At 41.9% G+C, this 250886-nt stretch overlaps 2 protein-coding genes and 1 non-coding gene across 7 annotated transcripts; 1 reads left to right on the top strand and 2 right to left on the bottom strand.

The window, feature by feature from the left end:
• Positions 1-18161: 18161 nt before the first annotated feature.
• Ncoa7 (nuclear receptor coactivator 7) lies at positions 18162-145426 on the bottom strand. Of its 5 annotated transcripts, XM_051164606.1 has the most exons (16): positions 144614-144752; positions 123438-123557; positions 85365-85585; positions 67991-68070; positions 66148-66255; positions 63687-63800; positions 61778-61903; positions 60199-60383; positions 57080-58107; positions 55876-56044; positions 32899-33046; positions 26296-26430; positions 24849-25001; positions 19730-19825; positions 19294-19367; positions 18162-18981 (listed from the first exon to the last, which is right to left on the bottom strand). In XM_051164606.1, exons 2-16 carry the CDS (start codon positions 123494-123496, stop codon positions 18846-18848), a joined length of 2832 nt encoding a protein of 943 aa, XP_051020563.1. In that variant the 5' UTR covers positions 123497-123557; positions 144614-144752; the 3' UTR covers positions 18162-18845. The 5 variants fall into 5 exon arrangements, with proteins under 5 accessions (XP_051020563.1, XP_051020564.1, XP_051020561.1 ...); XM_051164604.1 differs by lacking the exons at positions 18162-18981; positions 19294-19367; positions 19730-19825; positions 24849-25001; positions 144614-144752 and adding an exon at positions 145247-145426 and having other exon boundaries at positions 26199-26430; XM_051164605.1 differs by lacking the exons at positions 18162-18981; positions 19294-19367; positions 19730-19825; positions 24849-25001; positions 144614-144752 and adding an exon at positions 144488-144610 and having other exon boundaries at positions 26199-26430.
• An 8366-nt stretch (positions 145427-153792) lies between these two features.
• Trnae-cuc (transfer RNA glutamic acid (anticodon CUC)) lies at positions 153793-153864 on the top strand. The gene has a single exon. It is a non-coding gene; the product is annotated as a tRNA-Glu (tRNA).
• A 9960-nt stretch (positions 153865-163824) lies between these two features.
• Hey2 (hes related family bHLH transcription factor with YRPW motif 2) lies at positions 163825-173945 on the bottom strand. The gene is made up of 5 exons (XM_051164344.1): positions 173699-173945; positions 171535-171613; positions 171318-171401; positions 168655-168736; positions 163825-166238 (listed from the first exon to the last, which is right to left on the bottom strand). Exons 1-5 carry the CDS (start codon positions 173779-173781, stop codon positions 165547-165549), a joined length of 1020 nt encoding a protein of 339 aa, XP_051020301.1. The 5' UTR covers positions 173782-173945; the 3' UTR covers positions 163825-165546.
• Positions 173946-250886: the final 76941 nt, after the last annotated feature.

Raw genomic sequence — 250886 nt, 5'->3', positions numbered from 1 at the left:
TACATTCAGTAATGATTTTCAGTGAATATGCTGTATTCCAAAACAGTCACATAAGGTATATAAAAGTACATACACTTTCAAGGCAGCTTCACAGATCCTCAGAAGTCTGAGGCAGGATTCAGAATCAGAAAAATAGACCTTGCCCATTTTAAATATTATTGACTTAAAAGTCTGTTCTTACACGTTCATATCATTCTGGGTATTTTTTGTGTGTGGTGTGTGTTTGTGTTTGTGTGTGTGTGTGTGTGTGTGTGTGTGTGTGTGTGTGTGTCCTTATTCATGTATGTGCTCTGGTACTTGGGCTGCGTCTTGGGAAGGTCGGTGATCTGCAGACCCTTTTCTGACTGTAGATGCCTTGCTGTCAGCACTGTGCTCTTTGCATTTGAAGCCTTTGAGTTGAGTTGGCTTTGGGAAAGTCAGCAGCTTCATTCTTTATTCTTGTTGCTGTCACAGTGGAAATGTAGACATTTTTGTTTTGTTTTTTTCGAGGCAAGGTTTCTCTGTGTTAGCCTTGGCTGTCCTGGACTTACTTTGTAGACCAGGCTAGCCTCAAACTCACATTAGTCTCTCTGCCAAGTGCTGGAAATAAAGGCATGAGCCACCACGGCTGGTTCTCATTTTTATAAACATCTGATGAGCCAAGGAATGACTTTCAGATCCTGGGGGGGGGGAGGGGAAACACTTTTGAGATAGAAGAGGTGCACATTCACTTTTTAGTAAGTTGTGTAAGGAGTACATATCATTACCTCCTACCAGGGGCTGGCTACAGCAAACACCAAAGCCTGATGTTTGAATGAGGCATTTAGGGACATGACTGTATGCTGCTATATAGAGGTTGTCTTGGGTAGAGGTTTGCACATGGTGGTTATAGGGCAAATGCTCTTTGGTTCTCAGTTCTTGCCAAAATGTTTCTTCAGTTCCGGCTAACCTTTCACCCTCTGACTAACCCTTCCTTCTTCTTTATCTAGCTCTATTTTTTTCTATTACATGTCACTTTCCACATATTTAAAATTAAATGTGATATGCTACACATATTAAAAATCTAGGTCTTTAATTTAGGATGTATTCTTTCTATCTTCTCTACCATTGATTGCAATCTCTAGAGCAATTATCTTTTGTGCCTGTTTTGTAAGAGCAGTAACTCCAGCATAGTCAAGGACTTCAAAAAGGAGTTTTGATCTAGTAACTGGGAGGCTGAGGGTGCCATTCACCAACATGGGAAACTCAGTGGGACTAACAGATTTGTAGTCGACAAGGAAAAACAGGCATTCCACTCTGGGCATGTTATTCTATCAACTGAACTGTGGTGTATAAGCTGCTTATTATAGTAAGCAATTCTGAAATGCTTAATATCTTAGACCAAAACATTTGTCACCAGGCTTAGTGGTACACGCCTTTAATTCCAGCACTTGGGAGGCAGGGGCAAGTAGATCTATGTGACTTTGAGGCTAGCTTGTTCTACAGAGTGAGTTCCAAGAGGGCCAGAGATACATATTGAGACTCAGTCTTGAAACAAACATGCAAGCAAACAAATGTCTTGTTCACATTTGTGGTCATAGCAGGCCAGCTGTTTCTGATATATATGGTATTTGTACTGAATAGTTTTATGCCATCTTGACACAAGCTAGAGTCTTTGGAGAAAAAGTTGTTGTAAATTAGGTGCTTTGCCAACTTGCTTTTTGGCAACTCAGCGGCAGCATTGTACATCATCACCCACTGCTTGTAGGTATGGTGCGTAAAAGGCCTCTGCGAACTCTCGCCCTAAATCTGTTCCATGGTATGACTTGGTGGCATTACTTAGCTCCAGCCAGCCAAAGTACCTAAAAGAGGGAGCCTCAGTTGAGAAAATGCCTCCATAAGATCTGGCTGTGGGCATGCCTGTGAGACATTTTTTAAATTAGTGGTTGATGCAGAAGGACCCAGGCCGCTGTAGGGAGGTGGTCCTGGGTTCTATAAGAAAGCAGGCATAGCAAGCCATGGGAAGCAAGCCAGTAAGCAACACTTCTCCATGGCCTCTGCATCAGCTCCTTCCTGCAGGTTCCTGTTTGAGTTCTTGTCCTGATTTCCTTCACTGATGACTAGTAATGATGAAACACAAGCCAAATAAACCATCCCCCCTCCTCCAAGCTACTTCGATCATGGTGTTTCATCACAACTATGGTAACATGACTAGGACAGTATTTATATAAAGGGAAGAATGATCACAGTGGGCCAGGTAATGGCGGCTACTAAGCATTGATATGGCTTGTATGCAGTCTGAATGTCCCACAATCATGGGACAGAAGCTTGATCTTCAGTAATGGAACTTTTAAGAGGTGTGGCTAATCATAGATAAGTGGGTCACTGGAGAGGTATCACCCTTAGAAGATGCTGATGTAGTTCTCCATACATATGGTTTATACCAAAGAGAATGATTTGACATACGTACGTACGTACGTACATACATACATACATACATACATACATACATACATACATACAAACATACTAAAATGTGCCTAGCCTCTAAATCCCTCTTCATGCTTCTCCATATATTCTCCCATTGTGATGCTATCTGCTCTGAGGGCATCCCCAGAGCTAAGAGGCTGCTAGTGCCTTTTGCATTATTTCTCTTCCTTCCTTTTGGGGCACCAAAGGTCCTTGCACCCACAGACCACTAGAAAACCCAGGAATGTTAAAAACACAGGATCCTCTTCTCAATGGAGAAAATAAAATACCTGTTTTCCCACCCAGAAGGTGGGAGTGGATTTTGTTAATGACCTAGTGACCTTTATGCAGTCTGTGGAGGCAGATGTCAGCCAAATCTCCTGGAATGATTATCCCAGCCTCTTCCCTCCCTGGACCATTACCCATCCTTCAAGGGAGATGTCACATTTTCTTTATGACTGGCTGACCTCTACGCTGCCTTATTCAGAGACCACACTAGATGCTAAGCCTTTTAGCTATAGAATCCACCCACATGGTCACATGCACTTTGTAAAGAAGTTTCTATGTAGTCCTTAAGCTTAAGCTTCATCGTGCACCTGGAACTGCACTGATTGTTGCCTGGAAACCTTTCCAAAGTCCTACTGTTTTAAATCTGCTGACAGCTGCCTAGCACTACACTCCTAATGTCTGGTCCAGGTAGACAAATCTGAACTGGGTTTTCATTCTCATTTCTTTTTGGGTTCACTTCCCTACCTGGGCACTGAGAGGATTCTCCTCTCCTTCGCTCCTTCCCTCCTTCCCTCCCTCCTTTCCTTCCTTCCCTCCTTCCCTCCCTCCTTTCCTTCCTTCTTTCCTTCCCTTCCTCCATTTTTGCTTTTCCAGATCTAGCTATGTAGCTCTTACTGGCCTGGAACTTGCTGTGCCATCAAGCTAGTCTCAAATGCATGTCAGTAGTGACAATCTTCCTCCCTCAGCCTCCTGGGTATTGGGAATATAGGCGTGTACTACCACACAGCCAGGTCTTGACTCCAGGCTCTTCTTGTACTTCCAGGCTTTTAAACTAACTAATATCTTGTTGCTTATGAGAAACTCAGCCTTGATCATTGTTTTCACAACCGAAAATGAACTAAGAGACTTCTCAGAAATGTATCATGCCAGTTGTGCTCACATGTAAATTGCACAACTGACCCTGACCTCATCAGAATAAACATAATCACAGCACTGCAAAGGCAACCTTGAAAGAACAATAATACGGTCTGCCATGTCAGTGTGACATTTAAGTGACATATCACTAATAGCTGGGCATCTGGGAAACAGGAGGAGAATCAATGGTGTCCTAGAGGCAAAACAGAGTCTTTGAGGCAGGAGGGTTGAGTCAGCTATATAAAGGCTGGCAGTAAGATAAGAGGCCCGGCAATGGAGCAAAGGTCACTGGGAAAGATGATCGAAAGCATGGGTAGGGTTGAGCTTTCTCAAAGGCAGACTCCAGTTGCTTTAAGAGAGGTAGTAAATAGAAAGCAGCAAGTATGAACAGACCAAAGAGAAATTAATTTTAGGAAATAAGAGACAGTACACAGAGGATATCGAACACTGAGCTACAATAATAAAGCCAAAGTGAGATGCGCATGCCGGGGTGCTGAAGAGAGTGACTACTGCCAAGAGCGCTTGTTATCTGGGCTTGTCTGCCAGGGCCTCCATTCCGCTCTCCCCAGTTTTCTTACTCCATCTTTGCCACATCTTCAGTTCTGGCATACCCTCTCTCGTTTCCAGTCCTGGTGGAGATGCCCTCATCTCCCTGCTTATAGGCTGCTAAGTTAGTCCCACGATTATAGGCTGCTTCTATCCCTTGTGTGACAGATGCTTTCTAGATGTTCCCTGGGCCTCCTGCCATTAGAATGCATGGGGTATGGGGCCTTCTTTTCTGTAACATCCACCATAGCAGTTGGTAAGCAGTAGGTAAAAGCCAAACACTAATTGCTTGGATGAATAGATGGGTACCATTTAAAGTTAGAAAATAGACATTTTTTTGGTGACATCACACCTGGTTTTCATTTTAAACTAACCTTTTCTTCTTGTAGATTCACCTTTATCACTGGACTTCAAATGATGAATTTTTTTCTAATTATAGCTTCAGATATCAATTAATAGCAGTCTTCTCAGTAGAGCTGCTCCGTGGCAAACTGCCAAGAACCTAAGCGGCTGCCAAGCATGAGGGGCCCAGCCTGGTGACAGCTAACGCTTTCTCAAGAGCTTCCTAGGATATCTTATCTGAGAAAGAAGCTCAGTGTTTTCTAAGTGCTCAGAATAGATTCCATCAAATAAATTACCAGCCGATTTAAAATAACTTTTAAAAGTATCTATAAAAGAAAAGGGCATTGGAAGACGAGTGGCAATTTGAGTAAATATATTTTGCAACGTGCATGAGAAATAAAAATTAATAATTGTAGCATAGGAAGGTGTTTAAGAAAGCAAATAGAACAAAGTGAAAATCTACAGTAAAGCTTTTGCCAAGGGAGCTGGGTGTGGAGTGAATGTGGGTTTTCCTAGTTTCTAAGCAAGGAGGGCTTTGAATTGGAGATTACCCTGAGCTAGAGATGAAAGGAAGGGGAGGGAGAGGGGAGTGGGAAGAAAGGCAGTCTAAGGCAAGACTGCCATTGTGAATTTAAGGCCAGCCTGAGCTACATAATGACTACGAGGGTAGCCTGTGTTGAATTACATGACTATCTCAAAATACCAAAAATAAATTAAATTTAAAACATACACAAACAAAAACCGTAAGAAAGCAACATGAATGTAATTAGTAAAAAAAAAAAAAAAAAAAAAAAAAATGTATGGGAACTATATTCAACCTGATTAGAAATCAAATAATTCTGAAGTGGCGTTTTTCACGATGAAACTGGGAAAGCTTTCATTTTATAGACATTCAGAGTTGTGAGGGTAGAGGTAAGTAAGTAAGTGTCACATGCAGAGACGCACTGGGCACTGCATGCCAAGTAACATCATGGAAGAACTTCGGAGTGAGGGTGGGAGGTGGAAGGTTATGGGGGGGTATAGGGAACTTTAGCAGGGGGAAGCCTAGGCCTCTGGACCTTCCTGTGTAACCGATGAGAGCAAAACTGCAGAGAAATGAAGCAATCAAAAGAGTGCCCACTCCCTCCGAAACGATGACGCAATGACGCGTGCACTGGATTTCCTGACTATTTTCAAACACATCAAAGCTAACTTCCCACGTACACGTTAGCTCCTGTCCTTTCCTGCCCAGTCAAGAATCTCGCTTCAGAAATTCCGTCATTGTGTTCTGCATCTGCGGCTCTGAATCATTATCACTTCCAACCATACTGTACCTTCTCTCACACTTTAAAAAAAATTTTTTTTCCTGCGCTTACTCTCCATACCATTATTCCCGTTGCAAGCACTTTATGGGTTTTCAGGAAGTTTTTCTTTGCTTTTTAAGTTGGTATGTGGTGAGGTTCAATAGCCTGCCATTGGATGCAGATATGAAGGCCCAAGTTCTAGGTCTTCCTCCACCCACTACCTGCCTGCCTTCCTTCTTTACTTCCTTCTTTCTTTCTTTCTTTCCTTCCTTCTTTCTTTCTTTCCTCTTTTTAGACAAGGACTCTCACTTACTTTGAAGCTCACTGTTTTAGCTAGGCTGACCGGCCAGTGAACGCACAGTACGTTTCTGTCAGTGCCCACCACCACTGGGGTCATAGGCACCTACCACTGTGTGCAGATTTCACATAGGTAGTGGGATTGCAAATCCCAAACCCGAGCCCTTGCCCTTGGACAGCAAGTGCTTTACTGCTGAGTCTGTTGCCATGGCCCCCAACAGGAAGTCCTCTTGAAAACAGCTGCCATTCTCTAGTTTCTCACTCCCCCCTCCCGCTCTCAACCCACTCCTCTCCCAAACCCACACTCCTGCAGCCAAATTCAATTATTACTTTTTGATTCTTAAAGAAATATTTATTTTTAATTCAGGTTTCCATATAAGCTTCATTTCATTTAATAATTCCCTGTTTTCAAAAATAAACTCATTCCATAAGTGCTGGAGATGGTCTACAAGGATGTCAGAAGGCTCGAGGCATTTTCAGACTCTTGGCACTTCTGGTAGAGATGACTGTTGAGCTGCGATGTCTGTGTAGGATGCAGCTTTGTGTTTCCAATTTACAGTAGGATGTACAAGGAGTTGGTGGCTTTGTCTTAATCCTGAAACCTTCACTTGCAGTAAACATGACTAGGTAGCTAGTTAGAAATTAGCCAGCTTGAGAATCACCGAGGATAGACTTTCTTCATAATCAGGACCCCTTCTCTGCCTTCAAAACAAAAGGCTGAGGAAGACGGAAGTATCAGAATTTATACCTCTGTTACCTGGATGTTGGAGAATGGTGAATGCTATCCACAGTTGGGAAGTTTCAGATTCCCTAGGAGGGGGGCGGGGAGAGACATGGAGGAACCATTTGTTAAGAAGGAACCCACTTCCAAGAGAGGAAGCAGGCCAAAGCTAGGAGGAAGGTTAGAAGATCAGTGGCTTCCTGTCCAAAAGGCTGCAACCTATTTTGGCCTCTTCACAGTGCCAGCTTTTCCTTGCAGCTTCTATCTGTGACAGGCCAGGCCAGGGTTGGGTGGGGGAAGGTCTTAGTCTGGCTCTCTGTGATTGGCCCCTTTCACATGCTACTCTGCAGCCTCTGTGTAAGATTTTTCTGCCTCAGCTTCTCACTTTTGTTTGTTTGTTTGTCTGTCTGTCTTGTTTTCAGACAGAGTTTCCATTTGTAGTCTTGGCTGTCCTGGAACCCAGCATGGCTTCAAACTCCTAGAGACCCATCTGGCTCAGGATGCTGGGATTAACCATGTGTGTCACCACCACTCAGCTGAAATTTAAGACACTGTATGAAAGAATAGCTGCTCACAAAGAGGAAGAAGGCAGAGGCTTATACTTTTGCTCCTCGGTTTCTTGAGGCTTATCATGTGGGAAGGAGATATTTTCTCCTGATGAAACATGGTTGTCTTTTCCATTTTCACTTTTTATTTTGTTTTGTTTTTGTTTTGGTTGGTTGGTTTGGTTTGGTTTTTCTGAGACAGGGTTTCTCTGTGTAGCTTTGGCTGTCCTGGACTTGCTTTTCATAACAAGCTGGCCTCAAACTCATAGAGATCCGCCTCCCGAGTGCTGGGATTAAAGGTGTGCACCATCACACTCTGCCCTGCACTGACTTTTTCTTTTCTTCATTTTTTACATGTATCCAGTTGCATCAGGTAAGGTTAAAATAGTGGCATCTGAACTGCATGTCTGGCCTGTGATGGAGACAAGACTTCCTCTACTACCAGGAAGACGCTATGCATTAAGAGGCTCTCTGGCTATGAGCAAAGTCAGATTGTCTTTCTCAAGAGTTAATCTAAATGGGCCTGGGCTGGAGAGATGGCTCAGAGGCTAAGAGCACTGCCTGCTCCTCCAAAAGGTCCTGACTTCAATTCCCAGCAACCACATGGTGGCTCACAACCGTCTATAATGAGATCTGGTGCCCTCTTCTGGCTCACATGCAGGCGGAATACTGGATAAATAATAAGTAAATAAGTCTTAATCTAAATGGGCCTAACAATGACTCAGACAGGACGCCCCTCAGGAGACCTGTCTATTCCAGAAACTTGAGAAGAGTATAAGGTCCGCTTAAACACATAGATTGGAATAATGGTCTCTCTGGACATAGTCCACTCACCTCTCAGGCATGTCTCATGTTCTTCTGCAATAACGTTTATCTTCTCGACATCATTCCGCGTGCCTCATCTAAATGTTTTCACAGGAAATCACCAGAACCAGAGAGCTGAGATCCCACTGGCTAGAGTGAGACCTTGATAATAATATATATATATATATATATTTTTTTTTTTAGCAAGTTCTGGAAAGAAATTACCTGACCATACACACAAATTCCTACTCTAGATTATAAAAGTAAGGACCCAGGTAAAAGAAAAATAAACATGAGCACATTTCTCTCTGCATTAGAAATACAGTAGAAAGGGAAATATTTAGCCTTGCTTGTCTTTGTATACGTACATACATTCACACATGCATATGTATGCAACAGCTCCTGTCTGTTGGTATGAGTGAGAAAGCTCAGAGTGTTTGTATGTAGGAAAAGAGAAATTTCCAGCTTCTGATAATTAGGCCAATTATAATGCTCTTGAAGAAATATTGGCAGGTGGCTCAAACTCACAAGTTGTAACGCTTTGAGCTTTGCTAAAAAATTCAAGGAAAGCCTTGATCTGTTGTTAAGTAGACACTTGGTAAATCATTTATGACAAAACAAGGAAAAGCCGTGTCTTTTTCCAAACAGTTTCCCCATTCCTGCTACTTCCCTGAGAAGTAGATTTTTTTTTTTTTTACTTCTCTCTGGAATACAACATAGATACTTCTGATTTTCCCCCTTAATACAAGAAAAGAAAGAAAAAAGAAAAAGAGAAGACAAAAAAGAGGAAGTCCTCAAATAACAACAAGAACAAAAAACAAAAACATTGAAACAATTCCTTTTATGAAAATCAGGCACACGGTTATTCTTGTGCTTTGCTTTCCTAATAAAGAACTCAGTGTAATCCAAGTGAATTACTAACAGTTTTAACATGACTTTATATGGCACTTTATAATTTTGTAGGCACATATCAGTAGCTGTTTCGATTTTTAAAATCATTTACAGAAACAAAGAGGAAGAGGAGGAAGAGGAGGAGAAGCAGGAGGAAGAAAGTGTTAGCCTTATTTAGAAACAGAGAAAATGGAACCCAGGAAGATGAACCAGTCTGGCCAGGATAGTTTACTTGATGGATGGAAGACAGAGAGAATCTGTCTACAAGTCATTCCATTGCCCCAAGGTGCTACCTTCTCCCCCACTTCCAACAGGCTAAAGGTAACATCAGCCTTCTTGTCACCGTCATACTTGCAGCCATTTCCTCTTAACCTCAAGGTCATGACATTTCCTCTGAATCAGTCTTCATAGTTCTGGTTACTGTCAAAGTAAACACGTAGCTGGATGCAGTAGATTTGCATCTTAATTTTTTAAGAGACATAGTCTCTCTGTATTCCTTGGCGTCCTGGAACTCACTATGTAGACCAGGCTGGCGTTGGACTCATAGAAATCCAGCTGCCTCTACCTTCCAAGTGCCCCTCAAGTTTATATCTTGTTGTTGTTTTGAGGCAGGGTTTCTCTGTGTAGTCTTGGCTGTCCTAGAGTAGCTTTGTAGACCAGGCTGGCCTCGAACTCACAGCGATCCTCCTGCCTCTGTCTCCCAAGTGCTGGGACTATAAGCGTGTACCACCCCACCTGGCTCAAGTTTATATCATAGTGAATACAGATTGAAAGCCAAGTACGGGCAAGGGATGGATACAAGTTTATGACCTGAAAGGGGCAAGGAAAGCATGGGAGGCATTACAGCATTGTAAACTGAGTGGGAAATGAGCCTGAGTCTTCTGCAAGAACAACTGCTCTCACCTGGTGAGCCATCTCTCCACCTCTGAGAGGCAGTTTCAAAACACTGCCATTCTGGAATAAACGAAGCTATGTTCAGGGGGCATAAAAGAGAACCCTTTATGCATGCGCGTATCTCTGAGCGTGCTCAGTTTACGACTGTCATTTAAGACAAAGTGATGGGGGGCACATGGAACACACATTCAAGAGCTTAAAATGGTGGACCGAAATATCTCTGGGCTTGCTTGGCTTTCATCAAAATCTTAGCTAAGAACAACAACAAAAAAGAACAGGTTGAGGCCGATTGGTAGAGAGCTTAATGTGCCTGCCTTGCTCAGTGACTGACCAGGTCTTCTCAGTGGAGCTCACACTTGCCTTTACTTCTCACCCGCAAACCTCTCTTACTTAGGTTTCAATGCAAGTGTTCTCACCAGCATCCTCAACCATCTTCTTGCCTTAATTGAAATCCACCTTTCCTCTGTGGCCACAGTAACCCTCGAGGCTTGATAAGGAAAACCTGCCTGCTCTGGATCCCTCCCAGCACGCAGGGAGAGTTTTAGGGGCAGGGCTGGCATTCCCTTAGCTCCTTTGGAGTCCTCCTATCTACCCACATAACCACCAAACAATCTGCCTGGTTTTGAATCTCATGATACACTCTTAGTGCCACCCTCACTTCTATTGGCTTCTAGGCCATTCTCCTATGTTTATGGAACTTCAGCTCCTGAGGCAGAAATGCTACCAACTAACTTCAGGCCGTTCTCTCAGAAACCTTCCAGAGCCATGACTCACCCTTGTCTAACACCTGGGTCCCTGCACCCTTCGCCTACATTCCCTCCGGAGGCAAACTCCTAACTTTTTGTCCACTCAGATTCCATGAAATGTGAACTTTGTACCATGGTAAGGGCCTTCCCCCATTCTTTTCACTTCCTAGTAAATTCCGATCTTAAATTTTCTCTGAGGTCTTTCAGCTGCCCTCCAGTTTTCTTCCTGCATAGTACACCCTAAGGGTGGGTCCATCACTTCCCTGAGTTGCTCCTGGCAAACCACCTGCTCTCTCTATCTTCCTCCTTTGTTCCTGAGTGAGGTGTCACTTCCTGTGATTATGGTGTGGGGTTGACTGTGGTGAGAGAGTTAGGTCCTCTCAACTTAACACCCATTTCTTGCCATTTTGTGTGATTCCAACTTGAGCAAGTCATTCCACTTTCTAGGGCCTCTCATTTCTTCATTTAGAACATATAATGGTGTTGTATCTATTTCTCCCATTTATATCAGTTTGAAGACTGTGATAATATTTGCAAAGTGCTTGGAATCATGCCCAGCTCATCAGGACTCAAAGTGAACTACTTGATGTTTCTACAGTGTCAAACAACAAACAAAAACTCCAAAGCCACAGTCCAACCCTGTACAAATATGTGCAAAGCAAAGCCAGAACCTGATAGAGATAACTCCTTTTAAATTTCTCTTCGTGGTTACTGCCAGTTCAAGAAAGACTTAAGGAAATAGCTTTGTAGGGCTCACGACATTCCGATACCAAGTAAACCATTGTTCTCTTCATCAGGACTAAGTATGAGTCACAGAAGGACCAACGCCTTTTATTCTTGTGAAAGGAACAGCAAGAATGTCACATGAATTTACCAAGATTTTTTTTTTTTTTAATGTGAGGAAGACCTGAAGAAGTGTCACAGAACATAAGAATGGCTAAGAAAGACTTTTAAAAGAAGCTTCCTTTAATTGTAGTTGGAGAAACACAAATTACATAATGAGATGCTATTGCACACCCTGACAGTGACATCTAGCAGTGTCTGAGGAAGACTCTGATGGGTTTGTAAATAATGCAGCCGCTTTGCAAAACACTGTGCTCCTATGTGATGGAGCCAAAGATTCATACATTCCAAAACACACAAAACTGAAAGCAGCTTGGTCCCCAGACAGGAAAATGGACATATCGTGGTCCAAGAGTATCTTCACCCAGAGGAATGTTTAATCTACATGGTGACATAAAGATGGAATATAGCTACAGTAACATGAATAAAACTAAGACACAGAGTTGGAGGGAAAAATATACCTCCAGCAAGTAAAACATGTTGTGCAGTTATGGGTCCTTTAATGAAAGCATGTGTTGTAAAAAATGTCATTGTGAGAACACAACCACCATGGCATATACTTCTCCAAACTAAGATGTCCACAACGGTACATGGCAGTGTAGTCTTCTGGAACCATGTAGTCTATCAATATTCAAAATATTGCTATGAGGTACCTAATGGAATAGTGACATATTTATACTAAGATATTTCACTTTCGTTTTAATTTTTGTGGCAGCATTTAGCTATGTCGTGTTGGCTGATTTGATTTCCTGAGCTTGAGGGATCTTGCTGCTTCACTCTGCAGAGCAGCTGGGATTCCAGATGCACAGACCTTCTTCCACACTAGGCTCTAGCCCACCTACTTTGACAACACTTAATTGTGGTTGGTAACTATTACTCTCATTTTAGAGACGATAGAAATGAGGCAGAATGAGTTTAAGGAGCTTTTACTGGTATTTGGAAATCTGAAGATACAGCTAACATTTATCACAACGTCTACCTAGTACCAGACACTACTGTGCCCATGTTCTGTGTCATAATAAAATCCCTTATAAAATGCTTTTTATGAAATGTCTTCTTCCAGAGTCACAGTTAGAATAGGATAATCTTGTTACCCATGCTCTTGTCCTTTTCTCCCAATCACAGCACAAAAGTGCAAAACCAGACAGTCTGATCTTCATTGAAATGGCCTCTGAACCATTTCCAGGTAGCAACTTTGGAAATCTGCAAATTATCTCACCAGCAACATCCTAAAGGCCTGAGGCCTTGGAACTGCCTTTTATGCGTTTTGCTTAACAAATATGCAAAACCATGTTGTACATGTACACATGTGCATCAGATTCTAATTTTATAAATGAAGCTTTTAATTTTTCTTTATTTTTGATTTGTACAATGTCTTTTGATCATATTCACTCTCTCTTACTCTTCCCAAGTCCACTCTCCATCCACAGCCACCCGACTTTGTGTCTACACTCTTTTTTAATTCCTAAGAGGAATAAGTGGTGCCAAAATAGTTTCAGCTGTGTGATCTTCCATTGGAGAGTAGACAACTTAGCACAATCTACACACTTGGAGGAAACAGACTCTCCTTTTCCCAGCAGCTAACAACTGCCAACAGCATCACAGCTAGGAGGGGGGCCTGTGCCCAGCTCCCCCCTCCATGCTAGGATTTGGCTTTGTGTGTACTGTCGCAACCACTCTCAGTTCATGCGTAACGTTACCTTGCTGTGCCCAAAAGATAGTGTCACCTTGTAGTTAGTCATCCACCACCTCTGGCTCTTAGACTTTTTCTGCCCTCAGTCCCACAATGATCCCGAACCTTGGGAGGGTGTGTGCATATATATGTTCATTTAGAGTTCAACATTCTACAGTCTTTTATTTACCTGGGCCAGCTGCGGGTCTCTGAGTTAAACACCCCCTACTTCAAAGAGAAGCCTCTCTGATGAGGGCTGAGAGGAATGTTAGTCTATGGGTGTAAAGAGTAAGTTATTAGGAATTGGTTTAATACGATGTCCATTTCGAAGAGTAATAGTGCCTCATGGGATCCCTTAGAGTGCCTTATCATCCTTCATTTCAATTCACGTAACAGGTGATACTAAAAACTATACATGTGGCTGGGCTATGAAAGTGTGGAAAATTTTAAGGATGATTTGCCACTGAATAGCACTATGTAAGGTATTCTTGGTGCTTCATTGTTTTTAGCAGTTCTGAAACTGGACATTTAATTCTGTGTGAGTCCTAAATTTTTGGTTTTTTGTTTGTTTCTGTGTTTCCCCCCATGCTTCATTAGGCATTTGGACACATGCCTTGTCAAGAATATGGAATCCCTAGAGAGCTGCTATGAGCAGTGGTATGTCCAGTATAGGGACATGTGTGATAGTTACACAGGAAAACCACCTGAGACAAGGTCAGGGCTTTACTTAGCTTTGCTTTGAGATAGAGGTCAACAGTTCTATAAAAGACCCACCCCCTTTCACTATGTTAAGACTCCCTAGGAACTTGACTGCCTAATTTTTTAAATGAACTATCTAGGTGGTGGGAGACACACTAAAACCTTGGATGGCACCAAACTACAAAAATCTATAATGACAGAAACACATCGGAGTGTAAAGAACTAGTTTCTTCTCCTGAGAGACAGAAACTCCAGTACATCTTAACGTTAAGATCCTGGTCTAGATAGACCTGAGCACTTCACTAAGGTAGCACCTGGTCATGTGCAGCTAATCAATTTAAAGAAATTAACATGGTACAGATTATGAAAGTTCGTCCTTCCAACCACTCATGGCACATTTTCAGTGTTTCATCAAAGTATGTGTTCAGTATAGAGAAGAGACATCTGGCAGAATGTAGAACTTGTCCTGTCATGCCTTTATCTGTGGGAGACTCAGTTCTGCTTCGGTGGCACGCCCATTGCAGGTTTGCTTGTTTCTCTTGTCTTGATTCATTTTTGGTAAGCCTTATGCTTCAGAAAACGTGCCCACTTTTTTCCAGATCTCAGATTTCTTGAATTATTCTCTACCAATGTTCTGGATTTCTTTAGTAAGTAGTGTGACATCTCTCTCTTTTTATCTTTATTAACTTGGTTCTTCTCTCTCCTTTGGCTGAGTTTGGCTAGGGATTTGATCAATCTTGTTTATCTTTTCAAAGAATCAACTCTTTGGTTATGTTGATTTGTCATACTTTCTTTCAGTCTTCATTTTATTATCCTTTTCTACTCTGATGAATAGATAAAGCATGGTCCACACACACTATTCAGTTATAAAGAGAAACTGTTTTCTTGCAGGAAAATATGAGTGGAGATAGCATAATGCTATGCAAAATAAGAAAAATATTTCATGTTTTTTCTCATGTGCAAACACACACACATACACACACACACACACACACATACACACACACAGACACGACATGAGAGTAGGAACATTAAGACATATTGGAGAGCTGATATAAAAGATGGAAGTCCATCAACAAGCATTTTATGGACTTGTCTGGTTTATTCTCAGTCACCAGACATCTTAGCATGAAAGGTAAAAGAATGTGGCCTTAGAGTTCTGTATGGGTCATGAAGGTTAATTTCCTCAGTAAAAAACCTATCTGTTAGTGTGGTGTGGTGGCGCAATCCTTTAATCCCAGCACTCAGGAGGCAGAGGCAGGCAGATCTCTGAGAGTTCAAGGACAGATTGATCCACAAAGTGCGTTTCAGGACAGCCGAGGCTACACCGAGAAACCCTGTCTTGAAAAACCAAAAAAAAAAAAAAAAAAAAAAAAAAAAAAAAAAAAAAAAAAAGAAAGAAAGAAAGAAAGAAAGAAAAAGAAAAAGAAACTGTTAGGAGGTCGTTATAGATCAAGTCCACAGGCAGTTGGGTAAAATGATGCGGCACTCTGAAGATAAGAGAGTAATAAAAGGGTTTTGATTGGCAGGAGATGGTCATGGGCACTTTTGGCAGTTACACAAAAGGTGTGTGTGGTTGCCTTATTTTGAACTTTCTGTAAGTACCCTTGGCTTTCTCCCAGTTCCGTTGACTTTGCTTATGTGGTGGTTTGAATAAAATGGCTCCTATAGACTCATAAGGACTGGCACTTCTTGGAGGTGTGGCCCTGCTGTAGTAAGTAAGTATAACGTTATTGGACAAATAACAGGGGGTACACGTAGAGGTTTCACAAGCTCAAGCCAGGTGTGCTGGCTCACTCTTCCTTCCTACTGCCTGAGGTTCCAGCTGCAGAACTCTCAGCCTCTCTCCCAGCACATGTCTGCCGCCATGCTTCCAACCGTGATGGAACATGGACTAAACCTCTGAACTGTAAGCTAGCCCCAATTGAATGGTCTCCTTCCTAAGAGTTGTCATGGTCAAGGTGTCTCAGCAGCACTAGAAGCCCTAAGACAGTTGAAGAGAGGGTCCCACCTGGCAGGAGTGAAGCTCACTATGTAGACCAGGCTGGCCTGCTTCTGCCTCCTGTGTACTGAGACTAAAGGCGTGCACCACCACACCCAGCCCTCACCTAAGAGTTTGCATATGCACTTATGAACTAAGGAATTCTGAGGAAATAAAGATTGCTTGGAGTCTTCATCTGTGGGGGCTACATGGTAGACAGTTATTAGACGGTAAAGTATCCCTAACGGAAATTAGTAAGCAGGTGGACAGTATGAAAATAAGGAGTTGACTACATATAGGATAATAGATTATTAAAATTATTGAATGTATCACTATAAAGCCAAGAGCTGTCTCCAGTAACTACAGAAGGAGCGGTTTCCAAACTGATGAAATGGGGGGAAGCTACAGGAACCGAAGAGGTAGTTTCCAATGAAAATGAGCATTGACAGTGGTTTACTGTTGGTTATTTCCTCTTCCCCTCCTCATTAGAACAAACCCACACACAGGCATGCCTCATCACTCTCCAATGCATTGTACCTTGGAGACATTGCAAATCCCGACAAATGGAAGGTTGTCACAGACCTGTGGCCAACAGGTCTATAGACACCATTTGTTCAATAGTCCACATAACCATTGAAAATTTTAACAATGAAATAGTTTTGAAAATTATTTTCATTATCATTTTTTAAGTACATGTGTGTGAGGGTGGGATTGTGAGGGCACATGGGTGCGTGAACACACGAGTGCAGTTGCCTGTGGAGGAATACAATCTTCCTGGGACTGGAGGTACAGGCAGTTGTGAACTGTCCAATATAGATGCTGGGAAATGGCTCAGGTCCTCAGCAAGCTCAGGATTTCTGTTAGTCCCAGAGTCATCTCTTCAGCTGCAAAATGAAGTATTTTTAATTAAACTGTGTATACTGTTTCAATCATAATGCCATTACATGGTCGATAGCAACTCTTATAGGACTGGGAAAAATAATGTGACTTGTTCATGTGTGTGTGTGTGTGTGTCTTGTTCTATTGTACTGTCCTGGAATGGATCTTGTCACATCTCTGAGGTAGGGTTGCACCCAATAATGGCTGATGAATGAGGAAAGACATTCACACTGAATGCATAAATTCCTTTATTGAAAATATTGGAGTAGCACTGCATTACATGTAGTTGATATCCACAATGAAGGGTCATACATTCCTGTTCAGACAATACTGTTTTAAGTAGAGAATACAGCATCTGGATATGCTCTCACAAGTATAGCATCATGGACTAAACTAGGTAAGAGGAATCTATAGGCAAAATGACCATCTTGTTCACTAACAGCGTATGGTTACAAAGGGCATAAATGGTGAACGTAATCACCACAGGACATTCCAGGGATCTTGCCAACCCATTTGTGTATGAACAGACCAAGGTAAATTATGTTTTTAACCAAGACTTCTCAATGGGAGAACCTGGGTGTAAAGTGTCCGGTGTAGAGATTTAAAATTGTATAGCATTCATTTAAACTAGCATGGAATGGCAGTGTGTATCACCATTAAGGGCCCGACAGAGGCCGCTGAACAGTGCTTTCATAGAAGGAATCTAAAATGGAAGAAAGATTTAAAGAAAATATTCTGAACGGAAACATTATGTAAACATGGTTTGTTAATTTTCCTTTCAAAGATCACTGGGGCAATGATGTGTGGTAGAGCACTTGTCGGCTTTGGCTGCTGTTTATTGATTTTTCCCGTTAGTCATCTTTGGCTTGCAAAAGGGGGTGGTCATCAATAATAATAATGATTTTATTTCTTACCACTTGAAATAGAAAGATGCCTTATGATGTGAAAGTGAATGTACGTTTGAAAAATTAGATTCTCTTTTTTTCTGTCAACTGTGATATGAACGCATTGCTTTTTCTCCAGTAAGATTCCAGAAACCAAGAAAACTGGTCCAACTGGACACTTTCATCTGACATTAAAAATGCAGAAATTAAACACTCCCTTTTAAAACAGAGGGTTATTCATTAACGTAAACACCTGGAAGAAAACTGTGCTAAAACAAGAAAAAAAAAAAAAGAAAAAAGAAAGAAAAAACTAAGAAACTAAGCTATAATTTCATAAGAAGCAAAACATTCTCTTTTCAGAAGTAGGATTTGTTGTACGTCCATGTTTTCATTTTGATAAATACCAACTTACAACTGCATGAAATGCCATATTCTGCTTCACGCAACTGCTTAGGGTATCAAATTGTACCTTAAAAACTTAAATGAAAAGCTGTTGTTCTATAATAGATCAAAAAACATTGGTAATGAACTTTTGAAAGTTCACACACACACATGTGCACACATACACATGTACAGATAGATCATATTAAGAAATAAAGATTACACCACCCTAAATGATCAGGGCAAGAAATGAATATAAAACTATACAAATCAAAAGAGACTTGTTCCCCAAACATAGCACAAAACGTATACATTTTTTTATTTCAGGACTTGACACATTAAAAGAAAAAAAAAACATAATTCAGACAATATACTAGAAATAATAAATAAAACGGTTTTTAAAAATCAGATATTCCCTTCAAGTGCTATGTCCTTTCAATTTCTCTAAATCAGATTAAGTTTTCCATGGCAAACAATTAACTATACATTTGGTGAAACTATGCTGATAAATACACAAGGCAGGTATATATTTCCACAGTATATTTTTTTTTCACAGTTACCAAAAATAAAAAATTGCATTCAACTCATACATCCATAAACACTCTGATTTCTTTCTCGTGGTGTGGATTTAAAAGCAGTGGAAGGGCAGTCTTCGTTTTAACAATCTGGACTGCAGAGTTCTGTCTTCAGCGCCTGCCCTCTGCAGATCCCTTTCCGAATCTTTCTGCTCTGGTATAGAGCGCCGAGATGATGGCAGAAAGAAAGCATTGCTGTAGGAGAAGGGCAGCCAGGGCTGGGCTCGGCGTCCAGTTTCAGGGTTAAGCTAACCCAGTCTTCTTAATGTTTTATTTTAAGGCAGCCTGAGTTTCACTCAAATGTCCATACCTCTAGGTCCTGAACTATGAAGTCTTCTTTTTTGGAAAGGATGTCATTGTTAAAAGTGCTGCAAGAGTTGCTACGTCCATGATATAAGTCAGCATCTAGCCAGAGACCAAATCGTCCCCTGGAACAAGGTTAAAGGAGAAAGGTCACTACACTGTCACCCCTTACAGGCATGCCTTCTGTCTTCCTTCTCCAGGCTTTCTCTCCTTTAGAGCAAGACAGACAGAACTTTAAACTGCTCACAAAATAAAAGTAAGCTGTGTAGACAGGTCTCTCCTCAAAGGCAAATGGTAGAAGTCTCTCAGGTATATTGATAAATCATTTATCTTTGACTCTCAGTGTCATATGCTAGTGCATTGCCCCAACTAATCTACTTAAGTAAACTATCTGGGTCCAAACAGATCCCCAAGTAACAAAATAACAAGACTCTTACCCTCCGCCACCAAGTTCTAAAGAACTTATGTCTCCATTGATAAAATACGAGTTTTCTCCACTCCACTTAAAGACCTAGGGGCAGAAACACAACACAGAACACAGACATTTCAATTTGGAGAATTAACAGAGAAGACATCTTGAATAGTCATGTTGTATATAAGGCAAACACGCCTTTGACTAAGGAAGCACTTGACAGAATGGTCACCACGAAATCACCAACAGTTATGAAATAGGAAAGACCATTCCATTATGTGCTGGCTCTGACCTTCAGTTTCTTTCTGTATCCCAGACCAAGAAACTCCTAAGGTTGGGTCTCAAGCAGTCTGCGTGCTACAGTCTTGGAGAATTAAGACGACAACACAGTTGCTATCCCAGGGTGTGAGCACCTCATGCACCCCTGACTGCCAACAACGCAAAACTGAACATTCAGGTACCTTAAAATTAGGACTAAAGGTGTACAGAAAAGTCTCCCCTGTGCCGTAATAGTGGTCACTGAACTTGAATGGATGAGTCGCATATGCCCCAAATATCTGTGAAAAGAAAACAGATGATTCAGATATATTCAAAACTGAACTCCCCATTGAGAGAGACCCTCTGAAATAGTTCTGACACACTACTGTTGGACAGCTTACAACTCCTTCTGCAAAGGTTATTACTAAAATAGAACTGTGAAGTGGGGGAAACACACACACACACACACACACACACACACACACACACACACACACACACACACCCAAAACAAAGCAATTTACAATACCCCCAGCTCTAACTGGAACCCATGTGGCCAGGCTTCCTGGTACCTGGGAAATCCATCAGAGAGAAGTTCAGAGAAGTGATTTGTTGAAGAGGCCAACAATTCAGTGGCTAAGAGGCTGCTGCAGCCGATTATGGAGAACAACAAAAAGATGTGTGTCATACACGGAAATGAGTGCTTGACAGGACACAATCACATCTCTAGAATGACTGAGTTTTGTATTTACTTTTGCTTCTTGGGACAGGGTTGTATGATACAGGATAGGCTACCTTGGAACTCACAGTGTAGCCTAAATTGGCAGCTGGCATTCCACAAAATTTTCTTGCTTTAGCCTCGTGGGGTTATAGGCGTGAGCCATCATGTCTGGCCTTCCTGTGTGTTTTTTAACTGACATCAAGGCTGTTCATTCCTCTCCCCGCTTCAGCTTTTAATAATCAATGAGTAAAATGCTTAAATATGATGGATCAATATACTTAGTTTGAAGTGACTTTTAATAAAAAGGTAACTAACTCTTGATTTTAAATGTCATTTGGGGTGGGGGTTGGGGTGGGAAGTCAGCCAAGACAGGGTTTCTCTGTGTAGTCTTGGCTGTCCTGGACTCACTCTGTAAGACCAGGCTGGCCTTGAACTCACAGAGATCCACCTGCCTCTGCCTCCTGAGGGATGGGATTAAAGGCGTGCGCCACCACTGCCCTACTAAATGTGATGTATTTACACCAGTGGTTCTTCTACTTCTGAAGAGGAGGTAGGAGAGTCAGCCATAGAGTATGGTGAGGCGCTGCCTCAGCTTTCTGTCCCTCTGTCCACATCCTAGTCAGTGTACCCAAGTGAGACAGGAGACGAGGGCATACATCCCATGAAAATGTCACTCAGTGAGTGATTCATGTGTCCTCCACTCCACAGGCTATATGAAAAACATTGCCTTAGTGCAGGTTCTTTGAAAACATCTCACAATTTTTCAAACAGTACTTTAATTGGGTCAAAACCATTGTGTGCTCTCTTATTCATTAGTCATATTTAAAAAAATAACTAAACATTAGAGACTTTTGATTCTAAACAAAGGTTTTTATACTTCCTGCCCCCAAATTTTCTCTACGACTGCTAAGAACAAAGAAAAGTAAAACATTTAAAAAATAAAATACAATCACTTTCTCTTCTCCTAATAAAGGAACTGGAATACAACAGAAAAGCATCTTTCATTTTTTAAAGCATGATCTTAAACTACGTCAGGTAGGTAACAGAATCTTTTAACAGGGGGAAATGATGACACAATAGGAAAAGCCCTCCACACTTTGTAGCCCTCTACAACATTCTAAATAATATTTCTCAGCTAAATTATTTTTTCAGTGATCATGGAAACCTATTTAAGGGCTAAAGATTGAATAATGCCAGGGATATTTATTGGATTTGTTGCTCAGGAACTATATAAACAAAGATGTATGCTCCTTTTCTATTTATTCAATGGGAAAAGTACAGAAAGCGTTTTAGATAATGGTATTTGTATATAATCAAAGTGCAATACATTTAGTAATATCAGAAAAAAATAAAAAGGAACCCATACAACTAAAGAAAACTGGAAATAGTGTAATGAAGGTTGATATAAAATCTGAGAGTGTCTAGTTGCTCTTTCCTCTCAGCTTTTTTATGGGGGGTGCTAAGGACTGAATTGGGGGCTTCACACATGGTAGGAAAGCACGTTTCCAAGGTGAACCCAACTCCTGGCAAGCGTTTATAAGCTAACAGGTAGTCACTGCTGGAAATATCCTTGTCCTTGAACTCCCATAGACTTATCTAAGGCTACCGGCTCTGTGGGGAGGGCATCAGGGCTCCATGCCCTATGGCTGGCCTCTCCTCCTGGAACAAGTCCCTGAGTCCCTGAGTCATGGAACTGGAGCTTCAGCTATACAGCTGCCTGCTTTTCTCAGAAAAACAACCTTGCTTTAGAAACAGAGCTTGCTCTGGCCTTGGCTTGCCTCAGACAATGCTCATCCACAGCAGAAACAAGAACAATGGAATGTCTGGTGTTTGTGACCTGCCATTTCTGAAGTAGAGATTGGGCTGGGTGGAGGAAGAGGGCCGCCTCCCTCTAGGCTTGCTTGACTTTTCATCTGGGAAACACTGAGCTTGAGAGAGCTATAAGAAGTGCTGGGCACCTGCACCTGGGCGGGACAGACGGCTGGCAGCTGAGGGAGGAGGGAACCCCCATCTCCTGGGCCACACAGGCCCAGAGTGAAACTACATGCTTGAGCTGGGGTTTTTGGTGGAGTGAGAAGTGGGTTGTGTCTCAAGTGCCAGAGAATTTCACTGTTATTACTGAGATCTATTAGATTTTCTTGAGTAAATATTTCTTCATTTGCTGCATGCCTTCAGGACAATTTCCAAAGACTGGAAAGGATTGTTGTTTTTATGATTCCCATAATTCATAGTTTTTGTTTTTTTGTTTTTTGTTTCACCCAGGACTGGTTCTACGCAGCTCCTTACTCTCATTCCGCATGTGTGATGCTAGCTTCTGATATGTCTGCCATGTTCCCATAAACAGCAAGGCCCCCTTCTTTCCTTGGGGTGAAGGGGCTAGAATGTGCAAAGCACACGTCCTAGTATCTTCAACAACACACACACCTGCAGGGCCTGTGGCATGTACCGCAGAGGTTCTCAACCTGTGGGTCGTGACTTCTGTGGGGGCGGGGAGGGGAGGGGGTTATCTCATATAAGACATCTTGTATATCTGATATTCCTAACAGTAGTTACATTACAGCTATAAAGTAGTAATGGGGTAATTTTATGGTTAGGGTCATCACAGGGTCATAGCATCAGAAAGGCTGAGAATCACTGCTCAATTGCCTGACAATGGTGATGCGTCAGTGTCAGGCCTGTGTGACATTACTACTGGCAGAAAGCCTGGTTAAACTGTGACTCACTGATACCTTCTCAACGTGGACCTCTTATTCTTCAAGTTTGATATCACTGCTAAACAGAGAGAAAACTAATGTATATTTTGTAACCTACTTATGTGGCTAGTCACAATCTTATCCAAGACAGAAGACCAATTTTTCAAACATCTCATAACTTTCTATGTGACTTTACTTTGTGGTTTTATTTCAGTTTTCATCTTAATTGTACCCATTATTCAGCTTGTATTGTTATTAAGCAAAATGTTATCAATCCTGATACAAGAGTAGTAAAAATAGTAACAGTTTTCCTCCACTTTCTAGAAAAAGAAGAAGAAGAGGAGGAGGAGGGAAGAGGACTGTTTCTTCCACAACCTCACCAGACCACAGCCTTTTTTCTTTACTTTTTTTTTTTTGGACAGGGTCTCACTATATTGCCCTGGTCGTCCTAGAACTCACTTTGTAGACCACGCTGTCCTGGAGCTCATAGAGATTCACCTGTTCTGCCTCCCAAGTACGGGGATTAAATGTAAGCCACATGGTTATATATATTTCTCCTAAAAGTATCTCACTTACCTACTTCATTCAGGGAGTTAAGTTGGCAGAATAGAGAGCTGGGCTTTGCAGTAAGACCCTTCATGAGCAACATAGGGTGAGCCACCCCAATAAGAAAACCTCCCAAGCCCCAAGCCTTCTGAGTGCCAGGATGATGCCATAAGTAGAAAAATCTGCACTGAGAACCTGTTTCATGAGCAAAGTTATGAAACTCTGCAAGTGTGTGTGTGTGTGTGTGCGCGCGCGCACGCGCACGCGCATGCGTGCATGTGTGTGCGCGCGCACTCGCATGCACGCATGTGCATACTATTGTGAAATAATTGTGATCCCATCCAAAACATATCTCCATATATGTGTGTGAGTATGTGTGTATGTATGTATGTATGTATCTAGATTTGACTCACTCAAATCTAGATTTCAAAACACTGTTATTTCGAGAAGCTTGGATGAGAACTATCCAGCCTGAGATGTCCTGTACATAACAGGTGTTGATTCGACATCATATGACTGAACTAATAATTAATGACTTTGAAATGTAACAGCCTGACTGAACAGTAAATGAGAGCAGTCTACACATATTCCATGCACAAAGTGAGCTTTTTGGGGGGAGGAGGTAACAGTGTAGAGCAGATGGGGCCCTACAAAACTCCAGCACCTGATAGAAAGGGCAGCCACCATGCAGAGAGTACTATCAAGAAAGGATTTCCTGTAACTGCTGAACCACTGCACCCCAGGCCCAGCACACAGACACTGGCTAGCCTGCACCCAGCAGGCATCATCAACCGGCACTCCTTAAGACCCTTAGGGAAATCACTGGTATGTCACTGGGATTGGATTGTCTTGGCAACCGTACACTTGACTGTCCCTACTTCCACCTTTAAATTGCTGTGGGGTATTGCTTCCTACTCCGTCCGTGGTCAGACCGGGGAGTAGACTCCTTAGGATGTAATCGATCGAATTTCTTTGCAATGAGATTTCAAAATAAGAAAAAACAAACAAACAAATAACAAAACCAAGAAGAGATGCACCTAAAGCAAGAATGGCAAAACTCATTTAGCCTGAGCATGGGAGTGCTCTTACTAGTCTCAGTAACGATGGGTCTTCTTAACCTTCACCACTGAAACACATTTTCAGTTAGCAGAGTTTGTTTGGCACGCATGTGGCCCAGGGCTTGGTCCGTAGCTCCATATAACCAGTTGTGGTGGCATAGACTAACAATCCTAGCACTCAGGAGGTGGAGATGTAGAAGGATGAGGAGCTCAAAGGCACCTTAGGGCATACAGCCTGAGTTCTGTGAGACCTTGTAGCTCCAAAAGCAGAGTGCGCATGCTCTGTAAGAAGGGCCGGCCTTACCTGGTTATCCATGTCTTTGATGACCAGCAGAACAGGACTATCTAGGGATGCTGACTTCCTATAGAGCGTTTTCAAGCTGGTGCCGTGCTCTATTGTGCTGTAGGCCAGTCTCCACGGGTAGCCTTGCACCCTGGCTGGAAGGCGTCGGGCCAGCTGCCAATCCAAGGAAGGAAATACAAAGAGCCATCTCAACCTCTCATTAGTCATGAGCCAGTGTGATCACTAAGTGCATGTGCCTCAAACTAAAGAATCACGTACTTACATCTTGATCTGTTTTCCCTGGGCAATTATTTGCTACCACTGGCCACGGAGGAGAAGGGAAATCTGAACAGTGTTGGCCAGGCTACTGCCCAGGAGACAATTCACTCACTTAGAGCCTGATGTCATCCTGCAGTCCTGTGCTTCTCACTGATAAGACACACATGCTGGGAAATGTGTCCTAAGGCACATTTTTGGTAATGTGAATGCCCCAGAAATTTACTTAAATAAACCAACACAGCAACAATGTCACTGGAGGGCGATGTGGTGCATCACAGAGCAAAGTATGTGAATGTATGTACATCTGAAGACTGACTCCCACAGACCAAGCAAAACAAACGAGTAGTAACATATTCTTTCCTTTATAATCCAATCTGGCTTTTATCATTTAATATTTTTCCAGTTGTTCTAAATTTTCATAGGTTTAAGGCTGCTACCGACTACAGTGTCCTGTAGATCAAGGAAACACCCTTGTTTTCCATGAGAGCTCAGAGGGACTTTGTCCACCTTGTTCCCCGCCTCTTTCATCTATATTTAGCCTAAGCCTAGCTGCCATAAGTACTAATAAAAACCGTCTCGCCAAGAACCATTATTGAGGCAGTTATGAAATGCCGTGTATTCAGTGTTGCGGGTCAGCATCAAGGGCAGCAGGAAGACTACTCTACAGCTGCCTGTCCAAAACTCTAGACTTTCCCAGTGTGATTCTTTAAGGTTTTAGGAATTCTGGTTCCTAATATAACTGGTGGGAAAAATATAAGAGATTCCACATTGAGCTTACTAGCACATAAATACTTCACAAAATTCAAGTAGCGGACTTTTCTGAAAACACAAAGTAGACACAGATTAATTACATATTTTATAATGTATATTATTGATAATATATACGTAATATAGTGATCCTTTTTAGGTGCATTAGGACTATGGGAGATTGGTTCCATCTTTTTATGTTAAGAAATGGCCTTGTCTTAGGCACGGGAAGAAGGGCAGTAAGATCTTGTCCGCTTGTCCACATTCCCAGGAAGAACACAGAGAAGGCCGCTATAGCCTTTTAGAATCGGGAAGGACGCTGGCCAGCCGTGGATATGGTCTGCACCTCTGCTTCCTCCCCTTGAGATGCTTCAACTCAGACCACGGGCAAGCAACACTTAAGTCCCAGAAGACGCCACTGCTCAGCCTGTGGCGAACCCACCTGCTCGATGTGCATGTTCTCCAGGAGTGCACTGTGGGGGTGCAAGACGGGCAGTCCTTCCTCCTCTTCCTCCTCCTCCTCCTCGTAGTAGCTGCAAGTGCTCTTCCTGCGCTTTGCCTCCTCAACAGTGATGATCTGAAGTGAGGACAAGAACAGCCCAACATGAACGAGATGAGACGCACTTCTCCCCAAACTGTCCCGGGGCACGCTGCTGACGGAAAAGGTGGATAAACAGAACAGGAACATGGGGGGAAAGACTAATTTTCAAACCCAGAACAAATGCAGAATGTAAGCCGCGACAGCTGAGCATTTAGTATGCATGATTTAACGTCACAAGCTTTCCAGTCTTGCTCTTGCTGTTAATGGCTCCGAACCCTGCATCTCCATACACACAGTTCAAATCCTGTCAAAAGCTTCAGCCAGGTGCCTTTAGCCTGCACTGAAATTTAAATCTTAAAGGAAATAAGGGATCCTCCAGAAAGTCTGTAAATAGTGAGTTTGGGGAGATAAGGACAGATTTTAACCAAGCTTCCTCATTGTATCCATAGCAACCAAGCCTAGTAGAAATAACGGATGATAAAAGCTATGGCAGCTTTACTCTAAGTCACAACCAGGTTACAACTCCTTCTAAACATTTTACAATAATCAAAACATTCCCTTCTAAACCGAAAGGCATGTTATTACATACATCTCTTATTTAAATACAGTTGGGTTTATAAACAACAAAAGGTCCTTGCCTTAAAAACAACATTTTGTCCCTCTCAACTTCCCAGTAAATCACCAAGGGAAACAAGTAAGAGGTGGCTTGTTCTCTAAAATGCCCAGATACAGTAGTAGTGACAGCTGTGTCACAGAGCAAAAGCATCTAATTTACATCTAGGGAGAGTGGTCAGGCAGCGCATTGTTTGGCTTCGAAAATGCACAGTGATATGTACAAATTACTCATCTTTTGAGATGGATTTTGGGTAAGGAAATACATTTATGAATTTTCCTACCTTCTGCCGGAGAAGTTACAGAAACACTTTAAAAAGAATCATGGATCTAACATTTTAAAACGTATTAAACAAAGCTCATCATTTTGTTCCTACTTTCAAATGCTCAAATGTATGAAGAGTACAAAATGAGGCTGCAGAATGCAGAAAGTCAAGTGCAGACTTCAGATTTCAGAAAGAGAAGCCTCCACAGCGAAGAAAAGGATGTGCTCTGGGGGAACTGGCAGCGCAATACTTTCCAACTGCAAGTATTTCAAAACACATGGCAGTGACAGGACCCCCAGCTGCCCGGCACAGGACACACTCCCACCTACCTTCACGAAAGGTTCTTGGTCAGGCCTGGCATAATAGAAAATCTGAATGTCCAGGGGCAGCCTTCTGCCTCGCATGGTGCTGGGAGAGAAGACTGTGGCCCCAGAGAGGAACAGCTCTCTCGCTCTCGCTTGCGCTCTCTCCTCTCTCTCTCTCTCTCTCTCTCTCTCTCTCTCTGGCTGCCTGCACACCAGCCACTGGCTGCCAGGCTGAACTACACTACTTTTTCAGTATCTAGCTTCCTGAATGATTTGAGTTTCTGTTTCCCTCAGGAGGGGGTTCAACGGTTCTACAGGAACACACCCAAATTAGGATTTAGAGCAGGCACACTTCCTGTCAGGCAGAGCGGGAGTCTGTAAACCGACACTTTCACCTTTGAAACCCGCAGGACAATAAAACCCCATTGTCTCAGCGTTGGATTTTTCTTTCCGTCTTTCCTCTCAAACTCTTCATCCTTATGCCCTCCGGGTAGGTAACTAAGCTATGCTCACCTTGTCTCTTCAGGGTCGTCCCCCCCCCCGAACCCCCCACCCCCTTCCTTAAGGCTAAATTTAAAACGTGGTATCAGTTCCCAGCATCAGTTTGAATCTTAGAAACAAAAGGAGCCTTTAACAGGGGTAGTAGGCAGGCTCACTACAGGGACAACAGTTTCCACTTTACTTTTGAGTGTGTTACATGGGTGACCTGGGAGTGTGGGAGCATGTCCGATTTACAGGAGACTGTGACAGATACCCTGTTACACGCAGTTTGACAAAGCAGGTATCAATGTACAGTTTATCTTTTCACATTGTAGAATGCCTCTTCGTGACAAATAAACTTACCAGGTCCCCCTCTGCTCCTCAGATTGGGTGACAGAGGTTTGGAAAGAAATACAGATCTGAAACAGATCGCTTTTCACCTGTCTTTCTGTTACTCTTCCACACTGCTGGGACTTTCAGTCCCTGGAGCTACTGAGGGTTCAGGGTCCTGGGGTAGGTTTATAAATTGCATTCTGGCAGACAAGAGGACACTACATGTCAGGCAGGACTGACCCTCCATGCAGACACCTAACAACCCGGGACAAAATCAGTTGGATTCTGTTCCCAGGAGAAGCACCTTTCTCAGTGCTGGGTATTCCGTGATAGAGCACATTAATTAAGTGGTTCTTGGATTCTGGAGAGTGCCAACACTTATCGAGCATTTCTTGGATTCTGGATTCTGGGGAGTGCCAGATGTGTTGCCAGGCACAGGGACACAAAGCAGCCCACAGTTTCCTATGGGTGAGTGACAGAAGACAAAAATTATAAACAAATGCCATCACATGTGACAAAGAAGCTGAAAGCTCTCAAGGCTCAAAGGAGGTTGGGGACACCCTAGTGTGCCCTCAGAAGGCTTATTCACAAGGGAGAGGGTGGTTCTATTTGTGAGCAGGGTGGGGTGTGAGGAACTAGGCCAGGTGCGGGGTACAGTAAGAGAGCAGAGAGGAGCTGAAGGTTGGTGATGGGTGAAGAGCAAGGAAAAACAGAAGAAGAGATGAACGAGGTGGGTAAGATGTGGAAAAGTGGAGAACCTTAAGGTCTTGAAGGAGCCTTGTCTCATAGGAGAGAGTAGTTCTAAAACCTGGCTGCTTTTTTCAGATTCATCTGGGAGCTTTGGAAAAAAATATATAGATTTTTCTATAGTCTATATTTTTCCTATAGACTTACTAAAGCAAAATATCCAGAGGTGAGGGTCTGGGATTCAACTTTTTAAATTATAGAGTGAGCCTAAACCTATTCAAACAAACAAACAAACAAACAAACAAACAATAGCAATCATTCAAAACTGAGGTTCTCAAACGCTTGAACTAATCCTAACATTATGTCAGGTGGGAAAAGCCATCATAGAACATAATCTTTGTGTAGAGTGAAAAGGAAGCTCCACCCCCCTCAACAGACACCATGGCCCCAAACAAAATAGAAAATAAAGCCCAAGGAAATGTATGAAAGTGACAAGCATCATATATGTATATGTGTGTGTATATATATATATGTATACACACATATATACAAATATGCATAATATGTATATGCATATGTATAATAACTTTCTTTTTTTATATTAAATTTCTGCACTCCACTTTCTAAGCTTTTTATAACTGGCATGCGTGGCTTTTATAAAATGGAGATAAGGTGCATTTGAATCTTGAATCCAGGAGGATAGATTGGTAGGTGGGTTGTGGCTGGAGTCCACTGAGGTGAGAAATCCTGGCTGCCTAAGGAAGGTCTGGTGAGAGAGAGGCCCTGCAGCATTTAAGACCAGAGTTCACGGGATACTGATGGGAAGAGATAAGCTGCCTAGTCAAGAAGTTGAAAGGGAAAAAAATCTAGTATTAAACCTAGGTTTGTGGCTCGGACATCGCTGATAGAAATACGTGAGCAGAAACAAAAATGTTGGAGAATAAGGAGCTATTCTAGGTACCCTGAAGATTACAACCCGTTAACTCCTGTGCGAGCCAACAATTCTCATTTGCACCCTAAAGCTGAGGGGCAGGGCTGGTCTCACAATGCTTCTAAGCACTACTTGTTTGGAATGAGGGACATGGAGCATTCTTCACCTCAGTGCTTTGGGACTCTGTCTCCCATATGGACAGAATGACACAACGGAGCCCACCCACTCTATTGCCTCACTCCAGCTGCCCTTTCTTTCCCCAGCACATAAGCTCTGGTATGTGCACGGAGGGCTTGGAGAAGGTTAAATTGTTGTTTCTACCTCCGTCTTTCATCGCTTCCTTCAACAAAGGTCCCCAAACAACTTTCCAGAAGAGTTTTCACTCCCTTTCACCTTCCTCGGTGGCTTTGGAGCTAACTGCCCAACTGTCCTGTCCTCTGATCTTTCAGTCGACTGAGCTCACTCTGCATGCCCTCTTGTCCCCTTGTCATTTGGTCTGCGTGTGGGTGGCCTCTTCTCTGCTACCCACCAAGAGTAGATAAGATCCAAGTCCAAGATGAATGGGAAGAAGGAGGAGAGGCCTTTGTCAAGATGGTGCCTTTGGCTCAGGATACTCAGGTCTAGTTAGGAAAGGGTTAAGTGCCCATCGTGGTTCTAAACTTTCTTTCTGGAGGTCTGTGTTGGGTGAAAGACCACAGCCTCAGTGAGAAATTATCTGTTCCTGTTAATATTTAGCAGAAGAGAGGCCAGGATGGGATATTCTTATATGTCTTAGCCAAAACGCTAGTGTTAGGCCATCACATCTGCTGGGCCATGCAGGCATGTGAGCTCTACCATAGTATCTTGTCATCAAGAGCCACAAGGATAGTTAGGTAAGAATAGGTGGTAACTAAAGGGTCTATGAAGGCTTTAGTGCCAGTTATACTGCAGGGAACAGGGTTCAAAAGGCAACTGAGCAGCTGGAGACAATGACTGTGATACAGTTTTTATTCAAGAGTTAGGTGGCAGCAGAAAGCAGGGTGGTGGGAAAAGTGAAGATGAAGCTAAGGGGCTGGGGCCAGCACAGTGAGAAAAGTGCTTGCCTTGCAGGCTTAGGATCTGGGACCCGTGCCCAAAAGCCACGGGAATACAAAAGGCTAGGGATGGTGATGCCTGAGAGGTGCTGACAGGAGGAACTGCAGGATAAGCCAACCAGATAAGCCAGCCAACCTAGCTTATTTGGCTACTTTCAGACCAATTAGAGATTCCAAAAAGGTTAAAAAAAAAAAAAAAAAAAAAAAAAGATGGGTGGTGCCTCTACACTAAAGCCCAAAGTTCTCTCCTCACCTCTCCCTCCCTCCCTCTCTTCCTCTCTCTCTCCTCTCCTCCTCCTCTCTCTCTCTCTCTCCCTCCCTCTCTTCCTCTCTCTCTCTCTCTCTCTCTCTCTCTCTCTCTCTCTTTCTTTCTCTCTCTGTTCCCGCCCCCCTTACACACACACAGGAGAAGAATAAAGGAGATGAAGTGTTTCTTCCTTTTTTCCCATAAAGAAAAAAACAAACCAAAATGTCATCTTGTGGTGAAAGATAAGGAACTGAGCAGGAAGGAGAATGCCTTTAAAGATACACAAGATAGCTACAGCTGATAAAACAGAAGTCAGCCTTAGAGAGGAAAAGAGCCTCTTCTCCCTGAGCCAGAAACTAAGAATGCCAAAATGGGTCATTTAAAACGCAGGAAAGGGAGGGTTAGAACATAAATTTGTTCAATTCCTCCTCTGTCAAGTGAAAGGGAGGTGCATCCAGGATGCACGGAAGCTGTAGTGGGCTAGGGAGCTTAAGAAGAACGGTGAGAGGTTAGACAAGGGACCGGTGTCTAGTTAGGAGCGAGGACCCAATGGACTCAGAAACCATCCATCTATCTCTGTACCATTCTGCTTGCTTTGTGGCTTTTGCTTTATTTCTGTTCTTTGAGATGAGGCCTAGTCTATGCTACGTAGGTTGATCTCAACCTCCTGGACTCACGTGATCCTTCAGTCTTGCCTATGGAGTAGCAGGGCAACAGGTATGTGCCACCATGCCTGGCTTGGCCTGTAAGGTTTTCTGTGGCAAGGCTTGACTACACAGGATCAGAGCAAGTGGGAGGGTATACCAGGCAGGAATACAGCAGCCTAGATGGGGACGATGGATGGAAGAACACCTGAGCAACACCTGAGCCACTCCTGCGCCACTGGTAGTGCAGTTATCCTTGAATTCATTCACCACCTAAGACAGGAGGACACAAATACTTCGAGGGCTCCAAGATGGGTACCGAGTAGGATGGACTCACAGGGCCAGACTCAAGAGAGATTCATGAAGATTATAAAAAAGGCGTACGGGTAGGAAGGCGTGACAGACATATAGTCCTGTTTGTGCCCCTGTCTACCATCTTGGCTGTGTAAGCTTATTACACACAGAATGCGTCTTACCCATCTTTATACTACCAGAGTCCCACCCCAAAGAGGTCCTTGATACATGACAGTCTAAATGGATAAAGAGAACTGCAGTTGGCAAGCTGTAACTAACTCCCAGTCAAACCAAGCTCTCCATCCATTTTTGTATGGCCCAGGAGACAAAGTTTCAAAATGTATTTTAAGTGGTTAGGAAGAAGAAAAGAAGAAGAAGAAGAAGAAGAAGAAGAAGAAGAAGAAGAAGAAGAAGAAGAAGAAGAAGAAGAAGAAGAAGAGAAGAAGACGAAGAAGAAAAGAAGAAGAAAGAAGAAGAAGAAGAAGAAGAAGAAGAAGAAGAAGAAGAAGAAGAAGAAGAAGAAGAAGAAGAAGAAGAAGAAGGAGAAGAAGGAGTATCAGTTACTAACAGTTTTTCCTCTGCTGTGGCATTTTGGGGTCCCCCAAAGCCTGTGCTCTTATCGGGGTATTTACCTCCCAGCTCTTGGTGGTCGGCTCACTGAAGAAGTTGTCGATCATGTTCAGTTCTTCCCTTTCCACCACCACAAAGCCTTGGTCCTTGGCGTCTTTCCCATAGACATCAGGAGACCATTGAACAAAGAAGGTGTACAAGTGACCCACCCTGGAAAACATGTTCGTGATTCATGTTAACACGGAGGAGTCCACGTTCCTGGCAGGCATCAGCAGTGCCCTAAGTACCTGTGGCAACCTTTTTTCCTGCCTGGCACATTGTTGTCCTGAGTCGGAAATCCCCCACTGTCAAAGTTACCTTTGTGACCCACTTCCAAACTTAGAAAATAGGAACCCACAAACAACACGAAAGCCCACAGGCACCAGCCCATCATTGAAACTGCCTCAATCTGAAAGGAAGATCAAGAGATGGGACAGAAAATGGAAAACCCCAGTGAAATGTTACACCAAAATGTTTCTTCTTCACTGACTTTCACTTATTGGATACACAGGAACTGACAGAAAAAAAAAATTGTTGACTTGAAGCTTTAGCTGGGAGCAAAGACAAGCTGTAGTCCAAAGAACCTTTCTATAGAGCAAGATACGTAACAGTTTTACTAAAACCCCTGTCAACTGGAACAATAAATAGTTATCGGGAACAACATTATTTTCTCATTGGGAAGAGACTTATTGTTTACCTCTCAGGTATGGTCTTTGCTTCCACTTACTCTGATTTCTTATACACATTTAGGACACAAATTTCTGAAGCATCTCTCTGGCTATGATCACGAAAGAAATGGCTAGTGCTCAGGAGAGGATAGGGGCTCTCAGTTTCACAGCCTGTGGCATCCACCCTGCATGGACCAGTCCTAAACACTAAGGTTTTGTTTGTTTGTTTGACTGTATCAAATACTTTCACAAAACTGATCGGAGTAAAACAAATACAGTCTCCAGCCCAGTTCTAATCAAACCTGCCTATCAGCTCTTGCACACATGTTCATGCAGATAAAACAAACTCTTCTTTGTAATGGTGGCCAAGACATAACTGCATTGTATGTAACATTACATAACAACACATTTACCGCATTACTAATCTTTGTACCCATCTTTAATGACTACACTGAACTAAAAAAATGAATGAGCCATACCCAGCTTGCATTTTGACATTGCCAGGATGTGCGCATAGATTTCTTTCATTATATAACTAATGTTGTGAGGAAAACTGCACCGTGTGTACCTTGTGCCATATTCTAAATTATTTTCTCAAGATTAGTTCCCAGAAAGGGATTACTAAGTCCAAGGGTGTGCTTTTACAGCCCAGGATGGTCCTGCTAAACTGATTTGGAAAAGTTGATGCTGGTATATTTTGGTTTCTAAGTTTCCCAACAACTTGGTTTATCCTTTTTAAAAACGAGTTTATACGGGCTAGATAGATGGCTCAAGGGGTAAAGGAGCCTACCACCAAAACTGAGTCCAGTGCCCAGGACCCACATGAGAAAAGGAGGGACCTGCCACCTGTCCACAGCCAGACCCAGCCTCTGACCTCTACCTGTCCCCAAAGCCCCCTCCCAATATACCACACTGATAAATAACTTTTACAATTGTAAATGAGTTTGCAATATTTAAACTTTATCCTCAGTGTGCTTTTCTTTGAGGTTGAACAGGTTTCAGTATGTTCTTTCTTGTTGGAGCCATTGTTTTATGAGTTGGTTACATATGATGTGATTTTTTTTCTTTTCAACTTGTAAGAGGCTTTATGTAATGTAAATACCAGCCACCATCAACACATACATATACAAATATATTTAAATTTATTTATTTTTATATTATGTGTATGGGTACTGTGTGTGTGTGTGTGTGTGTGTGTGTGTGTGTGTGTGTGTGTGTGTCTATGTGTGTAGTGCCCATGGAAGCCAGAAAAGAGTGTCATATCCTCTGATATTGATATCATTATTATAGACAGTTGTTAGTAATCATGTGGTGGGAACTGAGTGCTGGGAACTGAGCTTGGGTCCTCTTCAAGAGCAACCAAGTACTCTCTCTCTCTCTCTCTTTTTAAAAAAGATTTATTTATTATGTATACAGTGTTCTCTCTGCATGTACACCTGCACATCAGAAAAGGGCACCAGATCTCATTACAGATGGTTGTGAACCATCATGTGGTTGCTGGGAATTGAACTCAGGATCTTTGGAAGAGCAGCCAGTGCTCTTAACCTCAGCCTGTAACCAAATACTCTTACTGATGCTGAGCCATCTCTCTAGCCCCAGGTTTTATATATTTTAAAAACCCATTCCTTTTAGATTTCTCCTTCAAAGCATAGAAAGTTGTCATTTAAGACAAAGTTATAACGTACATCTGTGCATAAGTACTTACTGGTCAATGCAAATATTACCATTAAAATAAATATGGATATTGATATATACTCTTGTTCAAGGATATAATGGTTATACTATCATTTGGCTTGGTCATAACATCCAGGTTTGGGTCAAACACAATCCTCCATTTGCTACGGAAGGTAATTTTTCAAAGATATGGTTAGTGTTTAAATCACTAGATTTTAGCAAAGACAATTACTTTCCTGAATGTGGATGGAATTCTAGCATTCAACTGCCTTAGACATGTTTGTACATCAACTCCTCCCTGGGTATCAAGTTTCCTGGTCTGAAAACTTCCTAAAAGTTTGTCTTGCCAGTCCAAGTAAAACCTTAGCCAATTCATTAAAAAAAAAAAAAAAAAAAATGCATACTTGACATCTGTTTTGTTTCTTTTTGAGAAATTGAATCGATGGGACAAAGATATTGCCTATCATGCATCGTTTTTTGTAATTTTGGATGAATTTATTAGTATTCAAATATAAAAAAATATATATGTAAAGCTTGATATGGTGACAACTGCCTTTAAACCCAGCACTTGTGAGGAGGAGGCAGGTGGATCTCTGTGAGTTTTAGGCCAGCCTGCTCTACAAAGCAAGTTCCAGGCCAGCTAGAATTACATGGTAAGGCCTGGTTTAAAAACAAAAACAGAAACCAACTAACAAACAAAAAAGAACCATTTAAAATAATAGATAATAAGAAAGTTTCCTATCCAAAAAAAAAAAAAAAAAAAAAAAAAAAAAAAAAAAAAGAAAGAAAGAAAAGAAGAAAGAAAGAAAGAAAAGAAGTTTCCTATAATTTGTTTTATTAATCTTAGCCATTCTGACAGGTGTAAGAAGAAATCTCAAAGTACTTTTGATGTGCATTTCCCTGAAGACTAAAGATGTTAAAGGTTTTTGTTTGTTTGTTTGTTTGTTTTCTTTTGTTTTAAGTGTTTCTCAGTCAGTTGGATTTCCTCTTTTCAGAATTGTTTAGCTCTCTACCCCATTTTGTGATACCTTGCATTTCGTGTTCTTTATATATTTTGGATATTAGCCCTCTATCTAGTGTGGAATTACCTTTACCTATTCTGTATGCTCCCACATTGTCTGAATGAGGGTGTCCTTTGCTGTACAGAAGCTTTTCGGTTGATCTTAGTGCCTGTGCTATCAATGTTTTGTTCAGAAAGTGTTCTGGGCTGATGAGTTCAAGGCTATTCCACACTTTCTCTTTTACCAGGATCAGTGTGTCTGTTTTATGTTGAAGTCTTTGATCTACTTGGAGTTGAGTTTTGTGTACAGCTATATGTATGGCTTGTTTAGCATTCCTCTATATCCAGCCAACCAATTTGAGCAGCACCATTGGTTGAAGATGCTGCACTTTTTCTAGCTGGTATTTCTGCTTCCTTATCAAAAATCAGATGCTCATATGTATTTGTGTCTGGGCCTTCAATTCAACTCCACCCATCAGTGTATCTGTTTTGTGCCAATACCACACTGTTTTTATTACTATAGCTCTGCAGTACAATTTGAGATCAGGAATGTAATATCTCCAGCAGTTGTTTTTATCACTTAGGGTATTATCATTAGAGTATGTATCACTTAGAGTGTTTTAGTTATTTGTGTGTGTGTGTGTGTGTGTGTGTGTGTGTGTGTGTGTGTGTGTGTTTCCATGTGAAACTGGAAAGTGTTGACTCGTTCAAGTTCTGTGAAGAATTGTGTACATTCTGTACGTTGCTTTTGCTACTGACCATTTTTACTATATCAATCTTACCAATCCATGAGCATAGGAGATATTTCCATCATCTGATATCTCCTTTATTTTCTTTCTCAGGACTGTAAAGTTTTTTTTATAATACAAGTCATTCCCTTGTTTGGTTAAAGTTACTCCAAGATATTTTACTTTATTTGAGGCTACTGTGAAGGAGGCGTTGTTTTCCTGATTTCTTTCTTGGTCCCTTTTATCATCTGTATATGGGAAGGCTACTGATCTTTAAGTTTTTTTTTTTTCTCTTTTGGTTTTTCAAGACAGGTCTCTCTGTGTTAGCCTTGGCTGTCCTGGAGTCCCTTTGTAGACCAGCCTGGCCTCGAACTTACAGTGATCCACCTGCCTCTACCTCCTGAGTGCTGGGATTAAACTACCACAATCTGGCTGTGAGTTAAGTTTTTTGAAAGTGTCAGCTGAAGGAGTTTCCTGATAAGAGTTTTTAGGGCCATTATGTCTGTTGCCACATCATTTTCAAATAAAAATACTTTCTGTTTGTATCCTCATAACTTTTGTCAGTTGTCTTATTGCTCTAGCTAAGGCTGCCAGTTCTATATTGAACAGATAGAGAGAGACAGATACTGGAAAGCCTTGTCATGTTCCTGATTTTAGTGGGAATGCTTCAGGTTTCTCTATTTAAGTTGATGTTGGCTATGAGCTTGCTGTAAACTGCATGTATTATGCCTAGGTATATCTCTGTATCCCTATTTCTTTCAGGATGTTTTTTTCATAAGAAGGTGTTAGATTTTGTCAATGGCCTTTTGTATCTAACGAGATGACCATGTGTTGTTGTTGTTTTTCTTTCAGTTTGTTTATATGGTGGGTTACATTTATCCACTTATGTATGCTGAAGCACCCTTGCATCTCTGGGATGACACCTACTTGATCATGGTAGATGATCTTTTCGACGTGTTTTTGGATTAGATTTGGAAAGTATTTTACTGAGAATTTTTTTGTCTATGTTCATAACAGACATTCCTCTCTAATTCTTTGCTGTGTCTTTATGTGGTTTGGGTATCACAGTAACTGTGGCTGCATAAAAAGAACTGGGCAATGTTCTTTCTGTTTCTACTGTGTGAAAAAATCTGACAAGAATTGGGGTTATCTCAAACTCTTTGAAAGTCTTGTAGAATTCTACACTCAAACCATCTGGCCAACAGCTTCCTCACTAAGCAGTACTTTACCAGATGGATCTACACAGTTTATAGAGCTGTGCTATACAGTTGGACATGTCAGCTGTTTTTCATTTCTGCTGTGACAAACACCGCTATGAGCCACCCGTTTTGTATGAGTGTCATTTACCTCAATGGATGAGGAAGAGCTCAGTCCTGATGTGACTTGACGAGCTGGGGTTAGCTGGGGACAAGAGGAGGGAAGATAGGGGGAAGAGGGAGGGACCAGGAGGAGAGGAGAGAGGGCGCTACGATCGAGATGTAAAGTGAATATATTAACTAAAAATAATTTTTAAATTAGTGTCATTTCACACATGCACAGATAAAGCCCCTGCCTATATTCCCAGAACTAGGGTTGTACTGTCTGCCACGTAAGCACTAGGTGGGCCCAACCCTGATTTGACTCCAGGACTAGACAAACTTGGATGTGTTGAGGGTAGTGTGGCTACAGACTAGGGTTGCATGGTCAAAGAAACAATCTGATACACTTATAATCATACAAACATTCATTTTTAGAAAACTCCATTGCTCTGTGTCAGGATTCTATTACCTTTGTCCCCTGCATCTCCCTACTAGCTGTTTACTGAGAAAACACGAAATTAGCCACTGTGCCAGAGAGGTCTGATAAACACAAAATTCTCCAGGCTTTCTTTAAAAATGTAGTTCATCATTTTTTTTTTTTTCCCTGAAGCAGAGGCACAGTGCAGAACCAAATACACTTACCTGTACCTTTTAAAAATAATTTATTTATTTTTAGTTTTATAAACCTTGGTATTCTTCCTGCTTGTATGTGTCCGTGTGAGGGTGTCAGATCCCCTGCAACTAGAATTACAGACAACTGTGAGCTGTCATGTAGGTGCCAGGCCCTTTAAAAGGGCAGCCTGTGCTCTTAACTGCTGAGCCGTCTCTCCAGCTCCTCAATCTAACTTTTATAAAAGATACATTTGTTAAACAGTGCGTGCTCATACTAGGGAAAAAAAAAAAATCAAGTGTGGGCAACACAAACGGCCTTCTGATTGCTTGTGGTTGGTTTCTGCGTAAAAAGAGAAAACCAGCTTCAAAACTTCCAGGCCTCAGCGTCGCTGGCAGCTGGCCTGTAACTCACAGCTGGTCTGCTGCTCACAGATGGCCTGTCACTCACAGATGGCCTGTCACTCACAGATGGCTTGTCACATACAGCTAGGTCCTAATGTTTCCCCTTGGCCATAAAAAAATTACAGAGAATATCAGTCCGATGAGGGCACTCTGGGCAAAACCAAAAATCATTCTATTGTTGTGTGAACTCAGATTAAAAACCACGAGTGATCTAGGCACAAAGTGGTCACCCCTGTGCTGCTCTGTCAGCAGCCTCTCCTGTCTAGTTCGCCCTTGCTTCTAGGTGAGACTGCTGGAGGTGCCTAATCATGGCAGTGGTTGTTTCCCCAGGACCTCTCGCCTAAAGCAAAGTTTAAGCCACCACCAGTTACCTCACGCATGCCTAAACCCTCTAACTCCACACTGCAACGAGAGATGTACCCACGGAACTTCTACACCAAGATACATTCAAAAGGCCAAATCATGAGACATCTCCCTGTGTCCCTCACAAGTAAAGGTGACTTTATTCATCTGTGTCTCTTTAGTATTTTGTAAGTAGGTATGACTACAAATGCTCTTTCGGCAAGTGCTCTGCCACTGAGCCACCTCCACAGCCCCTAACACTCTCTTATTTAGATGCCAGCTTCCCCCAGCGTGTACTCTGCCATTACAGAGCCCACCCAAGTTCTTAACCTTTAGCATGCTTTTGTGGCTCCCAGGGTACTGCACCTGTAACTGGGCTTCCTGTGTACCCACAGTCTGTGTCAGTGACCCTGATTTTCTGGAATATCAGGTGTGGTTGGGATTGAGTATCGAATTCAACTGATCATCCGTATACTTGGGGATGTAGTTTGGCCTGGACTAGTCCCCTCAGGTGGTCACTGGGGTTCTTTCTATTACATTAAAAAATCCCTGGGCTGGAGTGATGGCTCAGCGGTTAAGAGTACTGCCTGCTCTTCCAAAGGTCCTGAGTTCAATTCCCAGCAACCACATGGTGGCTCACAACCATCTACCGTGAGATCTGCTACCCTCTTCTGGCATGCGGGCATATATGAAGGTGAAACACTGTATACTTAAATAAATAAATATTAAAAAAGAAGAAATTTTTTAAAAAAAGAAAAAGAAAAAATCCTTTGCTTATTCCTTATGTTTCTGAACTCCTTCCTAGTCCTTTGCCTAGCTGAGAACAGACATTTTGATTACTTTTTTGGAAGAACAAAGCACTTCTCTCTCAGAGGGAAAGTCTTCATACAGGAAGGACAACAGCTATCGAAGAAGCATCCATTGCGACAAGTGCTGAGAGCATGGTGGACGATGTTGCTTTGTAAAACTGCAAGGAAACTGAGATGAGTGACGGTGTGGGCTCAGTTCTGCATGCCTTCTGAGACATAATAAGAAATGCGAGCTGTGAAAGTGTAAGTCAATATAGACTTTAGGGAAGAACCAACCTTGGCAACTTCTAGTCACTTCCCTTTCTGGTAACAAAGACCAACATAGCCATGGTGACCATCTCAACGGTTCAGGTTAATTCTAGAGGTAAGTAAGATAAGGCTGACGTAGTACTTCACAGCGAGAACATATGTGGAAGATTATCTCCTTGATGGAGACAATGGATTGCCACAACCCGCTGGGAAGGTGAACTTGGGTAAGAAGGCTAAAGAAAGGCAAGACTATAGAAGGCTCAGAGTGTGTTTTAAGGGGAGCCCAATGCTTCTTAGCTCCCTTTGAAGCCCATTGTTACTGGAGCGACTCTGAAGTGTTCTGATGGCCGTAACTGACGTAAGTTCTACCTCATCATTCCTGGGGGGAGATATCCCCAGGGGCGGGGACGGTGCTCCACTTTTGTCCTGGTTATTTAAGGAGATAAAATTGAGTGTACTGGGATGCTATTGCTTAAATTTAGACCAAGCTTCAAGCCACTGGCCACGGGAAGGAAGGAAATAGGTGCACACGTGTATGTGTGCCTCTTTGGAGCTGTAACAAATGGAGGCAGGTGAATGAAAAAGGATATGACTGATCCAAGGTGTGGATAAGAAGAATTTTACTGTAGAGATGGAGGAAGAGACCAGCCAGAAGCATTTGGAAGAGTCTAGACTGAACTAGGCCATGAGAGGAAAGAGATGGGGGAGGGGGCAGAGCTATAAAGAGTGCCAAGAGGGCAAAGAGGCCATGAGTGAGCCAAGAGAGGGGCTCAATATTATATAGAAATGAGAAGCTGGGGGAGGGGATTGAGGCCCTAGTTCAAGCAGGGGTTCAAGTAGGGGGTAGGGTGAGGTTTGTAGGGATGAGACAGAGACGCTGTGTGAGCCCAGAGGCCAGTCAGCTTTGGTATGCTAATACACACCATGGTTAGCAGGTCCCAGATGTCTTTGGAACCTGCCTGTTGGGTACTCACTTTGGAAGTAAAGCATTCTTATCTACCAGTGCCATTCTTTCTAGAAGTCTTTTCACCCAGGGCAGCAATCTGGGATGCTCAAGCAAAGAGGCTTTTTTCTTTTTTCTTTTTTTTTTTTAAACCTATCTCTGTCTTTTTCTAGGACTGCCAAATTTTCAGTGAATGAATGATCAGTGGAAGGTTCCAGACTTGCCTAAGTTCAGAGTGGCATATTCTGAAGTAGCCAGTTGTGGGTCTAGAGCAGTGAGGACCAGCTTCATGCTTTGAGAGAGCTCTGGGCTTGTACCTTCAGTAGTGGGGTAGTCTCTCGTGAACAGGAAAAGCTTAGCGTCACAAGAGTGTTAGTAATAAAAAGAGAAGCAGCTTCATATTTTAATGAAGGCTTAGGAAAGGCAAAGCTTCCTATAGGGAAAAAAAAAATGAGTTATCCCTCCTACAAGGAAGGTTATGTCTGCCTGCCTCAAGGACCTTACATGGTACAGTGACGTTACAAGTCAGGGATTGCTCAATATAATAAGGAAACTGAAGTTACCAGAAATGCAATAATGTGCCCAAACACTCCACCCTAGGCACGTTCCAGCCAGCTAAGGCTGAATGCCTTTAAAAGAATTCTGTAGGTAGGTCTATTTTTTTGTTTTGTTTTGTTTTTTGTTTTTTTGTTTTTGTTTCCATAGAAAGACGCCGTACATCATAATTACTTCCCTAGTTTGGGACTGTGAACAAAGCTTACGCAAATACTAGCAGTGTCTTGTTGGCCCTCAGGGCCCCTGATTCCCAATTCCTATTTCCTATTCCCTGGGTAGGCACACTGCATGGTAAGTCCGGACTTGGACTGAGCAGCTGACACGTGTATTGAACTCAGGGAAGTGGCGTGACAGTGGGCCCTGCCTCGATAGCCACAGAAGTTCTCCCTTGCCTAGGAAGCCACATGGGAAAATGAGATGGCAAACTGTACAGCTACCGTCCGATGGGAAATGCTCACATCTTTTCTTTCAGACATCCAGGGTACAATCACACCCTTACTTCTCTTAACATTAGCTTCCCACATAATATTAACACACCCCCATTTTCTTACAGTCAGGGACATCGTTCGAGGAATCAGAGGAAAAATTAAGAAAGGAATGAAGAATTTAAATAACCTGCTCCACAGGAGAAAATTTTAAAATAGATTTGGAATCAATTTACTTAAGTTCAAAGGTCCTTGGAGACAAAATGAAAGGAGTATGTGTCCTATCCCATTGCTCTTTTCAACCCGTTATGCTTAATTCTCTTCCCTTTGTTTATATTATATGAAGTGTTTACTGGCTAGGGAGAGGATATGACTGAACGACAGTTGCCTTCAGTTTATTCAGCTGAATTCTTGCACTAGTTCTTTATACCCAATGGGGTTTTCCCAGCTGTTGGTTTCCAGGACTTAACAGACCTCAGGAAATACAGCTCAGGGGCCCAGATCCCCCACCTTGATCCTCCTGGATCTCACCATGTCTATTGCTTCCTTCAGACTAGACTCATTCATCTTCAACCATCGAGTCCCCTCTGCCTCAAACTTTCCCAGCTATTTGGTTGGCAGGATTCTAAACCAGCCAGGTCACCTTCACCTGTGTTTCGCTGCTGTGTGCCTCTCCCAGGCTCGCACACAGGCCACCTCTTCTAACTTCTCGCCTAGGGAAGCTGTTGTTGGGCTTGCTTATGCGTGCATAATGGACCCTTCCTCCGTGCATCTCATAGCCACGGATGGCATGTCGCTCCCTTTCTACTCCTCACAGTGCTTGTTAGAGCTCCGGCCACCATCTCAAGCTCTCAGCCTCTCTTACCTGTGCCCTCTTTAAATGGAAAATTCTCTACTGCGTGAAGAACAGCTCCCTTGCAACTTCCCATAGAGACTTAGTTCTCCACGGTTCCTCTTTTACCTATTGTCATCCTCCTTTCTGCACTGTCATGGGTCCCACTCCTTGTCAACTTTCCCCAATTCTGTCCTCTTACTCTCCCACTCTGTCCTTTAAAAAAAAAAAAAGAAAGTTCTAGATTTTTTCCCCCTGACTGTTCCTTTCCATTCTTCACTTTCAGAGTATACTATTTGGGCTAGCATATTCCTTTTCAACCCTGAATTCATCTGTTCTGATCTATCTACTTTTTTAGTATATGCCACTGATAAATCAAGTTGGCCTCACATACTTTCTGAAAAGGGGCAGAAGGTTAAAAAAAAAATGCTGTTCCTTTCTTCACTGTTTTAGTGATGAGGCTGGTTTTCTCAAGTCACCAGCTATGCAAAAACAACAGTATCTTAATCCTTATAGCCTTGACCTTAGAAAGCCTGTTGAGGCCTGAGAGGCTCAGTGATTCACCTTGTGGTCTGTTCCCCGATGAATCAGCAGCCTTGGGACGTTATCCAGGGGTTTTCTCAGAGCTAGCACCATTACCAGTAATTACAGCCTCTGCAGCTGCCAACTGGTCCTGAAGCAATGTATTGTAATACACGTAACAAGGGAGCAGAAAACTTGGTCAAGTATTAGGTCCTGGGAAAAGCTAACCTTTTAGGAGGAAGTAGACCTGGTGCTGAAATGAGGCCAAGATGAAAGGGCAGAGACACAGGGCGACTAAAATTCAAAGCCAATCATTTCATCTAGTTCTATAAAACTCTTTTAAGCATCTTCCTGGAGGTTTTAGGGGCAATTCAAGCTCTGTGTAGGTGCTTAAGGTCTCTGTTTGGTGCCACACTCTCAAGTGTGCTACTGGTTCAGACACAGGGTCCATGTTCATTCCTCATATAAGTTGATTCTATCATCTGTCTGCCTTTCTGCCTGTCTGTCTATTTCTATCCATCATCATCATCATCATCATCATCTCTCTCTCTCTCTCTCTCTCTCTCTCTCCTCACTCTCTCCCTCTCATCTGTTTATCCATCCATCTTTAGGAAGAGCATTAAAAGAGGTAAGCCTGAAGGAGAAATGTCTATGACTGGGGTCTGGAAAGGCTTCTGAGTTGCCACAGCTGAGCTAGGTATTGAGGAAGGCAGAAGAGTTCATTATAGGAGGAATGTGGGAAGGTCTTATATTGCCCAGAACATGTACATTGCTGCTGTAATAAGGTCAAACTGGATACGGCAGGAAGAAAGAGAGACGCTGTAGTCAGGCCTTGCATGACTTCTCACAGAGGTCTCTCTAATGGAGATAGGACAGTGACAACATAAGAGGCCAGGTCTTTATTTAGAGTGTTCAGATGTTGGGTCACCAAAAAAAGAAAAAATGGGACAGAGAATATAAATTGTCCATCAACTACGAAAGACATAATATGGTTTCCTAAACAAACAACAACAACAAAACCAGCTACCAACAGTTCTTTCACATGACCCAGCTTTCCCACTGCTGGATATTACCTTGGACTACAAGTCAACAGGTAACAGAGACACTTGCACATCAATGTTAATTGTAGCACCATTCACAACAGCGACCTTATGGAGTCAACCTAGGTGCCCAAAAAGTGAGAACTGAGTAATGAAAGGGTGGTATAGATGCAAAATAGTAATTTTCTTTAGCCATAAAGAAGGTCAAAGTTATGTCGATTGTAGGAAAACAGAGGCAACTGAAGATAATATTAAGTGAATAAAGCCAATCATAGAAAGACATATATACCTTATTTTTCTCTCATGTATGGGTCCTAGATTTTATGTAGATAAAATCTATGTGTATGGATGTATGTATGTGTGTGTATGTCACAGATAGAAGCAAAACTGTTGGGGGGAGGGGGAAGGTGGGACCCACAGAATTTAGAGGGGAAAAAACAGGAAGTGGTGGGGGTGAGGGTGATGTACTCAACATACAACATACACATATACAGAATCTTAGAAAACATGCTTACGGCATCTTCCTCGCCCATCAAGATAGAGTGAGGGACTATTGCGGAAGCAAGGATCTCCCCAGGAAGGGAAAATAGAATAGTTAGTTCTAGGTGGATTGGTGGATACTGGAATAGGAGTGGGGAAGGAAGAAGGGGGTAAAGAGGGAAATACAGGGAGGGACAGCTAAAACTAAGGGTCATAAAGAAACCAAATACAGTAGAAGTGTCTTAAAATACATAAGTATATGAAAAAGAAATCTAATTTGGAATAATTATAAAGACCCAATTAGACATCTCTTGCCATGAAATGAAACTTCTGGCACTGGGAATAGGTTGCATCTAACAGAATTCTTAGCCAAAGAGGTGCCATGTGAACCACCAAACAACCCAGGCTATTTCCAAAGCTATTGGCTGCTTTCCACAATGGATGGTGAGGCCCCATCACTGAGGAAAACACTGAGCATGAAAAAGTCAATCTGGTGCTGACAGAGCTTTCACCTCTACTGACTAGTGTCCATGGTCCTGGAAGTTACTCTGCATGCTACCAGAGGTAAAGGTAACTACCGACCTAGTTCGAAACCCTCTGATCTACAATGGCGGTCTGCCTGCAAGATGTGCTAGTGCAATGGTGGCACAAAATTTGTAACCAACCAATATCTGATTGCATTTAGGGCCCATTACATGAGAGGATGGAACCTATATCTAACATTGCCTAGGTGGCCATGAATCTGTCACTAGACAAACCAAGAACCCAGGGGGAAACAAAACTACTGCTCTGCTGAAGATGTGTAGTGATAAAGTGACTCCTAATGGCATTTCCTACACGTATATCAGTGTCTTGCTCAGCCATGAGCAGAGAAGCTTCTTCCTCTAGTAGATGATAACAAATACGGAGTCCCACAGAGGGACAGTGCACAGAGAGGCCTTGGAACACTCAATCCTACATGGGGTGTCTCCATCAAATACTTCCCCTCAGAGTTCAGGGAACTATGCAGAACAGGAGGCAGCGAGGATAGAAGACACCAAGGAAACAAGCTCTTAGAAACAGCAGGACTGATGTGCCTATGAGCTGACAGAGACTGTGGCACCATGCACAGGGCCTGCACAGGCCTAAGCCAGATCGGTCCGAGTGCTGAGAGGGGAAGTGAACACAGCCCCCACCCCTAAGCCAGATAGGGATGCTGCCAAAGGAAAAATTAGTTTCTCTAATGGAATCTCACTGGCTACCTAAAGCACAGTTAAGGAAAGGCACCATGCCTACCAATAGATGGCCAACACAAAATGAACACAATGATATTTTTGGAGGGTTGTGTGTTTGGTTTAGTTTTTTGTTTTTGTCTCACAATGCTTTGTCTGGGAATTTTTAATTTTTACCATAAGGCCTTTTGCTTATATATTATGGTTTCTGATACTGTTTTTATGTGTTTCTTGTGCTTTTTCTTTGGTTCTTTTTGTTTTCTTGTTTTATCCTATTCCAGCTTGGCTTTTTAAAAATCTCTTCTTCTTCTTCTTCTTCTTCTTCTTCTTCTTCTTCTTCTTCTTCTTCTTCTTCTTCTTCTTCTTCTTCTTCTTCTTCTTCTTTCTTCTTCTTCTTCTTCTTCCTCTCTTCCTCCTCCTTCTCCTCCTCCTCCTCCTCCTCCTCATAATCATCATCATCACCATTTTTATTATTTTAGATGCCTGTATCCTAATGAGTGAAAAGGAAATGATGTGGATGTGGGTAGATGGGGAGGTGGGGAGGATCTGGGAGGAGTTGGGGAAGGAGAAACCATAAAGTGTAGTGAGATTTTGTTGGTTGCTGTTGGTTATGGATTGCTAAGTAGTCATGGCACAAAGAAGAAACAACAACAAGAAATCAGATATCCTGATGGCTAAGATCAAACTTGTCCCAAGGAGCTTGACGCCCCTAATCAGCAGGAAGTAGTATGGTAACCTTGCCCCTTTTTCTCTCTGTCCTTTTTTCTCTCATATCTAGTGTTAGGGGGTTAAAAGAGTGGGAAAAGGGTAGAGAAGGGTAAAAGAAAGAAGAATCTACAATGGAGCAAGTAAAAAAAAAAGTTTAAAAGGTCAGCTTTAATAATCAGAATGTATTGTATGAAAAAAAATCTGTTTTCAATTTAAAAACAGAAAAGATCTACCTTCCTCTGTGAAATGCCAACTTGTTCAACTTTTACCTGGAAATCAGCCCTTAAGATATGCATCACAGCTTTGGAAGAGAATCACTCCTAACACAGCACCGAGACACGCCCAAACCACAGGCTTCAGATGGCACCTTTGGGTTGAAGAGGAACTCAACTGACAAGGAAGGAATCATTACGTACGGGAGCAGTGGCAGGCAGGGCAGGCAGGACTCGCCTTCTGCTTACTGAGTGGATGAGTGACTGAGTCAGAGTTCTAGGTGTAGGCTACAAGGATTAGATCTTACCTTTAGGCTACTATTTTCTAATGTGTGGCAAGGTGGCCTCAGTCACTCCAGTGTACACAGAACACATTTCAATAGCTACATGCTTCAGAAGGTATTAGTTATGAATTCAAGTAGCATATTATACTTCTCATTTCACAGATATTATCACAGGCTAAATAATAGTGATGATGATGATGATTACAATAATGATAAATAATAATAATAATAATAATAATAATGATAATAATAATAATAATAATGTTATTTGAGTCTAGGTGGCTAGGTTAGTGGGCAGATTCAGAGGCCTATGTCGAGGGAAGGATGTGTGTGAACAGTGAAAACTTGAGATTTGCCATCCCAGGCATGCCTATAATATTTGTGAGGAAGAGGCAGGGACAGATCTGGAATTTAGAAAGACTGTTTTGTCAAGCAGCAAAGACCAGTGGAGATGGGACCAAGTAGAAATAAACTTTCCTGCCATAACTACACCCAAGGTCCAGGTGAGAGAATGCCACAGCCAGACCCTAAGCCCGGGAATGTGCATATGAAAATGCCCACTTCACACTCCTGGTCAGCCCATCTTGCAGTGGCCCCCACTCTGGCACTTAGTTCCTAGTTAGTAGAGCCTCGTCACTGTGTCCATTTTCTACAGGTTTTCTGAATGTTTATCAGAAGAAAACTCTATTTACAATATTTTAACTAAACATTTCTTTGTACTTGCAAATAAGAATGTGGCTACAGTTAACAATATAAGGAGTCTTTTCTTATCTCAGATGAATAAGAAGACACCCTGTATGTAACAGAAATTGGAAAGCAGAAAATCCCATAAGCGCTCCATTTTTATTATAATATGCCTATGATTAATCTTAATTAATACACTTTGTTCAATAAGAGATTAAAAATAGAATTATAATAATGTTCCTTAATACAAATTCTGAGTGTGGTATCCTCATCTCAAATGTTCATATTGCATATCCTTGCCTTTCTTCTTGTGATGATGGGGGGTGATTGAACGCTCATGTCATTGAGCTGAGATGAACTGAGGTGAATGGCATGCAATGTGTTGTAGCACTGCACAACAGTGAACACAGGCATTGGGATAACCTTACAGTCCATTTTCGAAACCAGGTCAGTAATAAAGCTTGGAGGTGGTGGTAGTAGACTCCATATGGAATGGACTGTGATGGCACCAGATTTCACCACTGCTCTAAGTTCCATGCAACCTAAAACTTAAGAATACTTACTTCTAGAGATTTCCATTTGATGTTTCAGGATTCTATTTGAACACAGGTAGGCAATAGAATTAGAAAATGCGGCCGCAGACAGAGCAAACTACTGCACTTGAAGTCTGCTAATAACTGTTCTTGTCATATATAAAATGAAGACAGAAATGAAGGGAGAGAGGGACCGAGGCAGGGCGGGGCGGGGGTACTTCTATGAAAGATGAGGGGATGCTCACTGTCTTGGCTGTCATGTACATTTCTTAGTGCATACAACTAGGATATGTTTTATACCCTGAAGGCATATATTTCTTAATTTTTAATTCTGCTTAAATCTAGTTGAAAAGAAAATACACTTCATTGTTGTGGCTCACCATAAATATTCAAAAAGCTCTCTCGAGAACCACTACACAAAGCAACAGTCATGGTTATCAAAGAGATAACTTAAAACTAAATGAAAACCATAGTTTATATCCACATCAGTCCTGGAGGACCTGGGCTGGCATCCCATAGATTAGATTCAGTAGCTGATGTCTTTTTTTTTTTTTTTTTTTTTTTTTTTTTGAGAGGACTCAGTCCTTGGCCTGTGCCCTGGTCCAGTCTCAGTCCCTCAGGCATTTAGGCTGCAATAGAAAACGCCTTCATCTGGGGGCCAAGGACCCCACAAGAAAACCTACAGAATCAACTAGCTTGGGGCCATAGATGCTCATAGACACTGAACTACCAAAGAGATAGCATGCATGGGATGGACCTAGGCCCTCTGCACTGTAACAGTGCACCTGGGTCTTCATGTGGGACTCCTATGGCAGGAGCAGGGGCTGCCTCTGACTCTGTTGCCTGCCTTTAGATCCCTTTCCCCTAGCCTGCCTTGTCTAGCCTCAACAGAAGACGTGCCTAGTCTTACTGCAACTCGATATGTCAAGGCTGGTTGAGATCCATGGGAGGCCTCCCTTCTTCTGAGAAGGAAGAGGCAAGGGTGGATGGGGGAGAGGTGACAGGGAGGAACTGGGAAGAGAGGGAGGAGAAGCTGAGATCTGTATGTAAAGCAAATAATAAAGAAAAGAAAGAAAACATCCTTATCTCTAAGACCCCACAGGTTGTCTGAATCCTAAAATATTACTAAAACATATATGTGCCTTCTTTTTACTAATACACAAAAATAAAGCTTAATTTCAATTTCTAAAGTAGGTACAGCAACACATAAACAGTAATAAAAGATGAAAGCTGTATGAATGCTGTCTCTCTGTCTCAGTCGGCCATCGGTCTGCCTGTGTGTGAGAGTATGTGCGCTCTGTGCATACATGTATATTAATACCATAATGTACTGTAGAGGGTTTTCAGACCATGGTGGACCACAAGTAACTAAAATCCCAGGAGGTGAGGCTGTGAATACGATCTGGGGACCACTGGGATTCCTTCATACTTCTAAACACTGTGTGCAGCGGCATTCATTGGTGGAGATTCATTCGTGTATTTGGAATCAGAGCTCAGGCTTGTCTCTGAAAGTCCTGGTACCCACTCCTCCTCAGGAAAGCACAGCCACACTCTGCAGAGCTGGCTTAGGAAGACGGCCATGTCTCATAAGCACTGGGTGCTTGTATAGTCAATGATTAGCTCAAGACATTTGCCAAATTTGTTAACTGAAGTTACTGAAAGACAGTTCTGGAAGGTGACAAATTTCTGGACTTTCAAGTGAATGAAAGAAAAGCTCCAAAGAGCAGGAAAAGAATGAAAAAACAAGCAATATGCCCCAAGGTTCTGTACAGTAACCTTTTAAGAACAGTGAAAATATTTACATGACTGGCTAAAAGCCATCCAGTGCGTTTTCCTAAATTGTTAAGAAAAAAAAAAAAAAAAAAAAAAAAAAAAAAGGAAGTGTTTGGAACTCTTTTGACCTCTTTCCTTCCCTTCTTAGCAACACTCTCACTATAAAACATCACAGTAAGATCACAGCACAGGCTTGGGATGTGTTAGTGGTAGAGGTCTGGGTGCTGGGTCAATCCTCAGCACTAAAATAAATGAATGACAAGATAACGAAAAAGAATAAAAGGCAAAGAAAAGACTACATAATGATATTCAGTACTTTAAAACTCAGAGGAATTTTATAATAAAATAGACCTGGTTAGGCTGAGCAGAAGCAACGCTGTTCCAGAAAGTATACTTTAATGAATGCCCAACACTCACTAAGTGGTACCGACAGTCATTAATGACTCCAATTTAGCCCTGATCCCATTACAAGCAATGTGGCTTCTGATTAGAAAATCTTACATTAACTGTGGTTAAAGAGTGCATACTAGAAAACTAGGCCGGCTTGCAATTGCTTTAACTCATCCTTTGCTCTCCTGAGCAATGTGCTGCTGGATGCAATGTGCTTAGTGACCCTAAGGGCCTTGAGAACCTGAGCATCTTCCTATTGTAAAATGAGTTGAAAAGGAGAATTGATTTTCCATGTGATTTTGCTTCTTATTATAAAACCAATGCAAAGCTCATTAAATTTATGCAGACCAAATTTTAGTGTAAGAGAGAGAGAGAGAGAGAGACAATCTAGTAAAAAGGTAGTTTATATAGCAATATATAAGTGTGGCCCATTTAATGTTAAGACAGTATATGGAGAAAAGTCACATGGGTACATATACATTTGAGTTAGCTCTGTGAAATAGCTATGAAAAACAGCTTTCATTTCTGTGACTTTATAAATGTCATGAGTCCAAGTGTTTTTACTTTTAAGGACAACTAAATATGACCGAGGATTATCTATTAGATCATAGTCTCAGCTTTCACGCCAACATGTAACTTACAATGTGGAATACGAATCACATACTAGGCACTCTGCTGTCTGCGGGATGCAAAGTCTTAAGCAAGCAAAGAAATCAAAGAGAACATGGGTGGCAGGTAGTGGAGGTGAATGTTATGGACACCTACAGTGGTTTGAATGAGAACGGCCCTCAGGCTCATATATTCTAATGTTTGCTTCCCAGTTGGTGGACTGTTTAGGAAGAATTAGGAGCTACAGCCTTGTTGGGGGAGGTGTGGCCTTGGAGGAGGTGTGACACTGGGGTGGGGGTTCGGAGGTCTCAAAAGCCTACAGCATTCTCAGCATGCTCTCTCTCTCCTCTGTCTCTTTCTCTCTGTCTCTCTCTCCTCCTCCTCTTCCTCCTCTTCTCTCTCTCTCTCTCTCTCTCTCTCTCTCTCTCTCTCTCTCTCTCTCTCTCTCTCTCTCTCTCTCTCTCTCTCTCTCGTCGTCGGATGTAAGCTCTCAGCTACTGCTCCAACATCATGTCTGCTGGCATACTGCCTACCATGAGGATCACTGACTCAACCTCTGAAACTATAAGCAAGCCCCCAATGAAATGCATTCTTCTGTATGTCGCCTTGATTAAGGGGTCCCTTTACAGCAACAGAACAGCAACTAAAACCACGCCCAGTGCATCCTGGGATCAAGTAAAAAATCCATATCCACAGAAACAGAATATTTTCAGAATTCAGTGGCATCTTATAACCGCCTGGAACTCCAGTTCCAAGAGACATAATGCCTTCTTCTGGCTTCTGTGGGCCAGCAGAGGAAAGCAGCAAACAGGCCACTGATGGTGGGTGGATACATTTAGGGAGGAGGGACAGTAGAATACAAGTTAAGTTAGAGAAAGGAAATACTGAGGGCAGAAGAATTTATACAGATGGTGAAATCATGTGGACAGGGAATCAGGGCCAGGGGAAGGCTGGACCCAAAGGAAGTACGCATGAAAAATCTACTTGGGAGCCTGTGAACTCACAAGCCAAACCGTTTCAGAGAGGATAGTTAAACACATGGGATACGAAAGACACTGGAGGGGTGGACATGAGGAGCTAAGTGAGAAGGCACTTTAAGGCTTTCCTTAGCTCCTCATTAAGATCTTGGGATGAGCTTAAGTTTAATAACTCCATAAATTATCATTAAAATAAACTTACTTTTCATGCTACACACTTGGAAGCCTTGGTGAGACCAACTATAGGACCACTCCATCTGTCCTCCCTTAACCTAAAATGTGAATTTACTTAGGGTCACTGGTACATGGATATACAAAATGAAATAATTATGAGAAAACTCCCTAATATTTATCACCAAAAGCTATCATAATTAACAAATGCAACATGTTCTCCCAAGAAAATATTTGGTTAATTAAAAAATGAGTTCAAGAAAGAAAACCATTTGCTACCCAAAGACAAGTAAACCATGGTGTTATACAATACAGGATGATAGAATTCAACAAATGACCTACAGTAAGAAGCTTGTAAAACCACTTGCGTAAGAGGTCCAAGGAAAGTACTGTTTCAGCATTAAAACTGTCTTCTCTGCTAAAGAATGACAGGAAAAATAAGTGCATGAGGGATTGATAAAAGTATTCTACAAGAGTTCTTGGTATATACAATTCCATTCTGAAAGAAATTCAATTTCCAAATACTATAAACAATATATTCTCTCAGAGAAAACAATATATATATATATATATATATATATATATATATATACATTTAATCAACCAATATCTCAATATCTCTCCCTCTCCACTCTTCTCATCTCTCCAAACAAAGTCTATACAACGCACAATGTGGCTGAACATTTCAGTGCTCTTTCTTTCCTACCTATAAAACTAGGAAATGATTTTACAGAGATGGATCTTTACAGAGATGGGTCTGTTTATAATATTCTACTTCTAGGAGTCCGGTTTATTATAGAGCTTCAAAACTGTACATTTCTTCTCTTGGACCATTTAAAAATAACAGCAGGAGATGCATATGCTCCTTCCCCATAGTCCTACTTCAAGACTTCCATGATCCCCTGGGGCTTGCATACACAGTGAAAGGTTACATTATATAAATGCAAAACAAACTATGTCCATTGTGCATGTTAGTATGGGTTTGCACCTAAGAGAAACGGGGAGATATTAGCAAATCCACTCGTTAAAGTCCTATTATTTTCACATTAAACTATAATTTATTAAAATGAGGCAATCCTCTTGATGAGAATTACCACCATGGGCAATGATCATCTGGAAAGTGAGAATCGGGATGCAGAAGTCCGATGAGGGAGTTTCTCTATCAATCAAGTACCTGTCCAGGTAATGATGCCTGGTGCCCGGTCAGGAAAAGAAGGATGTGTATATTTCATAGTCAAAATTAAGTCCTTTGTAAGTCTTTATTCCTTCTAACCCTTTTTATTCTATCACACATACAAAAATCACTAAATTTTTAAAAAAGAATATTTCCTAATTTTCTTCTTCTTTTTTTCCTTCTCTAACTCTTTTTTTTATTATTAATTTATTCTTGTTACATCTCAATGTTTATCCCATCCCTTGTATCCTCCCATTCCTCCCCCCCCCCCATTTTCCCATTATTCCCCTCCCCTATGACTGTGACTGAGGGGGACTTCCTCCCCCTGTATATGCTCATAGGGTATCAAGTCTCTTCTTGGCTACTTGCTGTCCTTCCTCTGAGTGCCACCAGGTCTCCCCCTCCAGGGGACATGGTCAAATGTGAGGCACCAGAGTACGTGAGAAAGTCATATCCCACTCTCCACTCAACTGTGGAGAATATTCTGACCATTGGCTAGATCTGGGAAGGGGTTTAAAGTTTGCCTCCTGTATTGTCCTTGGCTGGTGCCTTAGTTTGCCTAATTTTCTTCTAAAACTCCTATTTTATGCTCTATAAGTATACCCTTAGTCGTACATGGCTGAAGATTTTCTATGCCACGATTGACTGTCCCTAGACCAATAACATCTCAACTTTGGTGATATTTGAGTACAGTGCTCTGCCTATACTCTCTTGTTCACTGTAGAACTGATTCCCTAACAGTCAAGCTGTGGCATCAGCCTACGAGCCCAACAACAGATGAATGGCAAATGGACGGTGGCAAAAGTACAGAAGGAAGCACAACCGTCAAGTCAATGCTGGCCCATGATCTGCGGCACCATGAGCAAGCCTCAGAGGTTACGTGACATAAGTCACTCAAGGAAACACAGCCTGTATTCTCACCTGTGGGCTCCAGGGAGACCTTAGTTAATGGCAAGATCAGTTAGCTAAAAGGAGTACGTGAGTTCTAGAGTTACCAAGCACGGCAGGGTGGTGAGAGATTATAATAATACATTCTGCACCTAGAGGCTGACACAAGAGGGAATTTGTGAATGCTCCCTCCAAAAAGGATGATATGATATGTTAATTACTCTGGCTTGATCATCATAGACTGAAGGCATGTGTATAAAAACTACCAGTTTAAAAATATGCTGCACGCACACACACCCCAACAAACAAACACATAAATCTCCTTAAAGCCGTGTCACCTCAGTGTCTACCCTGGGATCATGTGCCATATTTCTCTCGCTACTAAGTCACAGACGCTCCCTTCAGAGGCGTCTCGAATCTTCAGTTCTCTCACACGTAAACATTTTACAAATGGCCATCAGTCCTGTCTCTTTACTGCGTGCCAAGAGCTTGGATCAGCTCCTCCCTGTCCCTTTATTCCCACCTGAACAGCATCTCCAATCTCAGACATTTGAGAGTATCTACGTCTTCCTCCATTTGAAAAATCAACATTGCGGTTATTTCAAAATGACCACTTAGAAAGAAACTAGTATATACCCTTCTAGAAATTATATATATATATATGTGTGTGTGTGTGTGTGTGTGTGTGTGTGTGTGTGTGTGTGATTAAGAAAAAAAGCTTTATTCAAGAATAAAATTAATAAGTAGAGATAAAGGATCCATGGGCAGCTGGACCCTGGGAAGTGAAACTGTCTCAGCGGTGCTCACCTCTCCCGGGGAACAGCAAACCAGTACTCAGGCTGCTTCCTTCTCTTGCCATACTGCTGGACCATGGCAGCGGTGTGACTGGCAAAGGACTTTCTCATTGGTTTTCCCACTTTGATGCACAGAAACATGGGAGGGGTCTTGCTCTTTTCTTCTTTGGAGGGAAGGATATCTGAATCACATACGAGAAAGCATTCCTCAATCTTAACAACACTGGTGACAGTAAAACTTCTCAACTTACAAAGAGCTGTTGGCCACAGCTGGAAACATGACTCAGCTATGTCATGTTAGACCTGATCAACCATCAGGCTTTCCTTGGCATGGAAGGGTAACATGTTTGCATGTTTCATGCTGGTCTGTGTCACATGGCATGCTACACACTAAAAGGGAGTGTAGAAACCAAACACAGGGACACATAATGTAGAACCGTAACATCTCTCAAGCATGCGTGTTAATGAACAGCGGTAAGACCTCAGCCCACCACAGTGCAATCTGGTTTAGAACTGAAATCCCTCAAAAGCATTTTTGGCAGGGCACGGTGGCACATGCCTTTAATCCCAGCACTCAGGAGAGGTAGAGGCGGATGGAGCTTTGGGACTTGCCACCAGTTAACCCTGGTCTACACAGTAAGTTCTCTCAATGGTTTACAGCAAAATCCCTCTCTTCTCTCTCTTTTCTCTCCCCCCACTCCAGTTTCAATTTCTTTAGATTTAGGCATCCACGATAAGAAAAAGAGAAAATTGTTTGAAAGAGTCAAGTACTTCTGAGACAGAAATCTATATTTACTTTGCATTCTAACTAGATACTATATTTTACAAATTTTTATCCCAGGCATTAATGTCCAGTGAAAGATTCAGCAATAGTAAATAAAGTGGACCATGGTAAAAAACATAGGGCTTCTATGTACATATATGCATCCACACATGGGAACACATGCATGTACACATTCATAGATACTATACACACATGCACACATTCATACATTCTACACACACACACACACACATTCATAATACCACACACACATGCACATGCACATACATTAATACATACTACACACACATACATACACCCATGCACATCCATTCATACATTCTATGCACACACACGCACAAACACATTCATACATACTACACACACATGCACATACATACATGCCTCACCCACACAATCCATCTACCCAAAACCCAGCCAACTGAGAGCTTACCTTCAATGGGTACCTGAATTCTCTTTAGCAGCCATAACTGAATCTCAGATTTGTTATCCATCTGTGCACCTTGACAGCTCTTGTCTAGAGATGATTCCAAAGAGTCCACAGCTTCTTTGTTGTTAATCACAGTTTCCTCCGCACCAGGGTCTTGTTTTGGGGACAGAGTCTCTCTCCCTTTTACCCATACTGCATCTGGCTCTCTGTTGCCCTCAGGTGGGGAATCACCTGCTTGGGGAAGAGCCCTACTAAGCATGATGTCTATTCCTCCTGGTTTAAGACTTTTGCCGTCACTTAGTTCTGACTTCTGTACATTTTCAGACAGCTGTGACCCTTCTTGGTTTTTATTTAGGTAAAACTCAATGAGCTTAACTTTATCGAGATCTTCGTGGATCTTCAGCGTGCTCTCTTCCTGGTTTTCTGGGGACCCAGACTGCTTGTCCACTTCCGGCACTTTATCCTGCTTCTCACAGGTTTCTAAATCCAGGGCCCCTTTCAGTTCAGCATCGCTCTCTGTTCCCACGAAGTTCGGGGCTGACGGCACCTGCGTTTCCTTTGCAGACGTGACTGGTTGGGGCTCAGCCTCCGTTTGGCCATAGGAAAGGCATTTCTTTGTGGTATTTCCTTTGTCCGCTCCACTCCCAGATTGAGAAGAAAGGTCTTCCAAGTCAACAAAGTCCTCGTCCTCTCCTAAAAGACAGTTTTCTTTGGCTGTAGCACGGGTGTCAGGAGGCCCCTTGCTGAGCTGAGTGACTGAAGAAGACTCACTAGCTGTTCCCTTGGAAGGTACCAGTTTCTTTAATTTCCATGACTCTGAGCCGTCTGGGGGCTTCACCTGTGCACACTCTGTTGAGTCCTCGGGAGAGCCCACTGATTTGGGGTCTAAAGCGAGGCCTCTCTCCCCATTCTGCTGTCGTTTTTCCTTGTTGATGGACTTGAACTTACTGAAAGGATTGATATCCTTTTCTGAAGCCAGGTCTTCCCATTCTCCAGGCCTGTACAGAGGACAAAGATCCTGAGGTAGGTCGCTGTTGGGGCAAAAATGGTGGATGCACATGGAATGTTAAAAAATAAAAGCAAAAACAAAGTGGAGGAAAGGCAAAACACAAAACAAAACTCAACTAAAACTCAAACCAAAAAATAGATTCAACTTAAATTTATGCTAAAAATGATTTCAAGATAAGAAAATGAAACAGACTGATTACAAAATAAAATATAAGTCAACCAAAGGAATGGCAAATGGATGAACCATGTAAGTTGTGCCTCCTGCTAGGTCACACGGATACACTCAGAACATGGATGGATGTAGAACCCGAGAGACTTCTTAATATGAAACTTTTTGACATTTATGAAATTTTGGTATTCACGAAAGAAAGGACAAAGGGAAGATCTTAGTATCAATGACTAAAATTCTTTGAGAAGTTGAATGTCTCCTTTTCAATAAATTAGTAGAAATTACAAATCAACTGCAGAATTCTGAAAGGCCCCTTGATATCTCAGCCCATTTAACTCTTCTCTGTAAACTGACTTTGAACTATAATGTTTTTTGTTACTTGCCTTCAAATTAGATGTTTATAATTAAAAGACCCTACTACTTGCAAAGGAGACCCAAAAGTTAACTTCCATTATTACTGGAAGTAACAGTACCTTACAATTTAAAGACGTAGAGAAAAATAAATTTTACAGAGAAGCTCTTAAAATATTGCATACATTTCTAAAGCATTTAAAAAGTGTAACAATAACAATGCAATGACTTATTCATCATCTGAAACATATTATCCTGAGATATAATCACTTACAGACCCCTAATAAAAGATTCTTAGAACTCAGATTTGAATTATAGAAAACATTTGCTAAGTATGTTCTTCCAAGTTCAAGATAAATGGCCAAGACACTAGACCTTTTAGTTAGGTTGGTGCTTTGTTATAATTTTTTATTGTTGTTGTTTTGTGTGTTCGTTTTGTAACCCAGACTGGCTTTGAACTTACAGCGTTCTCCCCTGGACCTCCCAAAGACTAGGAGTACAGCATGGACCACTACACTTGGCTAAGAAAAATGTACATTTAAATACAACTGGAACTATCTCGGAGAGGGCGGGGGCTGCATCTTCACCTACAACATTAGTAGCACCTCTGCTAGGTTTGCAGAGATACAAAACTCCTGTCTAAATGAATACTTCCAATTTCAGGATTAAGTATGCTTTCTAAATAGGTCAGACGGTTTTCAGGTAGTACTTTATCCGTTCTCGCTTCAAAAGAAATGATCATGCCACCAAAGAAACGAAGTTCCAAGCAGTTTTGAGTTTAAACAAAGACTCTCCCTGGAGATATCTTATAAGCCATTTGCATGAAAAGCCTGGGTTTCTCTGAATAGGAAATAAAAGCCCATATAAGTGTTAGGCTCTACTAAATGGCATAAAAGCTTTAATTCATCCTCAGATTCAAGAAGCATTCACTGAGCCTCTAGGAGCCTATGCTAAAATATGGTAGTGCCTGAGTGTTTGTTCTGTAGGAGCGGGAAGACACTAAACGGACCACCTTAGTGTATATCTGGGCGTGTATTAGTGTGTATTCTGGGGTATCCAGTATCCCAGAAAATACTGAAGATGCTTTGATGTAATAACTTAGTGTGATAGAGAATCCTCTCGTGCTGGAACTCAGAATCTCAGTCTTCGATCTGCCAAACGAGATTCTGAGTTTCCTACTTTCTGTGGCGCCTATTAAATATCCCACTCCCCCCACCCAAACCCTGAATGTGAGGATGGCTTTAGTTTTTTAGTCACCTCCCATTCCAGTCTCTCCCTTTATCCCTCTTTTCTCTTTTTTTCCTCTCACTTTGGGCAGATCACGTGCGTGCGCGTGCGTGTGGCTATCTCTCTCCAGGTAGATTTTTAAGTCGATATTTTTCCTTTACTATTTGGATGTTCACGTTTTCTTTATCCTTTCCACTTCCTCTTTGTCTATTTTTCCAACTTCACAACCCCAAATCTCCGCATTTTGTCTTCCTTCTTCACGGCCTCTTGCTTCTACAGCGCCCTGGCCTCTGCAAACACCCTCACTTTTAAGTTCCATTTAAACCTCTCTATAGCTCCCAGGCTAAAAAGGAGAACTGGCTCTTACGATGGCAGAGCGTCTTTGATCTTCATGTGGGAAATGTCGTTGTACAGGGCAATGGAGACCACCTCTTCCATGGGGCAGATGAGACCGTATTCCTCACACCCGTTTTCGATCACCAAGGGATCGGACTTGTGAGGGTCAAACATGATGTTGTTGGGAGTGACAATCATGACACCGCCGACCACACCCTGCAGAGGGAAGGGACAGAAGATAGTACGTGGGACAGAAAAGGTTTCCCCAGCTAGCACAGAGCCTTTGATTACTTTGTCCTCCCACAGTCTCCTGTGTGACAATCACATCTGTGTTAGGAGAGCTAGAAAGCATGCTGGAGACTCTCAATGCTGGTGGCTGGGGAGGCATGGGAGCAGCGGCAGCTCCCTGTTGCTCATAAGGCTGCAACTGGATGCCTGCGTTGTGATCCTGCCTCACAACCTCTTATCTCACAGCACACGCCCCCCCATTTCTCCGTCAGAAGGAGAACAGACTGTGCCAAGACCATTCCTGATCAAGAGCGTAGTGCTTTGCAGTCTGTTCATGACCAAGAACTTGGTGCGTTACGATCCACTCAACAAGTCGTCTCCGTGTCTCCAGCACGTGGCTCACACGTACAGTGCTGAAGCGGAATCAGAATTGTGGTGTCAAAGAACAGTCCCAGTATCTTTGCTAACACAATCACAAGTCTCATCTCCAGCAAAATTCAATACAAACAGCAATAGGGAGAGCCTGCAGCCCCAGCTTGTACAGCTGCATTGTGGGAATTAGGCATCTCAAGCCATCCTGGAGATCCTGTTGATGGGCAAAGTAGGTCTACCAGGGACCAGACATGAGACTCCCAGCTGCTAGGTCAATGATACCTTTGATGAGTCTTGTAATCTTTGTAAATTGCTGTTCAGTTCGGGAATTAATATTTTTCTTTTCAAAAGTTTCTTTACTATTTGTAACCTGATATAAATTCTAAATTCCAAGCCCAGAATATTAATATAGACTTTTCTTCAGAAGTTCACACAAAGTTGGATCTCTTTTGTAAACACCAACAGTCAGAAGACTAAAACCATGATGTAGCTGAAGTAATTTTTAATGCTAATATCATCAAGTATCAACACAAAGCTGAAAACTTCTACTTCCTAGACTAGAGGTAAGATCATTGCATGAATCATCTCTTTTAAGTAACGTACCCCACTAGTTAAATATTAGTATCATTATTATTATATAGATGGGAAAATTACACTATAAGGATATTCAAATTCCTTCCCTTGAATCTCATATTAGCAATTGGTAACATTAGAATTTAAACCCAGCAAATATTTGCTGTTAAACTCAGACCATTTCTCCCTAGCAATTCAAGAGCTAAAATAGAAATTGCAAATCTAAAATCACAAGGCATTGTATGTCTATTTCATCAATATATTTACTTCAATGGGTAAAAGGTCAAGTAACCAGCAAGAAAATCAATGAACATTTGTCAAGTCTTGCACTGCAGCTGTGGGTAAAACGTTCAATGGAGCGTTTCTTCCAGCAATGAGCACTCTTGTGTGCTTGCTGCAGATTTCCCTGACTGGCAAGCCATCAGAGTGGCAGGTACCTTTCCATCAGTGAAGTAACGGCAATTCATCTTGAGAAACTTCACAACACCAGGCTCATCCTCTTCAGAAGTCGATGATAACACCCTCTCAACGGGTTTTAAGGCCTTTCTTGCTAAATCAGCATCCTTATGAAGGCAAAAATGTCCAAAATTAAAGAAAAATAAATCACCCTTTCAAAACATTATATCATAAGTATGCTATATCTGCTTTTCCTTGAACATTAAAAGGGGAAATGACACGCCCTTCAAAAATCCCACTAATTATTTTTTTTTGTTTTCAAAAGTTTCTCTTCTACATTATATAAATGTATATGTAAAAAAGAAAAAAATGTTTTAAAAGTTTCTATTTATAACCTGATCTGAATTCTTGATTCAAAAAACAGAATATTAATACCTTTCTTTAGAAGATCACTAAAATTTGGATTATTTTTTTAAACATCAACAATCAGAAAACTAAAATCTCAATACAGCTAAGTAACTTTTTTATTTAGTTAATTTATTCAGATTACACCTCAATTGTTTTCCCCTCACTTGTATCCACCTGTTCCTTTCTCCCTCCCGTTTTCACCCTATTCCCCTTCCCTAGGTCTGTGACCGAGGGGGACCTCCTCCCCCACTATATAGTCATAGGCTATCTATCAAGTCCCATTTTGGTAGCTTGCTTATCCTTTCTCTGAGTGCCACCAGGCCTCCCTACCACGGGGAAGTGGTCAAATATGGGGCACCAGAGTTCATGTCAGACTCAGTCCCCACTCTCCACATAATTGTGGATAATGTCCTGTCCATTGGCTAGATCTGAGAAGGATTCAATGTTTACTGCATGTATTGTCCTTGGTTGGTGCAGTTGTTTGAGCAGAACCCCTGGGTCCAGAACCGCCCATCATGATGTTCTTCTTGTAGGTTTCTAGGACCCTCTGGATCCTTCTATTTTCCCATTCTCCCATGCTTCTCTCACCTAGGGTCCTAGTAGGATGTCCTCACATCTACCCCAGTCTCCTGGTAAGTGAAGACTTTCATGGGATATCCCTTTTGGGCTAGTGTCCAATTACAAGTGAGTATATATATATCATGTATAAGTAACTTTTAATACTAACACTAACCAGCTTCAACACAAGTTAAAAAATGTCTATTTCCTAAATTAGAGGTAAGACTGATAAATACCCAAATCAAACTAAGACTGAAAACTATATGTGAGCCTATAAAACTGTTTCATTAAATGTTGTAGAAAATAACTCATTCTAGATTGTTGATTCTAATTCCTAGACACTTAATGAGGAATTTAGCATGGTGCTTTTGCACAGTGGTTCTCAATCTGTGGGTTGAATGACGCTTTCACAGGGGTCACCTAAGACCATCAGGAAACACAGGGATTTACATTACAACTCATAACAGTAGCACAATTACACTTATGAAGCAGCAATGGAAATCTTTTTTTTTTTAAAGATTTATTACATATACAGTGTTTTACTTGCATGTACACCTGCAGGCCAGAAGAGGACACCAGATCTCATTATAGATGGTTGTGAGCCACTGTGTGGTTGCTGGGAATTGAACTCAGGTCCTCTGGAAGAGCAGGCAGTGCTCTTAACCTCTGAGCCATCTCTCCAGGCCCAGCAATGGAAATCTTATGGTTGTGGGGTCACCCTGACATGAAGAGTTGTACTAAATGGCCACAGGATTAGGAAGGTTGAGAACCACTGCTTCTGCACAAGGCACGCACTTTTCCCTTTCAGACCTTTGGTAAACAGGTGTGCTGGGGGAGGCTGCATTCTCTCACCTGATGGCAACTCCCCTAACCTCACCACTTTGCGGAAAATTTTTCATATAATTATCTTTTTAAAACACAGCATACTGATTTCCACAGCTAGTCACAGAAGTGAACTACAGAGAAATGAACTAACACACGTACAGGCAGTTTATCATATTCTGCATCTGACGATGACGGAGAGACAGTAGCACCAGGGGTGGACGACGAAAGCCGTAAGGTACTAGAAGGGACGTTGGCATCTGGCACAAACAGGACCTGGGAATAAGAAGGAATGGCTGAGTGAGAGCCAGAATCAGGCAGCTCCTGAGCTCATGCTTAGAGAACTCACACCTCTGTACATCGTACCCAGTGCCTCTGTAAGACCCACAGAGCTTTCCTTTCCCTAACAAGCAACACGGGGTCCTCTAAACTACCCCTGAACTATACTCAGCAGTACATAAGACACAATGTAATGGCTGTAGCGCACTGACACTGCAGGAGAACGGGTGAGCAAATGCCCAGTCCAGGTGAAGCCTGCGCAATGGGAACTTAGACGGAGGGAGGGACGAGCCTTCCTAGGAGTGACACTAACCCAGCTTGAGCATCCGATACCTGAAACCCTTGGGGTCAGTACTTCAGCTTAACTACATCAGAATGACCCCCTACGCTAATGTGTTTGAATGCTTGGTCCATGGGGAATGGCACTGTTAAGAGTGGGGGCCTTGTTGGAGGAAGTGTGTCACTGTGGGGGCGGGCTCTGAGGCCTCCTGTGCTCAAGCTCTGCCCGCTATGGAGCACAGTCCCCTTCTGCTGCCTGCAGATCCAGATGTACAACTCTCAGCTCCTTCTCCAGCATCACATCTGCCCGGATGCTGCCAGCACTTATTAAATGTTTTCCTTGGTTATGTAGCCTTGGTCATGGTGTCTCTTCACAGCAATGAAACCCTAAGATATGTATATGTATATGTATGTATGTATACACAAAAGACTCTGGTGCCTCATATTTGACCACGTCCCCTGGATGGGGAGACCTGGTGGCTCTCAGAGGAAGGATAGCAGGCTACCAAGAAGAGACTTGATACCCTATGAGCATATACAAGGAGAGGAAGTTCCCCTTAGTCACAGTCATAGGGGAGGGGAATAAGGGGAAAATGGAAGGGAGGGAGGAATGGGAGGATACAAGGGAGGGGATAACCATTGAGATGTAATATAAATAAATTAATAAAATAAAATTACTTATATGTAATCTCTAGTATTTATTATATCTATTCATTGATAGATTAAATATATTTATTTATTATATAAATGCATAATTTATAAAAAAAATATATCTATATAGCTGCATAGACTTTACCTGCTTTGATAGTCTGAAAACTCCAAATCTAAAAGCCTCAAATGGGCTGTTTCAGAATTTGGAGTATTTTTAATTTTAGATTTCTGCATTATAAATGGAGAAACCTATATGAGGAGAGGGGAAAAAAAAGATGCAATACTAAAGTGTAATACTCCTGCTAAGTGGAAATGGGCTGCCCAGGCTGGTGACTTTCAATCAGGTCTTGAGTGTGAAAGTAACCGACTGTGTATAGTGAAGCAGGATGCTTCCCGTATAAGCAGGAAAGCATCTTTAAGTGCACATTCGCAGGACACTGGAAAGAGTGTAAAAGCACACTCTTTGTACATGTCACTAAACAAAACAGTCTAACTCAGAGCCTCCTGAAAAGTACTGTATTTCTCAGTTTTTTTTTGTTTCCTGCTTGTTTCTTTGGAGGCAGGGTTTCTCTGTGTAGCCCTGGCTGTCCTGGAACTCACTGTGTAGACAAGGCTGGCCTTGAACTCACAGAGATCCACCTGCCTGCACCTCCCAAGTGCTGGGATTGAGGGTGTATGCCACTACTACCCAGCAAGCTATCTATCTATTTTTTTTTTTAAGCTAATCTTGTCCTGCTTTTTTACTTCTGAAGCAACAAGTCTAGTGTAAGAGTTTAGTTGACTCCACATTAAACTCCTCTTCCCCGCTGTCATCAAAGCCAGCCTCCTTCCTCCCTACATCACATGATCATTGAACCCACATCAGAAGGACAACTCTCAAATGTTCTGTAAACAGAGCAAATCAACCTCGTTATGACTTGATAAGCAATACTCAACCTCCACGCACTAAGACAGATCCTTGAGAACACAAGGTCATGTACAGCTTTTAAGTTTTTAAGTTCCACAATCTATTTCAAGGATGAGGACGCTGAGATCCAAAATGAAGTGGCTTGCCCAGGTCAAATAGCTAGAGAGAAGCTAAATACAAACAGCTTGCTTCCTTTTTTTTTTTTTTTTTTTTTTTAAGGAAAATAGTGAGCATATAAAATAGCTGCTAGAGTACAGTTGCACACTACCTTAATTTATTTAACAGGAAAAAATGTTTTATTATTTTAAAGCTCCTCTCGACGCCCCAGGAAATACTTCATATCTAAGTTAATGATAGTGGGGATAAATGTGCCAATCAATACCCAAGTATAAATCTCTGAACTATTAATTAAGAGAATTCCATGGCAGCGCTACTAAAGTCATTTACTAAGGCAACACAAAACGAAGACAGAATTTCCAAAGCCACGCTCAGCATGAAGGTAATCACCTGGCCTGGAACAATGGTGTGTGTGAAGAGTTTATTCAACTCCACTAATTTATTGGGAGTGACATTAAACTTCAGTGCGACGGAGTTGAGGGTGTCCTGGCTTCCGGCCTACAAGAGTCAAGTGAATTAAATGTCAGTATGTTAGCAGAAACAAAACAAACAACAACAAAACAAATACAGAAGAGCAAAGGTGCTTTCCATAAAGAACACCATCATATTCATGATAGCAATGAGTGAAATGAGTCCCATCCATGTAAAAGAGGGGCGATTAAAAAAATTTTTTTTCTTTTTTTCTGTCCTTTGCTTTAGGATGGTTGCTTTATGCTGTTGCTATTGTCTGCTTTTGCATTGAGACAAAGTTGCACTCCAGGTTGAAAATCACTAGGTAGCCTAACTTTGCCAGCCAAGTGCTGAGGTTTTAAGTGTGACTGCCAAGCTTGGCTCACTTACAATACCTAATCAAACCATACACAAACGCATCTTAACTGCAGTTCGTCTCTGGGCTCTCTCATCTTCAACTGCTACTGTGCACGAATAGAGTTCTAAGTTTCCTTTTGGCAAAACTTAGGTGTATTGTTTTACTATTATAAAATGCATCTGACCCCAGGGATGCCCCAGCTTTAGAGTCGACACAAGACATAGATTGGGAACCGAGACACCAGGCCCATAATGTTATCTCTGAGTTCCACTACTGCTGCTCACTGGCTGTATGGCTTTACACAGCAAACCGAAAACAAGAATTTCTCAGGAAAAAAAAAAAAAAAAAGCAGTCAGACAAGGGCAACAACATTTATCGTCTTCTAAGAAGTCAACGACTCTCAGCAGGGCTATTTCACAGTGAATCTCAAAGCAACTAAAACTGTGTGTTCATACAATATTGATGTCTACGATGAGTGGAACACAGCTTCTGGGTTCCAGGTGCTCAGCATGCCATGACAGGGGTGAGGACAAGGCAAAGGGAGTGAAGTCACGGTAAAGGACCCTTGGGCAGCATTATTCATCCATAGACTCAAGGGCACAGAAGCATATACCCTGGCATGTGCCAAGAGCACAGCACAGAAGAGATCTAGCTTCTCCTCATGAATAAGAGAGTTAAGGCCTGAGGCAGACATTAATGCAAACATAGCAGCGGGCAGTGAGAAAAGGACTTATTGGTAAAGGAGAGGATGAAAAGTGACCTAGAAGTTCTGGATGGTGAGAAAGCTGGGAATGGACAAAGAGGACGAGATGGGAGAAGGGGAGGCTGAGAAGGAGGGCCTGGCTCATATAAATACCTGGATCATGAAGCTATCGCTTCTAAGAGAAGGGCCAAGCATGGAGATCTAAGTGGATATGTTAATCAGCAATAGATTGATGTCTTTGGATCTTAGAGAGAAAAAAAAAAAAAAAAAAAAAAAAAAGCCAAGGATAGAGACTACAATTGGTACTCATGGCCAGTCTGGAGACAATTCAAGTCATCTGTGAGTTTGGAGGAACAAAGCTACTAGTGCATCCTTCGCTGAAAACAGTCCTTCTCTTCCGAGGAAGGTCATCTCATTAAAACAGGTTCTAGTAGGGTGCACACAGTGTGGATCCCTTCATGGCCTTCCAGATGGTCCTAAGCAAGGTTGATAAGCAATGCAGTGACGGACGTTGTAGCCAGGGAGAAAACATGGAAGGAAAAGAAATGACCTAAAAACAGGTCTTGAGAAAGCGCATTATTTGATTGGGTACTCAAGATGAATCTGGTTAAGGGGGAAGCTGAGGAGAAGCTTACAAGCCGAGGAGAAGCTTACAAGCCGAGGAGAAGCTTACATCACATAGTGCTAACAATCCATCATGCAAGCTACCCCATCATACTCACAGTGTACTCCACGGTGCCATGGGGCTTCTGAACCACCATCTTCTTCTCCTTCTTATCATGAGCTTTGCTTTGATTGTTATCTGAGGAATAAACCACATGTCAATGGATAATTCCATTTTCGGCAATTGAAGACAGACTACATCTACATTATATGAAAATCCGTTATTGACTGGGTGGTGGTGGGGCACGCCTTTTAATCCCAGCACTCGGAGCCCAAAGCAGATGGATCGCTGTGAGTTCGAGGCCAGCCTGGTCTACAAAGCGAGTCCAGGGCAGCCAAGATAACATAGAGAAACCCTGTCTCCAAACAAACAAACAAACAAACAAACAAACAAACCAAAAAACTCCAAAAAAGCAAAAAAGAAAAAGAAAATCCACTATCAAATTAATGTAAGAAATGATACCAGTAGTAAAACAGGCTATGGGTGGAAATGGACCATACGCCTAACGCACACCACATCTGTGACTACCAGAATTAAGGACTGATGCTCATTGTAAGCAAATAACACAAGCAAAAACAAAGTAAGGTTTCCAGTTGTAAAAAGATTAGCTGAAATGGGCTATCTAATGCTATGGAGATTGCATCCAAACCAGCATAATGTACAAATGGCTGCAGCCTTTGGGGAAGTGGTTTGATTTATGTAGCAATAGCTGAAAGATTTAGTTGCCTTTCTTTCAAGAACTTACAAAGATAAACTCAACAAGGAAAACAGTAAAATACATATTTATTAAAATATTAGTTACAATAGAAAAATAGACGGAGCCATAATTCTAACAACAGATTAAGGTGGGATACAGAGGTTTTTTTTTTTGTTTTTTTTTTTAATTTTTGGTTTGTTTATTGCTCTGAGACAGGTTCTCACGTATTGTAAGTTAGAACTGAACTCTATGTAGGCAAGGATGACTTGGAGACCTGGTCTTCCTGCCTTCATCTCCCATGCCCTGGAGTTACAGGTGTGCACCACCATACTCCACACTTAGTTTATGCAGTGCTGAGGAGAAACCAGGGCTTTATGCATGCTAGGCAGGCACACAAACAAGTAACATACCTTTCCAGGTTATTTTTTTCTGTTATTACAAGTAACAATGATCCACTTCTGCCAGCTTCATATGATTCAACTTGGTTGTTATATAGTTAACTACATTATCATATATTCATCTAAATATCAAAAGCCATGGAGACATATTCCAATGGAATACAAAGAAAATAGGAGTAACAAGTGAATGTAAAATTGAATTAACCAAGAAGAAAGACTCCAAGTTTTATCTGGGAAAAAAATGCACGTCAAAATTAGATACCACTTCACGCACACCAGAGGAGCTAGTTAGTTGATCCTGGAAGAAACATGAACTGCTACCAGAAATATAAGCTGATGTGGACACGGCAGCTCTTTGCACCTTCAGGTTGTGTATCTGTGAGTACTTTCCTTCCCAGATGCCCAGGCTCTCCCAGGAGGAGGGAAGCGCTTTACACAGACCACAATAAGCCGCTCCAGGATGCTCATCCCTGTGTCCTCTGAGGCAGGGAGTGGAGGGAGGGAAGGGACGGCAGATGTGACAGCTGCGCTCTGGGATTCTGAGGTGGTCATCAGAAATAACAAGCCAGAGGTGCACTGCCACAGAGTCACATCAGGAGGAGGAGAAGGAGATCGATAGGCCGCCGTCATCTACAGCCGTCTAAAATGCTCGCGCAAGAATTTAAAGAACATATAAAAAAAATAAATAAACCCTATCACATTGAATATATTAGAACGATGCAGCATGGGGAGAGAGGTGGAAGAGGAGAAGCAGGTTATGAATAATTAATTAATTAAAAAAATAAATCCGAGCCTGTCTCTCACCATCCATCATTTCCTATGATCTAAGAAATGAGAATAATTCAGCCATCTACATCTGAGGTTCTACAAGCCATACCTCCTCCTACTCCCAGAAATGATTGACATATGGATCACCTAGGCAAAGGCATAAGGGTACTGGGTGTGAACAGGAAGGGAGCAGAACATGGAAAACGTTACATCATACAGGAGTTTCCTGGCTTTTCAGTATTTCCTGTAAGAAACAAAGTCAAAAAAAAAAAAAAAAAAAAAAAGGAGAGGATGAAAAGGGTGCCGGGAAAGTCCGGTCCGGCCGCCTCTGGGTGGTCATAGCTGGGTGACTTCAGAGAACCAAACCGAAGACCTCAGACAAGAACATCTATACAGCCGATGCACAAGCAATTTAACCACAGGATTTTTTTTCCTCCCAGACTTGTAACACACATGAGAATGGGGTCACCTAGATGTTGGGAAGGTAAACAATGAAATATTAACAACAAGCTTCCTTCTTCTTAACTCCATCTAAAGAGTCAGAGAAACTGAAATTTGCGGCCTCTGTTTGTTTAGGTGGGAGATGGTCCCAGGACACCATTCCCAGAAACATCCTTCCAAAGGTTCTTTTTGGCACAAGGTTACATGTTGTTCCATCCCTCTTTAAATACAAAACAAAACAAGATGTGTGGTGTGTGTGTGTGTGTATGTGTGTGTGTGTGTGTGTGTGTGTGTGTGTGTGTGTGTGTGTGTGTGTGTGCATGCCGCGATCACCCCTGTGGTCAGAAGACAAACTCTGGTTCTCTTCTCTTATCATTGGAAAAAAACTATTAATTTATTTGTTTGTCCTTTTGAGACAGGAGCTCTTCTAGCCCAGGCTGGCCTCAAAGTCACTATGCACCTGAGGATGACCCTGACCTCCTGACTGTTTTGCCTCTGCCTCCAGAGTGCTGGCATCATGACCACACCCGGTGTCATGCAGTGACAGGGATCAAACACTGACCTCCTGCACGCTAGGCAAGCGTCCTCCTAGCTGAGCCACATCTGCAGCGCTGGGCAGCCCCTCAGATGCCTCTCATCTACTCTCCTTACAGCACTGCTCTTCTCATTGGCTTCATAAATCACTGCCACTTATCTCTGTCCTCGGCTACATCCCAAGCAACAAGGATCACTACTGTAGGCCCACAAACCCGTGGGTAGTTAATAAACAAACACCAAACTGCAAAAGAAAATGTGTTCTGGTTAAACCTTTCAGGATAAATTTAATATGTATTCTTGAGTTAATTACCAAAAAAGAAAAAAAAGAATTTCACTGGCACAGAATAAAGAAACGTCAAACATATAGTACTACTAAAACAATGACTGGGTGCCAGAACATGGTCCAAGGATGGAGCTGCATGAAGGAGAATCCTGAGTGTTTGTGATAAAATGACAAGAAAATAAGACAAGGATCTTTTGACCTCGGTTTCTTCAAAAACACAGAATTGTTCTTGAGATGTGCTTGTGTGCCCCTCCCAAGTGCAGTGGACAGGAGTGAGTTTACTTCCGACTATTCGTTACAGCTGTCTATCGTTATTTGTTCACGTGCCTCTATGGGAAAACATGCGCTTGCCATGTGCAGCTTGTCCTTGTGGCTGTACACTTTACTGACATGATTCTTCTTAACCCTTGCAGTATAAATCATCTGATGCTCTGAATAAAATCGTCTATTGCAAGAGACCTTAGTCCGCCCTCTTTTTAGGCTCTGCTCTCCCAGCTCCACTCTCAGGAGCGCGGTCAATAACACTGAGATGATTCAACCAGTGAAGTTCTTCTGTGCAAACATGAAGACTAGAGTCACATCTTGAATGCAGAAAGCCCAAATGTGGCATGTGTAATCCTGAAACTAGGTGGCCACAAGAAACAGGCAGATCTCTGGAGCTTGCTGGCCAACTGGTCTAGTTAAGTTTAGTGAGATCCCGCCTCAAAAAATAAGGTAGAGCCCATGAGGTGTATGCACCCCATTAAGCTATGCTGAAGAGGTGGAGGCAGGGGAACTATGATCCAAGACACACACACACACACACCACAAATGAGTGCATACCCCTTCTTTCCAGAGTCTACATTTGTGAAGGCTATGAGGTCGGGCACAAAGTGACCTAGTCTTTGATGTCTTGCATCATCACAATGGCATCTTGTACATAAGGTAGAATGAACTTCCTGATACACATCACCTTCCTGCACATGTCTGATTGTGAGTAAAACTTTTGTTGCAATAACATCACACAGGGAACATCACATGGCCCTGTCAAGCCACACACCAAACAAAGTGCTCTGTTGTTGGCCACATAAAGCAGAAAGTAGCTGGCCCATTTCAAGAATCATAATCATCTATGTGCCACCGTTAGACAGATAAAGATCCACATTACTTCCTAAATTGTTCTTACAGTCACAGACAGGGATGGCCAGCTCTGCCGCCCAGTGAACGAAATCAACACAGGCTCTGCAACACACAGCCCACAGGCAAGATGGGTCTGGTCCTGGAGAGAGCTAGGAAGGGGCAGGTACTGTCACAGGAAAGGACAGGGATCCAATTCCAGCACTAAAGGTGAGGACCTGTGATCATCCCCAAGGACGCATCTGTCTCCCTTTGCAGCTCCACTCCCAGCCTTAGGCCTTGTCATTGCTCCATTATGCCTACCAGATTCTAACTCTCCCCTTATGTCAAGGATTTGAAGCAAATAAGAAAATGTACCTATTGGCAGAAGAGAAAGCTAGCCCTAATATAACTCAAAAACTATACTGAACATTTTACTAACTCCATCTACAAGATAACGTGAAAAATGGGCTATATGAGACCCTGTTTCATTTGGGACGGGGATGTAGTTCAGTTGGTAGGGCACTTGCCTAGTTTGCAAGGAGCCTGGGTTTAATTGCTAACAACGTACAAACTGAGTGTGGTGGTGGCGTGGATCTGTAGGAGAAGAAGTAGGAGGATCAAACAGTCAAGGCCGTCATTGGCTACACCGAGAGGCTCAGGGCTGCCCTTAGGTAAGGGAGGCCTTCAATGTTCTCTAAAGTTTAAATAAAGATAAGATGATCTGGATGTCCAGATGATGAAATAATGCCCTCGGCGCCCACTCTACAGAGGAGAGATGGTCTCCAAGGCATCCAATGAAGGAGTCAGAAAGACAAAGGAAGAATTATCTGTGTCTCCAGATGGTTTGAAGAAAGGGAACCCTGCTCTATGACCAGCATGTCCCACTACTGGAAACTGAAGCATTCAACTTTAACAATGTGATGTCATTAACCAGAAAATCAGACCATGTGCCATCTCATTCACATCACCAAACATCTGATTACCATTTGATTTTGAGATCAGAATGAGTGGATTCCATAATAAAAAGCAAGTTGCTTGTAAGTGTTCTGTATCAAGTTCATCAGGTATACCTTAAAGACCTGTCTGTATCAAGTTCAACAGCTATGCCATAAGGACTGTCCGTGTCAAGTCCAACAGCTATAACATAAGGACTGTCTGTGTCAAGTCCAAACAGCTATGCCATAAAGACTGTCTGTGTCAAGTCCTACAGCTATAACATAAGGACTGTCTGTGTCAAGCCTGACAGCTATGCCATTAGGAACTGTCTGATAATGTCATTGAGGAAACAGTAAGACGTGTAGAAGCAGGATGAATCTTGGCACAGAGTAAGTGAAGCTACCATTATCATCAGTGATATGCAGTTACTATATGTAAACAGCCATTTACATATATTTACATAAATCATCTGCTAAGTGTTGAACATTCTAAGGCATCATCAAAAAGGCTTCATTCCATGTGGCATTGAGATGACAGATTATTAAAAATCACTGCAAAGGAAAACACCTAGCTCCCTTGGATACATGCCCCTCTCATCGCCGAAGCCATCTGATAAGCTCCATTGCATTAAAACACACACACACACACACACACACACACACACACACACACACTAATAGCAACATTACAAATGTTAGAAAACTAAAGACAGAAGCAACTGCCTTAACCTCCCATGAGGTTATGTAAGCAGCAATGGCCCCTGAGGAGGAGCCTCTCTGACCTGTTGAGCGGAAAGCTCTAGGATTCCAGCTTCCTTGAGTGGTCAGGCATGCTGGGGAGTGCTCTAGATGACGCAGGTGCCTTTGACTCATCCCTGATGGCTTATGTAATCTCTCACACATATTCCTGTAAGTAGTTCCAGTCAACGCATTGGTTCACCAAGTTGGACTTTGGTGGCATGGTGGACTGTCACTGGTTCCCTATCTATGATTAGTAGCTAGGGAACAAGTTTCTTCATGTCTCCCAGGAATATGTTATTACACAAAGTCACCCTGAACCTTAGTTTACAGGTGTGGCTTGGCTCCTAGCTTTTTGACATCCATGGGAGTATTAGGAGATCCCACAGGCACTGTTCAGGTTGCATTTTTTTTTTCCCATCTCCCAGTGTGCTATGAGGACAAGTCACTAAGAGCAACCCCAGCAAAGCCTAGAAGGATTCTAGACATGGCCTCTCCCGTACATTAAATAACAACCAAGTGTCATCTGAAGCCAAAGTTAGTTATTCATAAAGAAGAAAAAAAAGAAGACTAAAACCTAACTTTGGAATGGAGACAAACTCAGAAATGAGCAAGGGCCATGGAGACAGTTTGGAGACCCCACAGATAAGGTCCTTGCTTCACACCAGACATCACCTTCATAGCAGTGTGATGCAGAAGCACTGTGATGTGCTCCTGGCACCTGGGTGGTTATCCAGGCTACCCTGGAGGATCACACTCTCCTAAAGTGGACCTCTGTGAACTGACACAAGACTCCATATAAAAAAAAAACAACTATGAAAATCAAGTCAGTGGACTAGTAATGTAATTCAGGGGTAACCCACTTGCCCAGTATGTACAAGGCCATGGGTTTGATGCCCAACACCACAGCAAAACGAAAACACTAGCCAAAAGCAATTAAGAATCTCTACACAAGGGTTTATATGCCACTTCCTTGGAGTCACTAGTCTAAATGAAGGATGAGGGTATTAAGTATGAAATGAAAAATTGCCTATCAGCTAGTTCACTTTCTCCCCAAAGAACCAACATTATCACAGAGATGTCAAAATTTATAATACTGCTTAGAAAAATGTACAGACATAATATTCTTCTTTGGTTGGTTGGTTGGTTTTATTTTGTTGAGCCAGAGTTTCTCTGTGTAGCTCTGGCTGTCCCCTTGCTCTGTAGACCAGGCTGACCTCAACCTTAATAGTTGTAATAGAAATTGAATTGGGGAAGTCCCAGGCATGGTATTGCCTACCAATAAGATACCTAGAACTAAATATAGCATGATAACAGCAAGAAATAGAAATAATCACATATCCAAAGATCTTGCTGCCTTGTGAGCTATAGCAATTAAAACACTGCAGAATATAATTAAAAGATGGGCGTTTAATGTGGGGTAAAATCACCATTATAAAACAGTGAGAAAAGCTAGAGTTCCTTAAAATTACCTTTTGAGCAGGTTTAGTTTGGGCACTAAAGAGACAACAAATGAGTCCAGTTCTATCTTTTAATCCCCATGCAAATTTGAATAAATATGTAGAATAGGGATGTCAGGAAAGGCAATTCTGGAAGAGCAATCAACAGTGAGAAAAACAAGACCTTAGAGATAACCAAATGAGACTGGGTAGTCAGGAAAAATTAGATCACTGAAATCCATACAGACAGATTCAAGATTTTAAAATAGAGGCAGATGTGGTGACGCATGCCTGCAGTCTCAATTACTCAGTAAGCTGAGACAGGAGGACCAACTGAGGTCAGGAGCTGAGGTCAGCCTGGGAAACACAAAAAGGTTCTCTTTTCAAGGAAAACATAATAATTAAACTCATATGTGACTTTGAATAGAGGACTTGGGCTTCTGCAAAAGGGAATAACATAATCTCCCCCAGTGATGCTCACATCTTCTATTCTGTCTCTCTTCACACCTAATATGCTAATGTTGCTAATTAGAGTTATTGAGAGATGAGTAACTTCTGGGAAAAAAAAACCAAATTATGAACTGTCACAACTTTCAAACAAAATGAAAAAAATATGTGTCAAGAAGGACTACACTCTATTTTACCCTCTGTCACAAAGGGTATCCTGGAATACATACCACTTCCTCTCTCTCTCTCAAGTACAGCACACCCAGTATATTATTATTACGGTTGGTTAGTAGTGCTGCTATTTAATGCTGTTAGTGTTTAACTAAAGTGAGTCAATCTGAATGGGAACTGTCTGTTTTGAAAACTGTTCTAGCATGCACAGTCCTCCACGACACCCTCCTCCCAGCTGAGTAATGAATGTAATAACCCCTGTGACAGCCCGGAAACTTTGTAAATATGTAAGGACAGATGATCCCAGTTGGTTTGGTCAGCACCTGATTTATATGAGCCATAAAGCCAATAGGTGTTTCGAGCATTGCCTACACATATGACTGAGTCTAGGAGTAATGAATTGAGGTAAGTGTCAACTCCACCATCATAAAGATTACAGCCTAGGGGAAGAAAGTTCGCCCTCAGCCTGCTCTTTCTTCTGGACTAAGAAACAGGAATGCTCTAGAGGAAGTATCAAAGGCGACAGAAGTCTGTTTTATGTTGGCCTGGGTTTTGTTCCAGAGTTGACTTTCCCTGAGGCCTCACTCCTGCTTTGGTGGTCAGAGGGCAGGGCACTGGTTTCAGTCACATGCAGGCCGACATTTGCTTTAGTATAGTCCCCATCATCTCATTTTTTAACATTGTAAAACAGGCTACTGCTCCCTGTTGTATGTCACGAGGAGTTGTGAAGTCAAAGAGGAAAGAAAGCAGCTAGCCCACAGTAGACATTCATCCAAAAGACACTCTTTCCAGCCTTCCTTCCTCACACCTGTTGTCTCTTCTCCCCTTCCGATCCTTTGACACATTTCAGAAGTTCTTTTTTTTTTTTTTATCTATATTTTCCTCATTTTATATAAGTGGATCACAGGTATAATTGGACAAATTAAATTTTAAAAGAAAATATAGGACATATAAAAAGCCAACCACATATGAATCAAAATTATACAGGACTTTCATTGTAGTTCCTTTGTAAATTACTACAAATTGGTAGCTAATAAGCAACAGATATTTAGTTTCCATTATTCAAGATCAAAGGCCTAGAAAATCGAGTCTGGCAGTTGCCCTCACCCATTGCACAGGACATGACCGCTCAGGGGTCTTAATTTCAACCACAAGAATGGTACCATCAAGCTCTATACTCTTCTAAAAGACCCCTCCCTACCCTTCTCTTTTTCCCATTCTCTCACTCACTCTCTTCAGTTTTCTGTCTGTTTCTGTCTCCTTTCTCTCTGTGTCTCTTCTGTATCCACCCTCCCCCCCCAACCCCCATGTGGGTATGTGCATATGTAGACACTTGTGGGCCTTGGTGCACACCCAGAGGTCAGAGGTCAAGCTGGGAGAGTTGGTACCTTCCACCATGTGGGTCCAAGGGATTGAACTCAGGTCATCAAGCTTGGCAGCAGGCCACTTTACCTGCTCAGCCATCTTCCTGGCCCAAGGGAATGCACACTTTAACATATGGATTTGGAGGGATACAAATTCAGACCATAGCACTCATTTGAACAAAATTACAGAAATACAGTTAACCTGTCTCGTCTCCATTTAGAGACACCCAATATTTACCCTCCGGTGCATCCACTTCCAGCTCTTCTTCATCCGAATTTTACATATTTGTAAGCAAACTGTCTTTTTCATGAAAATGGAACCACTACTTAACAACTATTTCCCATTATATGGTTTCGGGAAGTTTCCATTTAATTAACAGTGTGCTTGCATCATGTAAAAATGATACCTAGTAATACATTTTATATCAATTATGTTAATTAAGTTTCATGCTATTTTAAGTAGTACAGTGATAGTCACTATGATGAAAACTGCTAATAATTTTGACTGTTTCCTTGCAGTGAGCTTTAGCAGAAAAAATTGTTGAATCAAATGGTATTGAAAACAAACAAACAAACAAAAGAAAAGGCTCTTTGTAAATATAGCCACTGTCCTCCACAAAGATCTTACCAGATTACTCTTCACTATTGACATCTTTGTTGTGGTTCTGACCTTTATGTCCCTTAAAATTCCTATGTTGATATTGTTACTCTCATGCAGGTGGCCAGGCACCAAGACAGAATATTATGAATGAGTCCAAAAGAGACTCCTGCGCCAGCTTCCCCAATATATTTAGTGGAGGAAACAGTGCCCAGCTAGGCTCTGTTTACCAGTGTCTTGATCACCAAGGACTTCCCAGCCTGGAGACCATAACAGTTCCATTGTTCATAAGCCACCCAGTCACAGAGATAGAATTTTCCCCCCCCCGTGGCTTCTCTGCCTCGCTTGATGATGATTTGACTTTTCAAACTGAAACTACCAGTGATCATAGCACTACCGTCCAACACACGCGGGCATGTCTCATGTTGTGAGATTTCCCACTATGCAGAACAGTACGTGGTTAGGGAATGTGACTGTCACACGGATGGGCTACGGTTATGACAAGTGTAATCTCTGAACTCAGGGTGACCTGTAGGAGAACTTGGTTGTTAACACATAGCTTCTTGGATGGTAGCAGCATTTGTTTGGTGTTTGTTTATTTCAACAACGATAAAGACAGGTTACAAGAGGCTGTGTTAGGTGGAGGGATGGAGGTTTCTAGAACACAGAAAAGTTCTCCTTGAGGCAAAGCCAGTTTCACTCCGAGCCCTTTGCTTCACCGTTACTAATGTACAGACAGACACTCACAATCCCAAACCACTACAATTTCTAACTCTGTTCTGAACTTTAGAACAATTTTGCTTTAGACCAAGGTTTACCGGTGCTGATAATATGATTTCTTTTTTTTAAAGTAAGGTAGGTTTTACAAACAGGCTGGATAGAAATTTCCATAGCAGTATTGACGTTGAAAGTAGAACATGGGACAGAAACTCACTGAAGCCCAAGCTGGAGGCTGGAGCAGCATGGAAGTCTGATCTGATCAACACAGCCTTCTCGCTACAGGCCTATGCTAACTTCTGGGAGCAAGGGCACCCTGCAGCCTGTCGGGTACTTATGAATGCCAAGGGGAGAAAGATGGAGAGACCCACTCTCTGGTTTCTTTCTGTTCTTGTTGCTCAATGTTCGTATGTCTGAGAATTATACAGTGGCTATATTACTGTATCAATATGAGGGGCTGGATGAGGGTTTAGGAGGAAACAGAATGCGCTTCGCGTTCATGCTTATAACCATACATTTTTAGGCTTAATTTTTGTCGTGCTCACCACCAGTTAACAGGACTTCTTTTATTAAAGGCAAACTTCTGATGTGCTTCAGATTGAACCATCTCTCTCTCCGTAGTGTGCTTCAGGAAGCACAAGAAGCATGTTTCTGGGCACTTGGTGTGTCTGGGAGTGTCTTGTCTTCAAGCTTGAAAGATAACTTTCTCCTTCCAACTGAAGGTTTCCATGATTCTAGCACAGACTACTAGGTCTGGCTGCCCTGGAATTCACTACATAGCTCAAACTGGCCTTAAATTCAAAGATTTGCCTGCCTCTCTCTTCCAAGTGCTTGGATTAAAAGCATGTACCTCTATTCCTGGCCATGTAACAACATTTCATACTTTTATTTACAAATATTTTTCAAGCCCTCTATCCATGACCCATAAACCCTCCTACAGCTAACCTGTGTCTTCTCCTTCATCCTGGCCTACATACAGTGAGCTCTTTTGGTTTCTCTGTTAATAAGAGTTTTCACTCCTGAATGTGCGCTTTCTGTATCACAGTGGTTGGTTATTGCTTCTGTTAACAAGATTCTTGTCTTTTCACCAAGAACGTGTGTGTGTGTGTGTGTGTGTGTGTGTGTGTGTGTGTGTGTGTGTATTCCTCAGACCCTTCTTCCAAGCCTTTCCCCCTGCCCCCCAGATCTGACATCTTCCTTCTTATCATTTATTTTTCTTCTTAGCTATATTCTTGCTTATTCTAGAAAAAATGTTAATTAGGTCATTTAAATTTTTTTTTAATTATTTTATTTCTGTTTTTTTTTGTTTGTTTGTTTGTTTGTTTGTTTTTTTGAGACAGGGTTTCTCTGTGTAGCCTCAGCAGTCCTGGACTCACTTTATAGATCAGACTGGCCTCAAAGTCATATCGATCTGCCTGCCTCTGGCTCCCAAGTGCTGGGATTAAAAGCATGTGCCACCATGCCTGGCAGGTCATTTTTTTTTTTAACTAGAAATTGAACTAAGTCTTGGACATGCAAGCATGTTGTCTACCACTGAGAGACATTCCTAGGCCCTAGGCTTTCAACATATTCTTTCCACATAAAAGTCTATTTTAATCCTATATCCTTTCCAAGTTTAAAACAAAAGTACAAGAAGGCTGTGTACTCCTGAGCAGAAGATGATATTCTATGGCCTGGCTTATTTATGTTTGGAAAGGAACTTACAAAAATAATATTATAACCTTGGCCCTCTAAACCTGTGAGTTGAAACAAAAATGACAGATATGAAACTCAGCCATGTGGTTTTAAGAAGAAAAGCAAAACCCTTAGAAAAAGTGAGCCGAGTATGGAAAGTTGTTGAGGTTGCCACTGTGGGAAAGAACCCAGTTGTTGGTTACTTTCATGTTTTCATGAGAAACAAAAAGAAATTACAGCCAAGAGAAAGCAGAAAATCTCAGCTTTTGAACCATTTCTCGTTAATCGGTGGTGAACGTAGGCGCCATAGATGTGTTATTGTAAAACTAAATGAAGCGGTGGGAAAGATGCGCACGTTCAACCATGCACCAGGAGGCTCAGCTCAGCTCAGCAGAGTTACTGTGAATCCCAGGCCAGCCTGGGAAAGATGCGCACGTTCAACCATGGACCAGGAGGCTCAGCTCAGCTCAGCAGAGTTACTGTGAATCCGAGGCCAGCCTGGGAAAGATGCGCACGTTCAACCATGGACCAGGAGGCTCAGTTCAGCTCAGCCGAGTTACTATGAATCAGAGGCCAGCCTGGTGCTACACAGGAAGACAGATCTGCCCTCTCAGGGAAAAAAAAGACAGAAGAAAACAATACAAGAAAGGAAGTGTAGCGGGAAGGAGAGCAGGAAGAGGAAAGGGAGAAGAAGGAAGGGGAGGGGCCTGGAGGAAGGGGAGGGGCCTGGGAAAAAGGAGAGCTATAGGTGGCAAACAATTTCCAAAAGCAAGTCTTTGGCCTTGGTGATCACAAAATGCCGCACTCGTACTGAGTCCTTCATGTCCAATATAACGGCTTTCCAGATAAAATTCCTTTGAAGTAGCCAGGAGATGGTAGCACACGCCTTTAACCCCAGCACTCACGAGGCAGGGGCAGGAGGATCTCTGTGAGTTCAAGGACAGCCTGGACAGGAGTTCTAGGACACCCAGGGCTAGACAGACAGATCCTGTCTTGGAAAAAAAATATTTAAAAAGTTTCTGCATTGCTATTCAGAATCCTTAGCATTAACACTTCACAACAAAATGCTATGTTATTTTAATAACACACTTTATTCCAAACTGCCTTATTTCTCGACTTACAAAATTTTTCTGTCTCTTCTCATCCTTGCACATGCGTGGGTATATTTCAATTTTAGAACGTTCCTACACTGAAATCTCTGCATTTCTAATATTTCTAATATCCCCATTCTACCCATGTGACTTAGAAGGCAACATGTGCACCATCCTAACATGAAAGAAGTTGCATTATTTGAATGCAAAAATACTTTATCGCCAACCTAATAGAGTTTGATGCCTTCGTAAATTAATCATCTTTAGGGAGATTTAAAAGTGATCCAGTGAACTTTATAAAACTTGGCTTGATGTGGTTGCACCCATTACATGTCTTTAATCTCAGCATGGCAAAGGCAGGAGCAGAGGGGCCAAGCAGAGGCCCGAGGATCTCGGTGAATTCACGGTCATGCCTGATCTACACAGTGAGTTTCAGGCCAGTCAGTGCTACAAGGTAAGGCTCTGTCTTTAAACATTTTTCTAAAAACTCAGTAACAGCTAATTTAAAAAGCTATTAAATTAAAAACAGAACTACGAAACAATTTTTTTAAGAATTTTATTTTAGGTATAAATGTGTGTGTGTGTGCATGTGTGTGTGTGTGTGTGCATGTGTGTGTGTGTGTGTGCATGTGTGTGTGTGTGTGTGTGCATGTGTGTGTGGGGGGGGTGGCCTGCATGCATGTCTGTGCACCACACGCATGCCAAATCAGGGTACTGGATCCTCTGGCACTGGAGTTATAGACAGCCGTGAACGGAACCTGGGTCCCCTGTAAGGGCAGTAAGTGTTCTTAACCTCTGAGGCCTCTCTCCATCCTTTACACAAATTAAGAGTCTGTGCAATATAAATGGAGTAAGTGAATTAGCAACTATAGATACAAGCACAGAACACTGACTCCACTTGTTCTAGAAGCATTCTGATACTTACTGACTCTGCGTGCTGTGCTAGATACCGGGTCTCGGATTCTCTGACACAATCTGTCTTATTGTGACTCCTTCTGTCCCTACTCTCTTCTCAAAAACAAAACAACATTTACAGCATCAGGACCATGTTGTTATAGTGAGGCAATCCAAGTGACTCAGTTTCTCCACAACACTCATTACTATCTCCTGACACAGAGAGAGTGGTGACTTATTGCCCAAGGCTTCAGTGAGCCACAGACAAAGAAATCTAATTGAAAAAGAAAAAAAATTTTTTTTGTCAAAATATCTTTCTTTAGTTCAGGCAGATCATACTGTATATGCAGAATATGGGCAGCCATCTAAAGTTAACTGCTTTCGATAGACTTTGTAGTTGCATAATTAATGCTCTTTTTGCAAGGCCTTAGCTTTGGCGTTACCATGGTATTAAGTTCTGTTATTTTCTGAATGTTAGTATTTGAAATAGTTTTGCAATGCATAATACCCAACAAGTAAAGTAAACAAGCTCTGTCAGAACATGGTGGCACAAGGAGGCAGAGGGAGGCGGGGCTGAGTCTGAGGCCAGCCTGGTCTACAAAGTGTGTCCCAGGACAGCCAGGGCTACACGGTGAGGTTCTGTCTTGGGGGAAGGGGGCAAGAGAGAGAGAGAGAGAGAGAGAGAGAGAGAGAGAGAGAGAGAGAGAGAGAGAGAGAGAGAGCGCGAGCGCTCCCTTATAATTTCCATACCCAAACAAGACAACTCTCACCTCTACCTTTCCCAGCCTGCATTTCTGAGTCCATGGTGTCACTTACCACCACTAGCTTGTTTTGCCTCTCTGCCCCTTGGATCATTTCTTTTACATAGAGACTCGAGTCACATTTGTAAATGAGCAATTAACAGGCATCTTTGACTCAGCCCTTCAAAAACACCTCTTGAAACCCAAGCCCCATCTCTTTCCTTCCTCATTCTTGAGCTTCCAAATTTGTCACTTGCTGACCGCCCCTTTTCTTCCTCACACACTGCGCTAATCAGCATATGCTGTTTTTCTGTGAGCAAAAAGTCTCTCTTCAGAACTTCATTTCCCTAAGGGCTTGTCTCAGACCAGGACAGCCTGCCCTCCTCAATTCAGAATCGTCCCCAAAATAATGGTGCTTCCCAGTCTTCTCTTTGAGTTTTATGGGGCAAATCTAAATCTTTAGCAGACAAGGTCATCTCATTGTACAGTCTCCTCACTGTCCTGCCCCATCCGGAGTAGAAGCAGGGAAAGAAGCAGTGCCCTGGCACGGGAATGATGCTCCCCCTGGTGGTTCAGAACTGCATGTTGGTATGCCACTCTAGAAGACAACAGACAGATTGAGGCCAATCAAATCCGAGTGACAATACAGGAGGTAAACTTTAAACCCCTTCCCAGATCTAGCCAATGGTCAGAATATTCTCCACAGTTGAGTGGAGAGTGGGATATGACTTTCTCACGTACTCTGGTGCCTCACATTTGACCATGTCCCCTGGAGGGGGAGACCTGGTGGCACTCAGAGGAAGGACAGCAAGTAGCCAAGAAGAGACTCGATACCCTATGAGAATATTCAGGGGGAGGTAATCCCCCTCAGGAACAGTCATAGGGGAGGGGAATAAAGGGAAAATGGGGGGGGGGGGAGGAATGGGAGGATACAAGGGATGGGATAAACATTGAGATGTAACAAGAATAAATTAATAAAAAAAAAAAAATCTGAGTGAGTGTTGGTCAACTATGGCCAAGGAGTTAAGAGCCAAGGAGGCCTGAGATTTAGTCCTCCCCACAGAGGTTTGATTGATGCCAGCACTGGGTCTCCTGATGAAATGCCCCCAAATCTCCAAGCCAGTGGCCCCCACTATTATTATGGAGAGATGACATAATGATAATTTCTTTAGTTCATGCTACCAAGTAAAACCACATGCCAATTTCACCTCAATGGCTATACTGTTACCAATATCCTGCAGAATTGTCTGGAAACGGAAAAGAAAGTAAAACCAGAGTATTCAGTTCATCTATATATTCAGTCTTCTACCAAATGCATATTTAAAGAGATTCTGTCAGGACAGGGAGGTATCTGAGTCAGAAAAGTGCTTGCCTCATACATCTGAAGACCTGAGTTCCATCTCCAGTACACACACACATACACACACACACACACACACACACACACACACACACACACACACACACATGCACGCACACACATGCCAACACCAACAGAAAACAAGAAAAAAAAGCAAGCCTATTTTTCCTACAGGGAAAAGGTTTATCAGCACGCAGCATGTGACTGACAACCCTGCTAGAGGATAAAGATGTAAGGCTGAGCAGAGCACATTGTTTCACAGCTATCCTTTTACACCAAATAACATATACAATAAGAACCAGGGACATGAATAATTGATCTATAAGCCGGTACTGTTCTTACGATGTTGACTCCTAAGTCATAGTTTTTAACAATTATGGATTTTGATTTTTGAGGGTAGAAGGTTTTGTTTATTTTGAGATAGGGTTGCACTTATCTACCCATGGGCCAGACTGGCCTGAGCTTCCTCTTGCAGACCAGGTTGGCCTCAAATTTGTAATGACAAGATCTAGGTTAAAAATTGTTACAATTTGTTGTTGAGAGACGATCTTGTGTATTTTATGGATGCATCAATTTAAAAAACCCTATAGCCTGTAGGTTAGGTAGAATAGAAGGTGGGACATCTGGCAGGCAGAAACGTCTGGGATAGAGCCAGGAATGGAAATGTGAGGACAGATGCATGGTACCTGAGCACAGGTAACCAACCACATGGCAGAATGCAGATTAGTACAAACGGGTTATTTTAAGTTATGAGCTAGCCAGAGAAGAGCCAGCTATATGGCCTAGGTATTTGTAATTATATTTTGAGTTTCATTAATCATTATTGCGGGAGCATGGGGCCATGGGGAGAAAATCATCACAACAATTTGTTGTTGCTATTGTTGTTACTGTTTTGAGACAGGGTCTTGTGTAACCCAAGCTGGCTTTGAATTCCCATTTCTCTGGTCTCCGTCTCCTGAGTGCTGGGATTGTAGTTGTACACCACCATGCTCAGCCTATGACAGAATTTTAAAGATACTTCAACAGTGTCACCAGTACTCACCAACACTATAGTATCTCTTCAGTTCCGTGCGCCTGATCTCCTTCAACTGGTTGTTTTTTCTCTTCTTCTTTTCATCAGTGGTAGATTCCCCCTCCACTGCGATGTTGGACTTGTCTTGTTCCAAAATGGCTGAATTAGCATCTTCTTTCCCAAAATGACTCCTCGTGGCTGCAGTTGAGACTATCTCTGCATTTTGTTTGGCTTGTTTTTTCTTTTTCAGCCTATGAATGAAAAAACAAAAAAGGAAAACATTGAAGAATTTGTTACACGACATCCAAATTTTATACTGTGGGACTATGAAATGGAATTATCTGAAAGATAAAACACTTCATGACATTCTGTCTCTCCTCTCTGTCTCTCTCCTCTCCTCTCTTCTCTTCTCTTCTCTCTCTCTCTCTCCTCTCCTCTCCTCTCTTCTCTTCTTTCTCTCTCTCTCTCTCTCTCTCTCTCTCTCTCTCTCTCTCTCTCTCTCTCCCCCTCTCCCTTTCTTCACTCCCTTTCCCTCTCCCCCCTGCTTTCTCTCAACTTTCAGCACACAGCACACAGACTAGCTTCAAGCTTACAATCATCTAGTCCCAGACTTCCAAGGTCTGGGCTTTATAGGCATGTGTCACTGAGCCTCGGTCTTCCTCCACCTTTCTTTTGCTAGAACTAGGGATTAAACCCGGGGTTTATACATGATAAACAATCAATCACTGGGTTTTAGCCTCAGTCATGTTTTCACTTAAAAGAAGGAGAAAGGGGAGGAGAGAGGAAGAATAGTTAATAGTCTGAAGACAGTTTCATAAAATTATTCAGGTTATTTTTCTTTTCTAGCCACTTAAATATTCTAACATGAAGACCAAGGGTGTTTGCTCAATTTTGCATCTACAATACTAAATCTCAGATAAGTATGGGATACATTCTAGGTCTAAGAAAAATAATAGTTTTCTATAGGCTATGAAATGCCGAGTAATTTTATTTGTTTTTTGTTTTTCGAGACAGGTTTCTCTATGTAGCCCTGGCTGTCCTCAGACTCACTCTGTAGACCTGGCTGGCTGGGAAATCATGGAGATCCACCTGCCTCTGCCTCCCAAGTGCTGGGATTAAAGGCATGGGCCATCATTACCTGGCCCATACTGTTTTTAAATCAAGATACAATTACCCATCTATAAGGCCCCATTTGGGGCAATGTATGTTTTTTCAAGTGTTTATGGTTTTCAGTTATACATATGAACTGAGTATGAAACATGTTTTATACTGACTTATAGGCAACATCAAGAATTGTAAGGCCTAACTCTGGTCTGTGAAACTCTGGTCTTTATACACACTATAAGAGTTCTATAGTGCAACCTCTCTTAAGATCCAAAATCCCCTAGCAACAGTACAGAACAGTCAATAATCACTGCGATTGCTAATATATGCATTTGCTGATAACTTAGTGAACATATTTGATGCTTCTTGTTCTTTACTCCCAAGGCCAAGGTGTCTGACCTGAAGTTTATCATCCTGAAAATATTTTCCAAGGATGAAGTTCTGCAGTGAACTGATGGACACCTCTAGTCAATGAGTCCTTGAGAAAGTCTGTGCTCTACGGAGCATATGCTCTTTCAAAAGAAGAGCCCCTAGGGGCCTCGTGTACCTGGGCACTCTGTTTACCTGTAAATATTTTGGAGATAGGATTCTCTTGCCTGGGTAGCGAGAGATGTCAGATTTACAGTTTGCATTCTGTTACACGGTTCTCTTGCCATTGCTGAAGACACTACCCACACAGCTTATTGAACAAAGAGAAGTCACACTGGTACCCACATAGTGCCTTTACCGCCCCCCCCTTTGATTTAGCATCTCTGGTCTAGACAGGATGGCACTCTGCATGCCACCAAAGGAGAAGGGTAAAACACCAACCCAGCTACAAACCCTTCGATCTACAATGGCGTCCCGCCTGCCGGATACAATAAGGACACAAAGCTCTGGGACCAATGTCTGATTTGACTTAAGAACCACTCCACAAGATGGAACCCACATCAACACTTCTTGGGTCACCAAGAACCTGAGGTTAGATAGCCCAGGGGCCCGAGATAGGAAGACAAAAAGAGAAGGAAAAAAATGTAGCAAGAAAATGACTCCTGATGACATTCTGGTGCCCTGCTCAGCCACCATCCATTGGAGAAGCTTCCTTCTGCCACAGACAAATGTAGAGAACCATAGCCACACAATTTGCAGAGACCTAAAGGAGATGCTGCCATCAAGCCCCTCCACTCAGGACTTAGGGAACCCCATCGGAAGAGGAGGCAGAAAACATATAGGAGCTAGAAGGGGTGGAGGACACCAAGAAAACTAGGCCTTCTAAATCAACAGGATTGATGCACACATGGACTCACAGAGACTGAGGCAGCATGCACTGGGCATGCACGGGTCTGCACAGGATGGGATCCTAGCGCTGAAACGGGAAGGGGACAAGTATGCTATATGCTGTTGTTTTTTCAGTGAGCACCAGGGAGTCCATTTCAAAGATTTTCATTTACTCTTGTAAACTGTCTAAAAGACAAGTGGGAAAAGTTGCAAGGGAGTATACATCACACACACACACACACACACACCCCAAACCATGCACACACATGACTAGAAATCAACTACAAAAAGGGAATATTTTCAGTGAGTACCTTCTTTTTTTCTATCAGGCTTTAAGCCATTTTACTGGTAAAAGAATAGGTGGTTCTTTGTGAAGCTAGGTCTGATAATGCCTCTGATTAAAAAAAAAAAAAAAAAAAAAAAACTTCCCGATCAAATCATTATATGAAGCTCACTGTGTGGTGACCTGGCTCTCTGGAGAGATCAGCGTCTTTTTATAGGGAGTGGTCTCTGCAGGCCTGACCTCCTTCTCAAAAATGCTGGCCGCGGGTGTGCTGGCTGGTCCTGTTCTATGCATTAGCTCATCAAAACTTGCTTGAAACGAACCTTTCACATCATTCAAGAATGATTTGTTTTTCTAGAAGATAGCAGGTGCATAAAATTAGCTCTGTAGCTATCTCCTGAGATATGCTGGTTTTTCATGTTCTGGATTTTTCCACTTGACGTCCCCATTTTACCCTCTCCCGGTGATAACTGAAGGCACTCTGGTCTGGGGAGGGTGTTTTGATAAGCAGCAGCCGTGTTTAGGGACATCTCATTAGACACTAATTTTCACTCATGGAAATTACAAAATGGAATATATTGTTTTTACTGTTTTCTCTCCTGCGTTACAGAATATTATTGAAAATGGTATAGCCAAACAGTTGTTACTTCAGAAGGGAAAAAATGCTAGGAAATAGTAATATTGGTTTAGGATAAAATAGAGTGAAATTTTGTGCTTTAGAATTTCTAAAATCAGTTTTTGTTTTGACTAGAGCAATCTTTCTTTTTCTTTTTTTGGATGTTATCTTTATAACTCACTGGAACATTCTGGTCTTGCAGTGGAAAACCAGAGCAACTCCTGGAGCCTGCACAGGAAAGCCCTTCCTTCCAAACACGGAAATGGATGCTTACCACCTTTTCCCAGGTTGGCAGTCTGATGAATGGGGCAGAGTTAATGCCCTCAGACTCTGCTTTCCACAATTTCTGCTTTGTTTTTAGAGTCAGCATCTATCACAGTACCTTTATTCTCACAATAGGCATTCACAATAGCTGCACAGAGATAAACTGGGGCAAATGTCTTTTTTTTTTTTAATTAATTTATTCTTGTTACATCTCAATGGTTATCTCATCCCTTGTATCCTCCCATTCTTCCCTCCCTCCCATTTTCCCCTTATTACCCTCCTGTTCCTGAGGGGGATTACCTCCCCTGTATATGCTCATAGGGTATCAAGTCTCTTCTTGGTAACCTGCTGTTCTTCCTCTGAGTGCCACTAGGTCTCCCCCTCCAGGGGACATGGTCAAATGTGAGGCACCAGAGTAAGTGAGAAAGTCATATCCTACTCTCCACTCAACTGTGGAGAATGTTCTGACCATTGGCTAGATCTGGGTAGGGGTTTAAAGTTTACCTCCTGTATTGTCCTTGGCTGGTGCCTTAGTTTGAGTGGGACCCCTGGGCCCAGCAAATGTCTTGTAGAAAAATGAACCTTGGAAGATCTTTCTCCTAACAGACACTAAGGGGCTGAGTTACAAAGCTGGCTTCCTTATTGTGTGTTTTACAGACGCAAGAGGCAGGCAATTTTATCTTTGTCTCATAGATAAGGAAGGATGAGAAAAGATGGGACCGTTTCCCAAGGTCATAGGGTAGAGTTTAGTTGTGGAGCACGAATTCACGAGTCAAGGCTACCTCCCACTGCCACCGAGCTGGCAGGCTGCTCCTGCTAAGAATGTTGACACAGCACTGTGTCTCTTTGGGTTACAGTATAGCGGTCTGGGCCGGGGAATTCTATGTACTCTTTGGAGACGGGTGGCTTCATAGTCTTGGCAAGCTTGATGAAGAGCTGGCTCAAAATTTGCCTTGAATCCAGATTTGCATTCCGGTCTTGGTTCTTTGAGTAATCAGCTCTGTGACTTCCTTTGGAATTGTGGGTAAAGTAAACAGAGAAAATGGACTGTTTTTTGTTTGTTTGTTTGTTTGTTTTTTAAGGTTTTGCCTGGCTTTAACAGTTATACTTGTTTGAGAAAATTAGAGACTAGCTAAAGCTATTCTGATTTATAGAAAATTATTTTTAAATCTATACTGAATCTTCTTAAAAGTCTTATACTTCTCTATTGTTTTCTTAAGATTCACATCTGTTTGTATTTTCTTTCTACTACAGACTTCCCAGAAAGCGCAGAATGCAATAAGCTATATCATCTATTCATAAAGTCTCTCAAAAATCAGAAACAATAACAACAAGACAACAAAAAGCAACCACTGCTTTATAATTTGAGGCTAATAGCTCTAGAAAGAAAAACATAAAATGCCAAAATTGACCAACCATGTGTGGTCAGCTGTATAGTCAGACTTTTTTTTTTTTTTTTTTTAATTAAAAAAAAAATTTTTTTTTAAGACTAGTCAAGTGCAGTAGTGAGAAGGGGGGAAAGTGTAGAACAGGAGTTCAATCTGTAACTGACTGTGAACAATCAATTGTGATAACTCACTACCTTCGGACCAGCCTAGTCAGACCTTTTAATGCAAAACTTCTCCCTAAAACTGACTTCTAGGGAAATAAATTCTAACATAAGAGACACAGTGCTGTCATTTTTAACACTAGTTCAGGAAACATGTTACATAATCGTATCCTAGTATTATGTCATCTTGTGGGAATAGATGAAAAATACAATGAAATCTTCCCAGACCAGCTACACAGGTAAACACACACGGGTAGGTTTGGTGGACCCAGGATTGCAGTTGACCACTGAGGGCAGCAGAACTTCCATTAATATGTAATTTGGGGCTGAACTCTTTCAAAATGGGGAGAGAAGGAGCATCTTTTGTAATCACAAAAGAAAAAAAAATCCATAGAAACATAATAAATATCAGAAGATACAGAAATATTTAGCCATGGCTTGCTCTAGTGATATATTCTTTCTTCTGACCTTAACTTTTGCAGTGAATCCAGAGTGGTCTCTGTCCCACTCCTCTCTGCGTATCAGAGGCAGCAGATCTGCTTGGATCCTTGGCCACACCCTGTCACCAGACCGTCTGACCTCCACAACGTAGGTTGTTTTTTTCTGTTGTCTAAGCCTGACGCTTGCCAAATCTACACTTGAGAAATTAATGGGATGAGCCCAGCAATTACATAAATATTTTGTGCTCCAATATTCCTCTCTTCCTTAGGCACACATTTTTGGCCTTGGGTTCATTGTCTTTGACATAAAAATTAACTTTGGATGGTTTTTGTGATGGCTAAATGGTAGAGGAAAGGCTTGTTATTGATTGAACACAGCTGTACTTGGTTCACAGGAAAACATGAAGCTATGCTGCTGCTATTATTCTTACTGGGAGATTTCTAAGGAACCCACCAAATGAGAAAACATAGAAAATACAGCCCAGATAACATGAAGAAGGCAGTCACGTGTCACAGGCACTAAAACATGTTCATGTACATGAAGAAGGGCACTTAGCATGTCACAGGCTCTAATACATGCTCATGTACATAAAGAAGGCAGTCACGTGTCACAGGCACTAAAACATGTTCAAGTACATGAAGAAAGCAGTCACTGTCACAGGCACTAATACATGCTCATGTACATGAAAAAAGCAGTGAGGTGTCACAGGCTCTAATATTTGCTCCTGTTCTTTCTCTTACTATGTATAAGTTTTTAACTCTGTTGAGAATGTTACAGCCCCTAACACAGACTACTTGCTACTTCTAAAAGAGCACGACTTTTTACACTCTAGTTCATTTTATGGTTTCATAAATAGAGGTACAATTTCCCACAAATCCACAATTGTGATATTTGCCAACTAAAATCAAACTTAAGGGGGGGGTCCTTTCTTAAAAATCACTTTCGTCCTAGAGAGAGCTCAGTAGTTGATGGCAGGCATTTCAGTGCAAAAGATCCAAGTCTGACACTTATTTTGGGCAGCACATGACTACCTGTAACTCCAACTCTAGGGGACCCTATGTCTTCTGGCCTCTGATGACACTGTACTCAGGTACGTGTACACACACACACACACACACACACACACACACACACACACACACACACAATTAAAAGTAAACTAAATCTTTATTTATGAAAATTCTGTCTTGGAATTATGACTAAATAAAAACAAATATTATGAATAATCACTGAGAAAAATCTATAGATGCATCCAACTCCAGTATCACAAGTTTCAGATATGCATTCTTTTTTTTCACTATGTCTAATCATAAAAATGAGATTCCTGTACCTAAAGAAGGAATTCACTGGTACAAATTAAAAATAAGTCTGGATTCAAAAGACCATGAGAGTTAGAAAGTGATCCTTAATTACAATATCTCTGCATATAAGTACACGTACCCAAAAACTTCCCTTGGCCTCAATGAAAACTGCAATTTAATGAAGACCAATAAGTTTGATGCTAAGGCAAGCCACAAGAATGCAGTGTCTGTTTTCCAGGAGTTTCTTCTGGCACTAAGACAGTGGTGGGCCAGCAGACCTTAGGTGCCTCCGAATACAAAGTACATGTATAAGAAATGGCTCCAGCTGGGAGAGGGCGCACACCTGCAATCCCTGCACTCGGGAGGCAGAAGCAGGAGGATCTCGTGAGTTCAAGGCCAGCCTGGTTTACAAAGCAAGTCCAGGACAGCCAAGGCTACACAGAGGAACCCTGTCTCGAAAAACAAACAAGAAAGAAAGACAGACAGACAGAAAGAAAGAAAGAAAGAAAGTCAGAGTAGTCTTGGAGTGGGCTGACATGGGGCATTTATAAGACTTCTTCAGCTACCAGCATTACAATGAAAAGGCTGCAGTGTGAACGTGTACTGGGCAAAAAGTTTGCCTCCTATTCAAAAACAAGACAGGCATTTGCTGCGTGTATTAAATGGCCCTCTGAGCAACACGGCTCCATTTGCTGAAAGTCTAGATGCTTGGTCACAGACTGGAAAAGTTCTAGGGGAGCCTGGAGTGAGGAGAGTGGTAATACAGGTGTCCCCCAGAATACAATAGGAATAGACACGTAAACCCGCTGCAAGGTAAAAGTACACTTAAGGCCAATAAACACATCACAAAAACTGAAGCAAATAATTAAGTCACATCATTTCAAGTGCCATATCCTCAGCTATAACCTGAAGTTGGGAACCACACACAAGGGGGCTTCCTCTGGGAAAGAGAGATGGAGAGAGGGGGACAGAGAGAATGATTATGAATTGAGTCTTTAGATTAAGGGTAATCAATATATAAATATACTGATTACATATTTACCTTATTGGTTATCAACCACGAATAAACTGATAAACACAGCAAAACAGAAATGCTAAGAGTTATACATTGCTTACCCTTGCTTTACAGCTTTACAATAATATTATCCATGGCCTTGCTAATTTTAGTATGGCTCACTGGCCAGCGGTATTAATCCCATATTGCCACTGTAACAAACCTGGTAGTTTAAAACAACACAGTAGAGCTGGCAAGATGGCTCTGCAGGTAAAGGTACTTGTCACCAAACCCTATGGCCAGAGTTCAATCCCTGGGACCCACATAGAGGGAGAGAACTGACTCCTGCAAGTTGTCATCTGACCTACACACACACACACACACACACACACACACACACACACCACACACACACACACGCAGGCCAAATAAATGTAATAACAAAACAGAGGAAAAAACAAAAAGAAGGACACGTATTCTCTGTCAGTTCTGGAAATCACAAATCTGAAATCAGTGGGACCAGACTGAAATCAAGAAGTAGGCAGGACCACACCCTTCCCACCCCCAGTCTCTGGGCTCGCCTGTTTCTTCGGGGAGCCTGGCATTTCTTAGAACCTCTCCTCCACCTTCAGAGATGGCAACGTAAGACTCTCACTTCTGTGCTGTGCTTCCTTCCTCCTGTAGTCTAGTTTCCTTCTGCCTCCTCGTCTGCGCACTTGTGACTGCGCACAGGACCCACCTAGAAATCCTCCCCATCGGTAGATCCTCAATTCAGCCCTAACTTCAGGGTTTCCTTTGCCATAAAAGGGAAAATTCCTGGTCTGAGAGATTAGGATCTGAATATTGTTGAGGGTCATACTAAGGGTGCCATACTCCTTAGATTTGTTTTTTGTTTGTTTGTTTGTTTGTTTGTTTGTCCAGGCTGGTTTTGAACTGCCGGTTATATTCTTGCCTCCATCCTCCCAGAGTGAGGACTGCAGGTGTAAACCACCACTCCTGACTTTCTTAGGACATGTGATTTTGTGACAGCCTGGGGCATTGTTTGTGTCAGGTTGTCTTCCCAGCGCTATGGTTAGGAACCCAGGGCCTCCTGCTCTCTGTAAACGCACCACAAACAGGTTCCACCTGCAGCCCTACCTCGGCTTTCGTCCTGAAGGTAAGGAGCATCCTATGACTGCTTTAGCTTCTACGCTGTCATCATGTACTGTTGAGGCCACAAGAAAAAGTTCACGGTGGCAATGACTGGCCAGAAGCAGATTTCATAAGAAAAGGCACAGTGTTTGTGACTGGTGACTGCTCTGATGTCCCAAGGCTGCGGCAGGAACGTTACAAGTGTGACCTTCTGTTTGCAGTACCTCTAACACTACCTTTTGGGGGACTGGAGAGATGGCTCAGTGGTTAAGAGCACTGACTGCTCTTCCAAAGGACTGGAGTTCAAATCCCAGCACTCACATAGCAGTTCACAGCTGTCTGAAATTCTAGTTACTAGGGATCTGACACTCTCCCACATCTGTATGTGGTGGCAGAACACCAATATAAATACAAATAAATTAAAAAACAAAGAAAGAAATGCCTTTTGGAAGTGGGGCTATGGGAAGAAAAATTTAACATATACAGTTTCTAGGGGTTACACCTCACCTTCATACTGAAACATCTCCATCTGATCAATGCTGGTTACTTGACGTTTCAATTATAGCAAAGCCCCCTCCTAACTTTATTAAATCTGTTCTTTGACAATTTTGTGCATGAACATAATGCACTCTGATACCCGTCACCCTTCCACCCTTGCCAACAGCTCCCCACCCCAACAAGCCCCTTTCCCACATCCATAGCTCTGTTCTGTTTTGTGTCATAGATCCTAACCAAGGCCACTGTGCCCACAGGCTTGGAACTACCCCTTGGCACCTGCTGAGTTCATTAGTGGGTAGCTACCAAGACAATGACTGCCCCTCCCCACTGAACCTGTCAGTAGACAATGGCTCATCAGGGTTCTAGAAGTTATCCCCCACCCCATGAGCCCTTCCTAGATCCATCAATGACTGTTGATAGGGCCAGTCTTGTACAGTCCCAGTTCAGGTATCTGTAGCTACTGTTAGATCATGACTGTGATCTAACACAATGGCTGGAGACAGCATTTTACAACTCTTGTCTCCAACTGTCTTCTAGCTCTTACATTCTTTCTGTTCCCTAATAGAGTTCCTTAGTGCACACAGAAATCTTATTGTGGTTGGGGCATCATCTTCCAGATTTTTTTTAAATTTAAAATTGTTATGCTCTGATTATATTTAATGAGTTTATATAGAAAACAACACTGGAATATAGTTTAACGACACATTTTACTTGTGACAAAATTCTTTTGAGAAAACTGTTTCCTTGCGTACATTTCTTTCTGTAAAAGCCAAACAATTAACACACAAACTACCTTGAAAACATAATGATGCAAGGCATTGTATTCCCAGCTTTTAACTCAGTGGTTCTCCTAACCTGTGGGTCATGACCCTTTTGCGGGTTGAACAACCCTTTCACAGCAGTCACTTAAGAGTAGGGGGAAAAACCCAGATATTTACATTACAAATCCTAGCAGTAGCAGAATTACAGTTATGAAGTAGCAACAAAAATAATCTTATCCTTGGGGGGTAGGGGGAATCCCCACAACATGAGGAATTGTGTTGAAGGTCTCAGTGGTAGGAAGGTTGAGGACCACCCTTCAACTTCTCTTCCTGCTAACTGCTTAGATTGCAAAAGCATGGGTGAAAATGGAAGCTAAAACCTTACAGTTCTGAAAACAACCAGGTTAGTACAAAGTCTCCTCTGCAAGCTTGGTAGCTGAAGCATGGCGCTTACCATCAGCAGAGAGGACACGCTCATAGCGAACAAGCACGAATGGAATAAAGTTAAAATTTTCTGTAGCTGTAAGTTTCACTCTCCCCTTCCTTTAAAAAGTAAGCCCTATCAATTTTATACTACTTTTAAATGATTTTTTTTAGGCTCACATATACTTTTTTTTTCATGGTAAGGTGCGTTTTAAAATGTGCGTGCGTGCGTGTGTGTGTGTGTGTGTGTGTGTGTGTGTGTGTTAGCAGGGATGTGGGTGTGATGTGAGGACAAGTGCACATGTGTCTGCCACAGTACCACTATGGAGCCTCAAACACTCGAATGTTCCTATGATTTGGGTTTTGTTGTGTTTTGAGGGGCACGCAGTGATGCCCTGAGACTGGACAGTTCCCTAATGCCTGGACACCCACTCATTTCTACAAGATGAGCAGAGCAAGAGTTTCCTATCATGAACCCCTTGTTTGTAATTTAATTGCTGCACTGCATACAAAGATGACACTAGCCTTATCACGGGAGTGGTTAAACTGAGTAATCAAACACTGTCCCTAAGAATGCCTCTACGAAGAAACCTTTAGTTTTATTATCTGGTTTTGGAAATTAAACCCAGGCCTTACATGTGTCAGGCAATCGCTCTACCACACACTATTCCTACCAGCTCTTCAGCTATCTCCCCCCCCCAACTTTTTTTGATAGCTGTTGATAAATAACAAGGCAATTTTTCATAAACAGACTCATGTAAATCTCTGTTAACTCCAACATTTACAAGATCTGGGTCACCGTCTCCCAAATTTTCTATAGATTTTACGCTTCTGAATAAAGCATGGTGAGATTCTGCTGGTGTTACTTGGGTTGAAACTTTAAAGTCTTCTGGGTGAAAAGCTGAGGTGGTTCACAATTCTTCATCAGTTGGGAGAAAATAAATACATCTTCGATTATTTCTGAGACTCTACCAGGAATATATCAACTATAATTCAAATAAAAGTGAAATGGGAGGCAAATGTCATTGCTATTGACCAAAGACTGTCCTGTCATCCTCACAGACTCTTCACTTATTCTTCTACAGAGTCCCTTGAAAAGAATATCTCATACTAGCATGACCCATGATTTTGCCATTATTACTATGCAAACAAAAGGCATTCTCTACGAATACATTAATGCATCAATATGCTAATCTACCTATATCAATATCAATTCTGCATTCAGATATTCTTTTAGGGGCATCATTAAACAATGAGTTGAGTTATTCAAATTCTATGTAAAACTGTCATAATATTTAAAACTGTAATTGAGGCAAATAATTTACAATGATATAATAATTACTAAATTATCTCTTCCATTTCCTTTCCTAAGAAGTATTTTTAAATCATAGAATCTCAATTAGGAAAGTCAATAAAATTATTTCAGGAAATTATGTATTTAATAACTGAATTCATAATTGTATTTTTAGCCTCCAAAGCCCCCCAGTGGGATTTCGGATAGGGCCAAGTGGGACGTGCGTGCTTAGAATGTGTCATGTTCTGGGATCAACTTGTAGCACTGGTGAAAATGTTCTTAAAATATCTGTAAGTCCATCAAAACTCGGTCTATGTTATTCTGCCTTTTAAAGGTTTTAAATACAGCTCCTAGTTCAGTGCCTCACACACTACAGAAAGTTGTACTAGACTGTTCCTGTCCCCGTGTACCCGTCCCCCTATCTCCCGTGAACCCCCTCCCCATCCCAACCCCAGTCCAGTGTCTCCCACCAATACTCTATTTCTCTTTGTGTTTTTGTTTTGTTTTGCTTTTGTGTCACAGCTCAAATACCAATAAATACACCTTTCACTTAGTGGTAGTTTGGGGTGGGGTTCTTTCCCAGGTCCAGAAATGAAACAAACGCTTGGCATAACTGAGCCCAGTCAATGCGCAGAACCTGGTTTCCCTGGCGTCAGGGTTGCAAGGTTCGCTCCAAGAAGGCACTTGGAGCTCATCCAATCATGGGACACTTGGATCTAAGTGACCTGCAGGTAAACACACTAGCAGTGCGCCTGCTGTTGCACAATGGGGCATTCTGAGTCAGCAGCATTTACCAAGAGTAGAAAAAGCCCAAAGAATGATAGGGCTTCCACACAAACACACCAAGTCACATGACACTGCACTTCTGACGCAAAAACATCTACAGATAAGTTTAGTCCTGAACTTTTAACTTTTTTGTTTTGTTTTGTCTTGTTTTTGTTTTTCTAGCCAGGGTTTCTCTGTGTAGCCCTGGCTATCCTGAATTCACTTTGTAGACCAGGCTGGCCTAAAACTCACAGAGATCCCTCCTGCCTCTGCCTCCCGACTGAGTGCTGGGATTAAAGGCATGCGCCACCACGCCCAGCTGGACTTTAGCTTTCTATGAACCAGCAAATCCCTAAAGGCACTTTGATCTGTTTTCTGTTACTTTTTAGTGAAATTTGCATAAGAGGTAAGAGCTTTTTTCCCATTAGAATGACTTTAGAATGTAGGCTGGTGAGCTGTGCTTCGTTCTAGAGGGGAGCTGGTGGTTTTTATAATATGACAATAAAAGAGATGCCTGGTGGCACTCAGAGGAAGGACAGCAGGTAGCCAAGAAGAGACTTGATACCCTATGAGAATATATAGGGGGACGTAATCCCCCTCAGGAACAGTCATAGGGGAGGGGAATAATGGGAAAATGGGGGGGGGGGGGAATGGGAGGATACAAGGGATGGGATAAACATTGAGATGTAACAAGAATAAATTAAAAAAAAAAAAAAAAAAAGAGATGCCTGGGCATCTTGGTGCAAGACCATGATGCAGTGAGCGCCAGTGACTGAGTAAGAGACTGGCTCCTTGAGCGAGTTTCATATAAGCCTTTGGTTAGGTCTTGCAGGAAGAGAAACGCTTGGGCTGACATCACTCTGCTGAAGTGAAAGCAGAGCTCTCATGACTGCTGAGAGTCTGGTGACCCTGGTTAAATAGCAACTCTATGACTCAGTAACTCGCCTGCACTAAGAAGTTGGCTTAGGGAAACGGTAATGTTTTACAGCCCTGAACGCCTACAAGGATGAACATTGAAGTAAATTAAGTCATATACCACGGATCCATTATTTAGAGAATGAAAATCTCTAGCTCTTCTTTATGAAACCCCTTAGACTTTCACTGCGGAGTGTCAAACCCAGAGAACCTCACGCATGTTGGTAAAATGCCCTGCCACTAAGCTACACTTTTAACTATTCCTATTTCCTTACAAGCACAAAAAGAAGAAACTGTATTATGACCATACATATTTAATAAGTATTGTCTATATTTTCAGTCATTTTCTTTTCTCCGCCAGTGACGTCAGACACACGGACAGGTGATTCTTAAGAGTGCTCTGGTAAAAACCCAGGACCTATGCTGATCTTCCTAAGAAAGCCACCCACATGTTTCTCTTAATGTTCTTCCACTGTGAATTAAAGTGAAGTGCAACTTCATTTTAAAGGTCCTGTCATTTCTCAGTATTGTTTTTATGCACGGTGATTTTTCTGCAATAGGTTAAAGCAGTGGGTCTCAAAATTATTTTACGACTTCATAACTGTACTTTTGTTACTGTGGTGAATGTAATGTGAATATCTGTTTTCCGATGGTCTTAGGTGACCTAAAATGTGTCACAACCCAGTAGGTTGAGAATCACTAGTTTAAAGCTTGACATGTCAGCATGGCAGGGTTTTTTTTTTTTAAATCTTTTATTTCTCCCAGAGTTAAAGATGTTACAGGGCCTACAACCAAAGAGGGAGGACATGCAGGGAGTGGCTTAACCTAGAAGTCACAGACATTCATCCACAGATAGGGGCTCAGGCAGGCAGCTGAGTTCAGAGGGGAGCACCACCAGAAGGCTCCTTTTAGGGATTTGTGTTTACTTGGAAAATGCTGATAGCCAGTGTTGGGGTAGGCCAAGGTCCTAAGTCCCCAGAGAACCTTTTGTTTTGACCCCTACTGAAATACTGAAATAAATGGCCAGCCCCAATACCTTGCCCTTTTAAACCATTAGCTGTCTGCTCACTTAACGACATTGTGTATTCACTATAGTTTTTCTTAACTTTTCATTTTGTCTTTAATGGAGTTAAATAAACTACGAAGACTCCTTAAGTTTATGACTTCAAATTAACAAAACCATGGAATTTCTTGAACCAAAAACTTCATCAGATTAAAGCCAAAACTATACACTGAAGAATATAACCTCTTTTCTAATCATTAATGTCTCATTGGGAAGTAATGTATATAACATAAAAAAAAAACCCCGAAAGCCAAAAAGCCCCCAAAGTTCTAGAGAAAAATCTGAAACCAGAAGGAGAATTTTAGTAAGTAGAACACACAGCAGAAGACAAAGGTCTCACGCTGTGCAGTGAGAATACAATGTAATGTTGACCCAAAGACCTGACACTTGGAGCATGAGGCGATTTAAAACCGAGCACTGGATTCCTGCTACCTTTTAGGAGTTCAGATAAAGACCTCCCCCACAGAGGGAGCAGCAACTTTCCAAAGGGTAAACTTGGCACTCTACTTCTCTTCAATCAGTTGTGAATGTATGTGGTCCACCAGTCAAAGCTCCCAGGAAACTGATCTTTCAGAATTCGTAGGTGTAGCATAAGCTCATAAACTCTAATTGAAGGATCCTCACCAACCAATAGCAAACAGACTAGTTAAAACAAATAGGTGGCCTTGTAAACTCACTCCCCAACCTAGTGGGAAATTTTCAAATGTAGGAGAATAAGCAAGGAACTGTTACATGTGCATTGTTTACCTGAAAAGTTACAAACAGATCCTGGGATTGTTTCATGAATCTCTGATATGGTTTCTGTTTTTGTTTTTAATGAGTATTATATTTAGGGAGATTGAAAGCAAACGATTTATCAAGAAAGTGGATTCCTTTTGAAGAATTACGCAATAATTACTTCTAGAAGAACTTGTCTAGCACACGGTGAGGACACTGGAAGAGAGTTCCCCAGGGCCTTCAATATTCTCAGGATGAATCCTGAAGATTTGGGTCTTTAATGATGTTTTCATCATACCTTCCTAGTATATTTTGGGTATAAATTAAATGGAATAAAAAAGAATTATTTAGTGGACAGTAGGAAAGGGCTGACCCAAAAGATACACTTGTCTCAGAGACAACAAAGCATCCCTCAGTGTCAGTGTTACATACAAAAACCTGCGTACATCCATATGTGTGCACCTCCACGTACCCTGCTCTTTGCCTGCCAGCCTTCTCTTTCACTCCTGGAAAACATGCCACTTCCCACACGATGCCACTTCTTTAGACAGTGCCTTGCTGGCTTGGAACCCCCTATGTATACCATGCTGGCCTAAAATTCACAGAGCTCTGCTTGCCTCTGCCCCTCACTAGTGGGATGAAAGGCATGGGCTATGGAACTATTACCAATTATCTCTGAGGGTCCCAAAAATTTTTTTAGAGAAAAAAAAATGCAGAATTCATGTGGTTGTCAAAAAACACCATACTGTAGGAATAGCATACTGAGTGCGCTTGACAACAATTCCCACAAAAATAAACCAAGCACACTTTGCTATTCTTGAAGTCCTTTCTCCTGCCCTACACCTTTGACACTTGGCAATCACCTTGTTTCCAATACTTATCCCATCGCATCCACTTTATAAGCAACATAGCATTTGCTTACAGAGCATTTGCACTAGGTCATGTATTCTTTTGTGGGGAGTCCTTTGTACATTTTCTACATTAAAGGATAGACTAATACAATTTCTTGGCTAGAGAATGCAGGGGAAATGACTCAAGGGAGATGAATCATTCTTCAAAAACAAGCTATGTCAACTCCGTCACAAAGGAAGGCACATCAAGAAACAGATGTGGCCGGACGAAGTCAGGTTTCAATGGGCAAAAAGAGAGATGCACAACTGAGCACTAAGGAAAGCAAAAAACAGGAATGGTTCAGAAAACTACATCACCGAACAAGTAGAAGCTTCTGAACAAAGCAAAAGACAGTAACCCAAAAGCGTCAGGGATGCCGAGAGGATGACAAGACGTGGAACAGTAGACTCAGCCTGTGGCACAGTGGGTACGTTAGCTCGCAAGAGAGGTTACTTAGGTGTAATTTTGTAGCTCCAGTCCATTTTGTGGCCGCATTAGATGTATATGCTAACAACTGAAAAGGACAATGCTTCCGTGGCTCAGAGAAAGACGAAATACCTAATCTCACAGGAGGTGATCCTCTGAGATGCAGAAGAGCGTCGATCAGTCATCTCCGGAAGAGTCCCAAAGCATTTTTAGAGAGGGAAAAAATTACAAAGTTCATCTGGTTGTCAAAACACACATAAAACCACCACATTTTAGAAACAGCTTAGTGTGTTGCCTGTTAACAATTCGCACAAAAACAAACCAACAAGGATTAGACAACTGGGTTGTTATCTTCTGAGGATGAGTTACTGGCTGCTAAAAGCCAACCACTGAGGGTACTAAATTAATGGCACAGGGCCATAGTTAAGGTTTGACAGTGCTGCTTGGATGGGTGTATTGAGACGGAGCTCACAGATAGCATGCCAAAGTCTCAATAGGACATTGAAATGTCTGTCTCTGACTTTCAAGAAAAAGATGGCAACAGTTGGATCACAGAGTTTGGTGGAAGGAACTTACAGAAGATGACTTTTAGGAAATTGAAACTGGGCAGTTATTTATGGTGTTAGTGACTCTAAATATGCCACAAGGTATAAAATTTTCCAACTCCATCTTAAGGATCCAGAAGCAGTATGTTCAGAGACTGTTACCTCAGTCAAGCCAGGGAGAACAAAATATATTTTCAGTATAAAAGCTTTACAATCTTTGGAAAAAGAGAATAACAGATAAGGGGAAAATGAAAAGTTAAAACGGGTTTTCTCTCCCGTGTGAGCACTGCTGCTGCCATTGAACAGGATATACCTTAACAAATACACTATTCCTGTGAGTGCATCAGTCAGGCCACACCTAGGTGGTAAAAACTCTGCCTTGGGTAGTAAGGCTTCAAAATTTAGGATATTGAGCCTTGAAAGGTATCGTGACACTCACTGTCTTTAAACATATATGGCAGTGATAGCATATGAGGTAGAGATTTAATTAATGAAGTATGGCACTAGGTAAAAAAGAAATAATAGGAATATGCAGAAAGCGAGAACATTTTAACTAAACTCTGAAAAATCATCTTTCTACTAATGGGAATTTTTCAAGTGAGGAACTATGGACCTGGGGAGTTCCCTGGGACAGTCTCAAGTCCAGAAAACATCCAGTCCAGGCTGGAAAAGGCCTGTTGGGATGGAAACTGCAGTCCTCACAAGGTAGGCTAGGCCAAGTTTTTCAACGAAAGACTTTGCGATTCTGAAGTTAGGCATAGTTCTTGTATTGGAAAAGTGGTGGTGGTGGGGGGAACACCAATAAAGTAGGAAGTTGACACAAGCCTGACATTTAGAAAATAGCATCTCTTCTTACCTCTCTGGGCCCATGAGGCATAATCCAATAACCGTATCATCTGGTACTCTTACTCTTCCCACAGCATTAACCCACTGGGAAACACCCTAGAGATAGTCTGAACTCAAGGGATGATGGACAAGATGCTGCTATCAGAGCTATACAGATACACAACCATTTCACTGTGTGTTGTGCACGCGAACAGGTCTGCTACTGGTACTCTGCTTTCAGTTCAAAGAAGAGAACACTGCGATGGACCTTCAATTATGCTCTCAAGAAATATCGTATCACTACGCCAGTACCGCCGCAGGTACCATTAAGATCAGCCATCCTCCCAGAAGTAGGCAAGAATCACTGGTACTCACTCCACTAAAACACTGGCATATTAATATCTGCTTATAAAATTGTCAATTTATGCTTAAGAATTTCTATCAGTAAGGAAAAATGTTAATACCACCAGAGGTCTCTGATTCCTAGCATTAGCTATGCATCCATTTCTTTAAATGTCATATAAAACTTCCATTTAGTAAACTAAAATACACAGAAATTCTTCAATCATCTTTAGCTGGATATACAAGGCGCATTATAATATCTTCCTGATAGTTATGAAAATTTCTGGAAACTAACAACTTAATTTTTTTGAATTGAAGTTCTCAGTTTAGAATTTTAAACTCATCTAAACTTTTAAAATTAATTTCACACAAGATATTACAGCTGCAGCCTTCTACCATTACTGTTTTGACACTGTATTTGGAGGACACTATGAAGGTAATTAGGGGCAAAAGCTTTGGTGTTTGACAAAGATGGAAAATACATATTGCTTGCTGGCCAGCTGTGTGACTGTGGTAGTAACTGCATATTCAAACATAGTTCGTTGCCTGTAGCAATGAGACGTGTGATACTATCTTGCTCACGAGGTTGTCCTGAGAATGGATGCATTTGTAAAGTGCCTGACGTCATGAGCGAGTTGCTAAAGAGAACCCACAATACCATCAACCCACAGAAGTAAAACTATCTAACATGGCCTAGGCCCAAGCTAGCCAGGCTATAAATGACATATGTAGTGTGCCACATGCCTTGTGTGACAGACCTTGCTAGACTTCTGACATCACACGGAGGTCAATCTTCTGCTCTCCCTGAGGGATGCCTCTGATGGACTGTCCCGACTGGCCAGCAGGCCTATTCTCATACTTCGTCCTCAATCTTAAGAAAACATTCTTCTTTGAGTTCCAACATCTCTCTCATGGCACGGCAGGAAGTGCTGGCTTCCCTCGCAGCCAGGGTGCTGATGGACTTGCTTAGACTCTTGCACTCCATTAACATAAAACAGGTTTCTGCCGCCTTTCCGCAGGAACTGTTTTTATTCAGTCATTCATCGGTAACTTCCAAGTGGTCAATGTGTACCTGGTGTGTTCGTGTGGTCATGTGTGCGCATGTGTCTGTGTATATATTTTGTGTGTGTGTGTGTGTGTGTGTGTGTGTGTGTGTGTGTATCTATGTGTCCCCTCTCCTCCCTCTTCCCCCTCTTCCCCCTCTTCCCTACACACACACAGACACACACAGACACACACACACACACACACACACACACACACACACACACACACACAGAGTGATTACAAGTGCTTGCTACCATGCTCGGCTTTTCTTACCTGAGTTCTGGGCATTGAACTCAGGTCCTTACACTTGCAGGTAAACGCTCTGTTAGTGGAGTGTTGTTTTAAATGAGAATCCCAGACGTTCTATTTTTCCAGGGATACAGGGGTGAAAACCTATTAGCTCCAAGGAGATGAAGAAGTTCAAGAGCGCAAGAGTTAAGGAAAGGCCGGGCGGTGGTGGCGCACGCCTTTAATACCAGCACTCGGGAGGCAGAGGCAGGTGGATCACTGTGAGTTTGAGGCCAGCCTAGTCTACAAAGCGAGTCCAGGATGGCCAAGGCTAACACAGAGAGACCCTGTCTCCAAAAACCAAAAAAAAAAAAAAAAAAAAGAGTTAAGGAAAAAAAAGCCCAAGAGCTCCTTCTACACCCTGTCTTAAATACCCCTCCAGTCAAAGTCCTTCCTACTCTTTAATCCCTGTCAGCTGGTTTCTTGCTCATCTTGTGACCTAGGGTTAACTTTATTAAATCCTGTGTATAGAAAGCTCTTGGATTAAAGGTGCAATTAGGACTCAACTGCAAACAGAGGACAGGATTTTGCAGTTCACAAACTCGGGGATCACAATGGGATCAAAGACAGGTTTTTACAATTCACAATTTTAGGTATCACTGCAGCAATGGAGCCATCTCCACAGTCCGCAAGACATCAACCTTAATGGATGCTTTTCTGTCTCCACTGTGTGCACCTGGTCAGGCTGCAGGACATCAACCTGGGTTCAGTCTTCAGCCTTCATCTTCCCTTCTCTCTGCTGGTCTCTAAACTGCTGGCCATTCCCTCCTCTTTGAAACGTTCTGCTTACTTGCGTGCTATGACTCCTCCTCAGCTGGCCTCCTCCTACTTCCCTTTCGGTGCTAGTCCATTAAGTGCTGAAATTTCAACTTGCTCCCTTGCTCCTGAGCTTCTCCGCTGTTGTCTTTACGCTCTCTGCCTATATGGTCAAATCCTGTCCCATGGCTGCGGCAAAGAACTCCTAAGTTTCCATGTCAGCCCAACCCCACTCTGCTTTTCTCTCCAGACTCGCACATTCCAGAGGATCCATTAAATTGTGTCACAAGGATCCCAGACCTAGCATGGGCCTACATAAACCGTCAGATTCTTTCTCAAAACTGCTATATATATAGTTCCCCCTTTCAGTTAATGGTTGCTCCACACATTGTTGTTCAGTCTAAACTCCTCAGTATGGTCATAAAGGCTTGTATGACCATCTAATTCATCTCCTTGCTCTTGAATGTTTCTCTTTTAAACACTATGTTCAAGATGCCCTAACAGTCTTACAAATACAGGAAGGTGTGTGTCACTTTATGGCCTTTTCAGCTAAGCATTTCCCCTAGCCAGTGTAGCCCTGGCTGTCCTGGACTCGCTTTGTAGACTGGACTGGCCTCGAACTCACAGAGATCTACCTGCTTCTGCCTCCCCAACTGCTGGGATTAAAGGTGTGCGCCACCACATCTGGCTCAGTCTGCTTTCGAAATGCAAAGATCACCTGATGAGCTCCAACTCATACCCACTCTATTAAACAATACTAGTGATATATATTGTCCCTGGTAGAATATCACATGGCATTTAGGTACCATTTCTGTGCAGAGTTCTTTCTTGTACACCCCTCCTATGGGAAGTATCTGTTGCCCTTCTAAGTCCCTTTTGTAATGCCCTATTATTTTCCCCATAGCAAACGCAATTTGCATGGTTAATGCATTCATGTTTTGCTTATTCCAATATGTCTATGAAAAGTGTACTTCAGCAAGAACCACATTTGCTTTGCTTACTACTGTACCCTCCAGGCATAACAGGTACAGGCACATAAGGCCTCACATACAAGTAGTGCAGATCTTTCGTCCCATAACACAGATGATGTCACATTTCCAATTCAAACACAATCGCTATATGATGCTAACCCATTCTCACATTGTTCAAGTGGAAGAACCATAAGGAGTCTTACATAACTAAGTCACATCAGATAACATAAACACCAATGACTTCTCCCACGCATTAAACAGGAAAAGGAGGTAAGGGTTACATATGTAAGGTCCATAACTCAATTAATTGAAACCTTACAATTTCAATGGTCCATTAAAGATAATATAAACAGGGGCTCAAAAGGCGGCTCAGTGGTCAACAGCACTGCTGTTCCCCAGCACTCACATGGCACTCACACCCATCTCAAACGCTAGTGCCAGAGAATCTGATGTCTTATTTTGATCTCTATAGGAACCATGCACAGACATACATGCAGGCAAAATACTCTTTTAAAACGATAATATGAATATGTATACTTCATATGATTTAAAATGTTCTTAATGTATTCTTGTAAAGATAATATATTTGCATATATATTTGTGTGTGTGTGTGTATTCTCTTTTTCTTCTTTTTGTTTTTCAAGACAGGGTTTCTCTCTGTACCTTTGGCTGTCTTGCAACTAGCTCTGTAGACCAGGCTGGCCTCAAACTCACAGAGATCGCCTGTCTCTACCTCCCCAAGTGCTGGGATTAAAGGTATGCACCACCACCTCCTGAATCTTTTTTTTTTGCGGGGGGCTTTCGAGACAGGGTTTCTCTGTATAGCCTTGACTGTCCTGGTCTCACTTTGTAGACCAGGCTGGCCTCGAACTCACATCGACCCGCCTGCCTCTGCCTCCCAAGTGCTGGGATTAAAGGCATGTGCCACCACCGCCCGGCCTTACCTCCTGAATATTTATTTCATTTTTATACCTCAAATGTACTTACTTTTAACTTTTTTCAGGTTTATTTATTTCATATGTATTGCTTGTCTTACTTGCATGTATGAATATGCACCATACACTAGTCTCATGATAGAAGGGGGCACTGGACACCCCAAAACTGGAGCTGTATATGATTATGAACTATCGAGTGGGTACTGGGAGCTGAGCCTGGTCTTCTGCAAGTACAGCAAGTGCTCTTAACTTCTGATCTATCATCTCTCTAGCCCCCCTCTGCCCCGTACCTATTTCTCCAAAGGAAAAATATTCACATCCTATAAACCTGGTATTGTGGTTTTTAAAAATTAAATTATCAGCCAGGTGTGGTGGCACACACCTTTAACCCCAGTGTTTGGGAAACATAGTTGAATATCCGTGAGTTCCAGGACAGCTTGGTCTATACAGGGAGTTCCAGGACAGCCAGTGTTACACAGAGAAACCCTGTCTCAAAACAAACAAACATTAAATCCTTGGGTTGTCTATTTAAAATTGTTGGGTTAACAAAGTTAAAAGAAATATTATGCTCTTTAAAAGAAAAAAAAGATAAAAAAGAAATGGAGCCATTAAAATGCAGATTGTTTCCACCAGGGACCTCAGTAGCATCTGTTCAATTACTTTCTGGAAACACAATAACTCTGTCCACAGTCTGCTTTCTTTGGCTGATGAAATTACCCTGAAACATCACAGGGCATCTGCTTCACCTCACGTGGTATGTAACATCTAACCCCCACCCCAGCTGTAAACTGTCACAGTCAACCCAGATAGCCTCACACACGCAGAGAAACCAAATGGCGTGACAACTGACTTACGTCATCCATGGCTGCTAATGGACTCGAATGACTTCATCTATTCAAAAGGGGGTCTATTGTGATTCTTTTCTGCTTTGTACTACAGATGCATTCTGTGTGATTAAACCTATTTAAATATGTGGACAAATTATATTTGCAAAAGCCAGAGCAGTGACTCAGCAACATACTTCTCTTTAGTTTAGAAAATATTTAAAATGCAAATAAATGGCCTTTAGGTGCTTCATAAATTCAAACAGCTACAATTTGGCCATCTACCCTACCAAGTATTCTAATATATATAACTAATGAAAACATTTGAAAACTTTATTTATATTATCCATATGCATCTGCACGTTTTCCATATCTAAATGACCTAGGGTTACCATTCTCCATACACAAACACAACCTACAGTCATTAAAGCACATATCTCATCTCCCTAACATCAAGTCATTATGACTCTTCTTCCATTAAAAGCAGTTGCATGTGCAAGTATCAGAATTACTGAGCAAGGACGCTTTCCTTCCCATCTTCCCCCTCCGGCCTCAGCAGCGACGAGATGCTGTCCTGCTTCAGAGCAAACTTAGGAGATTCCTCCACCCATCGCATTCACCTCCCCTATCCCCCAGAACACTGAGATGAGTGCTCTCTGTTGCTGGCATCCTCCCTGTTTGGCTTGATGCCGAATCAAGTTTGCAAAGCATGGACCAACCTGCACCTTGTCAGGTCCACTTAAACCTGGCTAGCTACCCATCCCGGCTCTATTTTGACTTACGTGTGAGGAGGAAAAAGTGAAAACGAGTAGGCACTGCTGTCTATGCCTGACAGGGATATACCACCAAGGAAAGAGCAAAGACCAGAGAACATCGTATTAAATGAACTCCATCGGTCTCAGGAGGAGAAGCATCAGGCTTTTCTCTCATTTGTGGCTCCTAGTCTTTTATGTTTCCATAAAATCACACATGAACACATGACATAATGGAGGAGTGGAACTGTCTAGTGGGGAAAAGCAACTAATGGGAGGGGGAGGGCACAGGGAGGGCAGTGGGGTGCGTGGGAGAAACATAAAGTATCCTGTATACTAGCACGAAAAAGTCCGACATATCATTAAATAACAAAAAAAGTAAAATAAAGAGGAGTGCAAAAGAGAACCCTAACCATCTTGTTCGTGCAATCTCTATACTGAGCTATGAACAAAGGAAAAGAGAAGTGCATGAAAGGGCCTAGAGCTTTAGCACTGTCATCAGGTTCATGACAGATAGAACTAAGCTGGTAGATCCAAACTCAATACAAAGACAAAATTAAAAAACAAAAACAACAAAACCACAAAAAGACAAGGCAAGTAGTCGCTTTCAAAGTCACTATGATGAACCATAGGTTTTCTAGTGTGTTTCAAAGTTCTGAAGTTCTTTATGTGAAAAATCAGAATATACAAAATCTAGTACTTAAATAAATTTAATCATTTTATTGTTTATTCAGTGATTCGCACTTATCTTTATACTGAGAACCCAAAAAAGGTTCTATAAGATGTAAATCAACATGGCTTCATGGAAAATTCAGCATGGCAATCAAGTGTGGCAGAGAGGTCATATAACAGGACTGAGACTTGCATCCACTACCAGTTTGTCATGTGACACTGTGCTAGTGACACATTCTTGTTCTGTCCTCTCATTGGAAACAGCAGCCCTGTCTTATAACCTGATTCCATCCGAGGGGACCCTCCTATTGATATTACTGTGTCAAGCACTTAGAGTTTTAATATATAAATCCTAGGATCATAACAATGAGACATTCTAATCTCAGAGCCACAGACAAAAAAAAAAAAACATACACACATAAAATGAAGATAAATCTTTTTTAAAAATAGCAACGAAACACAAAAGCATACACAAAGTATGCACATGTGAGTACACACACAGACACACAAACACACATACGCGTGCACGCGCGCACGCACACACACATACACACGCACAAAAGCAAACCAAATAACCCAAGTATCACGGTTCGGGCATAGCTTACCACTTACCTTCCCAGACAATCTGTGTCATTTCATCTTGGTCTTCACTGAAAACTATGGCTAACACACAGCTCTGAACAAATTTCAAGAATTTACAAACTCCCTGAATTTACATGGGTTTTTTATTATAAGAGGCATGCCTTGCTATGTGCCCAGGCTGGCCTTGAACTCACAATCCTCCTACCTCTCCGGCTTGTGTGGGATTACAGGCACATGCCACCACACAAAGTCCATTAACACTTATTTTATAGTTTGTTTCTATAGGTCATGTGTACGAGTGTTTTTCCTACATGTTGGGTACGTTCACCACGTGTATGCCTAGTACCTGCTGAGTTCAGAAGATGTTGGATGCCCTGGAACTGGAGCTACCCACCATGTGGGTGCTGCACACTGAACCCAGTCCTCTGCAAGACCAACAAGTACTCTTAACTGCTGAGCCATCTCACCAGACCCAAACCATAGTTTCTAGCTCACTCAATCCCCCTAACAAACTCACCAAGGACATAGGACTATTACATGCATCTTAGAGACAAGACCGCTATACCTAAGGCTCGTGGCTAGCTAAGTAGCTATGCAGAGCAGAGACCTGTAGGAAGCCACAAAGCAGAAGTAGCCTGAGCTTCGTGGCAGCAGTTTGGTATAGGGCATTAAGGTTAATTTACTGATCTTCTAGGAGGTAGAGTATCCAGATGCACCTGGGATTTTCAGGCTCAATATACCTATTGTTAACCCTTAGCTAACCTTAACATGGACCCGTGATGCCGCAGTGTGGGAAAACACTCTGAGATGACACTTTTTCTGCATGGAGACCTCTGAACAAATGTTAAATGCCTGCTAGGTAAATAATTTCAAAAGTTCTCAATGGTGAAAAGCAACCCCATTCCCGGGATACTAACCAAAGGGCGTTATAAAACAATGAAAACATTTAAAGCATGGAACACAATAAAAATGATTTAATGTATATATGTGTGTATACTTAAAATATGCAGGAGAAACTTGTCACAGGTTATTTATTTTGACACTATATAACAAACTCCACTATTTTCTACTTCATCCAGGGTGCCCACGCTAAGCCACTCTGTTCTAGTCTATGAACCCGGTTAAAAAGTGGAGAAATAATCTGAACAGGGATTTCCTAAAGCATATATAAATGTCCTACAAATGTATAAAAATGGGGCTGTTCAGCTGACTCGATGTGTAAAGGCATTTATCATGAAGCCTGATGGCAGGAGTTGAATCCCGGGACCGACGTGGTAAAAGCTGAGAACCAACTCCCTCCCGTTGTCCTGTGACCTCCACATGCAGCCACTTTACTCACGAATCCAGATGCATACACACAGATCCAGGTAAATAAAAATAAAACAAATAACACATAAATACAAAGGGTCAACAACATTAGGCATCAGGAAAATAAAGACTTAAAAGAATGAGGTGTCATAAAATCACTTTGAATGAGTAGTGAGGGTGTGGAAAGTGGAAAACTCGCACACACCAATGGTAGGAATGAAGATTTGTACCACCACTGTGGGGACCAAAAGCCTCCCAAAAGCCTAGGTACAGTCAGTCAAGGGGGCACACTCCTGCAATCCTAGCATTGGGATGCTGAGGCAAAATGATTGGTAGTTCAAGGCCATCTTCAGTTATCCAGGAGTTTCAGGATAGCCGGGGCTACAAGACAATCTGTCAAGTAGCTAATAGAGAACATTTTGAAGACAAAGAAATAAGCACAATAAGTGTTTTGTGGTTATACATTTGTGATCTGTGTTTATACATATACTCTGATCTGATCATGACATATTATATACATGTATTGAAATGTCACCATGTACCTTATAAATATATGTGATTATGTATCAATTAAGGATTTTAAATGTCGCCTCCATCTCCTGAATTGATTTCATGACCTGCCTCCCCAGTGGCTTACAACCTGCAGCTTAAAAAGCAAATCGGTCTTGGAATTCAATCAAATCGCCCAGCCTGCTCCCTAAAGGGAAGCAGAACTCATGATTCCAACTGCTGATGCCTGCGCATTCACACGCTCGTTTTTTAATCACTAGGAAAAAGTTAACGATTTCCTGGAAACATTAGCAGGTTGAACTCAACCGTAGATGTTTTTCCCAGTAATGAACAGCAGTAATATGTAAATAGTCCCTTGGTCTGAACTCCATCAAAAAAATAAGAAACAAAGATTTAAACAACAGCGTGATGCATGCAAAAGTTTAATTACTAAGATGGCCAAAGAAAGCAATTCTTTTTAAATATTCCTAATATTTTTATGATTAACAAAAATCATTGAGTACTAAAAACCTTATGGTGATTAAAATTAAGACTCACTAACCATTTATAATCTACAGTAAATGCCAACCCCTGTGTTGGTGCATGGAAGAAGGCCTGTCAGGTGGCATTTGGAGAGGAGGAAGACTGTAAACCATAAGCAAATCAGAACAATGCAGAATATTTCCCGACGCCTTTGGCAGAGCCCTGGGTCACTCCAGGCATGCTACCCAACAGACAACATGGACGGGTCTTTCAACTGATCAGATAAGATTCCAGTAAGGACAGCTGAAATATTGTACCTTCAAAACCAGGTACAGCTTTTACTTAGTGTATTATAACACTAACATGGTGTTCTAACACAGTCAGGTCAGGGAAGGCAAAAAGTAAATACTTCCTGCAAGGTAAGCCGAGGTGGCACATTAGGGAATAAAACAGCTGGAGACAGATAGAAGGGGGTTCAGGACACAGAGTCTCCATTTGAAAGCTAACTGACCAGAGTGGGGGGGATGTGCTTAATTCCCTGAACAATAAATCCGTCACATGCATTTAAGCTACACATAAGATCGGTGTGTACATAAAGCAGATGTTTGCTAAGGCCTTTTGTAAAGTGCCAGTGAGTTTTCACAGTCACCATCAGCTTGTGTGAGCCCTAAGCACAGCAAACCCAACAGGGTATACAATGAACAATTATTGAGAAGGTACAGAGCTAACACCAATCAAACTCTTAAAATCATTTCGTTTGCTTTTCAAGTTTCAATACAGGGAAAACCTGTGATCCTGATAGGATATCTGAGTCCAACTAGTAATTGGTCTCTCCTCGAAATTTCAGGCATGCTGTGGCCAGCAGGAGAAAACAGTCTACAGACTTAAGTTTAAGAGGACAACAGTTCACATGGCACCACTCTGCCCACTTGGTGGGCTCTTCCTAGGATCAAATACTGTTCCTGGTCTGGGGAAGGAGGAGAGCGCGTCCCACTGTCCTTACCCAAAGGGGCTGTATGGCCAGTCAGAACTATCCAGGTGACGTCTTCCACTCCAGCTAAGGGTCGTATTCAACCTCGAGGGTAAATGAAGCCCGTTATCAGATATATTTCTATGTTCCTGTCTATCATGAGAAACCACTCACTTTGGAGAAGATGCAATCTTAGAAAATGAAATCACTTAAGTACAAAACCCTGTCACAGAGGTGAAACGTGCAGGCTCTGTTTCCTATCATTGTGGTTGGTTAATATTCCAATATCATCAATATTATAGATGGACAAAATTGATTAAACATGGTCAGAGTACAAACCAAATATTTTGAAAGGGTCTGATAAACAACTTGAAATTCTAGATGCTAGGAAACTGTTTTCTAATTTAATTTACAATGGGTTAAATTAGCTTTCAGCTGCCAGGATCGCCCACACTGTGAGGAACAGCCAGTCACACAGCCCGAGTTAACCTACAGTACAATCCTTCACTTTTTCCCACGCATAACCATTATCCTCTTTACCTGGGAAACTTGCACATGACCCTGGATATATAGTTATTATGAAACATGAATATAGATTAGACATTGCCTGATAATAAATCATAAACCACTTTAAAATAATTTTGGTGTATGTATAACTATCGTCTATTTAAAATGAAGGCAAATTTGTACATTAATGAGAGATGAGTTTGGGCCTTTTTTTTTTTTTTTTACATGAAGAATTAGCTATTGGCTGATTACTGGACATTCAGCATTTTTACTATTAGAAAAGATCCACATTTTTATTTTATAATTGTCAAGGCTGAGAATGTCACTCCACAAGTACATAGCAAAAAGGAAACAGGTATGTGTAAGGCCATTTCAGAAACTGTTGTATTTCTTTTTCTTCTTCTTTTTTTTTAAGAAACTGTTATATTTCACATCCTGTCTTAACCCCAGCTTAAATTGATTTTTTTTGGGGGGGGGTGGGTTTAAATTAAACACAGGTCAGCAATTCAAACAGCATTTTTTTTTTTTTTAATTCAAGAGTTATGGGGTTGGGTGATGGCTCAGTGGTTAAAAGCACATACCATTCTTGTAAAGGATCTGAGTTCAATTCCCAGCACCCACATCTGACAGCTCACAACTTCCTGTAACTCTACCTACAGAGGCCCTGACATCCCTCTGTCCTCCTCACTCATACGGACGCATATACACATACACATAAATAAATAATAATTTTTTAAAAATCAAGCATTCTGACTCAATGTAGCCCACCAAAGACCTACTATCTTGCTACTTACACAGTAAGGAATAAGAGTAGGGAAACATTGTAAGTCTTTGTTTTCTATAAATCAAACTGTGTTTCTACAAAAAGCAGAGCCACTGTATACACAGCAAATACGCCGCAGTTCACAGCGTACAGAGGTCTCAAATAGGAGCTGAGCTGTTTTAGGCAACACTCCCCAGCACTGAGTACCCCAATGGCGTGCACCCACGGACCCTGCATTCAGATCCAAGGTGATAAGGGGGCTGTGTGATGGAGCAGGGTTAAGCTACCCGAAAATGCCCTGGAATTCAGTATATGCTTTGATTCTGAGTTATACTTTGGTCACTCTTAAGTGTTGAGAAACCTTTTATTGGTGTCAACTTTTTCAAGACCCTCACCATAAGTCATGCATACTCCATCAGGGGTGTGGCCACAGTTTAAGAAGCTGTATTTACAAGATACATTTAGCCACAGAGCTGCCACGTGGCTTTGCGGGTGCAGGGTTGCAGAGCACAAGTGCAGCGTGGGAACAGACAACAGTCAGTTCAGATGTTGTTTTCTGCCTGATATCAACATCTGTTGGTGTTTATCTCAGTTATTTTATTGGGGTTCTTATACCTCCATCTCCCTTCCAACCCTTACCCCTTTCTAACACCCCAACACTAGGTAGGAGAGACAGGTTATTGTGGAGAGAGGGTATTGAGATCTTTTTAGACCATTTCCTGCTGATTAGGGCTGTTGAGTTCCTTGGGGCATGTTCAGTCTTTATCTCATTAAGATATCTCCAGTGTCTTGATTTTTTTTCTCTTTCGATCACTTGACAAACCAGCAGCAGCAGTGAGCAGGAAACAGCAGGAGGAACAGCACGCATCCTCTCGTTGGGCTCTGGTCTTTTTATTCCCTTTCTAGACTTGCCAGAATTAAACTATCTTCAACTGGCAGAATCATGCCCAGCCAGAGCACACATGAGGAAAACAGTCTGTGGCAGTGGACAATCTGAAGCAGCCCTATATTATCCCACACTAAGATTAAAACAAAAATACGTTCACATAACACAACTGGGTTTTTGTTTTGTTTTGGTCTGGTTTTGATTTTTCGAGACAGGGTTTCTCTGTGTAGCCTTGGCTGTTCTGGACTCACTTTGTAGACCAGGCTGGTCTCGAACTCACAGTGACCTGCTGCCTCTGCCTCCAGAGTGCTAGGATTAAAGCATGCACCACCCGGCTCGGCACACCTGGGTTTTTAAAGACACCAAATTTCTTACTACAAATATCTTTAGGTCTCAACTTCTATAAGAGTCAAATCCTCTTTGGAGACGAAGATTTGTTCTTATCAGATGTGTGGCATAAAAATTATATGGATTCATTTTCATCAGCTTTTTTCACATCAAGACATGGAAGATGAAGGTAATAGTTACACTGAACCCTGGAAAAAGAAGATTACAGACAAAGGGGACCAGCCCAGGCCTCTGTCTACCTCAACATCTTCCCAGTATCACAGGGAGTCTGCAGCTCAGACATGCCTCCCTAAGATATGACAGTAACTCGGATGACCAGTCACTGACTACAAAGTACCCTGGGACTAAGGCAGTACATCATTGATAACTCATAGGCTTTGGAGACAACTGTTAACTACATGGGAAACTCAGATTTCTCAAGGCCCTTTGGACTATATAATTCTAGTTCATAATTTTCTAATACCTAACTGTACTAAGAGTCTCTAGGAAGCACATGATTCCACTTTGGTTTAATATGTAAGAGTTCTCTCTCCCTGATCTTGACAATGGGAGCAGCTCACCAGATGAGACCAGCCTGTGGGGATGAGAACTGGATAAGGGTCAAAGTGCAGGTAGCCATGAGACAAAGACCTGGGATGACCTATCCCAGAGTTCACTGCACCAGACAATTTTCCTGTCTACACAGCCGTTTTGGTTTCTCTATGTTGGAATGAGAACGTCTACATGCATCTGTAAGAAGTGAGCATATTTTTTATGGATTTTTGTTTGTTTTCAAGACAAGGTCTCACTATGTAGCTCTGGCTGTCCTGGAACTCACTATAATTGACCAGGCTGGCCTTGAACTCACAGGGGTCCATTTGCCTCTGCCTCCCCAGTGCTGGGATCGAAGGTGTGTGCCACTGTTCTTGGCTGGAGAGGTGTCTCAGCAGTTAAGAGCACAGGCTGCTCTTCTACAGGGCGCAGGTTCAATCCTCAGCATCCACCTTTGACAGCTCACAACTGTCTATAATTCCAGTCCCAGGGGATCTGACACCCTCATACAGACATACATGTAGACAGAAGACCAATAAAAATAAATTAACATAGGAAAGGAAGAAAGGAAGAAGGAAGGAAGGAAGGAAGGAAGGAAAAAGAGGGGGGAGGGAGGGAGAGTGAGAAAGGGAGAGGGAGAGAGAGAAGTGAGTCACAGTATCAGCTCTCAGCTCCTCCTCCCTGAAGAAAGAATTTAAAAGCACCTGTCTAGCTCTCAGCCTCCTCGCTGGTCCCTCTCCCAGCCTAGGATGCTTGCTTTTTCAAGTCATCTCACTATTAGTCTATCTGGGCCAGGAAGAAGGCTCAGTATGTAAGAGCACCAGTCACTGAGCCAAACAACTTGAACTCAATCCCAGGACCAATATGGTGGCCAGAGAGAAATGACCTGATTCCTGCAAGTTACCGTCTCCTCCCCCACATGTGCACTGTGACACACATGGGCTCACATACATACATACACACCGTAAATAAACGATACAGTACAAACTGTAACGTGTTATTATTTGTGTTTAGCAACTGAAGAGATGTAAAGGGCATTTCACGGACCTGTCCACAGGTATTTATTTACCAAAGTGACTCTCACATGTCAGTGCTGTGCTGGTAACCTGGAGGCTTAGGATTGCAACAGCGGGGACAGAGGCTGTCCATGGGAGCACAGTTAGTTATAGGAGGCGTGGCGATGGGTGCTCAAGTGTGCGCTATACACTGCATCCTTTATCAGTGTAGCTGGGACGACACTGCTGTCCAGACAGGGGTGGGTAAGAGAAGAGAGTGGGTGGGAGGGGCAGTTCTGCTTCTGGTGATAAGCAAGGAGGAAGTGGGAGGCAGCAAGTCCAGGGGAAGGCAGACCTCTGTGTACAGCATAGTCACTCAGGGGCTGTTTGCCAGCCCTCTCAGCCCTTGCAGGGGTGATAAGTAACTGCTTGTAAACCTCTTACAGTCCTCCCGCAACCCTCCCACAGTCCTCCCAGAACCTGCGGGAACACTCCACTTGGTTTACTGTCACCAAGGGACCCTCAATCCTGAAACATTATATTTTCAAAGAACATAAAAAAATGTTTACACCTTTTATTTTTCTGAGTGTGCGTGTGGGCAGGTGCATGCTTCAGCAGTGGTCATCCAGGTAAGAGAACCAATTGTGGGAGGTGCACATTCTCTCCTCCCGTCATGTGGCTCTCAGGGATGGAATTCAGGTCATCAGTTCCAGCAGCAAGCACCATTACGCCAGCGCTCCAAAGATTTAAAGATGGGCTTGAGGTATATAGTAGTGTGTATGTTTAGAATACTGGAGTCCCTGGGAGCAATCCTTAATAACACACACACACACACACACACACACACACACACACACACACACACACACACACAGGAACACACAGGAAAATCACAAAATGCAAATAAATGTCAAATGAGTGCAGAGGAGGGGGAGCCCTATTCGACACTAATTAAGAAATACCTGCACTTTAACACCAATGGAAAAGGCAACAAACAATACCATGAAGAATAAACTTATTTAATAATTCAGTTCATTTGATGAGTTTGGTTTATTTCTGTTGTTGATGTTTTGAGGTTATTTTTTCGTTTGTTTGTTTGTTTTGAGACTGTGTCTCATTATATTAGCCTTGTCTGCCCTGGAGATTGCTACGCAGACAGACTGTTTGAAATTTGTGGGGACCCGGCTGCCTCTGGCTCCTGAGTGCTGGGAGGAGGAAATGCCTAGCCTCTCATTTGATTTTTCAAAACTTGTTATCAACGGGCTAATAAATGTATAGATAATATACTTTGAGACTACAAATCTTTTGCAAAGACATGAGAAAAGGTTCCAAGAGCCATCCAAACTCACCAAACAACTGCTTCAAAACTACAACTCCATGGATGCTCCTGATAAGCAGGTGGCAAAGGTCAGGACATCCCAAAAGTTCGCCAGGACTTAAGCAGAGTATCCACCCAGTCCAAGCTCATGTTACACTGGAGACCATCCTGCCTCAATCTGCTTCAGTCTCCCTCAGACTTGGGTGATAGGAACCTAACCATGTGGCACCCTACCTGTTTAAGTATTTTCTTAAATATAACCTTGCTATAATTGAGAGGCACATTAACAAAGAGGGTTTGGTAAAAGAGTATTTACCACAGTCCTACAATGCTTATGAGACCACATGATAAAAAGAGCACACATGAAAACTGGCGACCATGTGCTAACTAGAAAAAAGGGGAAGGGGAGGAGAGGGAAACAGTTAGAAAGGAGTTTGGGGCCATCAGACACATACAGTGGTGCCAAGCACACAAGGAAAAATCTTGCCTTTGCTTGTCTCTGAACACAAGGTAAAGTATGTAATTTAGTTTAGAGAACAACTGTGATTGCATCAATTTGGCCTTGCCCTTGGCCTGACTTTGTGTTTCTCCAGAGATTGCTTAGACTTGTGTGGCCTGCCCTTAAGCACACTGCCCCAGAAAAATCCGCCTCTGTTGTCAGACACTGGTTCTTAAGTAAGGTCCATTGGGCAATTCCTCCTTATAATGATTCTAGTTTTATCAGGGAGCATTGGGAAAGATTTATGCTCTGGGAAGGGGGGGACTCCTTTTCCTTTTCTTTTTGCTTTCTTTAAAAAAAAATAGGGGGGATTGTTTTAGATTTTGCAAGGGGTTTTTGTTGTTTTTGCTTTTTAAAATGTTCACCATTTCTGGCTGAATGAGCTCTTCCCCTCCCCCCCAACATCCCCACTTAATTCCCCCTCTCATTTCTCTCTCCCTGTCTCCTCCCTTTCTTCCCCCTTCTCCCCTCCTTTCTCCCCATATCTTCTCCCTCCCTCCCTCCCTCCCTCCCTCCCTCCCTCTCTTTTCTGCCCCCATCTGTCTCTCCGCCTCTCTCCAACCTTCTCTTCCTCTCTTTTCCCTCCATCCCTTTCCCTCTCCTCATACCTCTCTCCCCCTCCCTTTCCCTCTACCCCACCTCTCTCCCTCTCCCCCTCTCTTTCCCTCCCCCACCTCTCTCCCCCTCCCCCATCTCTCTCCCTTTCCCTCCCCCACCTCTCTCCCCCTGCCCCATCTCTCTCCCTCTTCCCTCCCTTTCCCTCTCCCTCCCCCCCCCCCATTTCTAGGAACAAATCTATTTTTAAGATGTTTTACCTTCGTCTACCCCCAAAACTGCCACAATCACACAAAAACGTTCTTTGCCATGCTTTTCCTCTGACTGTTTTCCTGAAGAGGACAAAGCACACATCACAAATAAGTGTGTGTCTACAGGCTAAAAAGCTATGGCTTTGTCCAGTGTGGGTCTGCATGCTGGTTTAAGGGGCTCCCTTACATTTAAGGATAAGAAGTTGCCATGGAGCAAGTTGTTTGTCATGAACCAGGTTAGTGCTGAGATTTGGCAATCTCTTGATAGCCAGACTAGGAAAGCACTTTTAGAACTCTCTCCATAGGGCACCTGTCGAAAGAAGGAAAAATGAAGGGGGGGGGGGGGGCAGAAATCCAAGAGTGTTGACTTGAATTCTACATTACATACAAAATTCTGCTTAAAATGGAACAAAGCCTTATATATAAAACAAAATATTATTTAAAAAAAAACTTGAGGAAATAAAGCAAGAAAAAATATCGTTAGAATCTAGGACAGGGACAGAAACATCACACTTGACACCTGAAGCACAATTCACAAAAGCAGAAACTGATAAAATGAACCTAAACAAAATGTAAAACTTTGCTATACTAAAAGGAAAAACATTGAAAGAAAGAGAGAAAGAAAGAAACACAAGCCACTGGCTGCACCCAACTATTTATAAACCACACATCTCGCAAACAACTGTGCATAACATTTGCAACAAGACTCCAAAATTCAACAGTAAAAGGCAGGAGAGTCGATTTAAAAATGGGTAAAAACCATGAGAATAAATTTCACTGAAGATCTAGAAGATGTAGAAGTGGATACTCATTTGAGTGGCGAAAGCAACGCTGACACGATCAAATGCTAGTGACAATGCAAACAGGGTCACGCGTCCTTGGCTGACAGGAATGCCATGTGGTACAACTATTCATTCTGCAAAGACTGGCAGTTTCTTATAAAGTAATATGTTAACTGATTACTTAACACACAAATGAGTATTTAACCTAGAGAAATGAAAACCTGTGTTCACACAAAAATTTGCAACGCTGTTTATAGCAGCCAAAACCGGGCGGGGGGAGGGAGGTTGGAGTTCTTCAATGGAAGAATGACTAAAATGCTAACATCTGGGGATGGAGAGATGGCTCAGAGGTTAAGGGCACTGACTGCTCCTCCAGAGGTCCTGAGTTCAATTCCCAGCAACCACATGGTGGCTCACAACCATCTATAATGTGATCTGCAGATCCTTTTTCTGGCCTGCAGGTGTACATGTGGGCAGAGCACTGTATACATAATAATAAATAAAATCTTAAAAAAAAAAAAAAAAAGCAGTAGAGTCATTTAACAGAAAGGAACAAATGATTGAAAACCAATACATACAACTAGTTGCATAGATTATAAGTAAATTACAGAGAGGGGGCAAAAAACCCTAATTGCCAAAGATTCTAGTTTATGAATTCATCAGTCTTGAAAACCTGGAGTCTAAGAATCCATTAGTAGTTTTAAAAGTGTCAGGTAGAGCGAAGGGCATGCGAACGGTAACAATAGGGCAGCACACAGTGTCCTTTTATAATGACCAGTTCAAATTAACTAGGTTACTTGACAAACAAATCTATGGAACCGAATATAACTAAAGACACACACACGTGAGCACGTGCGCGCGTGCGCACACACACACACACTGTGTGTGTGTGCTTGTAATTCTGTAAACTGTGAACAGAGGTGGCGTCCCATATCCATGCCAGGTTCCTAGATGTGCAACATGTTAAGTGAGTGAAGAATACGGGGTTGCTCTAACATTACATGAATCTAAAAGGAAACAGACAAAGAGTTATATAGTTCGTACCCTAAATAGATTATTTTTCTAATGGCTTATCCCTTACATTCTTGACTTCTTTCTTCCTCTATGTTGTTAGTCTCTTTAGTCCTAGGAAGAGGAAATACTCTGCTACAATACTTCCATCTCTGCTTTCCCAAGCGCCTGATTTGTGGTTTAGTACTCTGACTGCTGCAGGTCCTTTGAAGCCAGACCATGTTTGAAACTGACTGGTGCTGAACGAAATGGGCAAAACATTTTCTGGGCGTGGTGGCGCACGCCTTTAATCCCAGCACTCAGGAGGCAGAGGCAGGTGGATTGCGGTGAGTTCGAGGCCAGCCTGGTCTACAAAAATGAAGTTATCTAGCTAAAACCACTCACACACACAAAGTCATCAGTCTATTGTCCATTTCCCATTAGGAGTCTAAAACACAGCTCAATTCCTGGATTAAATACACTGACAAAAAAATCTTTGGTTTCAGTTCCAAAGCTTCTATTTAGGAAACTGGAAATGTAGCTTTACAAGCACAGATTGAGGGTTGGGGATAGAGTGAGGCTAAATTCAGTTCTTGAGCACACCAATTTAGGAGCCCATAATGATTACTTGAAGCCTAGGCTCTCTCTGAGGCCACCAGCACTATCGATCATTCAATTATGACTAGTGACAGCAAACAGCTGCTTGAGCCTATGACAAGCCAATATCAGATAGTCTGTCATAAAGCACACGCCCATCAAAGACACTGAAGCCTTAAGGTACAGACTCTAAAAGACATCATCTTACCCGGTCTCACCTACAAAATTCATGCTTCTTAGCCACGGTTCCCCATACAGCCTTAAACGTGTCAGATTCTAAATCAGTGCCCAGTCAACTGGGCCAGCAGGTGCTAAGTAAGCTCTGAGGGTTAAAACTCCAGGGCAGCTGCACAGAATTCCAAGTAACCTGCAGGTCACCACAGGCCTGCTATACTCTCAGAGTGTCTGGAACCCCAGAGAAACAGTAAAGGTAGAAAAGCAGGTCATTCCTCAGACACTAACTTTACAAAGGACAAAGTGGAGGATATTTATAATCACACAGAACACAAAGTGCCAAGGACCTCTCCAGGTCAAAGACTCCATTTTGTGTGTTATTGTTTTAATGCACTGATACATTTTTTTGCAAAATAAATGCTTACCGTGCGAAATAACTCTGTTTCCGTTCCTTCTGTTCCTTCCTCTCCTCCTTAGTCTCCATAATACACAGCCAAAAGTGCAAAGGATTTGGAAACGTCCTTTTAAATCAGTGAGTCATAGTCCTGCCGTTAAAAAAAAAAAAAAAAAGAGAGAGAGAGAGAGAAGCAACTGTGAGTTGAGAAGTGTACCATGACTGATAATATGCAGAATAAAGCAGAGTTGAGTTACAGGGTCCAAAACAAATGAAGGATAAACTTTAACCAGGAAACAGTCACATGAGAACCAAAAGCACATGGGCTGGGAGTAGGCAAACCACAGCACTACCATTACAACGCTAATCCCCAGAGCACAGCAGGCATGGCAAACCAAACCAAAATCCTAACGGACAGTGATTTCCAAATAAAAACTTTCACTGACTAAAGACTGAAGGGTAGGGCCTCGGATGCTACACTTAAGAATTCATTTAAAAAAAAAAAAATTACACAACTTCCCTCTTTCCCAGTAATTCACTATAAATAGTTTCCACGGGTAAATATGAAGATGGCTCACTCAGGTGTTTTACAGAAATGTGCTTTGTTCAAAAGTAGAAAATAACCTTAGCATTTCCCTTTACTTTCAGTACCACGCCAGCAAGGACACCCCACTTGCACAAAGGGGGAAACGAAAGCGGAGAGAAAAGGCTTCTGAAAGCTAGCTGTGCCTTTCTGCGAGCTTGCTCAGCCTCCCTCAGCGCCACATGCTCAGCTATGCCTGCTGCAGTGGTTTAAACCAATAACAAGAGCTTGTTTCTAGAGCAATCTTCCCTAAACACCACTCCTCTGCTCAGAATTCTCCACGTTCAGTTTGCGCTGGTGCTTTCGCACTCGCCCAGGCTCACGTACAACCACCGATGAAAATTAACTTTAAAGAAAGACGAAGCGCATTTATAAAACAAAATGGCTTTATGTACTATTTCAATCCAATACAGCCTCATATACAATATACATTATAGGAAAGGCACTGTTTTACATAGCAGAGTTCAAGTTAAATGAGGCTTTAGGGTTTGCTCTAATGGGATCTTCCTGTCTTTTGTGAGGCAGGCACAGAATTGCAACGTTACGAGACATCTACTGCTTCAGAGTGACAAAGGTGCCTTCAAGAATAATAAATGCTCTTTAAAGACTAAAGCCAGCAACGTTAAAAAAAACAAACAAACCACTCATCCTAATGTAGCCCACCTGACACCCTCCTCTCACATAGGAAGGATGTGGGTACAAGTGTGGGCTTCCCAAGACAAGTATGGGGAAGTGGCTCAGCTTTATCCCAAGGAAAACAACAGAAGAGTTCCCTGTCACTGCAGCGCCAAGTGTACAGCACAGTAGTGTGGGACTGAAGTCAAGGGCCAGAAAGATCTCGTTTGTCGTGCTAAAGACCCATGCACCATCCCAGCTAGGCATCCCCCTCCGCCCCATGCTCCTCCCTCTTGGAGGCCACTGGGAGCCATCTCTCAGTGACCACACTAAAACCATGGACTGTATTTGCAGCGGCTACGCCATGAGCAATACTTCAATGGCTATTCATGAGAACACCAATCTTCTCATCCCTAGAGGAAGTCATGTGTATGTTTCTTCTGTGAGCCAGTGTGGGCAGAATCATGATCAGACGGTGACTGTAAAGATTCAAAAACAGTGGGGTTGTCAAGAAGAACTTAGGGTTAACGTTGGTTAAGAGACGAGGAGGGCTGGAAACTAGGTCACAGTACTTGGTATAGAATGGGGAGTGAATTCGAGGAACACTTAGGAGGGAGGCTAATTGAGAACTGGCAGTCTATTCCATATAGATAGCCCAGGAGAAGGAATGGAGGCCTTCCATGTTCCTGCTTTAGGGACCAGGTGGATGGTGATAGCATAGCTACTAACGTACAGGCAGAGGCCACATTGTGTGTGTGTAGAGGGGGGGATGGTATATAAACCGATTGAGATTAATTTTGGGTATGCATAGCTTCTCAGAGCCTGTCAGTGGTCAACTGGAGACATTCTTTAGTCTTTTGGTTAGCTTGGTTATAATGAAAGCACAGGAGGATAGGAAAAGCTAGATGAAAAAAATGCAGCATATGGTTGTCATTAGGGGAAAAAGAAAGAAAAAGGAAAGAAGAAAAAAAAAAACCCATTATGAGATCACCCTGGAAGCTCGGCATACGCTGTGCCACAAAATAAAATAACGAAAATACAAAATTAAGCCAGTGGAGAAAACAAACATGAGCAAATAGCCAATGTGTGGTAGCAACCTTGAGCTGTCAAGAAGTAACCTCCCAGGACCTAGCACATAAAAGGCTTATTTTGATGAAGGTAACTTAATAACGCACACAGGGTAGTTAGGACTGCAATAAGTACAGAGAGAGAGATGAGGGACTCCAAAACAGTGGAATACCTAATCAGAGGAATAGGAGTGGGAAAGAGAAATCAATCTTGTGGTTGTCTGCCATGTCCTTTACGTTGGCCTATTATTTTCTGCATTAATCTTTAGAACCACTTGACTCAGAAATCCTCACTGTCTTTGGGGTGGGGCAGCTGAGGTGTCAATCAATTTCCCTTATTCAACGACACTGAGCAGGGATTCAGATCCAATGTCGCACATTCTGCTGTCTTTTAATAAGCTGTGGAGTCAAAAGTGACCGTAGATAAAGCAGAAAGTGCCGCACAGGATCTACAACGGCCAGTGTTTTAGGCAAAGGCTACGCAAGCAAGACCAATGCAGCTGGCCTCACCAACTGAGTCCAAAGAGCAGCGGGCATGGACGCCAAACGGTAGTGAGCTGAGGCGATTCGTGTTCATGCAAAAATCTGTGTGGTAAATAAGAAAAAGGAAAGATGGGAACTGCACTTCCGGCTCTGGATAGCTCTATCCCACGCTATGGTGTGAACTCAGGGCTCTTTCTCAGTTCTACCCTTTTCTTCATCCCTTTCCCAGCACTGAGGTTACCTTGTTTCTTCCGTCTCCTGAGCAGGTCTAGCACAAGCCTTTCTTGTGTGCCCTTTTCTCTCCACCTCAGGAATGTGCTTCACATGCTATCTGTTACCTGAGAACTCTGCGCCACATGCTGTGTGACAAGTCTCCTCACCTAGTTTCCAAGGGTCCAAACCATAAGCTGCCTTCAGGCCAAACACAACCTTGGTTGATACTTTCTTTGACTTCCCCTAAGTATATGGTATTATAATTGGTAGAAAATTCAGATAAAACTTATTTAAGTGATGGGGTGGGGGTGGGGGGGAGTGGGCATGGGGGGGGTGTTGGGGGTTGGTGCACGCCTTTAATCCCAGAATTTAGGAGGTAGAGGCAGGTGGATTACTGTGAGTTTGAGGCCAGCCTGGTCTACAAAGCAAGTCCAGGACAGCCAGGGCTATACAGAGAAAGCCTGTCTCCGAAACAAAAACAAAAACAAAAACAAAAAACAAAAGAAAAGAAACAAAAAACCTATTTAAGCAAGAGGTCAAATTAATCCAGATTGGTGATAAGAGTTCAACACAGGTTAAACTTTAAATGTGATATATATATATATATATATATATATATATATATATATATATATATGTGTGTGTGTGTGTGTGTGTGTGTGTGTGTGTGTGTGTGTGTGTGTATGTGTGTGTGTGTATTCTTTATCAATTTATACAATACTATATATAATTAATATATAATATATTCATAATAAAATGTTATATACTATATAATATATTCTTTATTTTATATATATATATTAAAGTTTTTGAGTTTTTTGGTTTTTCGAGATAGGGTTTCTCTGTGTAGCCTTGGCTGTCCTAGACTCACTTAGTAGACCAGACTGGCCTCGAACTCACAGCAATCTGCCTGCCTCTGCCTCGTGAGTGCTGGGATTAAAGGCCTACGCCTGGCTATATTAAATAATTTTGATGGATGATGTACTCTCCTTCCAGCTTCCTTCATTGTCTTGCACTGACTCAAGTCCTAGGTTCTCCGTCCTGCCTTGGGCCATGTGGCTTATTTAAGTTCTCTGCCATATGGCACGAATATGTAATGATCTCTGTTGATTATATTTCTTCTCATGAATAAAAATGAAGCCATGACAACCTAATTGGAAAATTTTTTTATAATGAAAGCTGAGCCAGAAGCTAGTATTTGATTCCAGAAGAAAAAATATTGATAAAAATAAGCAAAAGAGGGAATGAATGAAGGACCCTGAAATTGACATCCGCTGCCATTGTTCCGTTTAGACCTAATCAAGCCCAAGCCCCACCCATGTTCTATTAGATATGTTAAAATATGCTAATTTTGTTTGTTTTCTGTCTGTGGATTTCAAGTCCATTCTTTAAACAAGGCAGATAGACTCACTTCATCTGGAAACACAGCAGCAGATAAAACAGGAAGAGGTCTGCAGCGGACTCTGGCAGCGGACGCCACTCAGGCAGCCTTCTCGCTTCGGTGAGGAACCGAGGCTCTTAACTCGGTCTCTAATGGGAACTGCATTTTCCAGGGTAAGTGGTCATAATGGGCTTCTTAAAAGCCCTCCGTTCCTTTAATGCTGACCTGTCCTCACATCAATGCACTCTCGACAAGAGTCCCCCGCGTTTGTGCTCTACTGAAGACCTGAAAGTGTTTTCCGAGGGAGCAGAATATAAATCTTTCATCTAAATGTTTCTTTTTTTTTTTTTTTTTTTGCAAATTTTAAACCAGAATGGCCAACAGCAACCTAAATTCAGTTCACATTTCAAAAACACAGAAAACCTTCCTTTTATTAAAGACATGTTTGTTGATGTTGTTGTTTTGTTTTGTTTTGTTTTTATTAGTAAAGAGTCCTCTATGCGGGAATGTAGTACCACTAACAGAATTCAAGAACAGAACTAGGAGAGACCCCCTTACGTCAAGCCAGTGTGGACTACACAGTACTGCAAGGCATCTGGACCCACATCTGGCACACTGTAGGTCCTTGAGCAGGCATGCCTAACTAGCCAGAGCCAATCTACAAAGCCCATCCACTGTTTCCCCAACAACATGTTTCCTAATACACAAATGATATAATGGCAGGAACATGTGCTGAGGGCTTTGTTACCCTGAATCTGGACACTTCAGAACAGACAAAAATGTACCTTTTATGCACATGCTTCCTTCCAGAAAATTACACAAAGCAAAGCATGACAGGTGTTCTAGTCTCTCTCATAGCCGTATTTAAACAATGGAAGGATATTCAAAATTCACTTTTAACCCAGGTGAGAAATTTGAATGTTTTTCTTAACAATAACAACAATAACAAAAAAAAAAATATAGAAAGAAAGACAAAGAAACAAATACAATGTGTGCCACAAACCTGCAAGAAAGCCAAGAGGCAATGCCCCAAAAAACAAATGTGTAATCCCATAAAACAAAAAACAAAAAACCCCAGAATCCACAAAGCAGAGATGTAAGGGCCAGAAAGAGGCAAAGGTTATGCTTGAAGCAAATTAATAAACAAGGGAAGGTTAAGCATCACCCAGGGTTCTTGTCCCTGGGGAAATGCTCGAATGGCAAAGTAAGCGGCGGACTCAATTCTAGCTCAGTTTCTCTTCCCTGGAACCTGAACTAAACAAGTGAGTTTCGGTGTGCTCTTCCTGAATAGTGAGGAAACGCCACCCAAACCACCATACAGTATAAATGAAGATCCATCTCTAATCTGGACTACCTACTTTACACGTAACTAAGACGGGGATGCTCATATGAGAGCTCACCCAGACACAAGCCAGCGATCAGGAGTGATCAACTATACAAGGAATGCTGTAAACCTCTAAATGGAAAAGGGTTTAATTCCAAGGTATGTTAAAGAGGATTCAGTACAGTGTGCACTAGAGGACACTGGGAAGATCTCAAGGATATTGTAAGAGATGCTTCCGAGCAGGAACCAGGGACCCCCCTGAGACTCAGCACATCCCCACCTCCTCAGCAGAACCAGAGTGGATTCCTGATGAAACAGCTACTGCCCACTGCAGGGACCAAATGCCCTGTGGCAGATGTGCAGATGGATGGCAGCCTTCAGCAGCCTGGAAGCTCAGGAGGGCTAGAGGTAGTGGCTCATCAACCATTAAAGATGAAAACAAAAACAAAACAAAACAAAAAAGTCCGCATGCTCTGGTGTTGGCAGATGCAAAGCTGTGCAGGGCACACAGGGAGCCAATGGCTGCCTGGAAGAGGAAGCGCATCGGGGACAGTCATAGGTGGTCATCGGAGGAGTCTGCGGGTGAATGCGGAAGAGGTTGGGTGGAATGAGGAAGCAGAAGTGGATGTGGGGAAGCAAGTGGCACTTGGAGAATCCTGAGCGGGTCTGGTACGGCCTGGAATACAATGAAAGGAGGAGATGATATTTAAGGGATACTGACCTAATTTTCCTCTTTGATTTATGAAAACCCTATCCGGGGGATTTGGAGAGGTGATGTAAGCACCGAAAAGACATTTGATCAGTTTCTCTCCTGATGGACAAGATGGAGACATGCAACCCAGACGTGTGGATGGATGTTCCATGATTAGGTGCCTAAGAAAAATGCTAATGGTATCACTATCCCTGACCTCACAGAACAAACAAACAAGCAAAACAACAAAAACAAAAACAAAAAACAGACACATAAATCAATGGAATAGAACTGAATATTCAGATGAAAATCCAAAAACCTATGGATATCTGATTTTTTATAAAGCCGCCAGAAATACACACTGGAAAAAAGACAGCATCTTCAACAAATGGTGCTGGTCAAAACGGGATGGCTGCACACTGAAGAACGTTAATAGATCCATACTTATTTACCCTGCACAAAACAACTCCAAACTCAACTAAAGGCCAGAGACACTGGATCTGGTGGAACAGAAAGTGGGGAATTGTCTTGTGAGCCAGTTGTCACAGGAAAAGACATATTGAAGGGAACACCAACAGCATAGGCACTGAGGAAGAATTAATAAATGGAACCTCATGATATACACATATATAAACAGAGATCCTTTTCACATAGATAGATATATGAAAGCATAATACAACTGCATCTCCATAAATTATATACATATATGAAAAGTATCTAATTGAAATGTCTCAATAACAGGGTAGAGAGAGCCCAAACTGGACATCTCTCATCATGAAATGAAGCTTCCAGTACTGGGAAAAGGTTACATCTAAAAGAGTTCTTGTCCAAAGGGGCCCCTTGAGAACCTCAAAACAACCCAGGTGGCTCTCTACAGACTGACAGCAAGACCCTACTGCTGAACGCAACAACCAGACAACTCGCTGAACATGAAGAAGTCAACACTGGTGTTTACATGGACCCCTCCCTCTTACTAGTATTCATGGCACTAGACAGTACTCAGCACACTACCAAAGGAGAAAGGCAAACACCAACCCAGCAACAAATCCTTTGATCTAAAAAAAGGTCACAAGATATGTGAGATAGGCTAGTGCAATAGTGGCACAGAGATTGTGGAAGTAGCCAAACAGAATTTAATTTGAGTTAAGACTCGCTCTACGAGATGGAACCCATACCCAACACTGCTTGGGTGGCCAACAACCCGAGACTGCATAAACCATGGTCCTAGGTAAAAACGAAATACTATTGTTCTGCTAAAGCAGCATATAAATAACCCCTAAGGACATTCTGCTGTACTCACAGATCTGTGCCATGATCAACCATCATCAGAGAAGCTTCCTGTAGCAGCGGATGGGAACAAACACAGAGACCCATGGCCAGACAAGAAGCAGAGTGAGAGACCTTGGGACACTCAGCCTTAAAGGGGATGTCCTCATCAAACCCTTCCCCTTAGGGCTCAGGGAACCCTATGCAAGAGGAGGCAGAAGCAGAGAAAGAGCCAGAAGTGATAGAGGACAGCAAAAGGAATCAGGCTCTTCTAAATACAGCAGGGCTGGACCACATACAGACTCACAGAGACTGCAGCAGTATGCAAAGGACCTCCATGGATCTGCACCATATGGGGTCCTAGAGCCAAAAGGAGAAGTGGACACTTGCCCCATCCCTAACCCAGAAGCTGTGTCCAGTTGATAACCACTTTCACATGAAAAAGTGTTTGTTCTCCAAGGGAGCCTCATGGGAAAACAAACTACTCTTAAGGGTAGGTCCCCTGCCCCGCAGTAGGTGGCTAACGAATGGAATGCACTCAACAGTGTCTCTGTTATTTGTTTCATAACATTAAATCATAGTCGGTTTTGGTTGGTTGGTTTTGGATTTTTTTTTATAGGATCCCTGAGTATGCAAATGCATGTGTCTTTGCATCAGTTGGCATTTCTGGCGCTTTTTCCTTCGGTTCTTTTTCTTGTTCAATTATTTTGCCATATTACAATGTGTTCAGTTTTGACTTATTTTATTATTCCTTATATGCACAAGCAAGTAAGCGCAGAACCTCCCAACAAGCAGGTATCTGTAGAAGACATAATCACAGTGTGAAATTGAACCTCCACTGTGAAGTACTCTGACATTTTTTTCAGGGGAGGGGGGGAAGGAGATGCAAATTTAACTATTAATTTCTAAGAATCTGGGTCAAGAAACAAGCCTTTGGTGAATGCCTTTCCTTTTAAAGGATTACTCCATACAAAGTTGCTCCATACGAAGGGCTCTGCAGAATCCTGTGTAAAGTTCTCTGTGGCAGACTGGATTGCTCTGTTATGTACTTCTTCCTGTCCCCTGACACCCCCGTAACATGTTATGCAGTGCTTACTGTTTACACTAGTATGGGGGTATTCTTTTCTGTTGCTGTTGATAAGATATTCTGACACAAGACACTTAAGGGAGAAGGGGCCTGGCTCACAGTTCTAGGTTATACAGTCCACTTCCTGGAAGTCACAGTGGCAGGAGGCAGATGGCCACATTGTGTCCACAGTGATGGAGCAAAGCGCACAGGATGGAGGTGCTCCCCCCGTTTCACTCAATCCAGGGCCCCAACCCTTACAATGGTCCTGCCCACACCATGGGTGTGTCTTCCCAATTCAGGCCAACTGTGGTGGTTTGAATAGGTTTGTTCCCCCCATGGACTGTGTTTGAATGTTTGGTCCACTGGGAATGCATTACTAGGAGGAGGTGTGGCCTTATTGAAGGGGCTGTGTCACTGTGGCGGTGGGCTTTGAGGCCATCTCGGCTTAAGCTCCATCTGTGAGCACTAACAATGATGTTACTTATTCTGACACAGAGCACTAAGTCTGGCAGGTCGCTGCTTTCGACCTGATGAACCAGCTTTTGGGTGGCCGCTGCCCTTTCTTCAGCTTGAGGGCAAAGATAAAGGACATGTGGAAGAGACCTGGCCCTCAGCCCTGCCAAGCTCAGCAGAGAGCAGCCAAACCGCAGTCAACCTGCAGGCTGGTCAGCGTGACATAAATACTTGTGAGTCCAAAGCCACTGAGGTTTTGGAGGCTGTTGCAAAGGGTTTTCAGAACCCAAAGCCCAATGTGCCTTCAGGAACATCCTGACCCACATATGGAGTTTCATAAGACCCAAAATCACAACAAATATAGCTGTGTTTATATGGATTTCTAGCCAGTCCTGGGATAAAAGAGTCCACAAAGAGAAGTAGCCAAATGATACAAATGACAAAAGCAGCCAAGGCCATTCTTTCAGCAACGCCCAATTTGCATAGATCTAGAAAATTCCGGGCGTGGTGGCTCACGCCTGTAAACCCAGCACTTGGGAAGCAGAGGCAGGTGGATCACTGTGAGTTCAAGGCCAGTCTGGTCTACAAAGTGAGTCAAGGACAGCTAAGGCTACACAGAGAAACCCTGTCTCAAAAAACAAAAAAAGAAAAAAGAAAATTCACTGCAAGGACATCAGCTGACAACTTGTGCAGTCTTCGGATATCCATCCCAAGACTTTATATTCCTTGATGTTATGGGTTGAAGAGGATCATCCCCAAAACCACAGACAGAATTCCCAATCTTCAGTCCCTCGTACTGGGCCTTTATTTGGAAAGTGGGTCACAAAGGTGCAGTTAGTTAAGATTAGGTCACAGACACAATGCTTTCCTTATAAGTGACCATACATTAGTAACACACATAGAGGGAATGCTAGGTAAAGGCAGAGGCAGAGCTTAGAGTGGTGTGGCTATAAACCAAGGAATGGCAAGGGCCTCCAGCAAGTGACCAGAAGAAGAAGAGGCGAGGAGCAATTCCTTTAAGGCTGTTGGGTATTGAGGGGAATGTATCCCTGCTGATAAGTAGACTGGGGGGAACGCCTGCCTTCAGAAATATCAGAAAATACATTTCTATGAGTTTTAGATATTTTATGTACTGAGTGTTTTGCCTGCACGTGTGCATGTGCACCACATATGTGCCCTGTGTCCTCAGAGGCCAAAAGAGGGTGTCGGATCTCCTAGAATTGGAGTTACAGTTTTGTGCCTCCATATGAATGGTGAGACTTGAACCTGGGTCCTCTGTAAGAGCGACAAGTGTTCTTAACCACTGAGTCATCTCTCTAGGCCCCGTTTCTGTTGTTTCAAACCACCCTGTCTATGTATGATACATGGTCATGACAAACGTAACATGAAAATGTACTTATTTTAAACTACTTGTCTATGTTACCAGTGTTTCAAAGGCGTGCTGTTGCAAAAACTTTACTGTCTCTTATCATTTAAAGGAAATATGAGACCGTCATGTTGAATAACATACTATGTTAAATAACTGTAGGCATTCATCTATCCAACACCAGTAACTCAGATATAACTGCATAAGAACTGACCTGATTACCCAGAAAATACTGATATAAAAGAGTTTAATGTAGTCTTAGAATATAGGACTGAGAATTATGCTACACACATCATACTTTCGCAAACTACAATGGACAAAAATTGTCCTGCTGGATTTCTCAGTGCACTCATGCATGACCTGTGTCATTTTCTACTTCACTCTCCTACACTCTTTTCAATCAGTCCGCGGAGCCTGAAAAGACATGGAATGTGTCGATGCTGTGCAGTACGAGACAGGTTTTCAAACTGGGGTGGTATGAATGATAATGGCCCCCCAAAAGTTCATACGTTTGAATGCTTGGCCCCCACTTGATGGAAGGATATGTTTGGGAAGGACTGGGGGGTGGGGCCTCCTCACGGGAGGACATGTGTCACTAGAGGAGGGCTTTAAGGTTTCAGAAAACAAATGCAATTCCCAGTTAGCTCTCTCTGCCTCAGCCTGTGGATTGGGGTGTAAGAGCTCAGCTACTGCTCTCTCACCACACCCTGCCTGCGGCCATGCTCCCCACCATGATGACAATGAACTCTAACCCTCTGGAACAATAAGCCCCAATAAACTCTTTCTTTTTTAAGTTGTCTTAGTCACGGTGTCTCTTCACAGCAGTGGAAAACTAAGACACACAGGAATTGCATCACAATCTCTGAGACTGGGCACAATTTTAAAAATTTACCTATATGTGAGTGGGGGCAGGTATGACCACAAGAGGCGGGCACCTGAGGAGGCCTCAGGAGAGTGCTGGATCACCCGGAACTGGAGTTACAAGTGGTTGTGAGCAGCCTGACATGGCTGTGAGGGACCCAGCCCAGGTCCTCTGCAAGAGCAGCAAGCACTCTTAACCGCTGAGCCATCTCTCCAGCCCAAATCGATTCTGACTTATTGTTAAATAACAGAAACCGAGCTGAGGTAATAGGACAGTAACTCCCGTCACTATTCAGATCTCTACTTTAAAAAAATCATATCCCACATCCATGGAAGCAGCTGAGCTTAAAATCCTATTTTCAACAAACAACAGCCCAAGTGTGGATACTAGCATACACCTTATACGATATATAAAATAGAAGTCATAAAAATGATACAGACATTTCTACATTTCTCTTCTCACAGCGGATAGGGTGTGTGAGTCCCGTGACAGAACCACTGGCCTAGACTTTAAGAGTAATTATATAAAATATTTCCTGAGGTTTTTGTCTTTTCTAGAAAATATAAGATCTATAAACTTATAAACTATAAACTTATAAAGAATTTAAAAGCCTTAAATACATACTATGACAGGTTCATGAAACTATCTACACTGAACAGGCGATGTTCTATAGATGACAACATGGATTCATTAGTACCTTTCTGATCCCTACCGTAAGCGCACTGCCAACAGTGGCATTCTCTGCAACCAAACAGTTCCGCCTTTAGCTCTACGGAAGGGAAATCTGGAGTTAGATTTTTCAAGGTAATAACCTAAGACTAAGAACCTAACAATGTGATGATCTAATCCTGAAACTAAGAAAATGAGGAGCAGATACAAAGGGATGATGAACCCCCGAAACACCATCCCTAAGAATGTCAGTCACACAGTATCCAGCCCGTGTCCTTGCGTTCCACGCATACGTGGGTAATGCTGTGCTAAGAAACCTGAAAGCCATAGAGCAACGCAGGATGCAGCCCCTGCGAGCATACTGTGCAGACAACTGGGCAATAAAGCTGGCTGGCATGTAGTTCCCTTAGAATGGATGGCTTAGACGGGGTTTGTGAAATACCAGCCAGCTGCAGACCACTGGAAAAGTGCAGAAGAAAAGTTTCTGCTAGGAAAAGGAACAGAATGCTCGAAGGCAGGAGTCCTCTCCTGTGTGGTGGGTACGAGTGGGCAACAAGACTGCATCTGTGAACCCCACGCATCACCTTACATCATCTAGGTAGTGTTCTCTGGGCTAAGTTCAAAAGAAGTCACCACTACTACAATCACAGAAGTCTTTCGCTTGTTTTATTTTTCAGGAAAGGTCAGGGATTGAGCTCATGAGTGGAATACTTGAGGCTTTGGGTTCTATCTGCAGAACAGCATCACAGACAGGCAGAAAGGCAGACAGGCAGACAGGCAGACAGGCAGACAGGCAGACAGGCAGACAGGCAGGCAGGCAGACAGGCAGACAGGCAGGCAGGCAGACAGGCAGACAGGCAGGCAGGCAGACAGGCAGAAAGGCAGACAGGCAGACAGGCAGAAAGGCAGACAGGCAGACAGGCAGACAGGCAGACAGGCAGACAGGCAGACAGGCAGGCAGGCAGACAGGCAGACAGGCAGGCAGGCAGACAGGCAGACAGGCAGACAGGCAGACAGGCAGACAGGCAGACAGGCAGACAGGCAGGCAGGCAGACAGGCAGACAGGCAGACAGGCAGACGCATGCATGCTTGCACTACACCTCACCACACACACCACTAACTTGGGATATGTCTATACACAAACGAAGCAAGGAAAATGCAAGAAATGCCAGCAGATGGTATGTGGGGGAAGATTCTGAGGAAGTGGCTTTACAGTAACCTCGGAAAGAAAGGAAAGTAAAATATGTCGAACTGAATATACAATCTGTAAAAGCAAGGCAAGAATACAGAAATTCTATGGTATGAGACTTGCAGTATTTGATAATTATCATTGCAAAACATGAACAAGTAAAATGCAGAAAAAAATAAATTACTCACGCTCTCATAAAACTGAAAAAAGCTTTAATATTTTTTCATGATTTTGTCCTTTCTTCTATGCAGACATACTGTAAAATCAAGTTAGGATTCCTTCTCTTGACACTTCTCCCATCACTCATGCCTCCCAGAGAAACTTGGCTCACACAATCTGATTCTCTTTTTGTTTGGTTGGGTGTTTCTTTCTTTTTTTTTTTTTTTTTTTTTTTTTTTATCAAAACAGCGTCTCTCTGTATAGCCTTGGCTGTCCTGGACTTGCTGGCCTCAAACTCACAGCAATCCACCTACCTCTGCTTCCCAAGTGCTAGGATCAGAAGTGTGCACCACCATGCCCAGCCATCACAATCACACTCTTAATTCAATCATTATGATCATCCCCCACGTGGTTAAATATTATTTAAAACCATTATGTCAATGACGACATATATATGCACTGTCATTCTTAAAGTGGTTTCGCTGTTGGATTTTTCTCAAATTTTTTTAATAATGCGACAACAGCTAACAGAATTGCTTACTTTGCACCAGGCAGGTTTCCAAGCACTTTATATAAATTGTCTAATGTTCTGAGTGATGTAGGAAGTTAGATACTATTATTATCTTCATTTGACAGATGACAATTGAGAAATTAACCTGCCTCAGTTCACATGGGCAATAACAGTAGGATGATCCTATATCTTGCTCTTACCATGCCACCTGCCTCATTCTCACCTTAGTGTATTCCCTGAAGACAATCACCGGGCCTGAGGAATTATAGGACAAAACTGCCTTCCCTCTAACAGGGTAGCAACATACCCGTGCTCTAACTGTGTGATACGAAACAGTTTCTCCTTTGTCAGCATTGCTAATAGACTCTATCTCTTCAGTGCAATGAAGTCGATGACTGTCCACATCTTAGCTATTTTAAATTCCTACTTTATGAATTTTCCATTTCTCTTCCGTGTGTGTGTGTGTGTGTGTGTGTGTGTTTATATGTCAAGGCATATTAAATTGAAATTACTTTGGAACATGACCTAAAACATCAAAGAATACTGCTGGTTATCTGTTGCAGTGAGACTTAATCTTTGGGGAAACCACCATAGCTCAGCTGTAAATATCTAAGCACATGGAACTGAGCAGGCCCTCCCAACAGTGCATAGCCTGAGCTGTGGTTCCCACCATGCAGTAGAGGCAACATGCATTTAGGCTCTAGAATATTTGTCTCTGGTGCTTGGAGTACTTACTCTCAGTTACTTCTATCAACATGTTTGGAAAAAACAAATCTTTAAATGTGATCTTTGCAAGGTGAGGTCAGAATTGCAGAGGGAGACAGATATCTGGAGAAAGCACAGCCTGCAGAACTCTCCTGCATTCTTCCTGTACAAGGCATAGGAATTTGCGTGAGATAATAATCTACCAGCCTGAAATTTCACACAAACAAGGCTAAACACAGTCAAAGACTGTTAATAGGTCACGAATGCCATCACCCCATACTAGGCACTCTGTAATAAACTGAGAGCCTGGCATACCCTCAGGGTTAGAATTTAAAGTGCCTCACATAATAAGTTAGTTTTTAGGATGGGCTGTTTCTGGATAGGCCACGTCAGTGTTGAATACTTTCAACTTCTAAATGGCGCCCTTCTTCTTGTCAGAGCCCTAAATTTCACGAAACCCTCATTGGAGGGGCTAAGTCCCAATCACAAAGAAAAGCCTAGCTTCTAAAGGCACTCTCCCAGACAAGGACCACAGTGAATACAAAAGTTATCTTTCAAGAGCATTGCCACAATATTTGATGAAGAGTTATTAAATCCAGCCAGGAGTACTAAAAATGACGAGGATATGTATTAGATGGAGATTGAGTGGGTGGGAAGACCAAGGCATGGATGGCCAATACCTCTTCATTTTGTGTCGCTAACCAGGCCTTACCCGTTAATTAAAATCAGTTCACTCTGAACAGAAGGACAATTTACTACTTATGAGAAATGGCCAGACTGCTAGTTCTCAGGACAGGAGCCCTGTGTGGGCCATTACAGCTGCTTCAAGTTACAGAATCACAGCTAAGGAAAAACTTCTGGAGAGTGCCTTGCTAAGAAAAATGGAAACTGGTGTTTTGTTTGTTTTGTTTGCTGGTTTTGTTTTGGCACGATTTCACTGGGTAGCTCTGGTTGTTCTGGAACTCACTATATAGACCAGGCTGTCCTCCAATTCACAGGAAGCCATCCATCTGCCTCTACCTCCTAAGTGCTGGCATTAAAGGCATGCACCACCACAACCAGCTAAGAGACAGGAGCATTGCAAGGAAATGGAACAACAAGGAGAAGCGTACATGGACATAAAGTAACAACCAGTTTTATATCACTAAAATAAAATTCTTAATGTGAAGCCAATAGCCAAATCAAATAGGGTGCGTGGTAGATGATGACACTGAATTTTCATGAGACGTTTTAAAAGGCTCTAGTCAGCAGAGGAAGGGGGCCCTGACTAAGAAAGGCTGTGGGTCAAATAGTGCCATGGAGCAGGAGACAGAAGATGAAATCCTCATAACCAAGGAGAGCAAGATACAAGGTATGAAAAGCATCTGGCCAGTCAACGTGGCCATTTACATATTGTGGTAATGAAAGAGCCCCTGATGTGGAAGAATGCTGAGTGAATGTATCAACCGTCAACAAAGCGCTGAAGAACAGGAAAAGGGAGGCGGGACTTCCTGGAGGGGGAGGAGAAAGTTGGATGGTTGGAAAGAGAGAGGGTTTTTTGGCTGTTGGAGGAGGATGGTGGGGACTTGACAAGGCCCGGCCCAGGAGTCATAGTGGCAAGTGCTTGGAATATATATATGTTATAAGGTTTAGAGTAGTTTGTTTAGTTTACGAGTAGATTAGAATCGGTTCAGACTCTGCCTGGCGAAGTGCTGGCAGCTTTAAAGTAATGTTTCAGTCTCCCTGTGTCAGTTATTTGCCTTGTAGGCCGAACAATACAAAATACTGTAACACCAGAGAAGAATGAGTATAGTGATACATTAGAACAAGGTTAAGGTCATAGGGTCTGTAGACACAGAGGTCAGACTGGCCAGCACAGTAATTGTTGAGCTAATCGGATCCACCCTTTAGCTAAAAATGGCCTTTGAAAAACAGCATAGAATCCAGACAGATACTCCAGATATACGTGAAGTAAGTCATAAGGGTTTCGCCAACTCCAAATAGCCATGGATGTGTACTTGCTCAACGGTTCAAAAATAAGCATAATTTAACTTTACAAAAGTAGAATTTAAGTTTCATAAAACTGCGTGATAACTGTTTCCCATTTGTCTATTAGTTAGGGTTTCTGTTGCTGCAGCCTAACACTATGGCCAAAAATCAAGAACGGGAGGAAATGGTTTATTTGGCTTACACTTTCATGTTGCTGTTCATTATTGAAGGAAGTCAGGACAGGAACTCAAACAGGGTAGGATGCTGGAGGCAGGAGCTGATGCAGAGGCCATGGAGGGGTGCTGCTTACTGACTTGTGCTCCATGGCTTGCTCAGCCTGCTTTCTTATAGAACCCAGGGCTACCAGCCCAAGGTTGGCACCACCCACAGTGGGATGGGCCCTCCTCACTGATCACTAATTGAGAAGATGCCTTACAGCTGAATCTCATGGAGGCATTTCCTCAACTGAGGCTCCTTCCTTTCTGATGACTCTAGCTTGCGTCAAGTTGACACACAAAACCAGCCAGTACATCTATACACACAAGCTCCAATATATGGAAATTTTAATTCTTGTTCAAAACTTATTTAATGCAACCCATTTAAAATGTGTTTATCAGAAACACCATGTGTTCAGAGGTCAACTATGCAATTCTTTCAATTATTTGGCTTCATATTCTGCATTTTTACTTGTTCCATTAAGAATGAGTCATCCAGAATAACATAATTCAATAAAATATGAGAAATATAATTAGATAGGAATCAGAATCAAGAGAAACAAGGCAAAATAGAAGCTAACAGGCAAAGGGGGAAGTTAGAACACTATAATACTAGCCATGTTTTTTTCACATGCTTATTAGAATTTGAGTTGTAAATCAGCCTCGAATTCCTAGTCACCATGACAGAAAGGGGAACACCTATCTGATTCCCTTTTTGCATAATGGAAATAAAGTCATATATACTCAGGTGATAGAAGGCTTTGCTTTGGCATCCAGAGCCCAATGGAGTTTCCTACGTAGACTTTAGACAGGAGCTGTAATCGGGATCCTACCCTTCGCCCCCTCTACTAAGTGATCTAACAGTGACTGTCCACCATCCGCTAAGTGAGTTCTTCACAGTGTGCCCAGTGGAGGGGCTATCAAGCAAGCTCAACAAGAAAATCAAAACACAGTTTGCAAAGCTCTAACTGGACTCCTGGTCTAAAGAGGAAGACAGGTAGGTGGCAAGGCCTCTGTTTAGTTAAACCCCTAGAAACTTTTTTATCAATTAGTCATATCAAATTTATAGACAATCTATAGTCTCTTGTGTGTGCAGAAATAAATTCATTTCATGTACCTAGTAAGGAGGACAAATCAAGTTTTTTTTTCCTTCAACCATACATTCCTTGTATTTGAAATGGAAGATTATAAAATTTTAATTTTGCATATTTTTCCCATAATACTAATAATCTTGATCCAAATATATTTGTGAATTGAGGAGACTCTGTTTAATTTTAAAAGAATAATAGGAAGTGAGACTTTAAAAAACACACATTTAACAAAAATTAGACAGGTTTCTAAAATGACAACAGGAGGAAGAGAAAGATTAGATGCAGAAATCTAGGCTGTAAACTAAATTGCTGTGGTGCACCTGGAGGCATGGCTGCAGCTGGCTCCTGAGGCAAGACCCGGGTCATGAGACATCACATGCGCGCGCACGTGCGCGCGCGCGCGCACACACACACACACACACACACACACACACACACACACACACAAAAGCCCCCTTCCTCTACATCGAGGAGAAAGCTCTGATTTGGTTGACTAATTTCAGAGCACAGGGGCATAGCCCAAGTTCTACTTGTTAAGTAAACAAATAACTGTCCAGAAGTTAAAAAGTAAGATTTTGGGGGAGTTGGGGAGATAAGTTAAGAGAACCGACAGAGAACTTGGGTTCAATTCCAAACACCTACACAGTAGCTCCCCACAGTTTATAACTCCAGCCCCGGGAGTTCTGAACCATTCTTCTGCCCTTTGCAGGCACTGCATACACATGATGTGCAAGCTCATCTGCAGACAAGATGCCCGCAGATATATAAATAAATAACTTCTTAAAGGGAGTAAAAGGTGTTTCATCACCACAGGCTCTTTTAAAATGTGAGCAAGGACGAACAGTGCAAAGGAGTAACTCAGCACCCATGACTGTAAGACTCTACAGATGCCCTTACCTTTATTGGACATGGGAACCTACTTTGTTTTCATAAATTATAGCAATTTGGTTTATTCACATGTTCTCGCCCCACAATTTCCCCAGTCTTCCTACCTTTTAATTAAAAGTTTTTCTTCACCCATCTGAAACAATCCAACTAGGCTAAAGAAAAAACATTATTATGCTATACTTTACCAGACCGTGTGAAGATAAGAATTCTGGGCAACATTCTGCACAGGGAAGAAGATGCATGAAAATTAGAAGGAAATTAGAAGAAAAGAAATGAGCAGCATTTGGAAGGCAGAGGCACGCAGATCTCTATGAGTTCGAGGCCAGCCTGGTCTACAAAGTGAGTCCAGGGCAGCCAAGGCTACCCGGAGAAACCCTTTCTTGAGGAGAAAAGGGGAAGAAAAAGAAAAAAGAAAGAAAGAGAAAGAAATTGTGCTAAGGAGCTAAGGACAGAATGAAAAGAAGTTAGCGATGAATTTGTGACTGGAAGACAAAGCAATATTAAAATGTGAACTTTCACAGTGTAAAAGCAAACAAAAACTGATGGAGTTGTCCTTGGGTCTCCCTCCCTCCCTCTCTCTGTCTGTCTCTTGTTCTGTCTGTCTTTCTCTTGCTCTCTTTCTCCTAAAACAACATTATGAAGCAGAAGAGGCACTGGATCATCCAAATACCTCATTTTATAGAGGAGGATAGCTGAAATGGTCTTTCTATGGCTGAGGATGTTGCTCAAACAGGTCCAGCCCAAAATACCGGAAGCCTTGGACCTAATCTTGGATCTGGTCCCTAGCATCAAAGATAAAACCACAAGTTTCCGCTTACTTATTAACCAGATGACTGCTCCTTCTTAACTTAAAATTTTTCTTTAAACATTAAGTCTGCTTTCTGAGTTGTTTTTAAATGTATAGTTGAGACGGGATCGATCCGTTTAAGACTGGAAAATGGGCATGAAGTAAACCTAAACGGAGAACTGCCTTCCTTGCTGTTGAGGCCAGAAATGTCAATGAAAAATAACCAAGTTCGCCTGTTTACAGAAAGAAGCGATTTTCAAAAATAAGCTACTTGCACTAGAAACAAAACATAATTTTAAATGGTTGGGCTATATATGTATGCATAAATTTTATTTCAAGGGCGGGGCGTGGTGGCACACGCCTTTAATCCCAGCACTTGGGAGGCAGAGGCAGGAGGATCAATGTGAGTTCAAGGCCAGCCTGGTCTACAAAGTGAGTCCAGGACAGCCAAGGCTAACACTGAGAGACCCTGTCTCGAAAAACAAAACAAAAAACAAAAAAAATTTATCTCAAGCTATATTATTATATATACATACATATATAGCTTGAAATAAAATTTCATTCATTCAACAGATAGCCGACAAAAGCCATAAGACATCCGGCGCAGAGGAATTACTGAATGAGAGGGGGAGGAGGAGGGGGAAGAGGAGGGGGAGGATGAGAAGATGAGGAGGAGGGGGAAGGAGGAGGAAATGAGGATCATGATTCTGTTCTCTTGGTGTTTACATTGATTCAGTTCCCCAAAATCTCTAATCCGAAACAGTGCCTACAAAACTGGAGCTTACAGTGATGATTTCGTCCAAAATCCTAAACCTTATTGCTTAGTGTAATATGCAAAAAGGCAGCCTAAGAGTAAAGAATCTTGCTAAAAGCCCTAATATATGAATTTTACTTCTAGAACATTGGAAGACTGAACCAGTTTCTCAGAAAGGCAAAGGTCAGCTGAGTTGCTGGCTAGGCTAGAGACAAGGCTGCCTCTGCTGGCTAAACAGGCGCATCTTTCAGACTCTCAACTCCCGACACCTGTATCAAACTTGCAGACCTCAAACCTATCGGCTCCCATCAGCTTTATCCTATGAGAGCATGCCAGCCTCGTGCATCATCTGGGCAATTTGACTTCCAGAAGGACTTTCCTTAAACTAGCACCCATAGTTTTTCCACCACTGACTTTTATAGCTCACTCCGCCAGCTGTGAAATATACAACAATCCACAACCACTCCTAAATACCTCCAAAACAACCGTGGCCGTCTACATTTAAGCTAAATTGTAAGAAGAGAGCATTTGCTGACCCTGCTTTTAAAAATGCAATGACATAGTCTACTTGAGCTCGTAAAAAAGGCAACGGTCTCCTCCCCCAAAAAAGGTCCTAGCCAAGCTGTCCTTCCAAGCTCCCCCAACCCCCAACCGAGGGTCCCCAGATTGTTGGCGAGGAGGATCCAGCGCCCCTGCGCCCCAGCTCGACCTCGAACCTTCCAAGCGGAGCGGTCCAGGTCCCCCGGGGGCTGTGCCAGCGCCATTAGCACACCTCGGAACTCAGGCAGCCTAGGAGGGAGGCAAGTTTGGCGGCTACTGGCCGCGGCCCCGGGCTCTTCCTGGCTGCAGCATCAGCAGCGGGTGGCCTCCAAGGCCGGGCCCCGCCTCAGCCACCTACCTACTGGGCGGGGGCGCGGGCTCCACGGGTTGGGGCGAAGTGGCTCGGGCGCACGCATTTCTGGGAGCGGTAGCCTCTGCCGCTTGGCGCGGGGGAGCGCATCCTCCGGTGTGGGAGGAGGGAAGGGACGGGGGGCGGGGAGGATCCAGAGCCGAGGAGGAGCAAAGGGAAGCGGCAGAAGCGGCGAGGGTGCGCCCCGGCGGGGTCCTGGAGCCCCGATCTGCCCCGAGCAGCTGCAGCCGGGATGCTCGAGCCTCGCCCAGGTGCCTGCAGCGGCGCCCACGGTCAGGGCACCCGCCGCGCTCGGGGCGGAAGGCGGGGAGCTGCAGTGGCGCGACGCCCGCCTCTAGCTCCGCCCGACCCCGGGCGCGCGCTGCGCTCGTCCGCTGCGGCGGGGGCCGAAGAGCTCGGCGGCCCGGCTTAGAGGTTCGGGCTGCAGCGGCAGCATATTGCCTGCCCTGCGCCACCTCTAAGCCGCAGACCGAACAGCCTAGGTGGCACGGGGCGCTCCCAACACCCGACCCAGCGGCTCCGCCCCGAAGAGTTGCGCGCGCGGCCTCCCCGGCCTTGGCCTTTTGTGACGCTGCCCCCGGCGACTGTCAGGCCACTGTGAACCGGGAACGGTCTGCTTACCTGGCCCCTTATCTCATCCCCTCTAGCTGGCTACGCCCTGGATTTTGGAAGGAAGTTCAAGTTTCTGTGCACAGCTGGAGATAGAGCTCTTGCTGGAGCCTAAAGTCCCTTTACTTGCCCTTGCACGGGCCACCATAAATTCATCCTTTGGTCTTTTCCGGCATTGCCTTTGGCAAAGGGACCCACCATCTCCTCCCTCTCCTGTCCCTGGTACAACATCCTGTAAACTGCCAAATTGCAATCATTACAGCCCAAGCAATGTAGCAATTGGGCGGTGCAGCAGGCTCTTGGCTGAGACGCTCAAATGGGAAGCCGCTCAAAAGCGAAGGTTTTTTGCATCAGCCCCAAGGCCTGTTAGGGGTGAGCTTTGCCTGGGTATTGGATGCCATTCCCTTTACAGTCCCGTGACTAGCACTGCAAGATGACTTGGAGAATCTAGCCCTGAAGATCACTTTAAAATACAGAGGGGGGACGGGGAAAGGGTGTGTGGGTGTGTGTGTGTGTGTGTGTGTGTGTGTGTGTGTGTGTGTGTGTGTGTGTGTCTATACCCTGCAGCTGGACTGATAAGATTGGTGTGTTCCAAGCACACACAGTACATACAGTACACACACAGAACACAGTGGCCTCCCAGGTTGCTGCCGCCACTTGGTACTGCCAGTCTCTCTAGAGGATGGAGCAAAGCACAGAATGGTCATGACGTTGAAATTTCAGCTGCAGGTGATGCTATGTGGTCATGCAAATATGGAATCACCTCCTGGTTTAGCACTGGCCACCTGTAAATTCTGATGTCGGGTTTACAGCTTAGTGGCTTGAATAGGAAGGCGTCTCTCCCTTTTCTTTAGGCACCCTTTTGGAAAATGATGTAGTCATTAGAAAAAAAAATATGGGCTCCTAAAATATAAAGGCATGATTATATTTGTATGAAAAAGTAATATATGGTGTGAGGCCTCCAGAGAAACAGTGACGATCTCAAAATTCTTTGATAAATGCTTTTATGATTTTGAAGTCTAAGCTTAATAAAAAAATAAATCTGAGAACAGACATACAAACAACACACACACACATACCTATTGGGAGATAAGAAGACAAGGAACACAACACCAACCGATGAACCAAGGCTACATGACTCCCTGTTTCAAAAAGTTTTAAAAAAAAGAAGTAAAAATCATGTTAAGTCCATGTAGTAATGAGATAGCTAAGATATTCTCCGGAGAGAGGTAGCCTCTTAGAGCTCCAGGTAGCATAGTGTCTGCGCTGCGCTGTATTGCCCTGGGTAGGAAGAAAGGCTCAAGACTCCACCGTGTTCTGAAAATGGATGATGAATCTAAAGCCCCATTTTTTTTTAAAGTTATAGACATTATAGTCCTGCTATTTTGCCCCAATTCCAAATGACTTGATTACGGGAATGAAAACGTACATTGTGATTTTATGAGAAACAGCGTGAGATCACTTGGGACAAGAACTTTGCTACTTGCTTACCTGTATAAAGCTGGAGTGCAGCTTCAGCAGGAAATGTTCACTGAGCTACAGTGACCGTTGCCCATCCTTTAGCCCCAGCAGCACCCTTTGTGTCCATGAACCCTCAGTTCTGTTGAGAAATAAAATAAGTCTTGATGGCTCTCTTCTTAGGCAAACGTGTAACTGAGCATGTGTTTTAAAGTGGTGGTGTGTTGCTAATGAAGTGTTCCTCAGTCACTGTCTTCATTAGCTCCCCTCAGGATCACATGACGTATCACGTGCTAATTATAGCTTGTCACTACAGTGAAAGGCTGAGTAGAATAGGGAGCTGTAGTCCTGTGGTTAGGGGTGTGCTTCTAAGTTAAAGGCTCATCACTCATTCTTTTTCATTACTGAGGATTGACTGATTCATCTAAGTCTAGTCTTCACAGAGAAATGAGAATTAGCATCTTCCCCATCCATTATGGCGCCCAACAGCTTCATGTGGTCATATGATTTTCAGCCTATTAGTCATGCTGCAAGTTCTAAGGAGCCAAATAAAGCTTGTGATTCCCTTTTGGACAACACAGGACATAACATTTCCTTATTACAAGAAATTCTTCTGGAATTCTTCTCAAAGTTCAGTGGGTTAGATAAATATGCAGAAGAGAATTGGGGTGATTGGGGCACACCTAGGTCAAATACTGTTGGGATAAATACTTAAGACCATGATAATCCTTAAAAGAATTCACACTTTGCCTTTGGACGACAGCTCCAACATTTGCTGGCCTTGGATAAATTACCAACTCTCTTATGCTTTTATCTTCAAAGGTGGGATGAGTGCACCACCGACTGCATAGAGTGGTCGTGAAGGGCATAAAGACTGTAGTATGTGTGTATACTCATTAGAAGCCAGCTATTACTATAATAGTATGTCCTAGTGTAATAAAGCGTTTCTTTTCCAAAACTGTATCCCCGAATGGAACATTATGGCCCATTTCTGTAACCCCAACCCTTAGAGAGGGAGAGACAGGAGGATTGTCAGTTCCAGGCCAGCCTGTGATACATAGTGAAACCCTATCTCTAATTAGTAAAGCAATTAATTAAAATAGAACAGTCTCCATAGCACCTCTCATTGCCCCCAGTTGGTGGGAAGTGCTTGGTCAGTGATGAGCTGTTTTGGAGGGTGAAGCCTGTGTTAAATATGAAGACTAGGCCTTCTTCCTCTGACAACAGGGGAAAGCTATGCTGCAGCCATTTAAGCACATTAGCCATGTTTTTTTTTTTTTTTCTTTCAATTCTGTGGCACATAACCCTTATCTATTGAGACTTTTATGTAGACAGAGAGGCAGGGAGCTCTTTGAGCCAAAACAGGGACAAGGGAATAAGTGAGTCATTTAACTTGCTCTGACCGTCATGTGTGTCTATGAAGTGGGAACTAAGCCAGTGGGAGGCACCTGGATCTCCGTGTTCCCAGAGTAATTTTCTAGAAGGGTTGAGTGTGCGTAGAGAGCATCACCCAGTGATGCTGCAGGGACAGTGTCCTCCTTACCTGCCTGCCTAGAGAGAATTCTGTACAAAGAATATGGCTGGCGTTTGGAATTTCAAGAACATTGATAAATATGGCTCTTAACCTTTTACTAAACAGTTCCCTGATTAAGTGATGAGCTTAGGAGTCTGGGAAGATTGGCTCAGTTGGTAAAGTGCTTCCTACACAACCTGAGTCAAGTCTCCAGAGCTCACAGAAAAGCCAGGGGTCTCAAAAAAAGAGAGAGAGAGAGAGAGAGAGAGAGAGAGAGAGAGAGAGAGAAAGAAAGAAAGAAAGAAAGAAAGAAATAAGGTGGATCACAGTAGAGAGAGATACCTGAAGTCTACCTTCATGCTACACACACACACACGCACACGCACACGCACACACACACACACACACACACACGTAAGGAATTAGTTAGGCTCACTGAAATATTGACACTGATGTATATTTTTGTGCAAAGGTGCTTGAGTTGAAATTTGTGCACTGGGTGAAAAGTTGAGGTTACCACCGAGAAAGCTCACTCTTGGGGTGATAGTATTTAGAGCCACCCTTCTATGTCCTGCTCAGAGAGAAATACATGCTCTCCCACTCTAGACATGGGTGAGTTGACACAGGCAGTAAGTAACTCTGATGACAACTGTTAACATCTGTAGGTGACCTTCTACATCAAAAGGGGTTAAAGAGATCACAACTAACAAGGATGAAGGCAGCAGCTCATTTCACAAGCAGTGTTTCTCAACCTGTGTGTTGTGATCCCTGTCCCACAGGGTCACCTAAGACCATTGGAAAAGGCAGACATTTATATTATGATTCATAACGGTAGCAAAATTAGTAGCAATGAAAACAACTTTATGGTTGGGGGGCTCACCACAACATGCGGAACTGTATTAATGGGTTGCAGCATTTGAAGGTTGAGAGCCACTGGTCTTTTGAGTTACTAAGATGCCATAATCTTTATTTTGAGTAAACATGAAATATAGATTTGATTCTATAAAATAAATATTTAAAATATGTGATACATTCCTTTTGCTATCCCATAATTTCTTGGTTACGTCAACTGCCACCTCGAATTAAGCTACGGTGTTGGCAATGAAGGGCTGGTGAGAGGGTTCATCAGTTAAGGACACTTCCTGCTCTTCTGAGAGACCTGAGCTTGGTTCTCAGCATCCAGATCTGCCTTTTCACAGCTGCTTGAAACTCCATCTTAAGGGAACCCAAAGTCTTCTACATAGACTCACATACATACATAACACACATACGTACACACACACATATATGCATAAATCCTTAAAATTGGCAGTCCTGTTATATTCACGTTGGTGTCTTTGGTGCCTTGACACAGTGCTTGAATAAATGAAAAAAAAAAAAAAAAGCACAGCTTGGTCAGACTGAAATCAAATTGCTAAATTGCCAATAAATTATACCCATTTGACTTAATGTCTTGATTTTTCTTCTTGTACAATAGTTTATTTATCTGATCAGAAATTAGCTCATATGTGAGAAAATTAATTTAAAAAGCTAAGCTCTTGGTTCAAGGTTATTTGTTGTTCTACTTTGGAAAGAGCAAGATATTAGAAAAAATACACATCTAATACTATACAGTTATCCAAATGATGATAGAATGACACTTCTATGATGAATTGATTAAAATAAATTGCTAAAAACAAAAAGTTACAACGTGCTACTACTTGGTAAAAGTATAAAAGAGAACATTTAAAGAATAGAAGATATTTTAACCTTCCCTAAGTTACTTTGTAACATACAAAATATACCAGAGTTGTGTTTGGCTGGAAAGTAGCAAAGCATACTTTCTGTATAGCAACATGTCAGAAGCCATAGGAACCAGTCATAAAGTAAAATACCATGAATAAACTCACAAAACAGAATAAGGAGATATGAGCCCAAATGAAATAAAGAATAATGAAAGGAAGTGAAGTTCTTCTTTAAAAAGGATAGTAAAACTAAATGGCCGCCATTTTACAAATGCTACAACAAGCAATTGATTCAGATGACATCACCAACAGAAGCAGAAAACATAAAAGCATCACGCAGTTGCAAAAGATCAATTCCTCAACTGTAGTTGCTTTTCCCAATATTTATTAATTATGTGTAATTACAATAGAGAAATATGCCAGGCACCTTCACCCAATAGTCAAATTTACCAGTTACTCTCCTATTATTGCTCTTAAAAGCACCTCACTCACCTGTGAAGTCCTTTTGCTATATAAGATTCCTAACTCACATAGTAAGACGCATGTATGTGTGCTCCATAACAGGGGTACTATTGCTGTGAAGAAACACCACGAGTAAATGTAAGCTGGGGGGAAAGGGTTTATCTGGCGTACACTTCCACATCATAGTCTGTCACTGAAGGAAGTCAGGCCAGGAACCTGGAAGCAGGAGCTGATGCAGAGTCTGTGCCTGGAGTGGGGCAGGGTGCTGCTTACTGGCTTGTTCCTCGGCCTGTTTTCTTATAGGATCCGGGGCCACCAGCCCAGGAGTGGAGGACCCACAATGTGTGCTTCTCACATCAATCACTAATTAAGAAGATGCCCCACAGGCCTGCCTACAGCCCACTGTAATGGAGGCATTTTCTCAACTGGGATTCCGTCCTCTGAGATGACTATAGCTTGCGCCAACTTGACATAAAACAAGTGGCACAGGTGGCATGCTCTTGGGACATGTATGGAAGAGGCATTATTGTGCTGGAATAAACAATATTACAAGTGATGAGAGAAGCTGGCATTGTGCCCTTTCTGATAAAAAGTACTAAAGAAAATGTATCGTTTATAATAGGTTTCCTGCCAGAAGAAATATCTAGGTTGACAGACTTTCTAAAATAACTGTCCTCGATTATTTAAAAACAAAACAATATCGTTTAAAGAAAATTGAAGCTTTACAGATTATAGAAATTAGACTTGTTTGGATCCTGAATTTTAAAACTATAAAGGATATATTAGGACAATTGAAACTTTCGATTATTGACATTATAATAAAAGTATTGAATTCAAACTTCCTAAGTGTGAGAATTTTATTGCTAGCTTCCCCCCCTTTCATTCCCCCCCCCCCCAAGACCGGGTTTCTCTGTGTAGCCTTGACTGTCCTGGATTTGCTTTGTCGACCAGGCTGGCCTTGAACTCACATCAATCCACCTGCCTCTGCTGGGATTAAAGGTGTGTGTCACCACCTCTCGCTTATTGCTAGGTCTTATGAAATAATAAATGATAAATTATTTACGGTGTCATTGTAATAACCCCAAGCGGCTCAGGAAAAAAAAAAAGAGTAAACATGGCAAAATGCTAGCACTTAGTGAGTTTAGGTTATTACTATACAATAACGTTATACAAGCTGCACACAGAACCTAAAATATTCAATTCAATTAAAATAGTAAGAAACCAAAATTTCAATATTTTATTAATCAATAGAATTAAGATTATCACTTTTTAAAGGATCAGTGTTTAATGAGCATTGAGAGTTTATTTCTTTACACTCACGCTAGAAAAAGCCAGCGTGAATTCAACACCTGAGTGACACATGAATGAGTATTAGCTGCGTTTCAGGGCCCCAGGGACACTCATAAAAGCCACTGAACAAATGTGACAGGGCTGCGTGTCTTCATTATCTTGGACCTGCCTCTGTAGGTTTTGTCTATTTCAAAACAAAAGTCTTCTGAGGGGGAAAAAAAAAAGCTACAAGAACTAGTGTGATGACATTCTAGTGACGCCTTCAGTTAAGAGGTGGAGGCAGGTGGGTCTATGTGAGTTCAAGGCCACTTTGCTCTACATAGACAGCTCTAGGCTGGCGTGGTCTACATAGTGAGACCCTTCCTAAAACACATTACAGCAAGTAGCAAGAAGACAAAAGCCAAGCCTGTGCATTGGACAGGTTGCTTCTGAGACTGCGTAGAAGAAATTGCTAGTATGTCCCAGCTGAGAAAAAGCAATGTGGGGCGGTTTAGCGGATAGAACTTGGGCATGGTTTCCACTGGGTCCCTTTTTACATCATGACTAAACATATTAGAATTTAAACTAAAATTCTAAAATTGGCACATGCGATATGTTTTTGTTCAAAACTGGATGCTCAGTTGCTTAAGACAGGTTACCCCCAACACGGAGGCAAGAACCTTCTGCTGATCTTGGTCTATTGACATTTCTTGACAAAGAAAAGTGGGAGTGAGTGTATTTTCTATGTAAAATTAAAGGCAGTACATGCCTTTAATCTCAGCACTTGGGAGGCCCAGGCAGGCGGATCTCTGTGAGGCCAGCATGGTCTAGGGAGTGAGTTCCAGACCAGCCAGGGCTCCACAGAGAAACCTTGTCTCAGAAAACAAAACAAAACAAAACAAAACAAAACAAAACAATAAAATAAAATAGTAAACTAGATTTAAATTAAAAATACAGTAAATAGCACAGGCCTTTAGTACCAGCTTTGGGAGCAGAAGCCAATGGATCTCTGTAAATTCCAGGCCAGCCAGAGCTTGCAGCCCGTCTTTAGAAAAAGTTTAGAAATTTCTTTTGATGGTACTTCATTAATTACTCTCAGCAATTTCCTTTAATCTTCCTGTTTGTGTTTGTAAATAATTTTAGATTATATCAATGATTTAATCATCATCTGAAATACTTGCTAAAGCCCCCCATCCCCCACCTCCCAACCCCCCATCACCCCACCCCCTACCCCTGAGCAGCAATATTCAAGCCCAGCTCGGCTGATTAAACACGATGGATGACTGACTGGATCTCAACTGTGACTCCTGATGGTGTGGTCCTGATGCTTTGGGGAGCAAGCTCTTCGTGGATTCACGCCTGTCGTGCCCCTTTCTACCTCGCAGCCCAGAGGGGCTCTTCTTGGCTTACAGTCCTCTTGGCTCGCGTTTCGTGAGGGGTTCTGGATGGATGCTGGCTGGAAGGATCTTGAATTCTTGACAATTCCACAATTTCCTGGCAGTGATTATTAGTGCATATTGAAGCGAGTGTCCAAATAGGAATCTTTGAGCAACGTGAAGATGATTTACAGCAGCCTGTCACTAGCTCTTAAAGTCACACACACACACACACACACACACACACACACACACACACACACACACACACACACACCTGCGTTACTTTACATGGGTAAAGCCCTGTCTGATATGGACAATCTATCCTTAGATTTCGTTGGTTGTTTAATGGCACTTAATATTCACGTGACGGGGAAAAAAAGATACAGTGATACAAATAAAGACAGGTTAGATTTGAATCAAGTGTCTAAGACAGTCAGGAATACAAAGAAACAAAAGGAAAGATCTGGACAAAAGTTTGGCAGTTGCCTAGGCGTAGAGACATTTCTGTAGAACGCAGGTAGAACGCAAATTTCAGGATGTCTCCGGAACAGCAAGCAGAGAGGGATCAGGTTTCCAGCTTCCGTAGAGGATGTGAGCTCCTCTGGAAAGCTGAAGAAACGGCCCTAGTTTCCGGTGCTCACTTTACAGCAATCAAATACCTACAGTTCACAACAAGCCTGCCCTCTAGCGCTTGGCAGTACGACCGACATTTTATATGAATCAAGTAAAAGTACAGAAACGCATAGTGCAAGTTCCCTGGTGGTCTAGTGGTTAGGATTCGGCGCTCTCACCGCCGCGGCCCGGGTTCGATTCCCGGTCAGGGAAACCTGCTTTTTGTACAGCAACTTCCTTTGCAAGACAGTTTTTTTTTTTCCCCACTGTAATTTGGTTCTTATTGTCAACAACAGTAACGTTTTTGTGAACGTTTTCAAAGCTATATTGCAAAACTTGCTATGTCTATAAAGTTATTACCAACAACTGAACAAATATTAAAAGTACTTAAAATATACTTGTTTATGAATTTGTTCAGCTGTCTTTAAGATTGCAATTTCTAGCCTTCTATAATAATTTGGATGTGTATACAAACAGGAATTTTTGGAAAGCTTTTATTTACTTTTGAGTGAGTTTACCTGATAAAAGAAGGGTATCATTTTAGGAAGATTTATGCTTAATTTGCATTATGTTTTGAGTCAATTTCTGTTTCTTATACATTGAGATCATATATTATTTATTTAAAGTGAAGCTGCTCCTATCTTATTCTCCTTTATAAATTCAAAATTACTTTTTTGATGGTTGTGAATGATGAATTATCTGCTCAGGGTTTAGTTAGTTAGTTAGTTCAATCTTATTTATTTATTCATTCATTCATTCATTCATTCATTCATTTATTTTTGAGGCAAAGAATTAGTAAGTAGCACTGGCTGTCCTAGAGCTCACTATGTAAACCAAGCTGACTTCGAACTCACAGAAATCCACCAGCCTCTGCCTCCCCACTGCTCTGTACCTGTCCACTTTTTTAAAATGCAGAATTGTCATGCAGCCAAGGCTGTGCTACCTTACTGGATGACAATTTGGGCTGAGTCATACTGAAACGATAGGTGCTGGGGGGTGGTCTGATGTATTTTGATGCTAATTACTGCTTGCTGTCTGTGTGACCAACCTTTTGCTTAAGAAAATGCCATCCCACCTGGGCAGGGCAGGAGACAAGTGGGGCTTAGAGAGGGAGAGATCCTGGGAAGAAGAAGGACCACTACCTGGAGAAAGGAGACCTGAAGTGAAGAGAGGAAGGCCGCCATGGGATAGCTGGAGGACAAGCACATGGCTGGTGGTGTGGATGGAGAATCCAGCTCAGATGAAGAACATGAGCAAGTACATGGGATCATGGATGGGAGGTAACTTGATAGAAGTAATTGGAAGCAGGTGGCATGGGATTGAGGCAGGGATCCCATGCCTGAGGCCCTACTATGAAAAATAGTTTAGAGGATTGATATCTGCCCTGCCCCAGGTTAACCAAAGCTGTTTTAAAATATATCAAGTGTCTATGTCTTAATTGATTGCTAGCCAGCCCTACAGGTACTACAGATAATTTTAAAAACAATAGATAGGGTTACCTGAAAGGCAACCTGTAGGGGCCAATTAAAAGGAAGCACTTTCATTAGCCTCTAGGACCACATTTAACATGAAATAAATAAACACTTAAACCAAGAAGTTGGTTGTTAGGACTTGTCTTGAAAGTAATTATGTACAGAGTGCTGGAAGGAAGGAAGGAAGGAAGGAAGGAAGGATGGATGGATGGATGGAAAGTCTACATTTCAGCTGATAGAGGAGCAAACGCAGCCAGAATTGAACTGCGCCATTTAGAAGAATATCTGATGTCTATGGTGCTCTTTGAGGTTGTGAACACTGATAGAAGTGCTTTATCCACAATACTCAAACTCATCTTCTCAGGCCTAGGGAAATAGACCTAGGATCCTGTGTATGACTTACATGAGCAAGGCTGGGACCCAGGATTCCAACCTGGGTTTGCCCGACCTAAGTCCGGAGGCCTTCAACAATCTGGCACTACACTCAGCTGTGCGGTGCTGCAGGAGTAGTGTGGACCATCTTGGGTACAGACCTACAGGAGCTCCGTTGGAGCTGTTGTTACTCGTGTGCTGCCCTGAGGCACAGAGGAAACATGTGGCTTTGCATGTTACTTCTTCAAGTTACACGTTACAAGTTGGGGAGGGTTGCTAGATATCACAAAAATATGGAAGGCCTTTCACATAAATATGGAAATGTTTTTATGTCTTTAGCATAATGTTTGATCATCAAAACTATCATTTTTACATCTTAATATTTTAATGACTTAGGTAGTCATTTTTCATCTTATTTTAAAGTAGGCTATAGAAAAATAGCCTACTTTGTTTACATAAAATGAAAGCAATTCAAATTTAAACTATGGACTTGATTAATTGCCCTTTTCCCTTTCTGTATGACATATGTAACCTGATGTTGTCCATACAGCTTGTTATTATTTTATATGTGTTGTACTGTTGAATATTGCCTGTGGTCAGAGTTCATAAATTAGACCTCCAGCCCAGCAGTGGTGGTGCATGCCTTTAATCCCAGCACTTGGGAGGCAGAGGCAGGTGGATCTCTGTGAGTTTGAGGTCAGCCTGGTCTACAAAGTGAGTCCAGGACAGCCAAGGCTACACAAAGAATCCCTGTTTTGAAAAACCAAAAAAAAAAAAAAAAAACAAAAAACAAAAACCAAAAAAAACCTAGACCTCTGTTTCAACCTGACAGTTATATAAATACTCATTTCCATTTTATGCTTTTCTGCGTGTACACACACACACACACACACACACACACACACAGTAAATTTAAAAATTTAAAAATAAAATTGGTTTATATAAATAATAAAGTTTTATTAATCAACAAAGAAGAATGAGATCAGGACCTTCACAGGAAAATGGGAACTGGGTAGAAGCAAATATCATCATGTTAAATTAAAGAAGCCAAAATCCTAAAAGCATATATTATGTTTTCTCTCATATGCAGATTCTTGATGTATTTATTTACTTAACAATGACATGAAAATAGGAAGCAGACTTTATGTGGAAACTGGGGACCAGCAGGTCAGGGGAGAAAGATAGAATGCTGGCTATAAGGACAGGGCATCATCAAAGAACACTATGCATCTATGAAAATGTTGTAATGGAACCTCTTACCACCTCTTATTTTGCTTAAATAACATAACTAAACCCAGAAGGGAATGGAAGTACATTGTGTGTAGTCATACAATAAAATACTATAGGGTAAGAAAAGCAGGTGGATTGAAGCTTCTCCTGACTCATAGGAAAAAAAAAAAAATTAATCCCAAAATAGGTAAAATAGAGGGTGATCACATTTTAGATTAGGTTTCAAATAATAAGTGTCATTTATTGGTATATCAATCATGTTACATCAGTAGATGTAGCACTATTAATAAAACAGGCCTTCCTGTACATGTTCACTCAGTGGAGAAAGGAAGATGGAAGATAGTTTGGGAAGAGCAGGAAAGGCTTTGCAGGTGAGCGTGTTCATCTGATGACCTGAGCCTACACGTGTAGTTTAATATCTAAGTAAGAAGAAACCAACAAATGATCCTTTTTCACCTACCTCTTGGAGAAAATTGCATGCAACATTTAGCAGAGAGAATTTCTGTTTCCCTTTATTAGTGGTAGCATTTGGGGAAAAAAGTTGCAAGGCAGGTGGGCAATGGTAAGTATAAAATTTTACCACAAGGCGGCATCCTAGCCTTGTGTGATTCAAATTCATTTTCCGAGCAGCCCTGCTCCCTAGGAAAGGCGGAGCAGAGTTAAAACCTAGAATTTGTTTGCCTCCGTGGGAAAGAAAAGATACTCACTTTTCCTCTCTCTTTCCTTTCCTTCCTCCCACCCCTTCTGTTTCGTTCTTACTTTCTATCTTTTTCTTCTCATCAATTGTGCTTGTTTCATTTGTATATGTACTTCCTGTTGTATCCGATTAACATTTGGGGATTTTTTTTTTTTTTTTACATCAAATGCAATTCTATTAGTCCAGTGTAATCCTCCCACTCATTCATTCCTCAATCTGTCTCATTCATTTAACTAATATACACAAGTGTATGTTGAGCTGCCTTTCTGTACCAGGCAAGGAAGAGGCCCTAGAGACACAGTGGGTACAAACGTCTCACCATAGAAATTTGGCTTCAGTATAGGAGCAAAACTTTCAATGACCAAGTTCTTTGAAAAAGAAGAGGATCCCACAAGGAGGTTCCTCATGGGTTAGTGATCCCAGCGGAATTATGCATTTGATCTGAAACAGGAAGATGAGTTAGCTAAAGCAGAGAAAAGAAGATTGTGACTGAAAGAGACAAGGGCGATGGCAGGAGAAACCCAGGAAGGCTGGGCGGGCAAATGAGCGAGCGGCAGCAGCTGACAGCAGTGAAGATCTCCCACAGCTTTGCAATTTGAGCTTAAAGATTTTGTCTGCAGGACAAAAGCCTGGGAGGATGGATGCTGTAGCTGGGATGCTGTAGCTGCACCAGGGACAACAGGGCAAAGGAACAAGGGACCAGTTCTGCCTCCAGGGCTGGGTGGTAGAGTACAACCCCACTCACCTGGGTGTTATCAACTTGAAATCGGCGTAGGGCACCACTAGGTACTATTAAGCGAGTTTAAGATTTTCCTTTAAAGATCCATGACTTCCCCAGTGTGTTTATTTTGAATCAGACTGAAAACCATTGTTCTTGAGGGCAGGACGTAGAAGATATGCCATCTTCGAAAACAAATGGAACTAGTCATCTCATCCACAGTGGAAAAACAAAAACCCATTAAAATATAAAAGATATGAAAGAAAATATTTACTTTATGGTCACATTGTCTCTAAAAGAACCACATCTTAGAAGCCAGGCCTGTGTATGCACAAATGTTTATCTTCCTGGGGGCCTCAGTTGTTTTCATGTGTGAGTTGAAGCATTGGCCTGGTTTATGTTCTCCTAAGTCTGTGAACCGATCAATTTACTCATGGAAAGCAATATGTACATGCTAGTAATTTAATGTAAGTGGAATTGATGCTGCAGAACGCCTTGGTATGTGCTAAATGCAGATGTGTGAGTGAGAAGATTTTGCATGTGAACTCACCCTGGATCTTAGAGTTACATTGGATTAAGCTGTACTATTATTGATAGTCCACTGTGCATAAGGTCTTAATACTATTATTTAATCTTCAGGAATTCCTTATGAGATAGATTTTTAACAAAGCCTACACAGATTCAAAGATTTGTTAGAAGTCCTGTAGTTTTGTCATTCCTTACTTTATTTTTTTGAGACACAGTCTCTCACTGAATCACTGACTGCCAGCGACCTACCAGGATCCACCAGCCCAAAATGCCCAGCACTGGACTTATAGGACACAACAACCTAGGTGTTTTTCGTTTGTTTTATGTTTATGGCTGTTTTGCTTGCATGTGTGTCTATGCATCATGTATGTCTAGTGCCTGTGAAGGTCAGAAGAGGGCATCAGATCCCCTAGGACTACAATTACAGTCACTTGTAAGCCACTATGTGGGTGCTGAGAAATGAACCTGGGGGGCCTCTGGAAGGACAGCCAATGCATTTAACAGCTGATCCATCTCTGCAGCCCCAACTGTATTTTGTTTGTTCTGGTTGCTGTTGTTGTTTTTCTTTTTCTTCTCTAATGTGTATGCTAAAGATTTGAACTCAGATCCCCAGGCTTGCACTGCAAACACTTCATGGGCTTAGTTATCTCCCCAGCCTCTGAGAGTTGAGACTTAAAAAAAGAAATGATATAAATATTGAAGGAAGCAGAGATAACTTGACTGGAATTATAAATACGGAATTCAAGTGGTCTGTTGAATAAGCACCAAGAATTTTACTGTACATCTTAAAAGTGATACACAGATGTGACTAAAGCAATGGCAAATGCTTGGGGTATATGTACTTTATATCAGTTTAGAGTAGTTTGTTTGCCATAGTTTAGGAGAAGATTTGTATTAGTTTAGCTTCTGCCCAGCATTGTGCTGGCAGCCTTGAAGTAGGCTTCAGACTCTGTGTCTTTTATTAGCAACTTTAGTCCAAACTGATACATTTTTAATGTAACAATCCTTTTTTTTTATTTTTTAAAAGGTGTTAAGGTGTTTTCTAACACAAGACAAAGGTCTGAAGAGATGCTGAGAGATCTTGAAAGCAAAGTTTTGCGACATGGTAAATAATACTCAGTTCAATATCTTATCACCAGGAAGAAGGGGGTTAACTAAAGATACCCCATTGCTACAGGAGTCTCTGAGCAATTTAGAATTTGTCACCACTCGTCCACAAGGGAAATATTGTGAATGATAGTCATTATTGGTTAGATATTTTTTTCCCATCTGATAAAATGTCATTTCGTTTTTACTATAATAAAAACACAAAATAGTTTATATTCAAAGGCAATGTAAAAACATGCAGAGTCAACCCAGTAAAGGTATTTAATCTTTTTTTTTCCCTTAAAAAAATCTTTGTATTGCATCTGGTTAAAGGCATATGCCATTTCTTTCATTACCACAGACTGATAGTGACAACAGAGCTCACGCCAACTGCCCAGCAGTTATAGAAGGCTGAGAACTTAGAGACAAGAAATATCTCTGGGAATGAGGATTTTTGAAACATCATATATACATACTAATTGTAACTGCTACAGAAACTGTCCCTCACTCTAGGGTAGGGTAAGGGGTTGGTCTGCTGCTGTGTATTTTAATGCTCACTACTGGCCCCCAAGATCTGGTTGCTGCCCAGACAAGTGCATTCTCATGTACACTGGTCTTTGTTGTGCAAACCTTGCTCCACCTAATTTGAAGTTGATTGGTTAATAAAGTTGCTGAAGCCTGTAACTGGGCAGAAGAGAAGTAGGTGGGGATTAGGTTCCTGGGTTTGGGGGTCTCAGAGAAACCACAAGCCTGAGAGAAGACAGAGGAAGCTGGAGAGAAGGAGGTTGCCAGGACAGTATGGACCATTCCATGTGCCCAGGAGGGCTGGCCTGATAGAACAGAAGCAACCCAGACAGGAACGGTTGAGGCAAGCAACACAGGGATTGTAACTGGGAAATAGCAAAATAGCTTAGAGGGTTGATGCTTGCCCAGTTACTGTGCCTTAAGGCATTTATAAATCCAAGAGGTCTCTGTCTAGATTATTTGGGAACTAGCTGGGGTAGAGAAGCCTTTAAGGGTCTAATATCCATTTACAGCAAAACAGCTGAAGCGTTTTCTGGTCATGAGATTTAGCATAATGGATGAATTACTGGACAGGTCACCACAGGCCAAATGAAGGCATTCTAAATAGTTCAGTATTCCCCTACACACACACACACACACACACACCCCTCTTGTCTTTTATAATAAATTTGTTTGGCATCTTTTTTCAATTCCTTACCATTCTGCCTGTCCTTTGTTAGTTACCTCACAAAGACTGCAACATACTCTTTGGTATCCTGTACAGAGGGTAAATTCACCTGCCCGAAGGGGCAGACCTGTCAACAGAATTTCTATTTGAAATGGTACTAGAGAGTAAATGTGAATTACTTCTTTTTCTGTCCTCTCACCTGCTAAGGGGAGATGGTAGTCTCATGCTACACCCATAGGCAGACTTACTTTTACATTAATTCAGTCAGCCCTGGTAGGTTTATGTCATGTCAGATTCCAGATGTGTTCAAAAAGAAAATGACACCAAAGCCATAGCTTAGAGGCCAGAAGTACGGGCTGAAAAGATGAACAGGCCCATAAGGAGCCATAGTCAACCTGATAGGTATGATAATGGCCAGTTAATATCGTTTTCCAATTCCTGTGATGTTGGAAGTTCATCTGATGTATTTTGATGCTAATTACTGCTTGCTGTCTCTGGTGACCCACCTGTACCTTGCCTAACAGCCTAACCTGTTTGACCAATAAAAGGCCATCACACCTGGGCAGGGTAAATGGGATGGCGTGGCTAAGGTTCCCAGGCTTGGGGGGGGGGCAGTGAGAATCTTGGGGGGAGAGACCCAAGGAGAGGAAGGAAGGAAGTCGTGCCATGAATTAGGTGGAGGAGGCACACATGGCTGGTGTGGATGGAGATTGGCCCAGATGATGATAATTAACAAGTATTTGGGATTATGGATGGGAAATAGCTTGATAGAAATTATTAGAAGCAGATGGCATGGGGTTGGGGCAGGCATACCATATCTGCCCCACTATGGGGAGTAGTTTAGGGGATTAGTATTTGCTCTGTCCACAAGTGTCTGTGTCTTGATTGATTGCTAGCGGGTTAGAAAATACTGTTGTAATAATAATTATAATGTTTATTATTAGGCCATACTGATAATTAACCATGACACTGTGATGTCAATTTAGTATTGTGATAGCTATAGAAAGTGAGCTCTATAGGACTTGAAGAGGAAAAAGATTTCAAGAACATGGCTTATTTGTCGTTAGGACTACATTTGAGTTTCTCTCTAGTCCTGTATCTTTTTCCCCCCAGAGCTGAGGACTGAACCATGGGCCTTGTGCTTGCTAGGCAAGCACTCTACCACTGAGCTAAATCCCCAACCCCTAGTCCTGTATCTTAAGGTGGTCCTAGTTCCGATAGTTACATAGCCAAAGACCTGACTCCCTAATGAACCCATTCTTCTCCTTTCATTTGAAGTCATGATGAGGGCACACCGGAGAAGGCACTGCTTCATGTCTAGATGATCCCACATGATCTGCCCTTATGTCAGATCACCTATGTGAGCCCAGGCACTTTTCAATATCTTCCACTGACATTCAAAGATGTACCCCTGGAAGGACTGCGAACTGTAGGGAGTTTAAAGGTCGTGTTTGCCGTGATGCTTTGCGGCAGCTGTTGGAGTATCCACAATGTCAGGCACCGCTTAGACTTAAGAAGAACCACAGGAGCAAGTCTAACGCTATTCTCTGAGAAGTGAAGTCCCAGTAGTGTCACTGGGCATCTAAAGCACGGAAACAAGCATGAAAGCCTTGCATCTTTAGATCACCACACTTACAGTCATTTAAAGGAAAGCTAAACGATGCTCTGCATGCATCACTAGCTGTGACTTAGGTTGCATTCCTCATCAGGAGTCGTGTTAGTGTGTTGATGCAAATGCAAGGTGCATTTTTCCTTTCTATATTTAATTAAGGTATTTTATAATCAATCTGTAAATTTTATATTGTAGAATTTCCTATTCTTTAAAAGTTGACCTTAAATCAACAGAAACTGATAAGAGTCTTAGACCCATGGGAACATGAAATTCTGAAATCGTAATAACCCTCTGTAATAATGCTGCTCAGATAATTATTCTTGTGTTGAGGTAACGTGTGATGGGCAAAACAAGTGAGAGGCTTCCTTCAGGCTATAATCCCTCCATACATGTGGAAATAGTGGGCACTGTTGTAAGTAATACTTATTATTCTCAAGAAGAGCGATATCTTTTCCCTTACTGCTGCCAGGAAATTCTTCTTTATTCTCAGCTTCGGGCATGCTTGAAAGTCTCTATGAATGCCTAGGCTGTCAGTTCCTATACACCACCCCAGATGTGCAGAGTACAGTCCAAGGCTGAGCACACCCTTGCTGGTGTGAATCATGAGGCTATGCACACATAGCTTTTGAGTTTGGGGAAAACTTGAATTTCTACCCCCCCTTTTATTCTAATAGAATGCCTTTGAGTTAATTTTGTGACTGCTACATAAAAAAGCCCACCAACAAATCAATTCCCAAGAGTTCTTTCCTTTACCTTAAAACTATTTTAAAAGGCTTAAATCCTTTTTTAAAAAAATAAACATGAAAATGATCAAACTAAAAAGTTGTACACAGCTTCAAAAGACAGAAACCACCCCATTACGGTATCCTTCATTCTTCAAAAGCCAGCATGCTGCCAAGGCTCCTCCATCCCAGTGTCTTCACCTGAGTATTGTGATATGAATGATACAAAGATTTCTTTTCATTCGTTTTGGTGTACCTGGCCTATGGATTTAGGAGCTCCACCTGACTTTGGCCTTCTCTGAAGAGGGGGCCACAACTACAAGACTCTTATCAACAAAACTTTCAAAGACACGGAGGACTCACAACCAAAATGCTGACCATATATCCACTGATGTCTCAGAACTATGCCTTGATTTTAAGCTATACAGTATGGCACATTCTGGTACATTCTGGATGCTTGATATCCTTTTATTTGGAAATCTTACATTTATGCCTTTCCAAGAGCTGTAGTTATGACAAAACAAACAAACAAACAAACAAACAAAAACTACTTGTTGAGAGTCTGAGGCAGCAGGATCTTGGTTTTCAGGTGAAGCTAAGCTATGCAGCACATTCCAGGCCAGTGTGGGTTACACAGTGAGACCCTGTCTGTAAATAAATAAATAGTCAACGCAAGGCAGAGGAAGATGACCGCCTTTTGCCTTTGCAATTCCTACCCATGTTTTAAATCTATAACCAACCTCCATGAAGTTTATTTTAAAGGAAGATGTGAATTGCATCAGTCAACGATTTTGAAATACATGACATAAAGCGATGGCTCAAAGAGTCAGTAAAAGAAGGGCCTCACAGGAAAGGCAAGCCCACCTTGCCACTCTGAAAAGCAACTCATCCAGGGGAAGTAGTCAAAAAGAACTTCATTTAATTAGTGATATGTAGACTTTTTGCATAGAAAAAGATTACAAAGTAATGCAGAGAAGACTAGGTACAGTAATTTTAAAACAAATACTTATGAGTACAACTTTGCATAATGTTCAACATTCTCTTGTTTATTGCTTTCTCCACACAGCAGAGAAACGAAGTGCATAAGAATACATGCTGTGTCTTTGCCTTTGAAATATAAAAGCTCATGTGCTTAATTTCCATGTATTAAGAGATTATTTTGTCATTAAACAAGATTTTTTAAAAAAAATCCAAACCAAAACACCATTATGTAGCACTAGTCTAGGCATAGACAAAAATAATTTATGTATACCTCAGTGTACACATTCATTGTGATTTGGGATCAAACGCAATTTTTAAATTGACGAAGGGCATTTAAATCATGTAGCTTTTCTCTTCCATTTCTTTCTTTATCTCATTAGCTCCAGAAATGCATCATCCCCCCCAAAAGGGACAGGAACAGACATCACATGTCAGGAGAGAGCTGAAGAAGTTAAATATAAACATAGTCCAAATGAAACTGAATAAATTAATCCAAACTCTTACAAATCAAAGAGACTTTGAGTTGGTGTAAATGAACCTCTGGTGGGCACACAGTAGGTAACTGCTTCTGGGTGCACTGTACGGCTGTAAGTTTACATAAAGAAGTATTGTGTCTTAAACTATGGCTCACCAGAGGATGGGAGCTTGAAGGCAAAGCAGAAATGCTTGTTAACGTGGACACTGGTGGAATTCTTGTTTCTTTAAGTGCATTGCTAAATGTCACTGCTTGGCAAGTCTATATAAAGAAAGCAAACATTAAAACTAGGTCTTTCAACTTAATTTTCAACAATCTTTCTGGCCAATAAAACTGCTTGGTTTCAACAGAATACTGTGTGTCTGCAGCCCAACACGTGTTGTCTGCTCCCTCGCTTTCTTAAGCGAATAATTACGCCCTTTTCATTATGTGCGACACATTCTTTAGCTCAGGCACTTAGAAAATATGGTATATATATTTTTTCTCCCTTCTAGCTTCAGGAGAACTAGTTATGACATTTTTCTTTTCCAAGTCAGATGTTTTAATGCACCTCTGGATGGTGACATCCATATATCTTCCAGGAAAGTTTAAATGGAAATACTTTAAAGTTCTGATGTCAGTTGCCAAGCTGCCTTAAACAAAGGAAAAAAATATAATACTACTTTCCATGTATGTGGCTTGCTTCTCAGATCTCTTTATTGTTGTGTGGGTCTGCAGGTACCTGTATGGCTACCTTTAGGCTGCAGAGGTTTGAAGCTGATTCTGAAATGAAGGACATCAGTTACTATTGCAAAGAAATTCAATAATAATTTAAAAGGCTCCAACTTCTGTCCCCCAGGGTCGGTAAGGTTTACTGTTTGTTCCACTGCTTGTCTGCTGAGGACTGGAGGCTGTGGACACTGACAAGGGTGGGCTGATCGCTGTTGCAGCAGCAACCGCGGCTGCTGCCGCTGCGTTGGAAGGCAACACGGGAAAGGCGCCTGCGAAGGACAGAGGGAAGCTGTGAGCCGCTGCGGTGGCAGCTGCGGCTGCGGCATGCACCGTGGCCGAAAGAGACAGGAGAGAGGTGGAGAGAGGTGGCACACAGGGTGCGATGGTGCCTGTCGATGGCATTCGAAGAGCAGAATCTGCATGGGCAAACGTCGCTGTGAGGAGGGCAGAGCCGTGGGCAGGAGGCACTTCTGAAGATGTGGATAGGCGACATGGGGTTGACTCCGATGCGTGGAGTCCGTTGGGTTGGAGCAGGGCCGTGGGGAGATGGTGAAAAGCTGCTGCCCAGTGGTGTGGGTGCAGGGAATGATGGTGGTGGGCCATGGAGGATGTCATCACTGCTGCCTCCCGCTGGGAGGCACAGGTGCTGAGATGAGAGACCAGGCGCACGCGCAGTGGATCCGATGAGTCAAGGCCTTCCACGGAGCTCAGGTACCTAGCCACTTCTGTAAGGCACTCTCGGAATCCAATGCTCATGAAGTCCATGGCGAGAGCATGGGCATCAAAGTAGCCTTAAAGAATGGTTGACAAGAGTCAGAGGTGGGGGCGGGGGGCAGGGAGAAGGGAAAATAACATAGCTTTGAGGCCACCCACTTAGGTTCCACTCCAGTCTTCTGATGAAATAGAATGATTCTTTATAAAAACACAATGGCTACTGTGTTTTTGGTTAGTTTTTGTTTTTCAGGAGTAAAGAAAGGATACTCTACAAGTGCCATGCATGGTCACTTTAGCAATGCTACAGTTAATTAAGGATCTAAATGTCACAAAAGGAAAAATAAAATAGGGGCATTTGTGTTTCCAACACTGTCCAGAGTAGGAGAGATGTCCTAGCTTTTGTACTGTGGGGTAGTGACTTTCTTCAAGAACACTCATTGTGGAAATAGAAACAGTATCACAGAGTTGGTCATTTACAGGGCTTTTCTAGGATTTAACCCAGGACCCAGTGCATTCTCAGCACACCCCCTGCCTCTGAACTACCTTATTAATCCGAATTATGTTCTTTTCATCGAAAGCACTTACACCACTTTATGCTGTTGTAAAGTTCATAATATGCATCTAATATGCAAAATGTGCCTATTTCCTCTGGCCAGCTTTTTTTAATGGAAGCCTTATGAAAAAACTGTTGTTCCACTTACTGAGTGACCTGAAAGTAAGAAAAAGGTAAAAGGTGTTTGGGGCAAATGTAACCTCTAGAAAGGCAGAAATGGCACTAAGCTGAGCAAGAAGAGGCTGTTACGAAGGGTGGGGTATCAGCAGTAAATCTGGGTTGTACCCCCAGACCTGGGAGCAGTCATTAAGCAAAGTCCCAGGGATTAGGAGGAAGAGCTGCTCCTCCTGAGGGTGCCTCCATGGAAGGAGCATTCTGGGTCCCCTTCAAGCTGGAGCTTCTGACTTTCACAAAAGAAGCAGGGAGGTAATGACCAGAGCGCAGAGATACTGACAAATTTAAGGGTTTGTTTTGGTTTTTTTCTTGAGAAACTATTATAATCCTATGACAGACTGAAAGGACTGTAGTAGTTTCTTTGGATTTCCCCACGGGGTTGTAAAGTAAGTCACATTTGAAGTATCCTGGCTCTGAGCCTGTATACGGCTGGGGGTTGTTGCATCTTAACGAATATGAATTATATAATCCCTATGCTATTGTTGGGAGCAGAGGGAAATGGTGACAAGCAGCTGTCTCCTCTAGGTGGGTCCTGAGCCAGCAATAGCACACACCCATAGCCACTTCCGCTGTACCAGTGCGGTTCTCCAAGCTTCAAGTGAATTAACTTACAGCCACCTGCGAGGAACCCTTCACCGTCACCTCTGTGTTCTATGTAGCATCCACGCCCTTTGCCACTGGGAGGCTTGGCATGCGAGCAAACACTGGCAGCCTCTCTTGTTCAAGGCTTAAGCATTGTTCTGAGGGATGGCCTCTCCAGTGACCCAGCAGGCAGGCGACTTACAGGGCACCTGGCTGGGAACATCTACTTACTAACTAATATGGGATGGCGGTTAGGACTGTTCGAGGAGTCAGGAAGAAGAACTGAGAGAAAACGTGTTAGAAAATTTTACCTTTCACCCCCTGGCCACCAATTCTAGGGAAAGTGGAATAACCACATAGCTTTCCTTGTTGCTCTCCTGGAATCCCAAGGTGGCAGGGGTAGAGGCAGTCACTACTTAGGGACCCTGGAACACATGCTGGCTAGTTTAACCCTTAAAGAAGAGCAGGTTATTTCTGACTCAAGTCAAAGGTTGTAGCCAATTTGGGTGGGATAACTCACTCCTAAGACCTCACAATTCTCCCATAATATACTGTCCAGTACAGAGGACATTCTACCACGACATAGGGCCAGCCCTGGACAGCTACTCCCAGTGTCCTCCCTAGGAAGAGCCTGTTTCATTGGTGTTTCTTGTAGATCGTGTACCTGTACGTCAAATGTTGTGATTGGTGTAAAGTCAAGGCTAGTCAAAATGATCTGCGAAACAATGGCAGAAACAATTCTACAGGCATTTCCTTTAAGTAGCTAAATTATTTGAGTCCTAGCCTTGACTTAATCAAGCTGAGAGAAAAAAAGAGCGAGCGTGCCCAGCCTTGTTTATATTTGGATGTTTGTGTGTTTGTTTTGTTTTGTTTTTTCTGTACAGATTCTAGCATGTGCTTCTCAAATCCCAAACAAACGTCTGAGCAGGCTGCTGTGAATGAAGCTTTACTCCCACAGTATTATGAAAGCAAACAGAAGTCTGGGTTCAAGTGTTCCTTTTGTTCCAAAAGTTCTTTCCCACGAGTTCAATCCTGCCATTAGCATTGAGTTCTACAGCTTTAATCTAGGGCTGTCTATCTCAGCTTGTTAAAGGGCTGCTCAACTGTGACTTCCTTGTAATATTAGAGGGAAAAGATGAAACAAGAAAGGTGGAAAGAGGGTAGAGAATTGTGCCGACCCTTACCTTTGCCCCCTGTTGCCTGAAGCATCTTCAAATGATCCACTGTCATTTGCAATATTTCAGCCTTTTCCAACTTGGCAGATCCCTTCAGAATTAAATAACAATGTCTTATGAGTCCTACAGAAACTAACCTGGAACATGACGTACTGATTTTAGCACTATTGTGGCAATTTTGCCTCTTATGAAACTCTATGTTTAATTTAATCACAGAAAAAAAAACTTGAAGTAAAAAATTTTAATTGTGTGTAGGCATGTGTGTGTGTAGGCATGTGTGTGTGTCTGCACAGGCAGATACCTATGCATGTCAGAGGCACCAGAACGTGCTGGAGCTGTATGCTTAAAGTGCTTGTGAATCACCCAGTGTGGGTGCTAAGCCCAAATTCGTGTCCCCTAGAAGAACAGCTCTTTGTCTTAACTTCTGAGCCATCTGGACAGCCTCTGGATTCTTTCTAAACTTTATATAAAAGCACCAATTACTACAGCACAGCTGACGGCATTAACTTGTAACTTCTAAAGACCAGAACAAGGCATCAAAGAAATGATTCATTAAATAGTAAGAACAATTATATTCCTAACATCATCCCATAATTCTATGCCAGCTGCAAAGCCCTCAAACTTTGTGTTCAATCTCTACCTTGATTAATGGTATATTTCCTTAAGGGACATTTAATTGTCATTTCTATTGAAGTCTAGAACAGTTAAACACTTGAATGTTAACTCCGGAAGATACAGACATAGTATTTTAACAAAACATCAGAAGTAGAATGTTCAAAAAAAAAAAAAAAAAAAAAAAAAAAAAATCCAGTAAGTCTTTAAGATAACCACCAGTGAAGGAAACAGAATAGGAAAGGACTTTCAAGGTTACCAGCAGGTGTCACTGTGAATTCTAAGATCACAAACTGAAAGGCCTAATTTGCAGTTTCCTTAAGGCACATCATATGGGCCTAAGGCTTTTCCAATAATTCAAAACTGCTCTTAAAAAAAAAAAATAGCCTTGCAAATATATTTTCATTGTTCCTCTTCTTAAAATAAAGCAACCTTTGGAAACACATGCACCACTTACAGTGTCTTGGGGGCCGTGATGGCTTCTAACTAACTTCCTAAAGAAGCTGAATAATTAAACCAATATGTGGTTTGGGGAGATATTTTTTTTTTCCTTATGGTGTGTGAAAAGGATCCTAACACTTATTCCATATTCCTATTCTTGAGTTTTGAAATTTAATTTAGTTTAATTTTTAAAATTATCAGCACCCAGTAAATAGGAGGAGTGTCATTCTTCGGCTGCTCTAAGGAATAGTCTCCGCTAATTGTGACAGGGCCAGCCTACTGGGGTTGGCAGCCAGGCGCTGGATGGAAGAGCCTGTGTTTACAGGAACTGGCTGCCAAACAACTGAGGCTGGCTCTTAAGGTTTAAGTCAGTATTTAAGAAGAGAGCCAAACAAACCAAGACTGAGAAGAAAAGATCACCAAAGTGACTGCTTCTCAGTGTCACAATGTAAGTACTTCAGTACTCAAGACAGTAAAAAGAAAAAAAAAACAAAAAAAAAAAAACCAACATAGGTTATTGCCACTTTCATTTGCACCCTACTAATCAGAAGTATAATTTATAGTACATATAAATTATTAAAGGCAGCCTCGGAATATGAACAGTGCAGTGCATTTCTTTTTTTTTTTTTTTTTTTTTCTTTTGTCTTAAATATATAGAAGCAACAGCACAGCACGTCCTGTACTTCTCATTGTTCGCCATGTCCATGGGGACCCATGAGTGGCTGCAGTGAAAGTGGCAGACTGCCGTCCTGGATGCCCTCCAAAGGCTCTCTGTGGGGCTCGCTTTACAGTGTTTGCAGAACCATGGAGTAAACAAGCCAACAAAAAAAGGCACAAACAACCAACTGATGTTTTGCACCCAATTTGGGACTCAACTGAAAACATTTTCAGCACAGAAACTGCTACATACTTGGAAAGATGCTCTTAGAAGCTCTTGCATCAGCCAACAACGAGACAGAACAAGAAACCAGATACCCAAAGCCACAAAGGAAAGCGCAAGCGTTTGTTTTCTGCTTTCCCAAATGCACAACTGCATTTTTTTTAATGTAAAAGAATACTTAAAACTTTGAAAAGCAGCATTTATGACTAATTTGATTTTAACCAAATTTCAAACTGTGTCTCGAGCCATACAATGTCCTATTAATGCAAGATTTAAAAATGAAAGTTGCTTGCTAAATAAAGTATGTTAGTATAATTTAGGAAACCAAAATAGAAATCTTAGTTCCTGAACTTTGATTTTTTTAAAATAGTACTTTCAAAATTTGAGGGGAAAAAATGATATGTCAAATATGATACTGCCCCGCCCCAAGAATACTACATATAGCACAATTTTAAACAAAACCCCTGCCGGATTCATAGAAAGACCAGAGAAAGCACGCACCCTGTTACCCTTAAGGGGAAAATAAGCTAAAGAATGGAAATGTTTTCAACTCCGTGATGGATTATGTTTTTAATAGTTTCGCCATAACAAAGCATTTTATTGAAATGGCTCTTCTATGCGGGACCAGGGTGCACACACCATTATTTTAATGAGCTTCAAGAGGAATCCTCACCCAGAATAAGAAAACCAGACTCGTTGAGCTTTTCTAGAGGGTGGAGGAGAAGGGAAATTGACTTACTTGTTTTTCAAAAGCGGTTGGCACCAGTCTTCTCAATTCAGATAGACTGTTATTTATTCGATCCCGGCGCCTTTTTTCTATGATCTAGTCCAAAGAAAGCAAAACAAAAATCTAAGGATACATATATATCAAAATTATCCCAAACAGGAAAACAGCCATGGTGATACATAGTGTCAGTTTACATGACATAAAAAGGGGGGGGGCGGTTGTCACCTACCCCTCTCCTTTTCTTTCTTGCCATGATCTGAGAGGTGGTTGTTGGTGAATTTGACCTCATCACTGAGCTTGTACTGTGCCTGTGAAGGAGGGAGGAAGACCATGTCAGATGTTGTGTCAGCATGATAACCCTCTCCCAGGCCTTCCCACCCCTACCCCGTGCTTCATGGCGCCCACCCACCCCACCCTCCACCCCCGCCCCCACCCCACCTCATGCTTCATGGCGCTCATTCACCCCCCACCCCCACCCGGTGCTTCATGGTGCCCATTAATACTCAGATTGCTTGCATGTTACATTATTTTTCCATGTATAGGTTATTTTCTGGCTTCCTTTTTAGTTTCCAGGTAGTAATTATGCCTTTTTAAAAAAAATGTTAGTGAGGCCTGGAGATGGGTTAGCAAGTTAAGGCAATGGAGACAGGGTTGGATCATCCAGCCTGGAGTGCCATCCATGTACCCACGGGGTGCAAGGGGAGAACCTCCCGGACCTCCACAAACAGAGGTGATGGTGACAGGCACATTGCCACACACATACATTACATAATAGAGAAACATAATGAAAAAAAATACTACTGGGTAATTTGCCCATTCAAGCAGCAAAGATGAACCCGAACTTTTGAGTTCCCCCTGAGAAATGATGGCCAGTTAAAGTGGAGGTCAGAGACTAATGTCCTATTTATCCTTATAGATTTCTTAAAGGTCAAACAACTATCTGAATGTCCCTTCTTTTCTCTTCTGACAGACATCACATGACCTCCTCTATAAAATAGTCACCACAGATCCAATTTGTGTCTAGATGCCAACTTTTAAAACAAAACAAAATACTTGACCTTCCAAAAAAAAAAATCTCAACAACTCATATTTGATAACATAGAAAGGACAGATTTAAGTTTTGCATACTAATCTTTTAAAAGAATGACCAAACCGAATCATTGATCGAGAAGTCAAATTTTGTCTTCCTCCTATTTTGCGTGCTTACTTTGGAAATGAAACTGTGTCACCAGCCTTCAAACTAAGCTTAAAATCTCGGAAAGCTGCAATCTACCTCGAGTTTACGAAAAGGTATTTTTATACAGAAAAGTTCAATTAAGTGCTTATTTGGTTACATAGTTGGTCGCCTAATGTATACTGTCCCCGGCCTTCATGTCGCTCTGAAAGCCACCGATACTACTTTAACGTCTTAAATTCTCCAGGCCCTGTTATGTCTTCTCTTTCATTTTAGAAGTTCTCCTGTCACCTCATCTTATCACTTACGGCTCTTAATTCAAAAATCAACCGACCCCTTCTTCCTCATTTTTTCTCTACAGGTTTCAACTTTTTCTCGTAACAGCCTCCGGCTTTTTGTTTGTTTGTTTAAAGATGGCATAGTTCAACAATGAATGAGGTAGTTGGGAAACAGCGTCTCATGCATCTTTCTTGTTTTTTTTTTTTTTTTTTTTTTTTTTTTTTTTTTTTTGCAGTTTTCAGGCTTTGATTTCTACGTCTTAAAACAAGCCTGCGGAATAAGACCAGTTTTCTACATGCAGAGAAAGCTTTGCTCTTTGAGTGACAGCTGCAGATAAATAATTAAGGTGCTTCTAGGCGTGCCAATTAGAAGCAATTATCATTTGACCCCTGTAGGCTCTAAAATGCCCGGGTAATCTCTTTGTCACAGGAGGGCTGTCTCCTGTGATCATAAGACCAGATCTTCTGGAGACTAAAAGACAAACAGGCAAAGCAACGCTGCCTCATCCACTCCTCACGTTTGTCACTCACGGGTGGGCCAGCCAGATCACCCCAGTCAACCTGCGCAGTTCAGCCGGTTTAGCTTTAATTTCTCAAACACTCAAATCGCGATGTAGGTAGGCTTCTCTCTCAAAACAGAAATCCAATTGCTTTTCTCCTGACCTATTTTGGAACTGCCCCTAAATACAATTCCAGTGGCGGGGGCGTCGCCCGGACGTGCCTGACAGCCCGGGACCCTCCCTCGCCATCTCCTGCACGCTCCCCTCCAGCTCCCCTTCCAGTCGCGTCCCACGCCTAATGCTAACCCTACCTCTCCACCCGACCCCGACTCTAGCTCTGCGAGATCCCACTTCTCCGGGGCAACTTTCTGCAACAGGAGCCCCGAGGATTTCCTTGGATCCCAAAGCTCCCACGACACTCTCCGGCTTCCCGGCGCTCACCCAGAGTAATTGTTCTCGCTCCCCACGTCGATGGTCTCGTCCATGTCGCTTTCGGAGGTCGTTTCCTCGCAAGGGCGCTTCATCCCGGCAACCGAGGAGCAGCCACTGACGCTGATCCGGATGCAGCACGTTCCCCACGGGCTTCCTCCCTCCCTCCTTGCCCGGCTTCTGCAGGCGCGGCTCCCGGAGCGGCGCGGACTGCTCCTCCAGGCTCTTTCCCACGCCGGAGACCAGCCTGGGCGCAAGAGCCGGCGCCGGCCACGCCCCCGCGCGGGCGGGGCCCCTCTGCTTCTTCGCGTGCCCGCCTTGGCTACCCTCCAGGCCCCGCCTCCCCGGGACGGCGTGGCTTTCTATTGGCTATTTTTGAGGGGCGGGCCCGTACTGGCCAATGGCCACCGAGAGGCGTCGGCAGAGGCGTGGGAACGCGGCCGCGCACCTGGGAGCCTGCAAGCCTTGCGCCGGGCGGTGACTTGCTGCGGCGGGCGCAGGCGCGAGCGCGAACCGGGCTGGCGGGCCGGGCGTGGGTTCCTGGAATTTGGTCCCTCCTTTTCACGCCGCGATCTCTCCCGCCGAATTTCTACCCTGGTTTTAAAGAATAACCGCTAGCGCGTGTCTGAGTGCGAGTGAGCGCGTGTGACGTCTGTGGTAGAGGCAAGGGGCGGGGGAGGGCTCTGCGACCCACCCCTCTGGGCTGTCTCTCCTCTGGCCACAGGCTGCTGACTGGCTGACCCGAGCGGTCACGTTGACCCTCAGGGGATTTTGAAAGCTTTAAATCAAAGTTGCTTTTCACCCTGTCAACTCTGTAGCCTCTGGGTTGTGGGCAGATAATGACGCGCGCTTACCGATCCAGGTGCCTAACTACAGGAGGTTGGCCCAGTGCACTGGTGGATTTGGCATCTCTCAGCCACTTCCTTTGTGTTTTGTAGCCACAGAAACTGGAGGGAGTGGTTTGTAGACCGTCAGAGTAAATGGTGGGCTCGAGTGGAGTTGGGAAGCGGGGGTGGGGGTGGGGGATTTCAAGATACAAGCTGAGTAGGCTTTCGAGCTCAAAGTTTTCGGACTTGGATTATCCAAATTAAATGCCCCAAGACCTCCCTCCAGTTTCTCAGGTGTGTGCGGCCAGAGATCTTTAGCATCTGGGGCTAGAAGAATCGTACTTGTACATTGAGTTTGTTTTGTAAAGTTTTGTTCATCTTCAGGCGTGTTCTTAGGGCATGGACAGCACGGGTTCTTTAAATTGTAGGTGTGCTTTCAGACTTTGTTTTCAAGCTGGTGCCTCTCTCTGCACACGGTGGGACTTCTGAACAGGCTCCGCTGAGGTGTCTCAGCGTGCTCAGGAAGTGAGAAAGACCATACCGGGGAGCGGGGCGCGCTGGACCGTCTGGCGCTGCATTGCGGGATGGGTTGGTGGGGGTTCAGCGGGAGACTCCACACTATGCTCCGGGCTAGCTTTGTGCTTGGTGGGAAAAAAAGCCTTTGAGAAAGACGCATCCACCAATCACCAAGACCCTCCACCTTGCACAGATACTTATCTTTCTGGAAATCTGACTAAGGCGCCCACTTCGACATTCCATTTCCTGGCTACCCTAGCCGGGTGGGGCGAGAAAGGATAAGAGAAAAAGGGACAGCAAATTGGGTAGATGGAGAGTGGGAGGGAGCCAGGGTAACGCCAAGGACTTGCAGCTAGAGTGTCGTTAAAGCACACAAGTCTTCCCTACAGGCCCTAGTCTCTTTTGTGCGGTCCCCACCGCGATGCTTTCAATAACCGTGTGAACAGAAATCTGAAACTTTCCGTCCTGACTTCTGAAACTTAACTCCAGGCAAATCGCAGGGTCACTGGGGACTGGGCGGGGCCTTGGCAAGGCAGGATAGGGTCAGCGCTGCTGGACCGCAGCGCCGTGGGTGGCTGACTCCCCAGCTCAGCACTCAGTCTCTGGGAGGGCGCCTGGGTGCTCAGGGGCAGCCGGGCCTTAGCCTGGCCACAGAGCAGGCGGCCTGAAACTGCTTGCCCTGTGCAATTCAGGCCTGCACCCAGTGCCACTCTGGCTTCCTCATTGGTTATCCAGTATGAGCTCTGTAAGCCTTGGTTTCCCAGCTAGAGTGGGGCGGAGGGGAGGGGTTGAGGGTGGCGGGAGGGCAGGGGGAGAATTCCTGTCGTTCAAAGATGGCTTCATTTCCCCCACCTCCTGAAATTAAGATTTGCCACGCGAGCACACGAGCAAATTAGTGGGAGCTTCCAAACGCCTGAAGCAAAACCTGAAATAAACAGGGGGAGGGGAGAAAACCTTAAAGTTTTTTGTTTGTTTGTTTCTCACTATACTAGTGTATTTAATTACAATGATTGTGAAAAGTGCAGCGGGAAATGGTTTGCTTGTAATAAAGTAGCAACTGGTTAAACTTTTTCCATTTTGTCTTTGAAGACTTAACCGCTGTGCCCTGTCATAAATGAATTCGTCGGGGACGGTCGGCAAGCACACAGGGATTTAATGTTGGTTAGAATATTTTTTAATCAACTAGGGTCATATACTGAAAACGTTTAGAACAGAGCCTGGAACGAGGGAGAGGGCAGGCACAAAGAGACACAGAGAGGCAGAGACAGACAGACAGACAGACAGAGACACACACAGAGAAAGAGGGAGGGAGGGAGGGAGGGAGAGAGAGAGAGAGAGAGAGAGAGAGAGAGAGAGAGAGAGAGAGAGAGACAGAGAGACAGAGAGACAGAGAGAGACAGAGAGTTAAACTCTCCAAAGAATACACACTCGTTAATCTTTAAAATATTTAATCCCAATTAGAGTGATTTTCCATTATATCCGTTATTCTCAAGTATCCCTTCTGCCTGTCGCCTGCCTAGGCGCCTTTTCTGTGTCCCGCGTCTGGGTCAGAGACAGAAACACAGAAAACTCTTGCAAGTGCTTCAGCCTATTTAAAAAAAAAAAGCGTGGGTGAGGTGAGGAGGAATTGGGGTGGCTAAGCAGGGAGGAGAAAAAAAGAAAAGAGAGAATCTTGGGACTTTAAACCCCATTTCTCCTCTGCGACTTCGGTTGCAGTGCGTTGCTGGAAAGCTTACTCAGAACGAGCACAGAAGAAAAGCCGTCCCTGCTTGGAGCAATCTGCTTTTCTTTCCTTTTGAAAGGCTTGAACAATAGGATAATTAGACCGATAGAGACGGGGAGGGGGTACTGTCCTAGAAACGAAATGCCATTAGGAAAGAAAGACCAGGCCGACAAATCTAAAGGGAAAAGGAGATGTTGACCTGCCACCTTCCCTAAATTGGTCATCTGGTCCCTGGTGCTTAAGTGATTTAGCTCACTGAGTAGAGAGAGGAATATGAGGAAGGCAGTGGTTTTCGGGGACCAGACTCAGTGGCTTTGATATTCCTCCAGATGATCTGCCCGTTTATTACATTGTAATTTTTCCTATTTACATTAAGTTTTACCTTGTCTCATACATTTGAAATTTTAGCACACAAACTAATGAAGAGATTTCTTTGTCACTCTTCTAAAAACACCCTTGAAAAAATTTGGGACTGTATCAGATACACACACACACACACACACACACACACACACACACACACACACACACACACTCATATTCCTGGTTGCCTTCTACTCTCACTGGAGCCCTGTGCTGCTTTCTTTATTTGCTTTTGAGACACTACTTACAATTTTAAAAAACAATACAAATAAAAACAAAAGAAAAACCAAACAACAACAAACCCACACACAAACCACTGGAGCTTTTTCTTATCCTAGAGTCGGCAGGTACAGTTCAAAAAATATTTAACATAGTTTCTCTGTGAAGTAAGGGCTGTGCTGTTATTTAGGGACCTTCATCTTAGTTTGAGAAGTCAAAATGCACACAGTTCAAACTAGGCAGTTCAGGGCTTTGCCTCCTATGTAATCATCCAGTCAGAGTCTCTCTCTCTCTCTCTCTCTCTCTCTCTCTCTCTCTCTCTCTCTCTCTCTCTCTCTCTCCCTCTTTTTTCCGAGAGAGGGCAAAGAATGCTACTTTATTCGCAATTGCCAGGCAGGTGATAAGCACGCGCTGATCTGTAGGCAGCCTTGTTGAACTGTCTTTGCCTGACTACAGGGCTATTGTGAGCAGGAACCATCTTAAAATGTGTGAGAATGCTGCGCCCTGGGAGTGGAGGCCAAGGGCAAGCTCCTTGTAAATTACAATACCTTTTCAACCTCAGGCAGGCAGCAAGCAGGCCAGTCTAGGGTCACTGTGTGACACGAATATGTAAGCCAGTAAAACAACACAAAGCTGAAAGCGAGGGAAAGGCCCACCAACCTTGAAATCATCTCTGCAACAATGCCTCCTTTTAGCAAGCAGTCTTGTCAGGTTAGCAGCACAGTGTGGATGGTATTTATGGCTAGCTCTTCTAGGTGCTATTGCTGGTTGCAGTAATAGAAACTGCAAGGGAGGAAATCCAAGATCCAAAACTCCTTTTCCTGGAAGTTGTGTTATTTAGGCTGCTCTGTGTCACAGAGGGGCAATCTATTTAAAAGCCTTTCTTTCACGACGGCTTAGTGTTGTTAGTACTCAGCTCAGGCTGAGAGATAAAGATTGGTTTTATTGTAGGACCCTTGAGAAGAGGGTTGTACATCAAGGAACCCGTTTTCCATACCCAAGTGAGCAATAGTCACAAGACGTCAGTACTCACTGTATTAACCAAATTCTTCCAAGGGGCCAAATTGATGTTGACAGGTTTTTCTGTGAAGGAATATCTATAAATTTCTCTGTCCTTGATGCTGGTTTGAATAGGAGGTCTTTCCCTCCCCTCTTTTATAGACACAGGGAAATATGTTAATTTCTGTCATGAAAGTGATTTTTAACTCTATCCCTATCCTCTAAACTGATGCCTGGTGTGTGTGTGTGTGTGTGTGTGTGTGTGTGTGTGTGTGTGTGTGTGTGTGTGTACATAATAGATGGTTTGGGATGACTTTCCCATGAAAAGTAATGAGCTATCTGCCTTGTCCCATATACACAGTTTAGATATAGTGGAATAATAAAATAAACAACATGAAAAGGCTGTGAAAATATGAAGTGACTACTTAAACTCAAGCAGGAAAGCACTCATTGTGAGTGGGTCCTTAAAGTCTGGAGCATCCTGGTGGCCAAGGCAAAGAAGAGAGCCATAGGGAACTTTCTAATTTTTATAATCAGAAAAGAGAACACACTTAGCATTTCAACAACAACAACAACAACAACAACAACTTAATTCAGCAACTGTATTCTAACTAAATTGCCTGGCTGCCTAGGTTACAGACTTGAAACATTGAATTATTTGAAACAATTATTTTCCTTGTCTAAAATTCTTTCCTAAGTATCTCTATTAGTTATAGCAGGAAAAACAACACTGGCAGAATGTATGCATGGAAACAAAAGCGCCAAATGTCTGAACAAACCATCCAGTAAACTGTCAGGGTTAATTAATTGACACTAACAGAACCAGGGTCTCACGGTTCTCCAAAAAGTGGGGATTCTCTGTAGCCCATGTGTTTGCTTTCACTTTAAGAAAGTGAGCCATACAAGTTAGGGACTCTGAAATCTGCTGGGCTGGCACTACTAGAGGAAAGTAAAACATTCTGAGCTACTAAGTGCTGTGGAAAGATTAAAATCATTTGCCCACAGAATACAAATGAATATACAAATTTTCTTAGTGTGGCTATCGGAACACTTCGTTACATGTGTTCACATTTATACCCTCATCATACATTAACTTGATAGATGGCTCTGAAAAGAAACCCTATGTAGACTGAAAATAACTTACTCCTTTTAGATTTACTGTGGGGGAAAATTACAAGCTATTTTCATGCCTTCATGTTTTATAAACCTATTGAAATGTGGACTGTTTGAGAAACTTAGAAAAAATATTCTTTGTTCATTCGGAGTTTTTTTTTTTGTTTGTTTTTTTTTCCACCCTAGACAGAACTAAATTTGTTCTACCAGATAAGACTGACTAGTTCTCAGTATCTGTTAGTTTAGTATGGAGCATTGCAATTTGTCTGTGTTTTCTGGTAGGAGGCATCAAAATCATTGAATAGCTTGGGAATATATTGGGAATACTAGACTACACATTTTTAAGAGATGGATCTGGTGGCCAGTAATAGGCCATCACATTTAGGAAGGAAGTACTTTATAGAAAATAACGGTTTGCTGATGGGCTGCAGGGTTCACCAGGACAATGACCCTTTGGCAACAGAATGCCACGCTACTTCAATGGCAGCTCCAAGGTCAGCTGCAGCATAGAAAGCAGTGGTACACTGTGCCTTGGATATGCAAGAAAGGTACACTGTGTGTTTTCATGGCACTTTTAATTCAGAACGGTATTAATTTATGAATCAAAACTCCTAGCACTCAGGAGTTATTGGCCGAGGTTGGCTAAGTAGACTTGAACAGGAAGATTTGAATGCCTGACAACAGAAGACATGTTATTACACACACACACACACACACACACACACACACACACACACACACACACACACAAATGATTTACATGCATATGTATGTATAAGTCAGTCTACAAATACAAGTATCTATACATGCATTTGGCACTGAATTAAACATGTTTGAGTTGCCCTGACTTACCTGTTAGCATCTGAAAGGCTATGGTAATACCAATGCAAACCAGTAGCTCAAATCTGAGAGGGAGTGCTACATAGTTGACCACCAATTTTACATAGTGGAATTCAGAGGGTGGATATGTTTGGCAGGATCATTGTTTTGTAAAAACCTCATTCATTATATTTTATCATCTGCAACCCCTTATATTTTATCAACTTTTATTTTCTTCATCTTAAGACTTATGCAGTTCTTAAAATGCAGGATCTTATCAAACAGATCTGACTTAGCACTTTGTGCCTCTCAATGGAACGGGAATCCGATTGTTATGCTAGAGGGCTAGGAGAAGAGTGTTCTTAGAAAACCACCTGGAAGCAGTGATCTGTCACTAAATTATATTTTTGAGCATTGACTCTGCGTGGGACAATGGGGTTTTAAATGAAATTTAAAAGTTTTAACCATAGATTTATTTTGGAGCAATCAGTGGGGGGAAAGAATACCTGCATTTTTATTCTAGCCATGAAATGCTTTTCTCATATTTTAAAGCATAGACTGAGAACAGCGCAGTGAGGACTGGGTGTTGGAGCTTCATGTGTGTGGGCAGCACGTGGTAGGGGGGTTATAATCTAAAAAGGCGACTAACTGTAGCTACCGAGAATAGACAAGTTAACCTTTATTAATCATTGAAGGATTTTTTTTTTTAGACAGTGCCCCTCTTCATTTCCATTTCCTGGGCACTAAGATATTAAATTGCTACTCTGAAGAGTGTTCCACTGAGCAATGTGGGCGAAGTATAGCAAGCTAGATTCAATTCTTCCTCTTTGGAAGTAGAAAAATAATAGGGGACTCGGCACAGCAACTATTAAAGGAGACAAAGTCAAGGCCAGAGTAAACAGAAATACATGCTGTGCACCCAAAGACAGAAAAGATTCATTTAAAAGTGTGTGTGTGTGTGGGGGGGGGGGGTCAGTAGCAGCAGCTCTGATCTAGAGAAAAATAGACTTTAAGGGTAGAGATGACCTAAGAAGTTTGTCTTTAAGTTCTATTGAAATAATAAGTACATTGCTTTTACTTGTCTAGCTTAAAGGGGTGTCCTTACATTGCCCTTAAATGTGTCTTCAGAAATGAGATTTGTGTGTGTGTGTCTCTCTCTCTCTGTGTGTGTCTGTGTATGTATGTATGTATGTATGTATGTATGTATGTATGTATGTATGTATGTTTATGGGTACTCATGCCCAATTATGTGCATGGGAGGCCAGAGAGGACCAGAAAAGACCATCAACATCTTCTTTTATTTCTATCTATCTTGTTACCTTGAATAACAGTCTCTTACTGACCTGGAAGCTCACTGTTTTGGCTAGGTTGACCACCCAGTCAGCTCCCATGACCTGCCTGTCTCTGCCCATGCCCCAGCCACAATGTTGGGGTCAAAGGCTTATGGGGCATACATGGCTTTTTAGATGTGTGCTAGGGATTAAACTCAGGTCTTTATGCTTACACAGCAAACACTTTTGCCAACAGGGACCTCCCAAGCCTCAGAAATGGATTAAAAACAAAGACTTGTTTATTTTAAGTGTGTGTGTGTGTGTGTGTGTGTGTGTGTGTGTGTGTGTGTGTGTTTTGCTTGCATGTATGCACACCACATGTGTGCAGTGCCTATAGACACCAGAAGAGGGCATCAGAACCCCATGGACCTGTAGTGGGTGCAGGGAACTGAACTCTGGGTCATCTGCAAAAGCATCAGGCACTCACCACTGAGCTATTGTTCCAGCTCTGGTAGATGGAGTATTTGATGGTGACTGTTCCTTAGTGCATTTTACTATTGAGGTTGGGATAATGTAGGTTTTAAATGTCTCCAAAGTCCCATGTTGAAAGCTTGGTCTGCAGCCTGTGGCACAGTTGTGAGGGGTTTAGACAGTTAGCAAATAGAAGCTTATGGAAGGAAGTTGCACCAGTGATGTTTATGCCCTTGATTGGGAGATTGATGCCCACTTATTCCAGACTCTTTGATTCCTGGACTACATCAGGCAGATAGATCTCCTCTTCCATGTGCTCCCACCATGCTACCATGGGGCCCAAAACAACAGGCCAAGTAACCATGGGTTTAAAGCCATTAAGCCTATGAGCTATAATATATCTCTCCTACTGTCTATGTCAGGTATTTGTTACAACAATGAAAATCTTACATAGAAGGGCACTGTCAGAACTCTGCTCTTGGGAAACATTGCTTTTAATTGAGTTCTTTGGTTTTCCTTACATAAGATAATCACACACACACACACACACACACACACACACACACACACACACACACTCACATGTGCACACTCACCACACCCAATTTCATTATTTGCTCTGTGGAATACTCACGTAACTATGTCAGAACTTACACATGAGTATTTACAGCTTTGCTTAGAAATCCGTCATGGCATAATTAAAACCAGAATGTGGCTTTGCCCTCAGTGATTAAGAGAACTTCCTAAAGTGAGATTTTAAGCTTTTGTTGACTTAAAAGTAACACAAAGTACAGGAACACAGCTAGCTATCCCTGGATCTGTCTAGCTTAGATCCTCTCAGTGAAAGATTGGGCTGTGAATCTTTCTTGCTACTTCTTGCTGAGAGGCTACAGCAGTTGTTTCTCAAGCTTCCTCATGCTACGACCCTTTAATAAAGTTCCTCATGTTGTCATGACCCCCCCAACTGTAAAATTATTTTCATTACTACTTCACGACTAATTTTTGCTATTGCTGTGAATTATAATGTAAATTTCTGTTATTTTGGATGTTCTTGGGTGACCCTTGTAAAAGGGGTACCAACCCGCAGGATTAGAATCACTGGGTTACAGCCTCCCTTCTACAGAATACTCCCATCAGCAAACATTCCTGGATTTTATAACTCAGTTGTCACCCAGCTACTTTTAGACAAACCCCTCCATTACAACCTTCTACCCAAAGGCCTTGCTAAAATTGAAATTACTTTTATTTAACTGTTGACTATGGAGTTGGAGAACACCCATTACGCACAATAAGAAAATGCAAGACAGACTTAAAGTTCACACCTTGTCACTTGAGAACAGACAAATAAGAACAGTGTTCCTATTAAAGAGATAGAGGCAAGCAAACTAGTGCTTGTCAGATCAGAGAGGTGCATTTGCAGCATGGAGATGTTTGTTCACAAATAACTTTATTCTAAGTTTTACTTTCCTAATGAGCCACCTCACGAGCTTTTTTTTTTTTTTTTTGGACATTTGAAAGCAACACAGCACGTGATTCTTGCATCTAAGGGAATTTTTATTTTGAGATTATAATAATATGGATCATGACCGATTCCATTTGCCCTGTACAATCTTTCTATTTTTCCTATTTTAAAGACTTGATTCAACTTGGAATTTACTGTGCCATGTGTTATATGTAGGGGGTGACTATTAGTCCATTCACCCACAAAAACATTATCTAGATGCCCACAATGTCCCAGGTAAACACGCCTAGGTGGGTTATTGATAAGTGACACTATCAGAATTTATGCCTTCCAGAAGCCACTGAGCCTTCAGCTGCTTCAGGGCTGGCCTCAGACTGGCTGTAGGTGACCAAGTGTAATACTCATGGATCTGCGCACTTACCTCATTATGTACATTGTCTCTGTTTGCTGGCATCTCATCAGCTTCCATCTACTTGCTATCTTACATCTGTCAGCGCCCGTTACAATTTTACAGCCGTGCGTTTTAATAAACAGTAGTAAGACAAGGAAGAACTTCCTGACTCGGAGTGTGTGCTAACACACCTGGCTCAGCACACTGGAATTGGGCAGAGTATTATGTCTTTAACCATTTTCGTCTGCTCTTCGGTGACATGTTTTTGGGCTTAGGGTTGGCTTTTATGTTCGCTGTCCATACACAGTTTCCAAAGCCATGCCTGTCTACCCCAGCGTCTCTGGTCATGGAAGAATCCACAGGTTGTCTTTCTTTTTAGGATTCTTGCCATGGTAATGATGGCCCTGGCACCTGTGAGTGGAACAGGGTAGATGATATGTGTTGTGTGACAGCAGTGGATAGATGGGAATGAACCACTGTCTTAAAATGGGTATTTCTTGCGAATGATCAAATTCTATAGCCACAATTTGCATATGCAAGGGGGCATGGAAGGCTGGTTGGTTATGAGGGCGTTACAAGAATGATTCATTTGGAAAAATCTGTTTTTCTTCTGCTCTCTGCAAAGATAAGGATAAAATCCTAGATGGAAGAAACTCTTTGTATGTGTCCTGGAATGAGCATTAACTCTGGAACCATGCAGAGCTGGGTTAAATAGCCTATGTTATTCAAGCCACATTAATTTTTCTTTTAGTTTTCTATCCAAAAAATGTAGCTCACTGATTTGATTTAAAGATCAATTAAGTTAAATGTGAAGCTCCTAGTATTACATAATTCAATATCAACTTTCTTTTCCTTTAATTCTTAAGTGACAACAAAAGTGGTCTGTTCAGAGAAAGCTTGTGGCGCTAGATGCGTTTTCTTTCTGGGCTAATGGCTTTAAAAAGGTAATCCCTTAATTTTCACAATGCTTTGATTTATCTGTGTACGGCCTTTTATTTCATGTCTCACCAAACTGTAGTGCTTGCAAAGCACCTTGAACTTTCTTAGCACGAAGTTCTCAACGGGATAGAATCAACACAACTTTATTTTCTTGACGTCTTGACATCTTTCTGACCCTTCTTCTGCAGAGTCGCCTGAGTCACGAGGCCAGGGATGTGAAGGAAGTATCCATTCTTGCGACAGTGTTTTAAAGTCTCTTACTCTCTGTGGGTCTCTGTTCCCATCTGCTGCAGGAGGAAGCTTGTCTGATGATGGCCGTGCAGCTCATGGATGTGTGAGTATGGCAGAATGCTGCTGCCGAGAGTCATTTAGTGCTATGTTCTCCTAGCAGAACAGTAGTATTTGCTTTCCTCCCAGGTCTCTGAACTCTCTAGTGTTAGGATTTTGGCCACTCAGCAGTTGTATTTACCTGCAAATCCAGCATCTGAAAACCTATCTTTTCTTCTCTCTACTTCTTTCCTCCTGCTCTTTCCTCTCTGTGGTTTGTGAATGACTGAGCTGCATCTCTAGGAACTGACTTGATTCTGACATGCTCATGCTGTATTTCTGTGCTTAACATTTTTTTTAATGTAACTTGGAAAAAGCTTTTTGTCCCCACTTGCCAAAATTGAGTGAAAGACAGATAAACACATTAAATAGTCCCATTTCCTCTATAGAAATAGAAGCAATCATTGATAGTCTCCCAACCAAAAAAAAAAAAAAAAAAAAGCCCAGGGCCAGATGGTTTCAGTGCAGAATTCTACCAGACCTTCAAGGGTGTGCTAATACCGATACTCTTCAAGCTACTCCAAAATATAGAAATGGATGGAGCATTACCAAATTAATTCTGTGAGGCCATAGTCACATTGATACCTAAACCTCACAAGGACCCAACAAAGAAGAGAATTTCAGACCAATTTCTCCTATGAACATTGATGCAAAAATACTCAATAAAATACTTGCAAAACAAATACAAGAACACATCAAAGATATCATTCACCATGACCAGGTAGGCTTCATTCCAGGCATGCAGGGATAGTTTAATATATGGAAATCCATCATCTCCTTAGATGCAGAGAAAGTAGCTGATAAGATCCAAGACCCATTCATGTTTAAAGTTTTAGAGAGATGAGGGAAAAAACTTTATATGTCAAAAATCTCAGCTAAACATGAGAGCTGTGATGATAATTTAATGGCTTTACCTAAATGGACATTCCTTCTCTTTCTAGCTTGCATCATTCTTTTCTCCTCTGTCCCTGCTGTGTTTGCATTTTCTGGGTGTTTGTTTGATTGTTTGTTTTGTTTTGGAGTCCTGGTGACCCAACCAAGGGCTATTGACATGCAAGATAAGAGCTCTGCTGGGACCTCAAGCCTGTGTTTTTCTCTTGAAGTGCCAGCCCTTTTCACTCAGTACCAGCCACTGATTTTGGTGGAATTGAGCTGACTCCACTGCAGCGGAGGGTGTGAATTGGTGTGCTGTAAGCCTATGTACACAGAAAGGCAGCAGCTCCCACCGCACAAATGTTGGTTTGGGAGAAGATCTCTCAGTGAGCAGATGCATGAACAACCCCCGTCCCTATTGACTCATTCTGAAGCCACAGGAGTTCAGTAACACGGTGAAGGGTATAAGCCAAAAAATCACAGAAAAAGAGGTCAAATAGTCTGCGCTGAATTTTAAGTCATTTCTGTTGTTTAAGATACTTTGTATTTGATTATTTTTCAAAAGAGAAAAAAAAAATTAGCTGATACATACAGGCATACATGCATACATCCATACTTGTATTATTAGTTTTACTTTTACAGAAGGCACAAATTGATACATTTGTGTGTTAAATTATTTTAGGTCTATTTTATTTTCTGCATATGAGTGTTTCGCTTATTCTATTTATGTATGTCATCTGTGTGTCTCATGTCTATGGCAGTCAGAAGAGAGCTTCAGAGTTCTCAGAACTGCAGTTATGGACGGTTGCATGACACCATGTGGACATTGGGAAGTAGGTTTGCTTCATCAAATAGAGTCCCTGATGTCTTGGGATATTGTGTGGCACACCCAATTTGTCTATCTGCATGCATGTGAGTGTACGTGTACACACACACACACACACACACACACACAATATTAATCACCAAATCCTGTAGGCACTTTTCATTAGAAAAAACCAAAAACAAAAAAACCAAAAAGCAGCCAAACAAACAAACATTAAAATCACAAAGGAGCTTGGAAAGGAGTAAGCATGTCAACAGAAGCCAACTTAGGTAGTCCTAAGAGCAGGAGTTTTTTTTTCAGGCCAGAGAGTCTTTTACTTAATGCCGTGCCTTGATTTTTCTAATTGGTCCTTTCAGCTCCCCTAGAGTTACCCAAGAGTCCAGCAAGAATCATCCCAAACTGAAAACACACTGGGAATTCTGCTTCTCACGACCTTTTTGTATCACAAGAGGATCAAAGGGGTTTGGGTCTGCTTCTGTAATCAGCTATTTCTTTGAGAGACTGGAGCTATGGGAGTTTGAGTTATGATTAAAAGTGCATGCAAGGCGAGCAGTGACATGGCATTTTAATTACCTCCCTCCTCTCTAGTGAGAAACAATGCTAGGCGCACGCAGATGTCTACAGTTAGGTTTGATTCTCTTTACACAGAAAAATAAAAGGTCATCTTCTCTTTTCATAGGTTATTTCCTTTCTTCTTTCCTTTTTCCTTCCACCTTTCCTTCCTTTTTTTTTCTTTTTTGAGAAAATTGACTGTTTATCCCTGCAGCCATTCCACTTATTTCCAAATTACCTCTCTTTGGCTCGTGTTAAGAAAATTTTCTACTTGACAAACTCTTCTCTGTGCTGGACTCGGATATCATATGCACAAAGGGAAATGCACAATTCCCGCTGGAATTAACTGATAAAAGAGTACTATTGCCTGAATGGATTAATCGCTATCAATTAGCAGGTATTGATAAGTTAGTATATATTATTTCCCTAGTACGTATTATTTCTAGTTTGCTTTTTATTGCCGTAATAAAACAGTGACCTACACAGGGAGGAAAGGCTTTATTTATTATATAAATACTCCATTATTAAGAAGGCCAAGCATCCTGGGAGCAGGAAACCAAAGCAGAGCCCCTGGAGAAATAGTCCTTACTGGTTTGTTTTCCATGGCTTGTCCACGCTACACAATCCAGGACTGCCTGGTCACGGGTGGGACTCATTGTGGGTGGGACCCTCTGCGACCTTCTCCCATCAACCATTAGTTGAGAAATGGCCACACAGACATGCTCTCAGGTGATGAAAGTAGTTCTTCACCTGAGGTTTGCTCTTCCCAGGTGACTTTAGTTGGTGTCAAGTTGACAAAACCGACCAGCACATCTAGCTATTTCATAATCTAGTGAAACTGCAATGGATTTCATCCTTTGTTGGGAGGCTATGAATGTAAAAGACGGGGGGGAAAAGACTCATCTATAGGATTTATTGAAACTCTTGGAGAAGTTGAACCCTAATATGCAGTGCCAGTGGGCACTTAACCTAAGCTTCCATATTCTCAACATACACCTATAACCCTATTCTTTATTATCATCTTTAAAGTTTGGATTAATTACCAATGCTTTGACAATTTCTATTTTCCAGTTCAATTTGATGAACACTGATTACTTTCCAAAATAGTCAACATACTATGCTCTTGCCCTATGCCCACAAAGAGGTGGCCGGCACAAAACTGGTTTTCCCTTCCTTGGTTTGTGTGTTTGTGCTGTTTGTTTTGTTTTGTTTTGAAAATTTTTTTGTCTTTTGTTTGTTTGTTTGTTCTTTGTTTTGATTTTCTTTTGAGAAAGAGGGAATGAAGAAGATCATGAAGTTGGGTGGGTGGGGGGAGGGGAAGATTTGGCCCCGTTTGCACCTGTTTCAGTGGCAAAACTCATAGGGTAGCAGACAGATATTTTACATTTTGAGGGACCCAAAGTAAAATGTCAGACATATAAATTACTTCTATTAATTTGGCCCTAATACCTAATAAACAGAAGAGCTAGACATTTCTTTTGCATTCGTTATAACATGATGAAAAGCCCGTAGATGTTGAAAATTATAAGTTCAACAGTGTATGAAACTGCGATAAAATCAGGGCAAAGAAATCCAACCACACCTAGCAAGTCCATGGCTAATGTCGGTGAAGCTCAGGGCACAAATACAAATGGATCCACCAGGCTGCTCCTTTCTCTTACTTTTGTCAAGCTGCATATTACATGTAGAGTTACATTCTCTTGCTTTTTTGTGATGTTACATGTAGAGTTGCATACATGTTCTGACCTTTGTGGAGTCACGTGTCATATGTGGAGTTACATGCTTTCCCCTTTGTGGTGTTACATGTTACATGTAGAGTTACATCCATGTTCTGACCTTTGTGGAGTCACATGTTATATGTGGAGTTACATGCTTTCCCCTTTGTGGTGTTACATGTTACATGTAGAGTTGCATACATGTTCTGACCTTTGTGGAGTCACATGTTATATGTGGAGTTACATGCTTTCCCCTTTGTGGTGTTACATGTTACATGTAGAGTTACATCCATGTTCTGATCTTTGTGGAGTCACATGTTATATGTGGAGTTACATGCTCTTCCCTTTGTGGTGTTACATGTTACATGTAGAGTTACATACATGTTCTGAACTTTGTGGAGTCACATGTGAGACGAGCTTGGTAGTGGAGAAGAGAGGACTCCAGATGGTAGGACAATGTCTGCTTTCTCTGAGAAAGCCGCAAGCTGGAGTGCCCGCAAGGCCCTCCTAGCCGAAGGAACGCCAGTGGTATATATCTGGTCCACTGAGCCAGGCTGTTTCATAACTCTCTCCAAACTTCCAGAAATGGAGTGACACTTGGGAAGAGCAACAGAGAAGGGCACACCTGTATAGAGGATGACACAGCGAGGACTCGAATGGGTGGCCAACCAGACAGGGAAAGAGTGAATCAACAAATCTGAGGACACGAGCACTGATGCACGCCACAGCCGAGTAAGGTCCTGTAGAGGATCCTAACTGAAACGTCAATGCAGTGTTAGAAATTAGACTTTGACTATGGCCACATTGCCCTGAGTGAGTTCAATCTTGGGAGCTAAACAGGCTTGAGCGTGGTTAGTATTTGAATGGGAGAAATTAAATTCCTACTGACATATAAAAATAGGGTTTAGACAGAGAAATGGTTCATTATTCTTTATATATTGATTTTGTTGATTACTTTAAATCATGTGTATGCATGTGCATGCACATATGTAGTGTGTGTGTGTGTGTGTGTGTGTGTGTGTGTCTCCATGTGGACATATGTACATGACTGTAGATACTCTTGAAGGTCAGACCCATTGAATCTCTGATAACAGGCATGTATCGCCACAGCCAATTTATTTGCTACTGGGAATCAAACCAAAGGCTTTGCTATGTATGTTCTGTACAAACTGAGCCACATCCCCAGCCCAAAAACATTATCGTTTTTTTACACATGTGAGTTTATCAATCAAGATTTATAATATATTCAATATTATATCATTATGATGTCAATAAAATTGTGTACACATTAGGTCATTCACCTTAAAAGGCTTCTGTGTTGTATTATACATAAACACACCTCATTTCAAAGAATACTTCATAATATAGCACAGTTCAGCAACCATATAACCATCCTACGATTGGATGTTTAAGTTGTATTAGTGTTTCACTCACATGAATGTTGGAGCCATAGTTGAGTGTTTTCTCAACTATTCTTAGCACAATCTTTTTATGTCTATATGCGAGTAATTCCAGCACACACACACCCCACACACACACCTACACACACACACACACAGACACAGCCCACATACATTCACACACACACTCATGTACACACACATCCTAATTCATGGGCAGTTTTCATATTTTCCAGCATTCCTGTGGTAAGTCTGTGTTTTAGAGAAATAAGGAGGAGTCAGTCTGGAGGGGAAGAGGCTGAAGGACAGGAGACCTGTCACTTTGTTCAGCTCTGCATCTTAGTACTTCCTCTCTCCCCAGCCTGTTCCCGATTCAACTCCAGGACTGAGCAATACCCAGGTAAGATTTGCGACTTTGGCTTACATACACTTGTTGGCTGCTTTGACCCACATGCCTGCGATTTAGTTCCAGCTCTTGACATTGACCTGCACTCTCCTCTGCCTTTCATTATACATAGAATATTTTGGGGGTTGGTCTGGTCGCTGCCCAAGTGAGCAGACTCTCATACCCCAAAAGATTTGTAGCCTTGTCTAAAACTTTTTTCCTGTTTGACTAATAAAAAGCCAACACACCAGGGCAGGGAAAATGGGATAGGCATGGTTAAGGTTCCTGGGCTTTTGGGAGAGAGACCGGAAGAGGGTCAGAGACAAGAGAGGAAGCAGAGAAGGAAGTAAGTCTGGTGCAATGGGTGAGGTGGAGGAAAAGCACGTGGCCGGTGTGGAAGGAGGATTCAGCCTAGATGACAGACATTAGGAAGTATATGGGATTATGGATGGGAGGTGCCTCCATAGAAATTACTAGAAGCAGATGGTATGGGATTGGGGCAGGGATTCCATATCTGCCCCAATATGGGAGGTAATTTAGAGGATTAATATCTGCCCTGCCCAAGGTGGACCAAGGCTATTTTAAAATATAACATGTGTCTGTGTCTTCATTGACTGCTAGTGGGTTAGAAGTAGGGAGTTGGATCCCTGTAACCCACATGTTAAAAGGACAGAACTCCCCCAATTTGTCTTCTGACCCCCACACAACACACTGTGTCATGGAATGGCATAGATACATTTCAAATGTCAAGTGTACCCTTTTGGATCTCCACGAGCCTTTGGACTGATCATCACATGGGTCTCTGTTTCTGCTGTAGAATGGCCAGTTCACTTGATACAGGCTTGTAGAGAAAGGCTGGAATTGATCTAGATCTCGGTCTTGCTACACATAGCAGCAGCCACCCGTGGTAGATGGCAAAGTAGCATGAATGCCTTGACATCTGCTACAGTGTGTGGGGAGAAGTCAGTGAGTACTAGCCACAGATAGAAAAATGACTGCCTTTTATATATGAGGATTTGGAGAGTCAAAAGACCCCCCCCCTTCACTCAAACTCTGGTTCCTGGGGATGAAGGACCCCAAAGAACAGAGCGCACTGCTAAGGAGAGTAGATACTGCATGACAGCTGCTCTAGGAAGTAATGTGGGGGTCAGTCCACCATATGAAGGCAATGCATGCTTTTCTCCTCAAAAAATTATTTTGGTGTCATTTCAGGCTTAACATAGCCAAGAATTTAAAGGAGTGTCATTCCTTTCACTCACATTCTCAAAAGCATAAAAATTGAAAACCTGTTGTTAGGGCACCATTCCCATCTAAGTATTTAAAAGTAAGCCATGGCCCTTCCTTCACACAATGGATGCAACCAGCAAGGCTGCACTGGTGATGCATACTATCTAACGTAAAGATACAGTTTTATTTTATTTTTCTCTTTTTTTAAAGATACAGTTTTGAATTTGCTCCAACAATTTCTGGAGATTACGTAGGCGAACCACCCTCAGCAGCAGTAAGGCTGCCTTGAGTTTCCATCTCCTTGAAGCACAAACAATTTTTCAAGCTTTCCCTGTTTCCCCTGTCCTGATGATATGAAAGTTCTGGCCAGCTACATAATGCTCCTCAAAGTGATTTGACCAGGCTCATTCCTGCATCTGGGGCAGGAATTCTGTGGGAGTCCTGCTGTCCCCTCCCCATGAATCATGTCTGAAGAGCCACGGAGTGGATAAGTATCATTCCGAGGAGTCCTGAGCCTTTGGCCGAGGTGGCATGCGCTAGGCTTGGGCATTGAAAAGTTACTGCTCTTGTTTATGTTGTAACTAGGATTTTGTAGGAGAAACCTTGAGACTGTGAAGAAAGCCTGCTTAGTGTGAAGGTCCAGCATGGATCTGTTATTTCAGTAGCCAACCATTGGGCAATCTTGGTTGGGGTTGTGTTTTATGGGAAGGCTTTCTTTCTTTACACACACACACACATGGAATATATGTGTGTATATATATATATATATATATATATATATATATATATATATATATATATATATATATATTTACAGTCAGTTACTATTATTCAATTTGGTCCTTAAATTCCTAAGATTTGGCTAGTGGGAAGCCAGTAAAATTGGCTTCTTTGTGTTGTTGAGATGTCCCAGTCATTCTCTGTTAACAGTTCTGGGTGGTTGGAAGTAACAGCTTGAGTTAAAGCTACCCACCCCACTCATACTTTCACTATTTTTGGACACAAAGTGATATTAGAGTCTGAAGCTATATAGTTTCTGGCTCCTGACAGTAGCTGTCGTTGCTTTAGATCTTCTCCCACACAGGGTCGGGCATCAGGAGCACATGCCTAGTGCGCACCCATGGGATTCACCCATGGTCTTCTGGCGTCCTCCAAGGGGCTTGGGTCACTTCTCCGGATCTTCCCTCTGCAGCACACATAGCGTGTCTTCTAGTCTCTGGGTGGCTCCACTCCACTGCTGTCGCTCTTCTTGGTGGTCATCCATGGTACTGTTATCTCCGAAATGCTGGGGTCCTCTGCTGCAACTGGGCTGCACTTTCACCAACAGCCTCTCATGGCCTCAACTTCTCTGCATGACCTTTTCTATCCTGGGTTTTCAACTATCACTGATGTTGTACCTTTATCAGTGGCCCCTCCTGGCCTCTCACACTGCCAAGTCTCAGTTGTTCTCCATGACCCCTTCACGCCTTCAAAACCAGTAATCCCTGGGTGACACTTACTGAGTTTCGCTGCTAGAGCGAGGTAAAGCTTTGGCCACCTCTGGAACACAGCTTCTGTGTGCTGACTCTCAGGACACACTTCCCAGAAGATTGCAGCAACAAGGTTGGTTTCTTCTTAAACACAGCCTCAAACCACCGGCACTGAGCGTCCCAGAAAAGCAAAGATTTCACTTTAATAGTTCTGCATCTTGTTAATAGCAGCTGATTCTTCAGCCCCAGCTAACCACAGGATTTTAATTTGAAATAACAAATGGCCCTGATAATGTCTTTAAACTTCCCGCTGAAGCATCACAAGCCAGCCCTCCATCCTCTGCACTTCTTTCAACATTCTTATTTTCTGAACTCCCACAGAACAGATCACTGAGCTTTTCCAGCCCAAAGTTCTGGAGTGCTTCCACAATCGTTTCAAAAACAATAGTGTCAAGTCTGTCACAGAAAGACCCAGCTCCTGGTACCAACTTGTCTTAGTTGGGTTACTAATGCTATCATGAAACACCATGGCCAAAGCAACTTCTGGAGGAAAGGGCTTGACTCACACTTCCACATTGTATTTCATCATTGCAGAAGACAGGACAGGAACTCAAGCAGGGCAGGAAGCTGGCATCAGGAGCTGATGCAGAGGCCACGAAGGAGTGCTGCTTACTGGCTTGCTTCTCAGCCGGCTTTCTTATAGATTCCAGGACTCCAGCCCAAGAATGGCCCTACCCACAATGGGCTGGGCCCTCTTCCATCAATCACTAATTAAGAAAATACCCTACAGCTGGGTCTCAGGGAGGCATTTTCTCGATTGAGGTTCCCTCCTTTCTTTCAGATGACTCTAGTTTGTGTCAAGTTGACATAATACTAGCCAGGACAATGTATATATGAATAACATATGTTGCAAATATTTTGTTATAATTCTTTGATTGCCTCTTGATCTTGCTTTTGAATATGTTTTGGGTTTTGTTCCATGTTATTTTACTTTAAAAATATAGCATTGTATTTATCAATCTTTTCTTTCACTGGGTCTGAGTTTTGAGGCACAGCTAACAGCCCTTTTTCTGACATTCAGGTTAGAAAGAGACTCAGTAATGCTTTATTCTAGTACTTTCAGGATTTGATTTGCTCCATTTAGATATGTGATAAATTTGTAATTTATTGTTATGATGTTACAAATAGACTTATGTAAACTTTCTTTTCTAAATGTCTAGCCAGTTGTCACATTTAAGTCTAAATTTGCCCAAGTTTTGAGATGTGCCTTTAGTATATAGTTATTTTTTTTTCATTTGAAAATTTTTATGTATATGGCTGTTTTGTCTACATATATTTGTGCATCACATGTGTTCAGTTCTCAGGGAGGCCAGAGAAGGTGTTGGATCCCCCTGGGACTACAGTGTCAGATGATTGTAAGCCACCATATGAGTTTGGGGGATTTGACCTGGGTTTTCTAGAAGAGAAGCTAGTGCTTTTAACAGCTGAGCCATCTCTTCAATCCACAGGTGTATGCATGCAGTATTTTTTTGGCCTGTTTGTGTCCTTTCTCTTCTGATGATACTGTTTTAGTACAATTTTTTCTTCATTACCTATAGAAAGAATGGAGCAAATTGAATAAACAAATTTGTTTACCTTTGAACACTTAAAATATGTTTTTTATTATATTCTGCTTATTTTGTGCACACACACACACACACACACACACACACACACACACACACACACACACACACACTCCTGCCATGATATTCGTAGAGGGCAGAGAGCAACTTGTGAGTCACTTCCCTCTTTCTACTATGTGGGTCCCAGGAACACACTCAGGTTGTCAGGCTTGGTGCCAGGTACTTTTTCCTACTGAGCCATCTCACTGGCCTTTGAACACTTTCAAAGTGGAGTGCGCAACTCAATATTGAAAGGACCATTATTTTAAGAATCTGTATTCCTGAGTCTAGTGTTGAGCAGATCCTACTTAGGCCATTTTAGAGAGAACAACCTCAAAAAAAACTCTACCTTCGTCCAAAACACATTGAAAGCAAGAAATGTCAAGATAGCGAGCGACACCATTTCTGCTTGTAGTTGAGTTTGGGAAAGCCAGGGAGGAAGAATGGAAATCAGAGCTGTTTTTTCCACTTAGCTGGGCGGGTGAGTTAGCTGACCTTTAAAGTCTCCTCCACTGAGTTTTATAGCTCCATGAATCACTGTGCTGACTCAAGCCAAGTTAGTGATGAAATGGCTGAGATGGTGTGCGGGTCAGAGGTGAGCTGGAGATGTGGTGACTGTGTGGGAACAAGGGTAAGAAGAGATTTTTTTTTTTTTTTAATGACCAAGTAGAGTGAGAGTGCAGCCCCTCCACCACTTTCAGACACTTGGTAAGAGAGAATGGGAAGCAAAGACCTACATCGGTGGGAAGGTACTGAACGGCCTGAGAACAGCATAGCAGCGCTGATGCGATTCCGGTGCAGGACCATTTCACAACTGGTCGGAATTTTGAGGCTAAACAGAAGAGAACAAATTTCACCTGCCATTGAAGCCACGGCATCATTAGAGGGTGTGAGAGAAAAGCCTTAGAATTATCCGGCCTGTTTCCAACTTAATGTACTAGGTCATTGGGTCTGCTGCAGCAATTATAAAAAGACTCACGACTAGAAAAAAAAAAAAAAAAAAAAAAAAAAAAAAAAAAAAAAGACCCATAGCAAAGTCTAAGCTTTATTGCTGCCAGGAGAGGACCGCCACAAGGGCACAAAAGATTTAGAGAATAAAAACTATGCACAAACAGAATTGTGGATGAGGAAATAGTGTTTGCTTTAGTATGACCTGGTAGGCACATAAAAAAGGAAATGTGACCTTGGATAGTCACAAAAAGAAAACATGTAATTTCCCCACATAAAACCCCCTACATTTAAAATGTCCATAATCAGATCCTAAGGAGGGAGACACTTAAGGAATATCAGAGGCTTCATCTATGAGATCTTTCTGAGAACAGAAAATCAAGTGCCTCAAATTTGACAATGGCAAGATATTTTCCTTGCCTAGTTCAGGCCACAAAGGAGAAACCGAGTTTGCCAATCCTTGCATAGGGCAGTGGGTGTGCCAAATATAATTTTGTAGTAATAAAATACTTGAAACTAGCAATACAATAACAACACAAATGCAAAGAAGGACGAGGCTGTGAGGCTGAGAGAAACACCGTGGTAACCTGTGGGGAAAGTCACTTTGGCCTGCTACAGCAAAGATAAAATACAGATAACCCTGATTAGTAGATAGACTCACTGCACCGTGTCAGCATCTCTTCCTGTTGTCTCAATGGTGAGGGAAGGCACAGGTAAAATTCATGGGCTGGCAGCCCTGAGACTACCTTCATATGGCCCAGTTTCCTTGGCTGTTTGGTGAACTTGGTCCCTCTTTGCTCTAGTTCTGAATGAATAAGCCTCAGAAGGCAAAAGAGCTACCCCATGCACCAGCCTTCCAGGTAAAACATATCTCTTCCATTCTGAGTCAAGAAGAAAACAATAACATCTTCCTTTATTAGCTTGCTGGCCTTATTTCTCCTTTTCTTTGGGTATTCCATTTTGACCTAATAAGATACAAGACTATAGTCTAATTTTATTTTCATTTGTTACAACTTTCAATGTGGTCTAAAATGTGATCTCGTGTGGAGAGAGTTTCATGACTTGCTGAAAGGAATGTGTATTTTGTAGCTGTTGGATCTAGAGTTCTGTGTATAATGGTTTGGTCTATGGTTCTCTTTAACCCTGTAGTTGGTTTGGATTTTCCTTTATCTGAATGATGTATCTGTTCATCATGAGCATGGGTTATTCAAGCTGCCCACTATTATTGAAGCTGTATCTCTCTTTCCTTTCCATCTTGTTCTGTTTGTTTCATGCAACAATGTTCAGTATGTGTGTATTTATAATCACTATATAGTCATGGTAGAGTGTCCTCTTTATCAATATATAGTGACCCTCTTTATTCCTTTTATTAAATTTGGCTTGATGTCTGCTCCATTGGGTATGACTGCAGCTACTAATATTTACTTTTAAATTCCATCTGATTGAACTATTATTTTCTATCTTTTGGCTTTCAGGTGATGAAATATATCACTGAGATATGTTTCTTGTAGATGGCAAACCATTAGATCTTATTTTAAGTACATTTGGCCAGTCTGCATCTTTTAATTATAGCTGAGGCCATTTATGTCTATGGCTGTTATTGAAAGGCATACACTAACTTTTCCCTTCTTTATCCTTCAGGGCTTGCTGTTTCACTGAGATCATACTGTTTGATGGCTTCCTTGTTTATCTAGCTATCTATTGATGTTTATTTATTTATTTATTTTTACTCCATTGCTTGGCCATACCACTTTTTTTCTCTTCCGTGTGCAGTATTCCTTTAATGATCTGCTGAAATGTTGACTTAGTGGTTAGGACATGCTCTAGTTTATACCTACCACAGAAGGCAATCTTCCTTGGCAGTTGTTCATCATAGGGCTTCTGAAGAGTCAGTTCACACTCTCCTGGCCTTCAGGGTTTCAGTTGAGATGTCTACCATTATTTTGATATATTTGTCTTTGTAACTAATACTTGGCTATTTCACTATTCTTTCTTCATTCTATACTCTTGGAATTTCAGTATAATGTGTCATGGGGATGCTTTTTTTTTTTTTCTTTCTGGATTCTCAATGTCTCCTTCTCACACACTTGGAGTAGAGAATAGATAATGGGTAGAGTACCTCCTAGCATGTACAGCATCAGGGATTCAAAGATAAGCACTTCCAAAAATAAAATAATAAAATGTACTACTTTCCAATGGATGATACAGTGACTAGTTTTATATATTTTATTATTATCTGTATTAACAGCCAGTATATTAGCTGCCTTACATTGCAAGTTTTGTTTCCTGTTTTATTCCAGTGGCCAAATAAAGGTTGACACATGATGTTCACTTTCTGTTTAGTTAATGAACAAACAGATGAATTATGGATGGCTGGGAAGGTATACAAGGATGAGTAAGAAAGAATATCTTACGCCAAAGGATCTCAGAGAGGTGGGGAAGGGTGGCACTAGATGCACAGAGAGATAGCTACAAGTTAATGTGTCAACTCAAGTGATACATGAGATTATACAGACTTACTTTCCAGTGTGGATGTAGTGAAAGTGATGGAAAAATTTGTAGAAGTCTGATTATATCATTAATTTCTCTATCATTCTATTTTATTCACCTTTTCTTACTTTCTTTCACATTTTCTGACGTTCTGGTTAGCATCTGGTCATGCTGAGGCCTACTCAGTAACAAATGGATGGCCCTAGTGACAGAAACGTCATCCGAGCGCACATGGTTTCACTAAATTAGCCTCTGCTAATTTAAATATTTCCTTTTTTGAACTAATTTAGTACCCATTAAAACTTCTGAGGCAGTTATGGTTGTCATTTCAACTTCATATGTGCAGAAACTGAGGCCCAGAGAGGCCAACCAATTTGCCCAATGTCACATGTGAGGAACTGATTGGGACGTGATGTCACATGTGAGGAACTGATTGGGACGTAGCTGAACCCGGGCACCTTGTTCTTGTGCTGTTCGATCAGTGCTATGACACTTCCTTTCCCTCTCTTCCCAAAAGGAAGTCCTTTAGGAGCTTTCTTTACCCTGGATTCTGATTGTATGACTAAATTAACATACTGTCACTTAGACATTGTATTAGCCAGGATGTTTAGGGGAACACTCCCCCTACACACACTAATTTTATAATATGTATTATAAATGGAATTTACTAGGTTAGTTTACATGATAGGTGCTGGAGAGTCTAACAGAGGGCATCTGCACACAGGAAATGTGCCTGTTCCGCCCATGAAGTTGGCTCCACTCAACAGTCCCGATCAGCACTAAAGACCTGGAAGCTCCCAGAGTTGAGCAGAGTCACTGAAACTTATCCCCTATTAGAAGGCTGAAGAGGCCGGGGTCTGACGTCAGCAGGGACAGTAACAGCAGTGATGGAAGAACCATGTGACAATGCCTTCTTCCCCAGGCCTCTTCACATCTGGCTTCCCATTGGAAGGTGCCAACTTGAGAGGTGCCAGATCCTAATGCTCTTTGAAGAGGTACTTACAGACACATCCAGAAGTTTGGCTCGTAGATGATTCCAAATCTGGTCAAGGTGCTATCAAGACAGAAGTGCAAATATGGAGACCAGACCTCGACTGGTACATGTTCAGTCATCAGCCAATGGGTGTATTTACTGTTAGTTGGGGAAAATAATTTTTTCACTTATTTTTAAAAGTTATTTATATATTAATTCATTCATATTACATCTCAATTGTTATCCCATCTCTTCTATCCTCCCATCCCTCCCTCCCTCCCACTTTCACCTTATTCCCCTCCCCTATGTGACTGAGGGGGACCTCCTCCCCCGTATATGAGCATATAAAGTCTCTTCTTGGTAGCCTGCTATCCTCCCTCTAGTTGGGGAAAATATTTTAATAACCCTTAACTCACAACATTTTATCTGTCAGAAGAATTGTCAAACTCAATACCTTGGGCTTACCACAGCTGTGCTCTCTGGAAGCCGTCACTGTGTGGGACTGTGGTGTGGGAATGTTTCCTAGGGACCTGCCTTGGTGAATAGGAAGAGTGGAAGCAGAACCGAGCCAAGGGAGAAGTGTGCTAGCACAGCGGGGCTCATTAGATCTGGCCCACGTGAAAGGGAGCTGGAGTCAGAGATGCCCATGAGCTTCAGGTCCCTACTGTCCTCCACATTACGGTATCTCCCCTGGTTCTCTCCATACTGCAAAGAACATTTACTGGCCTCAGACAAGATCTTAAGAGAAACAGTGATCTGCCCACTCCGAGGCCAACCCTGATGCTGCTGCAGGCTGGGGGCTCACCACTTTCCAAGAAGCTAAGCAACAAAAAGTCCTTCCTTTGATTTGTAGGTTTGCCTGACACATCCCTGAGTCTGCCGCAGGATGCCAGACACCCTGAACTGAAAAAAACGAACGAGTGGATAATGAAGATAATGACTTTGCTTAAGGAAACACTATTTCACCTGATCTGTAATGGATACTTAGGATAAAGTTTTTTTTTTTTTTTTTTTTCCTTATTGCTTCATCATTACACAGGGCCCTCACTGAGGAGTGTTCCTGGAGTGACCGGGGTTGCCTTTGAAGAAGCCATTTTTCCTGAGCCTTAGTTTATTTATCTTTAGACGAACATGACTGTGTTCTATCTTATGAGGAACATAACTATCATTTGGAGGGTTCTAGAAAGTAGGAAAACCATTATAAACTTTCTAGCAGAGTTCTAATACTTAAGTCAGTGCCCAATATGTGGGAGTAGATTATGAGCAGCACATTATTTTTTGCTACTCCAGTCATCTCCACTGACCACTACCATTGACCACAAGCTTTGTGGTGGCTTGTATCACTTCTTAACTATGTTTGTGTCCGCACATCCCTTTCCAAAGCACATTGGCCCCCTGCTTCCAATGACTTTTGTTTCTGCTTTTGCACTTTGGCTTCCCATGCATGTTTCTTTCTCATGTAAACAAACAAACAAACAAACCCTTAAGCCTTATTTCCCAGGCTACAAACTCAGGCTACCGTACTCTTGCTCAACAAGTAATCTTACACTTGAAACACTCTACTCTTTCCTAGTTTTTCCTGGAATATTCCCACTGACGTTCATCTTACGATTCCTTCTGTAATATCACTGAACATCCTACAACATTCACCCCACTTCACTCACGCATGTACGTCGTTTGTATTATGCAGCATTCTAATAGGACACATGTACACACATTATAAAACTAGGGTTTTGGTAGTTTGTCTTCTGTCTAGTCTTTATTTTCTATGTCAATAATGTCACTTCCATATCCCATTCTTAGAGTATGATATATATGTATATATATCAATACAATCACTAGAAATTTCTTTTTAAAATGTCAATGGATATGTAAGCATAGATGGGTGTACAATTGTCTAGTTTTTTGGTGGGTGAGGCAAAGCCCTCGATGACCTTGTCTGTTTTCCCAGAGTGTATGGAGAAGGGCCAGTCTGAAGCAGGAAGTGATCTTCTCCTCCATTCTTCTCCCCGCCCACCACCGGACCCGACCCCCACATTCTGTCAGAAATGGCACACCTCTGGCTGGCTGGCTCTGTAATGTGGTGTTGAAGAGGTACTGATGCTCCTGGCTCAGCTTCAGTCCACTCCGTCTTGCAATCTTCGGCATTAAGTTTCTGCATTATTGGGTTTTAATGTAAGATGCAGATGGGACCTTATCAATATAAAGCAGATGTAGGGGTGGAGCCTGAAGTCCAGCTAATTCTCTCAAAGCCAGGTCGCTCCAGAGAATTCATTTAGTCCTGGGTGGAGAAAGACAAGTGCCTGAGTTCTCCACTCATCAGAAAGTGCGTACAGCTGTGTGGGTAGACAATTTAATAATGTGAAAACTCCTTGGTTGTGTGCCTGTTGCTGCACCAGCTCACAATGCCAGCAACTTTAGAGGCCTGCGGGGTCTTCTTTTGCTGACAATTTACTGTATATCCAGAAAAATTCAGTGTGGCTTTGGTTTTTTTCCAAGCCACAGAGCTCCTTGGCATTCCTGCCCACTCTCCTGTGTCCCCTGTGGGATCTGCAGAGGAGGACAGAACAGTTTGCAGAAAGGGGAAACCTCCCTTATTAATCATAACAATGAATCAATCAAGTCGGGAAGGTAATCTTTAAGTAAAAAATCTACAGAGCACAGCAGCGAGAAGCCAAAGAAGGCTGCAGGTGCTTCTGAGTGAGATTTGGGGGGCTCATACAACTTCCTCTGAATACTCGGCATGTTTCAGCTCAGGTGTCCCTTTTATAGAATGCTTGCTGGAAAAGTTTTTGTTTTCTTCATGCTTTGAAGTCACGGGGACAGCACGCTCGTGCTCTGCATTGTCCCATCAGGGTCTTCTTTTACTCATCCACTGCTGGTAATGGCAATATTATCAAGAGATCACACAAAAATTATTTTTTATTTTGGGGTTTTCAGTTCCTTCCTTTCTCAAAACCTGAAAAAAAAAATGACCTTCAGGTCCTGTTTCGGGGCACACCTATTTAATCTGGCTGCTCCTGGGATGGCCCGGAGAGGCACGATGGGCAGGGAGAGAGTGTTGGCATGGGTTAGTTTTACTTCCAGATTCAAAACACTGACTTCTCTTCAGAGCTATTTTATTTAAAAAAAAAAAATAGGACTATGTAAGAACAATAAAAATGTCAGGAAAATGGCTCTTTTTGAATACCAAGCGGGCTGTATCAGTTAGATATGCCTGGTTCCAGAATATTACATCCCAGTGACCATGAGAACCCCTGCACTTAACACCTGTGCAGGTTAGGTTTTTGTTAACTTGGCACAGTTAGGGTCATCTTAGAAGAGGGGACTTCAACTGAGAAAATGCCTCCATCAGATTGGCGTGTTGACAAGTCTGGGGATTTCTTAATTAATAACTGATGTGGGAAGGGCTAGCCCACCATGACCAGTGAGTGGTCCAGGGCACTAGGTCCTGGAGGGACCCCTCCCTCCGATGGCTTCTGTTCCACTTACTTTCTCCGGGCTTCTGCTTTGCTCAGACTTTTCTCTGCAATGGCTTGTGACCTGAGATCTTAAGATAAAATAAATAGTTTCTTCCCTAAGTTGCTTTTGGTCCTGGGCTTCATCAGAGCAATGGAAAGCAAACTGAGACTGTTTCTGTTCTCTGAATCCCCCAGGCTCATCCCTAGCGCTACAATGGATTACCAGCTGCAGCCTCCCTTCCTTCCTGCTCACATACCCCGTGGATCCCACATAGACCTCCTACGCTCCCACCTCACTCACTGCATCCCAGCCTCCCACACCAGTAGACAGTCCCTGTGAACACACCAGCTGAGCAGCCCAGTAAAGCAGGCAACACCCAGCAATAGAGGAAACAGAAACCAAGGAACAGAACATCCACCTAGCAAAGACAAGCCCAGATATCAGCACCTACACCTATAAGCATCCCAAACTCAGATGCCTGGATGCCAGTGAAAGAAAACAGTTGCTAACAGCCAGGGCAATATGTCTCTCCTAGAGGTCAGCTATCCTACCACACCAGGTCCTGAATATTACCACACAGCTGGGGAACAAGAAAAAGACCTTAAACCAACTACATGAAGATGACAGAGGTCCTTAAAGAGGAAATGAACAAGTCTCTTATCGAAATCCAGGAAAACAATCAATTAGAGGAAATGAATAAAATCACTTAAACTAAGAAAATACAAACAGTTGAAGGAAACAAATTAAACTGCTCAAGACCTGAAAATGGAAATAGAAGCAATAAATGAAATACAAACTGAGAGAATTCTACGAATTAAAGATTTAGAAATTCAAGCAGGAATCTCAGAGACAAGCCTCACCAACAGAATACAAGAGATGGAAAAGAGGAGCTTAGGCATTGGCGATATGACAGAAGAAATGGAGACACTGGTCAAACAAAATGTTATGTCTAAAAAATTCCTGACACAAAACATCCAGGAAATCTGGGACATGATGAAAAGGCCAAACCTAAGAATAATAGGAATAGAAGGAGAAGAGTCCCAATTCAAAGTCCAGAAAATATTTTTAACAAAACCAAAGAAGAAAATTGTCCTAACCTGAAGGAGATGCCTAACAATGTACAAGAAGCATAGAGAACACCAAATAGACTGGACCTGAAAAGACAACATAATAGCCAAAACACTAAACACACAGCACAAAGAAAGAAAATAAAAACTGCGAGGGGAAGAAGGCCAAGTAACATATAAATACAGACCTATTAGAATCACGCCTGACTTCTCAGTGGAGACTCTAAAAGCCACAAGGGCCTGAACAGATGGCATGCAGACACTAAGAGACCACGGATGCCAAGACAGACTACCATACTCAGTAGAACCTTCAATAACCATAAATGGAAAAAATAAGATATTCCATGATAAAGTCAAATTTAAACATTATCTATCTACAAATCTAGCCCTACAAAAGATGCTAGAAGGAAAACTCCAGCCTAATGAGGTTAGCTACATTCATGAAAACACAGAAAACAAATAATCTTACATTGGCAAAACCGAAAGAAGGGAAACACACACACACACACACACACACACACACACACACACACACACACACACACACACACATACACACATACACACACACACAGAGCTAGGTTATTGCCCCAAACTCTGTGCCACCATCTCCCTAGCGCATCTTGCAGGCAGGACAGATTGCAGGTCAAAGGTTTTGTGGATGGATTGGTGTCCACATTTCTCTTTCAGGAGCCCACAGAGGAACTTCTAGAACCAAAGAGACTAGAATGTAGGGGTGAAGGCTTCATGTAGGTACCATGTTCACTGGGTTGTGTGGAAGTTGTCCTCAGCAATGGGGTCACACTGTCAGTTTGCAGAGAGCAACCTTTTGGCTTAGCATCACTCTGGGTTGTTTGGGGATTTCCATGAAACCTTCCCCCACCTCCGCTCCCCCCACCCTTGGCCAGCAACTCAATTGAATGCAACTCAGTCCCACTACTAGAAGCCTTGCCTGGCTACAAGGGAGGGCCAGTTGAGATTTCATATCCCCCATTACTAGGAGTCCTTGCTAGAATCACTGCACTGGGTTTCCACAGCACCCCGTAAGTGCCCCTCCCTCAATTACAGCAATTTTTCCACACCCTCTCCCTCTATCCCATCTCCTCATCCAACCTGATTCCCAACTCTCTGAGGAACTGCCATAATGATTTCCTTAGTGGCTGTAGAAGTTTGCACTCCTACCACCAGTGGAGGAGTGTTCCCCTTGCTCCATATCCTTGCCAGCATGACCTGTCACTTGTGTTATTTACATTAGACATTCTAACGGGTGTAAGATGGAATCACAAAGTAGTTTTGATTGGCATTTCCCTGATGGCTAGGCATGTTGAACATGTCTTTAAAGGTTTCTCAGCCATTTGAGACTCCTCTATTGAGAATTCTCTGCTTAGACTTGTTCCTCATTTTTTTTTTCTATTAATCTATTCTTGTTACATCTCAATGGTTATCCCATCCCTTGTATCCTCCCATTCTTCCCTCCCTCCCATTTTCCCCTTATTCCCCTCCCCTATGACTGTTCCGGATGGGGATTTCCTCCCCCTGTATATGCTCATAGGGTATTAAGTCTCTTCTTGGTAACCTGCTGTTCTTCCTCTGAGTGCTACCAGGTCTCCCCTTCCATGGGACATGGTCAAATGTGAGGCACCAGAGTACGTGAGAAAGTCATATCCCACTCTCCACTCAACTGTGGAGAATGTTCTGACCGTTAGCTAGATCTGGGTAGGGGTTTGAAGTTTATGTCCTGTATTGTCCTTGGCTGGTGCCTTAGTTTGATCAGAACCCCTGGGCCCAAATCTGCCTATCATAATATTCTACTTGTAAGTTTCTAGGACCCTCTGGATCCTTCTCCTTTGCTATTCTCCCATCCTTCTCTCATCTAGAGTCCCAATAGAATGTCCTCCCCTCTGTCCCAGTTTCCTGGTAAGTGAAAGCTTTTGTGGGACATGCCCGTTGGGCTAGTATGCAGATATAAGTGAGTATATACCATTTGATTCTTTCTGTTTCTGGGTTAACTCACTAACGATAATTTCTAGCTCAATCCATTTATCCACATATTTTGGGAATTCCTTGTTTTTAATAGCTGAGTAGTATTCCATAGTGTATATGTACCACAGTTACTTTATCCATTCTTCTACTGATGGACACTTAGGCTGTTTCCATGTTCTGGCTATTATGAATAAGGCTGCTATGAACACGGCTGAGCAAATTTTCTTGTGTGCTGGAGCATCTTCTGGGTATATTCCAAGGAGTGGAATAGCTGGGTCTTGAGGAAGCCCTATTCCCATTTTTCTGAGATAGCACCAGATAGATTTCCAAAGTGGCTGTACTAGTTTGCATTCCCACCAGCAATGAAGGAGTGTTCCTCTCTCCCCACATCCTCTCCAGCATGTGGTGTCTCTTGAATTTTTGATCTTAGCCATTCTGATGGGTGTAAGATGGAATCTCAGAGTTGTTTTGATTTGCATTTCCCTGATGACTAAGGAGGTTGAGCATTTCTTTAAGTGTTTCTCAGCCATTTGATATTCCTCTGTTGAGAATTCTCTGTTTAGTTCCAAGCCCCATTTCTCAGTTGGGTTATTTGGTTTGGTGGTGTTTAATTTCTTGAATTCTTTATATATTTTGGATATTAGACCTTTGTCAGATGTAGGGTTGGTGAAGATCTTTTCCCAGTCTGTAGGCTGTCGCTTTGTTCTCTTGACAGTGTCTCCTTCCTTACAGAAGCTTCTCAGCCTCATGAGGTCCCATTTATTAATGGTTGACACTAAGGCCTGGGCCGTTGGTGTTCTGTTCAGGAAGTTGTCTTCTGTGCCAATATGTTCCAGGCTCTTCCCCACTTTTTCTTCTAAGTGACTTAGTTGTTCCTCATTTTTTAATTGGATAATTTGGGGTTTTTGATACCTAGTTTCTTAGGTTCTTAATATGTTTTTTATATTAATGAAATTAGTAAAAAAAATCTTTTCCCATTCTGTAGTCTACAACTTGGCCAATTGACAGTGTCCTTTACCCTACAGAAGTTTTTCGGTTTCATGAGCTCTCAGTCATTAATTGTCGATCTTAGTGCCTGTGCTATGGAGTTCAAAAAGTCATCTCCTGTGCCAATGCATTCAAGGCTATTCCCTACTTTCTCTTCTATCAAGGTAAGTGTATCTGGTTTTATGTTGAGGTCTTTGATCCACTTGGGCTTGTGTTTTGTGCAGGGATATAAATATGGATCTATTTGCATTTCTCCACAAGCAACAATGCAGCTTGACAAATATCATTTGTTGAAGACGCTGCCTTTTTTTCCAGTGTATATTTCTGGCTTCTTTATCAAAGATTGAGTGCCCATAAGTGTTTGGGTTTATGTATGGGGCTTTATTCGATTTCATTGATCAACATCTGTATTTATAAAAACCCATGTAGCTTTTATTAATCTAGTTCTGTAGTACAACTTGAAATCAGGGATGGTGATACCTCTAGCAGTTCTTTTATTACTCAGAGTTATTTTAGCTATCCTGGTTTTGTTTTTGTTGTTTTTCCATATGAAGCTGAAGATTTCCTTTCAACTTCTGCAAAAAGTTGTGTTGGAGTTTTGATGGAAGTTGGATTGACTCTGCTGATTGCTTTTGGTAAGATGACCATCTCTACTATATTAATCTTACTGATCCATGAGCATGGGATATCTTTCCATCTTCTGATGTCTTCTTCAATTTCTTTCTTCAAAGACTTGAAGTTTTTTCATACAAGACTTTCACTTCTTTGATTAGAGTTACTTCAAGATTTGAGGCTACTGCGAAAGGTGTTGTTTCCCTGATTTATTTTTCCATGTGTTTCTGTTTTGTATATAGGAGGGTTACTGCTTTTTTTAAAAAAAACTTATTCTTTTATCCAGCCATTTGACTGAAAATGTTTATGAGTTGGGGGAGTTCTCTGGTAGAATTTTTAGGGTCACTTATGTATACTATCATATCATCTGCCAGTGATAATATTTTGACTTATTTTTTCTAACTTGTATCCCCTTGATCTCCTTCGGTTGTCTTGCTGCTCTAGCTAAAGCTTCAAGTACTATATTGGACGGATAGGGAGAGAGTGGGCAACTTTGTCTTGTTCCTAATTTTAGTGAAATTGCTTTGAGCCTGTTGGCTATGGGCTTCTTGTAAATTGCCTTTATCATGTTTGGGCATGTCCCTTGTATTCCTAATCTCTCCAGGACTTTTCCACACCCCTTAATATTTATGTTTCTAATACTATATTATACATACCACAGAAAATTGTATCATGGGATAAATTTTCCCATAAAATGTCAACTTTAAGGCTAAAAAAACATCACAATAAAATTGTACTTTAATGTGACCCATATTTAATAAGGGATTTTACAAGGAAAATTTGAGCTGGGAATATGACTCTGCCCCCTCCCACTTTGTGTGCATGTTGTACGTGTGTCGATACATATGTGAAAGGTAGAGGTTGACAGTGTCTACCTCTATTGCCTTGCTTTCCTTCTTCTTCCCTCCCTCACCCTTGCCTCCCTCTTCCTCTGATCCTCTCCTTTTCTGCCTCCCATCAGAAAAGAGCAGGTCTTAAAAAAAAAAAAACAACCAAATAGGACAAAACAAAATAGAATAAGGTAAAAGCCTTCACACCAAACCTGCACAAGGCAACTTAACAGAAGGAAAAAGAGTCTCAAAAGCAAGAAAAAAAAAAAAAAAAAAAAAGCCAGCGATACACTTGCTTGCACAGTTAGGAGTCCTACAAAACCACCACAGCAGCCACAACACATACACAGAAAACTGCTGTAGATCCATGCAGGCCCTGTGCTTGTGACTTTAGTCTCTGTGAGCCCATGTGATCCCTACTTAGTCGATTCACTAGGCTGTGCTCTGGTATCCTCCATCCCCTAGATGAATAGCTAGATATCAATCCCTCCATCAGAAGCCTAGTATCCGTCCACTTCCTCTTCCACAGGATACTCCAAACTCTCAGAATAAGGACCCAGTGGAGATACATAGCTCATGCTGGCAAAGATGAACAGTAAGGAAAACACTCCTCCATTGCTAATGGGAGCACAAACTTGTACAACTACTATGGAGATTATTGCAGCTTTGTTCATGATAGTCAGGAACTGGAAACAGCATAGATGTTCCTACACAGAAGAATGGCTAAACAAAATGTTTATCAGTTTTTTTAAAATGTCATCATGAAATTGGAAGGCAAATGGTTAGAACTAGAAAAAACATCATCCTGAGTGAGGTAACCCAGATACAGAAACACAAATATGGTATGTATTCTCTTAGAAGTGGATATTAGCCATTAAATAAATGATAGAGAAGCTACAATCTATAGACCCAGAGAAGTTAGGTAAAGAGGAGGGGTCATGGGCCTTTCTGGGAGGGACAATGGAATAGATTTTGCAAGTGGACTAGGGGCAGGTGAGGATGCGGGTAGGAGAAATCAGATGTGGGCAAAGATGAAATGAAAGGAGAAAGGATAAGGAGAGACAGATAGAATCGGGGGGCACACTCGGAGTCAGTGTGAAAACCTAGTGCACTGGAAACTCCCTGGAATCAATGAAGGTGATTCTAGTGAGGACTCCTAGAAATAGGGGATATGAAATCTCAGCTGGCCATCTCTTGTAACCAGGCAAGGCTTCTAGTGGTGGGATTGTGTTGCATTCAATTGAGTTGCTGACAAAGGGGGGAGGTCCTATGGAAATCTCCAAACAACTCAGGGTGATGCTAAGCCAAAAGGTTGCGCTCTGCAAACTGACAGTGTGACCCCATTGCTGAGGACAACTTCCACACAACCCAGTGAACATGGTACCTACATGAAGCCTTCACCCCTACATTCTAGTCTCTTTGGTGCTAGAAGTTCCTCTGTGGGCTCCTGAAAGAGAAACGTGGACACCAATCCATCCACAAAACCTTTCACCTGCAATCTGTCCTGCCTGTGAAATATGCTAGGGAAATGGTGGCACAGAGCTTGTGGCAGTAACCCACCAGTGTCTGATTTGACTTAAGGACCACTTCCTGAAAAGCAACCCATACCTGACCACTGCTTGGATAAGCAAGTCCCGACACCTAGAGTAAAACCAAACAGGAGTGGTCTCAAAAACAAACAAAGAAACAAACAATAACTACAATACCAACGGACCCACCAACCAAAACGAAAAAGCAAAACCAAAAAAGCCCAAGAAAAATCAATTAAATGCCTCCTAATGATATTCAGCTATACTCAATTTAGATCAGTGCCTTTTCGAGTCATCACCAGAAAAGCTTCCTCAGGCAGCAGATGGGAGTGGGTACGGAGACCCACAACCAGACATTATGACTGTATGGGGAAAGACAGTCTAAATTGTAGGTCTCCATCAAATCCCTTCCCTTCAGGGAATCCAGAGGCAGAGTCTTTGAAGTACTCTGAGCATGCTGTAAAACATCAGGCAGCTGGTCAAGTTCAAGAAAAGAGTGGGAGGGCTCTCTCTTCTAACTTTTAGACAGGAAGCTCTGAGGCAGGGAACAGCTGGGCACCTAAGCAGGAACACTGAATCAAGCCTTTACGCGCTTGAAGGAGGGGCAGACCCATCTTCTGGGAGGCCAGTGGATCGTGAGACACCCAAGGTGAGTTTTGAAAAGAAGACAGAAGTGATTTGTTCTCAAACTCCTTTTCAACTTCTGCTCTGTGGGTGGGCCAGGGTTTGCAGGTGCCGGTAGCCAGGAAGAGACTGGGCCTCACTCAGATCAGTTTTCTGTTTTCTGTTATCCTCATCCCTGGTCTCAGCGCCATTCAGCCAATATTGCATCTTTAGTGGTTAAGCTCTGGGGCAGGTGGCTATTTGTAAGATTACTAATTAGATAAAGGGACCGATTTGCGCCAGGATGCAGATAATGTATGGATTTGCGCCAAGGCCCACAGCTCAGGAGTTTATGACCCCCCAGCTGCCATAGCGACCATGCCTATTCAGTTGGAGAAGCTCTTTGTTGTGGGCTGGGAGGTAGCGCGTAGGCAGAGCGCACACTTCTGTGTGGCTTGAAACTCAACACTGAAATGGAAGCGAAGGGGCAAGAGGCGGCAGGGCATTAGGGCTCCCATTCATGCCTAGATGATCAGATTGTTTTGGGACTTCTTTCTTCTGTGTGTTAAGTGTTGCGGGATGGGGGAGGCTTTCTTTTTTTGCAATTATCTGAGAATCTGACTTTGGGAAGAAAATGTGTATTCCTGAATCTTCTTTCACTAATCTCTCACTTCATAGCTCCCACCCACCCTGTGACCTTTGATTTGTTATTCTTGAAACATTTAAAAAAAAAAAAAAAGAATGTGTTGTAAGTTTCAAGGTGTGATAACTGGAAACAAACTATGATTCATATTGCTGCATTCTTCTGCTTGTTAGAATGATACTATTCTAGATCTGGGAGACACCATGGTGCAGGGTGTTTATAACGTTCCATTTCCCTAGGACTGTCTTATTATCAGCCCCTCTTTTCCCTTTCAGAAGCGACCCTGTTGAGCAATAGTCACCTACCAGATCCAGCATGTTTTATAATGATCAGCAAGCTAAGAAGTCAGGAACAGAAATCGAGAAAAACATTCATCAAAAAGGGTTGATATGAGAATGGGTGACACAAATGATTAATTGAATCTTGACTGGGTTGGGAATTAATGAAGTCTGCAGGCTGTTGAAAGATGGGAAGAAGTGAGTCAGGGAGGGATGGCCAAAACATTGGAGAAGAAACAGTGAGTTGTGGGATTAGAGACCTGTAAGGGTTAGAAGTTGCGGTGGAGACTGAGATGTTGAGTTTGTGACTTCACTGGCGGATTAACAATGGGACCCCAGTTTATGGAGTTCCCCAAAGAAAAATAATGATGCCCTTCCAGTATTACTGAAAGAGAGCTTAATAAAGGGGCTGCTTATAGAGGTAGAGGTGAGATAAAAGTCCAAAACAAGGGATGGTAATACACCCAGGAAAGAGTTCTGGTAGAAAGCTAAATGATTTATATTCCCTAGATCTAAGAACAAAAGTGAGGGAGTCCTTTTGTTGAAAGAAGCTGCCAAATATGGCAGCCCCAGGAACGGACTGTTGTAGGTGCTCTGACCGTGGATGGGTGCTCTGATGGCCAGAAGCTTGGCTGGAACAGGATACGTGGGGGTGGGATCATTGTCTTGGTATTGCCTGCCAAGGTTTTCTACAATTCAACCATAACTAGGAGTCAGAAATAAGATGGCAATCATGGGACTTGAGAAAAGACTGGCACAGTGGGCTGGGTAGCTTGCTGAGTGAGCATGAGGACTCAGTTTGGATGCTCAACACGGATGCGCAAACCCAGGCACAGCCACACCCACCAGTCATGCCAACATGGAGGGGCCTGGACATAAGAGTGCCTGGGTTTCTGATTGCTCGTCTAGCCTCAAGCAACAAGCCGAAAAAGCAGGTCCCCACCACCCGCCCCAAGTGAGTTCCCGGTTCAGAGGGAGACTCTGCCTCAAAAGAATAAGGTGAGGGGCGATACAAGAAACTCAACACCTGCACAGAATGTGTGCATACACTCATTATGCACATGTGTGTGTGTGTGTGTGTGTGTGTGTGTGTGTGTGTGTGTGTGTGCGCGTGCGTGCACGCACCCTTCCCTCCCTCAAAGAATATGGGATTGTGAAACAATTTGGGCACCAAGACTGACAACACGTGTTCTGTCCTTGAAAACACTTGGTTGGGGAGAACTGATTCCACAACGCCTTCAGCAACTCACGCAGGCAGTTGTGTATGTATGCGCAACACGTACAATAAAGACACGTAAAACCTCTGAAAATGTGATTATTGAGGGTCCATCCTCAGCACTTCGATGGACTGTGAAAATAGAGAATTGTATTAGTCTTCTGAAGATGTTCTAGATGATAGCGAGATGTGTGGTGTAGAAAAAAATACATGTTACTAATTTATATGCATTAATTGTCATTGTGGAGAATTATAACGCATCATTACAATGTTACAAAGAACAGGATGCAATCTGAAATCCCATAAAATGTAATTTTGACATTATCTACATTTTATATTTCTCTTACTTAAAATTAGAAATCTTTTCACAGGGCACTATAAATGAATGGGGTCTATTATAATTCAACCTTAAAGAACTAGAAAGCCAGAGAAAATATATGAAGCAGTTTTTCAAATATGGTCATCAGGAAGCCTAGATGAGTGGTTTCCCAAGAGGAAAGGAACCATAAAGGGAGGCCTTTGATTGGCAGGTTTTGGGTTGGATATTTCCAGGCTGAAGTCCCAGGAGAGAGATTCAGATAGGTAGTGGGTGCCTTGCTGAATTAAGAAGATAATTTATAATTCAGTAAAGCCAGAATAAAATAGAAGTAAGAAAAAAAGCTACACAATGCAAAAGAATTGCAAGGATTTGCAGAGGATATCCTCAAGTGCTCAAAGGAATTCTTTTCAGAACGTTCACATGAGAAAATGATTCCAGTCTGAAAAGCCACTGAAACACCTCCATGGAAAAATCCAGGAATCCTTGGAGTTTGTGCTGGCTAGTTTTATGTCAGCTTGACACAGACTGTTTTCTTTTCTTTCTTTCTTTTTTTTAAAATTTTTTATTAATTTATTCTTGTTTACATTTCAATGTTTATCTCATCCCTTGTATCCTCCCATTCTCCCCCCCACCCCATTTTCCCATTACTCCCCTCCCCTATGACTGTTCCTGAGGGGGATTACCTCCCCCTGTATATGCTCATAGGGTATCAAGTCTCTTCTTAGCAACCTGCTGTCCTTCCTCTGAGTGCCACCAGGTCTCCCCCTCCAGGGGACATGGTCAAATGTGAGGCACCAGAGTACATGAGAAAGTCATATCCCACTCTCCACTCAGCTGTGGAGAATGTTCTGACCATTGGCTAGATCTGGATAGGAGCTTAAAGTTTGCCGCCTGTATTGTCCTTGGTTGGTGCCTTAGATTGAGCGGGACCCCTGGGCCCAAATCTGCCTATCATAATGTTCTACTTGTAGGATTCTAGGACCCTCTGGATCCTTCAACTTTGCTGTTCTCCCATGCTTCTCTCATTTAGAGTCCCAATAGGATGTCCTCCCCTCTGTCCCAGTTTCCTGGTAAGTGAAGGCTTTCGTGGGACATGCCCCTTGGGCTAGTATGCAGATATAAGTGAGTATATACCATTTGATTCTTTCTGCTTCTGGGTTAACTCACTCATTATGATAATTTCTAGCTCAATCCATTTGTCCACAAATTTCGGGAATTCCTTGTTTTTAATAGCTGAGTAGTATTCCATAGTGTATATGTACCACAGTTACTTTATCCATTCTTCTACTGATGGACACTGAGGCTGTTTCCATGTTCTGCCTACTATGAATAAGGCTGCTATGAACATGGTTGAGCAAATTTTCTTGTTGTGTGCTGGAGCATCTTCTGGGTATATTCCAAGGAGTGGAATAGCTGGGTCTTGAGGAAGCCCTATTCCCATTTTTCTGAGATAGCACCAGATAGATTTCCAAAGTGGCTGTACTAGTTTGCATTCCCACCAGCAATGAAGGAGTGTTCCTCTCTCCCCACATCCTCACCAGCATGTGGTGTCTCTTGAATTTTTGATCTTAGCCATTCTGATGGGTGTAAGATGGAATCTCAGAGTTGTTTTGATTTGCATTTCCCTGATGACTAAGGAGGTTGAGCATTTCTTTAAGTGTTTCTCAGCCATTTGATAGTCCTCTGTTGAGAATTCTCTGTTTAGTTCCAAGCCCCATTTCTCAATTGGGTTATTTGGTTTGGTGGTGTTTAATTTCTTGAGTTCTTTATATATTATGAATATTAGACCTTTGTCAGATGTAGGGTTGGTGAAGATCTTTTCCCAGTCTGTAGGCTGTCGCTTTGTTCTCTTGACAGTGTCTCCTGCCTTACAGAAGCTTCTCAGCCTCATGAGGTCCCATTTATTAATGGTTGACACTAAGGCCTGGGCCGTTGGTGTTCTGTTCAGGAAGTTGTCTTCTGTGCCAATACGTTCCAGGCTCTTCCCCACTTTTTCCTCTAAGTGACTTAGTGTCTCTGGTTTTATGTTGAGGTCTTTAATCCACTTGGATTTGAGTTTTGTGCAAGGTGACAAATATGGGTCCAGTTTCATTTTTTTACACATAGACCTCCAGTTAGACCAGCACCATTTGTTGAAGATGCTATCCTTTTTCCATTGAATGGATTTGGCTTCTTTGTCAAAAATCAAGTGATCATAAGTGTGTGGATTCATATCTGGGTCTTCAATTCGATTCCACTGATCAACCAGCCTGTTGCTGTGCCGCTACCATGCTGTTTTAATTACTGTTGCTTTATAGTACAGCCGGAGATCAGGTATGGAGATTCCTCCGGAGGATCTTTTATTGTACAAGATTGTTTTAGCTATTCTGGGTTTTTTGTTTTTCCATATGAAGTTCAGAATTGAACGTTCAATGTCTTTAAAAAATTATATATGTATTTTGATAGGGATTGCATTGAATCTGTAGATTGCTTTTGGTAAGATGGCCATTTTTACTATGTTAATTCTCCTGATCCATGAGCAAGGAAGATCATTCCATTTTCTCATGTCATATTCAACCTCTTTCTTCAGAGTTTTGAAATTTTTTTCAAACAAATCCTTCACTTCCTTGGTTAGAGTAAATATTTTATATTGCTTGTGGCTAATGTGAAGGGTGTGGTTTTCCTAATTTCTTCCTCTGCAAGGTGTCATTTGTGTATAGGAAGGCTACAGGCTTTTTTGAGTTAATTTCATATCCAGCTAATTTGCTGAAGGTGTTTATCAGCTGTAGGAGTTCTCTGGTGGTATTTTGGGGGTCACTTATGTACACTATCATATCATCTGCAAATAGGGATAATTTGACTTCCTCCTTTCCCATTTGGATCCCCTTGATCTCCTTTTGTTCTCTTATTGCTCTGGCTAGAACTTCGAGTACTATATTGAAGAGACATGGAGAGAGTGGACAGCCTTGCCTTGTTCCTGATTTTAGAGGAATTTCCTTTAGTATCTCACCATTTACTTTGATTTTGGCTATTGGCTTGCTGTATATAGCCTTTATTATGTGGAGGAAAGTGCCTTGTATCCCCGATCTCTCTTTAAACATGAATGGGCTTTCTCTGCATCCAAAGAGATGATCATGTGGTTTTTTATTTTCAGTTGTTTATATGGTGGATTACATTGAGGTATTTCCGTATATTAAACCATCCCTGCATGCCTGGAATGAAGCCTACTTGGTCATGATGAATGATATCTTTAATGTGTTCTTGTGTTCATTTTGAAAATTATTTATTTAGTATTTTTGCATCGATGTTCATAAGAGATATTGGTCTGAAATTCTCTTTCTTTGTTGAGTCTTTGTGAGGTTTAGGTATCAATGAGACTATGGCCTCATAGAATGAATTTGGTAATTTTCCATCCATGTCTATCTTTTGGAGTAGCTTGAAGAGTATCGGTATTAGCTCGCCCTTGAATGTCTGCTAGAATTCTGCACTGAAACCGTCTGGCCCTGGGCTTTTTTTGGTTGAGAGACCATCGATGATTGCTTTTATTTCTGTAGGGGAAATGGGACTATTTAGCTTGTTTATCTGTTCTTCACTCATCTTTGGCAAGTGAAATTGATCAAGAAAATTGTCCATTTCCCTTAGATTTTCAAATTTTGTGGCATATATGCCTTCAAAGTACGATCTTATGATTCTTTGTATTTCTTCAGTGTCTGTTGTTATGTCTCCCTTTTCATTTCTGGTTTTGTTGATTTCAATACTGTCTCTCTGCCTTTTAGTTAGTTTGGCTAACGGTCTGTCTATCTTGTTGATTTTCTCAAAGAACCAGCTCTTGGTTTTGTTGATTCTTTGGACTGTTTTCTTAGTTTCTAATTTGTTAATTTCAGCCCTGAATTTGATTATTTCTAGATGTCTACTCCTCTTGGGTGTTTCTGCTTCTTTTTTTTCTAGGGCTTCCAGTTGTGTCGTTAAGATGCTTATGTGTGATGTTTCCAATTTCTTTTTAAAGGCACTTAGTGCTATGAATTTTCCTCTTAGCACTGCTTTCAATGTATCCCAAAAATTTGTGTATGTTGTTCCTTCATTTTCATTGGATTTCAGAAACTCCTTGATTTCTTTCTTTATTTCTTCCCTGACCCAGGTGTCATTTAGCAGAGAGTTGTTTATTTTCCACGTATGTGTAGGCTTTTTGTTATTTCTGTTGTTGAATTTCAGCCTAAGACCATGGTGATCTGATAGGATACAAGGTATTATTTCAATCCTCTTGTATCTATTGAGGCTTGCTTTGTGACCTACGATGTGATCAATTTTGGAGAAGGTTCCATGGGGTGCAGAGAAGAAGGTATATTCTTTCTTGTTTGGGTGAAAGGTTCTACAGATATCTGTTAGCTCCATTTGACCCATGGCATTGGTTAATGATGTTATTTCTAGGCTTAGTTTCTGTTTCAATGACCTATCCTTCAGTGAGAGTGGGGTGTTGAAGTCTCCCACTATTATTGTGTTGGGATCGATGTGTGGTTTAAGCTTTTTTTAGCAGATCTTTTAGAAGTGTGGGTGCCCTTGTATTGGGAGCATAGATGTTCAGAATTGTGATGTCATCTTGGTTGACTTTACCTATGATGAGTATGAAGTGTCCTTCCTCATCCCTTTTGATTAATTTTGGTTGAAAGTCTATTTTGTTCGATACTAAAATGGCTACGCCTGCTTGCTTCTTGTGACCATTTGCCTGGAATATTTTTTTCCAACCTTTTACCCTGAGGTAATGCCTATCATTATGGGTGAGATGTATTTCTTGAATGCAGAAGAATGTTGGATCTTGTTTATGCATCCATTCAGTTAGTCTGTGTCTTTTTATTGGAGAATTGAGACCATTGATGTTGAGAGATATAAATGACCAGTGACTGTTAAAGAGTCTTAATTTTGATGTTGTTTCCAGTCGAGCGTTTGTGTAGTTGTGGTTTTTTTTTTTTTTTTTTTTTTTTTTTTTTTTTTTTTTTTTTTTTTTTTGCGATGGTATAGTTATCTATTTCCTGAGTAGTTTTGTTGTAGCTTGACCCTTTGGGATGGAGTTTTCCTTCTAGTACCTTCTGTAAAGCTGGATTTGTGGATAGGTACTGTTTGAATTTGTTTTTGTCATGGAATATTTTGTTTTCTCCATCAATGGTTATTGATAGTTTTGCTGGATAAAGTAGTCTGGCCTGGCTTTGCAGGATCTCTGTCCAGGCCCTTCTGGCTTTTATGGTCTCTGCTGAGAAGTCGGGTGTAATTCTGATAGGCTTGCCATTAAATGTTATTTTGCCCTTTTCCCTTGCAGCTTTTAATATTTTTCTTTGTTCTGTATGTTTTGTGTTTTGATTATTATGTGACGGGCAGTTTTTCTTTTCTGGTCAATTCTATTTGGTGTTCTTTAGGCCTCTTGCATGTTTATAGGCATCTCTTTCTTTAGATTGGGGAAATTTTCTTCTATGATTTTGTTGAGAATATTTTCTGGGCCCTGGAGTCCGATATCTTTCTTCAATGCCTATTATCCTCAGATTTCTTCTTTTCATGGTGTCCTTAATCTCTTGTATGTTTTGTGTCAGGAGTTTTCCAGATTTGGCATTTTCTTTAATGGTTGCTTCAAGATCTGTGATTGTATCTTCTAGGTCTGAGATTCGTTCTTCCATCTCTTGGATTCTGTTAGAAAAGCTCACCTCTGTGTTGCTCATCTTCTTCTCTGAGTTTTCACGTTCTCATTTTTCTTCTGTCTGTGTGTTTATCATTGAATCCATTTTTATCTTCAGGTCTTGAACTGACTTTTTGATTTCTTTCATCTGATTTTTTGTATATTCCTGAGTTTCTTCCATTGCCTCTTTATAGATCTTCAGAGCTTGAACCGCTTTACTTATTTCTTTCATCTGGTTGTTTGCATTTTCCTGCAATTTTTCCAGTTCCACTCTATGTGCTTCTTTTATGTCTCTCACCTGTTTGTGTGCATCTTCCAGCATTTGATTACGAATTTTATTTTTTTCCTCTGTAACCATCCTCATTACTAAGGATTTTAAGTCATTTTCTTGTATTTCCATTGTATTTGAGTTCTCTGGGTTGTTTTCTTTGGGATAGCTGGAAACTGGAGATGCCATGTTGTTTTGGGTTTTTTTCCATATGCTTTTTCGCTGTCCTTTAGACATCTTGCTGTCTTTGTTTTTTTTTTTTTTTTTTTTTTTTTTTTTTTTTTTTTTTGGTAGCTTCCAGAGTTGGATGGAGGGAGTCTGATGATAGATTCACTTGTTTTCTCAAGATTTTCCTAGGCTGGGAGCTTTAATGATTCACTGGTGTGGATGTTAGGAGGTTAGCCCTGTTGTTTTGGACTCTCACAACCAGTGATCTTCAGCTCCTCTGTGCTGTGGGTCCTGCAATCGTTTTGGGTCTCTGAATGAGCGTTGGGTGAGGCCAAGGTATCCACAGCCTTCTGTGTCCCCTGCCAAGTCCAGCCAGGAACACTGGGCCCGAACCACAGGCCGAACTCAGGTATATTCTCAGGGCCTGAACCGTCTTCCAAGCTCAGCTAGGGATTCTGGGCCCAAAAATGCACATAGGGTCCAGCCAGAATTTTTGGCCTGGGACTACGCACCAAGCTCTGCTAGGGCTTTTGGCCCAAAATGCGTGCTGTGGTCAGTTATTGACTCAGGGCCCAAACTGTCCGCCAAGCTCAGCCAGGAATTCTGGATTCAAACTACACACTGTGTCCAACCAGAGTCTTAGAGCCGGTGGAACTGAGCGCTCTGCCCAGCCTGCGTCACAGCAAGAGGACTGCGGCTGGGCTGAGCTAGGGCTTCCGGTGGAACTGAGCACTCCACCCAGCCTGCATCACAGCAAGAGAACTGCAGCTGCGCTGAGCCAGCGCCGGTGGTGGAACTGAGCGCTCCGCCCAGGCTGCGTCACAGCAGGAGAACTGCGGCTGCGTTGAGCCAGTGCCGCTGGTGGAACTGAGCGCCCAGACTGCGTCACCACAGGGGAGCTGCCGCTGAGCTGAGGTGGTGCCTAGGGTGGAACTGAGTGCTCTGCCCAGCCTGCGCCACAGCCCAGGAGCTGTGTCTGCGCTGAGTTAGTGCCTGGGGCAGAATTGCTTGCTGGGCTGTGCCAGAACCCGGGACTCTGGGGCCGAACTGTCTGCCGAGTCCAGTCTGGGTCCCAAGGCACCATGTGACCCAAATCCTGCCCAGAGTACCCTCTCCCTCAGCAACTCCCACCGGCCACCACACCAATCGCCTCCACCAGAAGGCTATGAGCTGCAAACCTCAGGCACTGCTGCTGATGCCGCTGGTGCCGCTGCTGCTGCTGCTGCCGCCTCTGCTGCTGCTGCTCCAATCTGAGAAAATCCATGCTCCTCCTGTGTGCAGGGGCATGCAGGTCCTCCGCACCTGGTCCCTCCGAACAATGGAGCACTCCCGTTGCCGTGGTGTGGGGACCTCAGTGTTCCTGGCTCAGAAATCTGTGCAATTCCCTGAATTGTTCACTGGAGCCTCCAAACATGGTCCACACTGTTCGCCGCCATCTTGGATCCTTGACACAGACTGTTTTTATTCGAGAGGAGGGAACCACAATTGAGGAAGTATTCCCAGAAGATCAGGCTGTAAGTAAGCAAGCATTTTCTTAATTACTGATCAGACTGGGAAAGCCTCGCCCATTGTGCTTGGGGACACCCCTGGACTGGTGGTGTTGGGTTCTATAAGAAAAGAGCTACTCAGATCTAGCCAATGGACAGGCCATTCTCCACAGTTGCATGAAGAGCGAGGACTGACTTTCACACAAACTCTGGTGCCCCATATTTGACCATGTCCCCTTGATGGGGAGGCCCAGTGTCACTCAGAGGAAGAATAGCAGGCTACCAAGGTGAGACTTGATAGCCTATGACCATATAGAGGGGGAAGAGGTCCCCCTCAGTCACAGACATAGGGTGAAAGTGGGAGGGAGGGAGGAATGGGAGGATACAAGGGATGGGATAACTATTGAGATGTAATATGAATAAATTAACTAAATTTAAAAAAAAGAAAGAAATAAAGGAGGCCAAGCAAGACATGTAGAGCAAGCCAGGAGCAGCGAGTGCTTCATGTTGGCTGCTCCATCAGCTCATGCCTTTGGGTTCATTTCCATTTGAGTTTATGCCTCAGCTCTCCTAAATGGACTGTGACTTGAGACATGTAAGCCAAATAAACCCTTTCCTCCCCCAGTTGCTTTGGTCACGGTGTTTCGTCACAGCAATATGAACTCTAACTAAGAACTTTTACAGGCTGGGAAGCATTCCTGTTCCCATCAGTCACAGCCCAAAGGCCACCTAATGTATTCCTCTCTAGACAAAGCTCTCAGAGAAGTTCAAATTGATTGTAGAATAAAAGCTGCTCTGAACTTAGCCTAGCCGAATATAGAAGCAAGCATGGCGAGACTCAAATGGATGCATAATACATATATTACTGTACCACAAAAAAATCATAATACCAAGAGAACACAGTAAAATCCAACAGCCACAAATGACTACACAAATGATTAGCAAACATTCAAACAAACAGAAAAACAAGACATGTAAAGGAGAGAAAATTAGAGGCTAGAGCAGTAGCTTGTCAGTTAAGAGCACTGATTGTTCTTCCAGAGGATCTGGATTCAGTTTACAGACCCCACATGGTGGTTCACAACTTTGTGTAGCTCCAGGTTGAAGAGATCCAATACCCTCTTCTGGCTACCACAGGCACCAGGCATACACGTGGTGAGGCACAGACAGATATAGGCAAAATGCCCAGACACATAAAATAAAATAAAAATTAAAAGAAAGAAAAAACCCACTAAACTAAAAAAAAAAAAAAAAAAAAAAAAAAAAAGAAAAGAAATACACAAATAGCCCAGATGTTAGCTTTAGCAGGTAAAGACTACAAAACCATTACTATAAATATGTCCTGTGTGTTTAAAAACACAAAGGAAATTATAGATGTAATGAGGAGGAAAAGAGAAAACATAAAAACACTGCAATGACTAGAGTAGAAAGATTTTTATAAATAAGAGGGAAAAATAAGCAATAGTACATTAGACACCTACCTAAAAGCAAATGAAGAAAGAAAAATGATTGACAATAGCAAGGTACCAGCCATCTGTATATTGTACTGTGAGAGATTATCAAGGCTTATTACCAGGCTTCCAAAAAAAGGAGCATCTGAAAGACAGTTAAGATAACTGCTGAAAATGTCCAAAATTTCATGGGAAGTTGAGCTAGGGACAGTAGTGCATGCCTTTAGTTCACCACTAGAGTAACTGAAGCAGACGGTTTAAGAATTCTAGGAGAGGCCAGCCTTGTTTCATTCCCCCCTTCAAAACAACAAGACAACAAAATCACCGAAGTAAAAAAAAAAATCACTAAGAGAACATTTTTTAAAAAATATTTTATTTAATTTTAACTTATGTGCATTGGTGTGAGGGTGAGAACTTTTTAAAAGAAGCATTAAGTTCAGAAATACAAAAGTAATGATGTCAGTCAATTTGCTAACAGAAATAATGAAAACAAAGAGACAGCGGGAAAACATCTTTATTGGAAAGAAAAAAAAAAAACAGAAAGATATTTTATTGTCAACTGGTAGAAAGATCATTTGAAAACAAGACCACAAAAGCTTTAATCCTGGAAACAGAAGCTAAAAGAATCCATTAACAGCAGATCTATATGTCAGAAACATTAAAGGAATATCTTTAGGTAAAAGGAAAGTTGTACCAGAGAAAAACCTGGACCTACAGAGAAAGAAGATGATAAAGAGCTCCAGAAATGGTATTTATGTGGAAAACATTAGTAATTTAAAATAACTGTTAAATTGAAACATAGCAAACAACATATATAATGTTTCTAGTGTTCAAATGTTAAAAGAATATAAACATTTATTTTACAAATTGATGGTACTTAATCCAACATATCTAAAACATTGCCATTTCAACCTTCAAATTTATTTTCTTTTGTTCTTTGAGATATATTTATTTTTATGTGTCTAGGTGAGGCCTACACCTATGTCTGTGCATCATGTGTGAGCGGTGCCCACAGAGACCAGAATAGGGCATCAGACACATCCAAGCCTACTCCATACCTTCCTCTGGGAACTGGAGTAACAGATGGTTGATAGCTACTATGTGAGTGCTGGAAATAGAATCTGTGACTTCCGGAAGAGCAGACAGTGCTTTTAACTGGGAGAAACTCTCCAGCCCCTTAGTTACATTTCTTATTGCTGTGGCATTTAAAATACATCACCAAATCCACTTAAGTTGATATTTATTTTGGCTTACAGTTTGAGGTATACAGTCCACCATCTCAGAGAAAACATGGCAGCTGGGTGGAGTTACTGGTTACATTGTATCTATAACCAGGAAGTAGAGAGCATAACTGGTCACATTATAACCATAACCAGGAAGAAGAGAGTAAATAGAAAGTGAAGCCTGGCTATAAAACCTCAAGACTTGCTCCCAGAGACCCACTTCCTCCAACAAAGCTCTTCTTTCTGAAGGTTCTACAATCTTCCCAACCATGCCAAGAGTTGGAGACCAAATACTCAAACACATGAGCCTAGGGGAGAGGAGTTTGTGTTCAGGCTACCACAAAAATCCTGTGTGCACTGCACACACAGAAGTTTATTTTAGTTACATTTTGATGCCCAGTAGCCACCTGTAGCTAGAGATCACTTTACAGTGCCAGTTCAAGTACTCAGTTAAGAGTCACTGAAGTTATAAAAACCAAGACTCAACTATGCACTACCTGCAAGTAGCCCACTCACTGTTACAATAACAATAACTAAGACAGGAGTGAAAGGATATAAAAAGGTATTCACTGAAGATTCTTATTAACAGAAAATTGGAGCTGCCATATTAATAGCCAAATAGAGTTCAAAATAATGAGTATACTAGGGGCATTTCATAATTATTTAGAGGTAAAGCCACTAAAAGGACTCAGTAAGTTCAAATGTTAATGCATCCATTACCAAAAATGGACAAGATCAACAGATACAATTGCTTTTTTTTTAAACAGCTATGTGTTGACAGAATAATAGAATGTGAGTAAGAAATGTCATCAGACAAAGAAGACAAAACAATACTATCAGCCTAGTTCTCCTAAGTGACATTATAGAGCAATTCTCTCAGCAACAGCACAATAAATGTAATTTTCAATGCACTTGAGACATTTAGTGAGATAGATCACATTCTGGGCCCTAAATAAAATCTCGGTAAAAGATTGTAACCACACAAAATTTATTTTTAATTAATTACAATGGCTTTAAGTTGGAAACCAGTAACAGGAAGACATATTTTAGAGAAAAATCTTAAAATATTTATAAATTATCAGGCTCCATTGGAGGTGGCGAGACATCATAAGAGCACTGAAAAAAATGTGCACAAATAAAAATTGCAAAGAAAATTAGAAATTATTTTGAACTGGGGTTATAGAGTCTCAGTCCATCAAGCCACTGTGTATAGGCGGACACATTAAAAACAGTATAGGCCACCATCCTCCTTGTCTGTAAGCCAGGAGCTGGGTAGGGATGGAGGCAGCAGAGACAGGCAGATTCTGCAGGATTTAATGTCTAGCCAGGCTACACAATTCATGAACACCAAAGTTTAGTGAGACATCCTGTCTGAGGAGATATGGTGGAAAGTGACTGAAGGAGACAAGTTAAGTCAGCCTCGCACTCCCACAGGCATGTGTACCTCCGTGCTTTCTCTCTCTCTTACTCCCTCTCTCCTTTCCTCCATCCCCACTCATACACACATATACACACACAGACACACCGACCCACACTCACTCATCCCTCACACACACAGAGGGAGATAAGAGACAGAGACATAGAGAACATAGATAAGTCTTAAAAATATCAAGTTTAAAAACACCCAGAATTCCATTTTCTGTGAATGTGATTATAGCAACACTATACACAGATGAGTGGTTTCCAGGGCCCAGAGAAGAGGAAGATGATTAGGTACAAAGTGGTAGGAACAAATTCTTAGGATGATTGGGTACGAAGGGGTCGGAACAAATTCAGGAAGTCTTTGTTTTTTCGAGACAGGGTTTCTCTGTGTAGCCTTGGCTGTCCTGGACTCACTTTGTAGACCAGGCTGGTCTAGAATTCACAGCGATCCACCTGCCTCTGCCTCCCAAGTGCTGGGATTAAAGGCGTGTGTCACCACTACCCGGCAGGGGTCGGAACAAATTCAGTGATGATGTAAACATGAAACACCATGATTTTGATAGTGATCACATGACTGTAAGCCCTTTTCAAAATATACAGGATTAGTCACAAATAGGTATGCTTGATTTCGTTGTAAAATGTTTTTCAGTAAAGATTGATGAGAGGAGAGAGAAACTGAGAGTGCATGATATTTCAGAAGTTTGCTTTTCAAAATTATGCAAATGCACATGCTTATTTTAAAAAGAAGATAGCCAAACAGAACAGAAGGTTATCAGAGGAAAAGTAAACTTTTGGTTTTCAAATTCTACTTTGGGCATATGCTACTGAAACAAATTTATTATGTAAAACTGTAAGAGTTTTTGTAGTGTAAACATATGCTAATTTTTTATTTTTATTATTTTTATTTTTATATTATAATTATTTTACACAACTTGACTTACTTTCTATGACTTAAAAAATCTGGGATAATAAAATGTGTGGATTTTTCTTATTCTTTCTTCTTACTTGCTCCATGTTTTTATGCAGTAAATTCTTCTAATAAATTTAGTCCTTCTGGTAAATTTTCAGATTTCCCACATGTTTTGCTAGAAGTAAAATTGTTGAAACTAGACTTTACAGGGGCTGTTTCTACATATTACTATCCCTAACTTCTGATGATACCTGACTAACTTCTGCGTATACACCTGTGGAAAGAAATCATCTATTTCTGATTTTAAAGGAATTTGTCTTTTCCTTTCATGACCAGCCCACAGTATGTATTCTGTAGAGCTCCACCACTTTAGATCTTAAGGAAGAAGACTATATCCACGTGTCTCTTGGAGTTCATGCATTTAGCATCTTCTTTTAAACACGTTTGCTCTCTCCTGCGTTCCCTCCCCCTGGGTATTAATCATGTATACGACAAGCCAGCATTACATGCGATTCTACTAGTGATGCCATATGGTTTCTCTGAATGGGGATAGATGGAGGAATTTATTGACTTTGATCATTGCACTATAACAAATACAATTATGGCATGGGAAATTTCCTACGAGAGTTCAAGAGAAAACGGGGGAACCCCCTCCTTTGGATGATTTGTGTGTCCGAATGAATCAGGAGGCTTGCCCAGATCCCATCCTCTTTCATATGTAATTATGGAGAGGATGTGCCCATGTGTATTACTGGTGAAGGGTTTCCCTCACTCCCCCCATCTCCAGGCAAACAACCCCCCCTTTAAAACAGAGGGAACGACTTAGCAGTTGAAGTGTTGACTTTGAAACACTTAGACTTGGTGGCATCTTTCAAAGTTTCATCAGGATTGACTTAGTCCTTCATTCTGGAAATATCATAACCACATGGACCCCTAAGTCATTACAGAAGAGTCGCTTTTATAAGAACTCCCAAACGTGGGGGCCCGCTTTCTCTGAGACTGTTGAACATGCCTTACCCTATAAACTAAGAAGCTGAAATTCTGACTTTAGTTATGCCTGGTAGATTTGAGAATTTTAAATAGGCAGTGGTCGCTGAACATGAGGCTTAATTCTTAACTATAACACTATGTTGCTTTCATACAGCTAATGCTTATTTATTTTATAATTTAATAAGAATTCCTATATGACTAAATTTTTTTGTTCAAATGCCAATTGTGCATTATTTTCTGAAACTAGCAAAATTAACCTTCTGCTTACTTTGTGTTTGAAAAAAAGGGAAGAGAAGCCAACACTGCCTCAAAAGAGGCACCGTGAAGTTCTTTTGAGGCATTGTTTTCAAAGGAAGGGAGGGATTGTCAGAGACATGGATGCTTTTTGAGGACAGTCACTGTCAAATAATAAGGAATGGAAGAGCTGACTAACTCTGTGTCCTTCAAACACTGTGTTTGAAGAAGGTGCTTAAAGGTGAAAGCAAGAGGTTCCAGCAAGGGTCTCTGGACTAAAAGGAAACATGTTTGTGAAGGGCACAAACCTGCTGTGAAATTGCCAGGATCTCTCTTGAGGAAGACACAGACAAATCTGTTCTCACACTTGGCAAAGATGGGAAGAGTCCCACGGCTACCCCATACATCAGGTACCACATTCACCAAGAAACACTGGCACTGGCTTAGCTCAGGCCTGAACTAACCACGCATCCCTCCCCCCTCACCCAACCCAAGAAAAAAGTTGAGCAGCCAGGCTCTTTCTTTCCAGTGACACTTAAACTGCAACACTTTTGTGTCTCTTGGCAGCCCCGAGGCTCTGGCTCTTGTCCTCCCCAGGAGTCTGGCATCTTGCACAGTTGGAGAGCTGCTTGGACAGCCACTTTTGCATTCCTCCTTGGAGGTGCTATCCTCCCAGCCTTCTGGGTTCAGAGTCGTTTGTTTCTCATGTGTTTTTCATCTATGGGAGCCTGCTTGTGCTCTTCTCTTGTCGTCTGGTGAGTCTCTGGCCACTCCTTCCAGCCTTGGGAACAAAGTGGTTTCTGATAAGTGTCTCCAGAGCAGCTGATCCCTATTAAACAATACACTCCTTTTTATTATTTTTTTTCTTTAACATCTTGCTGGTTGCCAATGACACTGTGAGCCTCTCATCCAAACACCACTAAGGAATAGGGTTCTTGTGAGCTTTCTTTATGAAGGAGCCAATAGGTCTCAATTAAGGGCCCTTTTTGGACATCAACCATCACCCCATTGAGAACCCTCGACAGATCACTGTAGCCAACCAGAAGAAAATCCAGTTTTTCCATGATGGAAAATGGAGGTCATCAGATTGGTCTTCCTTTTCACTCCTCTGCAGAATTAAAAATTTAAACATGCAAGTGGGCTTTCTGTTATGAGACTCTAACATGCCATGCAATTCCAATAGCTTTAAATAATGTTAAAATTGTGATGGAAGGTCAGACACCATGGTTCTCTGTGTTCATGGAGGGTTCTGTGGATCTTTTGCTTATTTCACTTGCATTAGTGGCATCGACAAACACAGACTAGGGCCGATGGCTGTTTGACTGCCTTTATGAACTTAGACAAAGTTTCAAACTACCCAGCAGGTTCAGTCTTGTCATCTTTGAAATGGAAATAACATGGCCTCTCTCCTAGAGACATTGAGAAGATTTAATGAAAGAATCTGTTGAACCTGGTGGTGGTGGCCCATGCCTTTAATCCCAGTACTTAGGAGGCAAAGGTAGGCAGATCTGAGTTCGAGGCCAGTCTGGTCTACAGAGTCATTTCTAGGACAGCCAAGGCTTTAAAAAAAAAAAAAAAAAAAAAAAAAAAAAACAAAAAAAACCCTGTTCAAACAAACAAAAAACAAAAACAAAACAAAAAAACAAAAAACAAAAACCTAAAACAACCCCTGCCCCTACCCCAAAAAATCTGTGCACACTGACCATGATGTACTTATAGAAAAGTCAGGGTCAGTCAAAACTCCTTGGTACAAGGCATGCAGAAATTTCACAGTTGGCTAAATTTAATATTCCCAGAGCTGGGAATATAACCCACAGTAGAGCTCCTGGCCCTGAGCTCGATTCACACTACTTCAAACAGTACAGAACCCCCCCCCCTGCCCCTTCCTAAGGATAATTAAAGCTTTGAAAACTCTCACGAGGGACCAACTGTAACTTTGTGGCTTACACTGGGGGATTGTGTCACTCTGCAAGGCAAGACCAACATTCTTTCGCCTTCTTCCTTCCCAACCCGGACTTAAAGCAAAGTGTTCAGACTGATCTTGCCTGCTTGCTCTCTCAGGAGCCTGTACCTCCCGTAGCACTTACTAAATTGTGCTGTGATTTTCCATCTACCTGCCTGAGTTATCCTCTAGGACTGGACTCTAGGTTAATGGGAGCAGTTTGAGGGCAGAGGCTGTGTCATCCTTATGTTTATATTGGGAGCGCTTTCCATCCCAGTTGACACAGGGTGCTAGGCTGGGCCTGAGTAAATGTCCCATGAATAACTGGAAGCGGGTTTTAAGCTTTTAACAGTGTCCAGCTATCACTAACTAAAGGAGGGCTATTTGTATTCTCTAGCAGTGAGTAAGAAAACAGGGTGGGGAGCAGGGGGCTCGGAGCGGCGTCTAAACATAGGCACTTAAGGTTTCAGCCTCCCCAAGTTCTGAAAGTCGTCGCTCACTTCCTTGTGAGCCCTTCCTTGTGTTTCATCCACAGTGGCCCTGCTTGAGGAGAACGGTGTTCATGTTGCTCATTTTCTGAGCAGTGCACCTCTGCTTGTCCTCTTCTGCTTACCTGCATTTCGTGTGTGTAACGCAACAGACAGCACCCTGACAGCGTAATCTGTGGCTTCTCAGGTTCTTATTTACATACTGAAAAACTCACCCCTTTAAGTGAACACTCATGTGAACTGCAGTCCGTTCGTGTTATTCGGCAGCCACCACCACTGTCTGGTTGTCGAACATTTTCATCACCGCAGGAGGAAGACCCACGCCACTAGCAGTCTTTCCTGGTTTCCCGCCATTAGCCCTGTGCAACTACTAATCTCTGCTTGTCTGTGGAGTTGCCTATCCTGAGCGTTTCCTTTCAGTTAGCACAACGTTTTCAAGTTGTTCATTAGTGTTGCAGGAAGTAGCGGAAAGTCGTTCAGTTTTTGTAGCTGAAGAATATTGAATTATATGGAAATAATATGATTCATTTAACCTTTGTTCAAACTGATAGACATTGTTATCATTTTGTTGTTGTTGTTGTTGTTAGACACAGTCTTGCTGTATAGTCAGTCAGGTTGGCTTCAAACTTGTGATTCTCCTGCCTTAGCCCCCTGAGGGCTGGGGTTGTAGATGCTGGCTACCACAACTGGCTAGTTTCTACAAGCACATGTTGTCAGAATTCCTTCATGAAATTGATTGAAGTTAATTGAAAGGTTTTTAAAAACAATACTTTCTACTTATTGTGCTGGCTAGTTTTATGTCAATTTGACACAAGCTAAAGTCATCAGAGAGGAGGGCGCCTCAATTGAAAAAATGTTTCCCTAAGATCCAGAGGGAAAAGTGTTTTCTTAAAGAGTGATCACTGGGGAGGGACTAGTCTCTTGTGGGTGGCATCACCCCTGGGCTGGTGGTTCTGGGTTCTAGAAGAAATCAGGCTGATCAAGCCAGGGGAAACAAGCCATAAGCAGCACCCCTCCATGACCTCTGTATCAGCTCCTGCCTCCAGGTTCCTGTCCTGCAAGAGTTTCTGCCCTCACTACTTTTGATGATGAACTGCTACATGGAACTGTGAGTGGAAAAACCTTTTTTCTCCCCAAGTTGCTTTTTGTCATGGTGTTTCATCATAGCAATAGTAATCCTAACTAAGACATTATTCAAAATATTTTATAAATCTATTTTTATCAAGTTGAGAAAATACTTTTCTAACTCTAGTGTGTTGGTTTTTTCTTTTACAAAAATAATTGACATATAATATATATTTATGGAGTATAATGTGATATTTAATATATATTCATGGTAAGATTATATCAAATAAATTAATATACTTTCCTCCTTGTTGCTCATCATTTTGTGGTGAAAAATGATGACAATCACTGTTACAGACACATTGAAATATATAAAATATTATTACTAACTGCGGTCACCATGCTGTGAAATAGACCTTGAAACTAACTCCTGTCTGATAGAATCTACTTCAATTGGCGAGAATATTCCTTTCCCCCATCCCACTCTCCCCTGTCCCAACCCTCTGGTGAACATTGGTCTATTCTCTGCTTTTGAGTAGGGCATCTTAGATTCCACATATAAATGAGGTCCTATGATGTTTGCCTTTCTGATCTTGCGTAAACCACTTAGCACAGTGATCCCCAAGTTCAACTATGCTTCTGAATATGATAGAATGTCCTTTGTTTTAAATGTTATATACTGTTGAGGTGTGTGTATTTGTGTTTGTGTGGGACATTTTTCTTATCTATTAATCTGGGGTGGGGGCTAATTTCTAACATATATAAAGATCTCAAACTATCAAATAACAACCTAAGTAAAGACGATGGAAAGGATTAGAATGGATATTTTTAAAAAGAGGAAACATGAATGGCTAATAGGTAAAATGGGAAAAGAAAGCTTTACATTTTTAATCAACAAAGAAATACAAGTTATAATCACAATGTGAAATAACACCACACATGTTAAAGTGCCTGTAACAATGATAAGAGTTAGTGAAGCTGTGCAGAGATGTTAACGCTGATCGACTAGGGACAGAATTGTGTATGGAATATTATGTGGAAGACGGAACAGACATTTTAAATTAACATATAAGAATTTTTTATTATATGACTTAGCTTTCTACTCCTGGGCATATCCAATGTAAGAGTTATCTCTTCTTCTTTATGAAAAGTCGTTGGATTTTTTTTTTTTCAAGTAGCTTCTGTGTCAAGATAATCCTATGCTTGTTGTGTTAACATGGTATATTTCATTGATTGACATTTGACAAGTTGAACCAGTTTATATTACTTAGAAACATCCCCCCTCATCATCAAACATAATTTTATTATGCTATTGAACTCAGTTTGCAAATAGTTTGTTGAGAATTTCAAATCAAAATTATTTTATGGGGGCAATGATAATAATATTTTATGTATTTCAAAGCTTGTGTAACAGTAGATTGTCAGCAGTCTCAGCACAAAAAAGATAAACAGCAATCTGGGAAGGGGATGAGTATATTAATTTACTTGATCCAATCTTTCCCTGAATATATGTCAAGTAGCAAATACCACATTACACTCCATAAAAATTTGTGCACTTTTCTTTTGATAAGTTACTCTGCCTTTGGTAATAGATTTATACTGGCTTCACAAATTACTTGTGAAGTATTTCCTCTTTTCTTTTCTACATAAGAATTCATGAGGGTCAGTGCTAAATTTTCTGTGTAGAATATACAAGTCAGGGTGTTTTGCGGAGAAATGGGAATTTTTAAATAGTTAATTCAATCTCTTGATTTGTTTTAGGCCCACCTCAACTTTTATTTTTCCCTGAGATATTTAGGAAAGCTGCATTTTCTCAGAAATTTGTCTGCTTCATTTAAGCTGTCTAATTTGTTGCCATAAGGCTATTATTCTATTTCCTGTAGTCCTTATTAGTTCCCTAAGATTGATAGCAAAGTCCCCAGTTCTGTCCTAACCTCATAATTTGAGACTTTCTTCTCCTTTTCCTGCCTGGCCATCCTGGTTGAGGTTTAGGATGTTTGTTCATCTTTGTATAATGCACAGAATTATGATTTTATTGATTTCCCCCCCACCCCACCCCTTCCCCAATTTTTCTGTTAGCCTTCATTTCTGTTCTGTTATTATTATTATTTTTTGGTCTGGTTTTAATTTGTTCTTCATTTTCTAATTTCCTGATGTGGAAGTTTAAGTTACTAACCTGTAGTTTTTCTCTTCAAGATGGTACTTAGAAATACACTTTTCCTTTTGCACGTGGCCTTCATTCATCTCACACATGGAGACATGCTGTATTTTTGTTTTCATTCATCTCAATGAATTATGTAATTTCAATATGATTTCATATTACTCTCAAAGGCCCATGTAGGCTTTAACAAAAAAACCTACTTTATGTGGGTTCCTTAATTCCTCTACCTCCCTTCTAACCCACTGACCCTAGGTAGGGGAGAAAGAAGGGGTGTGGTTCCCTTTGGCCACTTCCTGCTGTTTAAGGTCCTTGGATTCTTTGGGGGCCAATACCAATCTCTGTCTTTCTGGTATTCCACCAGCAACAGCAAATATAGCATTAGCCTTGTCTTCTTAGGACGGTCTCCCCCAAGTGTTCTCCTCGCAGCCCTCCTTCTCAACGTGCAACTTTTCTAATTGTTCAGTAATTAAAAAAAAAAAAATAGAACCCCCCCCATGTATAAGGTAGGTATGTATAAGGTAGCAGAGGAGAGAACCCTGCAGCACAGTTGTTACTTTGCTGACACCCCTCAAATCCTGCAGTTTCCTCTACAGCACGCCCCATTTCCAAGTAACAACACATTGGCAGTTAGAGCTTCAACTTATGGGTTAGGGATGCCAATAAGCTTTCAGCTCATTATAGCATCTTTGCTGGGAAGCAATTCACACACCTCATGCATTGTCCATAATTGATCTGAAATGCAAATAAAAAACAAGGTGAGCTACATGGATACTTTGGGACGAAACTGCAAGCCATTGAGGTACGAGCATACTGCCAGATTAGGAAGCAATGGGAAGTTTGGTATAAATAGAAATGGAAAGAAAGAGCTAGTAGGCAAGAGGAGGGCTCTGACAAGCCTGGGTGCCTTAGGGTAGCATAGCTGTGATGATTAGAGCTGTCCACTGATTGGCTATAAAATCACTTGGGAGACTTGCCTCCTGGCATGCCTTGGGCGATGGCCTTGATTGTGTTAATTAAGCTGAGAAGACCTACCCACTGTGAGTGGCACCATTCTCTAGGCTAGAATGCTTTAAAAGGAGAAAGTGAAATGCTCCGAGACTTCCCACCAAATGGAATGTACCTTTGAGCCATCAGTTGAAATAACCCCATTTCCTTCTGAGCTGTTTTTGTCAGGGCATTCTACAGTAGCCACAGGACTATAAGGACTACAGTTGCCCATGTTACAAACTTTCATTCTATCTGTAGAGTCAGAATCACTGAAGAGTTTAGGCAGAGTAAAACCAACCAAGGCTTATAAAGGATCACTTGGGGTTTTGATGGAAAATACAACCAAGAGTGACAAGGGAGGAAATCAGAGAGATGGGTTAAGAAACTAGTGTTTCACGCAAACTTGTTTGGAAGGTGGTTCTAGAAAGGGCAGGGAAAAGGCCGAACTCCTGAAGTTTCGCTGGTGAAATGGAAATCAAACAGGGAAGTGACATCTCTTCTTTTGATTTTGATTGCTTAGAGACTTTATAGGGTCAGTTTAAGATTTATACTGAAGCAAACACTCAAGTATTTATCATTAAGATTAAGAAAAATATGCTGGCCTTTATGTTGGCTTGTTTGATTACATTCTTTCCTTTCTCCTCCCATATGTAACCAGGACCCCTCCTCTTTTTTTTTTTTTTTTTTTTTTTTTTTTCTCATTCTCTTGTGCTTCTCTATACATTGAAGTGTGACGTATTTGGCCCTGTACAATACAGTGCCTCGTTTTGTGAAATATCAGTTGAGGAGATAAGGGAAAGTCTCATATTGTTTCTGTGACTAGATGCTTCGTTCCAGAAGATTCATGACCCAGAATGATGAGGCCACAATCTGCTTTTTACTTCCTGCATGTTTACAAGAAAACTGGACAGGTCATCAGGAAAGACCTTGAGCAAGCTTGGAGTCAGGCTGACTACGCTGTAGGCTCGGCTCTTCTGTTAAGCAGGGAATGGTAAAGGAATGGCTCACAGGATGATGATGTAACAGTCATCTTATGTTCCTGTTGCTCCTACTACAAGCAACTCTTGCGGCCATGCCTTCCCAGCCATTGTGGACTGTGCAAGTTCAAATTGTGTGCACTCCATCCTGAACTTGTTCCTTTTAGGCATTTTCTCTTAAAGAGATGAGAAAAGCAATACATTCAAGCTGTCACAGTGAGGTCTCCCTTTGCTATGCTGTTTGGGAGTTCCTATGTTTGTATTCCATTGTACACATTTAGTGGGTGTGAATTTTCCATTATTACTCCATTCTATAGTAAAAATCACTTGGGTTAGGCACATACTTCTCCCCTTTGATGATCTTTGTTCCTTTATCTTCATCTTTCTATCTGGAACCATCTTCTCTTTGCCTGAAGAAATTTCTTTAGAAATCTTTTGGTGCATGTCTACTGGAAACGTAAACTCTTACATACTCACTATTGTTTTTAATACATCTGTATTTTTTTGTTGGTTTGTTTGTTTTTCTATATGTATTCATTATTGTTTTTAATATTATTATATTATTTTTCTCTTATTAAAAATGGACTTTTTCATACAATATATTCTGATTATAGTTTCCTCTCCCTCAGTTCCTCCCAGACTCTTCCCGTCTCTCCTCTCATTCGAATACCTACCCGTTCTCTCATTAGGAAAACAAACAGGCATCTAAAAAATAATAATAAAACAAAACAAAACAAAGAAACCAGAATAGGACAAACAAAACAAAAAGCAAATAGAAGAAAAAGAATCTAAGAAAAAGCATGAGAAACAAATATAGAAGCAGAGACATACATATACCTCTCACAGAAAACCATAAAAACACAAAACTGGAAACAGAAAGGACCTGGAAGGGTTGGGGAAAGCTACATTTTTGAGACAAAGAACCTTCAAAATGCTACAGTGTTTGTTTTGTGTTGCCCTCTACTGCTGGGCATTGAGCTAGCCCTTAATTTTTCATTTGTAAGCAGTTATCAATTGGAGATGGTTTCTGGATAAAGAATGCATGTCCTGTGCATGATGTCACAGTCTCAGTAAGTTCATTTGTGCATTGATCATGCTGTGTTCAGAAGGCCTTGCTACCTTGCTGTCCTCTATCCTTTATGGCGCTTTCATTTTATCTGCACCTTATTCCCAAGGGTTGTCTGAACACAGAGTGGGAAGAGGGATGTGATGGAGACATTCCATGCAGGGCTGATTATTTTAAGGTATCTCATTCTCTGCACATTGTCTCACTGTGGTTTTACATGGAGGCTTACATTTTTTTCAATTTCTGCATGTTGAGCCATCCCTGCATTTCTGGGATGAAGGCTTCTTGATCCTAGACAATGATCATCTTGATAAGTTATTTGATTCAACTGGCAAGTGTCTCATTGAGAAATTTTGAGCAGTGTTCATAAGGGAAATTGATTGGTAATTCTCTTTCTTTGTTGGATCTTTATGTGGTTTGGGTATCAGGGTAACCATGGCCCCATAAAAAGAATTAAGCCATGTTTCTTCTGTTTCTATTTTGTGGAATAACTTGAAGAGTATTGATGTCAACTCTTCTTTGAAAATCTGGTAGAATCCTGCACTAAAACCATCTGGCCTTATGCCATTTCTGGTTGATAGATTTAATTACTGTTTCTATTTCTGTAGAGGCTATAGGTCTTCTTAAATTGCTTATCTGATCTCAATTTAACTTTGGTAGATGGTATATATCAAGAGAATTATCCTTTTCTTTTAAATCATCCAATTTGGTAGATTAAAAAGTTTGGTTTTTTAAAAAAATATTTTCTTATGATTCTCTGGATTTCCTTGTTGTCTGTTGTTATGTCTCCCCCTTTCATCTTTAGTTTTGTTAATTTGCATCTTCTCTCTGTCATTTCATTAATTTGGCTAAGAGTTTGTCAATCTTATGGATTCTCTCAAAGAAACAAGTCTTTGTTTCTTTGAATCTTTGTATTTATTATTTTCATTTATTTCTGTTTCACTAATTTCTGTCCCGAGTTTGATTATTTCTTGATGTCTACTCTCTTTGGGTGTGATTTCTTCTTTTTCTTATAGAACTTTTAGGTGTGCCATTAAGTTACCAGTGCAAGACTTCTCCTATATAAGTAGGTGCTTTAGTGCTCTGTACTTGCCTCTTAGACATCTTCATCGGTCCCATAAGTTCCATAGGTTGTGTTTTCATTTTCATCCAGTAGTGAATGGTGCAGTTTCCGTGATCTTGCAAGCTTTCTGTTGATTTTGTTGTTGATATCCAGATTCAACCCATGGTGATCAGATAGAATACAGGAGGTTATTTCAGCTTTTTCTATCTGTTGAGACTTGCTTTGTGTCCAAGTATGTGGTCAACTTTGGAGAATGTTTCATGTGTTGCTGAGGAGAAAGTATATATATTTTATGTTTGAATTTAATATTTTGAACATATCTGTTTGGTTCATTCAGTTTATGGCATCATTTAGCTTCCACATTTCTTTTTAATTTTGTTTTGTTGACCTGTCTATTGGTGAGTGTTCCATATTGAAGTCACTCACTATCTCTATGTGGGGGTCAATATTTTATTTAAGCTATTGTAGTGTTTTCTTAGGTGCCTTTGTGTTTGGTAAATAGTCACTTAGAATTGCAATATCCCTTGGTGTTTTTATTGTTTGTTTGTTTTTATGATGAGTATTTATTCCCTGTCTCCTATGCATGGCTTTGATTTGAAGTGTATTTTGTCACATATTAAAATGGCCACATGGGCTTCTTCTTGGTTTCATTTGCTTGGAATATTTTTCCATCCTTTTACCCTAAAGTGATGTCTATCCTTGACATTAAGATGTGCTTCTTGGATGCAGCAGAAGGATGGGACCTGTTTATTTTATTTTACTTTATTAATTTATTCTTGTTACATCTCAATTGTTATCCCATCCCTTGTATCCTCCCATTCCTCCCTCCCTCCCATTTTCCCCTTATTCCCCTCCCCTATGACTCTGACTGAGGGGGACTTCCTCCCCCTGTATATGCTTATAGGGTATCAAATCTCTTCCTGGTAGCCTGCTATCCTTCCTCTGAGTGCCACCAGGTCTCCCCAGCCAGGGGCCATGGTCAAATATGAGGCACCAGAGTACAGGGACCTGTTTTTTTAACCCATACTGTTAGTCTGTGTCTTTTGAGGGGAACTGAGATCATTGATGCTGAGCAATAGCAGTGAGCAATGTTTGTTGTTTCCCATTGTTTTGGTGTGGTGGTACTGGTTTTCCACCTTTTTGATTTGCTGGTATGAGATTATTTATTTTTTTGTGTTTTCTTTGGTGTGCTTAGCATCTTCTGTTTGAAATTTTCTTTCCAGGGCTTCCTGTAGAATTGGATTTATAGATAGATGAATTTGATTCTATCTAGAATGTCTTTATCTATGTTGATTGAAAGTTTTGCTGGGTGTAGTAGTGTGTGGTGACATCTGTGGTCTCTTACAACATATCTGTCCAGGCCCTTCTGGCTTTTAAAATCTCTATTGAAAAGTTTGGTATTATTATTCTAATAGTTCTGCTTTTATATGTTACTTGATCTTTGCAGCTTTTAATATTTTGACTTTGTTCTGTACATTTAATGTTTTGATTATTTTATGACATGGGAAATTTATTTTTTGGCTTAGTCTACTTGGAATTCTATATTTTTCTTGTACCTTCTTAGAGACCCCTTTCTTTAGATTAGAGAAAATTTCTTCCATGATTTTGTGAAATATTTTCTGTGCCTTTGACCTGGATTTCTTCTTCTTTTTCTGTTTCTATTATTTGTAGATTTAGTCTTTTCATAGTGTTCCAGATTTCCAGGATGTTTTGTGCCTGGATTTTTAAAATATTTAATGTTTTCTTTGACTGAGGTATCCACTTATTCTATCTTGTCTTCAATGGCTGAGATTATCTCTCCCATCTCTTATATTTTGTTGGTGAAGCTTGTGTCTGAAGGCCTGTTCTAGTTTTTATATTTTTCATTTCCAGTTTTGTCTCTGGATTTATTTAGTGATTCTATTTTCACTTTCACATATTGATCTGTTTTCTTCATTCTATTTTAGTGTTTGTTTCTGTTTTCATGGATTTCATTAATAGATTTAGTCATATTCTCTTTATGTCTTTGAGCATATTTATAATAGGTATTTTGAAGTCCTTATCGTGTGCTTCAGCTACATTGTATTTCTCAGGTCCTTCTGTAGTAGCATTGCTTGACTCTACTAGAGACATATTGCTCTGGCTGTTATTGGTTGCATTTTGCACTAGCATGTATGTGTCTGGGATCGTGATGATTGTTACTCTAAGTGTTGGTGTCTGATCTTGTCTTTGTTGGGTGGGTGTTATGTTCTTTGTTTTCTGTTGTCCTTTCTGGATCTTAGGAGAATTGGGGTGGCTGTGATTTGTATGGTAATGAGTGCTTCTGAGACCCTGCTATGTCTGGCCCCAGAGATCCAGGGTAGAAAGTGTTTCTAGGTATTGGGTGCTGACATAAAAAAATGGGGATGGGCTAGAATGAGGAAGATGGTGCTGAGAGGGTCCACAAAAAGGAAGCAATCTGGGTATACCAAGAGCATCTGCCTAGTCCCTTGAGAATGGGGGCAGAGAGGAAGGAGCGGCCAGTAGGTGGCCTGGTATAAAGCGGATTAAGACTCAGGAATTGGAAGTAGAGTACAGGAAGGAGACTGAAGATTGTCTATCTATCTCATTGGCTATTGGGTTTCCAGGGAGTCAATACATCTGTATTTTACAATTCTTCTAAACTAAGGAGTAACAGCCACAATTGTGCTTTTAAGTTTAGAAGTGTGTTAACTTTCCCTTTTCTTATATGTAGTTTTCTATCTATCTATCTATCTATCTATCTATCTATCTATCTATCTATTATGTATGTATGTATGTATGTATCTATCTATCTATCTGTCTATCTATCTATCTATCTATCTATCTATGCCTAGTCATATTTGCCCTCAAATCTTATGACTTTCTCAGTTTGTTCATGTTTAGTCACCTGGCTCTATGGATACTGCAAAGTTTTTGCCCCAATTCTCTAAGCTTTAACTGACTTGCTTGGCCTCACACCTGCCTCCCCAGTATCTGTGCTTTCTTGGCCTTGCCTTTTTCTTTTCTTGTGACTCTTTTCCCCCATAGTCTCCCCTTCAGCAGCCATGCATTATTCATTTTGGTTAGTCTCATGGGTCTGACTTGATACCTCAATTCTCTTTAATCTAAGTTGTGTTGACACTCTGGATAAGTGTCCCTCCATGGAACTTTTAGGACAGTTTCTTTGTGTGCAGAATTCTGGGCCTTAGTTAGACAAGTTCAGATTCCGGGGGAGATAGATGGAGAGGTGGCTTAGTGGTTAGGAGAACTTCTACACTTGTAGAAGATCTGGGTTTAGTTCCAGCACCCCATGGTGCCTTATAGCTACCTGTAACTCCAGTTCCAATAGATCTGATACTCCAGGCACATGAACAGTACACTACACACATGCAATCAAACCACACACACACACACACACACACACACACACACACAAAATAAAATACATAAATCTAAACAAAAGTGCAGACTCTAGTGATGACACACTGAGAAGAAGAAGGGGAAAAAAAAAAAAAAAGGCCAGAGGGTAGAAAGGTAGCTTAATCAGTAAAGTGCTTGCTGCTCCAGCACAAAGACCTGTGTTTGATGCCTAGAACTCACTTTAAAAAACATTAAATGTGGTGGAACATTTGTAATTCTTGAGCTGGGGAGGTGAAGACAGTCAAATGCCTGGGGCTCAGTGTACCGTCAGCCTCCTTGGCCTCTTCCAAGCCAATGAGAGACATGTCTCAGAAGGCAAAACAGATGGACCTTGAGGAATGAGGAATGATACGTGAGTTTGACCGCTGGCTTTCATGTGCACCTGTTCACACATGTGCGCATACACCTGCACACACACACACAACACTGAAAGGGATAGAAAAGATTTCGGGAAGGATGAAGAACTTCCCTACTGGCTCTGGTATTGTCAAGGTAGAAATTTTAAAAACTCAATGACTATCTAAAGGAAAGAAACCAAACTATAAAAATCAGGCATACACAACTAGAACCTTGGTTTGATAGACATTTCATCTGAAATACTCACACCATGTCCTTTTATTATGGATTTAACTAGGTGTTTGATAGTTTTGAGTTCCCATTGAAAATAAATAAAGACACTCAAAGATAATTAGAAATACTTAGATCTTGCAAGTGCATCAATCCATTAGGATTGAGGGGTAAGTTGGTAAAGAGCAAGAAGTATCTTCACATTATTGCAAATGACATAAAATATGGTATAAAGCATACACTATTCACAGTAATGTTACAACAGTCAGCCTTACTATAGATATTTTTGCCTGAACTCTTTAAGAAGAAAGCATGTTATTATAAAAATAGCTTGTATAACAGGTTATGATGTACAATGCGAACTCATTTTAGGGCTTGTATTTTTTCCCTGAATTTTTATAGAACTTATTTTATTGTACTCAATCTCATTTTCCCGGCTGAAATGGGAAGACTAATTCTGACAATGTATAGGGAGAACCAGAAATGAAAGATAACTATCCAAGTGCAAAGAAATAATCAGGCATTTCCTTATTTGCACCAATCTGATGTGAAAATTTGTTCTTTGTCCAAATGTATAAAGAGGATGGCATCTGCATATTGCATTCTGTTCTGATGAGTTACAGGAAGGGATTGTGAAGTTAGCTCTGAATTTTCTTGCATTATGTGTGTAATTGCCCATCTCTCTCTCTCTCTCTCTCTCTCTCTCTCTCTCTCTCTCTCTCTCTCTCTCTCTCTCTCTCTCGCTCTCCTCTCCTCTCTCTCTCTCTCTCTCTCTCTCTCTCTCTCTCTCTCTCTCTCTCTCTCTCTCTCCCTATGTTAGCTGTATTTGTGTAAAGGACTTTGCCAGGATTAAACACTTGCTGCCTGGGCACCATTTCTGAAATTTCATCTGCTAAACTTGTCAGTCACATACACACTGCATGAAGTGATTTTTCTTTCCCTCACCAAAACTATAGCCTGGCCTTGGCTCCTCATCTCCAGAAGCATAAGAAGTAAGCAACCTTGGCACCATTAATTATGAAGATGGAATTGTGGTGGGAAAGGGAGATGGCGATAAGAACTGGAAGGGCAGTGCTGCAAGCCAAAGGGAAGTTGGAGAAAGAGGGTGTTCTTTTAGTCAGGGGAAATTGCTCTCATTTGAGCAACTGGAGATGGTCTGTGCGTTTGTGAAGTGAGTTCTGCAAATGGGAGGCTGACTCTGGGCGCTTTGTGGAATGTGCAGAATGTGTTTGATCAGTTTCCCCACTTAGGGTTGAAGACAGGAGGAACATAGAAAGAATGTGGTCAAAATGGGCTGAAAGGCGCAGCAAAGTCCTAGGGAGTAAATCTTAGTTTGGCTTTAGATTCTCCAGAATATCCCTGTTTAAATCTTTGAAGTTAAAAAAAAAAAGATTCCTTGTAATTTTAATTTTCAGTTTATGAACAGTTCCCAGGATATCCTAGTACGTCTACAAGCATGAGCAGATCCCATGCTGCTCACTTCCTCTGGTACCTCCCAGAGTCAGATACCAGCTCCCAGCGTCATTAGGGAGTACAGAATGGAAAGACGGATAATTATGGTCTTAACGACCTTATTGTATCCCTGACAACCAAGAGATGTTAGGGGGAAAAATTACTCTGAAAAATGAAGGACTGACAGCTTCACTTTTCATTGGAAAAACTTTAGTAGGAGACTATTTATAAACTTGATTGCCTTTATTCTTCCTTTCCTATGGGTTCAAGAATGTCACCAGCATTTCCTTCACAATCTTCCCAGGGAATCCTCCATCCTGAAACTGAGAGATGCAGAGCTGGAGCCTTTTAGTGCATGGGTGGACCATCAGCCCAGGCACTGCCAGGCCTAATCTCGAGTGCTGGGCCAATGCTTGAACGTGTCTTCCTGAGACCCATGTATGAGTACCAGACATTCTTACAGCAAGCAGAGGTCAGTGACATGCCTAGCACTCTTATTCCTACAGAATATTTCAGTAGGGATCATTTTCTGTCGAACATTGGAGACATGAAGTTTTCACCTATCTCTTGCTGGCACTGGTAAAGTCATTCACTCCCTCCCCAGGGAGCTAGCCTCACTTTATCTGTGGATCATAATGGGGTTGTTCTTAGGCTCAAAAGAGATAATATGAAAGGTGAAGTAATAAACAAATATGGAACCTTGGACATCGTTATCATGCTAGACGGTGCAACATACAGGCAGTCTGCAAGGCAAATGTGTACTCAGTGTGCTGTAAGTTTGCCCAGTGAAAAAGGACTTGAAAAGGAGAATTTTACAAATGATGAAACTGAACCTCAGAGCGAGCCAGTGACTTACCTGGTTATTACAACTTATTTGTCTCAATGTCTTGTGTCGTATCTCTGTGACCTTGAGTCCTGCTAGCTTTCTCATTTTGTTGTATATTTTTTATTAAATAATATTTTTCTTTATTCTTTCAGAATAAAGAAATTTGGCCATATTCATGTGCCTCCACAAACTCCTCCCAAAATAAAGTCCAGTTTGTGTTGGCTAACAATTTCTGGGCATGAGGCCTGCTCTGGAGTGTGGGTAATATACTAAGTGTCTCTCCACTGAAGACAGCTTTGACAGCAGCAACCAGATGTCAATAGGTCTTAAGGTAGGGCGTGGCTTCCTGCTAGCTTCCCTCCTTCATACTGATGTTTTGTGTGGCTTGTGTAGGTCTTGAGCATCTACCCTGTGGTGTCTAGAAATCATTGTTTCCTTGGTGTTATCCTGCCCCCACTTTCATACCTGTGAGGTTAGAGGTGTGATAGCCAGCCAGCCAATTAAGGCTGAGCACTCAAAAGTCTCTCATTCTTTGCATGTTGCCTAGTTATTGGCTTCTGAATTAGTATCAGCTAGCAGTGCACTTGTATTTGTTACTTTTCTATTGCTGTGAGAAAGTACTGTGACCAAGGCAATTTATAGAAGAAAGATTCATTTGAACTTGTGACTCCAGAGAAATAAGCTTCTTCTTCTTCTTCTTCTTCTTCTTCTTCTTCTTCTTCTTCTTCTTCTTCTTCTTCTTCTTCTTCTTCTTCTTCTTCTTCTTCTCTTCCTCCTCCTCTTCCTCCACCTGCTCCTCCTCCTCCACCATCATCATCATTCTCACTGTGGGGAAATATGGCACCTAGCAGCCATGGTGGCAGGAACAGCTGAGAACTCACATCTTCAATCGTAATCAGGAAGCAGAGAGAGCAAATTGGGAATGGTATGTGCTTTGAAACAGCAAAGCCTACCCATAATAACATACTTCTTAGAGCAAGGCTCCTAAAACACTTAAATATTGCCACCCACCCGGGACCAAGTAGTCAAATACCTGAACCTATGGGGGGGGGAACATCCTCCTTCCAACCACCATAGCACTGATCTGTGCATACAACAATATAACATTAGATGCCATTTTATTGCTATATCTACTTGAAAAGATAATGGTAGTAGGTTTTTCTGTGGGCGCACTGGAGAGTCAATTCACAGATTCTTGGCCTCATTGACAATGTCAGGAATGGGTTTGATCTTGTATTTTGAGCCTTAAATCCAATGAAGTTGTAGTTGGTTACTCCCATCATATTTGTACCACTATTGACCAGTGGGTGTGTATTGCCAGGCAGACTGTTACTGTAGCTTGCAGGATGAGACGGATGATTATTTTTCTCCTCTGGTTGCATGTACAGCATCTTCTGGACTGTGAATGCCACTCAGTAAGAATGAAACTTCCAGCTGAGTACCAGATACATTTCTCCAGATGAGGTCACATTAACGGGCACTAAGGGTAGAGTGTGGTGTCTTTGGGGTCCTCTGGTCTCTCTTCCCAAGATGTATGTATGAGTAAGATCATATGGTCTTACTCTGCTGGGATTCATCTCAATGTTTATTGATTAACTATCCAGCACTCCCTCTCTTGCTGTCGCTATTGCCAACAAGACTTTTTCAGAGGTAGAGCCTTTCTATCAAGTTTTGGAGGTTGATCAATAGCATTTTCTATAACCTATAGTGGCTTTTAAAAAGGGGTGGTGGGGGACTCTGGAAACTATTGGTTGCTATCCTACTTTGGTCTGTCTTATTGCCTTTCTCAGCCATTACCTAAGAGCTGAATGATGTCTTAGGTATAGAATTGAATCAGACTGGTAGTAACTATAGATAATTAGAAAAATATATCTATGATTTTTATTTTTCATTTTTTTATTTTATTAATTTATTCATATTACATCTCAATGGTTATCCCATCCCTTGTATCCTCCCATTCCTCCCTCCCTCCCATATTCCCCTTATTCCCCTCCCCTATGACTGTTCCGGAAGGGGATTTCCTCCCCCTGTATATGCTTGTAGGGTATCAAGTCACTTCTTGGTAGCCTGCTATCCTTCCTCTGAATGCCACCAGGTTTCCCCATTCAGGGGACATGGTCAAAGATGGGGCCCCAGAGTTCGTGTGAAAGTCAGACCCCACTCTTCACTCAGCTGTGGAGAATGTCCTGCCCATTGTCTAGATCTGGGTAGGGGTTTGAAGATTACTGCATGTATTGTCCTTGGCTGGTGCCATAGTTTGAGCAGGATCCCTGGGCACAGATCTGCCCATCATAATGTTCTTCTTGTAGGTTTCTAGGACCCTCTGGATCCTTCCATTTTGTCATTCTCCCATGCTTCTCTCACCTAGAGTCTCAATAGGATGTCCTCCCCTCTGTCCCAGTTTCCTGGTAAGTGAAGACTTTCATGGGACATGCCCCTTGGGCTAGTATGCAGATAAAAGTGAGTATATACCATTTGACTCTTTCTGCTTCTGGGTGAACTCACTCATTATGATCATTTTTGGTTCAATCCATTCGTCCACAAATTTTGGGAATTCCTTGTTTTTACTAGCTGAGTAGTATTCCATAGTGTATATGTACCACAGTTACTTTATCCATTCTTCTACTGAGGGGACACTTAGGCTGTTTCCATCTTCTGGCTATTATGAATAAGGCTGCTATGAACATGGTTGAGCAAATTTTCTTGTTGTGTGCTGGAGCATCTTCTGGGTATATTCCAAGGAGTGGAATAGCTGGGTCTTGAGGAAGCCCTATTCCCATTTTTCTGAGATAGCACCAGATAGATTTCCAAAGTGACTGTACTAGTTTGCATTCCCACCAGCAATGAAGGAGTGTTCCTCTCTCCCCACATCCTCGCCAGCATGTGGTGTCTCTTGAATTTTTGATCTTAGCCATTCTGATGGGTTGTTTTGATTTGCATTTCCCTGATGACTAAGGAGGTTGAGCATTTCTTTAAGTGTTTCTCAGCCATTTGATATTTCTCTGTTGAGAATTCTGTTTAGTTCTGAGGCCCATTTCTCAATTGGGTTATTTGGTTTAATTTCTTGAATTCTTTATATATGACCATATGTGTGTGAATTTATACATGGGTCTTCAATTCGATTCCACTGATCAACCAGCCTGTTGCTGTGCCACTACCATGCTGTTTTAATTACTGTTGCTTTATAGTACAGCTTGAGATCAGGTATGGAGATTCCTCCGGAGGATCTTTTATTGTACAAGATTGTTTTAGCTATTCTGGGTTTTTTGTTTTTCCATATGAAGTTCAGAATTGAACTTTCAATGTCTTTAAAAAATTGTGTAGGTATTTTGATACGGATTGCATTGAATCTGTAGATTGCTTTTGGTAAGATGGCCATTTTTTCTATGTTAATTCTCTTGATCCATGAGCAAGGAAGATCATTCAATCTTCTCATGTCTTCTTCAATCTCTTTCTTCAGAGTTTTGAAATTTTTTTCAAACAAGTCCTTCTCTCGCTTGGTTAGAGTAACTCCTAAATATTTTATATTGCTTGTGGCTAATGTGAAGGGTGTGGTTTTCCTAATTTCTTCCTCTGCAAGCTTGTCATTTGTGTATAGCAAGGTTACTGACTTTTTTGAGTTAATTCTGTATCTAGCCAATTTGCTGAAGGTGTTTATCAGCTGTAGGAGTTCTCTGGTGGAATTTTGGGGGTCACTTATGTACACTATCATATCATCTGCAAATAGGGATAATTTGACTTCCTCCTTTCCCATTTGGATCCCCTTGATCTCCTTTTGTTCTCTTATTGCTCTGGCTAGAACTTCGAGTACTATATTGAAGAGATATGGAGAGAGTGGGCAGCCTTGCCTTGTTCCTGATTTTAGAGGAATTTCCTTTTGTATCTCACCATTTAATTTGATTTTGGCTATTGGCTTGCTGTATATAGCCTTTATTATGTTGAGGTATGTGACTTGTATCCCTGATCTCTCCAAAACTTTAAACATGAATGGGTGTTGGATTTTATCAAATGCTTCCTCTGCATCTCGGGAGATGATCATGTGGTTTTTTATTTTCAGTTTGTTTATATGGTGGATTACATTGATGGATTTCCATATATTAAACCATCCCTGCACGCCTGGAATGAAGCCTACCTGGTCATGGTGAATGATATCTTTGATGTGTTCTTGTAATCGTTTTGCAAGTATTTTATTGAGTATTTTTGTATCAATGTTCACAAGAGAAATTGGTCTGAAATTCTCTTTCTTTGTTGGGTCTTTGTACGGTTTAGGTATCAATGTGACTATGGCCTTCTAGAATGAATTTGGTAATCTTCCATCCATTTCTATCTTTTTGAGTAGCTTGGAGCATATCAATATTAGCATATCCTTGAAGTTCTGGTAGAATTCTGGCCTGAAACCATCTGGCCCTGGACTCTTTTTGGTTGGGAGACTATCAATGACTGTTTCTATTTCTATAGAGGAAATGGGACTATTTAGCTTGCTTATCTGTTCTTCACTCCATTTTCGCAAATGGAATTGATCAAGAAAATCGTCCATTTCCCTTAGATTTTCAAATTTTGTGGCATATATGCCCTCAAAGTAGGATCTTATGATTCTTTGTATTTCTTCAGTGTCTGTTGTTATGTCTCCCTTTTCATTTCTGATGTTGTTGATTTGGATGCTGTCTCTCTGCCTTTTAGTTAGTTTGGTTAACAGTGGCTTATGTATCTTGTTGATTTTCCCAAAGAAGCAGCTCTTGGTTTTGTTGGTTCTTTGGACTGTTTTCTTTGTTTCTATTTTATTAATTTCAGCCATGAGTTTGATTATTTCCAGACATCTACTCCTCTTGGGTGTTTCTGCTTCTTTTTTTCTAGGGCTTCCAGTTGTGTTCTTAAGTTGCGTATGTGGGATGTTTCCAATTTCTTTTTAAAGGCATTTAGTGCTATGAGTTTTCCTCTTAGCACTGCTTTCAATGTATCCCACAAATTTGGGTATGTTGTTTCTTCATTTTCCTTGAATTTCAGGAAGTCCTTAATTTCTTTTTTTATTTCTTCCCTGACCCAGGTGTCATTAAGCAGAGAGTTGTTTAGTTTCCGTGTGTGTGTGTGTGTGTGTGTGTGTGTGTGTGTGTAGGCTTTTTGTTATTTCTGTTGTTGTTGAGTTTCAGCCTAACACCATTGTGATCTGATATGATACAAGGTATTATTTCAATCCTCTTGTATCAAGTGATCTTAACTGCTGAGCTATCTTGCAGATCTATTACTTACTTTGTTTATGTGTATGTCTATATATCTCTTTTTGTGATGTATGTTCATATGTGTATAGATGCATTTGTTTGTAACTACAGTGAGACTAGATTAGAGTACCGGATGTCCTCCCTTTGTCATTCTCCACCTATTCCTTTGAGGTAGAGTCTCTCCCTGAACTCAGGGGCTATATTTTTATCAGCTAGGTTTCAAGCCAGCAAGTTCCAGGGTCCTCTGTTTCTACTGCCTTTGGAGCTGTTGTTTCCAGCATGCACAGAATGCTGGCTTGTGGAGGTATTTCACACTTTGTGGATCTGCTTCTTTTTTTTTTTTTTTTTTTTAATTCCTCTGCTTTTAGAGAACTATATTAAACACAAACAGAAAGAAAGCCAATTAGATATAAGTTATTATGTCAATTTAAAGAATTTGTGAAACATTCCCAGAGTGCCCTGAGACTGACCTAATTTAGTTTTGAAGAATAAATTACTCTTTCATTATTAGTTAAATGTCTGATAACTCTTTATTCACAAAGTTTTTGTTGTTTTTTGTTTTTTTTTCTAGACAGGGTTTCTCTGTGTAGCCTTGGCTGTCCTGGACTCACTTTGTAGACCAGGCTGGCCTCAAACTCACAGAGATCCACCTGCTTTTGCCTCTCTGAGTGCTGGGATACTGGCAAGTGATACCACACCCAGCTTATTTACAAGTTTTTAAATAATAATGCTTTAACAGAAGTGAATATCTTGCTATAATTGTGAAATGTATTTTTAGAATTGAAAAATTACTATCATAGAATATTTGGGAAGACAAAAATTATTTGAAAAATTTCCAGTTTCTTTCTAGTTAAAAATAACTATGGGCATAAAATCTACTCAACCATAAAATGTTGGTTATTTAAAATATTACTGTAACATAAGAAGCGATTAGCAGAAAGATAAAATGTAAAATTTGTCAGTGCAATAATTTAAGATTAATCAGAGCCAGGACTGTATGCTATTTCCTTAACTTTCACCTTGTGGGGTGAATTTCCTTGGGAGGATTTGGAGAAGAATCAGGAAAGCATCACAAGATCATTTGTGCTCAGACTAGAAGTCAAATAGGAACAAAATGTGCAGGAGCACCTTGTTGCAATTAGGTTTGTCCTAAGTGCAGCATAGCCAGGTTTACTGATGCAAATTCAGTAATTCATCATATTTTGGCATTGGCACTTGATCATGGAGAGACTTTAGCAGGTGGTAAGGATCGTTTCTTGATTTTCTTCGAACTATACTTAGGCAAATGGCTTTTTGTTACTTGATTCAATATTCATGTGGGATTGGAAAATAGATACAATAAGGGAAATAAGGAGGCAGAAAATATTCAGTGTAATTGAAGAGATATTATAATGTTTGTCCAAAGGAAAATCAGTGCTTGACTCACTCAAACATCGTTAGGGTTCTTTTTTTTTTTTAATGATTTATTGATTTCTGTTTTAATGTGTGTTGGTGTTTTGCCTGCATGCCTGTCTGTGTGTGAGGGTGACAGATCACCTTGGAGCTGGATTACAGACAGTTGTGAGCTGCCATGTGGGTGCTGGGAATTGAACTTGGGTCCCCTTGAGGAGCAGCCAGTGCTCTTAGTTGCTGAGCCATCTCTCCAGCCCCAGTTAGGGTTCTTTTAATACTGGCTTGACATAGTAAAAAGAAAACAATCACAATCATCTAAGAAACATGAGGAAAGGGAAGAGAAGGTCAGATCTGCATATAAGACAAAAAGAATCTAGGAACACTTGGGTTTCTTTGTGTAATATGTGAAGAAATGTATACAATAAGACATCAATTACTATCCCAACACCATTCAAAGTGATTTTTGGAAGGATTCAACCATGAAGTGAATTCAGCATGATAACTCCAGTTTGTGTGGCAAGAACAGAAAAACATGAGTCCATAAAGGCACTTAGGGAAAGGGGATCACACCATAGTGAGACTCATAAAATTTTTATGTTCACTAAACTTTTCTAAAAATGTGATAAAACTACGGCTAACCCAGAGTTTTACAAACTTAGCCTGTAACACATGATATCTATGATATCAATGATATCAGGGTCACCCCTTTATGCTGACAATCTTCATCTTTACCTGGACAGCCAGTGTTGGGCTACAACACTCAGCAACTGTGGTGGCAGGGTCTAGATAACACTATCGACTACTCTTTAGTTGAGACTTGGAACCTTAGGAACATAGTTATAGTGTCAAAGGTGCTATCAGCACAACAGTAAGACATAGCCACAGTTTCCTTGGAAATCAGCAGGACCAGATGCTAGAAACAATAAACAGGAACTACCAGTGAAACAGGAGACAATGCCACACACTAAGGACAGCCCAACAGGCCCTGTTTAGGATAAAGGGTTCTACATAGCACTCGGGAGTTGACATTGCTTTTGACAAATGAATTCATACTCACTATCAGACCCACTTGTTCCTTGCTCAACTTTCCAGTCAGATTCAAAGCTCTCTCGTTCTGTTTTAGGCAATCTCCATTCTAATCTTTAGTTGGTGATAGAGGCAATTTTGCAAATAGAATTGACTGTGTCCTACTGCACTTGAATGAGAAATAAAGGCAGCACACATCCATTGTCTGAGGCAGGTATGCAGTCTACAATTATAGTTGAGCATACATTATGATTCCATTCCATGTTGGGTCAGCTTGATGGAAGGTAA

The sequence above is a fragment of the Acomys russatus genome, chromosome 21 (genome assembly GCF_903995435.1).
Source record: "Acomys russatus chromosome 21, mAcoRus1.1, whole genome shotgun sequence".
Classification (NCBI taxonomy): domain Eukaryota; kingdom Metazoa; phylum Chordata; class Mammalia; order Rodentia; family Muridae; genus Acomys; species Acomys russatus.
This window is presented reverse-complemented; position numbering and strand designations above follow the sequence as displayed.

Coding starts and splice junctions, on each gene's coding strand:
- Ncoa7 (XM_051164606.1), bottom strand. CDS start 123,496: ATGGAGACTAAGGAGGAGAGGAAGGAACAGAAGGAACGGAAACAGAGT. Junction 19,368..19,729: donor CCTTTAGTCCTAATTTTAAG/GTACCTGAATGT, acceptor TTCTGCCCCTAG/GTCTTTAAGTGGAGTGGAGA. Junction 18,982..19,293: donor TTAGAACTTGGTGGCGGAGG/GTAAGAGTCTTG, acceptor ACCTTGTTCCAG/GGGACGATTTGGTCTCTGGC.
- Hey2 (XM_051164344.1), bottom strand. CDS start 173,781: ATGAAGCGCCCTTGCGAGGAAACGACCTCCGAAAGCGACATGGACGAG. Junction 171,402..171,534: donor CAAGAAAGAAAAGGAGAGGG/GTAGGTGACAAC, acceptor TCTTTGGACTAG/ATCATAGAAAAAAGGCGCCG. Junction 166,239..168,654: donor TCAGGCAACAGGGGGCAAAG/GTAAGGGTCGGC, acceptor CCATTCTTTAAG/GCTACTTTGATGCCCATGCT.